This window comes from Haliotis rubra, unplaced genomic scaffold (assembly GCF_003918875.1).
Source record: "Haliotis rubra isolate DU_JTF1 unplaced genomic scaffold, ASM391887v1 Scf702, whole genome shotgun sequence".
Classification (NCBI taxonomy): Eukaryota; Metazoa; Mollusca; class Gastropoda; order Lepetellida; family Haliotidae; genus Haliotis; species Haliotis rubra.
Window position 1 is genome coordinate 111,570 of NW_025767416.1, and position 212,679 is coordinate 324,248.

At 42.5% G+C, this 212,679-nt stretch overlaps 3 protein-coding genes across 3 annotated transcripts; 2 read left to right on the forward strand and 1 right to left on the reverse strand.

Moving 5' to 3' along the window:
* Positions 1–15,873: 15,873 nt before the first annotated feature.
* LOC124258931 (transformation/transcription domain-associated protein-like) lies at positions 15,874–121,241 on the forward strand. Its single transcript, XM_046692991.1, is given in 95 exon segments — positions 15,874–15,953; positions 19,003–19,043; positions 20,199–20,316; positions 21,012–21,061; positions 22,222–22,332; positions 25,817–25,921; positions 33,149–33,179; positions 33,182–33,231; positions 33,233–33,292; positions 33,294–33,431; positions 33,934–34,100; positions 35,281–35,377; positions 36,111–36,249; positions 36,998–37,076; positions 38,218–38,422; positions 39,088–39,179; positions 39,969–40,155; positions 40,927–41,065; positions 41,470–41,614; positions 42,711–42,768; positions 43,425–43,478; positions 43,835–43,873; positions 44,321–44,417; positions 44,848–44,942; positions 45,528–45,693; positions 46,299–46,465; positions 53,183–53,272; positions 54,036–54,146; positions 54,660–54,749; positions 55,209–55,360; positions 55,926–56,026; positions 61,495–61,766; positions 62,699–62,784; positions 62,903–63,014; positions 64,934–65,119; positions 65,461–65,610; positions 66,005–66,091; positions 66,414–66,510; positions 67,029–67,150; positions 67,510–67,680; positions 68,220–68,291; positions 68,943–69,062; positions 70,206–70,325; positions 70,561–70,653; positions 71,364–71,489; positions 72,204–72,263; positions 73,181–73,248; positions 73,729–73,840; positions 74,417–74,506; positions 74,708–74,874; positions 74,876–74,953; positions 75,563–75,716; positions 76,739–76,846; positions 77,478–77,551; positions 78,435–78,534; positions 79,192–79,299; positions 79,864–79,913; positions 79,915–79,975; positions 83,121–83,210; positions 90,435–90,653; positions 91,161–91,393; positions 92,408–92,694; positions 92,697–92,755; positions 92,956–93,201; positions 94,308–94,418; positions 97,951–98,133; positions 98,981–99,130; positions 99,791–99,910; positions 100,692–100,835; positions 101,024–101,164; positions 102,130–102,288; positions 102,756–102,851; positions 103,349–103,483; positions 104,684–104,785; positions 105,088–105,183; positions 105,738–105,974; positions 106,135–106,247; positions 107,090–107,201; positions 107,592–107,806; positions 110,119–110,307; positions 110,930–111,078; positions 112,126–112,248; positions 112,390–112,568; positions 113,453–113,552; positions 114,337–114,544; positions 115,474–115,563; positions 116,375–116,468; positions 116,695–116,802; positions 117,143–117,187; positions 117,189–117,368; positions 117,929–118,144; positions 118,817–118,958; positions 119,613–119,809; positions 120,275–120,380; positions 120,855–121,241. Coding segments are annotated over 94 exon segments (11,676 nt in total). The 5' UTR covers positions 15,874–15,953; positions 19,003–19,028; the 3' UTR covers positions 120,965–121,241.
* A 2,166-nt stretch (positions 121,242–123,407) lies between these two features.
* On the reverse strand, positions 123,408–147,327 carry LOC124258930 (peroxisomal bifunctional enzyme-like). Its single transcript, XM_046692990.1, has 18 exons — positions 147,148–147,327; positions 145,805–145,944; positions 144,929–145,067; positions 143,463–143,619; positions 141,502–141,631; positions 139,744–139,793; positions 138,158–138,307; positions 137,295–137,447; positions 136,549–136,692; positions 134,240–134,359; positions 132,525–132,677; positions 132,036–132,104; positions 129,304–129,406; positions 128,019–128,165; positions 127,377–127,501; positions 126,609–126,706; positions 126,101–126,210; positions 123,408–124,648 (listed from the first exon to the last, which is right to left on the reverse strand). The coding sequence occupies exons 1-18, from the start codon at positions 147,216–147,218 to the stop codon at positions 124,620–124,622; spliced, it is 2,088 nt and encodes a 695-aa protein (XP_046548946.1). The 5' UTR covers positions 147,219–147,327; the 3' UTR covers positions 123,408–124,619.
* Positions 147,328–147,542: 215 nt separating this feature from the next.
* LOC124258914 (F-box/LRR-repeat protein 4-like) lies at positions 147,543–179,426 on the forward strand. The gene is made up of 19 exons (XM_046692978.1): positions 147,543–147,734; positions 148,755–148,845; positions 149,586–149,715; positions 151,246–151,338; positions 159,554–159,619; positions 159,677–159,742; positions 159,924–159,981; positions 160,126–160,395; positions 161,546–161,616; positions 162,380–162,449; positions 163,010–163,119; positions 163,910–164,019; positions 164,994–165,007; positions 171,632–171,735; positions 173,109–173,201; positions 174,520–174,627; positions 174,971–175,057; positions 175,897–176,001; positions 178,178–179,426. The coding sequence occupies exons 1-19, from the start codon at positions 147,543–147,545 to the stop codon at positions 178,305–178,307; spliced, it is 1,968 nt and encodes a 655-aa protein (XP_046548934.1). The 3' UTR covers positions 178,308–179,426.
* Positions 179,427–212,679: the final 33,253 nt, after the last annotated feature.

Below are 212,679 nucleotides of genomic sequence, written 5' to 3' on the forward strand. Positions count from 1 at the left end.
AATGTGTCAAGCTAAACGTCATGCTCGTGCTTGTAGGTTTCAACAATGTGGTAAAATTTAGACGTTCACCACGTTTTTGCCACGTTCAGCTGACACGCCCTGTGATAACTGGCATATTGTTCTAATCAGCGTTAAACCCAACTCACTCACTCACTATTCCAGTTTGTAAATCTATGCATTTACAACCCGGCTAGTCCATCGATAGGTCGTATCGGCAGTACACCCTATAGCGTACATAATCTCTCCGACTGGGAATAGTTACCTCCATTGCGGACTTGCCTTGATTAATCCTTTGAGCTGACTGGTATGGTCATAATGATCCCTCACTTGTTAGGAGTTCTACTGAAAGATGAGTGAAGATTTGTCGAGTGTTCTTACACTACACAAAGGGAGGAGGTTACGACCAAAAATATTCCAACCGTAAACTTATATTGGTTTTAAAATGTGTCCCGTGAGGACTCCCCAGCATATAAAACTGATTTTAGCTTTGTTAAATCATCGGAACTGATAAAGTGCTATGCACGTTTTTACAATAGTAACGCGGAAAAGGAAAAAAGGGATACGTTCTTGTAATTTTTGGCAAATATTTCCTACATTTTCACTCTTCCTCAAACGTACCAACATCGGTTGTACACCATGGACATGGCCTGTGTAAGTAAAAATGGCATCTTTAAATCATATTTACATGTACGAAATCTAAGGAGCAAGCTTTTAAAACAACACACACACACACACACACACACACACACAACGCTCTCTCTCTCTCGCCTCTCTATCTCTCCTCAGACTCACACACATACACACGTGCACGCACACACACGCACACACAAAAACACGTATAGCATGGATTCTGATAGAAGTTCATAGATTTGAAGATATTCCCAGAGATTGATTCATTTGCTCCACACTCCACACTACCATGAACCGTTTTGTAAATTACTGTGTTCAACAGCACACGGTCTCACTTATTGATACGAAGTCAGCCATGTTTGTGTTGGCTGGGTATGTAATGTTGGCTACATGTAGTATCTCAGTCAACATGGACGTCTCCCCAGAATACACCATCTACAACCAGAACACCATCATATTGCCATTAGATGTTTATTCATAAAGCTATCGTATAGTTCTAGCATACAAACATATTTCCCCATCATTAAAGCATTGTTGTAACTGTAACTATATCAAAGAGATGAATATAGGTTCAAGGTACAAGAGGTTTGTTAAGGTACACACAGGAAGGGAAGACGGGTTGACGGGTTGACTTGCGGGTGAGAAGACTGCGTGGTGACAGGTGGGTGGGAAGACGGGCTGACCAGGTGACACACGATTGTGGGGAGACGGTTTGTCGAGGTGATCAGGTGACACATGCGTGGAAAGACGGTTTGACCAGGTAAAGATGGGTTGACGAGGTGACACGTGGGTTGAAGACGGCTGGACAAGGTGACACGTGAGTTGGAAAACGGTATGGCGAGGACACATGGGTTGGAAGACGGTATGGCGAGGTGACACGGGTTGGAAGACGGTTTAAGGAGGTGACACGTGGGTTGGAAGACGGTCTGGCGAGGGACACGTGGGTTGGAAGACGGGCTGACGAGGTGACACGTGGGTGGAGGACGGCCTTGACCAGGTGAAGATGGGCTGAGGAGGTGACACCTGGGTTGGAAGACGGTTGAGGAGGTGACACGTGGTTGGAAGACGGTCCATGAGGTGACACGTGGATGGGAAGACAGTATGACGAGGTGACACATGGGTGGGAAGACAGTTTGGCAAGGTGACACATGGGTTGGAAGATTGGTTGATGAGGTGACACGATGGTGGGGAGACTGTTTGACGAGGAGACACGATGGTGGCAAGATGGTATGGCGAGGTGACACATGGGTTGGAAGATTGGTTGATGAGGTGACACATGGGTGGGGAGACTGTTTGACGAGGTGACACGTGGGTTGGAAGACGGTATGGCGAGGTGACACGTGGGTTGGAAGACGGTATGGCGAGGTGACACGTGGGTTGGAAGACGGTGTTGACGAGGTGACACGTGGGTTGGAAGACGGTATGGCGAGGTGACACGTGGGTTGGAAGACAGTATGGCGAGGTGACAAGTGGGTTGGAAGACGGGTTGACGAAGAGACACGTGGGTTGGAAGACGGTATGGCGAGGGACACGTGGGTTGGAAGACGGTATGGCGAGGGACACGTGGGTTGGAAGACGGTATGGCGAGGGGACACGTGGGTTGGAAGACGGTATGGCGAGGTGACACGTGGGTTGGAAGACGGTATGAGGTGACACGTGGGTTGGAAGACGGGTTGACGAAGAGACACGTGGGTTGGAAGACGGTATGGCGAGGTGACATGTGGTTGGAAGATGGGTTGATGAGGAGACACGTGGGTTGGAAGACGGTATGGCGAGGTGACATGTGGGTTGGAAGACAGTATGGCGAGGTGACATGTGGGTTGGAAGACGGGTTAACGATGAGACACGTGGGTCGGAGGACGGTTTGATGAGGTGACACGTGGGTTGGAAGATTGGTTGATGAGGTGACACATGGGTGGGGAGACTGTTTGACGAGGTGACACATGGGTTGGAAGACGGTATGGCGAGGTGACACGTGGGTTGGAAGACGGTATGGCGAGGTGACAAGTGGGTTGGAAGATGGGTTGACGAAGAGACACGTGGGTTGGAAGACGGTATGGCGAGGTGACATGTGTGTTGGAAGATGGGTTGATGAGGAGACACGTGGGTTGGAAGACGGTATGGCGAGGTGACACGTGGGTTGGAAGACGGGTTGATGAGGTGACACATGGGTGGGGAGACCGTTTGGACGAAGTGACACATGGGTTGGAAGACGGTATGGCGAGGGGACACGTGGGTTGGAAGACGGTATGGCGAGGTGACACGTGGGTTGGAAGACGGTATGGCGAGGTGACACGTGGGTTGGAAGACGGTATGGCGAGGTGACACGTGGGTTGGAAGACGGTATGGCGAGGTGACACGATGACGGGAAGACTGTTTGACGAGGGACACGATGGTGGCAAGATAGTTTGACGAGGTGACACTTGGGTGGGGAAGACAGTTTGGCAAAGGTGACACATGGGTTGGAAGATTGGTTGACGAGGTGACACGATGGTGGGAAGACTGTTTGACGAGGAGACACGATGGTGGCAAGACAGTTTGACGAGGTGACACTTGGGTGGGAAGACGGGTTGACGAGGTGACACGATGGTAGGAAGATGGGGGGTGACGAGGTGACACGTGGTTTTATTGAAGGAACCAATGGACATAAATGTTGTCCAAGAAACTTACTACCAGGAACCTATGACTGAACATTATGAGTGATGAACAAACGAATGTTTCTAAATCCGATAAGACGATAATTTCTTACCTCGCCGTCATGCAGGAAGATGACTCTAGAGCACATCTGGTATATCGCGCTGCTGACGCTTTCGGTTGCTATGACAACTATCTTGTCCAAGCTCTCTCTGCTAAATATTTCAGGTTTCTCATAAGACGTAAAGCTTCCACAAAACTTAAACCCGCAAAAGGCTCCTGAAACGTCAGGATATATTTAGAAAGTCGTAACATGGCTCATGGTTCATGTTAACAGAATGTACACATATTTTGTCAAGTTGTCGGATAACTACTCGAATGTTAAAATCATGTACTGATCACATATGCAAAAAAGATTTTCAGACACCCTTGAGCACTTGGTGAAAGACCTCACCTCATATATTCAGATATTTACTTCATACACAAAATATCAAGGAATGGAAAGCATAAAATGGTCTGAGACATTTTTCGAAAAATGACGGTGTATATTTGGAAGCAAAACAGGATAATCCAGAGAAGAAGCTTACATCTACCAGCAGGGCACACGGGTCGGTCAACATCTCACACGCTAAGCTGAGACGTCTTTTACCATTGGTGATGTGAACTGCGCGGCTGTGGACAGACCAATACTTCAGTATATTTAGACGTATTGTTGTTTGTTAATGCCGCACTCAACAATATTCCAGCTATATGGCGGCGGTCTGTAAATAATCGAGTCTGTACCAGACAATCCAGTGATTGACATCATAAACATCGATCTACGCAATTGGAATACGATAAATGTGTCAACCAATACAGCAGTCTGACCAATTCGATCCACTTCTGTCGCCTCTACAACAAGCATGGGTTGTTGAAGACTAATTCTAACCCGGATCTTCACGGGTCTATTTAGATTGGGATTGAAATTACCATATACACCTAATGAAGGAATATTCTTGAAAGAAGGACAATGTATTCCATCTGATAGTTCCGTTATCATTTACCTAAGACAACGTATGGCTTCAGTCCAAAGAACTCAATAACTTTGTGGGCTCTGGCGTCCCTTTCAGACAGCGTCATCCGTGACGGCAAACGCAGGGACGCGTCATACTGAAAACATATACATCACTTTTATTGCGACTGTTTTGTTTTGTTTCTAAAGAGGGAAATGTCTGGTATTTCTTCTTTTATTTATCAGATGCAATCCTATATCATTATGCTACCTGTGTTATGGCTCCGTTTCTCTTTTCCAACCTACCTGCACTGTTTCCTTAACTGTCAACAATGGAAGAAAGATGTCGTCTGCTCCAACTACAGAGAGCTCCTGTCGTCTGCTTCCTAGTAGGTCACCCCCGAGGTGGACTTGACCAGTGGTGGGCACTCTTCCCCAAGGCGTACACCAAGGATGTCTTTCCATAACCTGGTTGAAGAAAACAAAATATGTTTTCAAAAAGTTCTAAACGTTTAGGTTGTCATTCATGATTTTTGATTTTATGAAAATTCGAAGGACTTACAACAGCAGAAAATGGCATTCAGTGATATTGTGCTTATTAAGAATAGGTTTATCAATAAATATAATAATGTGTTTATACATATAATTCCTCATTATTACGCGAAAATAGTAGCATGGAGCTCCTGAAATGTCTGAAGTCTTTGCCCAGGACAATCATTTAAGTATGCCACGCGCACGTAAACATCGTTGCCTCATGATAAACCCATTACATTGAACGTTTGTTGACTTTACACTGAGAAATACCTTTCGGACCAAGAACTGCCAATATCTCTCCTTGCTTTACACGTCCAGTAACTTGTTTTAGTGCAGGACCTCCACCTCTGTTGACAGAGAGTCCCTTGAACACCAGGTCTCTGTTATCAGGCTGACGTCGTGAGAACATGGCGTCTTTATTCGATAACCCTCCTACGTGTAAACGTCCTTCCTAAGAATTTCATCCACGCGTTGCCATTCAATCTGTTGACTAAATTAGGTAGGGAAAGAAAAGTCTGAAAATCTCCAATCTTAAAGAATTGTAGAAGACTTGATTATGTATGTACACTCTCGACTATCAAATCCACAAGATTGGTTGGCGGATGAAATCTAATTCATTGAGTAGTCACTGTAGTGATCAAACAGTGTCAAAATATCCTGGGTTTGGGTAGCAAAGTGGTTAAAGCATTTGCTCGTCACGCCGAGGGTCCCGTCTCGATTCCCCACAGTGTTACAATACGTGAAAGGCATTTCTGGTGTCCCCCGTCGTGATATTCCTTGAATATTGCTAAATGCAGAGTAAAACCCAACTCCTTCACTGATCCACTCACTCAAAATATTCTATAACTCTCAGTTCCTATTAGCTGTTTCCAAAGCGAAGTAAAAGTCGAACAGCCTCAGTCATGGCAAGTTCTGTCTCACGTTAGCTCAAGAGTGGTTTCATATTTAGGATCAAATTTTCTCTCACTTAAGACTCTTTCCATGAAGTTAAGCTACGATATCCCTGAGTTAAAATTGACTATCGGCAAAGAAATGATTAAGAATTCGAAATCACGATATTACATAGGGCACGACAAACCACCATTGTGTAAAAGGGAAGAGAATTTTGACAACGTGTGTATGGGCAACATGCATGTGCATACACATGCCCATACACCTGCTATTAAAATTCACTTTCTTTTTACACAATGGTGGTTTGTCGTTTTGTAATATCAGTGATTTCGACTTACTATCGTTTCTTTTGCCCGTTAGTTTAGATATGGTCTTGCATCTAACCTTTTATGCCACATTGTTTTATTTTCGTGATCCCACTGACTCGATGTTAACATGGGTGTACGGACAATTGCACATCAGGACAATTCCCCACATAGAACAGTTCTAATGTTTTCATCTGCTTTGTAGAGTTCAGACAACCAAAGATTCTGCACTTTTCTCCAAGTGTTCTGGGTCAGATGATAGAAACATCCTTTCAGGGAAACGTGACGCCCAAACACTGATGCATTTGCTCTCAAGATTAATTAATCCCATCGCATCTATTGTACTACAATTTTATGATGTGTGGGGAATTGTCCTACTGGTTACAAAACAGGTGTGGGGGAATGTCAAGATGGGGAAAGGTCATGTGGGGAATTGTCCCAGTGGGGAATTGTCCCAGTTGGGAAATTCCCTACACTCGTTAACATGACAGACTGAGTAATGTCGGCCCTGTGGTACACAATGATACTAGCAATGCCATCAATTCAACGTACCCCCTGTCGATTCCTAAGTTAAATAATAACTTTCTCGAGAAATCTATACGCAAAAGAAATCCACGTAAGAGCTACAAACAGCAAAATACACGATTAACAGATATATAAAATTAAGTATAGGTTATACATTAACAAGAATTTTAATGTAATATCAACTACAATTAGTGCGCAGTATTTACAAGGACAGTATACTATGGAGTCGGAGTACAACATTCAGTTACAGTGGAATTATGAATAAAATAAAACAGTAGTAGTGACAGTAGCAATAGTCAGTGAAAACAACCTTCACTCCTTCCACCAACAGTTGTCAACAGATGTGAAGACGCCAAGATAGGCATGGGCTGATTATCTTGGGTGAAAGATGACATTACAAGTCAAAACATTGATTGCACAACAGTCTCGTTTCCTGCTGACTGGGTTTCGAGAATGATGTAGGGTTAGACACACATTATCTCAGTGATAGCAGGGATAATCTACGTTATATAGTCTCCCTGGTGATAGTGAGTGTGGATTCACGCCACCTTTAGCAAAATAATCCAGCAATGAGCTTCACACATTGTATTAATGGGGGATCGACCCGAGTCTTCGAACGCTTTAACCACTGGGCCACCCCACACATTTGGATAATTAGATAGCGGGTGCATTAGATAGCGGTAAGGAAATTAGGGCTGTATTTTGTGACGTAAGTAAGGCTTTTGACAAGGTCTGGCATAAAGGTATTATACATAAGCTAAGACGTTACGGTATCGGGGGTAACTTGTTGAAATGGTTTGAGAGTTATCTAGACAATAGAGTTCAGCGAGTTGTTATTAATGGTTACGCGTCTGATCAAAGATCAATCCTAGCCGGGGTTCCCCAAGGCTCTGTCTTAGGACCATTATTGTTTATAGTTTATATCAACGACATCGTTGAAGGAATAAACAGCAATATCCGTCTCTTCGCAGATGACACATCACTTTATGCTATAATAAATGATCCTGATGAAACTGCTCTGTCTCTTAATAATGATCTACGTAAAATTTCTGATTGGGCTGACAAATGGCAAGTTACATTTAATCCTAATAAAACAGATTCTATACAATTCTCTCGTAAAGTTCAGCCCAGCCCAAAACGAAACTTAACAATGAAGGATGGTAATATTAATGACGTTAATAGCCATAAACATTTGGGACTTACTTTACAGCACGATTGTTCCTGGACTGATCATGTTAACTGTATCGCTAAAAAGGTTGCACCCATGGTAAACTGTCTTAGAGGTTTTAAATATCGTCTCTCACGTAGAACTTTACAAACAATGTACAAACAATATATCTTACCTATCTCCGACTATTGTTGTCACATCTGGGACAATTGTACCAAACAGCAAGCACTAACACTGGAAAAACCTAATCTTGATGCACTTAGAACTATCTGCGGTGCTGTTCGCGGCACGAGTCACAACAAAATTTATGATGAGACAAACTTCCAACCACTATGTACTCGAAGATACATCCAAAAACTAACGTTTTTCTATAAGATGGTTAATAATTTTACTCCAAAATATCTGAGCGATCTCGTCCCTCCTAAGGTATCTGACACAACAAGCTACATTTTCCGAGACCGCTTGAAGCTCCAAACTATCGATAGTAAAAGTGCAAGTTATGCTAAGTCATTTCTCCCAGACACAGTAAGATTGTGGAATTGTTTGTCTACCGATTATAGAGAAACGGCTACTTTGGGTAGTTTTAAGAAACAGATTAATGGGTCAAATAATAACAATAGTCAAAATTACTTCAATTTAAGCTTTGGAACAAGATTCTGTCAGATTATCCATTCACGCCTCAGGCTCGGTTGCAGCGATTTAAACGCACATAAATATCAACGATTTATATCTTCAAATCCCTCTTGTTCTTGTGGCTACTGTTACGAAGATCCAATTAACTATTTCTTTTCGTGCGTTAATTACACTGACATAAGACATAAAATGCACTTCTATACTAAAGGATATGACATCAAATCAATACTATACGGCCACTCTCATGGATCTACTAAAGGTAATCTTGAATTATTAGAATCTATCCATTCTTTCATTGTACTGTCAGGCAGATTTGAGTTGTAATATATAAACGAAATTGCACTTACTATTAAGTATTTTCCGACACTAATGGTTCTAACGTTAAAAGCGGCCATGTTACAGTTTATGATTGTTACATTTCCAGAAAGCTATTGTTTATCGTTTGTTAATATCATGTTTTTCTCCGTACGATTATTATACAGTCAAATCCCTAATCTATCTATAATATGTCTGTATTCCGGAGCGGTATTCATATAAGCACCATACTGCTTGTTTACCAATTCCTCTTTTGGAAATAAATATGTTTAAACCATTTGGATAATTTGAAACCCACTCGATCCCTACAATAACAAATCTTGTGGTAAGGCGATTGCTTCGCTCAAAGTCTATTCATGTCCATCTCAACCGTTCACACCCTAAATTCGGTATCCCGTGAAACAGCTGACCTGAACAATACAAGTTATAAGGCTACCGTCTAATTAAAAGGTTGCAGTGTGCATGCTTGTATGAGGCTTCTCAAATGCTAACATGTGTGCTATCGCTAATCATCTGTTAAACATGATACATTACACGTCTTGGGTTGTAGGGCGTATAATACCTCCGGGCCAGTTGTCTATATGCGTCCTAGCTCATTGGCATAGACGAGTTTATACGAAGTTGTTTTTACACATTTTGCAACAGGGACATTGGAGACACAAGGATTGTAAGATGTTGGTTTTGTATTTGGTTTTGGTTTCATATATAAACTTACTGATATTCTCACTCCCCACTTACGAAATTACAATAATATCGCCACACGGCAAGGAAGCGGTTTGGCAATATCGGTTGCCTTGTATTTGACAGATCATTTAAGTCATATCTCCCCTGAGGAGAGAATTGGTCTTCAGGAACCCATGCTTGTCGTAAAAGGCGACAAACAGGATCCGGTGTTCACTATCGCTGACTTGGTTGACACATGCCATTGTTAGTGTAAACATAATTTATTCAAAATAAATTGAACTAGGATTGGTAAACAAGCCGTAATGGCTTATTTGAATACCTCATTGATACATGAATAAAACAAATATTAAATAATATGCAGCATGATAGGAAAACAAGCAACCTGTGTATTAAACATTATTAATCATTTATCAAACATATGCGATTTTATTATAAAAGTATGGACAGATTGTAGTATGAAAGAATTTACAAGTTCATTTTTGTTTGGATTAACATTTAGGACAGAATTTAAATTATATCCATGTTCGTAAAATTACATGCGATGTCTGATGTTAGAATAATTAGGACAAGTAAAGAAGTAATGTAAAGTATCCTCATAGGGGTGACCACAGGAACAGAATGGATCAACTGAAATGTGCCGTTCAAACATGTGCGCTTTCAAATTACTGCACCCAAGTCTGAAGCGTGAGTGGATAATTTGGCAAAACGTGTACCAAAGTTTTTATCAAATATATTAAAATTGAGTGGTTTTGATGATTGGAATGCATTTTTGAATTGGCCTATGGTTTCAATATCGTACATATTCTCAGGCAAATCATTCCATTCCACTAGTATTGTATCTGGTGAAAACGAGTTGCTATACAAATCACTACGACATCTTATAGTTTGAATGTTATTACTGTTTCTTAATCTATGGTCACTTAACTGTGATACTTTTTCGGGCAGTAGATCAGTTAAATAAACTGGTGTCATATGATAAACCATTTTGTAAAATAATGATAACTTGCTAATTTGTCTACGGTCAACTAGGGGCATAGAGTTAGTTTCCTTGTATATTAAATCCTGACTTGTTCCTCTAACTGCCTCGTAAATCGTCCGCAGTGCGTCTAAATGTAGATTTTCGACAAGTGTTTCTTGTCTTTAACTTTGTTGATGTTATATGACCTCTGGTGCATGCCGTAAAGAGATGCTATCGATGTCAATCATTGAACTGTCTGGTCAAGACTCGATTATTCACAGATCACCGTCATAAAGCTCGATTATTGTTGTTGAAAAGCTCGATTATTGTTGTTGAAAAGCTCGATTATTGTTGTTGAAAAGCTCGATTATTGTTGTTGAAAACGTCGCTAACCAACAAACAAATACAGCAATATTTTAATTGTATCCTCGTTAATTAGAACGACATGAAATATCACGGTTTCTTTTGTTGTGTAAGATTAAAAGAGCCCAGAATGTCTCAGAATATCACAGCAACAGTCAAAACGAGGTTTTTTTTAATAGGAGTGATAGGGTAGGTAAGTTGTTAAGGTGTTCGCCCTTCAGGTCTAATACCCAGGTTCCATTCTTGTCTTTAGGTTCAATAGCCCTGCTCTGGTGTCTCCCACACCATCGGGTTAGAACCTGAGTAACTCACTCACAATCAAGGATATAGGAAATCGAACCAAATATCCGAGCGAACACTTTATAAAACCTCCACTGTCCATCACCATGTTGAAAAATATATTTGACGACAATTCAGAGGCAGTCAAAGAAATATATACAAAAGTTGCATTATATCTCCAGCAGCAGCGATGACCAACAGCAATGTACATATCGAAAATTGTAATTAAATACTGACCTTCGAGAGTGATAGATTCCCACACAAACCCTCCTTCGAGCAATGGCTGCTTAGTGACTCAAGTCAATTTCACCTCACTAGATCAGAAGGCATTTAATGCTAGATCAGGGCGTGATGGAACTTTAACCGGGCCCTGGTGATGGATGAGACATAAGTTGATAAGCCTAAACGTGAAGAGTTGGGGTGTGTTTCACAAAGACAGGAAGACCTCTTAAATATTCAAATAACATTGGGCATTCTACAAATTTATTCGACAGCTGTCGAGATAGTGTGTGATTGATGGGCAGGAGATTCAACACGATTTGGCCTGTCTGTCGTAAGAGATAAGGTGGTTGACAATATAATCATATAAATCTGATAAACACGTGATGTAACATTTCTTGGAGATATGTACGACAAGGGCGGTCTATATTCCCTTCTGTTCGTTTTGATCAAGAGTCTCTTCGTTGGGCGTGGGTGGATTTTGTATAATTTCATTGCTGTCCGCCCGGGAAAGCCACATTTGAAAATTTCATTTTGCCGACAAAGCCACATTTCATTTTGAAGGGGAATTGCCGGCAAAGCCACATTTTCAATACACAAACTGAGCAGAGAGTTACCGAGTAGTAAAAAATCGCCCCTGATATAATTGTTTATATAAGTAGTCGATTTAAGAAGATCTCAAATGATGTTTATATAGAATAAACATATGATCAAAGGATATAAGGATCAAAGGTAAGCTGTGACTATGTAAGTGATGTTTATTTAGAACAAACATATGATCAAAGGATATAAGGATCAAAGGTAAGCTGTGACTATGTAAGTGATGTTTATATAGAACAAACATATGATCAAAGGATATAAGGATCAAAGGTAAGCTGTGACTATGTAAGTGATGTTTATTTAGAAAAACATATGATCAAAGGATATAAGGATCAAAGGTAAGCTGTGACTATGTAAGTGATGTTTATATAGAACAAACATATGATCAAAGGATATAAGGATCAAAGGTAAGCTGTGACTATGTAAGTGATGTTTATTTAGAACAAACATATGATCAAAGGATATAAGGATCAAAGGTAAGCTGTGACTATGTAAGTGATGTTTATATAGAACAAACATATGATCAAAGGATATAAGGATCAAAGGTAAGCTGTGACTATGTAAGTGATGTTTATATAGAACAAACATATGATCAAAGGATATAAGGATCAAAGGTAAGCTGTGACTATGTAAGTGATGTCTATATAGAACAAACATATGATCAAAGGATATAAGGATCAAAGGTAAGCTGTGACTATGTAAGTGATGTCTATATAGAACAAACATATTATCAAAGGATATAAAGATCAAAGGTAAGCTGTGACTATGTAAGTGATGTTTATATAGAACAAACATATGATCAAAGGATATAAGGATCAAAGGTAAGCTGTGACTATGTAAGTGATGTTTATATAGAACAAACATATGATCAAAGGATATAAGGATCAAAGGTAAGCTGTGACTATGTAAGTGATGTTTATTTAGAACAAACATATGATCAAAGGATATAAGGATCAAAGGTAAGCTGTGACTATGTAAGTGATGTTTATATAGAACAAAAATATGATCAAAGGATAGAAGGATCAAAGGTAAGCTGTGACTATGTAAGTGATGTTTATTTAGAACAAACATATGATCAAAGGTAAGCTGTGGATGAGAAGGATCAAAGGTAAGCTGTGACTATGTAAGTGATGTTTATATAGAACAAAAATATGATCAAAGGATAGAAGGATCAAAGGTAAGCTGTGACTATGTAAGTGATGTTTATTTAGAACAAACAAACATATGATCAAAGGATATAAGGATCAAAGGTAAGCTGTGACTATGTAAGTGATGTTTATTTAGAACAAACATATGATCAAAGGATATAAGGATCAAAGGTAAGCTGTGACTATGTAAGTGATGTTTATATAGAACAAACATATGATCAAAGGATATAAGGATCAAAGGTAAGCAGAATACAGCAATAATTGATCTCAAATTTTGACACTGAGTTAATCTTGTTAACATCTTGCTATATTACCGTTGCTATATTATATGCTGTTCACGTTATCGAGATGGCAAATGCTCAAGTACGGATCACCTTTATAGAGAGTGTCAGAGGAGGAAGACACTTGAGTACATTACATTTCATGATCAACCCTTGCCTTTAATAAACACTCAGAATAAACATCTGCCTGGAATGAACACCTACCCGGTCACACTAGCTGGTCATACACGGTACTGAATAAAATAACTAAATGCTTGACCTGCCTTTAGGTGTACATGCTGAAGACAGATTTTCTGTTTATGCTGTCTTGAACAGTTTCTTTGAGATGCATTTTAGAAGTTGTATAGATGAAGGAAAACCAAGTTCTGTGGATAGTCAACTTCGTTATTGCAATAAGTGCGACGTTTCGGTGTAGGTACTAACGCCGTTATCAAGCAAGTGATACAAAGAGTTGTAACATTGGAAATATATACATAGCTGCATAGTGTGTATATACAATTGACAAGGTTGATATACATTGGATTGCTAATTAGTGATCTGAGCAGAGTAGGTTGATGTACATAGTTATAGTGATTAAAACAATATGTAGAATGAGTTTATACAATAGATTATTTCGTAATTTGAAGTTTACACAGATTCCCGAACGTTGGTTGGTTGAGAGAGCGGTCATGTGATCTAAATTTCAAGATTGATTACTCTTGAACCCTTCAAAACGTTCATACGTGTGTAAACATCGTTCATACGTGTGTGAACGTTTTCCGCTTCGGTTTCAAGGAACCGCAGTAATCTTCCTGCAAAATTTGGTGATGTCGTTTTCGCAAACGAACCTGTTTCAAGTCACCCCAATTTTGGCAATGTCTCTACCAAACGGATTGCCGAACATTAATTGGTCCTTTTCACAACAGTTTAATGTGTAGCAGTTTGCGGGTTCATCTGGCGCTTTTCTGCCCCGTGGTCTGTTTAACAACTGCTCAATAAATTTCACAATAAAAATCACAAATAAATAGAATATCACAAGATCTGCTTCCTATATTCGGCACGCCGCACAACTTCGAAGTCGGTCAGTGTATTATTACGCGGTCAAACGAAGGGGTCATAGTGAAAAGGTACAATGTCAGTTTGTTAAAATGGTATTGTTATTGCTTCTGATATTTGTTTTCTGTTTGATATGTTATTGATGTTATACTTATTAAAGCAGTTTCAAACCTCATGACGAATTCGTTGTTATATTTTAAAGATCGAATAATTTGAGAACTATTTCTTCAAGGATTGGGATACATGTGTAAAAAATCGCCTAGTATACAAACATCGCTGCAATACGTTAATTCTTGAACAGAATGGCATTACAACATTTTACAGGTATTAAAACATATCACTTTAAACAGTGATCATGTAGAAGTGGGTAAAACGTATGTGTAAACTTCAAAGTGCGAATTATAATAATTGAATGTCAGTTTGTGTGTTTGCACTGAAAAATTAACATTGTCAAAGCGTTGTTCAAACTGACATTCAATTCTTATTAATAACCTATCACAAGGTTCTACATCGGAGGAAGTAGTACACAGAGCTAGGGTGGACGGTAATGTACAGATCATTGCCTGATATGGGAAACTGCAAGTTGCCAGCTGGGTAACCACTCGCGCTAGGAAATAGAACCATATCATATATATATGCTCATGGATTTTTTTTCCTGGATTTCTTTTTCAAAGATTTTTTTTACACACAGAATTCAGTTCAAGATTTTGACTTTAGTATTCAAGGAGCTTCACTGGTCGCCGCTGAGACACACAATTCAGTCCACAATTCTGACTCTAGATAGTATTCAAGGAGCTTCACCGCTGAGACACAGAATCCACTTGAAGATCCTGACTCTAATATTCAAGGAGCTTCATCGGTCAGCGTTGACTCAAACGTTTCAGGTCAAGTTCCTGACCAGATTTCAAGAGGTGTCACTGATCCCACTGACACACAATCCCATTCAGGATTCTGACTTCCATTGACTCATCGTGTGCCAAAAAACGCATATATCGGAAAGCGCACATACAATCTCCAAAGTGACTCTTTCTCTATGAGCGTTTCAAGGCAAGTATTAAAAATCTTATTTCTTGTTTTCCATATGCAATGTATTTTTTAGGTATCATAGCATTCGTAATTATGATTGGTTATTTTTTAGCTATACCCAGAGTCCGAAAACATCATCGTGATGAAATCTTGACGCAGAAAGACATCCTATTGAAGTAAATGATTTGATATGAATGAAATTGTCGCCAGACTGGTCATAAGTTACTTTGTATGAGTGTAAAATGAAAATACTCAAATACTCAAATACTCAAAGGAAAACAGTGAATAAAAAAATGGAAATATGAATAACAAGAACTGGGCTCAAAAACGTAAGAGGAGAGTAGTTATCTCAATGGCATTAAAAGATTGTATGTGATTTTATAGATGGTCCGTTGAGCGCGTTGCAGGTTTTTGTTTAAACTGGGTTTCTTCTATATTTAGGCCAAGGAAGCGGTAGTAAAGGCGCATCCACTTAGAGTAAAAATAACCAGTTTACCGATCTTGCCTTCGTTTAAAACCCACTCGATCCTTTTGACACCGGTCCTAATCTAATTTGATTTGTTGTAATATGTTATATGTATCCTTGGCTTTGAAAAATGTTGATTGAAAAAAATAATAAAATTTTACAAATAGAACTACCCAGAAGCCTAAGCCCTCAAAACTGAGGTATCAAACTCATGCGATACCGCTACAGTGTCGTCAATTTCTTTTATGTAGTTGATATGAAATAAACCGTAAGTATGCTTCATCACCCAGTTTTTACGATGCATAAAGGTTTCAATATTCTAATGGCAAAGTAGAATGATCCTTAGATGTTGCGATTCGTCGTTATTTCAAATATAAACAACGGTGGTAGGGTATTTTTAACAAAAATGGCGGACACACTGTTGTGACCTACTTTCGATATACCGTTGTATTTTCTTCTTATTTTCAAATCTTTTGATTGATTGCGGGTCTCTTTATTAATATTCCTTTTTTATTTCACGTCATGCATGATTGTGTGATCTGATATGCATTGAATATGCAGAAATAGATGTGATTCGAGACATAATCTACCACCACTTTTGTTAATTTTATTGTGAAATGTTTTGACACATGTCTGCAACTGCAAGTGACAGTGTATTGTTTTCAATAATTATTTTGAAATATCGTATTCTACAATCATCTTATAATTAACAAAGGTATGAATTAAGTTACCCTTGTTTTTTCGAAGTGAAATATTCCATTACTTCGACAAACGCCTAGTTATGCCATTTGAACAATTTGCAAATTTTCCTAAAGTGTCAGTCAACATGAATTAATAATTAAAACAGATTTGCATCATGTCCTAGAAGGTTAGACCAAACCATTCGTACGTACCACCTCACATTTCGAAACGTGCTTGATGATCTATTACATCAAATAATATCTTTATTAACTTCTTTGACTGCCATTTAGAAGTTGGTGTGATGAACAACAGGGAGAGGTCTATGGATATACAACCTTTTTATTATTAATCGTGTTAATGTAAGTTGCTTGATAATGGTGTTAGCATCTACACCAAAACTTCACTTACATTAATAGTAAAGTAGTTGAATAACCATAGAGGGGGCCACAGGCACAGGCCCTCATGTCTTTGCGAAGATTAAACTAATTAAAGATTAAAAAATTATATTTTGGGGGGATAATCCCCCAACTCGAAATGCTAGGCAGCACAACACATTATGACAAGGCCGGATACTTCGGTTTACCCCATTCGCCTGCTTTGTCGATCGCTACGCTACCATCGCATACAATCGATTAAAACTCAATGTAAACATAATCATGGATGATTGGCCTATCGATCACCACTCATGAAACCTTCCAATTCTTTATTGCTATTTCTGCAAGTCAACCAATCAGAGGGCTTGCTTTGACCACACACCAGTTTTGTGCGGACACATCGTCATCCATTTGTGTCAAGATCGTTTAGTTGGGGGTCAAAATCAGGTTTCAATCAACTTGCAGAAATAACAATAAAGAATTGGTAGGTGTCATGAGTGGTGTTCGATAGGCCAATCATCCATGATTATGTTTACATTAAGTTTTAATTGATTGCATGCGATGGTAGCGCAGCAATCAGCAAACCAGGTGGGTAGGGTACACCGAAGTGTCCGGCCTTGTCATAATGTATTGTACTGTGAAGCATTTCGAGTCAGAGGGTCATCTTAAATGTTTTATGCGTTTTTAACATCTTTAATCCTTGCAAGTACATGAGGGCCTGTGGCCCAGGCCCATGATACAGATATTGTGGTACAGATATTTGTTGTATTCAGAGAGCTTGAAATGATGGCTAACAATTTATGATAACGGTATTCATACGTGATGAATAACAGTTTTTACAAAATAAATGCATTAGAAATGTTTATCTAAGAGGGACATCTCTAAAGAATATTTGTCCTTTCTTGGTTGCTAAAAAAGGAAATTTGCAGATATTTCTTAAGATTACACCTTTTGAGAGAAATAATGCCGACATCTTGTATGAAGCTGATATTCCCAGTAATATTTTGGAAGATGTGTGTGTCTTCACATCATGCCTATATGCAGCATTTATTTTATATTTCCAAGAACATGAAGAATTTTGATGTTCATTGTATTGATGCTTTGTCTGCCAGGAAGATGATATGTAAATGATTCTAATTTTATTTTGTAAAGTCATGTTTTATATTATCATGATTATCCATAGAGGGATTATCTATTATTCCTAAGGAACTAACTTGACTTCTAAATGTGGACTTTTTAAGTCTTAGTTTCTGAAACAGAGGGTATTTTTATAAATTGTAGGATAATCTGATAAGAGTCTTTTTACTGGTCCATCCTGGATTCAATCCAAGCCACCTGAGCAAAACTGTAGCAGGGCTCCAGATAACTTTTGGGGGTGTGAGTGTACTTACACATCATATTGCAAGTAGAGGTGTACTGAGAATTTTGAAGGAGTACTGACATGTTTTTGTGTGAGCGAGTTGGTGATGTGGTTTGTCTGGACGATTCATCGATCACTATTCCAACCATGTATTTGTATTTGAAGTCGCGTGAGAAATAACTGAGCGACGGTGTGATGCGCGAAATGTCTGGTCCGACTGGATATAAATAGCAACAGTGTAGTTTTTAGCCAATTGAAAAATAGTGACGCATATTGTTGCATGGCAACGCAAGTGATTCCTACTGTCGGGGTTTCCTCATGTGTCAAATCGTGTTTCGCAAAAGAAACTTGACAAGTATTTATCCGAAATATATTTCCATTTGCGCGATACGCACGGAAATTAAATGTTAGACGTACAAAGGTATTTATGAGCGTACACGATACGCTTGAAATCTTATATTATGTCGTACTTAATTGATTTTGAGGCGTACATTACGCCTGTATGCCCCTTATCTGTAGCCCTGCTGTAGGATTAGTTGAATATTAGGAATGAGGAGTTATCTTATTCAGTTTAGGAATGGTCACTGCAAGCTTGGTGGCAAATACATGGGCAAATACAGGCCTTTGCAAGTCTGCCTAAGTCACTGTCATTGAGTGTCAACTGACTTTTTTGTGGTTGATGTCTTGATAAACAGCAACAAATCTACCTGGGTCATCAGTGCACAATAGTCATGCAATTCTTACTGGAGTTGATTTTCACTGCACCTGAATATTCCAAGATGCATTTTACATGTACAATTTGACTTGACAGTGTGTTTTTTTTTACAATTACACATGAATTTGTCATCTCTTTATATCATGAATTGTGTGAGAAATGATAACATTTCATCATTTGCCTACAGCCTGACACACTGAAGGTTAGCTGAGGATGCAGGTCAAATGCGTAAGTAAATTTTAATAAATTATAAGGTCAAATACTTGGCTTTTTGTCTATTTAAGCGTTTGTCTATTTAAGTTTATTGTAGGGGTAGGTATTGCAGAGAATTTTCATATTGCGATATTTTGCGATGCAAAAGCATATATTGCGATATGTATTGCAATATATTGCAAGAAGTTTTTTTAAACAAAAAAACTAGTTATGATTGATTTAATGATTGATTTATAAAGCAAAAACACAACAAAATCACTATGCTTGATTAAACCTTTACTAAAAACTTTCAATCATGACAAAATAAAAATGTAAATAAATTTGGCACAAATGAAACAAGGAAACCAACAGTTTGAAAAAACGGAAATATCCGTCACAAAGATTTCCGAATAAGTGTTGCAATGTTTTGGAATGCATGTCAAAATACCGGTTTTCGATCAGCGTATCACAATACATATCATTTTCATGTCTGAACGGTAAATACCGGTTATATTGCACAGCCCTAGTTTATTGTGTACTGTCTTTTTCACTATGGAGTTTGAAAGGGGGCTTTGTGATATAACAGCCCAAATGTAATACATTATGATTTACAATGTCCCTAGATCATATGATTTTGGTGCAATCTTCATGAGCCCCATAACTAAAGTAGCACTGACTAAATTGCATTTTGTAAGTCTCTGAAAGAGATAGTAATCTAAAGGACCAGGATGGAGGGACATTTTTACCAAAGATTGATATCTTCCTTCATGTTCTGTTAATCTATTAGAGTTTTCATTCAGGGTGCTGTGTCATGTGTATTTCCCCTATCAGTTTAAATGTCTGACAAGTCTATCTGTATCTACAGCAGTCAGTTCTAAGTATATCATGTGCTGATGTTGATATTGTTGAATGAATGTGGCATTAAATATTGTCATGGTTATGGAACTTGGAAGGGATTTAGAGATGAAACACACACAGCCTTACAGAATGACTGGATAAATTCCTGGGCCTAGATTTTCGAAGCTCTCTTAGCGCTAAGATAGTCGTAAGTGCCATACATTAACATTAACTTACGACTATCTTAACGCTAAGAGAGCTTCGAAAATCTGGGCCCTGGAGGATATGTGAGGTGTCTTAGACCATGTAGCCATGGTAACTGTTGAGTGATGCTTGTTTTTCCTCTGCATCAAGGTCCAGCTGGAACCGACGACGTTGATGCTGGGTTCGCCGCTGAGTCCCCACGATGCGGCGGCCCAGCTCACCACATTCAAGTCTTATGTCTCCCTCATCGCTGACCCCACACCAGGAAGTGAGTTTTAAAACCTTTCTAAGCATTCTTATCGACATAAGCAATGTCATATTTCGTAGTTGGATCACTTATCCATCAACACCTTTCGCTGTTCTTAGTTGTTGATGTTGTTTTACTTGAAGTATGTTCATAATCAAGATTAAGGATGTTTCTTAAGATCTTTTTTGTCTGATGTTATAAAAAAGACTTGGATCGTGCGAATTAAACCTGATGAAAGTGAAAGGTATTCTTTCAAAACCTAAGTCAAAGATAACATATGTTATATTGGGGATTACACTTTCTTAGTAAAGTACAGATTCTAGTACTTTTTGGGTTGTGTCCCATCCGGGATTCGAACCCACACCCTCAGAGTCGAGCACCTAATCGCCAGCACACAAAGTCGGACGCCTAGACCGCTCAGCCACCGTGGCTGAGTGGTAGTGGTCTAGGCGTCTGACTTTGTGTTACATTTGACCACTTTCTGAAAATGGCATTGTGTATTTTTAAGTCAAAGAGTTATCTCCCTTCCCTTGTTTTAAGGGAAGGGAAAATAATGATATTCTCCAACTTTTACTGTGCTTTGTGTCAATAAGATAATTCAAATCTTCAAATCTTCAAATCAGTAAAGTTCAAAATATGCTAGAAGTAGAACTTAATGAATACACTGCCAAAGGGCAATATGTAATGTATGTTGTCATGCGTGTTATGTGTTGCAGTTGTGGAGAAGAAGCTGAAGGCAGCTCAAGAACTGAGTGAAAACTTTGAGGTCAGTTTCATGTTGATTGTTGTTCTTTGAATTTATAATGAGGAGTGACGGTCAGAGTGAGTGAGTCTTGTTTTACACCGCACTCAGCAATATTCCAGCTATATGGCTTCGGTCTGTAAATATTCAAGTCTGGACCAGACAATCCAGTGATCAACAGCATGATCATCGATCAACACAATTAGGATACAGTGACATGTGTCAACCATGTCAGCAAGGATGACCACCCGATCCCGTTAGTCACCTCTTACGACAAGCAGGTTACTGAAGATCAATTCTAACCCGGATCTTCATGGGTAGTGAAGGTCAGAGTTCAATCCGTGCCTGATAGCCATCAGCTGGTCAATTTCTGGTGATCTTGTTAGGCACTTCTTTCGACAAGCGACCGCCTCCGTGGTGTAGTGGTTAGAGCGCCAGCCCGGAGAGCGGAAGGTCGCGGGTTCGATCCCCGACCGCGTCATACCAAAAAGACGTTAAAATATGGTACTTGTTGGTCCCTGCCTGGCGTTCGGCATTAATGGGTACAACAAGGACTGGTCGGCTCGGAGTCAGTATAATGTGTCTGAGTGGGGTATTCATGCTTCACTGCAGCATGGTATCTCAGTGGGCTATCACTATAAAACCAGCTTAAGTCTGGGCTAGTACAAGCAGCCGCACATACACATACACATGCATGCACGTCGTCATATGAGCGAAATATTCTCAAGCACGACGTAAAACCCAATTTCACCTCACCACCTCTTTCGACAAGCTTAGGTTGCTGGGGTTCAATCATGATCAGGCTATAACTCAAGACATTAAACATTCTAAAACAAATGCTATGTGTTATTCTTTGTGACAGTCTACAATAAACTGGTTGTCATAGATCAGTATACAGTGTCGAGTGTGTTATAAAGGTTGAGCTGCCAGAGACTGTAGAGTGACTGAGTGAGTGAGTTTGACACCAATTTTAGCAATATTCTATCAATGTGATAGCAGGCGACACCAGAAAGTGTGCCCTTGTGGGGGATCGAACCTGGGTTTTGGGCGTGACGAGTGAACCACTGAACTACCTCACCACCCCATAGACTGTAGAAATTGCTGCAGCAGTAAAAATCTTGAACTCAAGGTGAAACACCATTTGATCTCACCTTGATTAATTTGTATCTTGTGTGACATTTCAGACTGTGGTGTCGTCAGCTCAGTACCCACAATTCCTGCAGGAAGCTATGCGCGTCTTCCTGAAGATCCTGGACGAGGGGGAGGCCCAGTTCATCGCAGAGACCAACAAACAGGTGGGGGTAGGGTCATCTACCCCGAATAAGGGAATCCATCCAAGTGTTGTCTCCTTGTGCATGAATACAGTGAAATGTTGTCAATTCCTAAAAATGTAATCTGACTGTAACGTTCTGGCATCAGTATCCTAAATCCGATATCTAACTGCGTTCTGGCACCATTGGTGTATATTCTTTATAGCGATACATCTAGGGTATATCTTATATATTGGCACCATGCTTCTCTTAATGGTGTCGTAATGCATATTGCCTCTCTGCTTGTCTCAGCAATGTCATATATCATGTATCACTGTTTGTACCAATGGGGTCGTATATCATGTATATCAGCACTGTTTGTATCAGTGGGGTCATACATCATGTATCACTGCTTGTATCAATGTGGTTGTATATCATGTATCACTGTTTGTATCAGCGGGGTCGTATCTTGTGTATATCAGCACTGTTTGTATCAGTGGTGCCGTATCTCATGTATATCAGCACTGTATCAGTGGGGTCATATATCATGTATCACTGTTTGTATCAATGTGGTCGTATTTCGTGTATATCAGCACCGATTGTATCAATGGGGTCGTATCTTGTGTATATCAGCACTGTTTGTATCAGTGGGGCCGTATCTCATGTATATCAGCACTGTATCAGTGGGGTCATATATCATGTATCACTGTTTGTATCAATGTGGTCGTATTTTGTGTATATCAGCACCGATTGTATCAATGGGGTCGTATCTTGTGTATATCAGCAGTTTGTATCAGTGGGGCCGTATCTCATGTATATCAGCACTGTTTGTATCAGTGGGGTCATATATCATGTATCACTGTTTGTATCAATGTGGTCGTATTTCGTGTATCACTGTTTGTATCAATGGGGCTGTATATCATGTATATCAGCACCAATTGTATCAATGGGGTCATATATCATTTATATCAGCCCTGTTTGTATCAATGGGGTCATATATCATGTATATCAGCACTGTTTGTGTCAGCGGGGTCGTATCTCGTGTATATCAGCACTGTTTGTATCAGTGGGGCCGTATATCATGTATATCAGCACCGATTGTATCAATGGGGTCATATATCATTTATATCAGCACTGTTTGTATCAATGGGGTCATATATCATGTATATCAGCACTGTTTGTGTCAGCGGGGTCGTATCTCGTGTATATCAGCACTGTTTGTATCAGTGGGGCCGTATATCATGTATATCAGCACCGATTGTATCAATGGGGTCATATATCATTTATATCAGCACTGTTTGTATCAATGGGGTCATATATCATGTATATCAGCACTGTTTGTGTCAGCGGGGTCGTATCTCGTGTATATCAGCACTGTTTGTATCAGTGGGGCCGTATATCATGTATATCAGCACCGATTGTATCAATGGGGTCATATATCATTTATATCAGCACTGTTTGTATCAGTGGGGTCATATATCATTTATGTCAGCACCAATTGTATCAATGGGGTCGTATCTCGTGTATATCAGCACTGATTGTATCAATTGGGTCATATATCATGTATATCAGTACTGTTGTATCAATGGGGGCGTATATCATGTATATCAGCAATGTTTTGTCAAAGGGATCGTATATCATGTATATCAGCAATGTTTTGTCAAGGGGGTCATACATCATGTATATCAGTACTGTTTGTATCAATGGGTTCGTATATCATGTATATCAGCACTGTTTGTATCAAGAAGGTTGTATGTATCACGTATATCACCTCTGCTTTTATCAGCATGTGTCATACGTCCTCACTCTGCTTATATCAACAGTGGTGTATATCATGTATATCGGCACCCAGCTTGTCTCATTTGAGGTGCATAAAATGTATGTTTGTGCTCTGCTTGTCTCAACTGGGGTGTATGTCATGTTTATCGGCTCTCTGCTTTTATCAGCTGGGCAGTATATTATTTCTGCACTTTGCTTGTATCAACTTGGGTATATATCGTGTATATTGGCCCTCTGCTTTTCTCAACTTTGGGTATCTCAACATATGTGTATTGCCCCGAGGGTGCCATTGTACAAGACGTTCTTAGTGCTATGACTCTTGTAAGGCTGTCTTAAGCAGGGGTGGAAATAACCTATTGCCCGATGTCCGAGTCCAGTGCTTTTTTCCGTCGGGCAAGCAAATTTGTATATCACACTGTACCGGTGTCCAGTTGACTTTCCAATGTTAATTATGTTGTTTATTTTTAAAAATCAACAAGAAAACGGCCAGAATAGTGGACAAATTATCAGGGCAAGTGATTTTACATGTGCCACTGTACCGGAGTACACTAGCAATTTTTAAGTTATTTCCACCCCTGTTAAGGTTTATCACTGAGACCACTTTGTACAATGGCGTCCAGGAAAAATTCACAAGGTTTCACTGTATTCAATACTATTTAGAAAATAACTGTTGATATAGAATTCTACCTTGACAGTAAAGCATGCTTCAATTATGATTGGTTAAAATGCTATTAAAATCAGATGTTTAATTCCATTTGATGGCTCAGAATTAAAGCTCTTTTACACAGAATCTTTCATATGAAAAGATCAATCTCCAAAAAATAGCTATAGTTTGTGGCAAAATTAAATATGATTCTTTTGAAGGTTATTTTAATCTAGGCACTTTGAAAATCTCTCTATTTTAAACTGGTCATCAATATAAGTTTGTAATCTCCAACTTGAGTCATACTTTTTTGTGTTTGTCACTATCTGTGGCCCCTTGATTATTGGTCAATGGAGGAGTATGAGTTCCGAGAGAGCTCCGTTTGAAAAGCACCCTTGTTGTCATGGTAGAATAGAGATCTACCATGTTTTGAGATTCACGGTTGTCTAGCTGTAGATTAGTTTCTGGATTTAGAAACTTTGAAAAAGGACATACTTCCTTGTAATGTAAGAGGTAGTTAATCTACAGTAGACTACCTGGTGTCTAAACACTGAAGGTTGATCTGTTTCACAGTTATTGAAATGATTATTGTTGAACTTTACTCATTCTACTTGAAACAAGTTAAAGAACACCATTAACAATACCCACCAGTCAGGACAGATTAACTATAGCATCGTAAAAAGTGAGTGTTCTTTAATTTCGTTTGAGTAGTTAAGTCGAACTCAAACCTATTTCTGTCCCTACCGCCAAATGTTAAGATACACATAAACTTGCCGACTTATCTCAAATTTGAGATGACACTTCACAGTGGGCTTCCGAAATTTGCACGCAATCCGAATTTTGACTTTGTTATGGAATTTTGCACCTTAATCTCCAAGCTGGAATTTGCTAAATTAATAACCTACATGTACACTTTACTTAACTTGGCAGGAATGTTATCAAGATTTCTGTGTAGTCATGGTAACTGATCTGTCGAAGAAAAAATAATTGAGTTTGAAATTCTCTTTAAGATGTGACAAAAATGTAATTATGCTGTGAATAAACGCAAATAATCGAAAGATTTTGAACAATTTTCTTCATTAATGCGACAAATTTTGGTGTTTTCAGCAATTACGTAAGCTGTTGTTGGAGATAATCCATCGCATTCCATCTAACGAGCATCTGAAGAAGTATATTCAGCAAATTCTGTCTCTCATGTTTAAACTGCTCAAGGTGAGTGAAGGCCACAGTGAGGTCATGGTCATGGTCAAGGTCAAGGTCAGGCAACCTATGCTCCCAGTCAGAGGCCTAATCATACTAATTATAAACTGGTCCTCTAGATTAGATAGGTCTGGTTTAAAAAATGAATATTTTTTCTTATCCTGACTCATGGTCTTTTGCTTATCTCCCTTTTCCTTGCGAATGGTAGTGGAACACTTGAATCCCTTGAAGTTCCCAAAGCGGACGTAAAAATATAATACATTGTAGTTATTGCCAAATGCATACACAGCGTAATTTTGAAGAATAGGACCTAAATAAAAAGGATATAATGCCATATATGGGACTCCAGTGCTCGCCCAACCATCCACTTGGGCGAAAAGGGAGAGAGTGACAAGTAAGGCTGGTCACATGACTGTTTATGCGTGAAAAGGGAGGTAACTCGTGGGTGAGTGTATTTTTACGTCCGCCTCGGGAACTTCAAGTGTTCCACTACCATTCGCAAGGAAAAGGGAGATTAGCAAAAGATCATGAGTCAGGATAAGTATAAAAATATCAATTTTACTTGAAAAATTACAATTTTTCCTTATCCTGACTCATGCTCTTTTGCTTGTCCCCTTCCTCTTGCGAACATAGTGGAACACTTGTATCTCCTTAATTGAAGCTCCCTTCAATGTAAAATCACTAATTGGTACTCACCCACGAGTTACCTCCCCTGCCGTAAGCGCGGGAACAGGTGTCGCCACCCTCTGGCCTCATGCTTCACTCTCTCCTTCTTCGCCCAGTGAGCAGGATGTGAGAGCGCCTGTGTCTCCTTACACACTATATCCTTTGGTTTTTCTTAGTTAGTTACCTTTTATAGTTTACTATAAAGGTATAGCTAGTATCCTTCAGTTATTTGCGTTAATAATTAATCATTATTTCTACTGTTTATTCCGTGAGTTCGTGATTGTTCAGCTAGTTTTACATTGATGAAAACTGTACTATTTGTAGATTACGTTTTTCGCTCGCGGATCCATGTGGTATGCCCTAGTTGTACTTTCGCCTTGTGCGTTTGACTCACGTTGCAGTTACTGCATAAATTTAACCAATTCTGCCTTTGATAAATACCATCTTTGCGTCTTGAGGCGTGTTGCAGATAGGTCCGCGCAAACTAGGTGTAGACATGGCCCGTCGTCGGATTGCCCATCCAGTCAACTGCTGTCGAGTGATCCCCTCCCGTCTGGTGTTCTGCTTGAGACCCCATCGGAAGAGGGGCGTGGGATGCAGTCCGTCACCTCTAAGAAGCGACCGGCCTCTCCAGACATCCAGTCGCGCAGAGACAAAGTCCAAGAGGGCCTCAAGCGTCTTCTCAGCGCGGACCCGTACCCCCAGGGCAGCGTCTTCCTCCAAAAGGAAATCACGAAGTCATCGAGAACTTTCTCAGGCGAGATCGTTCCAGCAGCAGAATTGGGCCTCTCACGATGACCAGCCGATCATCATACCCGACATACGCCACAAGAAGCGACCAGTGACAGCGACAGTGGCGTCAGCAGAGATCAACAAGCAGCCTGATGCCTCTACACTGATGTCAGGCGAGATCGCTGAGGGCCCCACCGCTAACACAGCAGAAAGGGCACCATCTACTACGTCGCAGATCATCCCAAAGCGATCTTATGAAACAGATCATGATTATGATGGAAGGCCACTATAGACTGGAGAAGCAGCCATCCCAGGGTCGAGCCAGCCGGCGAAGGCTCCAAGCGTGAACAGCACCCCAGGGCACCATCTGTCAGCGTAGCAGCCCGCGACAATGCAGCCGAAGGAAGTCACAGACCACCTCGACGAAGGACCCAGATGTACAGCCAGCCAGCGAAGGCCTTGAAAAGGCGGAAGAATCATCACCTTCTTGGCGTCATACTCAGATATGGAATCTGATCACCAGACCACCACGCAAGCCGCCAGCGAAGGTCATATCATCGTTCCCCAGGACCGACATCTGAAGCGAAGCGAAGGCGTTAGCGAAGGACACCTGAACCCAGATCGTCTTCATCTAAAAGATCAGCAAGGGACTACACAAGAGCTTAGCGAAGCTATCAGTCCCCTCATAGATCGCCAAGAAGGTCAACCTATCGATATAGATCACCAAGGCGATCACCTCGCCGATCACCACGTCGATCACCTCACAGGTCTGCACATAAGCCTACAACTAGATCTCCACAAGCGTCAAAGCGATATAGAGATAGAGCCACACAGCCCTACATCAGAAGAGCAACAACCTCTTATCTATGATGATGGAATGGAAGATGATGGAGGAATTATTTTCTCAGATGCAGAGATAAGATATTGGATGGTCAATAATCTAGATCTCATCACCTTCAAGAGTGGCAATAAAGGCGCAGACTTATCTGATGAAAGAAGATGGCGCAGATGCTATTACACTACCCCAATCGACCCGATGCTTGGCGGTACCTCAGAACCTAGATACAGCATTTAACAAAGCCACAAAGGTTCAGGCGCCACATCTGCCAAATTTCGAAGCCAAGAAGTTCTCCACGCATAATATGGAACCCTTCTTCAAAGCGCCAAGACATCGATGAGAACTATAAGCTGATCTCGATGCAAGAACAAGTACTACAAGATTGATGATCGGAAATTGGTTCAGATAGAAACCATGGCGAAGTATGTTCTTCGGTCTAAATAGATCTAGAACAATAAATGAGACACTTATCTCCAGATTTCGGAACACGACCTCTGAAGATGACAGAATGATTTACTCGGCCCTACTGATGCAAAAGAAGGACCAGCAGTTTTTAACAGATCATCTGACGTCTGTCTCAGCAGCACTGACCTTAGCTCGTCGTCAAAGGCCTCCTAGCTTCCTGCAACTGGGGTGAGAACTTTACAGCTCCACTATATACAGCCCCGTGGTCTTCCCCATCCATATTTGACGGAGGAATAGACACAGTCTCCAAAGAAGTCACCAAGGATTCTAGAGAAGTCCTGATGATTAAATCGATGGACAGCTAGCCAGTGTCATTCGACAGACTTCACAAAGATACTCAGGGAGATCTAAATTCACGGGCCTACAAAGAGCTAGAGACAGGAAGATTGCCAGTTCCAGGGAAGAGATTCTTTTAAGTAAGCCCATATGGCAACTATAGAGGAGGGTCAGGGCGAGGCAGGACACCCAGAGGTTCCCGCAACTATAAACGCTGAAAGACAGGTTCGGAGCGACTGGAGTCTTCCACCCCAGCCGTTCCAGTACAACCGTCACAAGTGGGTGGGCGTCTTCAACTACACTGGGAAAACTGGGGAATACTTCAAGACACCTATGTCTCCAACATTCTTCAGCGCCGTTTCGCATTATCCCACTACAGGCCAAGCCTCCACTAACAGTCAACCCTCACAAGTTCGAGGTAGAGGCACAACAACTACTAAAGTTAAGAGAGGCGGTTACATTACTCCTAACCAAGCAGGCCATAGAAGTAATAGAGCAAGGAAACATCGAACCAGGTTTCTACTCCCCAGTTTTCCTAGTACCCAAGAAGAACTCCAAGGAGAAATACAGACTCATTTACAACATGAGCTTATTCAACAAGACTTACTTAAACAAACCACCCAGGTTCACTATGATACATCTACGCAGCTACGACAGATGATTAAACCCCATGGACTACATGGGCAGTATAGATCTACAAGATGCTTATCTGCACATCCCAATACATCGAATCCAGGAAATACCTTCGGGTTTACGCTAGGCGGGTTACATTACCAGTGGAAAGTACTCCCCATTGAATAGCATCAGCCCCATGGTTATTCACGAGGATAAGCGAAACCCGATTGTTATCTATCTACATCGTCAAGGGGCTACGCCAGTGCGTTCTTCCTCGACGACGGGATACAAGTAGATCAAGATCCACAGCATCTCAAACTACAGTTAAACTACATCATAAAGCTACTAACACAGCTGGGATGGTTAGTAAACTTACACAAGTCGGACCTAGTACCATCGCAAGATCTGCAATTCCTAGGAATCCGATTTATCACCAATCTCAACCCGTATAGTAGTACCAGAAGACCGTTGGCTCAAGATCCAACAGATCATTCCACCAGCTCTACTGTCACCGCTACCGCTCGACAATGGCAGAGCTTACTTTAGGTCTTCTAACATCAGCCCAAGACTTGACAGTCATAGGCAGATTACAGTTCGTCCGTTACAGGTCTTCGTCAATACACATCTCGACGACCTACAACCATTCAGTCTACCGATACATCTCCAGACCTCATCTATTATGGTGGACAAAGAAATCGAATGTCTGCGAAGGGATTTGTTTAGCAGAGCAGGAATTCAAGACCCATCTATATGTAGACGCGCGTCGGCTCCAAGGTTGGGGAGCTCATCTCTCCAACCGAGGGCTGACATCAGGGGTTATGGACTCAGCTAGAAAGCAAACTCCACATAAGCGCATTAGATGAAAGCTGTAATCAGCGCCATAAGACATTGGAGCAACATTCTACAGAATGCGCACCTGATGATACATACCGACAACTTCGACAGTGGCGTTTTTATGTGAACAGACAAGGCTCAAGCGAGATCGCCGAACCTTTTGAATTTAACCTTTCAACTGTTCGAATTAATCCAAGATCTAAATCTACATGTCAAAGCATGCCACATTCCCCAGAGCCAGGAATATACTAGCAGGCGCACTCTCTCGGCCACATCTACCGTCGCCGACAGAATGGATGCTCAATACAGAGATATTTGCACAGATAATCAAGCAAATAGGGCGCCCGCTAGTAGATCTATTCGCCACAAGGTTCAACAATCAACTTCACCGACATTCGTTGTCACCAGTGCCAGACCCACAAGCATGGGCAACAGGCGGCTCTAAGCATTTCATGGGAAGGCCTCAATGCGTGCAGCGTTTCCCAGCCCCATAATACCTCTAGTATTACAGAAAATCAACAAAACGCAGAGCCTACAACTCACTTTGGTCGCGCCCTATTGGCCGGCCAGAGCGTGGTTTCCGCCTTAATACAAGATATCGGGTCAACCCGGCACTAGAACTACCCAAGCGCCGCAAACCTGTTAATACATCCTCACACCAAACAGGTGCACAGAAACCCAGAAGTATTCAAACTTCGCGTATGGACTGTATTAAAATGTGTTTTAAACAAAGAGGATATTCTACCAGAGGGTAAAGCGGTCACGCTTGCCTTACGATACTCAACGGCGTAACTTATGCGATGACAAGTGGCAAAGTTTCGAAAATTATGCAACAAACAAGGGTTTTACAGCGAGAGATGCTACGCATCCTCAAGTGGCAGACTATTTGTGTTACTACGCCAAAACAAACATTTAAAAGGCTCGACATTGTCAACATATCTTGCCGCTTAGTTCTGTGATTTCTATGAGAACGGGTGTTAAATTAACAAGAACACCAGAGTTACTGGCCTTACTACGTGCTTTCGATTGGAGGACCAAAAGGCGGAAATTCCGCTAGCTTGGGATCTGAATGTAGTTTTTCGACACCTCACAAGTGAGGATTACGAACCATTGGAATCGACAAGCGTTTGAATTTCTCTCACAGAAAACAGTCTTCCTGTTATCGCTAGCCACGGCAGCCAGAATATCTGAAATTCATGCTCTAGATTATGAGAGGATACAGTTTGATGAAAATCAAAAGACAGCACCTGGGATTAAGATGGGATTTCATCGCTAAAAATCAACTACCAGATCAACCAGACAGGTTATTTCACATCCCTGCGCTATCCTCAATTCTTGGATCTCAAGATACATTGGACTTATCTCTATGCCCAGTACGAGCTCTCATAATCTATTTACGTCGTTTCCAAAACAAGGCTAAGATCGGCTCAGAAGATTGTTCATCCCGTTATATCGCCTACAAATCAGACAGAAGTCTCGTACCACCATATCAATATGGATAAGAACTGTCATTTTCTGGCGCCTATAAGGCAGCAGGACTGGACCCTCCAACAGCATCAAATCCCCATGAAATCAGGGCATTGGCATCCACCCTAAGCCCTTCATGGTAACTGTTCATTGAATACAATTATGGAAGGATGCTTTTGGAAATCTAACATGGTGTTTGCTAATCACTATCTCAGATATCACCACCGAGGGGCGTCTCTGGCATTCATCATTTAGGTCCTTTGGTCCTCCGGCTCAGCAATTGACAGTCCCTCGTGAGCGTTAATATTCACCCCCACGAGATTATTAGATATATGATACATATATTCACTAGCTTATAACTCCATGGAGTTCTAGGGCTATGTACATATTTAGCTTAGGTTATTCAACCTTAAGCTCATACTGAGTTATATTCAGTGTACAGCTTCGTTAGAGTAGCAGTTTATATATATATATTGATATATCAGTATATTAGTAAGGTAATACCCCACTTATAGTGTATATATCTATGGATTATTATAAGGAAATATCCTAAGTCTCAATGCCTTATGAAGTTCCAAGAGGGGTTATTACAATATCACTTACTTAAATCACTAATTAATCCAAAGTATTCTGTTTACCCACCACCTCTCCGATTGGATTCTACAACAAAGAGCATGAGTCAGGATAAGGAAAATATGTAATTTTCTGAGTAAAATTGATATTTTATACTTATCCTGACTCATGAGGTTAGCTCCTCCATCCTCCTCCCACATAACACTTTGGATTTCCCTGTAAATTCAAGTGTTGGGCTCAATAAAATCAGGAGAGAGTGAAGCATGAGGCCAGAGGGTGGCGACACCTGTTCCCGCGCTCACGGCAGGGGAGGTAACTCGTGGGTGAGTACCAATTAGTGATTTTACATTGAAGGGAGCTTCAATTAAGGAGATACAAGTGTTCCACTATGTTCGCAAGAGGAAGGGGACAAGCAAAAGAGCATGAGTCAGGATAAGTATAAAATATCAATTTTACTCAGAAAATTACATTTTTTATTAGATTAATGAAAGGGGCTGTTTGTTTTGTGTTTTTCTTATCATTTTGAAAAGAGTCAGTTGAAGTTAAAAATGTTGTTTCCATAAAGGCCAGACTTTTTAATTTCTTGGTTCCATGCAGTAAGAGATCATCATTAATGTCAGTTTGTTGAAATAAACGTAAAATCAGATCCAGCTTAAGGTGTCTTCTTTCAAAACCTTATTTGTCATGTAGAATGTAAGTTAAGCTTATCTTGAATTCAGCACACTAAACCTAGTGAAAAAGTAGTAAAATGGAAGTTGATTTTTCCTATGCAGATTGAAAATGAAGAGAATGTGCTGGTTTGTATTGAATCATCCTGGAGTTACACAAACAGTATCGGCCTCAGATGAACTTAATTTTAAATACAAGACTTCCTGCAGTTTGTCAAGAGTATTTACAACAGCCTTCCGCCTCACCTACCCAAAAATATTTGAGCCAAGGTCGCAGAAAAAGGTGAAGGACGTTACGGAGATTAATGTTGAGGTGATGCTGATGGAGATATACACTGTTACAACAATACTCACAGACAAGAAGAATAATGACAACACAAGCGTCTCGGTAAGAAGTGTAACCATGAACACCGGGTGTCATTATTTATTTTATTTATTTATTTGTATGATGGGCGTTGGGGTGGCCCAGTGGTTAAAGTGTTCGCTCATAACACTGAAGACCCTGGTTCGGTTCCACATGTGGGTTCAATGTGTGAAGCCCATTTCTGGTGTCCCCTGTCATGATACTGCTGGAATATTGCTGAAAGCAGCATAAAAACTAAAACTCACTCACTCACTATTTGTATAATTAATGCTTGATTCCAGTACAACATCATAAGTTGTTGTATTAGTCAATTAATACTTGTATGGTTATAAAGTGGAACGTTCTACTTGCAGTACGACATTTTCTCAAAGTTGTTGTTCAAATTGTTGCATTAGTTGATTGAGACCTGTACGCCAACAAGGTTGATCGTTCTACTTGCAGTACAACACCTTTTCCAAGTTGTACAAGTTTTTGTATTAGCTGATTAAGACCTGTATGCCTATTAAGTGGATTGTTCTACTTGCAGTACAACATCATCCCCAAGGGAATGCAGTCACTGAAGGTGCTGGCCGAGCTGCCGATCATCGTGGTGCTGATGTATCAGCTGTACAAGACAAACGTTCACCCCGACATGGCCGACTTCATCCCCCTCATCATGAACACCATCACGCTTCAGCCCTCACCACAACACAGGTAAACAGATTTTATCCTTGACAGATCGGACAATGTTGGCCGACTTGCCACAGACCCCACAATCATATTTTACAGAGTTGTGTCCATTAGCTGTCCCGTAAGTGTGTTCAAATCCCAGGTACTCCCTGATTGTTATCCATAAAGTTTGTTCTATATTGTACTTCCCAACTTCTAAAAATGCCACTCAAAGAAGTCCCTGATTGTTGTGGGGTTTGTCAGCACCATGCCCCAGATAGCATTCAGACGTTGGCCCAACATTGGCAATGCTTTTGCCAACATTGCCAACGTTGAGCCAACGTCCGAATGTTATCTGGGATCTTTGTTCTTGTGTTTCATCTAAGTGGTTAACATCAAAACCTGCATCAGTTCAGACTTGCCTCGGGGCGGTGGGGTAGTCCATTGATTGAGGTGTTCACCCGCCACGCCAACGGTCCAGGTTTGATTCCCCACATTGGTACAATGTGTGAAGCCCATTTCTGTTGTCCCCTGCCGTGATTTTGCTGGAATATTGTTAAAAGCTGTATAAACCTAACTCACTCACTCGGGCTTGTTTCTCACATGAAGCTGAAACTCAAGATATAACTGAAGGGAGTACAAAGCAGCATTGGCAAACCTGTCATTTACAATTATGGTCATGGTATTTTGAGTAAAACATTCTTCCTCATTATCAAGTCCTTATTTGAGAATAACTTGATAGCTACTAGGAACTGTGAATATTCCTATATGAGTAATTAAAGTTTATCCAGTGGTTTGTTACGTTGTTCACATAAGATCCTGTTTGTGTTGAATCTTAATAGACATTGTGTTCAGGGCTCGATTTAAGAGATGTTAACTTACTTGCACTGGGTGCAACCTAAGATAAAAACCTACTTGCACCAGCCCATTTCCAGTTACACTGCTTTTATTGGAATATGTAATGAAAGAAATATGCTATTGAATTATTCAGATGTTATATTCAGAGGCTTACCCACTCAAAAATTGACTTCCACCTGGTGCAAGTTAGACTAATAACAAGGTTGCACTTTGTAATATTAGGTTGCACTAGTGCAAGTAACAAAGCACTTAATCGAGCCCTGGTGTTATGTGAGTTTCCTTGCATTCATTGACACGTTGAATTTGAAAACAAAAATTGAGAAATGAAATAACTGTTATTGAGGTTTGATAATCTTCGTTTTTCCAGATCCAGCCCATCTTTCAACAAAGAAGTGTTTGTGGACTTCATTGCAGCCCAGATCAAAACACTCTCCTTCCTGGCGTACATCATCCGCATATATCAGGTACAGTGGTCAAGACATGTGTTGTTCCATCTGGGAGACCGCCTCCGTGGTGTAGTGGTTAGAGCGTCTGCCCGGAGAGCGGAAGGTCGCGGGTTCGATCCCCGACCGCGTCATACCAAAAGACGTTAAAATAGGGTACTTGTTGGTCCCTGTCTGGCGCTCGGCATTAATGGGTACAACAAGGACTGGTCGGCTCGGAGTCAGTATAATGTGTCTGAGTGGGGCATTCATGCTTCACTGCGGCATGGTATCTCAGTGGGCTAGCACTATAAAACCAGCTTAAGTCTGGGCTAGTACAAGCAGCCGCACATACACATACACACGCATGCCTGTCGTCATATGAGCGAAATATTCTCAAGCACGACGTTAAACCCAATTTCACCTCACCTCACCTTCCATCTGGGAAGTAGTCTGGCGGCTGTAACACCAGGGATGTGGCATGGTATTGTAACCAGGGTTTAAACAACCTTGCAGTAATTTTAACATTTAGCATTACTTCATAATGATTAAAAATGTAATGTATCATCACCTGGGTTGAGGGGTGGTGGGGTAGCCTTGTGGTTAAAGCATTTGATCGTCATGCCGAAGACCCGGGTTTGATTCCCCACATGGGTATAATGTGTGAAGCCCATTTCTGGTGTCCCCTGTGGGAATATTGCTAAAAGCGGCGTAATATCATACTCACTCATTGACACTCACCTGGGTTGACCTGTTGTTGTTGCTATGGTTACAGGGCCAGGTAAATAACCACTCCCAGCAGATGGTGCAGGGGTTGCTGGGATTGCTGACACTGTGTCCACAGGAAGTGGCCCATCTTCGGAAGGAGCTGTTGATAGCTGCCAGACACATCCTCTCCACGGATCTCAGAAACAGTGAGTACATCACATCGCTAAAATGAGAAGCAGCATTTTCAATTTCTTCCTTAATTTGTATGAATAATATGCAAATGTATTAAAAAAATCAAATACATGGACTAAATTCTCACAGTAAAGAGAGGGTCATTATTCACACCATATACCACGATCTTTTATGAACCTGTTGACGCGCATGAAATCTGTTCATAGGGTTGCATCTTAACATTAGTGATAAGATATTGTCTAGCAGTAAAGAGAGGGTCATTATTCACACCATGTACCACGATCTTTTATGAACCTGTTTACTTGCATGAAATCTGTTCATAGGGTTGCATCTTAACATTAGGATAAGATATTGTTTAGCAGTAAAGAGAGGATCATTATTCACACCATATACCACGATCTTTTATGAACCTGTTTACTTGCATGAAATCTGTTCATAGGGTTGCATCTTAACATTAGTGATAAGATATTGTTTAGCAGTAAAGAGAGGATCATTATTCACACCATATACCACGATCTTTTATGAACCTGTTTACTTGCATGAAATCTGTTCATAGGGTTGCATCTTAACATTAGTGATAAGATATTGTTTAGCAGTAGTGTCGCGACCAGGATATCTGAACAAACTACCAATTGTATTTAGGAAATTTAACAGCCAATGCAACAGTGTGAAATTCAATTTAGATGACCAATAGCTTCAAATGGTGTGCCCACTGTTGCAATGTGTTTGTTCAGGAGTACAATGAGAGTGTTTGCCTTTCAGAGTTTGTGCCGTGTATTGACAAGCTGTTCGATGAGAATACACTGATTGGCTCAGGGTGGACCACACACGAATCTCTAAGGTAGAAGCTTTAGTAATATTGTGTATTTTGGGGAGTGAGTGAGTGAAAGTTGCTTTATGCTGCGTCAGCAATTTTGCAGCTTTTCGCGGCAGTGTATGATGGGTAAAGTAGGGATGGTTTATTTATGACATGTCACAGGATACTTTGTCTTATGATATTATGTCTCATATTGTATTGACAGTGGTAGACCCCATCGTTCATGTCACCATTCACTGCCCTTTTGCCAAGTGTGGCATACGGCAACGAACACATGCTCAGACACATACACTGACTCATGCATAGACACATCCACAGACACCAGCATAGACACAAGCATCGCCACATGCATAGACACATTCAAAGACACATGCATAGATACATCCACAGACACATGCATTGAAACATCCACTGCCACATCCAGACACTTGCATAGAAACAGTCACTGACACATGCATAGAAAAATTCACTGATACATACACTGGCACATGAATAGACACATCCAGACACATGCATAGAAACAGTCACTGACACATGCATAGACACATCCACAGACACATGCATTGAAACATCCACTGACACATCCAGACACATGCATAGAAACAGTCACTGACACATGCATAGACACATGCATAGAAACATTCACTGACACATACACTGGCACATGAATAGACACATCCAGACACATGCATAGAAACATTCACAGACACATGTACTGACACATCCATAGACACATGCATTGACACATCCATAGACACATGCATTGACACATCCATTGCAACATTCACAGACACATTCACATGTACTGATACATCCATAGGCACATCCATAGACACATGCACAGACACTTCCATAAACACATGCATAGACACATGTACTGACACATCCATAGACAATTGCACAGACACTTCCATAAACACATGTACTGACACATGCACAGACACATCCAATGACACATGCACAGACACTTCCATAGACACATGCAGAGACACATCCATAGACACATGCACAGACATCCACAGACACATGTACTGACACCTGTACTTACATATCCACAGACACATGTACTGACACCTGTACTTACATATCCACAGACACATGTACACACAAACACCCAGTGTTGATGTTATCAAAACAATTCTGTAGCCAATCCCCCTCTCCCCAGACCCCTGGCCTACAGCACCCTGGCTGACCTGGTCCACCACGTGAGGTCCGCCCTGCCCCTGAACGACCTGTCCCTGGCAGTCAACCTGTTCTCGAAGAACGTCCACGACGAATCCCTGCCCAGCAGCATCCAGACCATGTCCTGCAAGCTGCTCCTCAACCTGGTCGAATGTATCCGGCAGAAGAGCGAGCAGGAGAATGGCAATGTGAGCAGGACACTGTGATATGTTTTACCTTACGCATACAGGGGTGGAAATAACCTTAAAATTGCTAGTGTACTCCGGTACAATGGCACATGTAAAATCACTTGCCCTGATCATTTTTCCACTATACCGGCTGTTTTCTTGTTGATTTTTTAAATAAACAACATTATTAACATTGGAAAGTCAACTGGACACCGGTACAGCATGATATATAAATTTGCTTGCCCGACAGAAAAAAACAATGGACTTGGACGTCGGGCAATGGGTTATTTCCACCCCTGGCATATATGTCAGTTTCTGATTGGCTGAGACCCAATCTGGTACATTCTCTGTACCCTGATAACATGTAAGGTACATCATGTTACCTTCTCGAATTGCTTTACATTTGCAACATGCCAACCATACTTTTTGTTCTCAATAATTTGCTTTGAACATTTTCTTACTAATTTTGCCAAGCAATTATAGTTTCTGAAAGTCAACATTTGATACAAACTTATGTATTCTTCTTCACCATTAATTCAGATAGCATTGAATGCTTATAAGGAACTCCTTGCATGATTTTCAAATTGTGTGACAAGTGCTGTGGTCAGTTTAATTAAGTGAGGTATTTTCATACAGAAATCTGAGTTTGACAGGAACTGATAATGTCTTGGTGTATTCCTATTCAGGGGAGAGAACTGCTGATGAGAATGCTGGAAGTGTTTGTACTGAAGTTCAAGACCATTGCAACGGTTCAGCTGCCCCAGATACTCCAGAAATGGTGAGGATTCAAGAAAACTTTGCAGGAATTCTTAAAAACAGCCCATGGATCTGACTCAGTCGTGTTGAAATACACAATACCTTCGCAACAAAGGTTCCAATGCAAATATGTAATGTCATCTCAAAATGTCTATATGTGTTGATGTATTGTGATGTATTCTGTCAGAGACTGCCACCATATATCTGGAATATTGCTGAGTGCGGCGTAAAACTAAACTCACTAACTCACTATTCTGTCAGAGACGTGAACCAACATGACTTTCAATTCTCTTTTGTCATTTCAAAGAGGGTGTCTTGTTGTCTCAGGTACTGTAATGATCTGTGCAGACTTGTGTCCCTTTCTATCTCTACCATATCTACTGTATGTTTATCCTTTCCTGTCTTTCATCTCTACACTATCAGTGTTCACGAATAGCGTCTGACCCTCTGACAAATCCGGCAGATTCGCCAACGGTCCGATAGAAGTCCACAACCTGCCGGCCCCAGTGTCTGTATTTTTCACAATGACTTTGACTGAAGTTGTGACATGTGACACTTATTTGCCATTTATAAATCTTATGATTGTTAATAACTTCAATGCCAATTATGAGAAATGTTAAATCTGAAATGTGTGTTTAATTTTATTCTATGGGTCCTGTAAATTTTGAATGGGTCAGACAGACATCTGAAACTTACAGGACCCAATGTCCTGTTACTTTGAAACAGAATTCGTGAACACTACCCTATGTCTACCCTTTCCTTCACCATCTCTACCATCTTTAGCCCATGGCAAACTTTTTCAATCTGACAGCAAACACCAGCAACAGACTACAACTCCTGCCGCCTCCTCGTCAAGTCTTCCAGCAGAGATTAAACCTGGGGACACGAAGGCCACCATTGAGGTGAAGCCAGGGTTGCCAGAAACACCAAAAGACGAGAACAAAACATTCGCCGCCAGCATTGCCGAGTCTTCAAAAGAGAAAGAGGACTCCAACAAGGTAACGTGAACCAGCCAAGTTTACACCATTGTAAATGTGGTTTAGTTGTAGCAGGATACCACATATCTCTTGTATGTTGTTCATGCAGTGTAACTACAATGTGAAGTGTGTGTCTGCGGTATCCCAGGACGTGTCATGTACAGTTATCTGTGTGGCAACACATGTTTCTGGGTCCCTACCTGACGTTCGGCATTAATGGGTACAACAAGGACTGGTCGGCTCGGAGTCAGTATAATGTGTCTGAGTGGGGTATTCATGCTTCACTGCGGCATGGTATCTCAGTGGGCTAGCACTATAAACCCAGTTTCAGTCTGGGCTAGTACAAGCATCCGCACATACACATACCAGGCATGCACGTCGTCATATGAGCGAAATATTCTCGAGTACGACGTTAAACCCAATTTCACCTCACCTCACATGTTTCTGGTCTTGGGTTTTGGCTTAAAATGTTGAACGATTGTTTTTATCTTTTTGGGGGTAAAGCTCATTTCCAAGGAGAAAGTTGTCTGCAATTGAAATGCCTTTGTCAAAGTGATTCACGAAAGTTCCTTAGACTGATGTCTAAATTGAACTTGAGAAGCCCAAAAGTCTTATCACCTTCACATGAAAAACTTACACACACTTGAGAGACATCATGCATCATGTGTAGATTGTTTGTTCATTCTGGGGACAACTAGTTAATCAATTCGCCTGATGCTAGAGGTTGAGAATGAGGCAGAAAAGGTTCTGAAACAGTGATGTGCTATTTGTGATGCGTTGATGATGTTGCAGACACAAAACCGCTTCGGCGTCACTCCCAGTCAGTACAACGTGTACTCTGTTGCTGACTGCCGCAGTCTAGTGAAGACCCTGGTCTGTGGGGTGAAGACCATCACATGGGGGGTGCTGTCTTGCAAGGCTATAGGAAATGGTAGGTGTAATGAAGGTGTTTGCGTGTTAATATTGGCATATGGCAAGGAGACATTGACCGTTGCAGCAAAGCACTCATGGAATACAATTAAGTAATCAATCAAACTAATTATCTCAGTTCAGATATTAATTTCCTAGACACTACTCGTGTAGTGAGTACACAGTTGGCACTAGTCATGTCGTCAAAGAGACAAAAGCCATGATGCTTATTATTTAGATCAAGTTCTTTTAAAAAAAGTCAAATTATAAAACTAAATTTGTGTTTACTTTAACTGTTCTGTTTATTTCAGATTAATATCAATTAGATATATGTACTTTACTGTCGAAAAAGTCAAAGAAAATGAACTTCATGTTTGTATGTGCTTGAGACGGCATTAATCTTAACTCACTCACTCACTCCACCAGCGGACACCAGCCTGCTGCAGAACAAGCAGTTCCAGTCCAAGGAGACATTGGTGTATGTCCGGCTGGTCAAGTACGCGCTGGAGGCTCTGGACATCTACACGGTCAATGTGAATTCTACAGGACAGGCTTTCATCAGACCTGCAGTGTGAGCTTACTTTGTGGAAACTAATAGTTTGACTGATTTTTTTAATGAAAATATAGTATTAGGCTCCGTCCGTCCGTCCGTACGAATTGGAATTTCTTAAGAACCGTTCTCTAGCTTCTTTTCATATTTGGTACCTAGGTTCATCACACTATAAGAAAGGTCCAAGTCAGGTTTGGTGACCTTGACCTTCATTTCAAGGTCACAAGGGGACTTTCACGTTTTACCTGCATGTTAAACTATCTCAAGAACCGTTCACTGGATTTCCTTCATATTCAATACCAAGCTTTATCTAGGGAAGGCGCAGGGCCCAGTCGATTTTGGTGACCTTCAAGTAATTTTCAAGGTCATGGCGACACTTTGAAGATTTCAGCATGTTAACCTGCACGTTAAGCTATCTCAAGAACCGTTTCCTGGATTTTCTTCATATTTAACACCAAGCTTTATCCAGGGAAGGCGCAGGGCCCAGTCGATTTTGGTGACCTTCACTTAATTTTCAAGGTCACAGAGACACTTTGAAGATTTCAGAATGTTAACCTGAATTGACAGCAAGATATTTTAAGAACGGTTCAGTGGATTTTCTTCATAGACTTTCAAGACCTCCCTTGAATGTTTTTCAATAAGCACTTTCTTTAGTACTAGTTTTGCATATTTCATACACTATGACATTCATGTCAAGGTCAAAGTCAGTCTTGAAAATATGTGTGTGTTTGAACAACTAAAGAGCAAGATATTGTTTGTGTTGACATTTAACTTCATCTTAAACTTTCATTACTTTATGAGTTTGATTTGATAATTTGCAGTGGGGGATTATGTCACCTTAGTGACAATGCTTGTTTTATCTCTACTTTCTCCTGGCTTCCATTAGTTTAAGGCATGTTGCTATAAAAATCAGGCATGAAGTTCTTATTGTATTTCGTAGCCTCATGTTCAACATTCTAACCACCATCTCCCATGTTAGACACTTTCCTTAGTTTCAATCTCCATCAAAGCCAACACCTGATCATAGTGAAACTATCAGCTATCAGCGGGTGTGGTTTGTTTCCATATTCACTATTCAGCAGACATAGCGTTGATGGTGCTCTGTTGTCTGTTACAGTGTGCAGACTGTCCGCACCAAGGAGGAGAAGGAAGTATTGGAACATTTCGCAGGAGTTGTGAGTTTTGATATGACTTTCATTTTCTTATCATTTTACATAAAAGGACTCTGATGGGACATCTGTAAAATACCTTAAATATGACAAAGCACGAAAAGTGAACTTTGACATGGACTAATGGTCGTTGTTGTGCTAAGTATTGACTTGAAAAACACTTCCAACCTTTCATTTATGGCAAAGATATCAGCTTCAACTACGACAAATTTGTTTGGTTCTAATATATTCAGCTAAACCTTATCATATGAGACATGATACAGTCGGAAATTGTCCTGCCCTTTAGGATACTGTTAACATTCTAGTTCGAGGTGTTCGTGAGTTTGAACTGGAATGTGTTTCATTACTCTCAGCATCATATCTCAAGGCATAAAGACACAATGATTCTTGTTAATCTTGTAAGGGTGTAAGACTGGTCATCTTATAAATCTGTGTAAAATGTCTGTAGTGGGTGGGGGTGTATCCATATTCATGCATGCATGTGCACGCACGCACACACACACACACACACGTGTGTATGTACATCGTCATATTAGTACAATGCTCTAGAACACATTGATATCACCTCAGGTAATATTAGACAAACTTGACTTGGGCTATCCATGAGGTACAGACAACAGAGGTAGAGTTGATGAGAATATATTTGTTTGTTTGTTTTTCAGTTCACAATGATGAGTCCTATCACCTTCAAGGAAATCTTCTCGTCAGTGATTGAGGTAAACTGTGAATGGTTAGCTTGTCTAGGTAGATTCTTCTCACTTAAGTCTCTTTAGACCCAAACATTACAGTATCTGGGTGTGCATCTCAATGACATTTTGAACGTAAACGAACTATCATTTGAAATTTGATTTCTGTATGATAATGTGTTACTCATAAATACACATTTAGAGATTGTATTGTATTTACTTTGTTATAGGGTTGATTTTGTCTATTTAGTAATTCTATAGCTAAGGGTAAATGCATCATGAATTCACAATCTCTTTAACATAAAATTATACTGTTTTTAGAAAACTTTGCAGTGATACGTAACGGCGAATATTCAGTTTGTTGCAAATGGGTGCTTCTGTTTCAGTATATGGTGGAGAGGATTCACAACAACTACGCCCTGCAGGTAAGCTCAACAGGCGGTCAGCTTCTTAGGGGCCACACAAGGCCATATAGTTTGAATAGAATTTTCTATATCTAGGGATGCTGATGAGTTATTGAAACAAGCAAACTGTTGCTAGTTTATAAACAGTATACAGACAAGAGGCATGGGTGGCCCTGTTCTTTTTGTGCCACCTTGTGTGGTTTAGAGTTGTCTCCCTTGGGCACATGAGCCACATTATTGTGGGTTCAAAACCCGAGTTTGCTCTGATTACGTTTCTAGGTGTGTCAACACCATAACCTATACTGGTGGGCTCCACCCTAATGGTAAAACTCTGATACCTGCATCACATTGGGCTTTCTTCCCACATTAAGCCAACACACTATTAACTGCAATACTCTTCCAGGTGACATTATTCCTGACTCACTCACTCACTCACTCACTCACCTGTGTATTTGTTGTTGATTTCAGATTGTCGCCAACTCATTCTTGGCTAATCTTCAGACGTCGGCAACATTTGCGACAATTCTTGTGGAATACCTGCTTGCCAGATTGGAGGACATGGGATGTGAGCAATGAGACTTTATATATATATAAGACTTCTCTCTGTTATTTAAACTCAAAATATGTGTTGACCTAATGACACATTTAATACAAATCTGAACATTTCAACTGGAAAATTGATTGTAGGTGTTTACTATCATCACAGTAATTATGCTCCTGTGTGTAGAATCGGCCTTCAGCAACTTCTTCTGCTTGTTGTAAGAGGCAGTTAACAGGGACAGGTGGCGAGGCTGGCTCACTGATCAGGTTAATGCAGGTCATTGTGCAGTTGTATTGATCTGTGCTCGTGATGTCCATCACTGGTTTGTCTTGTCCAGAGTCGCACACTTGCGCCGCCTTTGTATATCTGTGTTATTTTTCGTACACCCAACTATGTTTTGGAAACCATGTTATCCTTCCATATATGCAAGCGATATTTATGTGGGTTTTTTCAGCCAACATGGAGCGTTCCAACTTGTACCTGAAGCTGTTCAAGCTGGTGTTTGGCTCTGTGTCCCTGTTTGCTGCAGAAAATGAACAAATGTTGAAGGTAACCTATCTCTTCCTCATCCATCCATCCACCAATCCACCTTTCTTTCCATCCTTATTCCACCCACCCACCCATTCATCCATCCTCTACCAACCCACCTACCCGTCCATCTTCTATCCATCCACCTAGTCATCTGTCCACCCATCCTCTGCCCACCTATACATCCATCCATCTTCAGGGGGCGGTGGTTGGGTAGCCTAGTGGTTAAAGCGCTGGCTCATCCATCCAAGACCGGTTCCGAATCCCACATGGGTACAATTTGTGAAGCCCATTTCTGGTGTCCCCCACCGTGATGTTGCTGGAATATTGCTAAAAGCGGCGTAAAACCAAACTCAGTCAGTCAGTCAGTCCATCCATCTATCCATCCACCCATCCATCCTCCTTCCGACGTCCACTCACCCAAACACCCATTCGTCCATCTATCTATATTCCACCCACCTACACACTACCCATCCATCCAGAGACTCTCTGCAATGTAACTCTGCCTCAGCCATCCAATCCCCATTTCATCCTTCAACATGTTAAAGCTTGTTACGTATAAAGGGATCTGTCGACACTTGATGTGTGTAACTCTGCTTTGTCCAGCCTCATCTGCACACCATCGTCAACCAGTCAATGGAGCTGGCCATGAGCGCCAAGGAGCCCTACAACTACTTCCTGTTGCTGAGAGCGCTGTTCCGCTCCATTGGCGGCGGAAGTCACGATCTATTGTACCAGGAGTTCCTTCCCTTGCTTCCGAACCTCCTTCAAGGTAAACATTTGGACAATGGAAATCCAGTAATTATGGCGTGGGGATGAGGATTTAGGAACTTGATAATACACATGTATTGTAACTTTCCTTGGGCATCATGCACCAAAATATTCCAGTAAAATGACCAAGATCTGCTTTAGAATAGTTTTTTTTTGATTGGTAGATTAATCCTGTTGAGATGTACAAGTTTCCAAACTAAGTTCTCTTAGCAGGTAAACTGGGAAACATGTCAAAATTGGGATTTTTATAATATCGTGTCTTATTTCAGTGCAATTATAACGTTAATTATTTGCAATAAGTTGTAAATATGCATTGAGCTAATTCCTCAATAATGGCCGTTTTCATTAAATGCAGTTAGTGGGTTTTACTGGAAGACCTGGGGCCCATTCATCACCCTGATTCCACACGTGTACTGTAAGATTGCAGCATCCACCTGGACAATGATTTAGAGCTGCTTTACAATGTATAATTTCCAGAAGACTTAACATCAATGCAGCCCCACACTATTGGTTGTATCTTTAACCTTATTAGATTCACAGTATAATACATGTTTTGATGCCAACATAATGGATTTTGCCTTAGAACCAGTTTGTTTTCTTTTCTAGGCTTGAATAGCCTGCAGAGTGGCCTTCATCGCCAGCACATGAAAGATCTATTTGTGGAGCTTTGTCTGACAGTCCCCGTCCGTCTGTCCTCATTGCTGCCATATCTGCCCATGTTGATGGACCCTCTGGTGTCGGCCCTCAACGGCTCACAGACCCTCGTCAGTCAGGTAGGCTCGTTGATCATTATCAGTCATTTTTTAGTGGGGCAGCATGATTGATCCAATCTTCATTATATATTTTGACCTGTGAAGATGTGGTCTCAGCAATCCATGCTTGTCGTAAGAGGCGACTAACGGGATTGGGTGGTCAGCTTGCTGACTTGGTTGACACATGTCATTGTATCCCAATCACATATATCGATGCTCATGCTGTTGATCACTGAATTGTCTAGTCCGGACAGGAATACTGCTGAGTGCAGTGTAATTCTTTTTCAGAGAGATCGTCCTTGGGGTACATATTATGCATTTTCCGGCTGAAAAATGTCCTGTGACAGTTGTATCAATGTTTTTTGAATAAAAAGATTGTACAATAAATAAACTCTTTTATTTATTATACGGACCCTACCTCACGGAGTTACCTCCCTTAGCGCATGCGCACCAACTGGGTAGGCTCCTAGACCCGTATCATCATTCCTTCTGCTGTCACGGCCCTGAACAGACGTTCGTTGTGATTACCTTTCATGAGCCGATCGGCGGCTGTATTTTAAGATGTCTGAGACACCACCTGTATGTTTGGTTTTTATTTGTCTAAAACAATAACAGTAAAGCCTTACAGTGGTTGTTTTCACAATTGTGACTTTGTATAAGTACTATCAAAACACGCAAACCTTTCGATGTTTACGAAGTTGCTCTGCCATGGCGGGAAGTTTAGCGTGCGTCGACATTGGCGCGTTTTTAAACCAACTATTACTTTCATTGGTAACCTTCACGTAGTTTTCAATGTTTTCTCGTGGTTTCTCTGCTTCTGGCCACAAGTTAACTAACATGTTTTACGTGTTTGTTTCAGGCTTTTTACCTGTTGTTCGGTCTGTGGGGGAAGTATTCCCGGCTGATGATCACTCCCAATCGTGGCCTGTCTGGAAGAAGACGGGCCATGTGGCTGATACATGTTCAATTTGTCTGGCCTTTTCCCCGGGCACAGAAGAGGCGGCGGCCCGTTCACCCTGTTTTACCGCGCGATGATGGAGGCGGGAGGGGGGACCTGACGCAGGTTCCCCGTCAAAATCTAAGCGGGCGTCAAAAAAGGAAAAAATCCCGTGGCCCTTCCCTCTCCTACCACCTGAGTGGTTTTGACATGTCTATGATGGAGTCGATGTTTCAGAAGCAGATGGACTCAATGAAGTCCTTCGATTCGTGGAGTCGGTTGGAGGTCTCCGCCAGGAGTTCCTCACCCACTGCCTCGGACGGGGCGGAGAGTCGAGGGTGGGATCGCCGGGCTCGGCTCGATCCCTCGGCCTTGGCGTCTGCTAGATCCGTTGCCTCTGGCCGGATCCGACGCCTCGGCTGCTCGAGGAGAGGGAGGTGCTCCCAGTCCCTCTCGGAGCTTGGCGCTTGGGCCGTTGAGTATTCCTGGTATTCCGGTCCTAGCGCACACCAGCCCCCATGAGAGGCGAGGCACCAGTTCTGCCTGGCCTGCCTCCAGCGTCTCGGGACGGGAGTCCGCATGCGCCCGGCTGGCGCTGGCGTGGAGCAGTCTGTCTGTTCTCCTCCTTCCTGTGGTGCCTAGCTAGGCAGTCCACCGGTCGGGTCGGGGTTAGGGTCCTCTTACGGAGGAGACCCAGCCTCTGACTTCGGGCTCGGGACGCCGAGGCAATGGAGCTTAGGGGAGGTCGAGAGCCTGGCCGGCGGCTTTCGTTTTGCTTCGCCTTGCGGGAGGTCCGGCAGAGAATTGCGAGGGCCTACCCCAGGCAGCGGTGCCTGCTGGTTAGCGTGGACTCTCGACTGAGTTCCGCTTGCCTGGCGCAGGCGTTTGCCCCTAGGCAACCCTCACAGAGCGCAGCTCCGCATTCTGCCATCGTTGGTCATGGGGCGTGGTCGATCCCCCTCTTGTCTGGTACCCAGTAAGGTTTGACTTACCTGAACTTCGTCGCGCGCTACTACCAGCAGGGGAGGATTCCCTGTTCGTTGTTACCGATCGTTGGGACGAGTGTGTTTTCACTTCCGTCGCCCTGGGGAGGCTCGGCTTCCTCGAACAGCTCCGGCTGCTTCGGCAAGGAAGCCTCACTCCACCTTTTGCCCTCGCGCGGTATCCCCTCTGACGCACGCTGCAGACCTCTGAGGAGGTCTACGGAGCGCGATGCAGCAGGTGCGGGTGGTGGTCCATGAGGCCTACCTCTCTCCCTCGGTTCAGAGGTCGGCCCTGGGGCGGAGGGGCATGCTGGCGGCGCATGTCGCGCGTATCGTAAAATGCTGCAACTCCGTCAGCTGTCGGAAGTTCAGGCTCACCTCGCTGACTCTTTGGCGGTCTGCTGCGTCGGCCCCGGTGATGTCGCGCCCAGTCATGGGGATCGCGCGGGCTGTGGCTGTCGGCGTCTAGGTACTTTCGGCAGCAACACAGCAGAACCTTGCTGGCTCTCCTTCCGTCTGGGGTGACCCTCTTTCCAGGGGCCCAGCAGGTCATCACGGGGAGGCTGCCGCTGCAGCTACCTCCTTCAAGGATTCTAAGGCCTTGTTGGAGCACCAGCGGGTGTCTGGCCCAGGCTCCGTGCCACCTTCCTCCGCGGGGTGCAGCCTACACCCGAGTCTGCCGGCTGGCCGGCCGCTTGGTAGGTAGGCGGAGGAGTAGGATCGCCAAGGGGTAGGGGCAAGGAGCAGTCCCCGACTAGCTCCCAGCCTGCTGGGCGGGGAGGTCTGCCCGACCTCCCCGTTAACCCAACAGGCTGTCGCTCAAGCCGTGTCACACCCAGTCAGCTCGCATGCCAGGGTCTACACGCAGCTCCTACCCCATATCCCAGTGGGAGGCAGCCTCTCTCTATTCCTGCGGAATGGGAGAAGGCTACCAACAAGCAGGTGCTGCTAGCCACGGTCAGCATAGGCCATCTCCCACTGTGGGCGAGGTCGCCCGACTTCACCGCATACGACGCACTCGGTGCCGTCATGCCAGGCCAGGGCGGACATATTGCCCTGGCAAGTTCAGGCTCTGCTGGACAAGTCCGCATCGGCGCATTCCACCGGAAGGAAAGGGCGGATTTTACTCCGCGTACTTCCTCGTCCGAAAGGCGGCGGGTTCCGTCCGATTCTCAACCTCAAGGGTTGAATCACATGCTCAAGTACCATCCTTCAAGATGGAGACACTGCGCTTCGGTGATCTCATCTGTTCAGCCCGGCGATTGGCTCCACGTCAATCGACCCACAAGGAATCGCGTATCTGCATGTGCCCATACATCCCTCGTTCAAGCAGTACCTCCGGTTCTCTTAACACGGCCGGGATGTATTACTAATTCAGGGTGCTCCCCTTCGGCATATCGACTGCCCCAAGGGTGTTCACCAAGCTCATGTTAGTCCCAGCTACCCTAGCTTCCGCTCGCAAGGAAAGGCGTTGTTACCCTTACCTACCTGAGCGACTGGTTGCTCGGAGCACTAACACAGCCAGCCAGAGAGTCAAGATGCTACTCACACAGTGATAGACATTCTAACTTCGAGGGTGGATCATCAACCTCAAGAAATCCGACCTGGTACCCACCCAGGACTTGGTTTTCTTGGGCCTTGATTCCAAGCGAACAAGGATCTCGTTTCCTTGTCGCCCGACCGGGTCACCAGGATTTAGGAGATGGTATCTTCTTATTCCTCTCCCAGCCCCAGGCACCAGCGCGGACTTGGCTCCGTCTACTGGAGCCATATGGCGGCGGCGATCTCTGTAGTGTGGGCGGTTGAGAGATCGTCCCCATACAGCAAGCTTTGGCTCGGCTGTGGACTCACCGCGGAGGATCTGGAGCGCAGTCTCACAGTCCCCAGTGGTTGACACCTCACCTTCAGTGGTGGACAAATGTCGGAATCTCACCAGGGGTTCCCTTGGAAATCGACGCCAGCTCTCACAGTTCAGACAGATCGTCCCTCACGGGCTGGGGCGTTCTGGTAGCAGTCTGTCGGCTTCGGACTCTGGTCGAAGCGGGGCTCACCTTCACATCAACGTGTTGGAGCTGAGAGCTGTGCGGTTGGTATTCGAAGGCTTCAGAGAGCATGTCCGTGGCCAGGTAGTCCGTCTTCAGTTAGACAACCAGACTGACCATGTCGGTACATCCTGAAGCAGGGAGGCCGCGGTGTCCCCAGCGCTCCTCGGGAAGCGTGGGACTTTCTCCTCTGGAGGCGACCAGATGCGATTGTCAGGTACTCCTGTTTATCTCCGGGGCTGGAGAGCGTCGCGAGCAGATCGCGGCTCTCGCCCGGATCCTGGCCCCGCCTGCAATGGATGCTTTCGACAGGCAGATATTCACAGTAATCTCCCAGTTGTGCGGAATTCGATTCGAGGTGGATCTGTTTGCGTCGGGCGGGGCGCATCAGACTTCCGTGTTCTGCTCTCGGATACCGGACCAGAGGCGTTGGCTGCTGCCGGCGCCTTCCTGTTGGATTGGACGGGCAAAGTGCTCTGGGCGTTCCGCCATTACCACTCATTCCCGTGTCCTTTCACAGCTGTCCACCCAGCCAGCTCGGCTACTTGTGCTACTGGCACGCTTTGGCCGTCACAGAGCTGGTTTCGGTAATTCTCAGGTTTCTGGCTCAGCCTCCTGTTCTATTACCTTTGCGACCGGACATTCTCACTCAGAGCGGGCGCCCCACCCAAATCCACCCAGATTCAGTGGGTGGCTTAGCCTCTGTCAGGTCTAACCTCGAGGAGCGCGCGAATTCCTGCAGCAGTTGCAGACACAATTCTGGCTTGGAGGTGGGATTAGATAAGCGTTCGAGTATGAGGATAGGTGGTCCCGCTATCTTGGCGCTGGTGTTGCAGATAAGGGCATTGCAGATCCCTTTCTGCGGATTTAGTCCGGTATTGGAGTTTTTGCAAGCTCGTTTGGAAGAAGGCCTGGCGGCCGACCATTAGCGGCTACTCCACCGCTATTTCCACTTTTCACACCCCTGTCGATGGTGCTCTTCTGGGGCAGCACCCTCTCGTCTGGCGGCTTTCTGGCTGGCTGGCGGATTCGACCTGCTCTCAGGCGAACCAGTCCACCTTAGGATTTTGTCGATCGTGCTCGATTGGCTGTCCGATCCCACTTTCTCACACCTATCGGCTATTTCCATTCAGTTGTTGACCTGGAAGCTGTGTTTCTGGTGGCGGTAACATCTGGTCGAAGAGTCGGCGATATACATGCTATGTCGTCCGACCCGGCTGACTGTGTTTCTACGCGGATCGTGTCGGTATTCGCCTCCCAGATGCTTACCGACCCGAAGGTCGATCACGCTTTCCATGTGACAGCTCCTATCGAACTTCCTACTCTTACCCTGCCTTCCACATCGGGGACCACTCCTCTGAGCACTCACCCGTTGGATGTCCGTAAGGCGGCTCAAAGTCTATATCAAGCGACGCAGGGGATCCGTGCACGGGTACCCAGCTGTTCTGTTGTTACGGTGGCCGGGAGGCTGGTCTGCCAGCTGAGCAAGCAAACTTTGTCTCGGCTGGCTAGTATCGTGTATTTGTGCGCTTATCAGGCTAAGGGCAAGCCTCCCTGAGGGGTTGAAGGCTCACTTTCGGTCAGGGCAGTAGCAGCATCAAAAGCTTTTGCATCGGCACTCCCCATTGAAGAGATCTGCTCTGCCGCTATTTGGAGCCGCCAGAAGCGCTTTTATCGCCATTATCAGCTCGTCACATTCACGCAATCGTGCGAAGCTTTTCGTACTGTTCTCCAGTGGACAGTGTCCTGCCACCCTGACCGAGTGAGTCTTGGTTTATTGGTTTGTGTTGGCGCTACTGTACAATGATTCCATTATTGACATGTCTGCTAATGAGCTCACTCAGAGAACCTGTACCCCTTCGATTCTCTAAGGAGTTACTGATATCGTTAGTGAGTGGTATTTTTGTTTTCCCCTACGGTGCTCTCATGAAGAAGCCACTTAGTGGGTCAGATTTCACTGACATTATGCACTTTTCGTGCAATGTCTCATTATGCTAGAGGTCGTCTTTGAGCACAAATCCTCCCTGTCAGTTCCCTCCCATAATGCCTCTCGCGGAAGCGAAACTGGGTCGAGTGACAGGTGAGTGTTATGGCGTCTGTTCAATTTTTCCATGATACGATCGCTATATTTTGTGTGTGCTTGGACAGAATTCCCTCCTCCCTGGCCTCCGGTCTTTGGGAGTCTGTGTTTATGTATAATATGTACCCCAAGGGACGATCTCTCTGAAAAGAATTTTCCAAACCTGCAGGGTTTTCAATTCTTTGAAGAGAGTAGATCCTTTCAAGGGTAGAGGGCCCACCTCCCCCCAGCAATTCTGTTCACTGATGAGAATTCAGCAGAAGGAATGATGATACGGGTCTAGGAGCCTACCAGTTGAATGCGCATGCGCTAAGGGAGGTAACTCCGTGAGGTAGGGTCCGTATAATAAATAAAAGAGTTTATTTATTGTACAATCTTTTTATTCAAAAAACATTGATACAACTGTCACAGGACATTTTTCAGCCGGAAAATGCATAATATGTACCCCAAGGACGACTCTCTTCAAAGAATTGAAAACCTCTGCAGGTTTGGAAAAATTTAAACTCACTCACTGGCTCGTAACGCCAAAGGCCCGGGTTTAATTTCCCACTTGGGTACAATGTGTGAAGCGCATTTCTGATGTCCCCTACCGTGATATTGCTGCAATATTGCTAAAAGCGGTGTAAAATCATACTCACTCATTATATTTTGTCAGTCGCAGAATTTCACTTAATTTGACAAAATGTTTCTGTGTAGGGTTTGCGCACTCTGGAACTGTGTGTAGACAACCTGCAGCCTGACTTCCTGTACGACCACATCCAGCCAGTTCGAGCAGAACTCATGCAGGTATGTGACACCTTTACGTTATATCATAGGGGATCCGAGGGCCGAGATGTTCAGGGTGCCACTATTCCCTGCACAGAGTTATGCCTTGTCACCGCATGAAGACCCAGGTTGAATCCCCACATCAATGTGTGAAGGGATCCCCCACCGATGTTGCTGGAAGATTGCTGAAAGCGGCGTAAAACCAAACTCAGTCAGTCAGTCAGTCAGTCAGAGTTATGTCCCTTAGACATCCAGAAACCCTTGATCATAGGTTTGAAGCCTAGGTGTTTCTGGTTTTGTCATGGCACCATTTGTGTTGGTTTGAACAAAGTTTACTTTGGTTAGCCATTCCGGCTTTCCACAAACGTACACGCCATGATACCACTGAAATACTGCTGAAACCACCAGCCTTAGTTCACTCGCTGTATTTCAACAGAAGATTCATGTCAGGTTTTTATGGGGAACAGCTGCCAAGCAGGATTAGAAGTGTCATCTTAGTGTACAGGGTTGTCTCCCTTAGCTGTGAACAGATCATCTTGCCATGTGTTTGAATCTAGGATTTGCCGTGATTATTATCCCTGGTGTTTCAGAACCACATGAAGCGTTACCTACAGTGTAGTTATTTGTGCATTTCACCTTCATGTAACTGACATCCTGTAATAAAACATTGGTCAAAAGTCTGTGAAGCTTCTCTCCTTGTTTTCTTTAATACTGGAAAGCATTAATCTCTCTTTGACTGGAAAATACCGTTCAAAGATCCTTACGTGATCCATTTTGAATTCAGGCTCTGTGGCGGACCCTGCGCAATCCCCAGGACAACATAGCTCACGTGGCATTCCGTGTCCTTGGCAAGTTTGGTGGCGGCAATAGGAAGATGCTGAGAGAACCGCAGCGGGTTTGTAGTGCAACATTGTTACATCACATTACTGTAATCTAGCAATATATTCACATTACTGTATTAGTTGCGACAGCTGGGAGGCTTTCGTTTGGTGCTGATTTAAATACAGACCAAATTTAAATATTGCAGATAGTCATGTAAAGCTACAGACATACTTTGTGAGTGATGCCAGGTAGTAGAGCTTGGTTTCACCATATTGGTCACTTTCTCTGAAGTTGTGACCTGTGAAGATCCGGGGTAGAATAGGTCTTCAGCAACCCATGCTTGCCACAAACGACGACTATGCTTGTTGTAAGAGGCGACTAACGGGATCGGGTGGTCAGACACGATGACTTGGTTGACACATGTCATCGGTTCCCAATTCCGCAGATCGATGCTCATGCTGTTGATCACTGGATTGTCTGGTCCAGACTCAATATTTACAGACCTCTGTCATATAGCTGGAATATTGCTGAGTGTGGCGTAAAACTAAAGTCACTCACTCACTGCAGTAGTTGTTTGTTGTTACAGCTGCAGTACAACGACAAGGAGACCGTGGGCCCCTGCATCAACATCCACTTCCAGGACACCAAGACTCCCATCACGCTGCCTGTGGAGAAGGTACTGTGTTGTTTCTGCTCACAGGAGATACATCATCAGGAGATGTTCAAGTGTTAAGTTTTGTTGCTTTGGTGGGGCGGTGGGGTAGCCTAGTGGTTAAAGCGTTGGCTCATACGCCGAAGACCAGGGTTCGAATCCCCACATGGGTACAATGTGTGAAGCCCATTTCTGGTGTCCCCCGCCGTGATGTTGCTGGAATATTGCTCAAAGCGGCGTAAAACCAAACTCAGTCAGTCAGTCAGTTTGCAGAACCAGTTTTGGAAGTGTAAGTGAAAGTCAGTTGCCCTTGTTGGTACCTCACTCCTTATAGTTGGGGCATCTCTAGGGGACTGATCATGTTTATTTAAATTCATTTGTTTGAGAGAATATTTATAATGATTTGATCACATGTATTTACTCACATTTAGGTGATGTTTATTCTTCTGTGTGTAGCCCATTACTATATGTCACGTGATTCAGGCTATAGACACGGCTCTGACAGCACTGAAGAGCAGCTCAACGGATGCATTCAGTCGCAAGCAGGCATGGGAGCTGATCAAGTGTTTCCTTGTGTCCGTTATGAACCTGGAGGATGACAAGCAGGCGCTCACCCACCTCTTCACTCACCCCAGGTAAACAGGCAGTCTAGCCACAGTGTACAGGGCGAAACCCACCTACTGTGGGTGCAGACAAAGTCTAGTGGTTAAAGTAAGTTGGTTCGTCTCCTATTTTAAGCTAAAGAATAAGATCCTCGGTTCGTAATGATAAAAATCCCCAGATCTGGGGCAATTTCTGGTGTCCCAACAAATTCGTACCAGTGATGATTCCTTTGCTTGGAATGTTTCATGCTAAAGTGAAAAGCTTGGCAAGTGTTTTGAAACCAAACCTCTCAGTCAGTCGTCACATTACAGGCTCCACAAAGCGATCTTTTGTGTTGTTAGTGAATCACATGCTCATTATGTGGACAGCCTGTGTTTCCAGTCCGAAACAAAGGACCGGGTTGCTCAAAGCCATTTTAGGGGAGTTCTGGAAACTAAAAGTTTTCAGTTCTATGCCATTTCAAGAAGTGAGTAAAATTAACTTGGTCTATGAACTTAGTTGTTGAAATTTAAATACCATGAAACTTTGTTGGTAACAGTTTCACCTGGTAAAGATGATCCAAGTCCATGATCCTGACAGACAGAAAATGTGTTCTAGCTTCACAGAGAAGGAGATCTCCACCACCACAGGGCCGCTGTACAAGAACCCGGACTCTCATTCCAGGAAGGTCCATGAGCAGGCTCTCACCGGCATGTTTGGTGAGTTTTTAGCCTGCCATGTAATGTCCCCTCCATGAGTGTTGTGTATATTTCACTCAGTCAGGGAGACCTGAATAGTTAGTCACACTTTCACAGTAACTTCATAGAGTATTTCCCTGAGGATGTTTGATCATTGACTAGTTAAAACATGGCAGTGACCTTTTTGTGCATGGAAGGTGAAGGTCACCAAATTGTTCTCTGGGTTTTGTACAATGACAGATGAATATCAATGATGTTTTCTTATCCTGCGTCTGACTGTATATTTCACAATGACTTTGACTGAAGTTGTGACATGTGACACTTATTTGCCATTTATAAATCTTTTATTTTTACTTATCCTGACTCATGATCTTTTGCTAATCTCCCTTTCCCTTGCGAATGGTAGTGATCGCAGAAGAAAGCATCTGTTACCAGATCAGAGGGTAATTCTACGCGGCCTAGTAAGTCAACGCATCAGAAATCCTTCAACGAAGAGATATTACCTCCGCATGAAGAAGACCATTTTTTAATGATCCCTCGTTACTTCCACCCGAAGTACCTACAAGATACTTCAAGTACCTACTAGATCGTCTCCTGCAACAGTCACAGCAGGCCAGCTGTTTGACGAACTACCACCAACTTCTCAACGGAGTGAAGTTGAGGCACACAACTTGTCAGCGTTCACAAACGCTTCTTCTACAACTGGATCCGGGTGAAATTATGAGACAATTCACCAACCAGATGATGGCCCTGATTGAACATCGGTTCGAGGAAGAAGCGATGGCTCGGCGAAGACTTTCATCTACTGACATCGTGCGAAAACCTACGGACCTCGCGCGCGAACCTACTCTCAAAGAACTATGTCTTAAGACTACATTGGCGAACGTACACCTTTGCGAAGGTCTCTACAGTCTGACGACTCTGTCATCTTGGAGGAGGATAGAAGACATGAGATGCCTACTCACCGTTCTACATCTGCGAACCCTCAACGATCGAGAACATCGAAGGATCCATCTTCGACACCTAGCCGTTCTAGATCGAGATCTCATATCTCTCACAGACGTTCGCGAAGTCACTCATCACAAGACAGACGTTCACGAAGAGAAGGCTCACATCACAGAGGTTCGCGAAGGGATAGATCTGACAACAGAGGTTCGCGAAGAGAAGGCTCACGCCACAGATAGAGGTTCGCGAAGAGAGGACTTTCAAGATAGACGTTCGCGAAGGGAGGAATCTTCAGTTCGCGAAAGGATGATGGAGGTTCGAGAAGGGATACAGGTTCGCAGAAGGATGATTCGCGGAGGCATAGCTCTACCGATCAGGAGATAATTGATGAACAACCAGACTTTGTCTTCCCGGACTCAGAGGTTACAGCTTGGATAGCCAATGGTTTGAACTTCGAGTCTCCTTCTAAGGATATAGATGAAATCTACACTTATAAGATGCGTAATGACGACTTTGACTCGGTGACTATTCCTCCGATTGAACCTATATCGAAGGTACCTTCTGAGCTACGCACAGCTTTGAGAAAGCTGCAGACATCTACAAGGTTCGAGAACTCTCAGATCTACAGGCAGATAACAGCAACGCAGACATCTACAGGGTTCGCGAACCCTAGGGTTAACAAACCCTTACATCAACAGGCAGGATGTTGACGTCGACTCTATTACCATACGGCTGAATAAAACGAAGCAATGATGAAAACGGATGGCCTGCTGATATTGTAGTTCACTCACTCACTCCAACCCAACAGAGACGTACTGCATATACGCTGATGACTTCGATCCAATATGATATCACCTATGAAGCCGATATCTCAAGTACTGGAGAACCTCAAGGCGACCTTTGTAAAGGGCTTAAGGTTAACAACGCCTTCAAGAATGCTTGAATGGACGTACAGATGATATTATTAACACTCGTCACTCAGCGTGGGGATTAGGATTTTATATCCTATCAACTAGATTCAACATCGGTATTACTTCAAGATCCCTACAGACATACATCTCGACAGCCTCCTTCGTCATGCTGGCTTATATCATCCACAATGGGAATACATGATTTATATCACTGAACAAGATTTTACACTTGGAGCAACCCTTATTCAAGAGGTTTATATCAGCGGCTTAGAATTACCCGCGCTTTTACTCAACCAACTAATTGCATCAGATTTTATGGAGGCCAACTTGCTACAACACCAGTGACGTCATGCTTGGAAGCTGATTGGTCCACGTCAGACAACGCCTCCCACTGACAGAGCAGGCTCCAGCAAGTTTACTGACTTGTAAACAAACCTGTGGTACGGGGGAATACTTCATCGGCCGCCTTGGAAACAGTATACAACTACGGCCTGTTATCATCATGGGAATCTAATAGATGTCTAGCCTTGACAGCAGGATAAACAATGTTTATTTTGGAAGTTGTCGCTGATAAAAGTCGGTATGAGTACCTGTCCCCTGCGATGCTACATTTGAGACAGCCTTGCTATAAATAGACAACGCTCCGATGTATGCTGATCAACACAGATCGCCTGCGTATATAAGGGGAAGAATGATGTATCATCACTGCAATCAGAGGTTAGCACTTCCAATGGAACGTCCTACCGTTTGGAATATCATCGGCTCTATGATTATTCATACGAATAACCAAGCCTATCGGCACCTATCTGCAGCATCGAGGTCTACACAGACCTGGTTATCTGGACGACGGCATACAGGTTCTTCAAAGTGCCAATCAACTCAGACAGCAGCTGAACTTGACAATTAAGTTGCTCACGCAACTAGGATGGCTAGTGAACCTGATGAAGGTGGAGTTAGAATCAAAACAAGATCTTCAATTGCTGGGAATAAGAATTTTCACAACACAGAATCGAATTGTGGTCCCAGAAGATCATTGGGTCAAGATACAAGCCATGATTCCACAAGCATGCATCTCTCCGTTAACACTACGAACATGGGAATGTCTACTCGGTCTACCAACCTCGGCGCAGGACTTGACTCGCACAGGAAGGTTACAACTAAGGCTGCTGCAACGGTTCCTGACAAAACATCTGGACAGCGTCAACCCTATCTTGCTACCAGACAATCTCAAGAGGTACCTACTTTGTCGAACGTCTGTGGAGAGACCTATTTACAATAGCCGGCCTTCGACACACATATCTACGCATCGATACAAGGTTGGGTGCGCATCTCAACAATCAAGTTGCATCAAGGAAGTGGTCCAAAACAGAGCAGCATCTTCACATCAATCTGCTGAAGATGAAAGCTGTGATCAACGCCTTACAACTATGGTCGAGCTCGCTGATCAACAGAATGCTGATGGTCCACGCGGACAACTCTACAGTGGCATTCTCCATAAATCGGCAAGGATCTACAAGATCACCAAGCCTACTACAGCTCACATTCCAGTTGTTTGACATCACGGAGGGGGCAAACATTTGGATAAAGGCGTGTCATATACCCGAGCCAAGAACGTGCTTGCAGACGCTCTCTCCCGACCACTGCACCGTCACCTATGGAATGGATGCTCCTTCAAGAAGCATTTCGGCTCATCATAAGGGAAATAGGATCCCCTTGCATAGACCTGTTTGCCACGAGGTTCAACAAACATCTACAGACGTTTGTCTCACCAGTTCCAGATCCTCGTAACCTGTATGATGACAAGTGGCTGAAGTTTGAGACTTATGCAAGGCGGAAAGGCTTCATTGCTATGAAAGCTATTCATCCTCAAGTGGCAGAATACCTGTGTCATCTTAGACGGACTAGACATCTGAAAGGTTCGACATTATCTGTGTACCTCGCCGTCGTCTGTACAGTGATTACCATGAAAACAGGCATCAAGTTGACGAAAGTACCAGAATTACTTGCTTTGCTTCGATCTTTTAAACTGGAGGACCAGCAAAAGAAGTTCAAAGCTCTGGCCTGGGATCTGAATGTAATTCTGTGTCATCTTACAAGTGATGTCTACGAACCTCTAGATCTTACTACCTTTGAGCTGCTGACACAGAAGACTCTGTTCCTGCTTGCGCTAGCCACGGCAGCTCGGATATCAGAGATACATGCACTGGACTTTGGTCGAACCAGATTCGACACGGGGCAACATGCTGCAGTTTATCTAGGACTTGGATGGGACTTCATTGCCAAGAACCAACTACCTGGTCAGCCAGATAGACAGTTCCATGTACCAGCGCTATCTACAATCCTCAGCCCAGAGGATATAGAGGACTTATCCTTGTGTCCGGTCTGAGCCCTGAAGAGATATCTTCAAAAGACTAAGATGAGGAGACAAAAATTCCAGGAGTTATCCACAGAGACATCAACAGAAGTCTCAAGAACGACCATATCGTTTGGGATGAGAGCCGTCATATTGAGAGCCTATAAAGCAGCAGGACTAGAACCTCTTAGAGCTTCCAACCCACAGGAAGTCAGAGCACTGGCGTCAACATTGGCTCTGCACAGAAATTGCTCTATATCAGCAATTATGGAGGGCTGCTTTTGGAAGTCGGATACGGTGTTTGCCAACCACTACCTCCGAGACATAGCCACTGAAGACGTCTCAGGCATTCACCAATTTGGGCCTCTCGTTGTAGCACAGCAACTAATGGTTCCTCAAATGCGCTGAGTTTGAAAATCTCACCCTTTATCACGTTGACTTGTTGATAACTTTTACTAAGGAAAAGTATTAGTTTAAAAGTCCATGCTCACAGTCTAGGACAAACTAGCATGAGTGATTAAAGATCCTGTATGGGTAAAGATCTTACCTGTACATGAAGGGGTCACAACTCATTTATGATAAAGATCTTATCATAATCTATGGGTTGTTATAGATATCTAGTAAAAAGAAGATACTAGTATATCTTAAGCCACATGAATCAAGATGATTCAACTTGTCTGAGATGGAAGTAAGACAAGAAAGTGGTCCCCCCCCGAGTTATAACGGAAGTTGGAAGAATAGGATCTCGGAAATGCCACAACACAGGACGTATCTAAGGACAGCTGATGAATCCAGGAAGTGGCCTGACCCACCACCAATCCACAGGATTCTATAAGCAAAAGATCATCCTGACTCATGAGGTCAAGCCCTCCCAACCTCCCCGCTGGAAACACTTTGGATTGCACAGTAGATCCAAGTGCTTGGGCAGAAAAATCAGGAGAGAGTGACAAGTAAGGCTGGTCACATGACTGTTTACGCGGGAAAAGGGAGGTAACTCGTGGGTGAGTGTATTTTTACGTCTGCTTCGGGAACTTCAAGGGATTCAAGTGTTCCACTACCATTCGCAAGGGAAAGGGAGATAAGCAAAAGATCATGAGTCAGGATAAGTATAAAATATCAATTTTACTTGAAAAATTACGTATTTCTGTGAAATTATTCCAGATCTAATCCAATAGCTACAGGTTTAAGCATTATTTTAGAATGAGATTCCCTGTGCCTTATTTATGGCAGAATTTGTTTGTTTTATCGCTAACTGAAATCTGTTGTTTCCATGTTTACAGTGGCAGCAGCCATCAAGGAACTGCGACAGACCGCCCTGCCCTTCATGGCCTGCATGGTGCGGCACTACACAATGATCGCTATCTCCCAGCAGTGCGGACCATTCCCCGTGGGAGACAAGCAGAACAAGCTGCAGGGAATGGACACACAGATCCTCATAGACGCGCTGGCCGTCATCATGGGACACGAGGAGAAGGAACTGTGTAAGCCAGGCAACCTGGCCCTGGTGCTCATCCTAGAGACTGCCACCACCATCCTCGGCAGCAAGGAGCGGGTATGTCCACCAAGGATTTTGAGATGTTTTTGCTTCAGTGCTGAATGCCCCTTGAGGGTCACACGGGCCCGGCTCCATGAAGCAATCATGGCGTTACTCCTGTCTATGTGTATGTTAAAGCAAATTATTTATGATCATCTTAGAGCTATGATTGGTTTCTGGAACAGGTTGCTGGAATGGAAACCATCCCCAATAACCATGCTTGTGAAAAGGTGTCTGAATGGACAGGATGGTTAGTGTCTGTAATTACTGGTTCTTCCTGACCAAGATTATTTACAAGCCGCCGTCGTTCACTTAAATACCGCAGATTTATTTGACTGTAATCGTTTGGCTGTTGGCAGATATGCTGTTGATTAGGGCTGCGCAATATAACTGGTTTACCAGTATTTACTGGTTCAGACATGAAATCGATACGTATAGCGATACGCTGATCGAAAACCGGTATTTCGACATGCATTCGGAAAACATCATAACACTCGGAAATCTGGAAGTTTAGTTCGGTTTGAAGTTGTGTTCTTAATTTTTGTTCAAATGTTTCGCAATGTTTTGGATCTGAATGTTTTAAATCTCAGTGCTTTTTTGAGAGTGGAGAAACAAGTTCAAACTGGTAACCACTGTGTTGATGTTAAATCGTTCTTTTCCTTGTTTCCTCATGATTACACGTTTTTATTAAAGCTTAATCAAGCATAGTGATTTTGTTGTGTTTTAACTCGATCATAAGTAGTTTTTGTTTAAAAAAATTCTTGCAATATATTGCAATACATATCGCAATATATGCTTTCGCATTGCAATATATCGCAATATGAATATTCTCTGCAATACCCACCCCTACTGTTGATATCTGAATAATAGCAGATAGGTGTCTGTATGACATACTGTTCCCCTGCCAACTGCCCTATACTGTATTGCATGAAATACTATTCCCCTTTCAGGCGTGCCACCTGCCCCTGTTTGAGTACCTTGTGGACAGGATGTGTTCTCTGTGTTATGACCGGGCCTGGTATGCCAAGTATGGAGGGTGAGTTGAATACAGAGATTTCCACAGTTCAGGTGTGCATATTGAAAAGCAACAGATCAATGTTCAAGCTACTTTCATCATCAGATGTTGTAAGCCTCGCCATGTTTCTGTTGTCTAGCTGCCTGGCTATCAAGTTCCTGTGTGACTCCATGGCACTGAGGTGGGTGTTGGAGCACCAGTTCCTCTTCCTCAAGGCCCTGCTGTTTGTCATGATGGATCTAACTGGAGAGGTAAGCTTGGTATGAAGAGGGAGACAGGTGATACGGTTGTTTTATTACCCACGAGGTCAATGTATTGGTAGTTGCATACTAATCTCGTACGTCACACGAGTGTCTTATCGCGTTGACCTGTATCGTAACGACTTGACCTGAGATTCTAACGATTTGATTGGATAACCGATGACCTCTCAATTAGGTCACATTCTGACGTAACTACTTTTTCATTCATAACAAACACGTGAATTCATTCATTCTACAACTTAAATGCATTGTGGGAATGTAAACATTGCGAGCGTTGCCGTGCCGCTGTTTAATTGTGAGTCGAACTGAGACATTATATCCATCGAAAAACACAAACGCAATGTTTCCACCAGTGATGTTAGCCGAATGAAGCAACTGGAAACCAAGAAACGGGGTGCTACGGAGTAGTTTACTGTAGGAGGCTGTACGGGGCGATGACAACTGACATGCATCGTGGCGTCGGTTACCAAGGCAGTGACGTCATTACAGTGTGACGTCATGCAAATATTGCACTACAGTACAAAACTCTTCCGCAACCTCTTTATGAAACCAGTTCGGTTTGAAACCAAACACATAACAAAAATACGCTATTTTGTCAATTTAATGCATGTAAGACGTGGGTAATAAATAAAATACCACACTCAGTCTCATTACATACGAATTATACCAAACTCGTGACCTTCCTATGTTATCTGACCTCGCTTTCACTCGGTCAGATACCATAGGAAGGACACTCGTTTCGTATAATTCGTATGTAATGAGACCTCGTGTAGTATTCTCTATACATCTCACCAGGAGGTTAATGAGTAATACAGGAGTCAGTTCTGTTTGTCGTGTTTGTCTTGATGGACATTGTATCTCACTTGAGAGGTAAACTTGAAGAGGGAGACAGGTGATACAGTTATTATTCCTCACCTTGAGGAATGAGACTACAGATTGATACAGTTATTATTCCTCAATACTTAGGGGTAAACTTGTTATATCTCACCATGAGGTTAATGGGTAATATATCATTAGGTTCTGTTCGTCCTCAGAACAGGATAAAGAATAATGATTACAGTTATTGAGGAACAGACACATGCTGTGTGGAGGTGCTTCCCTATCGCATTCATGAGACCAATTGTGGATTCAAAAATATGATTTACTCTGACAATGTTTTTAGGTTTGTCAACACTACAGCTGTGCCTTTGGATTTCAGGGAAGTGAAAAGCTATTAGGACCTGTATCACTTTCCTTACACTAGTTGACATGACACAACTGTAATACTAATAAAAGTAGCTTCACCTTTTTTTGGTGGCTTGAAATATTTCACAAATGCAAGTGTTTGAGCTTACACATTTAAACATGGCCAAGTTCGATCCCCGACCGCGTCATACCAAAAGACGTTAAAATATGGTACTTGTTGGTCCCTGCCTGGCGCTCGGCATTAATGGGTATAACAAGGACTGGTCGGTTCGGTTTTAGTATAATGTGTCTGAGTGGGGTATTCATACTTCACTGCGGCATGATATCTCAGTGAGCTAGCACTGTAAAACCAGCTTCAGTCTGGGCTAGTACAAGCAGCTGCACATACACATACACATGCATGCACGTCGTCATATGAGCGAAATATTCTCAAGCACGACGTTAAACCTAATTTCACCTCGCATCACATTTAAACATGGCCAAAGTTCTATATCACAGTCTTATGACTTCAACCCATATAGCTATTGCTGACCAATGTCACTGATTATTAACTCTTGAGGCCTTACGTCGCATTTGATTTTTTTCAACATTAATGTTGAATGTTGACATTTCAAAGTAGCACTTCACCGAACTCACTTGTTCACTAAATATAGATTCCTTCAAGGCAATACTAGTCCTGGTTATCTCCCTTGTTTATCTCATGGTTATCTCCCATCATGCATCAGGTGTCTTCAGGAGCTGTAGACAGAGCCAAGTCAAACCTGGAGAAGATGTTGATCCTCTGTGCAAAAGAGATTGAGCCTGACCAGAAAACTGATGAGTTGATTGCTGCACAAAAGAAATCCTTCCATGAAGTAACTCATGAGCTTGTGCGGCAAGTGACGTCGCCCAACACGCTGGTTAGAGAACAGGTTGGTAAACCCTTTTCCCTTGTCTCAGACAAGACACTGCTCAATTTGTAGATTGGGCAATAGGTTAGCGGTTAAAGCGTTCACTCATCATGCCGAAGACCCGGTTCAATTCCTCACATGGGTATAATGTGTGAAGCCCATTTGTGGTGTCCCCCACCCTGATATGGCTGGTATGATGCTAAAATAAGCATAAAACTAACTCACTCATTTGGGGTTTAATGTTATGTAAAGTGTTGCTGTCACAAAGTAGTGGTCACACATTTGAAAAGTAGTGTCACGCCATACATCATCCACCCCAATGAAGCTGTTCAGTTGATAGAGTAACTTTTGTATCCTTTCAGGCTATGCACTCTCTCGGGGCACTGGCCAAGACGACGGGTCGATCAATCACAGAGATCATGGAACCTCATAGAGAAGTACTGCAGGACATGATCCCTCCCAAGAAACACCTGCTGCGTCACCAGCCTCTCATAGCTCAGATAGGACTCATGGTGAGTTCAAAAATACCTGCTGGGTCACCAGCCTCTCATAGCTCAGATTGGACTCATGGTGAGTTCAAAAATACCTGCTGGGTCACCAGCCTCTCATAGCTCAGATAGGACTCATGGTGAGTTCAAAAACAGCTCAGATTCATGGTGAGTTCAAAAACACCTGCTGCGTCACCAGCCTCTCATAGCTCAGATTGGACTCATGGTGAGTTCTCAAAAATACCTGCTGGGTCACAGCTCCAATAGCACTCATGGTGAGTTAGGAAACAGCTGCTGGTGAGTTTGAAAACACCTGCTGTGTCAAGAGCCTCTCATAGCTCGGATAGGAATAAAGGGGAGTTTCGAAAAACCTGCTGTTTCAGCTGGATGTATTTTTTACCTGACTATTTTGTTTCAGGAGGGGAACACCTTCTGTACGACGTTGGAACCCAGGCTGTTCACCATGGACATCAACATACAGGAACATAACGTGTTCTTCAGTGAGGTCAGTGCCTGCATTTAGTAACCGGGCCTTATTAAACAGCTGGATTTAACCTTCACCTTCTGTATTTTGCATGACCGTCAAGCTATGCCAAAGAAACCAGATCGCATCCTCTTGCGATGTTTTGATACAGATTTTGTAACATTGTCAAGCAGAGACATGGTAACACTGTAACTCTGTGCAAATGGCTTGGATGATTGCTCATGATATCAATCACCAGTTTGTCCATTATTGTGGGCCATTTAGCTAGAATGCTGACTGTATCATGAATCAACAAGCAAAGACATCTCTTACAGTTTTTGGAAATCCTTCTCCTATGTTTCAGCTGCTGAGCTTGTGCGAGGCTGATGATGCTATACTGGTCAAACTGCCCTGTTACAAGAACGTAACAAATCTAGTACCTCTGAAGAAAAGTGCTCTGAGTAAGTGGTAAAACTTGCATTAATCACTCAGCTTCAATCACTCACAGTAGTATTGCTGTATTACTGATATTCCCTTTGGGATGACTATGTCTGTTCCTCAACTGCGGTTCATTAAGTTATATCCCCTGCCACAAAGTGGGAGGGGATATAGGTTTGAGCTCCGTCCTTCCGTTTTTCTGTCCGAGATGATAGGGACAGATTTTCTCAGAAACAGTTGTAGATAGGGAAACCAAATATATGTGTTTTCAGGATATAAAAGCCTTGATGAAGTTCGAAAACGGCTACCCGTGAAGATCCAGGGTAGAATAGGTCTTCAGCAACCCATGCTTGCTACAAAAGGCGATTGATCACTGGATTGTTTGGTCCAGACTTGATTATTTAGACAGCCGCCATATAGCTGGAATATTGCTGAGTGCGGCGTAAAACTAAACTAACTCACTCGAAAACGGAAACCATGTTACAATTTGTTACATAGTTATGGCCCTTGTCATGGGTTTGGTGTGATTTTTTCCTTCTAGGAGCACTTGCGGCCTGTCATTACATCCCTAGCAGGCGAGATAAGATCTTCACAATATTGTACAAGGCTCTCAACAGCACCAACAGCGAGTTGCAGGAAGCTGCTCACGACTGCATGAAGAAGGTAATGCATCTCTTTAGGCTTTCCTTGGGTATTATGTTGGCATGCCATGATACAACCGGAATACTGTTAACAGTGGTGTTATACCCAACTCCCTCACTCACCTACTCACCCACCCACCTACTCACTCACTCACCTACCCTCACTCACTCACTCACTCACTCACTCACTTACTTTCTGCAATGGTGATAACGTGTAAAGACTCCAGTGACTCTGGAATTCACGTTTTTCTCACAGACTCTGTCAAATGGCAAGTTGCATCCCCATTTCAAGTCATAATTCAGGTGTCAATTCAAGTCTCCTTTGTGTCTGTATAGTAAATCCGGTCCAGTTAATTCATACAGTTACTTTGTTTCCTCCAGTTCATCGGCGGCTGCCAGGTGGAGACAGACACAGTACACACGGCAATCCGCCCCCTGTTGCTGAAGCTGGGGGACTTCCGCAGCCTCACCCTCAACATCATCCAGATACTGTCCAGCCTCATCCAGCTCTTCCCCAACGTCTTCAACGAGAAGTTGTGCGAACAACTACATGTAAGATCCAGTACAAATGAATCCCACTTTGTATACGTGTTGTATACTTGAGTCAGAATAGGAACTGGAGAACTGATTGACTAAATGTGATTATATCTGAATCATTATGTATCTGTGTTGCAGCAACACTGGTAAAAATTATAAAGTCGGTGAAAATCTTTGTATGCTTGACTGAATTATGTTATTGTTGTGGAAATTATAAAAAAGAAAGTTTTTTTGCATAAATTCACTATTTGGGTTTGCTATTCCGGTTGCCGAGCGGGATAGGCAGCTGACTTTGTGTGCTGGCATTAGGTGCCTGACTCTGAGGGTGTGGGTTCGAATCCCGGATGGGACTCAATCTAACAAAAGTATTAGAATCTGCATTTTACTGAGAAAGTGTCATCTCAAATATAACATGTGTTATAATGTATTTGCAGTGAGCAGATTTTGGATTTTGTTATGACCATGTGTTACAGTAGTAATGAATAGGAGTGATTAGTGATAGATTTTGAAGGTCTTCTGCCTGATTTATGTGAGTGTCATGTGGCCTTGTCCAGGTCCACCTGAAGAAACTGCTGGAGGTGATTGCTGTGGCTCAGAAGAGTGGTCAGAAGCCCTCCACTGGACAGGTCAGTTCTTCGGAAGTATTATACAGGAATAAGATAGCCTTGTGTTTAAAGGTTTGGCTCCATTTGTGAAACAGCCATGATTCAAAACGTGACACCTGTTTGCAAGTATGGTTTACACGCTGAACACAACCAATGAGCTACAAGCTATGATGGATTTTACCTTCAATGGCACCTCAGATAATAGGGGAAAAAGTACCAGCGCCTTGAGCATGCACTAGTTGCCTAGATATGTGCGCTATATAAATATGCTATAATAAGAATGTAGTAAGGCCATAATATAATAAAATTCTTCAATAGATGTTCAACCCCAGCCCTCTTCATGATGACATGTGGGCAAGGAGTAGCCTAGTGGTTTAAAACATTCACACAGAAGGCCCCAGTTTGATTCCACATTTCTGGTGTCATTGGCAGTGATTTTGGTGGAATATTGCTAAAAGAGGCATAAAGCCAAACTCACTCACTCACACACAACGCTCACAGCCAGTCATCATTTTATACTATCATAAGGCAGAAAAATTGCTGTTTTATTTTCAATTAATAAGTAATGTAGGTGCTTTGAACAGTTTTAAAGACAAATTCTAAGAAATAAAGTGCTAACATCTCTCAGTTTGGTTGAAAATCAATTAACCTATTGTCACAAATCCTGTACAGGACCTGAAGACATGTGCGGCCATTGTGAACCTGTTCCATCTGATACCGGCGGCCAGCATGAAGATGATAGAACAGCTGACGGTGCTGGTTCTACGGGGTGAGAGGGCGCTGCTTATTGAGGTAAGTCACGACCCTCACAGGATCAGTAGGGTATCACTGATTTGGAATTTCAGTGGCATTGTAACAACTCAAAATATAATGGTGATAGTGATTAACTATCATTGATTCTTCTCTGTGTATAGGGGCGGTGGGGTAGCCTAGTGGTTAAAGCGTTGGCTCGTCACGCTGAAGACCCGGGTTCGAATCTCCACATGGGTACAATGTGTGAAGCCCATTTCTGGTGTCCCCTGCCGTGATGTTGCTGGAATATTGCTAAAAGCGGCGTAAAACCAAACTCAGTCAGTCAGTTCAGTCTCTGTGTATAGTCATCAGCATATGGTTGAAATGCTGCTGGTGTTTTGTGAAATTCTAACTTACTGTGTGTGTAAGGATAAAAGTAACAAAGTACTTAATCAATTACATGCTGAGACATATACAATTCTGAACCATTAAATGTTGATCATTCATTTCTGCCTCCTATTATCTTTAACCATGCTGATCATTAAAATGTGAACATTTCATTGGAAGTGAATTTTATTTTAGTATTGATATGCATACAATTTAATCAATATACATGAATACGACACTATGCAATGACCTCTCAAGTGATCATACTGAGTCTCTTGGCTCACTGACCGCCTCTGTGGTGTAGTGGTTAGAGTGTCCGCCCGGAGAGCGGAAGGTCGCGGGTTCGATCCCCGACCGCGTCATACCAAAAGATGTTAAAATATGGCACTTGTTGGTCCCTGCCTGGCGTTCGGCATTAATGGGTACAACAAGGACTGGTCGGCTCGGAGTCAGTATAATGTGTCTGAGTGGGGTATTCATGCTTCACTGCAGCATGGTATCTCAGTGTGCTAGCACTATAAAACCAGCTTCAGTCTGAGCTAGTACAAGCAGCCACACATACACATACAGACGCATGCACGTTGTCATATGAGCGAAATATTCTCAGGTACGACGTTAAACCCACTTTCACCTCACCTCACCTCTTGGGTCACTGAATGTCAACATGATTATGAATGATGTTCCCCTCCAGACTGTGTAGTATTACTGGAATATTGCCTGATCTGAGGCTCTCTCACTCAACCATTCCCATGTTTAAATTTCACCACTCGTAAAACAGGATCAGGGGATGATACTGTAAACCTGATAATGTTTCAGGCTGGGAGTCCTTTCCGAGAACCTCTGATGAAATTTCTGCTGCGTTACCCACCCGAGACAATTGATCTGTTCCTGACAGACAGCACCCTCAAGGATCAGCAGTGGAACAGATACTTAGAGGTAATACCTCAGTTCCAGTGCTAGGCACTCTTCTAAATGCCCAATAGGGCCCCAGGTTTCTCTTAATAAATGAGGATGTGATAATGAGTGATTTTAAGATCCAGTTTAATCTAAGCATTTGAAGGAAATTCCATTTTGATCTTAACCTTTAGGATGAAGTTAAAATGATGATGGTTGTTGCTGATGTTGCTTCTTGTTGTCCTGTACTCATAGGAATTGGTGTTTGCTCTTTCAGTATCTTTTGAAACACAAAGATGGCCAGCCATTCAGAGATGTTCTTCAGTCCAACCCAATGAGGCTCGTCAACATGGCATTTGGACAGTTACAGGTTGGCTGACTTTGTCTTTTATGTTGTGAACATCTGTAGAATGTTCTGACTACTTCTGCTTATCTGTCATCTCTTTCTCAGATTGTCTATATCTAAAGCACTGGCCAAATATTATGGGAATTAAATCAGGAATAATGACATAGTAATAGAGGATGTTTTTACCATCTAAATCAGTGGGGTTAGTTTGTTTGTTGATTGGTTTGTTCGTTTGTTGGAGGATGGGAGGGGGTTTACAGAATTGGGGGTGGGTTTTACACAAGGGGTGGGGGTGGCTGAAGAGTGTACAGCAAAAACGGTACAGTCCAAAGACCGGTTATGCCAACATTATGACTCGAGAAATTGTTTGCCATAAAATTTGGGATATTTATTTCAGTGGCATGCATTTGCGACTTTATGATGGATATCAGCGTTGCTAGCATATTGACTTTTCAATGTCTCATGGCCATTTCTTCCAAAGGCACCATGCTGGGGATTCAGTGTGGAACAGGTTCCGTGTACCTCGTGTTTGTTGTGAGAAATGTCTACAATGGCGATGAGGTTGTCAAGCTCTGTGACTGAATGGTTTACATTGTTCCTGGATCATGGATCCATGGATCATTAGTCTTCCCTTCAGTGATTGTTTTGCCAGGATCGACCGAGCCATGTACAGGCTGCTCTAATATCGCTATAATATTGCTGGTGTTAAACAGCTGACTTATTTGACTCCACAGACACAGAGTGCATCACCGCTGACGTCGGCTGCCACCACCAAGTCCGAGCTGCAGTACCAGGCTATACGCCTCATCAGCATACTCGTCCACTTCCACGAGGAATGGCTGCCCAAACACTCGCAGGTGGTGAGTACATTCACGATGGTCAATAGGTGTCCCAGTTGGACAAGGTTAGAAATAGATTCACTCATCAGTCCACAGAAATTACCTGTTAGTCAGTTGCCATCTGCCTGAGGGTAAATATGGCAGTTCACAAGGAAATATTACTGGAATTTATTGGTCTCAGACCCCATGAAGTTCGTAATTAGAATTGGTCTTCAACCCATGCATATCATGACTCGGTTAATGGGATTGGGTGATCAGACTTGCCAAATTGCTTGATGCACATCATTACATCCCTTTCGCTTGATTGTCTGGTCCAGACCCGATAATTTCCAGACTGAAGTTATATGGCTGAAAAATTGCTGTATGGGTGTTAAGCAATAAACAGGAATTGGGAAAGACAGGGGCCATGGGCCATTTTGCACATTAGAATAAAAAATGGCCCATTAAAATTTTGAAATTTATATTGATTGGGCAGTGGCCCATTCTAAATTCAGAAAATGGCTAATAATCCTGAAAATGGCCCATTGTCAAAGTTCTCTATCCCAATCTCTGAATAAACAACCAAAATTATTCTCATACCACTGGACATGTTGATGTTAAGACTATGTAAGGTGATCTGTGTATGATCAACACATGATCGGAGAAGATAAGCATATAATTTGCTAGTGTTTGTAAGCTGTTGACTTGTGGTCCCCCTGATAGTTCAGTGTTATGATAATGTTCCTCCTCCTACAGGTGACCCAGCTCCTCAAGATCTGGGTGTCCGACAGCTTCCAGGAGAGACACAAGAAAGTGGTAAGTCAAAGTTTTTATAACATCACCAATCACATGATCCGTAATCAGGTTTGATATTAAACATGAAAGCTTGTGCCCAGAAAGAGGAAATTTGATTGTTTAATTCTTGAGTGCATCACAACTAAAGACTATGATTAGGTACCTGACTCTGAGGGTGTGAGTTCGAATCCTGGATGGGGCTCAACTCAAAAAAGTACTCGAATTTGTACTTTACTACTTTACTAATTTGACCACTTTCTAAATGGCATTGTATAATCATAGCTTTTGGTCGTGGGAGCCGTACCAATTAACACCTATCAGAGGGATACACAAAGCCCGCAGTCTAGACTACCAGTTGTCAGACTTCCATTTTTGTGGAAGTCGCGGTAGCTGAGCGGGTTAGGCGGCTGGCTATGTGTGCTGGCGATTAGGTGCCTGACTCTGAGGGTGTGAGTTCGTAATCCCGGATGGGGCTCAACTAAAAAAATTACTAGAATTTGTACTTTACTAAGAAAGTGAAATCCCAAATATAACGTATGTTACATTTGACCACTTTCTAAATGGCATTGTGTAATCACAACTAAAGACGTTAAAAAATGGTTCGGCCTGGAAGCAGCACACTGTGCCTGGGTAGCCATGTCAAACTGCGGTATGGTATTTCAATCTGGTGTCTGGACAAACAGACACACACACCAATAGACACACATGCATGCATAGCATGCTGTAGTTGCAATAATCTTGCAACAGTGTTAATTCCCATTTCAGTGTGTAACCGTCCTGATTCCCCGTTACTGTATTTTGTGATCAGGCTGTTAAGAGCTATTTGAACTTATCCGTGCTCAAGTATTGCCCTAAAGCTGATTGCTGTACTTGTACCGACACTTGCGGAGATATATTCTGTTTCTAATGTTAATGTGTGGTTTGTTTGTTTTCACCAGGATTCCCTGGACTTTGTCCATTGGAAGGAGCCTGCTCTGTTGGTCCGTTGTCTCCTCAACTACTTCAAGTGAGTCACTGGTTGCCATGGAAATCTACTTGGTAGTAATGCTAACCTCAGTCACCATGCTTTCTAACTGCAAAATTTCTTTCACTTGAAGGACTTTCTCAGGGAGTTATGTGTAGTTTGTGTGTTATTGGGCAGTAAAGCTAATAAAGATTCTGCTGTGACCACAAGATTATATCATACTTACTTGTCAGTGAGAGGGTACTGTTTTAACCACTTTTAGCAGTATCACACACGTGGACACCAGGAATGGTGATGGTATTGCCTGAGTTTGGTTTTACGCCGCTTTTTAGCAATATTCCAGCAACATCACGGCGAGGGACACCAGAAATGGGCTTCACACAATGTACCCATGTGGGGATTCGAACCCGGGTCTTCGGCATGACGAGCCAACGCTTTAGCCACTAGGCTACCCCACCGCCCCACCAGAAATGGTGATGGTATTGCCTGATTTCTACATGATGGGTTTTCCTCCTTCCTCAGACATCACACAAATGAGATCGACCTCCTGTTCCACATCCTGCGATGCTTCACTCACAGATACATCCCACAATTCCAGTTTGTCAAGGAGTTCCTTGATGACACTGTGGCAACGGTAAGTTTGGTGCTGTCAACAAGTATAAGTTCCTTGTTCTAGTTACACTTTCTATGTTTATGGACATTTTTTCCCCAAAATTTGGGTCATTAGTAAATATGGAACCAAAATAAAATGCTTCAATTTGCATCTTGTTTGTGAGGAAACTGAGTGTCAGTAAGATGAGTTGGATTGAACAAGTACAGTGTTAATACAGGAAAGCTGTAATCATGAGCTGGTCTAGAATCCAAGTGATACAACAAGTAATGCCTTGCTGTATAAAGGCAAACAGATCATGGCAAGGATGTAACATAGTCACAAATGCAAATCACCCGTGAAGGTCCTGGGTTAGAATGAACCTTCAGTAACCCATGCTTGTCGTAAGAGGCGACTAACAGGATCGGGTGGTCAGGCTCGCTGGCTTGGTTGACACATGTCATCGGTTCCCAATTGCGCAGGTCGATGCTCATGCTGTTGATCACTGGATTGTCTGGTCCAGACTCAATTATTTACAGACCGCCGCCATATAGCTGGAATATTGCTGAGTGCGGCGTAAAACTAAACTCACTCACTCACAAATGCAAATCTCTGTTTCAGACGTATGACATTGAATGGAAGAGGAAGGCTTTCTTCAAGTTCGTTGATGTCTTCCATGACCAGAACTGGCCACAAGAGCTAAAAGCAAAGGTAAGTATGTGTCACAATCTGGACAATGAAGCAAGAGGGAGATGACCATCATAGTGTTGAGGCTGGTGCATCTGTAAACAACAAGCAAACAAATCACCACACAATACTAGACATGATTTGTTCACATGCTTAGCTAATAGAGATATGTTCTGTTTCAGGAATGTATACAAGGTCAACTTATTGTAATACATTCTCTTTCAGATTCTGCAGCACGTGCTGATCCCTTGCTTCCAGACATCATTCGAGCGAGGAGAGGGGGATCTCCTCATTGGGGGACATCCTGCCCCTGACCAGGACAACGAGGACAACGTCATCAGCATCTTCATCACCCGCATCATCGACCCCGAGAACCCGTTCGGTACATCTGACGCTGCGGATCCTGCTGCTGCAGTTCTCGTCACTGTTGGTGGAGCAGGCTTCGCCCCACATCCATGATGCTGCAAACAAGTAAGACTGACTGACTGACTGAATGAGTTTGGTTTTATGCCGCTTTTAGCAATATTCCAGCAATATCACGGAGGGGGACACCAGAAATGGGCTTCACTCATTGTACCCATGTGGGAGTCGAACCTGGGTCTTCGGCATGACGAGCCAACGCTTTAACCACTAGACTAACCAACCGCCCCAAACAAGTAAGACATGCAGTGGTACCAGTTGGGGAAATTTGTAATTTAAAGTGGACATGAATTGGTATTATTTCATTATGACAAGAATGTAAAAGCAGTGGGATTGTCTTGTATAGCATTGACTTGTCACAACAAAGACTGGGATGCGGTTCCCCACGAGGTACAATATTTGAAGCCTGATTAATTATACAGCTGGAATTGGGTTTTCGATGAAGTCTTGTTATAATACATGCTGCATAAAGTGTATGTAAGCTAACCAAGACATACATCCCTCAAAAGAAGTAAAAACACAAAATCTGTCATAGCATGGCAGACTAACTGTAATCATTTGGAAAAAAAATGTGTTCTCTAGCTCTTTTTTAGTAGCAGCGAAATGTTTTTCCTTGGCATCATATGGAGACTTGACTGCCAGGAATCTGTATATTTTCAGGAAACAAGGCAACAAGTTGCGGAGGTTGATGACCTTTGCTTGGCCATGTCTGCTGTCCAAGAACTGTGTTGACCCGGCAACCAAGTACCACGGCCACCTACTGCTGGCGCACATCATTGCTAAGTTTGCCATCCACAAGAGGATTGTGCTACAGGTACGTGCCTTTCCCTCGTCTCACCAGTCACTGGAAATGCAGGATATCTGTTGTCCAGGAGGGAAGATAAAGTCTGATGATAATATAATATGTGGAGAATCCCTCATTGCTCTTGTCATGCTTCTAGTCACTGGATCCGTGAAGGTCCGGGTTAGAATGAACCTTCAGTAACCCATGCTTGTCGTAAGAGGCGACTAACGGGTTCAGGTGGTCAGGCTCGCTGGCTTGGTTGACACACGTCATCGGTTCCCAATTGCGCAGATCGATGCTCATGCTGTTGATCACTGGATTGTCTGGTCCAGACTTGATTATTTACAGACCTCTGCCATATAGCTGGAATATTGCTGAGTGCGGCGTAAAACTAAACACAATCACTCACTCACTGGATTGCATGAGTACAACATTGAACAACATGATTCTAAATTCTAAATAAATACTGTTTAGAACTTTTCATGCTTAGAACTTTCCATGCGAGTAAGTGAGTATGTTTTTATGCCTCTTTAGCAGTATTCCAGCAACATCATGGCAGTGACTAAGAAATTGGCTTCACACATTGTGTTCATATCGAAACTTTGTCTTCGTCATGATAAGTGAACACTTTAGGTTTTAGGCCTCTTTAGCAATATTCCAGCAACATCACGGCAGTGATACAAGAAATGAGGTTCACACAGTGTCGATATAAGGATTCGAAACTGAAGAGCGTATGCTTTAAACACTAGGCTTCCCCATGCCCATTTTTCATGTAAACCAACTGGACTAATTAGCTAAATAAATTTTTTTTACAATAATAGTTCTTTGTAAGATTCTATCCTTTTAGTAAATAATGCACAAAGCACTCTGAGGAAAGTCAAGGTTCCATCAAAGACTTGATGGAACGGATAGGTCTGATGAAAGCTCTGAAGGCAGTGTAGATTGCAGAGTGGCCAAGTTCCAGGGGAAGGTTGTTCCGTTGTTGATGCCAGCTCAGGTATGCTGTAATTACCCAGGTCCTACAGGATATTGTGTGGTGTGTGTTGTTCCAGGTGTTTCACAGTCTACTGAAGGCCCATGCTGTGGAGGCTCGGAGCGTTGTGAGACAAGCTCTGGAGATCCTCACGCCAGCCATGCCAGGCAGGATGGAAGATGGAAACGTGAGTTGTTGACCTACAGACAGTATAGACAGTGTATCACACACAGCATAGATGGGATCTGTCCTCAAGAATAGCTTTGGTATCCAAGCCAGATATTTTATGAAATATCTGTCATCTTAAGTCCAACAATGTGAAGTAGTGGGAAGTTGTTTGAAGATGGCTTTTGAGGGTTAAGGGAAGAAGATCTAAATCGAAAGTTTATATCATTTTTACTTTGGATGATTGAGGTTTGTCTTTTGACCTGAATAAAAAAAAACGTGAAAATATGTACTGTCTGTGACGTGTGTGGTAGATGTAGTTGTAGTGTGGAGTAGTTGTAGTAATGTAGTCGCCAGTGATGTCTTTTCTTGATCTATAAACGTGATAGAAAATAAGGCAAAAACATGTGTAGGGTAATTCCTTGAGAAAGCTGTACATTTCCTATAAGTATGAAAAATCTCCAAGAAACCTGAAAGTGACCTTTTTTAAATTCCCTCGGTGCCGAGTATGTTACTGATCAATAGACAGCGGAAGTGTGTGGTGATGTTTGCATGTTGGTGTTGTCATAGTGACGGTGTTGCTGGTGTCGACAGACGGGCAGTTATCTCCTTTCTAAGCTTATTTTTTCGTGATAACGATTTAGCTTCCACAGGGGATGCTTACACACTGGACCAAGAAGATCATTGTGGAGGAGGGCCACAGTGTCGGACAGCTGGTGCATATATTGTGAGTATAGACAGAGCTTTGAATGTGTATTGAAGGCACATGGAGGAGGGAGGAAGGCAAAGAGGGAATCAAGGGACACTGAGGGGTAGTTGAGGGGGGTCAAGAGACCCTGATATGGGGGTTGAGGGGGGAGTCAAGGGACAATCTGGACCAGATAATCAAGTGATTGACATCACAAGCATCAATTGATGCCACTGGGAAACGATATCATGCATCAAGTCAGCGAGTACAACCACCAGATCCGATTAGACACCTCCTTTGACGAGCATGGGCTGCTAAAGACCAATCTTAACCAAGATCTTCATGGGTCTGTATTAATCTTTGGCATATCAGTATCATATGTGAACTTTTCACTGTTCGAATGCTACTAATATCCCTGATGGGGAGTGAAGTTGGGTCCAACTGTGCATTCAAGATTATGTTCTTTCATAATATGTAACCGCCTCCGTGGTGTAGTGGTTAGAGCGTCCGACCGAAGAGCGAAAGGTCGCTGGTTCGATCCCCGACCGCCTCATACCAAAAGACGTTAAAATATGGTACTTGTTGGTCCCTGCCTGGCACTTGGCGTTAATGGGTACAACAAGGACTGGTCGGCTCGGAGTCAAAATAATGTGTCTGAGTGGGCTATTCATGCTTCACTGCGGCATGGTATCTCAGTGGGCTAGCACTATAAAATCAGCTTAAGTCTGGGCTAGTACAAGCAGCCGCACATACACATACACACGCATGTACGTCATATGAGCGAAATATTCTCAAAGCATGATGTTAAACCCAATTTCACCTCACCTCACCTCATAATATGTATCTGTGTGTGAGTGGTGAGCAGATGGTGGATGTAGTTGCTCGGTACAGGAGCAAGGTCTTAGGTGTGGGTATGTTACAGGCAACTGGTTGTGCGACACTACAAGGTGTACTACCCAGTCAGACATCATCTCATACAACACATGGTCAACTCGCTGCAGAGGCTGGGATTCACGGCAAACGTATGTATAACATTCCTTGGAGCAAAACTAGAAAATATGAACTTGAATACACAGATATAAATATCAATAAATGATACGTTTTTATAGTGCCTAATTTTACCTGCAATTTTTTACTTGCACTTGAATATTGGTTCAAATTTATGGATGTTGTTTTTTAAAATAGGATTAGGACTAAATGTTATCAAATAAATAGATAAAAAGATTAACTGCAAGTTGAAAGAACGATGATTGCTATGTCATGCACACATTTTTGCAGATATCATACCGTCACCTACAGCTTTCTTGACTTAGATTATCGGGATTGAGTTATGTTCATGGTAGTACTGAGACAGTCACAATTTAAATATTTCAACATTCACTTACGACAATCATAGCAGTTATATTCCTGTCTGCAAGTGGATAACTGTTTGGCTGGTGTTATCTCCCCTGATAGGACTTATGACCTCCCATTTTAGAAATGTCGATACAGTGTGCGAATTGCGAGAAAGCCAGGTAGACATGGAAGTTGGTGTACTTTCTGCCAAGAAGTAGCCCAGAAACGTCGAGTTATACAATAAAGAAGTTGTCATCCATATACTCATCTTATATTTCTGCTAGTGGATTGTATAATGTGTGGCATGTCTTCCTCAGTAGTGGATTGTATAATCTCTTCCTCAGGCGTCCATTGAGCATCGGAAGCTGGCCGTGGAACTGGCGGACGTGATCATTAAGTGGGACCTCCAGAGAATCAAAGACGACCAGGATCTGCCAGGGGGCGTTATTGAGGTGAGTTTGAATTTCCATAGCAAGGACATTTTGTATGACTTTTAGTTGGTTCACAACATTTATGGCCTCAAATTCAGTGTAGGAAGTTGTTGTTGTTTTTCGAACTTATTTGATACTACTGCTATTGAATGGACTGACTGACTGACTGACTGAGTGTGGTTTTACGCCACTTTTAGCAATATTTGCTATTGAATGGAAACTATTGCAAACAATAATAGGTAGTGGCAGAAATTATTGCAAACTATTGCAAATAAAGTACTCTTGCTGATGTGTTTCTAACTTTTATCAACTTGTGTTTATGTTTCATGTCAAATACACAGGGGTCAGATTGTTGTCATATCCAAAATAATTAATCCAATATGTTTTAAGCATGTAACAAGTGTTTATGTGTAAAATATGTACATGATGCACTTGAGTGATTTGATTGTGAGAGCATGGTAACCAATGATGTGACCATGATCTGCCCAGTATTGTGCTTCAGTTTCGTTGTAGGGCTATCTCTCAGACATATTGCCTGATCTCAAACAAAGGATGTTTTGATGATTAATTGCTTGTATTTGTTAGCCGGCCCAGGATGTGACACAAGCATTAGCTCAGAATATCCCCGTGAAGCGCTTCGGCATCAATAGACTCTCCCCAGCAAGCAGACAAACGGTCTCGGCACTCTTCAGGCGCAGTGAGTCAAGAATCTGTTAGTATTGCCTGTCTCTTTTCTCACATTTCCTCTTCATTTTTACTGTTAGTCTTAAAAAGATACTAATTTCCAGAGTTAATAGTAAACATTTATTCAGTATTGGCTCAGTTCAACACTATTATTATTATTACTGTTATAGCAGTAGTGTCCAGGAGAAAGTTTCAGTTTTGTTGTTGTAACTCGTAGAAATGAAATGTATTGTTTACATGTCATCGTAGTACCTTGTTATAGAACACGCTGTGTACATATTGTATACATATCTGTGTTTAGAGTTTTATATAGTTTAGTATCTTATCTCAGTTGATTAGTTTGATGTTTGTCTTTTTGTACTAATGTTTTTGTGTTTAATGGTTCTTGTTGCTGAGACAGTGTATTCCTAAACATTAATAATTCTGAGTTTGGGGATGAATTTTGTGATAATTTGATTTGAAAATGTAGATGATAAAAAGATGAATGACATTTCTATTGTTTTGTTATACCTCTTGTTGAGGCAAAATACAAATAGTTTCAACAGACTTTCACTGTTCATGTAATCATGTTGTAAGGTACCTACAAGAGATTTTGAGTAGATCAGAATAATTTCTAACCTTTAAACACAGAAACTAAACACAGCAAGATTTTCATTTTTATAGACAACAGTAATCTACAGTTATAACGAAGTCAGAGGGACCCGATTTTAGTTTGTTATAACCATAGTTCATTACATGCATTTTAACTAAAATATACACACAAAAATTAGCTCAAAATGTCTGTCAATTTGTTGTAAGCATGTTCGATAAGAACATAGTTTACTGTATTTATTACTTTGAATAATTCGGGCGGTGGGGGTAGCCTAGTGGTTAAAGCGTTCGCTCGACTCGCCAAAGATCCGGGTTCGATTCCCCACAAAGGTACAATGTGTGAAACCCATTTCTGGTATCCCCCACCATGATATTGCTGGAATATTGCTAAAAGCGGCGTAAAACTAAACTCACTCACTCACTTGCATTAAATAATTCTGGACGTTGGAGTAGCCTAGTGGTTAAAACATTCGCTTGTCATGCTGATGACCCCAGTTTAAGTCCTCACATGGGCACAATGTATGAAGCCCATTTGTGGTGTACCCCGCTGGAATATTGTTGGAATATTGCTAAAAGTGGCGTAAAACTAAACTCGCTCACTCACTTGCATTAAATAATTCTGGACGTTGGGGTAGCCTAGTGGTTAAAACATTCGCTCGTTATGCTGATGTCCCCAGTTTAATTCCTCACATGGGTACAATGTATGAAGCCCATTTGTGGTGTATTGTTGGAATATTGTGAAAACTAAACTTACTCACTCACACTCTTTAAATAATTCAAGTGTCAGCCTAGTGGTTAAAACATTAAACTTGTCATGCTGATGACCCCAGTTTAAGTCCTCACATGGGTACAATGTATGAAGCCCATTTGTGGTGTGCCCCGCCGGAATATTGTTGGAATATTGCTAATAGTGGCATAAAACTAAACTCGCTTCTAAATAATTCATCCATTCAGTGACTAAGCCAGCTTACACCTGTGTAGATCCAATCGCCATGTAAGGATTCCTGTTCCGTACAATGATAAATCAACTGATTTCCCCCACAATAACCAGACAGCAAGCCAGTTGATATAGGCCTGCTCTTTGGCTGATATCTGTCCAGCTATGTAGCAAATGTCAGTAGTACATAGAGATCAATCTATATAGCAAATGTCGTAGTACATAGAGATCAATCATCGTTAAGTGAATATCGATTATCGATAAATATCTGTCCAACTATATAGCAAATGTCAGTAAAGTACTGTCGGAAATAGAAAAAAACTGTTTTTAGGCTGATACTCTGTATCCCAAAAATTTACACAATTGCAAATAGCATATGTCCAAATATAGGTCCCACTTCGGCCTAACTTGGCATTCAGTGGGATGCGTAATAAGATATCCAGAAAAGCATGTTTACTCTTAAAATCGGGCAAAATAGCGAATAGCTGCTGAAACAATAGATCAGACTATAGATGGCAATTAGGTCACTCAGCCAGGTATGACGACAGACCGTCGACTCACCTGGCATGAAATGCATGTGCTGCCTACAGGCACAAGGGGTCATCTCAAAGATATTTTGTGCTTTTTCATGTGTGTTGACTATGTCTCATCTATTGATTAACATCTTACGAGTCTTTCTTTCATATAGTTTATTTTGAGATTAGTAAAAGAGTATGATACCTGAAACCATAGAAACGCATCATATTAAATGTTTTAAAATATTTAGGTGGCATGACCACCTGATCGCGAAGATTGACAGGACTGGATATTATTTGTAAATTGTTATGACGTGTACTTCCCCATTATAATTGCCCTTAAGGATTATCTTATCTTAGCTGATATCCCCCAGCCCGACCCCAACGATCGTCTGCGATGCCTGTCCAGGTTTTGCTTTTGAGACGAACCTTCCTCTCAGTTTCTTTTTATAGTGACAGTGAGACTCCATGGTAGCTACATCCTTAATAGTTTCAGCATGAAAGTTATTATTTTTTACCTCAGCTATCTTTCATAATGAAGCTACATCTAATTTCAAATTGGGCATTTAAAAAGTGTCCTTTAATACAATATCGTCGCACACTAATTTGCATAATGCCATGGTCTGTTCCAAATAAATCTTTTGGACTTTAAAAAAACCGCATTGCTCATTTCTGCACTAATCTCTCCTCAGTAAAGTCCTTGTTCTACGTTTCCTATGTCCCTACCACTGAGACTGTAGTTAGGCCGAACTTAGTTTAACAGATATTTCACACTTGCACATATCAACTACATAAATTGTAGAGATAAATGAGAAAATACAGTTTTTTTTCAATTCCGACAGTACTTTAGTACCTCCCACATGGGAATGATAAAATTTCAGATTTCATGTCTAAACTATATATGACTAATGTGACGCTAGACTGCCCTGTATTTTATTTAGCTAATGACTAGAGAGAATAGAAACTGATTAGAAGTGTTAATGTGACATTATTGTATTGAATGCATGAGAAAAAGCACTGAAATTCTGGTCATAATTAAACCATCCCCCTGCCCTTTACAATATCATTATAAGAAAAGGAAGCTGTGAGGTTGTACCAACTTTTTTGTATTCCAGAGTACACGCAGCAACAGTGATGTGACGAAACCAGTGGAGAAACAGTACTGCGATGCCGTCGTCAACTTCCTCCTCAGGATAGCTTGCCAGGTCTGTGTGGAAGAAGGTGTAGACTGTGGGGTCGCGATATGATACATATACACAACCAGTTTGTGTGATACAATAGATATCCTGACATTCTTTTTCAGAAGAAGTCCTCCTTGGGGTACATATAAGCATTAAAATGTCCATTTTAAATCCTACGACAGTTGTAACTATATTTTTAATAAAATATTTACAAAACAAAAAACTCGTTTTGTCTTGTGAGACCACCCCTACAGGGCCCCACCGGACCAACACAGCCAAGAGCAGGTAACTCTCGCCGTCTACCTCGTACCTCACTTTTCATGCTGTCGTTCTGTTGAATAGACGCGCGTGGTGTTCGCTTCGAAGTTTGCTCTCCTACCGACACGATGAGTGTAAAAGAGTCTCAATCTGTATGTATGGTTCCTTTTCACGCACGGGCGCTAGATGGACGCCATATGTGGATATTTTCATTCATCTTTTGTTGTAACTTTGCCGTGGGTTCTCTGTTTTCCAGCCATGTGGCAGGCAAAATGGCGGACCGCGATCGGGTTTCCTTTGCTATATGTTCTTGGTAGCTTGTAGTAGGGAGTTCATATATTATGTTTGCATATTATATGGTAGGCTTGCCTAAATTCTCTTCTTTCAGCTTAATTTGTGGTAAGTCGTTGTTGAGTAATTTTGATAGTGTTCGCTTCAGATCACCAACTTTACTCTATCACTAGTACACGAGCAGGGGTGGCTAGCCTTTTTTCTGCTTTGCATTGTATGTTTAGTATTTAAATGGCTGTAGCTTGTAGCATTTATATATCGCCCGTATGGATTATTCTTGCTATTACTTGTGTTTATGTGTTTGCTGCTTCACAGTTCCTGCTAGTAACACTGGCGTGGTTCTGTTTGTTGCAGTTTACACCCTGTGCGTTGCCATGCACACTACCGCCACAGGATGGTTATAAAGTGTGCCTCCGTGTTTAGCCGCGGACGCCAACGACGCATCAAGGATGCTCATAATAAACGCCTTTAAGGCCAATATTACTGTTACATTATGTTGTATTATGTACATATTTCATACGCTTACACAATAACGTATTCATTCTGCGAGCCACGCCGAGATTCTCTTCCGGTTACACGCAGATTTTATGTTTTTCACTAATTCGCTTCCAGGCGGGGATAACATTTGATAAAAGGTTTCCTAAGGAAATCCCTTTATCGCTTCCCCGAAACAATGTTGCTGACTTAAATATGACTCAATTTGCTTCACTATTGCAGCAACATATTCTTCAACATAATGTCAATTCGATGATTGATAGCGATGAGCGTCCGCCCGTATGAGCTCGCCTCGCAGTGTTGATCTCGGCTGTAAGTTCACCAGGTGTCGCCTGTGGTGAAATTCACCATTGACACGGTGCTGTCTGGGTTCCGCAAGGAGCTCCAGCACGCCTGTCGCCGGGGTGGATCGGACGATCTGGGGTTGAAGGCGCGCCCGAGCTCTGCTCGAGAACGCCCTCCCAGGCAGCTTTGATCCTGGCTTCGCTCAGGTGATGGGTGCCTTCGCACCTTGTGGCTACCTAGCTTCCGGGCTCAGGTTCGCCACGGGCCTCGGCGCCGGGCGATGCAGGTTTTGCCCTGTCTTTCTGGTGCCCTGACTGGCGGTCGCCAGGCGCAGACCAGCTCGGGACACCTCGCGCTTCTTCGCACCTTGTGGCACCTAGCTTCGGCTCAGGTTCGCCACGAGCCTGGCCGGGCGATGCAGGTTTCGCCTCTGCAGGTTTTGCCCTGGTGCCCTGACTGGCGGTCGCCAGGGCCCACACCAGCCTCGGGACACCTCGGCGCCATCGGGTCAGTCGGGCTGCCCGGAAACCTGTATAGCGCAGGTTCCTCGGCGCCTGTCTGGGTTCCACTGAGCTGCCGCATCACCTCGGGCGCCCAAAGTCTACCTGTGTCCACCAGGGGCAACCTGCATTGCCAGGCTACTCCCTTTGTGTCTCGACTGCAGATCGGATTAGCATCGACCTGGGCTTCGCCCCGCACGAGCAGATCCCCGGCGCTGTTAGCCTCAGGTCTCGCCTGATGTCTATCGATGCCCTGGCCAAGCGCCGCTGAGTGTGACGAAGCTGCCATCACCTCGACGCCGAGGTCTAACCCGCCGCACTTACACCAGGGGAGCCCTGCATTGTCAGGCCACTCCATAATGTTGGGGATCGGGTTCGATCTCGAACCACCGACCCGAAAGACTGACGCATACATACATGTGTATGTATGGGTATTTATATAGCCATAGGCTATGTTTGACTATACGCCAGCGCTTTTGAGAGTACTTGGGGAAACCTGATTTATCAGGCTACTCCTACGCAGTTCGGATCGGGTTCGTCTAGAACAGCTGAGCTGCCGGCTCTGGATTCTCTGAACCTCGCGGGTAGCCGACCCAGGCTTCGCACTGGTAGGGCTTAGATTCCCGACAACGGTAGTTCAGGTCTCGCACCGTAGTTCAGGTCTCGCCTGATGTCTATCGACGATTGACCTAGATGCCATTGAGTGTGCCGGGTGTGACTGTCACCTCGCCGCCATTCGAGGTCTGTCTGAGTGCTTGTGAAACCTTGATTGTCAGGTTTCTCACATGTGCCTCGGAATCGGGTTCAGGCTCGCACAGTGGACAAGTCGATTTGAGCTCTCGCTCATTTTTACTTTGAACTTACCACTAAGTAGGTTCGCCCCTGAGGGCAAGTGCGCGAGATAGAATCGCTGCTGTGTTGCCGCGGAGGTGTTGTCCATGTCGACTCACCCGAACCGTTGGAGTTCGGCCCCCGAGGGAAGCCTCGCTTCCAGCACGCATCCGGACAAGGCCTCACACTCTACCGCCAGTTCTGCCGCTGTTTCCCCTTCACAGCTCAACGCTGTATGCTCCACTGGCGATTCTCTCAGCTGCTGAGGGAGCTGGTGGAAAGGGAGAGAGCCGGTGGATTTTTTTCGCCGGGCTAATCTGGGCGGTATCTGACGGGGCAACTCTCATCTGGCTAGGGACTGCTTTGTAGCTGTGCCAGTCAAATGATGAGGGCGGTTATGGGCATATACCGACAGTTTCGAGGAATACGGAAGTTTGTTGAGCTTCTCGCTACTTCCTCAGGTGCTCCAGGCATCGCAACCGCTAAGTTGCCGACCGCTGGGTTACTTATATTCTGCCGCAAACACGGGCGGAGCGCATTACACTCCTGTGTCGGCTTCCCCGAGACGGGCGACAATACCTCGTGCCGGTGATCCAGTCTTTGCTGGGGTAGGCAAACCAGTGTGGTGGTTTCCAATGGTCAGGAATATGTGGGTTTGACTCCACTTATTTCATAGTTGCCATTACTTAACGGAATGTTCAGACCCATTCTCATCTGAGAGCTGAACAAGTTTATAGAGGTACTGTCCTTCAAGATGGAGACACCGCGCCGGGGTGATCTCATCTGCTGCCGGAGACAGGGATTGGCGCGACGCCAATCGACGCAGGTCGCGCACTCCTTGTTCCATTGCACCCTGATTTCAAGATTTACCTTCGGCTTCTTGTTTGACGGACGTATACCAGTTTCGTGCTCTCTCTTTAGGCTACATTACGTGCCAAGGGTGTTCACCAAATTGAGGTTTATTACAGCTCAGATAGCCAGATCGCAGTGCCGTGTTGTCACCCGCATAGGCTTACTGACTCATCGCGGGTTTCAGATAACTGTTGAGTCTCGACCTCACCATCAGTTACTTAAAACTGGGCGGAATTGTCAACCTCACGCAGTCAGATGGACAGACGCCAGGCGCTCTCCGAGGGTCCCCACCCCTGAGACACCGCCGCCTCAGTCCAGCCAGATACATCCCTACCGGGTTAGGGCGATGTTCTGGGTGACCTGCAGCCTCTTGAGACTAAGTCACAACCCGCACATCAATGTGTTGGATTTGACAGCAGTCAGGTTGGTGTTCGATCCCCCGCACCGGATCTCGAATTACCTCTTCGCCAGACATTCTCACTCTGCACGGGCGCTACACTTAATCCTCGGATTCACTGGGCGGCTTGGCCTCTGTCGGGTATAACACACGAATTCCTGCAACCGCTGCAGACAACAATTCTGCCTGGGATTCGACACTCGCCTCAGTGTGTTGATAGGTGGGGGCTGCTGGTGTGCAGAAAGGGGATTTCATAATCCCTATTCTGGCGGACTTAGTTCGATATTGGAGTTACTATAACCCTCGCTTTGGTTGAGAGCCTTATGACCTCCACCATTGCCGGGTACTCCATGGCTATTTCCACGCTTCACACCTCGCTCGATGGTGCTCTGCCTAGGCAGCATCCCTCGCATCGCGCCGTAGCTGGCATGAGCAGGGTTCGATCACTTCGCCGGGCTTAATTCAGCCCGCCTTTAAAATTGCCACTTATTCACAAATGGCTGTCTGGCTCCTAATTTTTCAAGTATATCGTCTCTCTCACTTCACTTGTTGACGGGAAGACTAATTTTACTTGTTGTGGTGAACTCTGGTAGAAGGGTCGGGTACATCCATGCGATTCCCACTGACCCCGACACTGACAGTATTTTATACTGATCATGTCCAGACTCGACTCGATACCTACCACTCTCAGTGCGATATTGCTTTCCACGCGACTGCTCATATCGCACTTCCACTCCCTTTACCCCAGCCTTTCCGCGACTGGGGACCAATCTTTCGATTGCTCACCCGCGCCTGTCACTTAACTTAACCAACAAAAGGGATCCGTGACGGTACCCATGTGTGCTGTTTGGTGGTATGGAAGACTGGGGAGTCTGCTAGCAAGCGACTTTATCTCGCTGGCTTGTTTCCGTAATTGTATGGTTACAATGATACGGTTTACCTCCAGGGGTTGAAGGCAGACTGGTAGGGCAGATGCCGCTTTGTTGACAATACACAGCCGCACTGCTCAATGAAGAGATCGGTTCTGTCGCTTCTTGGAGCCAGCAGAACGCCTTCATTCGCCATTACCAACTTGACACGATTCTAAGGATCGTGCTCGGTTCGGTTCTTCGTTCTCTCCAGTGGAGAGTGACTCCGCCACCCTGACCAAGTTAGTAACTGGTCATTGGTATCGGTTCTGTGTTCAATGTCCATATATTTCATATCACTACATCAGATTAACCTTACCATCCTTCGGTTGGGTCGGTTTGGTGTACATACGCCCCTTTACGCCCCTTCGAGGGCGAGGTCCGCTTTTGAACGCTTTAACCAGTCATATGTTATTAACCCGCCTTTGCGACGGAATTGGGTGCTAATCCCCACGGGCACTGTTTGGTATGCCTCTCTTCGCCGCATGTCACGCGACCAGGTTAGTGTAATGGTGAGCCAACATATGTTCGCCACGCCGCTATTCAGGGATTTTTGTACGCTTACAGTTTTTTCCCTCTTCCGAGCCTTCGGCATTTGGGAGTCTGTGTTAATCAGCTTTGTGGGATGGTGGCCTACACTTACCCTCCTCACCGAGAGTGTTTGGTGGGGTGTTTTTCACTGCATAATGCATGCATGCTTGTACTGCTCGATTTCAGAAAGTTTTAGCGAGGCTAATAATTCTCTGGGTTTTATCGAGGTCCCGGCTAGCCCTCTTCCAAACAGGGGCTGCATCTCGCATTAGTTTGCAGTACTTATTAGCCTCGACTCCTGGGTTATTGGCTTTGTAGCCGCTTAAATTTTTTACGCTTTCTCTACCCTTATACCTACCGCCACGCCATTGTCTGGCTGGGGCTATATTAGGGTTGGGAGTTGTTTCACATGTCCCCATACATTCCTTCCATTGTAATGGTTAGCGGGTTTTATGTCATTGATATTGAGCCAATTGACATATAAGCTTGGACTCTCTAGTTCTCACCGGCCTGATTGACATCAGCGGTCAGGTGGCTCGGTGTTTTCTATTTCAGATCGGGTTGCAGATTTCACTCCACCACGGGTTTAGTTGTTGCCAGACAGAATGCCACTCCCGCCTCAAATATCTTTGGGAGTCTGTCATATGCTTATATGTACCCCAAGGAGGACTTCTTCTGAAAAAGAATTATACAAACCTGTAGAGGTTATGAATTCTTTGAAGAAAGTCCTCCTTGGGTATACACCCGCCCCCTCATTCTGTCTGACACGCTCAGCATGAAAAGTGAGGTAATGAGGTAGACGGCGAGAGTTACCTGCTCTTGGCTGTGTTGGTCCGGTGGGGCCCTGTAGGGGTGGTCTCACAAGACAAAACGAGTTTTTTGTTTTGTAAATATTTTATTAAAAATATAGTTACAACTGTCGTAGGATTTAAAATGGACATTTTAATGCTTATATGTACCCCAAGGAGGACTTTCTTCAAAGAATTCATAACCTCTACAGGTTTGTATAAATTTGTGCAATACGATACATATCTCGATGCAATATGAATGATACGATTCATATCCCCAAACAGTGAGAACAATATGATACATGTCATGATACAATGTATGTGATACGATTCATATACCCATACAATGAGAACAATATGATACATATCTCGATGCAATATGCGTGATACGATTCATATCCCCAAACAATGAGAACAATATGATACATGTCATGATACAATGTATATGATACGATTCATATCCCCATACAATGAGAACAATATGATACATGTCATGATACAAAGTATGTGATACGATTCATATCCCCAAACAATGAGAACAATATGATACATGTCATGATACAATGTATGTGATACGATTCATATCCCCATACAATGAGAACAATATGATACATGTCATGATACAATGTATGTGATACGATTCATATCCCCAAACAATGAGAACAATATGATACATATCTCGATGCAATATGCGTGATATGATTCATATCCCCATACAATGAGAACAATATCATACATGTCATGATATAATGTATATGATATGATTCATATCCCCAAACAATGAGAACAATATGATACATGTCATGATACAATGTATGTGATATGATTCATATACCCATACAATGAGAACAATATGATACATATCTCGATGCAATATGCGTGATACGATTCATATCCCCATACAATGAGAACAATATCATACATGTCATGATATAATGTATGTGATGCAGTACATATCCAAACAATGTTCAAATCAATTCTGATCACTGGATTGTATGTCCAGACAGGATTATATATATATGCTGTCATCATTATGAGCTGTAATATTGCTGAACACCATTAAACAACACACAAACATTTTCATGCTTACATTGCTATCTTGTTGCTGTCAGGTAAATGAAGCATCTGCTTCTGTTGGTTCACCTGGGGAGCTGCTGTCAAGGAAGTGTGTGTCCTTGCTCAAGGTCGTGCTGCGAGCAGACGTGTGGCTAAACACGGAGCTCAAGTTGGCCTGGTTCGATAAGCTCCTGACAACTGTAGAGAACCATCAACCCAACTTCTCCAACATTTGCACAGCTCTGGAGCTGCTCACCTTTCTGCTGAACATCCTGGTGAGTTTGATTGTGGATTATTGTTAGGGCTGGCTGTCATAGAGATCGATCATCGTGTAATGAATATCGATCGATTATCGATAAATATAGAAGTAACTTTGAGCAAAAATGACAAAAAAATCTGAATGAAATCAATATATTTCTAATCAGTGGTAAATGGTGACATATTAAGGCTTGGATTACCAACAAAACGCCATCCTGAACATACTTTAGGAGCAGTCATGAATGAAAACCGAACTTTGTATATTTCCTGAGTAAATTTATAAATCATTTCAACACAGTATTTCATTTACGATATCGTTTACACAATTTTCATGTGAATACTCCTTAATAATGATTCCCATCAAGGATATTTCTGGTTGTTAATCTCTGTAGCCAACCCTAATTATTGTACCCCATGGTGTCATGCCATTGCTCCTTTGCCGTTTCCTGATTTACAGACTTTCGTTATATTTCTGGAACGTTGCAAACTGTGGCTGTGAACAACATTCACTTGTTAAATTTCAGAAAAAAGACACAATCCTGACGAGCTTCAAGCCCCTCCAGCGAGGTATCGCTGCCTGTATGACCTGTCCCAACACCAAGGTGATCCGGGCCGTACACAGTCTGCTGTCTCGGCTGATGAGCCACTTCCCTACGGAGCCCGTCACATCCAATGTTGCCTCCAAGTACGAAGAGCTGGAGTGCCTCTACGCCTGTGTCAGCAAGGTGGTCTACGAGGGACTCACCAACTATGAGAAGTAAGAACATGGTTGTTGGCGAATGTGGGTCATTATGTTTCGTTAGAAACAGACCTTTGCTAATCGAAATTGGAATAAGAATTCAATTTGGTCAAGACCTGGAAAAAAGTTTGGTTTCAGGTCTATAAAAAAAATAGAAAATATTCAAATTGCTGAATGTCCTCTAAAATGGTAAAAAAGTGTGTCTTGACACAAACAATGTTCCATTTGAGCATCACATAGTAATTATTTTGAAGCAACTGCCTGTTCAAGATTTCTTTTAGAAGCATGTAGAAGTTGGGAAGAATAACATCTATGAATGAACAAATTACAATATGGAGCGATGTTTCAAATAATTTTCTGACATCATTATCAAGCAATCGATCACTTGCACCAGACACTGATCCTAGTTGTATAAAGAAGCTGTTCATCCGTATACCTTCTTCTTCCCCTGTTCGAGTGTGTGTGTGTGTGTGTGTGTGTGTGTGTGTGTGTGTGTGTGTGTGTGTGTGTGTGTGTGTGTGTGTGTGTGTGTGTGTGTGTGTGTAGCCTAATGGTTAAAGCGTTGGCTCGTCATGCTGAAGACCCGGGTTCGATTCCCCACATGGGTACAATGTGTGAAGCCCATTTCTGGTGTCCCCCGCCATAATGTTGCTGGAATATTGTTAAAAGCGGCGTAAAACCAAACTCAGTCAGTCAGTCAGTCAGTCAGTCAGTCTTCCCCTGTTCAAGACACTTTTCAGCTGTGAAGGTCCTTATTAGAATTAGTTTTCAGCACCCCATGCTTTTCCTAAGAGGCAACTAATTGGACTGGATGGTCAGACATGCTGACTTCGTAAAAGTCATGTCCCAATTTCACAGATCGATGCTCATGATAGCGATCACTGGATTGCCTGGTTCGGATGTGGTTATATACAGACTGCCATCATATAGCAGGAATATTGCTGAATGCAGCTTTAAACAACAAACTAAACGAAAGTCAAGACTCTTTTGATACTCATGATATATTGTACATCTGTACTCCATGATTTCCAGAGCGACCAATGGCTCCCCATCTCAGCTGTTCAGCACACTAATGATTCTAAAGGCAGCCTGCATGCACAACCAGTGCTACATTGACCGCCTCATCACGACGTTCATGAAGGTGCTGCACAAGATGGCGCGGGAACACCTGACCCCCACAACCCCCGAGGCCAGCCCCGGGGTGGCTAGCGAGCTGCTGATCGTCAGCCTCGACCTGGTGAAGAACCGAGTGGGTGTGATGAGTCTGGAGATGAGGAAGAGTTTCATTGGTCAGATCCTGGTGGGGCTGATCGAGAAGACACCGACAACAAGGTGATGAAAGCAATCACAAAGATGGTCGAGGACTGGGTCAAAATCAAGGTCAGTGATGTTTATGCTTAAGCTGCGAGTGAGTGAGTGAGTGAGGGAATGAGTCAGGTTTGCTTCAACAGACATTGAGGAACACCTTTGTTTCAGTTTTTAGCCATCACTCATGTTATTACTGATGATTGTCAACCTTTAATGAAATGGCCATTTTCATGATATTGCTCTTGTTCATTATTTCTCGAACCCATTTTCAGACTCCAATTGCCATCAACCAGTCTCCCATTATCCGCGAGAAAGCCATCTTGTTGATGAAGCTTATGCAGAATGTGGAGAAGCGTTTCCCTGATGATCAGGAGCTGAACGCCCAGTTCCTTGACCTTGTGAACTACATCTATAGGGACGACAGCCTACAGGGGAGCGAACTCACATCTAAACTGGAACCAGCTTTCCTGGCGGGTCTCCGGTGTAACCAGGCTCCGATCAGACAGAAGTTTGTGGAGGTGAGAATGCTGGGATGTATTTCCTTGTTAACGTGGGCTGCTATGTTTGTAAGGTTCTGTGGTGGTGGTGGAATTGGGTTTAACGTCGTACTTGAGAATATTTCGCTCATATGACGACATGCGTGTGTGTGTATGTGCGGCTGCTTGTACTAGCCCAGACTTAAGCTGGTTTTATAGTGCTAGCCCACTGAGATACCATGCCGCAGTGAAGCATGAATACCCCACTCAGACACATTGTACTGACTCCGAGTCGACCAGTCCTTGTTGTACCCATTAATGCCAAGTGCCAGACAGGGACCAACAAGTACCATATTTTAACGTCTTTTTGGTATATTGCGGTCGGGGATCGAACCCGCGACCTTCCGCTCTCCGTAAGGTTCTGTGCTGAATAAAGGTTAAGGTGAAATGATTGAGTAACTTTCCGATGTCTGCACGTTGAGTAGTACTCAGAGATGAATGTTCACTTGATGTGATGGGACATTACATTGCTTCATTATTGAGCACAAACTGATAACAATGCAGTATCTGAACAATAAACTGACTTCAGAGAAGTTTGTCTTTACCTGACAGGGGTGGAAATAACTCATTGCCCGACGTCCGAGTCCAGTGTTTTTTTCTGTCGGCAAGCAAATTTGTATATCACACTGTACTCGTGTCCAGTTGACTTTCCAATGTTAATTATGTTGTTTATTTAAAAAATCAGCAAGAAAACGGTCGGTATAGTGGGAAAATTATCAGGGCAAGTGACTTAACATGTCCCACTGTACCGGAGTACACTATCAATTTTAAAGTTATTTCCACCTGACTGACTGAGTATGGTTTTACGCCACTTTTAGCAATATTCCAGCAATATCACCAGAAATGGGCTGCACACTTTGTACCCATGGGGGGAATTGAACCCGGGCCTTCGGTGTGACAAATAATGCTTGAACAACTAGGCTACCTCACCGCCCCTGTCTATACCAGAAGTACAGTTGATAAGTTTCACTTTTCAGTCCTGTCATTCACGCCTTCACCACTCTTTCAAAATATGACCACTTTCTGAATAGATTGGTTCAAGTAAACCTTTTGCTCTGTGTCATGATTTACCAACTTGACATTTCCAGGTGTTTGAGAACAGCATCCAGCGGCGAGTGTTTGACCGTCTGCTCTACATCACCTGCTCTCAGAACTGGGAGGCTATGGGGGCTCACTTTTGGATCAAACAGTGCACAGAGGTGAGTCAGTCATCATGTCTTGTAGCTTTACAATGTGTTTGTTAAGTTAGCTGAGAGGTCTTACGTAGTTATCTATGTTATCTGGTATTTGCAGGCCAGGTCTATAACAGTAGGGTTTCTCCTTCAGTCAAGTTGCAGTTATTTTTGTCAACAGGTGTCCAAGTTGTTGTCAGATCTTCTACAGTTGTATTTGTTTTCAAACCTCCCTCAGTCAAGTTAGCTGATAGGTCTCCTGCATATATTTTGTTGGTACAAATTAATACACAAGTCCAGGAAGTGAGTTTCGATGTCCAGGTCTTATGTCTATCTAAGACATCATATATATCCAAACTTTTAATTTTTTCTTAACCTGACTCATGATCTTTTGCTTATATCCCTTTTCCTTGCGAATGGTAGTGGAACACTTGAATCCCTTTAAGTTCCCGAAGCGGACGAGTTACCTCCCTTTTCCCGTATAAACAGTCATGTGACCAGCCTTACTGGGAATACGTGAATTATATCACTGAACAAGATTTTACACTTGGAGCAACCCTTATTCAAGAGGCTTATATGAGCGGCATAGAATTACGCGTGCTTTTACTCAACCAACTAATTGCATCAGATTTTATGGAGGCCAACTTGCTACAACACCGGTGACGTCATGCTTGGAAGCTGATTGGTCCACGTCATACAACGCCTCCCACTGACAGAGCAGGCTCCAGCATGTTTACTGTTTTGTAAACAAACCTGTGGGACGGGGCAGCCTTGGAAACAGTATGCAACTACAGCCTGTTATCATCATGGGAATCTAATAGATGTCTAGCCTTGACAGCAGGATAAACGATGTTTATTCTGGAAGTTGTCGCTGATAAAAGTCGGTATGAGTACCTGTCCCCTGCGATGCTACACTGGAGCCAGCCTTGCTATAAATAGACAACGCTTTTCGATGCATGCTGATCAACACAGATCGCCTGCACAGATCTTCCAATGGAACGTCCTACCGTTTGGAATATCGTCGGCTCTATGATTATTCATACGAATTACCAAGCCTATCAGCACCTATCTGCAACATCAAGGTCTACGCAGACCTGGTTATCTGGACAACGGCATACAGGTTCTTCAAAGTGCCAATCAACTCAGACAGCAGCTGAACTTCACAATTAATATGCTCACGCAACTAGGATGGCTAGTGAACCTGATGAAGTTGGAGTTAGAATCAAAACAAGATCTCCAATTGCTGGGAATAAGAATTATCACAACACAGAATCGAATTGTGGTCCCAGAAGATCACTGGGTCAAGATACAAGCCATGATTCCACAAGCAGTCATCTCTCCGTTAACACTACGAACATTGGAATGTCTACTCGGCTATACTAACCTCGGGCGCAGGACTTGACTACGCTACAGGAAGGTTACAACTAAGGCTGCTGACAAAACATCTGGACAGCATCAACCCTATCTTGCTGCCAGACAATCTCAAGAGGTACCTATTTTGGTGGACCCACAGGTCGAATCGTCTGCGTGGAGGACTTATTTTACAAGAGCCAGTATTTTTGACACACATCTCTACTGTGACGATCGATACATCTACTGTAACCTGTATGATGACAAATGGCTGAATTTCGAGACTTATGCAAGGCGGAAAGGCTTCACTGCAATAAAAGCTACTCATCCTCAAGTGGTGGAATACCTGTGTCATCTTAGACAGACTAGACATCTGAAAGGTTCCACATTATCTACATACCTTGCCGCCATCAGTACAGTGATTACCATGAAAACAGGCATCAAGTTGACAGAAGTACCGGAATTACTTGCTCTGCTGAGATCTTTTAAACTGGAGGACCAGCAAAAGAAGTTCAGAGCTTTGGCCTGGGATCTGAATGTAATTCTACGTCATCTTACAAGTGATGCATACGAACCTCTAGATCATATTACCTTCAAGCTGCTGACACAGAAGACTCTGTTCCTCCTTGCGCTAGCCACGTCAGCTCGGATATCAGAGATGCATGCACTGGACTTTGGTCGAACCACATTCAACACAGGGCAACATGCTGCAGTTCATCTAGGACTTAGAGCGGGACTTCATTGCCAAGAACCAACTACTTGGTCAGCCTTATAGACAGTTCCATGTACCAGCCGCTATCTACAATCCTCGGACCAGAGGATGTAGAAGACCTATCCTTGTGTCGGTCAGAGCCCTGAAGATATATCTTCAAAAGACTGACACAAGGAGAAAAAGAATCAAAGCGCCTGTTTGTCCCATTATCAACAGAGACATCAGCAGAAGTCTCAAAAGCGGCGATATCGTTCTGGATGAGAGCCGTCATATTGAGAGCCTATAAAAGCAGCAGGACTAGAACCTCCTAGAGCTTCCAACCCACACGAAGTCAGAGCACTGTCGCCAACACTGGCTCTGCATGGAAATTGCTCTATACCAGCAATTATGGAGGGCTGCTTTTGGAAGTCGGACACGGTGTTTGCCAACCACTACCTCCAAGACATAGCCACTGAAGACGTCTCAGGCATTCACCAATTTGGGCCTCTTGTTGTAGCACAGCAACTAACGGTTCCTCAAAGGCGCTGAGTTGGAAAATCTCACCCTTTATCACGTTGACTTGTTGATAACTTTTACTAAGGAAAAAGTATTACTTGAAAGTCCATGCTCACAGTCTAGGACAGGCTAGCATGAGTGATTAATGATCCTGTACGGGTAAAGATCTTACCTGTACGTGAAGAGGTCGCAACTCATTTATGATAAAGATCTTATCATAATCTATGGGTTGTTATGAGATATCTAGTAGTAAGAAGATACTAGTTTATCTGTAGCCACATGAATCAACATGATTCAACTTGTCTGAGACTGAAGTAAGACAAGAAAGTGGTCCCCGAAAGGTTATAGCGGAAGTTGGAAGAATAGGATCGGAAGTGCCGTTTCACAGAGTTCCCATGGGGGATACAGGGACGTATCTAAGGACAGCTGATGAATCCCGCGAAGTAATGACCCACCACCAATCGGTCCGGAATCTATAAGCAAAAGATCATGAGTCAGGATAAGAAAAAATATGTAATTTTTTAAGTAAACTTGATATTTTTATACTTATCCTGACTCATGACGAGAAGCCCTCCCAACCTCCACGCTGGAGACACTTTGGATTTCACAGCAGATCCAAGTGCATGGGCAGAATATCAGGAGAGAGTGACAAGTAAGGCTGGTCACATGACTGTTTACGCGGGAAAAGGCAAAAGGGAGGTAACTCGTGGGTGAGTGTATTTTTACGTCCGCTTCGGGAACTTCAAGGGATTCAAGTGTTCCACTACCATTCGCAAGGAAAAGGGAGATAAGCAAAAGATCATGAGTCAGGATAAGTATAAAAATATCAGTTTTACTTGAAAAATTACATAATTGTTTTAGCACTGGTTGAATTTGGAAGCATATCGGTATTAGATTGTATGATACCATAAATGTCACACTGTTGGTTTAGAAGTTTTTCCTCTGAGTTAATTGAGGAGATGCTTCATGTGCCCGGTTGTTTAAGTCTCCGCCTGCTTCCAGCTGCTGCTGTCTGTGGCAGTCAACGGCATGACCATCAACAGCTCCTCACCCATGAACCTCCTGCCATCCGCCTGTTCCGTCGTCAATCTCGCTGACAGCCATGACCGTGCCACCTTCGCCATCGTCAGCAAGATGAAGGAGGAGCCCATGGATGTAGAGTCCATAGACTCCAATAAAGAAGAGGTAAGATTCCGTAGACTCCAACTAAGACGACAGCAAAGATGATGTAAGAGTCTGTATATTCCATTAAAGAAGAGATAAGACCTCATAGAGGGTGCACATTCTCAGTAAATATCTACAGTAAAGTCATTTTAGATTAAAACAAAAGTAAAACTTTCGAACACACGTTGCACGAACTAGGATGTTGTTGGTGTGAGTGAGTGAGTATAGTTTTACGCCGCTTTAGCAGTGTTCCAGCAATATCACAGCAGGGGACACCGGGGCTTCGGCTTGACGAGCCAACGCTTTAACCACTAGGGGCTACCCCACCGCCCCTCATTGGTGTGAACCTGTGAAGATCTGGGTTAGAATGAACTTTCAGTAACCCATGCTTGTCGTAAGAGGCGACTATCGGGATCGGGTGGTCAGGCTCGCTGGCTTGGTTGACACATGTCATCGGTTCCCAATTGTGCAGGTCGATGCTCATGCTGTTGATCACTGGATTGTCTGGTCCAGACTTGATTATTTACAGACCGCTGCCATATAGCTGGAATATTGCTGAGTGCGGCGTAAAACTAAACTCACTCACTCGCTCATTGGTGTGAACTGAGCACACACTGAAACATGGACAGTGCACATCACCATGAATATCCTACTTCCAGAATTGCCCCTTACTGTACAGATATTACTTACAACATTAACCAAAACACAGAAGTGATGTACAGACAGAAGACAAATCTAACAGGTGATGAAGTATTAAGTAAGGCTCTCATGTGATTTGAAGGGTATGGTATTGGAATGTTTTATGAGTCTCACCTTTCACAGCTTTTAAATTTTACATCTACAACTGATGGTGTGTGTGTGTGTCTAGGAGGAGATTGACATGGAGCTGTCAGGGGTATCATCAGATGAGGCGTTATCTAAAGATGTTCCCAAGCGAGATCCCCAGGACCCCAAGCACAGCCTCCAGACCCTGCTGCAGAGGGAGGCCAAGTTCCTGGAAACCTGTCGAGAAGTGAAGGTAGGAGCGATCTCCTTGTACCAGGGATCTCGGGGTAGAGTTGGTTGGCAGTGTTTGCTTATGTATGTCTGGGTCAGAGCCTACATTTTCTTCGCTCTCTTGGAGCTAAGATAGTCGTAAGTTAATGTTAATGTATGGCACTTACAACTATCTTGGCTCTAAGAGAGCTTCTAAAATCTAGGCTCTGACTATGATAAAAATGCTTTGTACAACTGCACTCTGGTTAATTGTGTGTCATTGTATGCAATGGTTAATTGTGTGTCGTACGCAATGGTCAATTGTGTGTCATTGTACGCAATGGTTAATTGTGTGTCATTTATGCGATGGTTAATAATTGTGTCATTGTCATTGTCCGATGGATAATTGTGTGTCATTGTACGCGATGGTTAATTGTGTGTCATTGAACGCGATGGTTAATTGTGTGTCATTGTACGGAATGGTTAATTGTGTGTCATTGTACGCAATGGTTAATTGTGTGTCATTGTACGCGATGGTTAATTGTGTGTCATTGTACGCAATGGTTAATTGTGTGTCATTGTACGCGATGGTTAATTGTGTGTCATTGTACGCGATGTTGATACAGCATGAATTTGAGCAGTTATGAATTGAGAGCTTGTGCTGTATGAAACATGATGTGTGATGGTGATGCTGTTGTTGCAGACGGTGCAGTACCTGCAGTCCCTGTCCCAGCTGTCTCATAGCAACACGGAGCTGGCACACATGAGCTGGCTCGACCTCTTTCCACGCATCTGGAAGATACTCTCTGAGAAACAGCAGCAGGTAGGTATTTTGTCACAGGGTAATCTCCTCAGGATATTTGGGATTGAAATTGCCGAAACAATCAACAGATTCACATCTTATATTAGTAAATGATGGTCTGTACCGAAAACGTACGAATCATCTGGCCAAAATTGTCACCTGGCATCATTTTCAGAAGATTAATGTACTAGTCCATACTAGTGTGGCGGTGTGTGGTCCTGTGCGTAGAGCTCAGGTCACAATCAGTTGAAGTTAAGCAACGGTGGTCGCGGACAGTCCTCAGATGGGTGACCGTGTTTGGCAGCTTGACTCCTGAGAGTATCTAGGACATCAGTCCTGCCCCAAAACGAAGCATATGTGATACATGTGGTCTCACCTTAGGCAAGTGAGTTAAAGCAACCAATTGCCTGTGTCAACCCAGCAGTAAATTGTTACCTGGTATGATACGATGGTAGTCTGAATTTCAACCTTGAGCGCCTGACAGCGACCGGTTGTATTCTCCAAAGGGAGTGTTCTGTACTCGTTGACCAGGGGTAATATGTCAGCGCTTTGAGCATGCAATGTGCATGGATAAATGCGCAATATAAATGGACTATTATTATTATTATTATTATTATAGTGAGGAAGATAGCTTCATGATACTAAGGGTGTACTGGTTTGTGTCAGATGTTTCAAGGTTATACTTCTTGTGGGGAATCAACTGTGCCCTTGTTCTGGAAACTGTCAATCCCATGTGTGGTATATGTATGGCCATCTTACAGGAGACGCTGTTAAATGATAACAAGTCTTTATTTATTTTCAGTTGCTTGGAGCTGAACTCGTTCCCTTCTTGTGTAGTGGCAGTCACGTGATACAGAAAGACTGTCAGCCCAGCGCCGTGCACTGCTTCCTGGAGGGGCTGGCCTTGTGTGTCCCCCCGATACCCATCCGACCCTGTGTCCTGAAGGTATGTACTGCCAACTTACACAATGGTAACAATCTAGTACAACTGCAGCTATTTTTGAGTCCCAAGCCCCAAACTGTATGTTGGTGTAGTTGTCTGTTGACTGTCTCTTGTTAATCTATGGACTGTTATTTGATAGGAATTGGGTTGGTTTGAATCTGTGTGACACCACTGACCATGTTATGTTTCAGTATCTGGGTCGCACACACAACCTGTGGCACAGAGTGTGTCTGTTGCTGGAGCAGACGGCCTTCGACAACAACCCGTCTGTCCCCATCAAAAGTCGGTCCGGCAGTGAATATGAGTTCGAGCCATCAACATCACCTCAACAGGTTAGTTACAGGGATTGTGGGAATACAAGAATTATAAGAACTGTGGAATACAAGGATTATAAGAACTCTGATTGGGTAGATGAAGAATGAGGACTATTTTTATGGATATACAACTTCTTTATTCTGTATAGGCGATGTTTCGACGTAGATTCTAATGTCGTTGTCAAGCAAGTGGTACATGAGAAGTTATGTTTGGTGATATACATACTTGAGTTCGCCTCATCTCTCATCTATTGTCCAAACATCTCAAGTATGTATATCACCCAAAATTACTATACAGAATAAAGAAGTTGTATATCCATAAAAATAGTCCTCATTCTTCAGGTTTAGTCTGATTTCACTTTCTGTGAACTAACCCTTTACATCAAGGGTGTCTGCCAAGGTGAAACTATTTTCTTGATTTACAAGGATGTCAATTTTGGATAAACAAATACCATTATGTCCTTTGTCCATTTGAGATGTCATTACAATGGTTGTCTGAAGACAAGGTTTTAAGAATGGGTGGTTTTGTACTAACTGTTTCACTGTACTTAGTAATCTGGACGAATACAGTTGAGACATTTTATATACAATACAAGTAACATGCTATATAGACATGATTCATATATCTGGACATTTGTTAATCTAGACAATATAAAATGATAAAAATAATGCCTGGATTAACAGAGTTTTCACTGTTTTATACTGTTTAAGTCTGCTACAGAGTAGACAGGGTGAGTGAGTGAGTTTAGTTTTACGCCGCTTTTAGCAATATTCCAGAAATATCACGGCGGGGGACACCAGAAATGGGCTTCACACATTGTACCCATGTGGGGAACGAGCGAACACTTTAACCACTAGGCTACCCCACCACCCTAACAGAATAGACACCTGGTCAATAGTTTGCATGAAATTAATAGGAGGCCAGTCATCTTATAGAGGAAGTATGTTATTACCAGTAGACAATGGTTGAGGTTTGGTTGCAGGAGACGCTGGACGCCCTGTGTGACCTTTACCCCCTGCTGAAGGAGGAGGACATGTGGGCGGGGCTGTGGCAGAAGCGGGCCAAGTACACCGAGACCAACACAGCCATAGCCTACGAGCAGCATGGCTTCTTCGAACAGGCCCAGAATGCTTATGAAGTGGTAGGACATTGATCTTATCTTGCTTTTAAATGTTTTGCATTTCAGAAGATTTAAGAATATTTGTAAGGCTATCATTAGTTAACTTTGACATTTCTGTAATACTGAATTACTCAAATGTTTATTGCGTTTTCCTTTACCAAATTTTAATTAAATTTTAAGATGGAAATTCTAGATTCTAAATGCAATTCAAAGATTTGGAAATTTTACATCTTTAAGAAAGTGAAAATGTGTAACATGAATTTGAATTGAAATGTATTTTATTAAGTGTTTCATATGAAAGGGAATTATAGAATTTTCATGTTAGTTATTTCTAAACAAATTCTTCCTGCTCAGATACAGTTAGCCCAGAAGCAGTGTGTAATGATATTTCATTTTGCTCTTTTGCTGTTTAATCAATGTTTGGGAGAGACTGGCCAATCACAAGGTGTGTATCACACTGTATCAGTGTACTCTTGTTCTGTCATCAGGCACTGACGAAGGCTCGTCAGGATCACAACTCAGGTCCTGCCTCACCCACTGCTCTGCCGGAGTACCGCCTCTGGGAGGACCACTGGATCAGGTGAGTACCCTCACTCCAACCTTTACCCGTGAAGATCCAGGCTAGAATTGGTCTTCAGTAACCCATGCTTGTCGTAAGAGGTGACTCTTCAGTAACCCATGCTTGTCGTAAGATGGTGACTCTTCAGTAACCCATGCTTGTCGTAAGAGGTGACTAACGGGATCTGGTAGTCAGGCTCGCTGACTTGGTACACATCGTATCCCAGTTTAGTTGAACGATGCTCATGATGTTGATCACTGGATTGTCTGGTCCCGACTTGATTATTTACAGACCACCATATTGCTGGAATATTGCTGAATGCGGCGTAAAACTTAACTCACTCACACTGTTGTTCAATGTTTTGAGACTTTAAGGTTGAAGCTTTTATTGACTTGTCTTGATATATGTGATATCAAAAGATACTAGGCAAAGGATGAGTGAGTTCCATGAATTGTCAAGGGCTTACAGATGCTCCAAGGAGCTGAACCAGTGGGACCTGCTGCTGAGGATGTGTACTTACAGATGCTCAAGGAGCTGAACCAGTGGGACCTGCTGCTGGAGTACGCCAACTCGAAGGGCAACACCAACCCCTACCTGGTCCTGGAGAGTGCGTGGAGGGTGCCCAACTGGGCCCTCATGAAGGACTCCCTGGCACAGGTACGCCAGCTGTCTCAACTGTTGATCTTACATGACAACATAGACATAGAAGTGAAGAGTCTTTGTCACTGCCCACTGTATCCCAATACAGTCAAACACGCCTGTGTCCCAATTGCATAGACCCGTGAAGATCGAGGTTAGAAGTGGTTAGAATTCAGCAACCCATGCTTGTTGTCAAAGGTGACTAATTAGATCAGCCCGTGACTAATTGGATAAGATGGTGGTCAGGCTCTAGCTGACTTGGATTGACACATGTCATCGCTTTCTTGGTTGACAAATATTGCGTAGATCGATGTTCATGATGTTGGTCACTGGATTGTCTTGTCCAGACTCGATTATTTACAGACCCGACATATAGCTGGAGTAATGTTGAGTGTGGCGTTAAAGAACAAACTTTGATGGTTGTCTGGAACTTTTACTTTGCTCCCTACATATTCCTTTGTTAGTCATCATATTGCAGTTTTAGCGAACTTCAGATGTATGTTGGTTCCTTTCACTTCGACACAATTGTGTTAGGCTGTTGTTAACCAGGTTTCCAATTGGATTGATAATGCTTTAAAATTTTAGGTCTATCCTGATGATGTCATCCAATTATATGTCATGGCAGTCTAAGAACATATGGTTATCATTTGATTCCATGGTAGCAAGACCACCTCCGTGGTGTAGTGGTTAGAGCGTCCGCCTGGAGAGCGGAAGGTCGTGGGTTTGATCCACGACCGCGTCATACCAAAAAACGTTAAAATATGGTACTTGTTGGTCCCTGCCTGGCGCTCGGCATAAATGGGTACATCAAGGACTGGTCGGCTTGGAGTCAGTATAATGTGTCTGAGTGGGGTATTCATGCTTCACTGCAGCATGGTATCTCAGTGGGCTAGCACTATAAAACCAGCTTCAGTCAGGGCTAGTACAAGCAGCCGCACATACACACGCATGCACGTCGTCATATGAGTGAAATATTCTCAAGTACAACGTTAAACCCAATTTCACCTCACCTCACCATGGTAGCGATGGATGAATTATTCATGGTGTAAAAAGCCACTGAGATACAAAGCTGACACATTGGTGTCAAAATTCGTGAAAAGGTTTTATGCTTACAACTCAGTTTGTGGTCTATCATTTGGACAAGTGAAAGGGTGCAAGTTGACTTTTTATGTTTCTCTGCCAATGCCTACTAAACGTTTCACTTTTTATCTGTTGCAGGTTGAGATGAGTTGCCCCAAGGAGTTGGCATGGAGGGTGAACCTGTACCGAGGTTACATCGCCATCTGTCACCCTGACGACCACCACCTCAATATGGTCATGGTAGGTAGTTGTACAGAAAGTAGCAGCCTGTATTGTATCACAGTTTATAGGATAGACTAATTGGACGATTTCAGTGTTAGGAATTACAGGAGTCATACATTGTAAAGCAAACGTACAAAATGAATAATTGTATGGCTGAAGCTGATTTGGCTTATAAATGCAGCTTAATAGAAGTGGAAATCCACTTTATCTTTACTTCGTCCATAGCTGAGTTGTCCTGTGGTATACATGCTCGAGGTGTTATCAGGGCACAGTTGCCTCCATGTTTGAATCTGCACGTGTGTATATGTATGTTTTTCTAGATCGAGCGGCTGGTTGAGGTGTCGAGTAACTTGGCCATCAAGGAGTGGAGGAGGCTTCCCAGCATTGTCTCCAACATCCACATACCCCTGCTTCAGGTAGGCAAGATCTCATACCATAGTTAGGCAACACACTGTACTATAGTTAGGTAACATCACAATCCTTGCTGCAGGTAGGCAACATGTATTACCACAGTTAGGCAACATTTCATACCACAGTTAGCAGTGTAGGAAAGATAGCCCGTCCCAACGTCTGAGACGGGTGAATTTTGTGGAGGACGGGTTAAAAAAATATCTAGTCCGCCCTCATGTCGGGTCAATTTTAGCAAACCAATGACATATATATAATGATTATAACCTTTTTGAATATTTACTGCCGAAGGTGTTTTATTTATATTTGGAGGACAGGCTAGATTTTGGCAGGACTGGTAAAAAATTTGACCTGCCAGTCCTGTGGACAGGATAGATTTTCTCCATCTTTCCTACACTGCAGTTAGGCAACATCTCTATCCACAGTTAGGCAACTTTGTAATCCCTGCTACAGGTTGGCAACATCTTGTACCTTAACTATCAACCCAACACATTCAATCTTTTTAATGGGAAAGTCTGCAGTTTTACAATGAATAACTATGGAGATTGTTCTTTAATCATAGGCAGCTCAGCAGATCATGGAGCTGCAGGAAGCAGCTCAGATAAACCAGGGCCTGCAGCCTGGCAACATCACGCGCAGCTCATCCGTCCATGACATGAAGGCCATCGTGAAGACATGGAGGAACAGGCTGCCCATGATCTCCGACGACCTGTCTCACTGGAGTGACATCTTCACATGGCGACAGCACCACTATCAGTTCATTGTCAACCACTACGACACCCATGCCACCACAGACCCTGTAAGTTATTGTCATTTACTATGAAATCCATAAAAGCCATCATCAATCCTGTACAACACAGTTGCCACCACAGGTCCTGTAGGATATTACCAAACACTGTCAGCTAGCATTATTTCTATCTTACTTTTGATAATTTATTTAAATTATTTGTACTTTCCAGCAAAATAATCACTCCATGTTGGGAGTCCATGCCTCAGCTCAAGCCATTATCCACTTCGGCAAGATTGCCAGAAAACACAACCTCACTGGCGTATCCTTGGACTCTCTCAGCAGGTACTTACCTTTTACCTGTCCTTAGTGACAGGACCAGTTCCATAATCAAGAGAAATCTCTAAGAAAGTTTTATTGGGATTTTGAGTATGTCATGTGCCTGTTTTTATGAATCGCAATCAAATCTTTTTAGAAGGTGCTTCATGAACATGGAATCCAGGGCAAATTACGTCCAGTATATCCTATTGCTCTCATGAGCTCAGGGTAGTTACAGTCTGTAGGAGTTGATTGTAGGTCATCTTACCCTTGTGACATTGATTATTGGCTGTTGCTGTGAACACCTTGTTTGCCTGGTTCACTTAAATATAGACAGATCACATGATGTTACTGATATTCGTTTTTGTTGTGTAAGAAATTCATGTTGATTCCTTCCACTTAAAGCTGATGTATCATGTCATACCTGGCATTCTGGTATCAAACCACTGACTCACTCACTCACTCACTCACTCACTCTTGAAATAGAGAGTGGAAGGTCGCGGGTTCGATCCCCGACCGCATCATACTAAAAAGACGTTAAAATATGGTACTTGTTGGTCCCTGCCTGGCGCTCAGCATTAATGGGTACAACAAGGACTGGTCGACTCGGAGTCAGTATAATGTCTCTGAGTGGGGTATTCATGCTTCACTGCGGCATGGTATCTCAGTGGGCTAACACTATAAAACCAGCTTCAGTCTGGGCTAGTACAAGCAGCCGCACATACACATACACACGCATGCACATCGTCATATGAGCAAAATATTCTCAAGCACGACGTTAAACCCAATTCCACCACCACCACTCTTGAAATAGCTACTACATGTTCGGTGTTTCCCCGGAGTATGTACATGAGTTGTTGTGTCCCCAGGATCCACACGATACCCAGTGTCCCCATCGTGGACTGCTTCCAGAAGATCCGCCAGCAGGTCAAGTGCTACCTTCAGATGTCAGGGGTTATGGGCAAGAATGAGCTGACAGAGGTATGTATGGAGCTCAGATGGAGTGGTCATTTCATGAAGTACAAGCATACTCAGGATTATCATTTCCATTTTCGCTTGGCAATTTTTTCAAAGATTAGGGAGTGTGGGAAAGGGCTGAAAAAAATACATGACTTGGGATTAGCTGCAGGGTCCCAATCAACAAATCATTTGTAGCATTACAACCTATTATTGCACGACACTGTATCATGGGGGCATACGAATGACATAGTGCTATGAAACTCATAACTGTTAGTTGAAAGGTCAACACCAGAGAATGCCAGGTCTCGATTATATGACAACTAATTTATTTGGATAATATTTTCGAAAAAATAAATGGAACAATATTGATGTAGAAGCGCAGAATTTGTGACACTAACATTGCTACTTCAGGGCCTGGAGGTGATCGAGTCAACCAACCTGAAGTACTTCACCAAGGAGATGACGGCTGAGTTCTATGCTCTCAAGGGGATGTTCCTGGCTCAAATAAACCGCTCAGATGAGGCCAACAAGTCCTTCTCTGCTGCAGTCCAGATGCACGACACGTTGGTGAAGGCATGGGCGCTGCTTTGGGGGGACTACCTGGAGACGGTGTTTACCCGTGACAAGTGAGTTAGCAACTAGCATGTTTACCCGTGACAAGTGAGTTAGCACTTAGCGTGTTTACCCGTGACAAGTGAGTTAGCACTCAGCGTGTGTTTATCCGTGACAAGTGAGTCAGCACTCAGCGTGTTTACCCGTGACAAGTGAGTTAGCAACTAGCGTGTTTACCCGTGACAAGTGAGTTAGCAAGTAGAGTGTTTACCCTTGACAAGTGAGTTAGCACTCAGCGAGTGTTTACCCGTGACAAGTGAGTCAGCACTCAGCGTGTTTACCCGTGACAAGTGAGTTAGCAACTAGCGTGTTTACCCGTGACAAGTGAGTTAGCAACTAGAGTGTTTACCCGTGACAGGTGAGTTAGCACTTAGCCTGTTTACCCGTGACACTAGCGTGTTTACCCATGACAAGTGAGTTAGCAACTAGCGTGTTTACCCGTGACAAGTGAGTTAACAACTAGAGTGTTTACCCATGACAAGTGAGTTAGCACTTAGCGTGTTTACTCGTGACAAGTGAGTTAGCAACTAGAGTGTTTACCCTTGACAAGTGAGTTAACAACTAGCGTGTTTACCCGTGACAAGTGAGATAGCAACTAGAGTGTTTACCCGTGACAAGTGAGTTAGCACTTAGCATTGACACTAGCGTGTTTACCCATGACAAGTGAGTTAGCAACTAGCGTGTTTACCCTTGACAAGTGAGTTAGCAACTAGAGTGTTTACCCATGACACTAGAGTGTTTACCCGTGACAAGTGAGTTAGCAACTAGAGTGTTTACCCGTGACAAGTGAGTTAGCAACTAGAGTGTTTACCCATGACACTAGCATGTTTACCCGTGACAAGTGAGTTAGCAACTAGAGTGTTTACCCGTGACAAGTGAGTTAGCAACTAGAGTGTTTACCCATGACACTAGCGTGTTTACCCGTGACAAGTGAGTTAGCAACTAGAGTATTTACCCGTGACAAGTGAGTTAGCAACTAGAGTGTTTACCCATGACAAGTGAGTTAGCACTTAGCGTGTTTACCCTTGACAAGTGAGTTAGCAACTAGAGTGTTTACCGGTGACAAGTGAGATAGCAACTAGAGTGTTTACCCGTGACAAGTGATTCAGCGCTTAGCGTTTTTACCCGTGACACTAGCGTGTTTACCCATGACAAGTGAGTTAGCAACTAGCGTGTTTACCCTTGACAAGTGAGTTAGCAACTAGAGTGTTTACCCATGACACTAGCGGGTTTACCCGTGACAAGTGAGTTAGCAACTAGCGTGTTTACCCGTGACAAGTGAGTTAGCACTAGCGTGTTTACCCGTGACAAGTGAGTTAGCAACTAGCGTGTTTACCCTTGACAAGTGAGTTAGCAACTAGAGTGTTTACCCATGACACTAGAGTGTTTAGTGAGCAGCGTGTTTACCCGTGACAAGTGAGTTAGCAACTATTGTTTACCCGTGACAAGTGAGTTAGCAACTAGAGTGTTCACCCGTGACAAGTGAGTTAGCAACTAGCGTGTTTACCCTTGACAAGTGAGTTAGCAACTAGAGTGTTTACCCATGACACTAGAGTGTTTACCCATGACACTAGCGTGTTTACCCGTGACAAGTGAGTTAGCAACTATTGTTTACCCGTGACAAGTGAGTTAGCAACTAGAGTGTTTACCCGTGACAAGTGAGTTAGCACTTAGCGTGTTTACCCGTGACAAGTGAGTTAGCACTTAGCGTGTTTACCCGTGACAAGTGAGTTAGCACTTAGCGTGTTTACCCGTGACAAGTGAGTTAGCAACTAGCGTGTTTACCCGTGACAAGTGAGGTAGCTACTAGCGTGTTTACCGATAATTGAGTTAAAAACTGCCATGTTACCACAAGTGAGTTAGCAATTACCTAGTTTACCACAGTTAGCAGCTGCTATTTACCAGTGATAACAGAGATTGTTACTGTTAGTTAGAAACTGCCACTACCAGTTGTCCTACTCCCTTTTTTATGGAAGCCGCGGTGGCTGAGCGGTCTAGGCGTCTGACTTTGTGTGCTGGCGATTAGGTGCCTGACTCTGAGGGTGTGGATCCGAATCCCGGATGGGACTCACCCCTAAAAGCACTAGAATCTGTACTTTACTGAGAAAGTGTAATCCCAAATATAACATATGTGCCATGTTTATTGCCAGTCTGTTTCTACTTGTGAAGAGGTAAATATATTTTGAAAATGGTAATGCTTTTCATTTCAGTTTAAGTTGAAGGCTGCTTCTCTGATCACAGATTCTAAACAGATTGTGTTTACTAGTTTCCTTATCCTTAGCACCAGTTATATTGTGTTTCTTTTTGTTTCTGTTTACTGGTGTAGACAAATTCAGCATGGAGAATACGCCATCACCTGCTACCTTCATGCGTGTCGCCATCAGAACGAGGGCAAGTCAAGGAAGTACCTGGCTAAAGTGTTATGGCTGCTCACCTACGACGACGAGAAACTCACACTGGCTACAGCTGTTGACAAGTACTGTGTCGGTGTGCCTCCTATACAGTGGTTGCCATGGTAAACAATGGTTTCTTTTACTTAAACTGATGTGGTGGGGTAGCCTAGTGGTTAGAGTGTTTGCTTGTCACGCCGAAGACCCGGAGTTGATTCCCCACATGCGGAGTAAAACCATACTCGCTCACTTTACTAAACTTTTGTGAGTGACCATCAACTGTGTTGTGTGTTGATGACAGTCTTTGTTTGTTTGTTTGTTTGTTGTATAATGCCACACTTAGCATTGTTCCTGCAATATGACAACCTAATCTTCATAAAGCTAACAGGGCGGTGGGGTAGCCTAGTGGTTAAAGCGTTGGCTCGTCACGCCGAAGACCCGGGTTCGAATCCCCACATGGGTACAATGTGTGAAGCCCATTTCTGGTGTCCCCAGCCGTGATGTTGCTTGAATATTGCTAAAAGCGGCGTAAAACCAAACTCAGTCAGTCATAAAACTAACATATATTTGCCAGGGACCCAGAATACTGACTATGAAACTCTGTATAGCTCTGTGTGCAAGTATTACAAGTTTAATAACTTATCATCAACATACAAAGCATGTATCTTGTGATCTTGTATGCCACAAAACAATGAGGTTAACATGACACATGCAAGGCAGTGCCCTCATTTTCACTTTTGTTGTCAGGATTCCTCAGCTGCTGACTTGCCTGGTGCGGAACGAGGGTCGGCTTATCATGAACCTGCTGAGTCAGGTGGGGAGGATGTACCCCCAGGCCGTCTACTTCCCCATCCGCACCCTATACCTCACCCTCAAGATCGAGCAGCGGGAGAGATGTGAGTACATCCACCCACTCTGGGGTAGAAGCTAGGAACAGCTTGAGTCAGTTCATTAATGTTTAACATTATGGGGCCTCTTGAATTTCAGGTTGTTAAGGTTGTAATTGGGTTGTTTCTTCAAAAGGTGACGGGAAATAGGAGTCCTACCCAACTTATTAATATCTACGCTGCTGCAAATGTAGGCAGCCATTTCCCAAAATGATTTTATCTTAAAACTGTTTTACTCCCATACTTTCAATGGGAGCAGTAACCTTGCGAGAACCTCCATGAGTGAGTGGATTGTCGGTGATTCGATCCCCAGACATATAATACCCAAAAATGTTACATGATGCCCCCTGTTGTCCATCGTACACAGTGACAGGCTGGTTTAGAGACAGTATATGTTGTCATGTCAAAGCATTATACCGCAACATGGTGTCTCAGTGGGCTCACACTGTATATGTTGTCAAAACATTATACCGCAACATGGTGTCTCAGTGGGCTCACACTGTGGACTGATTGTAGCAATAATACGGTAAACATATACATCACTATATAAGTGCTGTAATTTTCAACATATTTTACCCCTTTTCACCCAACCAAACCAACCTCACTTCACTTCACTTCACCTCACGTCACTTCACCTGGTACAGGGGGCGGTGGGGTAGCCAAGTGGTTAAAGCGTTAGCTCGTCATGCCGAAGACGCGGGTTCGATTCCCCACATGGGTACAATGTGTGAAGCCCATTTCTGGTGTCCCCCGCCGTGATGTTGCTGGAATATTGCTAAAAGCGGCGTAAACCAAACTCACTCACTCGCTCACCTGGTACATCTGCTTACAGGACTAAATTCACCAGTGGCACAAGATGCCGATCCCCTCTCACGATGCTTGCAAACAAGTCTGAGTAATACTACAGAGGAAAGGATAACACATGCTTGTTTACTGGAATAGTTTTGTTTTACAGAACATTTGGCATATGAATGTGGAGTAGTATTTGCTGAAATTGTAATAAGCTAATAATAAACTAAGATCCAGTCAAACATAGTGAGCAACATTTTATTTCAGACAAGAGTGGAGGTGATCTTGCTGGTCTTGGTAACCGTGGCAACACAGCAACACCAGCACAGGCTGCAAGTCCTGCACCCCCAAGTGCCCCAGCAACGCCCGAACCCTCAGCCTCAGTCACAGGTAGGGCCTTCCATGCAGACTGAACCGACTTTAGAATGGTTGCCTTTGCATAATGTTCATTCTGAATATGTGAAGGTGCAGGTTAGAACTGGCTGTCAGCAACCCATGAAAGTTATTTTTTCTATTTTTGCATTGTTACAGACACACCCACATCGATTACAGGAGCATCTCAGTCTGGTCGCTCGGCCAGCGCCAGCCAATCTGACGCTGCAGGACCCATCAAGGCCCCCGCCCCCATGTGGCGCTGTAGCCGGATCATGCACATGCAGAGGGAACTTCACCCGACCATTCTGTCCTCGCTCGAGGGAATCGTCGATCAGGTACATACTCTTTGTCATCTATGGTAAAAGTATTTGAAAGGGAAATCGCGGAAGAGGCCATGAACCTAGATTTGAAAAATATTTCTCTGATATTCATTCTTCTTTTGGTCATTATGAACAGATCATTGGATGGGATTCTTGAGAAGTTAAGCATTTAGAAGTTGGTGAATATATAAGACAAGTATATGGATGGCAACTACAATAAAGAAGAAGTTGGCATCCATATACTCGTCTTATAGATCATTAGAAGCCTGCGACCCGTCATGGTCTGGGCTTCATAGCCCCTGCTTGTCGTAAGAGGCGACTAACGGGATCGGGTGGTCAGGTGACTTGGTTTACATATGTCATCGTATCCCAGTTGTGCAGTTGGATGCTAATGCTGTTGATCTCTGGATTGTCTGGTCCAGACTCGATATTTACAGACCGCGGCCATATAGCTGGAATATTGCTGAGTGAGGCGTAAAAGTAAACTCACTCACTCACTCATTAGATGCCTGCCTCCACTGATGTAATTGGAATGCTAGCCTACTTGTCACAGTTAGCCAAGTTATTGACAGTATATTTGATTATCACATCAGAAATCTGATTTTTGGTTTCCAACATTGATAAGATATGTGAAAGCCATTCCTATGTCCTCCAGGTCTTGACCATGATAGATTAAAATTCTTGAAAATTAAATAATTAGTTTATTGTGGCCTTTCATTTTGCTGGAATTTAGCTGACTATCTTGGAAGGTAGCCTCAGAAATCCATGGATGCTGATGTGAAAATAACTTGAGGTATAATGGAGACACGGTGGTAATTTTCTGATTTTGTACAGGAACAGTTGTGGGTAAGTTTACAGGGTTTTCTTTAAGTGGTTTGACATGGAGTGTTCTTGTCTAGATGGTTTGGTTCCGGGAAAACTGGTACGAGGAAGTGCTCCGACAGCTGCGACAGGGACTGGCCAAGTGCTACGCCGTTGCGTTCGAAAATAGAGGAGCAGGTGAGTTAATGTTTGAACTTCAGGGTTGACTATGACATGGAACAGACCACCTCCAGTTGATTTATAAGAAAAGCAGCCGCCTCCGTGGTGTAGTGGTTATAGAGTCTGCCCAGAGAGCGGAAGGTCGTGGGTTCGATCCCCGACCGCGTCATACCAAAAGACGTTAAAATATGGTACTTGTTGGTCCCTGCCTGGTGCTCGGCATTAATGGGTACAACAAGGACTGGTCGGCTCGGAGTCAGTATAATGTGTCTGAGTGGGGTATTCATGCTTCACTGTGGCATGGTATCTCAGTGGTCTAGCACTTTAAAACCAGCTTCAGTCTGGGCTAGTACAAGCAGCCGCACTTACACATACACATGCATGCACGTCGTCATATAAGCGAAATATTCTCAAACATGACGTTAAACCCAATTTCACCTCACCTATAAGAAAAGCTCATAACAAAAAGGTTAACCTAATACCTGTCCATTTACACGTTAGTTCTTCACTTTTTGTCAACCACAGTGGAATCCTTCCTTCTGCATCCATTACATGGTTGGCGTCCCTTTAGGTAGATTTTTGTCTCCTCTCCCAAAAATGGAACTTCTTTTCATTTTTGTTTCAATTTCAATAAAATTCAAGATTTCATTTCAAATGTAGACAGTTATGTATTTTTTGTCAGTGAAATTTCCATTACACTTTTCAGCTGATCATGTATCTCACCTGTTGGTCACACGTCATTGAGATTCAAAATTGTCTGTCTGTCCCATCAAGAATGTAATGTGTAATACACTGATTCCAGTTGCCGATGCCACGATTACTCCGCACACTCTCAACTTTGTAAAGAAGTTGGTTAGTACATTTGGTGTGGGCATCGAGAACGTGTCCAGTGTGTCGTCCACGTTCTCCAGCGCCGCCTTCGAGTCCCTCGCCCGCCGCGCCCAGGCCACAGCCCAGGATCCCGTCTTCCAGAAGATGAAGAGCCAGTTCACAACGGACTTTGATTTCAGGTGGGTCATGGTTTATTGAAAAATTGGGGAAACTGTGATTGCTGATTATTGCAAATTGTGTCAGTAAACAGCAAAGATACAAATGGGGTGCCGGATTTGGGCAACAAAGATTTGTTAGTTTGTTGTTTAACACCACACTCAGCACCAGCTCTATGGTGGCGGTCTGTAAATAATCGAGTCTGGACCAGACATACCAGTGATCAACAGCATGAGCATCGACCTGCGCAATTGGGAACCGATGACGTGTCAACCAAGCCAGCGATCCTGACCACCCGATCCCGTTAGTCGCCTCTTACGACAAGCATGGGTTACTGAAGGTTCATTCTAACCCGGACCTTCACAGGTTCACACCAATGTGGGGCGGTGGGGTAGCCCCTAGTGGTTAAAGCATTGGCTCGTCACGCCGAAGACCCGGTGTCCCCGTTGTGATATTGCTGGAACACTGCTAAAGCAGCGTAAAACTATACTCACTCACTCACACCAACAACATCCCAGTTCGTGCACTACATCAACCTTCTGGTGTTCGAAAGTGATCAACAGCATGAGCATCAATCTAAGCAATTCAGTTGGGATATGATGTCATGTGTCAATCAAGTCAGCAAGCCGGACCACCCAATTCCGTTAGTCACCTTCAGGAGTATGGGTAACAAAGAACTTGGGAGGGGAGGGACGTGACTTGTGACTTTCTCTCAAAACAGCCAGTTTCGGCTTTGTCGTTCAATACATGTGTTGTGAGCATCGTTTGGGAGTAGGTTTCCTTTCTCAAACAAGTTGTTGAATAAGTTGAGAATGTTCAAGACAGAATCCCTTCATTACAATAGTGGCGCATAGCATTGCAATACACTGGTATTTCTGTGAATCATGACTTCCTCATTGTCACCGGACTTGTGTTCTTGATCCTTGATCCTTGATTCTTATTTCCTCTACAGTGTGCCTGGATCCACCAAGCTCCACAATCTCATCAACAAGCTCAAGAAGTGGATCAAAATACTTGAGGCCAAGACCAAGCTGCTACCAAAGTAAGTCCGATGAAAGCCCACTGACATGTTTGTTTATTCATTAAAGGTTGATTTTATCACATTTACAAGTTGATCAAGTGCAAATCTTCTAGTTCCTCATAAGCTGCTTGGGTTGTATCCTCCCCAGGGAGTTGAGAATGAAAATCAACTGCACAATGATCCATTGCCAGACCAGAGCCCATTCCTCAAAGTACTGTCATCACTATGATGATCGAAAGCCGATGTTGAAACATTGGAGATAATATCACCTTCCTCAGGGGTGAGATCACTTTTTAGAACGGGTACCTGTGTAAAAGGAATATAGTAGTGTGATCTGGGCCCTGTTACACATTGCCATCTTAGCTCTACAACTATCATTAGATGATGCTAAAGTATTGGAGTTTTTATCACTTTAGCGCTAAGATAGCTTTGTGCAATGGGGACATATGTGTGGAATGGCAATTTCACGCAATATTCAGTCCAGTTTAACAGTATGAATTCACCTTCATTAATCGGCTCTGTCATTATTGATACTGCTTCTTCTAAACCCCAACAAAAGATTGACCATTAATAACAGCATTAACGCCATTTCAATAATACTAACCTATTATCGTTGCTAAGAAAGTAAGATTGTTGGATGGATCACTCTTATATATGATGACAACTTATACTTGACAACTGTATAAGAATCCATACCGAAATGTCGCATCATATATAATAAAAGAAGTTGTTATCCATAAACAATCTTACTTTCTTATTAGTCCAACTTCTAAATGCCAATCAAACAGATTATTATCATTGCATTCATGTTGAGTTTTGGTGTCTTTTCTAGGTCTTTCCTCATTGAAGAAAAATGTCGCTTCCTTAGCAACTTCTCTGTGAACACAGCAGAGGTGGAACTGCCTGGGGAATTCCTGTTGCCCAAGGTAAGAACAACTTCAGATTCTACCAGTAACGGCTCCTTAGTCTGTGGCCCATGGCTGGAAATGTTGAAGGAAGTTGATGTCCAAGTCCTGTTACTGAGAACATTACCTGACATTTGTAGTTTGAGAACTGATGCTTGAAAGTCTATCTCTGAATGTTCAATATGACTTCTACATTGTCTGCATGTCACCTTTACTGAGTTGATCAACTGTACTTCCTCTACTACAGCATAGCCACTACTACGTCAGGATTGCTCGCTTCATGCCCCGCGTGGAGATCGTTCAGAAACACAACACGGCAGCCCGGAGACTCTACATCAGAGGTCATAATGGCAAGGTAGGGGACATAACTCTGTAATGTCATTAAACTACATCTGAGGTCATAACAGCAATGTAGGGGACGTAACTCTGTACTGCACTATAAGATCACAATGGCAAGGTAAGTGTAATGCACTTAGACTACATCAGAGGTCATAACAGCAATGTTGGGGACATGGCTCTGCACTGCATAAATCTACATCAGTCATAATGGGATGGTAAGGGACATCACCTCTGTAATGTCCCGAGACTAACATAACAAAGAAAATATGAGACAATTCTTGCAGCTCATTTTTAGCGGCACATGATGTGATCTTCAACAAGCTTCACCACAGATGTTCACATACTGTACTCCTCAGGTGTACCCGTATCTGGTGGTGAATGATGCGTGTCTGACGGAGTCGACGACGTGAGGAGAGGGTGCTGCAGCTGCTGAGGATGTTGAACCACTTCCTGACGAAGCAGAAGGAAACATGTCGGCGTATGCTGTACTTCACGGTGCCGAGGGTGGTGGCGGTGTCGCCACAGATGAGGCTGGTGGAAGACAACCCTGCTTCAGTATCTCTGCTGGATATCTATAAACAGGTACGTTCACATAGATACTTGGTCAATGGGAAAGGTCTAGCCATATCAATCCCAGCTGAAAACCTCTGATTTGTTTCAGGTTTGTGTTAGACTGATTCAGTGGCAGATTGAGAGGGTTGCAGCAGACAATTTAAATGTAGTGCACTTTATCACTTTGTCAGTTTGGTATGATGTGAATCACCCCAGCCACAAAATTGAAACTATTTGTATTGTATACCCAAAATCTACGCAGAAATTCATTTACAAGTGATATTTCCATTTAAAACTGATTCCTAAAACAGCAGAAACACAGAAGAGGATTCTCTCTTCTGTTCTTGATTCCCTCCATCGTATCCAGACTACAAAATGGCAGCCATTAAACATGCTAAATATTGTTCTCTTTTCCAAAGTACTGTGGTGTAGTGTACAGTACCTTCAGATAAATAATTCAGAGCACTGTGGGTACGCTTTTGGTATTTTTGTGCGTCTCTCCGACATGGCATTTTGGGCTTTCGGTGTTCATTCTTTGTTGTTGTGAATCGAGTGAAACCCTGTAGTGAGTCTTCCCCATCTGCCCACAGAGATGCAGCAAGAGAGGGATCGAGCACGACTCCCCAATAGCCCGGTACTACGAGCGTCTAGCGACAGTACAAGCCCGTGGCTCCCAGGCCAGTCATCAAGTGCTGCGAGACATCTTGAAGGAGGTACAGACAAACATGGTACCTCGAGGTCTACTGAAGGAGTGGGCACTACACACGTTCCTCAATGCCACGGACTATTGGACCTTCAGGAAGACTGTGAGTAGATGATTTATCCTGGCATAGACTCTTCACAAACTTTCCCAAGGAAACGATATATTTGTTTAGCTTTGGTCGTTGTGTGTTCTGGGATTAAATGATTTCTTGAATTATTCAGATCTCATAGAGCAAAATGGGCCCTTACTTTGTTCCTTTGTGGTGACTTCCATCTAAACTAGCTTGGTTTTTGTCCACAAACTTACTCTCCAGAAGTTTAAACTCTTGTTTCATCCTTTGGTCACGCCACAAACATTTGTGGGTTTGGAATCCCAAGTCATCCCAATTGTGTTTGAAGGTTCTTCTGCCCGTTACAGATGCTTTTGAGTTTCACCAAAGTGGTAGTCATGCAAGACCTGATCTAATATAACTGGACTAAAGTTCAAAACTCACTCACTCCTTCACTCACACACACTCACTCATTCATTCATTCACTTCACACACTCATTCCTTCATTCCTTCATTTCTTCATTCACACTCATTCCTTCATTCACACTCATTCCTTCATTCACTCATTTCTTCATTCACACTCATTCACTTGCTCACTCCTTAACACACTCGCTCACTCATTCACACACACGCACATTCACTCACTCACTTATTCCTTCATTCAAACTCAACACTCACCCTCCCACCCACCCGACAGCTGTGTACAAACTGTGTTTCTGTCCCCAGTTGACAATCCAGCTGGCCCTGATGGGGTTTGCGGAGTTTATCCTGCATCTGTCTCGGATGAACCCTGACATGATGTACCTGCACCAGGACTGTGGCTATCTCAACATCTCCTACTTCAAGTTCGACATTGATGATCAGTCAGGTGAGTCCCATGTCAGTCACAGCAGTAGAGGGGCGGTGGGGTAGCGTAGTGGTTAAGCATTCGTTCATCATGCCGAAGACCCGGGTTTGATTCCCCATATGGGTACAATATGTGAAGCCCATTTCTGGTGTCCCCTGCCGTGATATAGCTGGAATATTGCTAAAAGCGGCGTAAAACTAAACTCATTCACTCACTCACAGCAGTCGAATGTACAGTGAGGATAAGGATGGATCGGCATCACATGACTAGGTCTGATACCTTGTTTGAAACTCAATTATTTGCACAATTATTTGGTATGACCTCGGAAGAGCAGGATGACGATATATGACGATGATAGTGGCGAGAATGATAGTGGCGACGACGATAATGACAATGGCGATGATATACATGATGATGATTATTATGGTCATCATAATGATGATGATGATAACATAAGTCATGTCTGCCTAGGGTATCTATATCTCTTTGGTGCTCACTATAAACAATTTTGAATTAATATGAGTTGGCAAGTCACAGCGGGAAGCAAGTGACAACAAACTTTGTGATGTTCTATGGCTTCTGATATGATTGGGACAACCCAGATAACTTGGTAGATTCTTGAATAATTGTAAGTAATTGTAACATGTGACCTTATTATTCCAATGGCTGTTTCAGGTGACCTTGATGCAAACCGACCTGTTCCATTCCGACTGACCCCCAATATAGCTGAGTTCCTCACCATGACCGGAGTGACAGGCCCGCTGACTGCGTCGATGGTTGCGGCAGCAAGATGCTTCGTGCAGCCTCAGTTTAAACTGCAGAGCTTTCTCCGAGCCATACTTCGCGATGAATACATCACATGGCATAAGAAGGTAGAGGATCTGTGGAAATCAGAGTTCACGTTAAATGCCTAATTTGAGATAAAATAATTGTTTACCAGAATACAAATGACTATTAATGTTACTAATCACAGAGTAGAACATAAGTGTGTTTCCTGGATGTTGTATCCATCCATCAAAGGGACCAGTCATTTATTACAGATTCACAGTGTTTCATGCACTCTGTACTGAGAAATAACTAACCCTCCCTAATGCATGTCATATTTTTTGCGATCCTTCCCTTGTTAGCATTTTTTGTGATCCTCCCCTTGAGACTGTTATATGTTGATACTCCCTTGATTACCCCTAAACCACTGCAGCCATACAATAAATGGTTGGTCATATTGATGTTATGGCCTGAATAATCCATTGTCAAGGTAAAGATAGTATGTGTTGAAACTTTCAATCATCATCATGAAAATATGACTACAAATATCCAATTTCTGCCATTTGTTACAGAAGCATGAGGAGACCAGCCCTAGTACTGAACCTGTGGACATGGAAGGGGAACAGCTGATCGGCATGGTAACCAAAGCTGTCAGCGCCATCATGACACGTTTACAGAGTATGTATTGAATGCTTTGGTTTACCTCATTGCATTAAAGAATGTCTGCTTCTGTTAAGGTGAAAAAGGTTGCTTAGTGAGATTGTCTGATGAAAAACATACGACTAGCCAATCAGACTGCAAGATTGTTTAACCAGATGGTATTTCCACATTTGCAGGGTTTCAGTCTATACCAGGGGTGGAAATAACTTTAAAATTGCTAGTGTACTCCGGTACAGTGGCACAAGTAAAATCACTTGCCCTGATAATTTTTCCACTATACTGGCCGATATTTTTGTTGATTTTTTAAATAAACAACATAATTAACATTGGAATATCAACTGGACTCCAGTACAGTGTGATATGCAAATTTGCTTGCCCGACAGAAAAAAACACTGGATTGGGGCGTCGGGCATTAGGTTATTTCCACCCCTGTATACGTCAGTCCCTGACATACTATGTACTCTTTCTCACATATGTCTTCTTGTTTTCCAGACCTGGCCACTTTTGATGGCGCTGAGAGTCGCGTGAGCACATTGGTCGCTGCCGCCAACAGCCATGACAATCTCTGCCGCATGGACCCAGCCTGGCACCCATGGCTGTAGAGACTCGCAACGTCACACGCTGACATCCACAACCACTGGCACCCATGGCTGTAGAGACTCGCAACGTCACACGCTGACATCCACAACCACTGCACTGACAAGATGGATGTAGTGATTGAATTTACAACTGAAAGTCCGGGGGTCCTTGTCAATACCCTTATGCTAAAGGCTGCTAGATTTAGAAGGTCCATATATTCATCCTATATGAGCCCTCACCATTTCCAGAACCATTGAAGCCAATGAGGCAGGCATTATCTGTGGGATCACAACCTCATCAGTGTCTTTTCGTCAGTGACTGAAATACGCTTTGGAGAGCTCACCAAAATCATTAACCAACTGTTGCTGTACCACTCCATTGTCACTATAGCTGTTGTAATAGAATGGCGACAGTTTGTAAGTGCCTCTACCATCCGTAGTCTTTGCATTGTTTGAGGTGATGACAAAATCTAACTTGACCATCAAGGTACGGATTCATCAACTCAATGGAAAAACTGTTTGGACTAAAGGTGGAACATCAAATTATTGTAAACCATAAACATTCTCCAAGAGATGGCCATGTCTTCAAGAAGCTAGACAAAAAGTGCTTGAAACAAGTGTCTGAGTCAGTATTTTGCATCATTGCATAGGACTTGAAGCATGTCAGCCATTGATACTTCACTTGTCATGGCCCACAACGTGAAGGAGTATTGGTCCTTCACACCACTTCAGGCTGATTCAACGCATGAACAGATAGTTATCAGATATGAGGGACAACAGGCTTAAGATGGTGCATCAACTTATGCTGGTTGTCATGTGCTTTTTCTCAAGTTTAATGAATGTTGGCTTTGCCTTGGTTTGTCATTCAGTTGCCTTCATCACAGGGCGAGACTGAACGTCAGACAGGACTCTGCCAACATGATATGTATTCTGCATGTAATCAACTTGAGTTACTGTAGGAGTTGTTTGAATTTGTATGTATTGCCTGTATGTCTGCATCCACGAGTCGCTAATTTTCCAAAGCCCCATGTGACGTGTTTTCCAATGAAATGACTAGGGTGGACATAGGCCCTGAGTTCAAATCCTAGATTCTTCCTGTTTTGATGCTTCACAGTCAGCTTCATATCCATGCTCGACACAAGATTGATCCTGAGTTTGAATCCTATTTCGCCCAACTGTTTCTCGGTTTGTCGGCACCAGACCCATGTTAATGGATTTCTCTGAAGTGGTAAATGTCCAGCATCTCTTCGGGCTTCCCTTCCACATTAAGCCGACATGCTGTCATAACTGAAATACGATTGAAAGCGGCTCTAAACCAAACCAACTTGCTCATATTTCTGCTTATGAGTTGCAGCATTGATGAAATTATCTGCAAACTGCATTTCTTCATTTTTCCTCCACAATGTGCATATTCCTCTGAGATGAAGTGTCATTTTGAGAGATTAGAATCTAGTAATATTGGTGCTGTTTGTCCAGCCATTGCTTTCTCCATGAAATGTTGACCAAAATGCTGTAAATATGAAATCTGTAAAGAAGACATTCTTTAATGTCTTCTTGAAATCACTTTCATCACAATTAAGTCATATCACCTATGAAGTTCATTATGTTTGAAATGTTCATCAACTCAATGTATTTTGTACAAAGATGCTATTCATGTACAGTGTTCTGTATTCTATCATGAAAATACAAATTTCTAAATTGTATGTACAATATCTCACAAACATTTTCAGTAAATATAAATAAGACTGCAAGATCTCTTTTGTTGTTTTTTATCCATAATATGGCAAAAACACAATCTTTGACTCTTTCATTCGGTTCTATAATGGGGGACGTGGGATAGCCTAGTGGTTAAAGCGTTTGCTTCGTCACGCCGAAAACCCGGGTTCTATTCCCAGCCTGGGTACAATGTGTGAAGCCCATTTCTGGTGTCCCCTGCCGTGAAATTGCTAAAAGTGGCGTAGAACTAAACTCACTCACTCACTCTTTAACTGTAAAGATGTACAACTTGAATTATGTATAACAAAATACTATGAATAGCATAACAATATGGCATAGCGATTCCCTATATTTCTGTTGTGCTGACAAAGTAACCATAGTTACTGAGTCCATTCATGTGTACAGGATGAAAGACGCAGGTGACAAGTTTCCCCGAGTTGTGTCCTTAGTCCCCAGGGACTCAGACATAGGCTCAAACCCCATCAGTCCCCCGATTTTGATCTTTCAGAGTCGGCATCATACATGAGATTGAGGGTCCTACCAACATCGCAAACATTTTTTAATTTGGGGCTTTCTGCTAACATCAGTCTATCACCCTAGAATTAAATGATAATTCTGTCTACAGCAACATTAAACCCAACTTAATCGTTTCCATGGTGGTCAGACTCAGGAAATACACCCAATACAAAAACACTATCATGATGCCTTGCACAGCAATTAATGTATTTAAAAAAATCACATAATAAGTAAATTATGATCACATGAAAATTTATTCAATAATTGTTAAACAAATCATTCAGTAGTTCACAAGCAAAATGTAAACTTAACAATTGTAAAATATGATTAAACTGACCATTGCTTGCTTTATGCATCATGAAAACAATATAGTCTGGCCACAATAATGAATTCCTGGGTACCGGTACATTTACGCCCTCCCTCACTACCAAACACCACTTCACATGAATCTGTTGACCCCATGTAATTACTTTTCCTTTCATTCTTCGCTTGATGAAATACATCATATCCTTGTCAAAACATTCACACTTCACATCAGTCTGATCTGAATACAAATGCCTTGACAAATAACTTGAAAAGCTGAAAAAGAATACAAAATACAAAGAAATATATCTTCCTCTTGTTTGACTTTCTTCATAAAATATGGATGAAAATCAAACAACATATTGCATTCTTACTCAAATGCATTGATTGTATGAACTTGTGGATGAAAATCGAAAAATAGATCACAGCCTTATAAGAATAGATAGATATAACTTCTGATTTCACTCTGTCAATATATGAAATATCACAAAGATTATTATACGAACATCTAATGGCAGTCATACAGTTCTTGGTTAATGAAGCGTGTATTACTTTGTGTCTTTGATTCAGCAGGTAGTATTGGAATAAGTTCTCGGGTATATATTATGTCTATAAACGCTGATTACTGGCTGAAGATGAATGATTGCGAACTGATGAGATGAAAACCAGAAAAGTCGATTGTTGGCCACATGTTTCAGGCCATTAAACAAACAACAAAATAGGTTTTCAACCGTTGTCTTCAGATTCCAAAAGACTGAACTAAAAGCTGGTTAATTGGAAAACATTAAGTACGAAATCTTAAAAATCCATATTCATAACTTCAGATGTACGTCAGCACTGGATTCAATGCTATAATTGAATGGAGCCAAAATGAAGTTCCAAAACCACTGTGTCCATGATCCTGGTATCAGTAAAATTAAGGCTTTGAAATACCTTTGGTTTCAACATTGGACCAGATAAATCCACAGAATGTCACATAAGCAATGCACAAAAATCTTTGAAAACAGTGTCTGATTATCGTGGTAATATAAGGCACAGTGTTCACTGGTTGGCTGGTCTTGCTGATCACAGTTTACTAGCAGTCTGCATGGTCCATTTGCTCATCGGTGGGGTGACCTCGGACCTGCTTAGTCGACGAAGTAGTTCAGCTGGGCATCCAGATACTCTGGTTGGCTGCAAAGATGTCAAGAGATATGACTGGAGAAGTAATTATCCTTTCACATAGTTTGTTTGTATGTTGTTTAACACTGGACTCAGCTATATATAGAGGTGGACTGTACATATGTGAGTCTTGACCAGACAATCCAGTGATCAACAACATGAGCATCAATCTACACAATTGGGATAAGATGACATGAGTCAACCAAGTCAGCGAGCCTGACCATCCTATCCAGTTAGTCGCCTCTTACAACAAGCATGGTTGCCAAAGACCAATTCTAAACCGGATCTTCACGGGTATCTTTCACATGAGGGCAAGGTGTAGTATCATGCAGGCTCATACAGATAGAATACAAGTATTTTCTAAAATATCAGTATCTTGTTTAAAGAACCACATGGGTCTAAAAATAGATTAAGATAGGTGAGGTGAAAAAGGATTTATGGGCTCATTTAGGAATATTTCGCTCATATGACGACAAGCATGCATGTTTTTGTGGCTGCTTGTACTAGCCCAGAACTTAAGCTGTTTTTTCTAGTGCTAGCTCACTGCTGAGATACCATGCTGCAGTTAAGCATGAATACCCCACTCAGACACATTATACTGACTCAGAGCCAACCAGTCTTATTGGACCCATTAATGCCGAGCACCAGGCAGGGACCACCAAGTACCATATTTTAACATCTTTTGGTATGATGCGGCCGGGGATCGAACCTTCCTCTCCACGGGCGGACGCTCTTAACCACTACACCATGGAGGATTTATATAGCGCACATATCCACGCAACTAGTACATGCTCAAGGCGCCGGTATCTTTTTCCCTCGATCGTTGGATGTCAATCTCAAAGGCACATCGTATTATCAATCTCAACTCCCTAGGGATTATACAACTCTTGCAGCCACTAGGCACACCAAGTTATTGTGGCTTTCCCATCCTTAAGAGGTACCCATTCACAGCTGGGTGGACTGGGACACAGTCATAGTACTTTGTCCAAGTTTACTGCACGTTGCTGTACCCACAACAAGGTGTTTTCACATATTCATGTGGCTTCCATCTGGTCATATACCAACGTATTCGTGGGTTCTTTTAAGTGCACAGGGTTGTGTACTGTACACTAGGGGTTGTGACAACACTGAAAGAGTTGTCTCCAAGGCTTTTCCACCCAGTCACAGGCTTGATCCCGACACCTCAAGCTCACTGGATATCACTAACCTGGTGCCTTAGACAGCTTGCCACCCCCCCACCCCACCCACCCCCATCACCATCAAATCTACTAGCCTTCGGCAGTTTGACCCCTTGCTGGATCACTGTTTAAAACTTTACATTGCACCAATGATAAAGAATATATTTGGGACTAAAGATCACACACCATTTCCGTAATGTTATGTTCAACGTTTCTATGCAAATACTTATTAATCAGATGGCGATAATTTGCAATGGGTTTGTCAAGTAAATCCATTCTAACTTACGGAAGCGCTCATGAAATTGGCATATTTTGTCGTACACATTTCGCAGACCAACTTGACTGGCATAAAACATTGGTCCACCCTGGTACCGTGGAAATCCGAAACCGAGAAGCCTGAAAACAGAATCATCATATTATGGTCCAAGCAGGACAACCATGTACCATCACCATGTCACATTCTATTTACTTCATCAGTTTTCTACCACGATTTGGAGAAACATTTTATTTTGATTTAGTCAAATAGAAGTTATAAATCACAACTACCTCCAACTGAAAATTCTTTGATGACAATTTAATTATCATCATGGTAGTATGAGAGCGTAATGGACAACAGTCAAATCACAACTATCTCATCTTCTTTGATGACAATATCAATAGTATGAGACGGGACTACGACTGGAGCAATGGACAACAGTCAAATCACAACTATCTCCATCTTCTTTGATGACAATATCAATAGTATGACAGGGGACTACGACTGGAGCAATGGACAACAGTCAAGCAACACTCACCAGCAGACGTCAATGTCCTCAGGTTTAGCTGCCACTCCATCCTCCAGACAACGGAAGCCTTCGTTCACTGCTGCATACATTGTCCTCTCAACCACCTCCTGCAGAACAAAGGTAACACATGCTATCATATGTAGTATGGCAGTGCACTGAATATTCCCTGAACGGTTACACCGATTCTTGTTTCATGACTGGGCGACTGTTTCTAAGCTTATAGACTTAAGGATAAGACTCAAACACACGAGCAAACATGCAGCAGAGGAGTTTAAAGAAGCAATGTCACACATTTTTGACAATATTTTGGCCCATATTATATATATATTGGGGCATATGCACTCACTTTAGCTTCCGATTGATGCAATAAAAGACTTGCTATCACATAAGACTTGCCTGAAATCGATAATGGAAACTTCGAGACTAACAGCTTCCAAACAGAACCATATATGGAATGTAAACAATTGCTCCATACATCGAAAACTGTCGCACGCATTGTGGTCTGTGTTTGTCGAACTGGTTTCAATCACAAGTTGTGGGGAGGATATTCATAAAGAGCGCTCCAAGGGACATAACTCTATGTGGTTCGCTTTAAATAATGTTTGGCCGGTAAAGGTTGCAAGAATCGACTTAATGCAAAGTTGCATTAATTCATTCGAACTTTCTCATTTAATATTGTAGCTTCCCTGAGGGCTGATAGTATTATTGAGAGAAAAGCATTATTTATTTTTAGAGAAGTGCGGTGTGAAATAGTGCCTTTAAAGAAGCAATCCTAACCTGAGGTGAAATTTTGTGTCGCTGTATGCCAAGCTCCTTGCAGTGATCCAGTACTATCTGAGTGACCTCTGGGTCAGGGGTGGCGACCTTGCCATTAGGTTTGTCGTACTTGTACCAACCTTTCCCTGGAAAATCAACTCAAATGATACAGAAAGTCTCTGCCACTAATTCTTTCCAACAGGGTCCAAATTTCAATATACATTATTATCTCAATTAATTTGACTGATTTGTTCATAGTCCCTGTCTGATATCAACCCGTGAAGATCCGGGTTAGAATATTGATCTTCAGTAACGCATGCTTGTTGTTAGAGGCGACTAACGGGATCGGGTGGTCAGGCTTGCTGACTTGGTTGACACATGTCATCGATTCCCAATTCCGCAGAACGATGCTCATGATGTTGATCACTGGATTGTCGATTATTTACAGGCCGCTGCCATATTGCTGAGAACGGCGTAAAACTAAACTCACTCACTCACTCACTCAACTTATGTCAACCAAACTAGCGAGCTTGACCAACTGATCCCGTTAGTCACCTCTTACGACAAGCATGGGTTACTGAAGATTCATTCTAACCCGGACCTTCACTGGTACCACATAAGTGTAACTGACTGAACACACATAGAACGAAAGCCTGTACTTGCCCACTTTGCGTCCAATACGACCTTTCTGGACCAGTCGGTCTGACAGAGAGCTGTACTGGTCACCGCCCATGTATCGGGTAGCAAAGGTCAGGTTCATGCCCTGCGCCTTAGCTATTTCTGTCCGGATGTTCCAACCTATGTCCAGGCCTAAAGAAAGATGCACAAAGTGTAAGCATAAACCTGCAAAATCAGTCACACCCTCATTTGCCCTGTTTGCCAAATGCTCAAATAAAAAGGATATTTTCACCCGATAACACTACCATATGACAAATGTAAACAAGGAGTAAAACCTGCTTAAGACCATATCAATAAATAAGAAATTCTCAAAATAAGAAAGCTGACAGTTGATTGGCTCAAACACTCACATACGCCATTCTAATTGGTGGTCTAATGGAGTGTCTGCCAAGAGAGAAGAAGGTTGGTGCTTCAACCCATGACCACATCATACTAAAAGATGTTAAAAGGTGATACTTATTTTACCCTGCCTGGTGCTTGGTAGTATACAGACTGGATGGGAGTGAGTGAGTTTTGTTTTACGCCACACTCAGCAATATTCCAGCTATATGGCAGCGGTCTCTAAATAATCGAGTCTGGACCTGACAATCCAGGGATCAACAGCATGAGCATCGATCTACGCAACTGGGATACGATGACATGTGTCAACCCAGTCAGCGAGCCTGACCACCCGATCTCGTTAGTTGCCTCTTACGACAAGCATGAGTTACTGAAGATCAGATGTAACCGGGATCTTCATGGGTGAGACTGGATGGATCAGAGTTTGTTTACTGTGTCTGAGTGGGGTATGTGTGTGGAACTACAATAGGTATCCCAGAGGGAGAGCATATAAAACTGACATTAGTTTGGACTTGAACAAGCATACACACAGGCCCAAGAACAGACACACAGACAGAATTAACTTTACAACACAAAAACACATTTCACCTCACATTTAGATTTCTCAGTTTCTCTCATTGTTCATCAGACTTCATTTCCAATGGAGGGTTTAATCGGACAGAGGTCTCAAATCAGATTAAAATAGACTGAAACAGGTAATAAAGATTGTACTGATTCAGCCATCACCTGAGAGCAAAAGAAAAGCAAGATTTATGGATGTCAACTTCTTTATTGTGAATAACACGACATTTCGGGGTGTATGCTTGCTCCTTCATCAGGTGAATGGTAGGGAGTATAAGGGGGAGATATATATATATAAAGAAGGTGACATCCATAAATCTTGCTTTTCTTATGTATTCCACTTCTAAATACCCTTCAAAGATTTGATCACCTGAGAGGTCTCCGACAGCAAACGTCCCCATGGGCATACCAAAGTCTGTGAGGACCTGGTCAACTTCCTGTGGCAGGCTTCCTTCCTCTACCAGAAACGTTGCCTAGCAACATGAAATAATACACTTTGATTACTGACCAATAAATTCAAATGCAGTAAAGGGAAAACTACAACACATCATCGTCTAAACAGGGCCATGATTCATCATAAACAATATTTCTTTTAAAATAATACTAAAACGTGTTATCTTTTCAGGTTTTGTATAATAATTTCTTCTGTATGACTTTGTGTCACAAGTGAAATCACAGGACAAATTAACCTCTGATGTTTTAGAAAAATACAGGGTTCCAGAAAACTTTTTAAAGGTCAAATGCAGCATAAAACACAACTCTGCAGATTCTGATACCTTTCAGTATGGACTTACAGATACAAATCATCAAAAATGCAAATTCAACTTATAAAGTTGAAAAATAATGCGATGAAAAGACCCCACGAAATCAGAGTTCAAATGATTCACTAAATTCACCCCAGCTTGGGGTGAAAAGTGGTTTCAACAGCTGTGCTGCACTCATAGAGCATGCGCAGTGAATAGGTTCGCGCAGCTTGGAAGCGGGATGTCCGGATTATAAGGTCGTGAGCAGGAGTAGTCTAATCAAAACAAATAGTAAATAATCTACTTGTTACATAAATGAACCTTGTTAGGATCTAGATCTACTCAGCTATGTGTCAACCAGTGAGGCATTCGACATTTCAAGACGGAAAACCTTCGCTGGCGGTGAGTACTCAGTGAAGGCTTTGATGTGAGCTATTTTTCTAATGTTTTGTTGATATATCACAGGCACGAGCTTTTTATATGTTATGACAGTAGATTACCGATTTAACTGCGCATATAATTTCATTTGTCTGTTTCACCACACGTTCTTCTTACCGAGTCACTTTCTCAGTTCGATACTTAAAAGCAATGTCATTATTTAGCATTGACAGAATTTCTAACTGTGATATACCAGTAGATATGTCTTTGTCACAGACAAAACTCAGTGCCTGTTTTATTGACACCTATGTGTCTGCCTGTCTGCTAATGACAATATGCAATACACAACTTCAATCACTGACCACCAGCAATTTGAACTTAACACCTATCAGGCTATACACCATAAACAAAACACATTGATCTATGGCTCGTGCACCCTAGTTCGGTCTCTGTCACATTATGTAATTTGACATGTTATGACGTCTGTTGATTGCAAAATGCTATACACAAAAATGAGCATGTATTTACAAAACCCAACATCTCTGTATACACACACACAATGAGCCAGTGAGGGCATCGGCAAATAAACCAGCCAATGAAAGACTTCATTACACTTGAGTGCACACCCACCCACTCTGACTGGGTTCGGTATCCCGGGTGCTTCGTTTCGAGGGAAGTAAACCCAAGTACAAAATATTGCATTTTTGATTTGATATTGTATGCATATAATTTTGTTTATATGTCTTTTCATAATCAGCAATGTATAATATATGTCATGAATAAGTGATAATTGTGTTTTAATTATGTTTGATTTTTGGTTGCATGTGACCTTTAAGCCCTGGAGTATTTACTATCATGAAAATGTTATCACAATGTTTCTTCTGTCGGGCGGTGGGGTAGTCTAGTGGTTAAAGCATTGGCTCGTCACGCCGAAGACCCGGGTTCGAATCCCCACATGGGTACAATAAGTGAAGCCCATTTCTGGTGTCCCCTGCCGTGATATTGCTGGAATATTGCTAAAAGCGGCGTAAAACCAAACTCAGTCAGTCAGTCAGTTTCTTCTGTCATTTTTTACAGCTGGACATTGTGCCTGGCTAGCATATCAAATACCAGTCATTTGTAAATTTTACTGGTCAAGTGATCAATGCTTTTCATTGTGCACGAGACCTTGCACCCTAACAACCAATCAGAAATGTAGAGGGTATAGCATCAATGCTACTATTTTTAGCCTGGGTTTTTCCAAAACTGCTCTTTTATGTTTGACAACACCTCGATGTCATTGTGAAAACGCAATCTTTTTCGAGGAGAAATATAATTGACAGAGGTAATTAGAAAATTGATTATAAAATTTGCCAGACACGATGACCGACAGCCTTTGAAATTACCGGACATTCTAACTTTGTACCGGTAAAAGTCCGGTACACACTGGATAACGGAAACACTGTATCATTCACACATGGTACAGTGAGTTTTCTTTAGGCATTCCAAAGTTTGAAACAAATCTACACCCTTGGGGTAAAATGACATGCCATCACCTAAGTCACCAAGCTAGACCCTTCTGATCTACTTGGTCCTGACTAGTGAAGATCCGTCTTAGAATTGATCTTCAGTAACCCATGCTTGTCGAAAGAGGCGACTAAAGGGATCAGGTGGTCAGGCTCGTTGACATGTCACCGTATACTAAGTGCATAGATCGATGCTCATGCTGTTGATCACTGGGTTGTCTGGTCCAGGCTCGATTATTTACAGACTGCCGCCATATAACTGTAGCGTTAACCAACCAACCAACCAACCAACCAACCAACCAACCAACCAACCAACCATCCAACCAACCAACCAACCAACCAACCAACCATCCAACCAGCCAACCAACCAACCAACCATTTGGTCCCTCTCACAAGCAGCTTAGACGGGCAGTTGTTATCTCCATGGGGGACAAGTTCAAAAAGACAACATAACTAGCTAGGTGTGCATCTCTCACCTGTGAGCCGTACTTTGACATGGTTCTGTTGGCCACAAAAGAGTTGCAGGTGCCTACCAATACGGACACCTGACAGACAGCAACAGCATAACTTCAGTCACCAAACATATATAATCAGTTTTGTAACAATCAGTATCTAACCAGTATTCGTCTGGACCTGGGCCTATGTTCTAAAAGTAATCACAGTGCTATGACGATCATAGGTCTGTGTTAATGTACAGGAAAATCAATAACCTCAGCTTTGTAGAAAGGAGCCCAGCTCTGAGGTTAACATTCATCTATGAGAGGCGTTATTAAACCATTTTTCAAAAGGTAATTATTGTATTTTAAACAATTCATTTATATTGATAGCCACAGTAAACTCTTTTTAAAGGTTTATTTATGTCTGGTCCACAGAATGACAAAAACAATGCCAATGGTTTAAATTTTTTTTTTTTACATTTCCATTTGGCAAATTTTTAAGAAAGTCTTACCTAACTATTAACATACCTGTCCCAGCTTCTTCCCCAACTGCATGATGGTGGCAACTGTTGTCCCCGATGTTGCTTTTCCATACACATTCTCCAGAAGTCTCATCACGTAGGCCGGCACGAAGAAGTGCATCCCTGCCACCCTGCCTGGGCGCTCTGTTGCAGACGCAATCTGACAGACAATGTCAAACCATACACACTGGATTTGTGATGTGGCAAACAATACACTTGATTCCCCACAGTACCACTTTAAGGAATCTGATACAAAGCTGGCAGTTCCTGGAACAAGCCATAGCCTATATGTCAGATAACACATCCACTCACACTTGCTAAAGACAGAAGACACAGGTACTACACACAAGCTCAAGACACAGGTACCTCTACACTCACTCACCTGTAAGACACAGGTATCTAGACACACCCATGAAAGCCACAGGTACCAACACAGACACAAAAGACACAGGTACCAAAACAGACACAAGAGACACAGGTACCAACACAGACACACAGGTAACAGGTACCAACACAGACACAAAAGACATAGGTACCAACACATAGACACAGGTACCAACACACAGACACAGGTACCAACACACAGACACAGGTACCAACACATAGACACAGGTACCAACACACAGACACAGGTACCAACACACAGACACAGGTACCAACACACAGACACAGGTACCAACACACAGACACAGGTTCCAACACACAGACAAAGGTACCTCTACACACACACAACACCAGGTACCAACACAAGACACAGGTACACAGACACTAGAACACCAGACATGAAAGCCACAGGTACCAACACACAGGGAACACAAAGACACAGGTACCAACACACAGGCACAGGTACCAACACACAGACACAAAGACACAGGTACCACACACAGGACACAGGTACCAACACACAGACACAAAAGACACAGGTACCACACAGACACACACACACACACAGACACAGGTAACCAACACACAGGCACAAAAGACACAGGTACAACACAGACACAGGTACCAACACACAGACACAGGTAACAACAACACACAGACACAGGTACCAACCAACACAGACACAGGCAACACAAAGACACAGGTACCAACACACAGGCACACACACAGGTACCAACACACAGACACAGGTACCAACACACAGACACAAAAGACACAGGTACACACAGACACAGGTAACCAACACACAGACACACAAGAGACAGGTACCAACACACAACACACACAAGACACAGTACCAACACACAGGCACAACAGAGACAGGTACCAACACACACAGGTACCAACACACAGACACAAAAGACACAGGTACCAACACACAGACACAGGTACCAACACATACATACACTCACCCACACCTGAAAGACACAGTTACATTCACACTCATACACAAATCTGCACATTCACTTTGGTACATACACCCCTACTCACTCACACACACAGAACTTCCCTGAACACCCCCCAACACACACACACACAAACCACACATATCCACACACACAAACACACCACCATCACACACAAACACACACAAACACACGCATGCACACACATACACAAGACAAACTGACCTAGACACAACCTCCCCATTCCTTGTACACAAACAGACAAACACACACACACATGTAAGACAAATTGACCTACACATTCACACACGTGTAAAATACAGGTACCTATATGTCCACACACACAGATACAGCTCAAAACTTCACAACTCACCTTGTCGATGTCCAGTGAAGACGTGTTGCTGCAAAGAATTGTCTCAGCTTTACAAATCTTGTCTAGTTTCCCAAATATCTGCTTCTTCAGGTCGAGATTCTCAAAGACTGCCTCAATCACCTGCAGGAAAAACATGGAAGGATGGAAGAACAAATTGATAGACAGACAGGTAAAGCTTATTGTGTAACACAGAAATCAGTACTATTCCAGCCCTATCTTGGAGGCTTGTAAATAACAATGTTACAGGGCCACTGATCCAGAGCATTTTCCGTGGACTGGTTGTTGCTTTTGTTATTGTTTTTCTCCCGTGAGTACCCAGATGATATCCCATAATTCTTGACTGGTTCGTGACCTCTGCTGCTCTACCCGCATGCGCAACTGATAGTATAAGTATAGATTGATCAACCAAGAAGAAATCTTTTTTACTCCATAATATTTCCATCTTCATTAATTTGATAACAAATGAAAACATTTTGAAGTTTAACTATCTGCCAGTGGTGAAAAATGTTAGGACTGAAAAATAACGAAGTCAACGTATGTCTTTACATTTAGTCTTATAATCCTAATTAGTTTATTATCATATTTGTATGCATTTTGAAACCTAATAAAATGCACACGATCTGCTTATACTTATTGTGAATTTATAACACGACTGTAATATCTAGACATTTTATAGATTGCCAACGTCGATTATGTATTATTTCACACACGCCCCAAGTGCGACCTAGTGTATGTTGTCTGTCTCATTACACTTCACGGCGAAAAAAATGATTCTGTATAATGCTACAACAAATGAATAAAAACAAAATGCAAATATTAAACTTAAAACAGACAAAAGTTACAGCAACATTGTCAGGCTATCCTACCTTGTTCGAGGAATGTATCCATCAATATCCACATAAAGGAACGACATGCCATTCACCTTCAGCTAACAAAGAATCCTGCTCCATGTCATGTGTCTTGTAACAGTTTAATATGTGAAAAAGTGATATATCATTTCAGGTTTTTTCACATTGGTGTAGAGTCTGATTGGTCACACAAGATAGCAAACCTGGCAACTAATTGCATGATGTCCGCCATTCTTTAACAAAGTAATTTAGTTAGCCAATAATGAGCAATCAATCAATCAATGTATTGGCGGCTAATCCTTTGAAGGGAGCACGTTGTTTTTACACAGGCACCTTTACGACAGGGTGTATTCAGTATAGATTAGTAAATCTACATACATAAACACTACCTTTTGACAAATCCACTGTGTAAGATAATAGCAATTAATCAATCAGCGTGTTATCGGTTAATCCTTTGATCGATGTTTGTTTTTGTAACTCAGCTGATAATCCCTTGCTGCACTTCCATGCATATTACATAACATGTAATACATTTACCACATCAGACCTTAATTTATAATGTTGAGTATTTACTCCAGAAACGAGAAATGCCAAAAGGGAACCTTTTTAGGGTAATCTGAGTGGTGTTACCACTAATTATAACTGTTATAAATTGATTAACTGACAATCAAGTGAATGATGATAAATAACGTGTAGATTTACCACCAAACAAGGGTTACAGAAAGGGAGAAGTAATCGCTGAATTGCATGCAATTTTGATTGCCTGACAAAAACTTATAGGCCGACACTGTTTTGAGGATACGAACGGAACTGCATTGTTGCGTAAGAAATACATATACGCATTTGCTGTATATAACTATTTACCTAAGTAAATTTTCAGAATTTTCTAGCAATGGCAAAGTGGGGTTGTTTAGTTTACGGATTCAAATACATCAAATGTGTGTTTTTAATATCAGAGCAAAGGTATTAAACATCATATTTTTACATGACATGATTGAATATCGAGGTAAAAAACACAGAATTAGGATCAAATTAGATCAGTCATAATACCATCCAGGCATTAGAAAATCTGAAAGTGTTTACACTGCTGGGATTCTTTATTACAGTCAGACAAGAACTACCGGGGATATTTTCTACCCTTCCTAATGTCCCACTGTTTAGGTTGAAGAAATTCTGCTAAGGTGGACAGTAGCCCAGTCGAGTGAGTAGGTACCGACCAGCCTGCAGCTTGGTTTCGTAATTAGACAGTTGGCAAGAAACATTAATCATTCTAGATCAGTGGCCTTTTAAGGCCAGACAATCCAGTGATTGATATGAACATCACACACTGTCAGGAATCAACCCAATCAACAAGCCTTTAGTCCCATCTCATGACAAGAACAGCTTGCGGTGAACTGGTTGTAACCTGGAATCCCAAGGGACCAGATGCGTGATAGGTATAGCATTGACGAAGAACCTTACCAAGTCGACATCACGGAGGTCATCCATGCTGACAGTGGGTTTCAGCAGGGACATGGACTTCTGCATAGCCTTTGGACTTAGTTTGTTCAGGCGGACACTGCCTTCCAGCACAGACTTGATCATCGCAACTCCCCGGTCCAGGAACTGCAAACAGTATCAGTATACACTTTAAGCCTAGAGAGCACTTCAGGAAGCACCTGCTACTACAACTATCATTCCTGACCATGATGACGATATAGTCTTTTAAAAGTATCAATTTATGTTTCAGGTGTACATATCCAATGCAAGTCCAAAGGGCACTATCGATTAGGGCTAGACAATCCTGAGATTGACACAATGAGCATCAATCTACGCAGTTGGGATATGATGCATGCATCAACCAATTCAGAGTGTCTGCCCACACGGTCCTGTCATTAATTTCTGGTCCTTTAACCTTCTGAGAAGCATTTTTCCATCTTATGTTCTCAAATCAAAGATGGTTACATGATGGCCATGCTGAAATTCCTACATTGAAGAATTGAACAAATTTGAACATTCTGTTTTGACAAACAGACAAATTTTCAAATGAATCCATGAAGCCTTTCAAAATATGGCTGAAAAAAATCCTTGACAATGACAGAAGACAAAAGCCCAAATAGTCATTGACGCTAGGCGAGCTAAAACTTTCCACTACTTTAAAACAAATGTTGCCATCTAGCCTGAAAACAGACAAAACAGACACTGCATGACTTTATCCCTAGCCTAACCTTCCTCTCTTGTTCCACCAATGTCACAGACAGCCCTGCCCTCAATGCTGTCACTGCGATGCCGCTACCCATGGTGCCTGCGCCAATCACGCCGATGGTCTTTATGGGGAGAGGTTTACACGTCTTATAGTTTTCTCCAGTGGGGAGCTGCCACTACAAACACAGATAAACAATATATATTTTTTTTCACCTTGAATTGTCTCATTTGAAGTCATTTCCCAAATGAATGTACAGTTTATATGAAATAACAACAAGTTGAAGTAGTTTCAGTCTCTTTTAATAACTGACAAGAAACTTGAAACCCAGACCAAGTAAACAGTTAGAACATAAACTTATTGTTATTCACAATTTCAAACTCTGAGTTGCATGCTGTGTTTGCTGCTATGTTTGTTTAAGAGGTAACAGGGGTGGATAACTCTAAATCAAAGTTACTTCCTGTATTTTGCGCTGCATTTTATCAACGGAAGTCAATTACTAAACTATTGATAAGTCACACATACTATCGATGCATCGATAGTTTTTCGTTTCTTCCATCGATTAATTGCTATCGGAGATTCAACAATTGCAATCCATCGATAGTTCGATTATTCATTACAGCACTAGTAATGTGAATTCTGCTAACAAAGAACAGTTAATATGCATGCAGTTGTGAGATGTACTCTAAACTATTTACACAGTGGATGACTTCCCTGTCTCAAATAGTCAACATGAATTTGGTGCATAAGATCATAAGAACCCTTAGCACATTAGAATGTACAGTGACCCCTACCTAACAGACAGACAGCATCAGTTAGGTCATTAAACTACAACTCTTTCAAAAGTACAATACTTGACAACCAATATTTTATATTCAAATTATTTACCCTTGCTGTTGCTCTCTCGGCAAAGAATGCATACTGCAGTGCTCGAGCTTGCCCAGATTTCATCAGGTCCATGAAGAGTCTTCCTTCTTCTTTCAACCCTGCTGCGTAGCTTTCTGCTGTTACTGCCGCCTTTACAGCTTGTAAACATTTCTGGATTGAAATGGTTATTCTTGGACCATCTTAACATAGATTGATTGTATATATGTGATTGTGACTCATCAGATTGTGACAGTGGTCTGTGAATAGTCTACTCTGGATCAGACAATTCAGTGACTGACATCATTGGCATTGATACACACATTCAGGATATGATGAAATGTGTCAGCCAAGTCAGTGACTCCCACCACCCGATCCCGTTTGTCACCTGTTATGAGGTGAGGTGAGGTGAGGTGAGGTGAGGTGAGGTGAGGTGAGGTGAAACTGGGTCTTGAAACTGTGCTTGAGAATATTTGAGAATATTTTGCTCATATGCATGCGTGCATGCGTGTGTATATGTATGTGTATGTGCGGCTGCTTGTACTAGCCCAGACTGAAGCTGGTTTTATAATGCTAGCCCACTGAGATACCATGCCGCAGTGAAGCATGAATACCCCACTCGGACACATTATACTGACTCCGAGCCGACCAGTCCTTGTTGTACCCATTAATGCCAAGCACCAGACAGAGACCAACAAGTACCATATTTTAACGTCTTTTGGTATGACGCGGTCGGGGATCGAACCCGTGACCTTCCGCTCTCCGGGCGGACGAACCACTACAACGGAGGCGGTGTCACCTTGACAAGCATGTGTTGCTGAAGACCAATTCTAACCTGGACCCTTAAGATGGACTATCTTAACCACTACACCACGGAGGCGGTGATCACTAGATTTTACAATGTCAGCTAGGTCGGACTATTGGGTCTACTTTAATTATCATGATTGTATTGTAATAGCCTCCAACACTATTGAATAGTATTATGATAGTATTTAACTTAATGTAAAGGTTGATGTGATATTAATCTATGTAACAGAGATGGTTCAAGCCAGAATCAAAGTCTCTCTGTCAACTCAAATCAAAATGTCCCAAAGCTGCCATCATCCCAGCAAATCAACAACACCCATGTTTGACTGACTGAGTTTGGTTTTACGCCGCTTTTAGCAATATTCCAGCAACATCACGGCGGGGAACACCAGAAATGGGCTTCACACATTGTGCCCATGTTGGGATTCGAACCCGGGTCTTTGGCGTGACGAGCCAACGCTTTAACCATTAGGCTACCCCACCGCTCCTACACCCATGTTTGAAATTTGACTGTAAAACTATGTTTTCAGCAGTATAATGTATGTTTTACACACAGATAATTTCAACTGTTAAAACTATCAATTGTTATGCATACTATCTACAATACTTTGGCATTTTTACAGTTCTTGTCTATAAACTGGATAATACAACTGAATGTCAGCAGTAACATTTTTAGAAATAGTTGGATATATCGCTGACACACTGAATGTCAGCAACTTACACTTTTAGTATATATCCAGATCATTTATGTGAACTCACTCACTCTCTGATCAATCATTCCACTTTGTTAGTAGAATACCTACCACTGGCGCTATGAAGCCTTTGGATCGTCTTGTCACCTTCGCCAGTGCAGCTGTAACAGAAAGCTAGGAGTATTTCCCAATCAACATGGTTTTACTAACCCACTGACTACCTATGGAGAAGCAGAGGACTAGCCGAGAGGTTAAAGTGTTCACCAGGTCGATGGGTACAAAGTGTTAAGCCCATTTGGGTCTCCACATCAGAATTTTGCTGGAATATTTCTAAAAGCCAACAACTCACTTATAAGTGGCACTAAAACGCACAGCTGAAATTTAAAAGGCCAAACCAAATTTTCAACTTCTGCTCATTAATTTTACATTACAACTTGCTTAGTTCTCTATGGTGTGCCTACATGGGTACAATGTGTGAGGCCCATTTCTGGCATCTCATGCGGTGATATTGCAGCATAAAGCCATACTCACTCACCCACTGTAAGGTGTCACTATTTGTCTACAGAGTTGTGGCCCTTTGGTGAGCAGGAATTGTATTACTGTAGGTGCAGACCCTAATTCACCTTCCATTTAATTCATGGTGTGATCTTTTCTTGTATTTCTCTATAAGGCCAGACCAATTTTATTTCTTGCTTTACGGATCTGATGGTCATATTTTTTACAAAATAAAATCCTAATGTTTTATGGGCCAAAATGTAAACTTACAAAAAATATTTTTTAGATTGTTTTTTGCCTCATATAAACTTCGTAAATTGCCAAAAGTAAAATACTTTTAGCATTTAAAAGGAATATTTCTTTAACGGGTGATTTTTTTCCCCTCCTGCCTTTAGGTTTTCTGAGGACAAAAATCCTGTAAAACAAGAAATAAAATTGATCTGGCCTAAATCTTCAAGGCCTGCACAAACCTCTGACATCAAGCTGATATACATCACAATAATAAAACCTAAAAACTTTAAAATAATCACTAATTCTTATAAACTGATAAAAATGCTGTAACAATTCTTATACATACACTTGATACATTAAACGTTTACTGAATAACAATGCATACAATTTTATGGATAACTTATTGTTTATTATATAAAACAATGTCTCAGTGCAGTTTCTTATGAATAAATATTATAAAAGATGTAAGAATCTGCACCCAAATGTTGCTCTATGCAACAGAGATGATGCCTTGTTATTGACTCACAAACTTCTAGAATGCCAATCAAACACTACGTTTGCTGAATATGAATATATTGAAATCTTTAGCCCCAAATGTTGCAAATATTGGAAGTGTAAAGGTCCTATTTATAATTTGCTCCCAAATGAAATTAAATACAACTGCCATTAATCACAGTAATAATTTCTGTCATGTTTAAACAGGACTTGCAACAACCTCTGCAGACCACTGAAATAAGGTTTACACTTGTCCTTGTTGATTAGTCTGGAAACTGAACTCTTTGTTTGTTACTTAACAACATCAATCAGTCTAAGTAAACTTAGGCTCAGTATTATTCATTACACTGCTATACTGAGTCTAACAAACCCTAGTAATCTACTGAGCCTAAGTCTACTCAGGCTGCAACAGCAATATTCCAGCTATATGGTGGCAGTATAAATAATCGAGTCTGGACCTGACAATCCAGTGACCAACAGCATGAGCATTTCTACACAATTGGGATACAATGACATATGTCAACCAAGTCAGCGAGCCTGACAATCCGATCATGTTAGTTGCCTTTTATGACAAGCATGGGTTGCCAAAGACCAATTCTAACCTGGATCTGCGGGTAGGAAACTGAACTTAAGAGCATTATGCATTACCATCATAGACAGCAGCAAAGTTCTCCACAGGTGTCACTGGCCTGTTACGTAGCCTACGATCATGGAGTGGTTTGCCGATGATGTTGTAAGCCAGCTTTATGCACTCTGAAGGAAGATCCTTTTCAACAACCTGCAACAGTTAGGGTAAAAACAAATCCAGGCCCTAACACATGCAAGCGATCTAACAGTGATGGTTGTTGATCACTTGGTAAATACTAGTACAAGAATCTGTTAATAAATGTTGCATTGAAAGAATACAGAAGATGAAATCAATAACTGAGTAAGTGTTACATAAAAGCAGAAGTAGCAAGAATTATTGATATAATGTTATTGTAAAGGATCTTCAGGCATTTAATGTTTATGGATTACCAAAGATTTGGCCTAAAATTCAATTCCGGTATTCGGAAAAATATTTGAATTTTTTTCACTTGATTAGTATTGCTACTAATGGTGACAAATATACAAACTTCTAAATCGCAAGACACCAAAAGAATAAACAGTTTTATACACATGACTTATCATTTCTTTTGAACAGTGGGGATTAATTCATGTTTTTTTTAAATCACACCAATGTAAAAGAAAGTCAGATAAAAATATCATTAGCAAAAGTCATCATATTTTTTCAGATTCTGATTTTCTGGGCTGACTGGTCCAGTACACTAATCAAAATACAGTCGAGCACCGTTGTCTTGATATTCATGAGCTCAGCTGCTGGACACAAATCTCAATGTTCTGGTAATTGGCCTTTTTCGGCAGGAGCTTCTGTCCTGCCTGGTACTGCATCTGCAGTTCTTTATTCTTAATTTTTTTAAAATTTATAACCATGTTTCAAATTTTCTCCAGTGAGATGTTGTACCTTCAATCAATGGTTAATTTATGGGGTAAATTCTGAGTTATTATTAAAAATTCTATTGAACAGATTTCTTGATGTACAAATGCACAGGAATATTTGGTCAATTTTGGGCACTAGAATGTAATGTTTTTACCAAAAAATATTGCAGAAAATTAGATATTATGCTGTGGTTTTGTAGGTAATAATTAGTTTGATATATTTTGCAAAAAGAATTACCGATAAACATTGTATAATGGTTGTGATTTCAATTGCAAAAGAAAAGTCACCTTTTGTGAGAATGACCCATATACGTCATGCTGCCTTATATGTGTGATATGATTGGATTAATTAGTGGCATTGAGTGAACTCACTAATAAGTGGCATTGAATAATAATATTCCAGTAGGTGAACAAATTTCATACTTAAATTGGTGATAACTTTTCGCACCTGAGTTCAACTTTGGGTGACACCCAGACTTTAATCCCTTGAAACACCAACGCTAAAACAACATATCACATCAAAGGATTTTTACCCTCAACCCTAGGGGTCGACGTTTCAGTAAGACACGCTATAAAAGAAAACAAATCACTTCTCACTATGTTTTGATTCGAAACTATAATCCATTATCAGTAGTGTTTAGTCGTAACAGTGAGTACTTCCTAATTAATTCCTTCTTAATTAATCCTAATTAAATAACAAACAAGTGACACCTTCAATCAATTAGCCCTAATTGGTTTACACTACCGCATCACTTTGATTCTTGCCACACCGTGAGCAAACAATCTAGTTCAGAGGGATACTTGCCCATGAAAGGTAGGTGAATATCGAGTTTCTTTGCAAATATCGAGATAAAAGGGTAAGTTTGCTTGTTGGAACCATGAAATAATATCACAATATCCGAAATATCAAGACATCCGTATCGAGTTGGAAGAGATTGCATAATGATAAATTATGAAGGATTTTGCCGGGACCATGATGTTATATCGAGACAACTGAGATATTGAGTTATCAGAGTTCGACACAACGGTGCTCGACTGTACAACTATAAGGCCTAATGTCAGCCCACATATTTACTGCACAATATCACAGGTTATCAGGAGCTTATTCTACAGATGATATCACAGCTTACCCAATCTAAAATGCCATATTTCAAGGCTTCTGGTGCTGCAACATGTCGTCCACTTGCTATCAAATCCATGGCAACTGGCACTGTGGTAACCCTTGGCAACCTCTGTGTTCCGGCAGCTCCTGGTAGTATTCCTATGAGAACTTCAGGAAACCCCACTCTGAAAAAGTCATGTTTCTTCTGTTATTGTTTCAGCTTTTAAATCACAGACCCATTTCACTGAACAATACATCAGTGTTGTTTTATAACCATATCTATCCACTGGTCTGAGACCTGTGAAGATCCAGGTTAGAATTGGTCTTCAGTACCCCATGCTTATCGTAAGAGGCAATTCCACTTGCATCAGACTGATATAAAACAACAAAGGATGTATATAAACATATATACCCCTTGTGATATTACTACAACTTATTGATTGTATTCACATACATCCCCAATTTGACCCATGAAGATCCAAGTTAGAATTGGTCTTCAGCAACCCAAGGGGATCGGGTGATCAGGCTCACTGACTTGGTTGAAACATGTCAGCGCATCCCAATTACCTAGATCAATGATCATGCTGTTGATCACAGGATTGTCTAGTGCAGATCTGATTATTTACAGACCACCGCCATACAGCTGGAATACTGCTGAGTGCAGCATTAAAGAACAAACCGACCAACGGCTGGTCTGACTGATAAATTGTGATACTGGATGGCCAGAACAAATACTGGGATTATCTAATCTTCGGTTATCAGAGGTTTGCCCCTAGTCCGTTGGTCACTGAATAGTGAAAATCCAGAGGAATCAGATGTTTTCTACAAAATCAGACATAAAATGCAAATCTGGATAGGACTTAAGATGTGGACACCCATTATCCAGTTTATATATCCATATTCTGTTACAATATATACCTTGACCCATTCGCTATGACAGCTTATTCATACTAAGCTAAAAAATAACTAGATGTCCGAACAACTCTCGCTCTGTTCCATGTATTTAAAATGCTGTTGTGCAAAAATACAGCCTAATACCAATTACTGACAATGATTGACTCAAACATTTGGATGGCATCCCCATGGGGTTGGAACATAACTTTTGGAATGAGACTATTAAAACATGCAAATGGTCTTCTAATGTAGGTAATTATTTTACAACAAACATATACTGGACAAAATAAGTTAGGGATATTGGTATGTTTACAATTGATATTTTATCCGTGTGTCAATGAATACATAGATCAGTATTCATAATTTCAAAATTTACATATATCCCTAACTATTTTTGTCCAGTATATAATATATTCAAGTAATGGAGAAGCTTAGTCCAAAGGTGGAAACAGCCTTTTTTTCATATGCCTATTTTCAAACTTAACAAATGTGGTACATACATTGACTCTCATATAATATGACAAAAAAAACCATTAAAAATATTATCAAATTATAAAATACAAAGGATCTCATTTTTAATTAAGCACAAGCTTAGCTCACCTTGCATTTTTCAATGCAATCCTGTAATGTGAAAACAGGGCTATTTCAAGTCCTCCACCTAAGGCATTGCCATGGATACCAGCAATAACAGGTTTCTCACTGGTCTCAATGCGTTCCCCCACTTCAACAAGGCCCGGCCCTGTAAACACAAACATACATGAAGGGAGATATCTCATCACCTGGCAGCAGGGGAGAGAGAGTGGTGCCCATTCAGGAAATAGACAGAATTTTTAATAAAGCACTAGAGTCAATTATACGAAACTTGTGACCTTCATATGGTTTCTGACCTGGCTTTCGCTCGGTCAGATACCATAGGAAGGACACTCGTTTCGTATAATTCGTATGTAATGAGACTTTGTGTGGTATTCTCTATGTATCAGTTCTTAATGCCATTTAAAGACTTTTTAACGGATTTAGGGAAAAAAGACTTATGGGTTGAAAAAGATACATATAAAACACCTCTTTTGCAAATGCAAATTTTTCATTTTGACATGGAAAAAATAAATAGGGATGAAGGAAAAGGTATTCATCCTAATTTTGTAATTTGGAGTTTTGAAGATCAACTTTCAACAACTTATAATCATCATGTAGTACTTTTTGTATTTATATTTATTGTGATAGTGATTGACATTTTTGTCTAAAACGTATTGAACATTTTACTTGATTCTGTTCACCCATATTGAAAAAAGTCTTGTTTTTTTCTCTTAAAAAAAGCATAACACACATCTAAATTTGAATCATAATCAGAATTCAAGTCTGGTCTGAAAGAACTGGCCCTTCATTTCCAATGTACATCAGTACTCCTTTTCAGTGTTGGTGAAGTTTCAAGTCATCCTACTATGAACTAAAGAAGTTATCTCCCATGCATGACAATACCTCGCATAGGCTTCCCAAATTCCTTGATATCTGCTCCCGATATGAAGGTGGATCCTGATCCAATAATGATGATGGCCTTAACAGCTTTATCCTTGTTGGCCCGCTCGATGCCTTCTACAAAGCCAACCCTCACTGAAAGACTGTTGACAACAAAATATCTATTTTTACATGCATATCAGAAACTTATTTTTAACAATCTGTACTAACCTTAACAGAAGATCAACCAAAGAGTCAAACTAAATTTTATTGCATCATGTCCTGAATGACTAGATAAATCTGAAGGAAAAGATGTAACTTATAAAATTAGACCAAGCTAAAGTTTCCCTGCCATCTCAAAAGGGTTGTATGATTCAGGGGTTTTTTCAAATCAGTTAGAAAGAAAAGCTCAATTTGAAGCTTTGATAATGGCCCTCTTATGACAAACAATCACAAGAAATATATCAAACAAGAATTAGGAGATAAGGTTAAATCACAATACATCTCCATTGTGACCATATACTTTATAATTCCACATTGCAACATTAATACTTAGATTTTATTGACATTATGTAGATCACACAGATTTGAGTGCAGCTACAGCTGGAGAAGTGTGTGTGTGTGTGTGTGTGTGTGTGTGTGTGTGTGTGTGTGTGTGTGTGTGTGTGTGTGTGTGTGTGTAAGTCGTATAGCATCATCTTTGAACGTTAAATGGTTCAAAGGGTATTACAGTTGCAGATTGATCAACACTGTTCTGGTAGAAAATATACATACAATTTTTGTTTATATTACCACAGTTGTAACACGTCATATGCAAAACAATTCTAAAGCTTGTGTGCAATTTTAAGATGAATCTTGACGAAAATCATTTATTAATCCTACTGGAGGTAAGAATAAGCAGAACCTTTGTAATGCATTTACTGAGAGATCCCACATATATTCAAAACTGGGGAAATATCATACATGACCATTAACTATATATACAAGTATTAAACATATTGACATATATCTGGTGTTTACAACGTACAGAAATATGTTTGTACCACATGCAGAGTTAATGGTGCAGATCTGAATTGAAATGTTGTTGTTTGAATTTGCATAGGTCAAGAATGTCATATTTTTCTCTATTCTTAAAAAACCCAACTCTGGTCGATTCGATATAAACAACTCGCAAAATGAATCCAAAGACATGATGCATACAAATCTGATATCACAGGAATAGAGAACTGACAACTTTAGGTCTCACTGGTGTCTCTGAAATTTGTTAAAAACAAAACGCTCATGCTGAACACACACATTGAATGAGTAAGCATTTTTTATATCTTAATTGCAGCAAATTCTGAAATGGTGGATCGAAAATCACAAACCTCAACGCATTGACTGGAGGATTGTTGACTTCCAGAAATGCAACAGACCCAACTACTTTATAGTCAACCATTTTGTATGGCTGTCACTTCGGTTTGTCAAAGCACAGAAGTTGAATGCAGCTCCGGTAACTTTCAACAAGCACCTGTCTGCTAGAAAGTGAACTTTGAGCTAGATAAGCAGAGCCAACCTTTGAACTTTACTTCTTGAACCAAATTTGTCGATGTGAAAAACAGCAAATCTTTCTTTTAAAGTTTTAACGATTCTCAAAACATTGCTGATAGAATTATGTTAAATACAATAATCGTCAGTGGTATTACGTTTTGTTTTGCGATTTTAATGTTTAATACGAAACTAAATATTTTATTTTTACGCATTGTTTACTTCCGTTTACAACATGGCGTCAAAACAAGACGATCCTCTCAAACACCTGCAAGATTTAAACGTTATTCAACACTACGCCAAAGATGTTGTTGATTTCAGTTCTCAGTACGGAAGTGAAACAAGCATTTCCTACACTGCTTGTAACTTGTCAGGGAAATCAAATATTTACCCGGGCTATGGAGATTTTACTCAAGCGTGCGTGTTTGTAAGTCGTCAGCTGATACACTACACAGTTACCTGTCTCCATGAAACTATGTCAGCTACTTTGAGCTAATGTTTCCAGTTTCGTATCTGTTCCACAAATCGATTTTAACAGACGAAATGATTAGACATGTCAGAAGCAAACAAGATCTTAGCCGTGTTGGTGTGAATGAATATGTGCCTGTCAAACCAGACCAGCTGATTTAGAACGGTCCATTCTGTCAGAAGTGGTTTGTCAAAAGTGACCAGTGAAATATCTAATTGAAACCAAGGACCATATGACTGTTTGCTTATTTTGTTTTTAACACCACCCTCAGCAATATTCCAGCTATGTAATGCAAACCTTTCAATAATTAAATCAAGTCTGGACCAGACAATCCAGTGGTTGATATTTTCAGCAACAATCAATGCCATCAGCATGATCAGGTTAGCATCACATGCAATCTGAGTCTGATTACCAGATCAGTTTTGTTTCCCAAAACAACTAGTATACATGCTATAGTTTGCAAGGGACCTCTTCAAACCAGGAAACCGCTAGAGGGGTATATCTTTAGTCCTATGTTAAAATATGTGCAAAAAATCCTACATAGCAAAACACAAGCTCATTGCATGCCAGTTCAAACATTTCATGAGGAAATATTTAAGACTGCAGGAGCTAAGCTCTGGAAAAAAATCTGATGGACTGACACAGCCCATTTCCATTTTCCCTACAGAATTTAACTTTCGGGTATAATCAAATCAGAAAATCCAGCCAAAATGTTTTAAGATAGAGGACAAGTGATAAGTACATTGATACCTACCTGTTTCCAGTATACTAAGGGGTGGCGGGGAAGCCTATTGGTTAAAGCACATCATGCAGAAGACCTTGTTTTGATTCCCCACATGGGTACAATGCCATGATAGTGCTAGAATACTGCTAAAAGTGGCATAAAACCTTATTCACGAAATACAATCACTTAAACATCTACATAATCTGAGGATGTTATGAACAGCAGGCTTTTTATTCTAATTATTTCCCATACAGAGGACATATGGCCCTTGGTGGCGCCAGGCTCCATCTGCCTGTAGAGTGTACAAGAAGACACGAAGAGCGTACTGCAGTATGGATTTCATAGGTAAGAGATTGTACAAATTATATTATTGGTACAAGATATCAACAAGTTAAGCTGCACTGATTTTTCAATAAAAGGTTTAAATCTTATTGTAATGTTTTGGTAGAAGGGGCATCCTAACTAACTATATCGTCTTTTAGAGATTGGTCTGCATGGATGTTATGTATTTAGGTGACCTGATGCTTAATGTCTTGAAGTCTTTCAGTACCACTCAGTGACCCAGAGGTCCAGATAAGATTTAGCTCATGTGGGTACTATACCCACTGTATTTTTTTGGAGTGGGTATTATATGAATGTTGAGTGGGTATTTCATTTTCCGTTACCCACTGCTTTCAAATATGTGCGTATTTCAGTCATTTTACTCACCTAAGTATTATGTCATTGAGTAAGTTTACTAAGCAGGTATGTTCTGCCTTATGTCATACCTAATCAAAACCAACTTAAATATAATGGAAATTATTTCATAAAAAATCACTTATTCTATACTGACATTACAACACTTGTCCTATACTAACAGTACAACTTGATAGCAATCGATGTCTTTTTCATTACGCAAGCGATTTTGATAAATATATTCCGTACGCATTTGTTTTAAACTTTTTGCATATCTAACATTTTAAATGTGTAATTGGTACACAACAATTATTTTTCAATGAGTAATTCTATGCGTATTTTACCCAGATACGCAGCCTATCTAGGCCTCTGAGTGGTCACCTTTAAGTTTTAGTCATATGCTGTTTCAGAATTATCATTTGAGCAGAAAGTGTATCCGATTCGACTGGATGTGTACGAGACCTACCATCCTGGAGCAGTGGTCAAGATAATGGCATGTGATACAACAGCTGGTACTGATGTAGACACGGGAAAAGTCACGTAACTATGACAATGGTTCTTTTCTCTTTCACATCTCAGAGCTATGAGTATGCAAACATGAGTCTTGAGATTCAAAATATAGATTATTTTAGAGTGTACAACATATCGATATTGATCCATCAAGCATGAGTCCAAAGACATTGTATATTCTCTTTTGCAACAAATTTTTGAGGCAGGAGTGTCCCCTAGCCCATGTCAAGTCTAGTTTTCATCTTGCCATTTCAAGCCTGCTCCTCTCCTGCTCCTGCTGAAACAGGCATAGTCTGGAGAGATCTGTTGCAGGTATTAGATGTATTAGTCCAGTGGGAGAATGTTTTACAAAGACAACACCTTCAGCATTGAAATAATTGCAAACTTATGTGTGTATGTGTTTTTAATTTTATACACATATGTACTGAAAATACTTACCTTTCCTGAATGCTGGTACTATTTTTGGATGACCCTCCCATGTCCTTGTCCTTGACCAAGTGCAAAAGCTCTTTATATTTTATAAAAGAAATGTCTTTTTTCATAACCCTTCACAAAAATATATGTGTTTTAGTTTTTATGCCTCTGATGATACAGGTTGCTGGACACTCCTGGTTCAGGAAGATGCAGCAGTATATAGAAAGACAACATGTGTTGTCATACTTTAGTTTGCCGTGTGAAGGCCACTTTAGTTTTGATGCCCCTGATGATACAGGTTGCTGGACACTCCTGGTTCAGGAAGATGCAGCAGTATATAGAAAGACAACATGTGTTGTCATACTTTAGTTTGCCGTGTGAAGCCCACTTTAGATTTTATGCCCCTGATGATACAGGTTGCTGGACACTCCTGGTTCAGGAAGATGCAGCAGTATATAGAAAGACAACATGTGTTGTCATACTTTAGTTTGCCGTGTGAAGGCCACTTTAGTTTTGATGCCCCTGATGATACAGGTTGCTGGACACTCCTGGTTCAGGAAGATGCAGCAGTATATAGAAAGACAACATGTGTTGTCATACTTTAGTTTGCTGTGTGAAGGCCGCTTTAGTTTTTATGCCCCTGATGATACAGGTTGCTGGACACTCCTGGTTCAGGAAGATGCAGCAGTATATAGAAAGACAACATGTGTTGTCATACTTTAGTTTTGATGCCCCTGATGATACAGGTTGCTGGACACTCCTGGTTCAGGAAGATGCAGCAGTATATAGAAAGACAGCAGTACTCATGGTCATTCTATGGCTCTTGTCTTGTATAAATTGAGACATCAGAGAATGTCTTTGAATGAAACTCAGAATGGGTAGACCATCTGTCAGAAGCCATGAGAGTCGTATCTTGAGAATCTGCTGTTTGTCCTGTCATTTTCCAGATATAACAGCTGGGATTCTTGGTCTATTTTTCACCATGAATTTTCTCAAAGTGGTCAATGTTTACATAAATTTCAGCTTACCACACCCACAACTTAACTAACTATGAAGTAGTGTTATGAACCTGCAAGTGTTAAAGAGCTCTCAGGATATATATGCTTCCAATGTTTCATGTGTTTGTAATGAGTTTTCTGAATACAGATGGGTGACTCTGTGGTCGGACACTCCCACACAGATAGAGATGCGACCACGAGTCTTCTCTCCACCTCTCAACACTGTCAACTTTGCTACAGAGTAAGTACAGACTGCATGTCACAAAACATTATATTTTTAAACTTATCTTATCTCACGGTATGCACCTCTCTTCTTCTTCTACGACCATGCGTGGAAACGTGCTGTAGGCTAAGTTGAATCAAAACTTCCTGGCCTCTGACCACCTGACCTCTGTCCCCACTCCGATAGCAGTACCTGTCAACCATCTCAATAAGCGTGCAGATCGCTCAGATGATCACGTGACATTCTGTGCCTGTCATTCTCTTTCTTGTCGCTACGTCGTGTGGACATGTGCTGATTCTTAGTGAGATTTTGACTGTGTTCAATATGGGTAAATCTTGTCGCAGTGCTTCCAATAAACGCAAATATTGCGACAGGTGTAATAGTAACTTTTCTGGTGTGGACCCACATGCGTTGTGTGTGGATTGTTTGGGACGTTGAGACTGGTCGCACCGTTGTACTTATTGTGAGAAACTTGATGATGATGCTTTTTCGTTATGTCGCCGGGTGGCTTCCCAAAGTTTGGCTGTCAGGGATCGCCGTAAACCCTCGGGGGGTCCTTCCTGATCTAAACTTTCGAAATCTGAACATCATACGAAAACACCTGTTTGCCGGTCTAAGTCCCCACCTCCAAATGAAGAATTTGTAGATGATGCTTCTGAGTGAGAATCTCCGGCGTTTATTTCGTCCGGAGACGTCCAGTCCAAGAGTTGTAGTTTAACTACTTCTTCTGCCCAGTCTTGTCCGTCTACCCTGGTGACGATTTCTCAGAACCCTGGTGATCCTACGACGATTGTTTCCAGTGCGGCGCTTGGATTGATGGCCAGCATTCACACTCAAGCGGCGATAACGTTCTGTTCGGCGCTTTCCAGCATGGTGATTGGCTCTACGCTTTCTACCTATGCGCCTCTTGTGTCCAGTTCGGCGCTTTGTTCGGTTCAGCGCTTTCATACCCTCCTGTGATGTCTACAAGTATGGCAATGACTTCCAGTGCGGCGCTTTCTACATCTGACTCGTATGCCATCCCACCTGTCTGTGGACCATCGTCTATTTCCAGTGCACCACTTGCTCCGGGTTCGGCGTTTACTTTCAGAGCGCCGCTTGCTTCCAATACACCACTAGCTCCTGGTTTGGCGCTTACTGTCAGAGCGCCGCTTGCTTCCAATACACCGCTTGCTCCCGGTTCGGCGCTTACTGTCAGAACGCCACTTACTTCCTATGTGCTACTTGATCCCGGTTCGGCATTTACTGTCTGAGTGCCGCTTGCTTCTAATGCTCTGCTTGGTCCCGGTTCAGCGCTTACTGTCGGAGCGCCACTTGTTTCCAATATGCCGCTTGGTCCCGGTGTAGCAGCCCAGAATAACCCCCCACCAGATTATACCCCGGGTTAAACTATAGGCTAGCCCAGTTTATACCCCGGGGGTATATTCTGGACCAGGCCAAAGTATACCCCTCCAGCCCAGACTATACCCCTAAAAAATTATGTTGACAATTCACTCAATATGAGTGTGTGACTCGGGCAATGGTCTTGGTGTCATTTAAAGGAATTTGTAGGTGCATTTCATTTACATTACTGCATAATACAAAATTTATTAAGTATTTGTTGAGTGCCTCTCTGCAATATGATATTTTCGACTTTGCGTAACCCAGCCATGCTGATATATCAAGGTTAGTAGTTAGTTATTTGCTTTATTCAGCGTAGCACACACAACTAAGGTATTTCGGCAACGGGGGTAGTACAACTCACTCTACTCATCAATCTAATTAGAGCTGTACCATTATGGAGGTGGGTGTTGTCTTAATTAATACCCTACTCCACTGTCTAACAACTGGCTGTCTAACTAATGGGAGATAACCGGTGTGAGAAGGGGCTGTACCACGCCAGTAACCTCAAAATCTACTCCAATGACCCACCCACTAACGACAACGCCGAAAGCCCCAGTGATTCGAAGCAACGGAAAAGACTCAGAGATGAACTGGAGTCAGGCAACCATACAGACCTTACTACCAAACAAATCAAGTCAACCCGTTTGTTCAACCCTATCCCCAAAAATGCTCGAAGGAATTTGGCTGCTGCATGAGGCCTGAACTCTTCAAAGGACATTTATTACGGAAGATCAAAAGACTTGACAGCACCCCGTCGGACATACGGAACCAAAGGCGACGGCAACTGCTACTTCCGCTGCATCAGTTACAGCCTGACAGGATCCGAAGACAGTCACAGCACTATCCGAGATCGAGTGATTCAGCATATGAACAATGACATTAATGATGAACTAAAACATTTCCTGAACCCAAATGTCAATGAGTACATCACTAATTCGGGAATTTCACAAGATGGAGTGTGGGAAACAGATGCAGAAGTTATGTCAACAGCCAGTCTGTTAAAATGTGACATTTATATTTACAGTACAGTTGGTCAGTCAATGCAATGGCTGATGTACCCTGCCAGCTTCAGCTTGAAAACTCACACTGATTATGCTTTGTATCTGGAAAATGTATCGGACCATTTCAATGTTGTAACCAGTGTTTAATTGTGTGAGAAGTACAATAAAATTATAGTAGTATCCTTAATCACTTGTTTTCTGTAGGGGTATAATCTGGGCTAGGGGGGTATACTATGGCCTAGTTCAGAATATACCCCAGGGTATAAACTAGGCTAGCCCAGATTATACCTGGGTTATAGTCTGGGCTAGCCCAGTTTAACCCCCGGTATAGTCTGGGACAGGGGTATACCCTGGCTTGTTACACCGGTTTGGCGCTTACTGTCAGAGCGCCGCTTGTTCACCGCTTCCTGTTAGAGTGTCGCTTGCTTCCAGTGCACTGTTTGCTCCTGGTTCGGCACTTACTGTCAGTGTGCCATATGTTGTTCCCGGTGCATTGCTTGTTCCCAGTGCGACTCTTACTTCCAGTGTACCACAGTCTTCCAGTGTGCCGCTTTCTCTTGGTTCAACGTTGCCACCGTTGCCAGGTCATCCACCCATGCCAACCTTTGGTTCTACTTTGCCTCCTACTTCGGGGACTACATCTATCACCTCGGCCAGGCCTATTTTACTGGTTTCCTGGGATTCGTTGCCTGAGGGTTCTGCATCTCAACCGCTTGATTTTGATGCCATCGTTCAAGCTGTGGCCTCGGCTTTACGTCAGCAAGCCCCAGCGCCATCCTAGACTGTTACTGGTTTGGATTGCTGATAACCTTCAACTGCCTCGTGGCCGGTCACCTTCGGACTTGTTGACTAGCTTTGATATGAAACTGGGTGATTTCAGTTCTATCACTTTTCCACCTCGTCCCTGCATTACTCAACTTCGGCTTCCCTTGAGGAGGCATTTGACAACTTAAGGAAAGTCAAGGATGGGTTTGCGGCACCCCCGCTTTAACTTGGCGTCTTCCCATGTTCATGTGTTTTCTATGTTGATTGTCTCTCCTTCTGTGGATGATGACATCGTGCTTTTGGGAGATCAGCAATGGGGCTATACGAGATATAGCCACCAAGGTTGGTAATTTTCAGGTCTCTGTGGAGCTATTGAAATTTCAACAGTTACAAGTAGAAGATTCGTTGTGTCAACGGCGGCCAGCATGCCATGTGCCGACCAACCCAGACCTTCGTTCGGGACCTCCTACTTCCTTTCGAGGAAGAGGTTCGACCAGAGGGTGTTCCAACCGTCAGCGCCAGTCGATCACTTCTGCTAGACCAGCTTCCGCTTCCGATCAGTCCTCCAATCAGAAGACCGAAAAGCAGTGACTTGCAGACATCAGAGCACGATTGGGTCCTTCCGCCTCCAATCGTACCTATCAAGGCTTCCCCAGTAGGCGGAAGACTTGGGATTTATGCCCTCAGTTGGACCATCTTGGACGACCCTTACATTCTCTCCACTCTGTCCTAGGGGTTTCAACTTCCGGTCATCGGCAACCCTCCTCTCACATTATTTCCGGAGCACGGGACGTATCCCGATCGTCAAACGACTGTGCTGCGATCCACCATATCTACGCTCCTTCAGAAAGTTGGGATCCGACTCCTGCCAACCCAGGGGTTTACTCTCCAATTTTCCTGGTTCCGAAGAAGGATTCCGACAAATTGAGACTCATCTTCAAAATGAAGATGTTCCTACAACCACCGCCTCATTTCCGGATGGTGTCGGTAGCTTTACTCAAGACTATGATCAAACCGGGGGATTACATGGTCAGCCTCGACCTACAAGATGCTTACCTTCACATCCCGATTTTCACGGACCATCGCAAGTTTCTTCGTTTCGTCTTCGAGGGCACCCACTATCAGTGCCGTGTTCTCCCATTTGGAATTTCCTCGGCCCCGTGGCTGTTTACACGGGTGACGAAGCCTCCATCACCAGCTTCCTTCATTGCAATGGGATACTTTTCTAAACATACATCGACGACTGTATCCAGGCTCAGACAGACCGTGCACTCTTCCTCCGTCACATGGGGTTCATGACACAGCTACTTCACCAGTTAGGCTGGCTTGTCAACATGGAGAAGTCAGAACTAGTCCCTTCACGCCACCTACAGTTTATCGGGGCGGTGTTCGACACAGAGCTCTACAGACTGTTTGTGCCGAGGGACCATTTCTACAAGATCTGGCGGTTAATTCCCCTTGCGTTGTCTCAACCAAGGACTCTTCGTTAATGGCAGGAGCTCCTGGGTCTCTTGACGTCGGCTCAGGCGTTTACCCTCAGGGGTCAACTTCAGCTTCGACCTTTGCAGTTAAACCTAGCTCCACACATCAGGGTGGGCAACCCACTTTCACTGATCACATTACCTCCGACGCTCCATCCCCATCTCCAACGTCTGCGGTTGAGTCTGCTTAAGGCCGTTTGTCCTAACTCACCACCTGTACGTGGATGCATCTCTACACAGGTGGGGGGCTCACCTTCTCGATCAGCAAGGGCGGGCGGTGGTCTCTCGCAGATCGCGCTTACCACATCAACATTCTAGAGCTGAGGGCGGTGATTCTTTCCATCACTCACTGGCAAGAGATTCTACAATTGACCTTTCTCATGGTCCGGTCTGACAATGCAGCAGTAGTGTGGCACATCAACCGGATGGGGTCAACAGGGTCTCCTCAACTCCTGCAGTGGACACAGCAGTTCTTCCAGTTGGTGGACACTCTCAACATCTCCATTCGAGCCAGGATGTTTCAGGAGTGAAAAAACGTGATTGCGGATTGTCTGTCCCGTCCGATTTGTCCCTCCCCGACAGAGTGGAAACTACATCCACAGGTGTTCCAGACGGTCTGCCTTCCGCTGACGACTCCGACAGTGGATCTGTTCGCCACCTGTTGCCTCTGTTTGTGTCTCCGATTCCGGACCCTCTTGCCCGGGGTCTTGACGCTCTAGCCATTCCTTGGGACGACCTAAACGTGTACGCGTTTCCACCAGTGGCCCTACTTCCACGCATACTACTGAAATGGCACATGACTCAGCGGATGACACTGCTTTTGATTGCGCCCTATTGGCCGGCCAGAGGTTGGTTCGTGTAGATCTACAAGTACTGGCCGATCCAGTACCACTTCCCAAACGGGTCGATCATCTGGTTCATCCGCACTCCGATCAGCTGCATTGGTCTCCGCTCACACTCCATCTTCACATTTGGCGCATCTCCATAAGTTGCTAACTGCTAAGGGATATTCTAAGCGGGTCGCTACTGCCTTCACTACAGCGCATCGCACCTCCACTAGGTGACTCTATGATGACAAGTGGAAGAATTTTGAGGCGTACTGCAGGACGAAGGGTATAGCTTTTCCCACTACTGTTTCGCCGCAGATGGTGGCGGAGTACCTACAACATCTTCGAACCTCCAGGAAGCTTAAGGGTTCTATCTGTCTACTTACCTGGCTGCTCTTAACACCGTTATTGCGCCAGCCTCAGGTGTGAAGGTGTCGACTGTTCCTGAGTTCAAGTCTCTCCTCAGATCTTTTAAACTTGCAGACCAATCCCGGAAGTTCCGACCACCATCTTGGGATCTTTCCGTTGTGCTTAATCATCTTACGTCAGCGGACTACGAACCTTTGGAGGAGAAAGACTTTGAACAGGTCACTTTTAAGACCTTCTTTCTCTTGGCTTTGGCCACTGCTGCCCGCATTTCCGAGTTACACGCCCTCGACGTCGCCCGGGTGCGTTTTGAGAGGTCAAGACATGCAAAAGTCTTTCTTGGTTTGAGGTGGGACTTCATCGCCAAGAACCAACTACCAGGACAGCTGGACCGCACATTCACGATTCCACCCCTGTCCACTATCTTGGGTCCTGATGACACGGAAGATCTTTCCCTGTGCCCAGATTGGGCATTGCGGATCTACTTAGCTGCTCTAAGGACCAACGCAGGTTGTGCAAGAGACTCTTCATCCCATTGTCAACTGCCTCTACCTCGAAAGTCTCTCGCACCACTTTAGGGTTTTGGATGAGATCCACTATCCTGCGTGCTTATGCGTATGCCGACCTTCCTCCACTTTCGACGGCAAATCCTCATGAAACTTGGGCCCATCTACCACCAAGGCGCTTCATACGAACTGTTCCCTTTCGGCAATCATGGAGGGATGTTTTTGGAAGTCGGATACAGTTTTCGCCTCACACTCTCGGTCACGGACGGTCATGGAGGGTCTGCACCAGTTCGGTCCTCTGGTCCTAGCTGTCATCGACCCAGTGCAACTGTCATCGACCCGAGCTCGCAGATGAGAAGCAATCCTTCCTCGCGTCAGTTTTGCTCTATGTACATAAATAAAAGGTATCGATGTTATCCATCTCTTGGTACTTTTTTCGTTTGGGCTTAGGCCACCTCACCTAGGGAACTAGGGCGTATCTGCACTGTCACAGTTGTGACTCGATGGACTGAAAGGCCAGTCTTATGCTACATGCAGAGGTGGTCGACACTCCCCTCACTGACCAATACTCTATGACCAATTACGTTAGTGAAGTGATGATTCCCGATTACCTATGTGGATTTCGAAGCGTTCCGCTCCTAGTCCTTCCTTCCCTTGGTAAGCTAGGGGGATTGGTACTGAACGTTAAATCAGTTGAGCAACCGGGCTATTCCCTCTTTCACCGCCTTCCAGCGTGTGTCTGTGGGGGTAGTTTTGAAGCAGGGACTGTCCAGATTAAGGTCTTCAACTTTAATTCACTGGGGTCACTTGATAAATCGCGAGGAGGTGGGGTCCACTTGCCAAACTGCGTCCTTTTGCTTGTCAAAAGTTGCGGCTGAAAACCACATTAATTCAGGACCTCCCACTCCCTTGAGTTTTTTGTGTTGTGTAAGCGAAGGGGTTTTCACTAGAAGCAACCCATCACAAGTTTGGAGTCTGGCCTCCTGGCCTCTTTGTGTGTTGCGACCTCACGGTTGTAGAATTCACTCAGGGTAGGTTGTGTAGAATTCACTCAGGGTAATCTGCGGCCCGCCTCCAACCGTGGGATAATGCATACCGTGAGATAGGATAAGTTTAAAAATTTGGAAATTTTAACCATAAATTGTATGTTTATATACTTATCCTATCTCACGCGATGGATACCCACCCGACCTGCCCCACATCTCAGATTACTGGACATTCCAAGACGAGAATGACAGGCACAGAATGTCACGTGATCATCTGAGCGATCTCCACGCTTATTGAGATGATTGACAGGTACTGCTATCGGAGTGGGGGCAGAGGTCAGGTGGTCAGAGGCAGGAAGTTTTGATTCAACTTAGCCTACAGCACGTTTCCACTCATGGTCGTAGAAGAAGAAGAGAGGTGCATATCGTGAGATACGATAAGTATATAAATATACGGTAATTTATGGTTAAAATTTCCAATATTATTATCATATATCTCAACTCCCTGGGGAGCATACAACTCTTGCAGCCACTAGGCGCACCGAGTTATTGTGGCTTTCCCATCCTTTAGACGTACCCATTCACACCTGGGTCAACTGGGACACATAGTCACAGTACTTTGTCCAAGTTTACTGCACGTTGCTGTACCCGCAACTAGGTATTCATGTTGCCGCCAGCTGGACATATACCAACGGATTCGTGGGTTCTTTTAAGTGCACAGGGTTGTGTACTGTACACTAGGGGTTGTGACAACACTGAAAGAGTCTGCACACAAAGTTGACTCCAGGGTTACATATTGTACTGATAAAAAATATTTTATGAGAATCTGCAGTGCTACACCGAACTTCATGCCGTTATCATGTATGACTGAAAGACATCTGCATTCTTGTTTAACTGTGTGATATCTGTCTATTGCAGCCTGATCCGCCTGGAGCTATGTCATGAGAAGCTGCAGTACTACACCGAGCTGGATGCCGTTATCATGTATGACTGAAAGACATCTGTATTCTTGTTTAACCATGTGATATCCGTCTATTGCAGCCTGATCCGCCTGGAGCTATGTCATGAGAAGCTGCAGTACTACACCGAGCTGGATGCTGTTATCATGTATGACTGAAAGACATCTGTATTCTTGTTAAACCATGTGATATCCTCCTATTGCAGCCTGATCCGCCTGGAGCTATGTCGCGAGAAGCTGCAGTACTACACCGAAGCTGGATGCTGTTATCATGTATGACTGAAAGACATCTGTATTCTTGTTTAACCGTGTGATATCCGTCTATTGCAGCCTGATCCGCCTGGAGCTATGTCATGAGAAGCTGCAGTACTACACCGAGCTGGATGCTGTTATCATGTATGACTGAAAGACATCTGTATTCTTGTTTAACCCTGTGATATCCGTCTATTGCAGCCTGATCCGCCTGGAGCTATGTCATGAGAAGCTGCAGTACTACACCGAGCTGGATGCTGTTATCATGTATGACTGAAAGACATCTGTATTCTTGTTAAACCGTGTGATATCTGTCTATTGCAGCCTGATCCGCCTGGAGCTATGTCATGAGAAGCTGCAGTACTACACCGAGCTGGATGCTGTTATCCTACAGGGTATCTCTGACAAGGATCAATACCAGGCCTGGGCAGCTACCAACAAGATTCTCACCCAATCCTTGGAGAGGCTGGAGCTGAGAGACACACATGTCACAGAGACAACCAATGAGAGCTGGAAACCTGTACTGAATGGATACTTCGGTTGTTTACCTGTAAGATTTAGACAAAACTTTGTCAGTCTATTCCGTTCAAAGTATTTAGGTGGCAAGGAACTAAGCTGTTACAGAGTTGGACTGTCTAGCTGGGTTGGTTTGTTTAACCTCATTTTTGTAACACCCAAGATAGGCCTTAAGCACCCCCTTTGCTGATGGTAAGCATGGTAGAAGTCAACTATATTGAAGTGGTCAGACTTGGTGAGTTGAGTGACTGTATCTGTGTTGAGAATTACTGACTTTAGCATTAAACCCATGACGATCTGGGCCCCTTTCCTCAAAGCAATCGTAGGGCTAAGATGATCGTAACTCCCATACTTTAACATAGACTTACGACAGTCGTAGCGCTACGATCGCTTTGAGGAACAGGGCCCAGGGCCCCGTTCCTCAAAGCGATCGAGCGCTAAGGTGATCGTAACTCCCATACTTTAACATAGACTTGCGACTGTCGTAGCACTACGATCGCTTTGAGGAACAGGGCCCAGGGTTGGAATTGGCCATGCTTGTTGTAAGAGGAGTAGTGTCATAGAAAACTTTCTTTTTTTTTTAAAAACAAACATTTCACCCTACCAACCCCATGCTCACTAAAAAGTTATTATTTACTAAACTATTCCACCGATTTTTGTGAAATTTTGCATGCACCTCAGTAGTAGTATACACAGTAGTATACACCATGGTAGCACGGGATTAGGGACTTCCCAAGGGCTCAATTTTTAAAATTGAGCCCTTGGGAGGGACCTGGTCCCGTGCCACCATGGTGTATACTACTAGAGGTGACTAACGGGATCGGGGGGTCAGGCTCGCAGACTTGGTTGACACATGTCATCGTATCCCAATTACCTAGATTGATTCTCCTGCTGTTGATCACAGGATTGTCTGGTCAAGACTCAATTATCTACAGACGTCTGCTATATAGCGGGAATATTTGCGGCGCTAAACAGCAAACAATACAAAAACAAAAATAAAAAGACTTAAGCATGATAGCCCTCCCTTCTTCACCTCTGATTTGGAAATGTGATCATGATGTTGTTGACATCGATGAAGGGATGAAGGGAAAATCTGCTTGTCACATTTGCTTTGTTCCAGGATTGGTTTGTTTTGGATATTTTGCACATGTATTTATAGTGCACAGATTGTTTTTCAATTTCAGGAGGAGGTCATTCAGCTCATCCTGAGTTATCTGGACACACCCTCTATATGTTGTGCCTCTCAGACATGCAAGTAAGGCCACAACAAAACAGAACGTGATGATGTTTTTTCAGGTTCACCTGTCTTGATATGTTTAAGTAATGTCTGGAAATCACATTGGGACTTGTTTTAAAGCAGTGTCATGCAAAAATGAGCGAGGGAGAGAGTGTAGTTTTATGCCACTTTTAGCAATATTCCAGCAATATCACGGCAGGGGACACCAGAAATGGACTTCATGCATTGTACCCATGTGGGGAATCGAATCCGAGTCTTTGCCATGACGAGCGACGCTTTTAACCACTAGGCTACCCCACCACCCATCATGCAAAAGTAGAGATATTATCAGTAACATTACAGGTCTCTATTCTCTGATACACCCTGACTAATGTAACTGAGATTTGGTGAGGTGAGGTGAGGTGAGGTGAAATTGGGTTTTACGTCGTGCTTGAGAATATTTCGCTCATATGACGACGTGCAAGCGTGTGTATGTGTATGTGCGGCTGCTTGTACTAGCCCAGACTGAAACTGGTTTTATAGTGCTAGCCCACTGAGAAACCATGCCGCAGTGAAGCATGAATACCCCACTCAGACACATTATACTGACTCCGAGCCGACCAGTCCTTGTTGTACCCATTAATGCCGAGCGCCAGGCAGGGACCAACAAGTACCATATTTTAACGTCTTTTGGTATGACATGGTCGGCGATCAAACCCGCGACCTTCCGCTCTCCGGGCGGACGCTCTAACCACTACACCACCATGGGGCGGTCCTGAGATTTGGTTGTGTTTATGTACAGGTTGCTGCGACAGCACTGCTACGACCCCCTTCTGTATACTGAGGTCAACCTGCAGCCACACTGGCCCCAGGTAACTATAGATACAGTTTCTGATTCAGTTATCAGTCTTTTGATGTGATGTACATCTTGCTTGAAGAGCTATGTTGGTATCCGTTCTAAGGCAGCTATAGTTTATATCTGACAATAATCAATGTCTTTACTCGGAATAATTTCAAGACAATCTGGTGGATGATGGATACATATCACACATAGTAATAGATCAGATTCAATCACTTTCCGATATTTCTACATGTGCTTTGTGTGTGTTCACACTGGTGATTGGTCAGTTGAAGTGATAATGTTTTGAACAGTATAATGTTTCATTATCTTATGACATCACAGCATAGCAACATGACATGGAATAACAAGATGACTTGTATGAAGTTTCTTTGTAGAGTAGACTTTTCATTTTACGTCTTTTCAACAGAACGACAGCATGAAAAGACGTAAAATGGACACGCGAGGCAAAAGTGAAATTCATCCTCGACAACCGGTATAATACAAAAAGGTCAAACACAATTTTCTCTGAAGTGATACTGAGATGGTAGAAATCCTCTCAATTAGAGGAATTATGTGAAGTGTCTGTTGCAGGTATCGGATGAGGTGTTAGACAGTCTACAGTGTCGGTGTTACATGATACAGAGGCTCAACCTGTCCTGGTGTGGCAAGAACGGCCCGATCTCCACTATAGCATTAACAAGGTCAGGCAGTGGGGTACTGTTAGGGACAGTCTGATATATAGTGGGGACTAGTGCTGGGAATTGGTCAAAATCTCATAATTGATGATTGGTTCATTACAACCGATCAATCATCGAAAATAATTGGTTAGCGTCATTTATGAAATGTTCCTGATTATTTTTTGTTACTGGACAAAAAAAATAAAGAAAAAACCCTGTAGTTCTTTGGTGTTTTTGCAAATTGCACAAAAGGGATTGGCAAATTTCACATCTTTAAAGGATGACTAGTAGGTTAGGAACATTAATTTCTTGGAGTCTTGAAGATAAATTCAACCATGACTTGGAACGAGCTTGTAGTGGTCATGAAATGTAACAGACAAAACCAACCTTGTGAAAAATATTGTTAATGCAAACAAGTGTTCCAGAATTGTTTGTGTTCGATTATGAGAAATTATGATCGATTGCTTGGTCGTTTAGTCACTGCGACCAATCTTCGATTATTTCAATTAATCGGACCACCACCAGTGGGGACATGATACGTCGAGAAAGTATCGAATGATGTTGATCACGGGATTGTCTGGTCAAGGCTTGATTATTTACAGACCGTCTCTTTACAGCTTAAATATTCCTGAGTGCTGTGTTAAACAAACAAACTTTGTTGTAAAAGGGTGAATAATAGCAGAAAGTTTTACTATCTATCTTTTTGGGATTTACAGGTCAGTATTGAATGAAAAATTCAATGTCAGTGATTATGTTTTTGTATTTTTCATGTAAACAATAAACATGCTGAATAATTTATTTATTTATTTCTTAGATTTCTTGGTGTCTGTGGGCAGACATTGTCCAGTTTGGGTCTGTCTTGCTGTCAGTTTGTGACTGGTGAATATCTTAGCCTGATCGCAGAAAACTGTCCGCAACTTACAGGTAGGTACACACATGTTGTTGATAATTGATAGTAGACACCCTGTGTGGTCCAGTGGAGTGAGTGAGGGTGGTTTTATGCCGCTTTTTGCAATATTCGAGCAAGATCACAGTTGGGGGACACCAGAAATGGGCTTCACACATTGTATCCATGTTGGGAATCAAACGCGTGTCTTTGTCGTGACAAGCTGACACTTTAACCACTGGGCTACCCCACCGCCCCTACAGTGCATAGAGTCTGCCTCGAGAGGAAGGTTGGTGTATTGATTGCTGCCTTCTTTAGTCCTTGAAATATAAAAGATGGTGTTTATTGCTATCCTGCTGCATTACCTGGTCGATCAGTAAAATGTGTCTGGTTGGGTATCCATGTTAGAATTGTGGTATGGTATCTCAGTGGGCTGCACTATGAAAGTAATGTTAGTGTACTTGTGTACACACATGCACACATATACACACACTGACAGACAGACACCCACAGATACAGAGATAGCACCTTGGCTGCCATATTGAAATACAGTAGCTATTTATGGTCATTACCCATTAGTTTTTGTACACCGTGTGCTGATTCTTTTTCAGAAGTCCTCCTTGGGGTACATATAAGCATTAAAATGTCCATTTTAAATCCTACGACAGTTGTAACTATATTTTTCAATAAAATATTTACAAAACAAAAAACTCTCTCGCCGTCTACCTCGTACCTCACTTTTCATGCTGTCGTTCTGTTGAATAGACGTGCGTGGTGTTCGTACGAGGTAGACAGCAAGAGTTACCTGCTCTTGGCTGTAGGGGGTCCGGTGAGGCCCTGTAAGGGTGGTCTCACAAGACAAAATAAGTTTTTTGTTTTGTAAATATTTTTTTGGAAAATATAGTTACAACTTTCGTAGGATTTAAAGTGGACATTTTAATGCTTATATGTACCCCAAGGAGGACTTTCTTCAAAGAATTCATAACCTCTACAGGTTCGTATAAATTTTTAGTGCCTGTGTCAAAGGTAGTAGGTCTCAAAATCTATGGTCTGTTTTCAAGACATTTAAATTTTAACCTTGATTTGACCTTTGCACTTTGACTATTCTGAAAGCTCTTACTCCGTATGTTCAAAATACTGTTCAAAATATAATGAAATGTGGTGATTGTGTAGTTAGCTATGGAGCTGAAAACATTCTGTTTTTCACTAATTGACCTTATCTGACCATTGCACTTTGACTGACTGACTGACTGACTGAGTTTTGGTTTTACGCCGCTTTTAGCAATATTCCAGCAACATCACGTCCGGGGACACCAGAAATGATTTTTCCTTATCCTGACTCATGCTCTTTTGCTTGTCCCTTCCTCTTGCGAACATAGTGGAACACTTGTATCTCCTTAATTGAAGCTCCCTTCAATGTAAAATCACTAATTGGTACTCACCCACGAGTTACCTCCCTGCCGTGGCGGGAACAGGTGTCGCCACCCTCTGGCCTCATGCTTCACTCTCTCCTTCTTAAGCCCAGTGAGCAGGATGTGAGAGCGCCTGTGTCTCCTTACACACTATATCCTTTGGTTTTCTTAGTTAGTTACCTTTTATAGTTTACTATAAAGGTATAGCTAGTATCCTTCAGTTATTTGCGTTAATAATTAATCATTATTTCTACTGTTTATTCCCGTGAGTTAAGTGATTGTTCAGCTAGTTTTACATTGATGAAAAACTGTACTATTTGTAGATTACGTTTTCGCTCGCGGATCCGCATGTGGTATGCCCTAGTTGTACTACGCCTTGTGCGTTTGACTCACGTTGCAGTTACTGCATAAATTTAACCAATTCTGCCTTTGATAAATACCATCTTTGCGTCTTGAGGCGTGTTGCAGATAGGTCACGCAAACTAGGTGTAGACATGGGCGATCACGTCCGGATTGCCCATCCAGTCAACTGCTGTCGAGTGATCCCCTCCGTCTGGTGTTCTGCTTGAGACCCCATCGGAAGAGGGGCGTGGGATGCAGTCCGTCACCTCTAAGAAGCGACCGGCCTCTCCAGACATCCAGTCATCGCAGACAAAGTCAAGAGGGCCTCAGCGTCTTCTCAGCGCGCAGACCGTACCCCCAGGGCAGCGTCTTCCTCCAAAGGGAAATCTACGAAGTCATCGAGAACTTTCTCAGGCGAGATCGTTCCAGCAGCAGAATTGGGCCTCACGATGACCAGCCGATCATCATACCCGACATACGCCACAGAAGGCGACCAGTGACAGCGACAGTGGCGTCAGCAGAGATCAACAAGCAGCCTGATGCCTCTACACTGATGTCAGGCGAGATCGCTGAGGGCCCCACCGCTAACACAGCAGAAAGGGCACCATCTACTACGTCGCAGATCATCCCAAAGCGATCTTATGAAACAGATCATGATTATGATGGAAGGCCACTATAGACTGGAGAAGCAGCCATCCCAGGGTCCGAGCCAGCCAGCGAAGGCTCCAAGCGTGAACAGCACCCCAGGGCACCATCTGTCAGCGTAGCAGCCGCGACAATGCAGCCCGAAGGAAGTCACAGACCACCTCGACGAAGGACCCAGATGTACAGCCTTCGGCGAAGGCCCAGCCGGCGGGAAGAATCATCACCTTCTTGGCGTCATACTCAGATATGGAATCTGATCACCAGACCACCACGCATGAAGCCCGGCGAAGGTCATATCATCGTTCCCCAGGACGGACATCTGAAGCAGCGAAGGCGTTAGCGAAGGACACCTGAACCCAGATCGTCTTCATCTAAAAGATCAGCAAGGGACTACACAAGAGCCCGTGAAGCTATCAGTCCCCTCATAGATCGCCAAGAAGGTCAACCTATCGATATAGATCACCAAGGCGATCACCTCGCCCGATCACCCGTCGATCACCTCACGGGTCTGCACATAAGCCTACAACTAGATCTCCACAAGCGTCAAGCGATATAGAGATAGAGCCACACAGCCCTACATCAGAAGAGCAACAACCTCTTATCTATGATGATGGAATGGAAGATGATGGAGGAATTATTTTCTCAGATGCAGAGATAAGATATTGGATGGTCAATAATCTAGATCTCTCATCACCTTCAAAAGTGGCAATAAAAGCAGACTTATCTGATGAAAGAAGATGGCTTGAGATGCTATTACACTACCCCAATCGACCCGATTGCGGCGGTACCTCAGAACCTAGATACAGCATTTAACAAAGCCACAAAGGTTCAGGCGCCACATCTGCCAAATTTCAGCGCCAAGAAGTTCTCCGCATAATATGGAACCCTTCTTCAAAGCGCCAAGACATCGATGAGAACTATAAGCTGATCTCCGATGCCAAGAACAAGTACTACAAGATTGATGATCGGAAATTGGTTCAGATAGAAACCATGGCCGAAGTATATGTTCTTCGGTCTAAATAGATCTAGAACAATAAATGAGACACTTATCTCCAGATTTGAACACGACCTCTGAAGATGACAGAATGATTTACTCGGCCCTACTGATGCAAAAGAAGGACCAGCAGTTTTTAACAGATCATCTGGCGTCTGTCTCAGCAGCACTGACCTTAGCTCGTCGTCAAGGCCTCCTAGCTTCCTGCAACTGGGGTGAGAACTTTACAGCTCCACTATATACAGCCCGTGGTCTTCCCCATCCATATTTGACGGAGGAATAGACACAGTCTCCAAAGAAGTCACCAAGGATTCTAGAAGTCCTGATGATTAAATCGATGGACCGCGCTAGCCAGTGTCATTCGACAGACTTCACAAAGATACTCAGGGAGATCTAAATTCACGGGCCTACAAAGAGCTAGAGACAGGAAGATTGCCAGTTCAGGGGAAGAGATTCTTTTAAAGTAAGCCCATATGGCAACTATAGAGGAGGGTCAGGGCGAGGCAGGACACCCAGAGGTTCCCGCAACTATAAGCGCTGAAAGACAGGTTGAACGACTGGAGTCTTCCACCCCAGCCGTTCCAGTACAACCGTCACAAGTGGGTGGGCGTCTTCAACTACACTGGGAAAACTGGGGAATACTTCAAGACACCTATGTCTCCAACATTCTTCAAGCAGCGGTTTTGTATCCCACTACAGGCCAAGCCTCCACTAACAGTCAACCCTCACAAGTTCGAGGGTAGAGGCACAACAACTACTAAAGTTAAGAGGCGGTTACATTACTCCTAACCAAGCAGGCCATAGAAGTAATAGAGCAAGGAAACATCGAACCAGGTTTCTACTCCCCAGTTTTCCTAGTACCCAAGAAGAACTCCAAGGAGAAATACAGACTCATTTACAACATGAGCTTCTTCAACAAGACTTACTTAAACAAACCACCCAGGTTCACTATGATACATCTACCGCAGCTACGGCAGATGATTAAGCCCCATGGACTACATGGGCAGTATAGATCTACAAGATGCTTATCTGCACATCCCAATACATCCCGAATCCAGGAAATACCTTCGGTTTACGCTAGGCGGGTTACATTACCAGTGGAAAGTACTCCCATTCGGAATAGCATCAGCCCCATGGTTATTCACGAGGATAGCGAAACCGATTGTTATCTATCTACATCGTCAAAGGGCTCACGCAGTGCGTTCTTCCTCGACGACGGGATACAAGTAGATCAAGATCCACAGCATCTCAAACTACAGTTAAACTACATCATAAAGCTACTAACACAGCTGGGATGGTTAGTAAACTTACACAAGTCGGACCTAGTACCATCGCAAGATCTGCAATTCCTAGGAATCCGATTTATCACCAATCTCAACCGTATAGTCGTACCAGAAGACCGTTGGCTCAAGATCCAACAGATCATTCCACCAGCTCTACTGTCACCGCTACCACTTCGACAATGGCAGAGCTTACTAGGTCTTCTAACATCAGCCCAAGACTTGACAGTCATAGGCAGATTACAGTTACGTCCGTTACAGGTCTTCGTCAATACACATCTCGACGACCTACAACCATTCAGTCTACCGATACATCTCAGACCTCATCTATTATGGTGGACAAAGAAATCGAATGTCTGCGAAGGGATTTGTTTAGCAGAGCAGGAATTCAAGACCCATCTATATGTAGACGCGTCGCTCCAAGGTTGGGGAGCTCATCTCTCCAACCGGACGGCATCAGGGTTATGGACTCAGCTAGAAAGCAAACTCCACATAAACGCATTAGAGATGAAAGCTGTAATCAACGCCATAAGACATTGGAGCAACATTCTACAGAATGCGCACCTGATGATACATACCGACAACTCGACAGTGGCGTTTTATGTGAACAGACAAGGCTCAACGAGATCGCCGAACCTTTTGAATTTAACCTTTCAACTGTTCGAATTAATCCAAGATCTAAATCTACATGTCAAAGCATGCCACATTCCCGGAGCCAGGAATATACTAGCAGACGCACTCTCTCGGCCACATCTACCGTCGCCGACAGAATGGATGCTCAATACAGAGATATTTGCACAGATAATCAAGCAAATAGGAGCGCCGCTAGTAGATCTATTCGCCACAAGGTTCAACAATCAACTACCGACATTCGTGTCACCAGTGCCAGACCCACAAGCATGGGCAACAGACGCTCTAAGCATTTCATGGGAAGGCCTCAATGCGTACGCGTTTCCGCCCCCAGCAATAATACCTCTAGTATTACAGAAAATCAACCAAACGCAGAGCCTACAACTCACTTTGGTCGCGCCCTATTGGCCGGCCAGAACGTGGTTTCCCGCCTTAATACAAGATATCGGTCAACCGGCACTAGAACTACCCAAGCGCGCAAACCTGTTAATACATCCTCACACCAAACAGGTGCACAGAAACCCAGAAGTATTCAAACTTCACGTATGGACTGTATTAAAATGTGTTTAAACAAGAGAGGATATTCTACCAGGGCGGCAAAAGCGGTCACGCTTGCCTTACGATACTCAACGCGTAACTTGTACGATGACAAGTGGCAAAGTTTCGAAAATTATGCAACAAACAAGGGTTTTACAGCGAGAGATGCTACGCATCCTCAAGTGGCAGACTATTTGTGTTACTTACGGCAAAACAAACATTTAAAAGGCTCGACATTGTCAACATATCTTGCCGCGCTTAGTTCTGTGATTTCTATGAGAACGGGTGTTAAATTAACAAGAACACCAGAGTTACTGGCCTTACTACGTGCTTTCCGATTGGAGGACCAAAAGCGGAAATTCCACGCCCCAGCTTGGGATCTGAATGTAGTTTTACGACACCTCACAAGTGAGGATTACGAACCATTGGAATCGACAACGTTTGAATTTCTCTCACAGAAAACAGTCTTCCTGTTATCGCTAGCCACGGCAGCCAGAATATCTGAAATTCATGCTCTAGATTATGAGAGGATACAGTTTGATGAAAATCAAAAGACAGCGCACCTGGGATTAAGATGGGATTTCATCGCTAAAAATCAACTACCAGGTCAACCAGACAGGTTATTTCACATCCCTGCGCTATCCTCAATTCTTGGATCTCAAGATACATTGGACTTATCTCTATGCCCAGTACGAGCTCTCATAATCTATTTACGTCGTTCCAAAACAAGGCGAAGATCGCTCAGAAGATTGTTCATCCCGTTATCGCCTACAAATCAGACAGAAGTCTCTCGTACCACCATATCAATATGGATAAGAACTGTCATTTTACGCGCCTATAAGGCAGCAGGACTGGACCCTCCAACAGCATCAAATCCCCATGAAATCAGGGCATTGGCATCCACCCTCGCCCTTCATGGTAACTGTTCATTGAATACAATTATGGAAGGATGCTTTTGGAAATCTAACATGGTGTTTGCTAATCACTATCTCAGAGATATCACCACCGAGGACGTCTCTGGCATTCATCATTTCGGTCCTTTGGTCCTCGCTCAGCAATTGACAGTCCCTCGTAGGCGTTAATATTCACCCCCACGAGATTATTAGATATATGATACATATATTCACTAGCTTATAACTCCATGGAGTTCTAGGGCTATGTACATATTTAGCTTAGGTTATTCAACCTTAAGCTCATACTGAGTTATATTCAGTGTACAGCTACGTTAGAGTAGCAGTTTATATATATATATTGATATATCAGTATATTAGTAAGGTAATACCCCACTTATAGTGTATATATCTATGGCTTATTATAAGGAAATATCCTAAGTCTCAATGCCTTATGAAGTTCCCGCAGGGGTTATTACAATATCACTTACTTAAATCACTAATTAATCCAAAGTATTCTGTTTACCCACCACCTCTCCGGTGGATTCTACAAGCAAAAGAGCATGAGTCAGGATAAGGAAAAATATGTAATTTTCTGAGTAAAATTGATATTTTATACTTATCCTGACTCATGAGGTTAGCCCTCCCATCCTCCCCACATAACACTTTGGATTTCCCTGTAAATTCAAGTGTTGGGCTCGCAAAATCAGGAGAGAGTGAAGCATGAGGCCAGAGGGTGGCGACACCTGTTCCCGCGCTTACGGCAGGGGAGGTAACTCGTGGGTGAGTACCAATTAGTGATTTTACATTGAAGGGAGCTTCAATTAAGGAGATACAAGTGTTCCACTATGTTCGCAAGAGGAAGGGGACAAGCAAAAGAGCATGAGTCAGGATAAGTATAAAATATCAATTTTACTCAGAAAATTACATTTTGCATGATGGAACTGACCAAGATTACCAAGCTGCAGAAGTTGAATCTGTACCGAACCTTCGTGGAACTGACCCCACTTCTCAACATCATATAGTCAGTAGTATATGGTTTTTATCTGTAGACATCACTGTATATCTGCTCAGCTAACTGCAGTTATAACAAATTTAGAGGGACCTGTAATTTAGTTCGTTTTAACAGTAGTTCGCTATATGCAATTCAACTAAAACTAAGAGCAAATGTCAGGGGAAAGAAAACAGTTTGTTATAGCCGTCGGTTCATTATGACATGTTCTCATATAAACATATTTACCATAATTCATGACTGCACAGACCTCTGCTTATTTAATTGACTTTCCATGGCAAAACAAATTGCTCAACTGCTGAACCAGTGAAACTGAATTTGTTCAAGGAGTTCACACAATTAATTATCTCGACCGTTACCTTTTGACCTTGTTGCCACCAAGTTTTTCCATCCATAAATGCATATACACTTTTGTTTTTTGTGGACGTCATATAATGCTCACAACAAAAGATTTCATTAATCTGCAACGCCTTCCATTTCAGGATCAGAAATTACCTGTATAACTTTGTATAACCAGAATACCCAAAATTCTGACGATCCTAATTGGATAATGTAGCCATACTTTACTCTATGGCAATGTTTGCAAAAGAATTCCTTTTATACTCTGTAGATAACAGTTCTCAATCAAGGGGTCGTTGTTTAATACTGATGTATGTTCTGATAAGTACTTACAGATGTGACCGCCTCCGTGGTGTAGTGGTAAATGCCTCCGCCCGGAGAGCGGAAGGTCGCAGGTTTGATCCCCGAATGCGTCATACCAAAAGACGTTAAAATATGGTACTTGTTGGTCCCTGTCTGGCGCTCGGCATTAATGGGTACAACAAGGACTGGTCGGCTCGGAGTCAGTATAATGTGTCTGAGTGGGGTATTCATGCTCCACTGCGGCATGGTATCTCATTTGGCTAGCACTATAAAACCAGCTTCAGTCTGGGCTAGTACAAGCAGCCACACATACACATACACATGCATGCACGTCGTCATATGAGCGAAATATTCTCAAGCACGACGTTAAACCCAATTACCTCACCTCACATGTTAACACTTGTGAGGTATAATACCCCCTTCCTAATAGTGAGTGAGTTAATTTTTTGCTGCTTTTAGCAATATTCCAGCAATATCACGGCGAGGGACACCAGAAATGGGCATCACACATTGTACCCATGTGGGGAATCAAACCCGGGTCTTCTGCTTGACGAGCAGATGCTTTAAACACTAGACCCCACTGCCCCTCACCCTCCCTAATATACACGCCCTATTAGAAATATGTATTTCTTACTCTCTAAGGAGGCGGTGGGATAGCGCAGAGTGGAACTAACTCCAGGCAACCCCACAATGAAGCCCTACCTGTGCCTCAGTATTATTCTTACTCTCTAACTCTGCTGCAGTTCCTGTCCCGATCTCCAGCACCTAAACATCGGCTCCTGTAGCCGCATCTCCAGTCACGACGATGTTGCTGCTGCTCTGGGGAAGTTCTCAAAGTACAGTATTCCTTCATGACACTCATTATTATTGTAGTGTTCTCATATCAATAATTGGTTAATGTACAGTAAAATTTCGAAAAAATACCCTCAAAATCAATACATTAAACCCTTTCTTAATCAAATTGTACACCGCTTAAAGCAATGTTTAAGAATTATTGTCATGATTGTGTATATTTCATAGTAATTAAATTTTTTCTTATCCTGACTCATGATCTTTTGCTTATCTCCCTTTCCCTTGCGAATGGTAGTGGAACACTTGAATCCCTTGAAGTTCCCGAAGCGGACATAAAGATACACTCACCCACCAGTTACCTCCCTTTTGCCCTTTTCCCGCGCAAACAGTAAAGGGATTCAAGTGTTCCACTACCATTCGAAAGGAAAGGGAGATAAGTAAAAGATCATGAGTCAGGATAAGTATAAAAATCAGCTAATGCTGAGAAATGTGAAACAAATGCCAAGATTTTGTATCTTTATTTGTTTTTGTTGATACGTTTTTCAACAAGGAAAGGGAACAAAGAATCTTTTTCACTCTTGTTATATGCTACAAACAAAAAGCATGGGAACACCATAAAATTTGATAGTCATATATAAACTTAAACTTGGTGAGATCTTTTATACTCTAAGGTAAATGCAACTTTTGTGTGTTTAATGGGCACTTTAAACAAAGTGTTAGATTTTACAGTGAAGCAACTGATTCAATATTCGTTGAGTTTGAGTGAAATGAAACATTGTCAAAAACAAAAAACATGGGTGCTGAAACACACCAACACCATGTTTGATTCAAACACCCAAACACAACAGCCTAGTGCATGTGGAAGACAGACTTCCCATGCAGCAATAGTATATATTTAGAAGATAAAGTTACTCTGTTTTCAATTTTGTGGTCCTTTATCGTTCATTTAAGACCACTAAATGTAACTTAAAAAACCAAACACATAAACAAACAAACAAACAAGAAGGTCAACGCGTTCATTGTATTCATACGCTGTTAATCGGTTGCTTTAAGTAGCGGTCCTTAAACTGCCATTTAGTTACGATTTTGATGAGCTCTCAGCCAATCAGAATCAAGTATCACAATATGTTGTGCTAGAATGCCATTTTAATACCATCCAAAGATAGTAAAAGAAAAGAAAATCCTCATTGTTTGTACATTTCTGACCAAGTGTTGAACCAGTCCTACTCATGCGGCCCCATCACACGCATGACTTATAATGTGAAATGTAAATATACTTGGTTTAAAAAGATTTTATGCTAGTAGTCATGACAGTAGTGACGTAAATAAGTTTTGATGTGTCTTTTATTTGTTTGTTTCCAGGAAACTACGATCTCTTGATCTCTGGCGTTCTCGAAAGATCTCATACATCGGACTTCAAGCTATTGCAAACAACTGCTTTGAATTGGAGGAGCTGGATATAGGCTGGTGGTATGTTTTGGACCAACAGGGTTGGAAACTTACCTTGTCAGCATATAGGCTGGTGGTATGTTTTGGACCAACAGGGTTGGTTAGTGAAATAGTCTTTGGACAAAAATATATGTCTGACTATGTGTTGACACCATTTCCCTATTTCAGTGAGCAGCTTTTGTAACAAAGGGAGATAAGCGGTGTTGAGATAAAACAGTAAACTCACTCACTCACACACTCACTGACTCAGTTGGCCGTACTCTCAGTAACAGTGGTTCGTCTGGTCCAGTTTTGAATATATACAAACCACCCAAATACAGCTGGAATAAACAATACCTCACTCACTCACTCACTTGTCTTGCAGCACTGACCTCCACTCCAGCACTGGGTGTCTCGTCAGCCTAGTGGAGAAGTGTAAGAAACTACGCAAGCTCTTCCTCACTGCCAACAGGTACCCAGCATACATTGTCATATTTATCCTGTTGAGAAGAAGCTGAAGAACAACCTAATGTTTTCCTTGTGACTATTAACAGGTTAACCTGAGGGACCATTCATAATTTAGGACTAGGGGGATGATGATGATTTTTATGGAGAAGCATGTACAATGTGACTGACCCCCACTGGATGTACAAAATCAATGACCCCCCTCCCCTTCCCATATTTTGTAAGCCTAATTTTTAAATATTTTTATGTACAAAATTGATGACCCCCCTAAAACATGTGTACAAATTGATGACCCCCCTACCTTCCCAGAGCAAAATGGGTGACCCCCCTTACAATCATCATCACCCCCCTAGCCATAAATTATGAACGGTCCCTTAGGAAAAAATTTATAGTTGTTTAACGTCTTTGGAGTAGTATATATTTTGGATATATTTGGTCCAGTTGACCTATTTCAACATTGTGGCATCATAAGATGTTTCAGAGGTAATAAACTTATTATGTCTGTATGTATACTTATTTCACATATAATTATTAAACTATACAGTGAAAGCCATATGTTAAAAATACTTTGCTTTCTGAAATGAAATATTTTGTACCGTTTTCTCCTTTGCTTGTGATGAATCTTTGTCAAAATTATTGTAATTTTGTGTCGTAGATCTTTCTTCTTCTCAAGGGCGACGGCATGATTCAGTGGTTACACTTGATGACTTGTTGTTATTGTACTCTGACAGAATTCCATGATGCTCACTGTGTCAGTCACTGGTTTCTTGAGCCCCTAAACATGGAAATAAGTTTTGACCATAGTCAGCAGCAATATGTTATGTATAATGTTTGTTATCACTGCAGGACTGTATGTGATGTGGACCTTCTGGCCATAGCTAAGAACTTGGCCAATCTGGAACAGCTGGACATTCTGGGCACAAGGGAGGTAACAGCTGATGCAGCTGTAAGGTAATGCATATTTTTGAAGATGAAGATAACACCTGACCACATGTTACTTATATCTTATGTCTTCTGTCATTGATGTGTTGTATACAATAAATATACGTTTTAGAGTTGTATGTTTCGTGTTTCACAAGGTGTAATTAACATTATATATGTATGAGAATATTTCTGCTCTGTCTCTCTGCTCTGTCGCACTACCCTGTCTCACTGCCCTGTCTCACTACCCTGTCTCACTACAATGTCTCTCTGCTGTCTCACTACCATGTTTCACTACCCTGTCTCACAACCCTGTCTCACAACCCTGTCTCCTTACAATGTCTCTCTCCTCTGTCTCACTACAATATCTCTCTGCCCTGTCGCACTACCCTGTCTCACTGACCTGTCTCACTACCCTGTCTCACTGCAATGTCTCTCTGCCCTGTCTCACTACCCAGTCTCACTACAATGTTTCTCTGCTCTGTCGCACTACCCTGTCTCACTACAATATCTCTCTGCCCTGTCGCACTACCCTGTCTCACTGACCTGTCTCACTACCCTGTCTCACTGCAATGTCTCTCTGCCCTGTCTCACTACCCAGTCTAACTACAATGTTTCTCTGCTCTGTCGCACTCCTACCCTGTCTCACTACAATATCTCTCTGCCCTGTCGCACTACCCTGTCTCACTACAATATCTCTCTGCCCTGTCTCACTGCATTATCTCTCTGCCCTGTCTCTTCTGCCCTGTCTCACTGCAATATCTCTCTGCCCTGTCTCACTGCATTATCTCTCTGCCCTGTCTCTTCTGCCCTGTCTCACTACAATATCTCTCTGCCCTGTCTCTCTGCTCTGTCTCACTACCCTGTCACTCTGCACTGTCTCACTACCCAGTCTCTGTGCCCTGTCTCTCTGCTCTGTCACACTACCCTGTCTCACTACAATATCTCTCTGCCCTTTCTCACTACCCTGTCTCACTGCAATATCTCTCTGCCTGTCTCTCTGCTATGTCGCACTACCCTGTCTCACTACCCTGTCTCACTACAATGTCTCTCTGCTCTGTCTCACTACCCTGTCTCACTGCAATACCTCTCTGCCCTGTCTCTCTGCTCTGTTGCACTACCCTGTCTCACTGCCCTGTCTCACTACAATATCTCTCTGCCCTGTCTCACTACCCTGTCTCATTGCAATATCTCTCTGCCCTGTCTCTCTGCTCTTTCTCACTGCCCTGTCTCACTACAATGTCTCTCTGCTCTGTCTCACCCTGTCTCACTACAACCTATCTCTCTGTCCTGTCTCTCTGCTCTGTTGCATTACCCTGTCTCACTGCCCTGTCTCACTACAATATCTCTCTGCCCTGTCTCACTACCCTGTCTCATTGCAATATCTCTCTGCCCTGTCTCTCTGCTCTGTCTCACTACCCTGTCTCACTAAAATGTATCTCTGCTCTGTCTCACTACCCTGTCTCACTACAATGTCTCTCTGCTCTGTCTCACTACCCTGTCTCACTACAATATCTCTCTGCCTGTCTCTCTGCTCTGTTGCACTACCCTGTCTCTCTGCCCTGTCTCACTACAATGTCTCTCTGCTCTGTCTCACTACAATGTCTCTCTGCCCTGTCACACTCACCTGTCTCACTACCCTGTCTCTCTGACCTGTCTCTCTGACCTGTCTCAGTGCCCTGTCTGTCTCACTCACCTGTCTCACTACAATGTCTCTCTGACCTGTCTCTCTGACCTGTCTCACTACCCTGTCTCACTACAATGTCTCACTACCCTGTCTCTCTGACCTGTCTCAGTGCCCTGTCTCTCTGACCTGTCTCACTACCCTGTCTATCTGCCCTGTCTCTCTGACCTGTCTCACTACCCTGTCTCTCTGACCTGTCTCACTACCCTGTCTCTCTGACCTGTCTCACTACCCTGTCTCTCTGACCTGTCTCACTACAATGTCTCTCTGACCTGTCTCACTACAATGTCTCTCTGACCTGTCTCACTACCCTGTCTCTCAGACCTGTCTCTCCGACCTGTCTCAGTGCCCTGTCTCTCTGACCTGTCTATCTGCCCTGTCTTTCTGCCCGTCTCACTACCCTGTCTCTCTGACCTGTCTCACTACCCTGTCTCTCTGACCTGTCTCAGTGCCCTGTCTGTCTCACTCACCTGTCTCACTACAATGTCTCTCTGACCTGTCTCACTGATGTCATTGCCACAGGGTGCTGGAGAACTGTAAGAAGCTGCGGTTCTTCGATGTGTCATTCTGTGCCGGCCTGGACAACGTGGTCGTGGAAGGCTGGAGGAAAGTCTACCCCAACATTGCAATAAAGAAGAGTTTCCAGTCCTAGATTTCTACCTCACTACTGGCAAAACAGAGCCATCTTAAACCTCGTGTATGCTCTTAAATTCCTTGTTATTTTGATTTTTCCTATGATGTTATACCTTGAAAGTATTACACTGTCAGCAAGACATCTTAATTAAACAGAGATTTATGTTTAACTCAGCTATCCATGACCAAAACAGATCTTAGAAATGAAATAGTCTATGCTTATTTACATCTCTACTCTGTCAGTGAAGTAGAGCAAGTTCCACGATGGTCTTGTTGGTTAATTATGTGTTGTATAAAGAGTTTTACTCTTGAGTGTGTTCAGTGAAACCTTTATAACTCAATGTCATCAGGTAGGGCTGGGACGGGTAGGAAAAAATGGAATCGAGTACCCAAATGTACTTACTCGAATCAGAATCGAGTACCCAAATGTACTTACCCAAATCGGAATCGAGTACTCGGAAATGTAAGGAATACACAGCGCTTCAGTCAACTTTCTGAATATTCAATCACAATTTGACAGAGTATTATAGAAAACTTGAATAGATGGCAATACAACATTAAAACTGTTCTTAGGCTTTATCTGTATAATCAATATAAAGCTGTTGGCATCCTTCTGTCTCGTGAGACAATGGTGAATCTGCACCCAGGTCAATCTGTGGTCGTGTTGCAGTGCCGGCTGTGGCTGTAGAGTCTGATGCGGGATCGGCAGCTCCGCTGACACTTCCTGCAGGTGTTCAGCAACATGAAATCTTCTTGTCGTTTTCATAAAACCTTGTGTCCGACAGCGGTCGCCGTGCTAGCAGTAAGTGCGGTGTTACGTAACGCCCTCTAACACCAAGGAAGATAACTCTTCACATCACAGTCAAACACCTAAGTCATGGGTTGGTCAAAGGGAGGCAACTCTTGACGTACTGTTAAAATCAGTATAACTCTAACCTAAAACTATACTTCCACTAATCGGACAATACTAATGAGGTAAATGTGTGTTACTTCAATAATGAAAAAGACAAGTTATTATCTGCCCTTGTCAGTACAGAGTTCTCTCCCTTTCCGTGTACTTGATTCCTAGAAATAGGACTCGAATCCAGATGTACCCTACCCGGATTCGAGTACGCGAGTATCCGTCCCAGCCCTATCTTTAGGACCATAGACATGGTCTACACTCTGTAGGTCTTGCTTTTTTGCTCTAAAAATACCACTCTAAAGAGAATGGAATTTAGTAGTTTACAGTGTCTCTCTACTCAAGAAGCAAACTAGATTATAATGAAAAATAGTTAATTTTAATGGTTGTTAGTTGTTTTAATTTAAGGAAATTATATGGATATAATAATAATATAACTATATTTTTTCATTTTGAAATATTTCAGGTATAGTTTTGGGGCAATTTTTAGTTGTTTTTTTCTTGTCTTCTGTTAAGCTTTTTACATGCCGTATCTTGGACAGAACTTACAAGCTTCTGTTTAAGACTACAATGTGGTCGGTACATTTAGCGATCTTGGTTTTGTCAGATAGGCTTTGTAATGACATTTGTGTTAGGAAGGCTAAGAGAAAGAGATTACTGCATGACAGGAAACAGTCAGCTTGTGGCATCATGTATTGTTTCTCTTTAGTGTACGAGGTGACCAGTTCAAATATGGGCGTCAGATGGTCATCATGGCGGGTATTTGGGTGGGGGTCAGTAGCTGAGGATAGTGGGAGGGGCTGACGATGGCAGGACTGGTGGGAGTGAGGGGAGATGTGTGACTGAGAGCCTTAGGGTACGGTGTGATGCGAAATCATCTCAGGGGTTTTACCATCTTTAATGAACAGTTAAAGTTAGCTTTAGCAATTAAAGACCTTAACAAATCCTTTCTGATCCCCATCAATTATATCATCTTTTCATGCTTTGAAAAATGTGTTAAGATCTGTTAAACATTGTTGCAAAGAAAGAAAGTTGTAATATATGCTCTGAATGGTGTTAGTAATGATAGAGTTATCTCCCCTCCGCTGCACATCTGCTGTGTTTGGTTCAAATTTTCCGAAGTCCCTGTTAAATATAATGGAAAAAAATATGACATATATTTTAATGGCCCTAAATTTTGAGAAGGGACCATTAAATTGTCCTTAAATAATGCAAGCCCTGTATTTCCACTTCCTAGTACTTCAACAGTGGTAGAGGAGAGTAAGGAATGCATTGAAAACCACATCTTGTTTGATGTGATTAAATGCACGACTTAGTACCAGTGATAGACTGACATATAGAAGGTGGTTGGAGCACTCCAATACAGGTTTGAGTAATACACTGAACACAAAATAATACCCACAACTCATAATCAATTTTTTAGTCATTTCTATGGTACAGGTAACCTTGGTTGCTGTAAGTTTGATTAATTTAAAGTATTTACCTGCTAATTTATTCATTCAACGTCTGAAATGAATGTAATCCTCGATTGCCAAATGTATTATACGGGGTAATATTATATTATATTGACTCTGCTACCCAAGACTCATTGGCTGCCATGATCACTGAATTGTCTGGTTCAGACTCGATTATTTACAGACTGCCGCCATATAGCTGGAATATTGCTGAGTGCGGCTTAAAACTAAACTCACTCACTCACTCACGCATTGGCTCCAAGAACCACATCCTCTTTGTATGGTATGACGCCAAAGACCCGGGTTCGATTCCCCACATGGGTACAACACGTGAAGCCCATTTCTTGTGTCCTCATTGAGATATTGCCGGAATATTGCTAAAAGCACTCACTTACTTGTTTGGTATGAGACTGGGCGGTGGGGTAGCCTAGTGGTAAAAGCATTGGCTCGACACGCCGAAGACCCGGGCTCGAATCCCCACATGGGTACAATGTGTGAAGCTCATTTCTGGTGTCCCCCGCCGTGATGTTGCTGGAATATTGCTAAAAGCGGCGTAAAACCAAACACAGTCAGTCAGTCAGTGGTATGAGACTGTACCGTCTCTATCTTTGTTTCAACTTCCATCTTCAGTAACGTTGTTCAGACGTTTACTCATTCACGAGGGTTCTTCAGCCTGACTATTTGTGTTGTTTCATCCAAAATTAACTTGATACAAAGTAGTGGCAGTAATGGGTCTAAATTGTTTAAATTCAGTGAGTGAGTGAGTTTAGTTTTACGCTGCACTCAGCAATATTCCAGCTATATGGCGGTGGTCTGCAAAAAATCGAGTATGGAACAGACAATCCAGTGATCAACAGCATGAGTATCGATCTGCGCAATGGGGAACCGATGACAAGTTTCAACCAAGTGTAGCCTGACCACCCGATCCTGTTAGTCGCCTCTTACGACAAGCATGGATTACTGAAGATCAATATTCTAACCCGGACCTTCACGGGTGGTTACAAATTCAGATAGTCCAGTGATTGTAATCATGAGCATTGACCTACGCATACAGGATACGATGACAGGCACTGAATTTGACCCAACTGTCCCGCATGTCACCTGTTACGAGAGGCATGAGTTGATTTGACCAACTCTAAAGTTGATCTCTACAGGTGTGATAGGTCAAATGTATTTGTCATGATACAAAACTGATACTATTCTCTGCATAACCGAGAATAAAGGATATATGGGATCTTCATCGCGATGTTAACTTACAGAGGGTTATATATTGTCAATACAGTATTGATACAAGTTTATGAATATCAGTACATATCAGTTTGTGCATTTTGATAACTATGATTAACATGGATAACAAATAGTCAGAATCTTCAGTTGTAAAAAATAAATGACTCAGACAAACCCCTGTTCAGCATTAACTTATATACATGCAGATCTATGTAGGTAAGTTTTATCTATGCACGTAATAGATAACAATAAATTTATTATTAATCAATATATCGATATTTAGAATTTCCAATCAACGATTGATGTATTTACAATTGATACCTCAAGATATATTTGTTTCTCAGGAGAAACGGACAGGCATTTTAACTCTACGTGATGCTGTTGGAGATGCTGCTGCTGATGTTGTTGTTCCCGAGGCTGTTGATCAAGTGTGTAATGGGAGGGGATATATTGATGTTTGATGTTTGTCATGCAATATGCTGTATAGGTACCAGGTGATTCGGGCATTAGGATTGGTTGCAATGACGCTTTGTTGCAATGATGAAGTGACAGCGTTTGTGAAGAGATACATAGTGGTACATTGAGTATCCTTGTGATGATGCATGGCATTAGTGAAGTGATACATTGTGAACATGGTATTGTGAAGTGATACATTGTGAACATGGTATTTGTGAAGAGATACGTTGTAAACATGATATTAGTGAAGTGATACATTGTGAACATGGTATTTGTGAAGTGATACATTGTAAACATGGCATTAGTGAAGTGATACATTGTAAACATGGTATTTGTGTAAAGATACATTGTGAACATGGCATTAGTGAAGTGATACATTGTAAACATGGCATTAGTGAAGTGATACATTGTAAACATGGTATTTGTGTAAAGATACATTGTGAACATGGCATTAGTGAAGTGATACATTGTAAACATGGTATTTGTGAAGAGATACGTTGTAAACATGATATTAGTGAAGTGATACATTGTGAACATGGTATTTGTGAAGTGATACATTGTAAACATGGCATTAGTGAAGTGATACATTGTAAACATGGTATTTGTGTAAAGATACATTGTGAACATGGCATTAGTGAAGTGATACATTGTAAACATGGCATTAGTGAAGTGATACATTGTAAACATGGTATTTGTGTAAAGATACATTGTGAACATGGCATTAGTGAAGTGATACATTGTAAACATGGTATTTGTGTAAAGATACATTGTGAACATGGCATTAGTGAAGTGATACATTGTAAACATGGTATTTGTGAAAAGATACATTGTGAACATGGTATTGTGACAAGATACATTGTAAACATGGTATTAGTGAAGTGATACTTTGTAAACATGATATTTGTGAAAAGATACATTGTGAACATGGCATTAGTGAAGTGATACATTGTAAACATGATATTTGTGAAAAGATACATTGTGAACATGGCATTAGTGAAGTGATACATTGTAAACATGATATTTGTGAAAAGATACATTGTGAACATGGCATTAGTGAAGTGATACATTGTAAACATGGTATTTGTGAAAAGATACATTGGGAAACGTATTTGTGAAGTTGTACAATGTACACATTGTATTCGTGAAGTGATACATGGTAGACATGATATTTGTGAAGATATACATAGTTAACATGGCATTTGTGAAGTGATACACGTTACACGTGGTATTTGTGAAGTGATGCATTGTACAAATGATATTTGTGACGTGATACATGGTTTACATGTTATTTGAGAAGAGATACATGGTACACATGGTATTTGTGAGAGATACATGGTACACATGGTATTTGTGAAGAGATACACGGTACACATGGTATTTGTTAAGAGATACACGGTACACATGGTATTTGTTAAGAGATACACGGTACACATGGTATTTGTGAAGAGATACACGGTACACATGGTATTTGTTAAGAGATACACGGTACACATGGTATTTGTGAAGAGATACACGGTACACATGGTATTTGAGAAGAGATACACATTTACCTTGTTATTTTAGATGATACATTGTTCACATGGTATTGGTTGTTTCATGGTATATATTAAACATGGTATTCTAGTATATGTTGACATAATGGAATTGTTTTTATGGCATAATATTTATGTAAAATTGTTTCAACTAATTCAGTTTAACTTGGTACACAGTTGACTGTTTCCCTCTGTTCACACACATTACCCAGTTGATTATTATATCACTATGTACATCAACCATGATTTTTATAAATCCTACCAAATGTGAAGTTCTTGTACTTCATATATATGCCATGCAACAGAAGCTAAGGACAACTCAGTTCTTAATATTACTAGTCTTTAATCTGTTAATCATATTAATGACACGGCAGATTAACTATCAGTGATGTGAAAGAACTGGGTGGTCTTTAATTTCTTTGCATGGTAGCCCGTGACCTCGTTGTATCGTGGAACTTGATATGTCCGTGGTTGGAAGTAAAATTGTGAACTTATAAGGCCTATTTCATTATGAAATCTTATTAACATGACAATTAATCAACATATTTGTGAAAAAAATATTATTTTGACATTCATAGTTTTTCAGCGAGAGCCATTAGACGAACGAAGCCAGTTAATCTCTACCAAGGGAGAGAACTCCATCCTATCGCGGTATTGCTATTTTCTTACTTTGGTTTTCGGTACAATTAAATGACACTGACAAACGTTTACTTAAGACAAGTAATGAATCTAAATAGTTTTAATATTAAGAATTATTTAGGAATTTCATTAAGATTAGTAATATCATTATGTTTTTGACCAAAACATCTGAAACTTCTATTCATTTCGATACAAGGTAACAATAACGTAACAAAATATTTTATTGCCACCTTCAAATGTGCCATACAGTTTGCTGCCGTGTGCAGGGTGAAGTTGCACAATACATCACTTCCTGTTATAGTTTTAGACAGGAAAATATGCAGATGACCTTATAGTTGTCAAAGGATTACTCATAACGAAGTAAGTTAAGATGCAATGGCCGTAGGGGTCATACTAGTTTCAAAATGATTCAGAAGTTTATTTAATATTTCTACGATTAGAAATTACATTCCAATGATAATAAATGACTGAATCAAGAGCGATGATTTTTTTTTTACATAATTGACATATGTAAACAACTCATGCGGGATGTGGTGTTCCTGCTTTCCAGATGTTTTCACGTACTGCGATACAATGAATGCCGCGATACAACAAGCTCCAAGTATATAGCATGTACAATCCAGTCTTGTTTCTTGTTCTCTTTTTGTGTCATACAACTTTCATTTCAACTTTCATCTCAACTTTCATTCACACTTTTATGTGACAGGGTTTCTTTTATGTAATTTACTTTGATGCTGACAATTTAAGGACAAGTGAAATGTTGGGAAAATGATATAGTCATGGATTAGTGCATCTTCAAGGTCAAGGTCACTGCTGATTTATCAAGTGTAAGAATATTGCTGTGATGACAAGTTTGTACATAGCATGCTCAATGAAAGGCTTGTACCAAATGTGGAAGAAGGTTTCGTAGATCTTGATTTGTAAGGTCAAGGTCACCAGTCAAACTGTTTGAAATTGTGGTAATGTTCAGTTTTAGTTGGGGCGGTGGGGTAGCCTAATGGTTAAAGCGTTGGCTTGTCACGCCGAAGACCCGGGTTCGAATCCTCACATGGGCACAAATGAAGCCCATTTCTGATGTCCCCCGCCATGATGTTGCTGGAATATTGCTCAAACTCAGTCAGTCAGTTTTAGTTGCCACTTTTAATGGCATTCTACCATCAGTAATAATGAATTGTTTTTAAAATTTTCTTTTCTCATTACTGTGTGTATGTATTTTTCAAGTTATGGCTACTGTCAAGGTTTTACTTGAAAGGGTTTGTTAGGAAACTATATTTGGATGCATTGTCAATTTGGTTTAAGGGAAACTTAGTTCTGACAATTCCTGTATCTTTGGAATGGTTTAGACATGATTTATTGAGCATGTGATGTGACCTTTAAAAGGTTTCTGAAAATATTTTATTTATTGTTATTAGAAAATTCTTGTGTGGCAGTTTGGTAGCCTTGTGGGTAAAGCATTATCTTGTCACATAGTAGACTCAGGGTCGATTAACCACATGTGTACAATGTGTCATGCCCATATTTGGTGTTTCCCACTATGATATTGGTGGAATTTGGCTAAAAGTGACATAATATCATACTCACTTACTCACTCGATATTTTCTTGTGATTAGGAGATATATGACAATTATTGGTATCAAATCAATCAGTCTTTCATTTAAATTTTCTTATGAATGGTTTATTTATAATCAAAATGTTTTGGTATCGATAGCTGTCAGTCAGAAGACTTAACTGTTGACAGGATGTTCAGGGGGTGATGACTGATTCCTGGGTTGAATAGATCCCTGTAATTACTGCTGTGGACGAGGCAGTGAAAATGAAAAGATTTTTCAGGATCTGTAATATGCCCAAATGGGCCATTGTGAAGCCATGAATTAGTGGCTTACTGACAAAACTTTAAGCCATTATTTGGGTTGTTCAAATGGAATGCTGACTACTGTCATAGATTATTGACAAACTTTATGGATGACAACTACTTTTATTTTTGGAGTGTGACGTTTCAATACAGATTCTTATACTATCATCAAGCAGGCATTCCTGCCTGACAACAGTATAAGAATCTGTATAAAAATGTTCCTGTTGACTGTGGTACAAGAATCTGTATAAAAATGTTCCTGATTGACAATGGTACAAGAATCTGTATCGAAATGTTCCTGCCTGACAATGGTACAAGAATTTGTATCAAAATGTTCCTGCTTGACTGTGGTACAAGAATCTGTATCGAAATGTTCCTGCTTGACAATGGTACAAGAATCTGTATCAAAATGTTCCTGCTTGACTGTGGTACAAGAATCTGTATCGAAATGTTCCTGCTTGACTGTGGTACAAGAATCTGTATCGAAACATCACACTCTCGAAATAAAAGAAGTTATCAACGGTACAAGAATCTGTATCGAAATATTGCATCCTCGAATTAGAAGAACTTGTTAAAAATTCCTGCTTGACAGCGGTACAAGAATCTGTTTAAAAATGTTTCTGCTTGACAGCGGTACAATGGTCGTGAGAATTGCGACTTTCACTGGAGGAATTGAGAAGTTAGCACACTTGAGTTTTGAAACATTGATCATATCTTGTACAAACTGCAAAGAGCAGTCAGGTCTTTATGCAGTATAATTTCGAAATGCTGTTTCTTTGTGTACAGGGGCGGCAGGTAGCCTAGTGGTTAAAGTGTTCACTCGTCAAACCGACGACCTGGGTTTGATTCCTCACATGGGTACAATGTGTTAAGTCCATTTCTGGTGTCCCCTGCCATGATATTGCTGGAATGTTGTATTGCTAAAAGCAGTGTAAATCCATACTCACTCACTCACTCTTTGTGTACATATACAATTCAGGTTAAAACTATAGGGTCGGTTAGACATTTTACCTTCCCATAGCTTACACAACCAGTGCAATGTCTTATCAAGAATGTAAGGATGGCTGATGATAAGAGCCCTATTTGGCCAACTAGAATTGTCATTGTTTTGCTGTTTGAGAAAATTTTAAAATATGGTTATTATAATTAGTGATCATGATATGATTGACATAGATCATGTTTCTAGGTTTACGGCAATTCCCCATTTCCAAACACTGTCACCCATCCAAGGACTCTCCATACCCAACTTTGGTTACTTCAACTGATTTGTGACCTGAGCTCTACGCACTGCCAGAATAGTAGTTGACTCTAGAATATGTTTTCAACACCTGTATAAAGAAGTATCAGCTGAGGTACTTAATATGAAACACTCAAAAACCAATCACACGTCAGCCTTTCCTTAGTAATTAATGTTGTAACGACAAAACTGACAAGGTTGAAAAAAAGAAATTGCTGGCTTCAAACAAACCTCATCTAATTCATAACTTCATTTTCAACATATGGCAGTTTTAGTTTCGTTGAAAAGGGCTCTACCTTACCAAAACTGTTCCTCAATGAATACAGGTGTTATATACTACTCAACATAATTAAGGACCACTCGATTCTTTCATATTGCTATAGTTAACATTTCATGCTATGGTCCTTAACTTTTTTTGTGGTATATAAGTAATGACTTTCTGTGTATCTACAGCCAACTGTTCCTGTGTGGATGGTGAACTATCACGTTATTTTGTCATTGTCTGTCTGTGATATTATCATGTACCCATATATATGAGATTGTTATATGTATATCAAAATCTGTATATAATTGTTTCACATCAACGATTTACAACCTGTACACATGTAAACATGATTAAAATATATTCCTATTGATCAGGGTTTGACAAATATGCTGGATCACTGTCAACGGCTAGTAAAGTTGGATCATGACCACTAAATCTTTTTTCAACTGTCCAAGATCGTGTAAAGAAGATATACCAGTATTTCATCTCTGGTAATGGCAATAAGTTAGGACGATGAGCTGGCCTGAAACTTCCTGTACAAATATGTTGGGTTAGATTTAAAAGCTATGACCATTCAATTTTTTGGATGACTGTTTTTTGTCAATACATAATTTAGATGTGTTACTTGTTTTCAGTGAATATCATATGTCCGACAAATGTTTAGATTGGATTGGTGGATTTGGGATCTGTGTAACCCCCTTTTTCAGACTCTTTATATGTTAACTTCTCACTGTGTCAAGTGACTTCTTGACCCCTATGTTATCGGTATACAAACTCATCTAGGAGGCTACCTCTAGCTAGACATATTGGATAGCATTAACTTCTGTGAATTTCAAACCCTGTATATCATGTGTTTAGGTCATCCTATGAATTGATGTCATGCTGTAGCATTTGTTGTGATTTAAAGTCCAATTTCTGAATTTGTAAGAGTCATGTTGATAGTATGAACCTAGGTCCAGATTCAGGAAGGGATCTCATTTTCATCAATTTCTTCACAGCACTAGGATAACATCTTAAAACAGGACCTACTTATTGCTGCAACTTTAGAACTTTCATTAGGTGACACTTTGTGAACAGATATTTCACTGATTCTGCCGCATCCAAATTAACAAAACAAAGGAATTAAAATAAAATTTAAAAATAATCATTTGATTAATTTGTCATGCATACTTTTATGTTCAGCACCAATACAAATGTGCATATGGTATATGTAAAACTGCATCAACAAGACATCATCATCAAGTAATAGCATCAAATAATTATATTTGGGATTACACTTTCCCAGTAAAGTACAGATTCTAGTACTCTTTATAACTTTGCTGGGAAAGTGTATTCCCAAATATAACCTGTGTTATAAACTTGCACAAGTCTCTAAGGTAAAAATTAATAGTTTAAATGATAATTTCTAAAAAATAATAAATAGCAGACTGGGGTCCTTTAGACTTGAATCTTCAAAGGATAGATTTACTATTCATCCATGGGCTCAGCATTTTGTACAGCCTTGGAGCAAGGCTACCTATGTTACATCTGACCTCTCTCTGAATGCTTTTGTTTATTCATAGCTTCCGTGGTGGGAGCCATGCAGATTTACACTTGTCATAGGGGTACACAAAGTATGATCTCGACCACCATTTTTCAGACTTCTATTTCGTGGCTGACTCTGAGCGTGTGGGTTCGAATCCTAGATGGGACTCAACCCCAAGTAGTACTACATTCTGTATTTCACTGAGAAGGTGTAATCCCAGATGAAAGGTCTGCTACATTTGACCTCTTTCTTAATATATTCAAACATTCAGATTTGTGTTTTTTGTTAAATTTCCCTCCTAGGCTAGGGTGTTTCTCCAAAACCCCTTAAATAAGGATATAAACTGGACCTAATGTAGAGTACTTCTTGATATTTGTCATGGATGTTATGTAATTTGAATTTTATAAACATGGTTAAAAGTTGTTTTAGATACAGGTGTTGATGATTTTATGTCGAATTTGTTTGAGCCTTGTCTGGCAACACAGTCCATATTATCATTGCAAAACAGTTACATTAAAGATTGTATTTTATCATGTTTTGCTTTGTTATTTGTTTGTGTTTATATAGTTCGGTTCATAATTATTGAGAATTTTTCATGTCAGTTTGAACTCCTACGTTTTTTCATGAGCTCCACTGATGATGAAATTCTGCTATCAGTCCAAGGGAGGCAACTCTTCTTGTCTTTCTAGACATGTCAGATTAGAGTTACCTCCCCTGAAATTTAAGAAGACATTTTCCAAAACAATGTCCAAAATGGCTGCTGATGAGAAAAGAAGGTTGATCTTAGATTTGTATAATGGAGGTATCACTGATGTCCATACACTGTCAGAAAGAGCTGACACTCCTCTATCAACTGTGTACAGGGTTAAGAAGAATATTGAGAGTGGGGCTGGAATTGAGCACAAGAAAGGAGCAGGGAGGTTACAACATATATTCGTGATGATGTTTTGCTGTTTAATGCAGCTTTTAGCAATATTCCAGCATGAAACACTATTGTACCCATCTTCGGAATCGAACCTGGGTCGTCTGTGGGACGAGCGAATGCTTTAACCACTAGGCTACCCCACCAAGCCTGACTGCAATACAGACAATAAGCTGACGTGACCTTTTTAACAGCTGGCTCAAAGCCTGAACGAAAGTTCTTCCTGGAAACGAATACTAATTCAGATAAATTAGATCATCCAAAATGAAGCTCCCCTAATTGCCTCAGTGTTGCATACTGCAGTGGAAACGTCAGTGCCCCCTGACATACTCCACGTCGACTAATATGGAAAGTGCATAGATAATTCATTGGTACGATTACACAGCTGCTGTTGTCTCAACCTGTGATGGAGCTGTACTCCATTTCTGGTGATACAGATGGAATATTGCTAAAAGCGGCATAAAGCTAAGCTCTCTCATTCCCGTTGCATGACAATGTGGGATCTGTTTTGCATGACTCACAAAGCAATGGACCACACACGTCATACTCAATATAGCATATCCTTACCGACTGTTGAGTAGTATGTGTCGTTAGTACTTTAGTACTGATGATTTAAAGCACTGCTCTGGACTAGCCTCTGTGAAAGATGCATCTCGCATTTATGATACTACCAACTAGAACCAGTGAAGATCCGATCTTCAGTAACCCATGCTTGTTGTAAGAGGCGACTAACTGGATCAGGTGGTGAGGCTCGCTGACTTTGTTGACACATGTCATCGGTTCCCAATTGCGTAGATTGATGTTCATGCTGTTGATCACTGGGTTGTCTGGTTCAGGCTTGATTATTTACAGACTGCCGCGGTATAGCTGGAATATTGCTGAGTGCTGCGTTAAACAACAATCAACCAACTACCAATCAGTTACCGTGTGATAAATATGTCTACAATGTCAGTGTATTGATCAGTTGCAGGATGGTTCTGCCGAGGTACTACGGATATATTCATTTTCACTAACAGACTACAGCACTGAATATATCACTAGATAGCTACCATTGTCTAGGCTAACTTCCCCCCGACAACTGCCCCTGGCTATCTCTTTCCCCTCCATCCATTGTGCCCCGGACAAACACTGCCTAAGGGGCAGTAGTCCCCCGGGCACAATGGACAGGGGGGCAGTTAGCCTGATACCCTACCATTTTCAGACGTGTAGATGAATAAATAATGGTAAAAGCGACACAACATTTCTGTAACCATAGGAAATCACTCTAACAAAAGACTGTGATTCCCACCCTTTTAGGGGCGACGGGGTAGCCTGGTGGTTAAGGCGTTCGCTTGTCACGCTGTAGACCCGGGTTCGATTCCCAACATCATCGGTACTATGTGTAAAATCCATTTCTGGTGTCCCCTGCCGTGATATTGCTGGAATATTGCTAAAAGCAGCGTAAAACTAATTTCACTCACTCACTCCCACCCTTTCATGAGCGTGTGTTTATGAATCAGCCTCAAACAGTGATTATGGCAGGTGCGCGTGAAATGGTAAGCATTTCCTGCCCCACGGCAACACCCATCACAAACACATGCAGGGGAATTCCTGTTATAGGACATGGTACAATATAAAATAGGGAATTGCAGTTAGACTCTTTTTGCCACAAGTGAACAAAGACATTAGCTGTTGATATTTTAAAAATATCTTATAAAGAAATGGAGTTGTATGTTTCAACAGAGAGGTACAAATAGTTTAGCGAATGTCTGACGAAAGTCGTTTGTGATACGTGACACAGCTTCAAATTTTACACTTTGTTTCTTTCAATATTGTCAAACATTGTCTCATACAATATAAATTTGAAAGAAACAAACAATTTATTCACAGTTGAATTCTGTGGAAAATCTACTTGCGTTGCTGTTAGGCTGTGTGTAGAGAAAGAAATGTGGTTCAGAAACTGTGGTTGTTGGTTGTTGTTTAACATTTTAACTATTCCAGCTATATGGCCGGTCTGTAAATAATCCAGTCAGCACCACACAATCCAGTGATCAACAGCGTAAGCATCGATCTACGCAATTGGGATACGATGACATATGTCAACCAAGTCAGCAAGCCTCACCACTCGATCCCATTAGTCACCTCTTACAACAAGCATGGGTTACTGAAGACCAATTCTAACCCGGATCTTCACAGGTTTCAGGAACTGTGAGGCAGACTACTTCAGCCTGTGGCGGTCACATAATTTTGTCTCTCTACGGAGTCAGTTACAAATATATCATTGATGTCGACGTGCGAAGGGAATTTCTAATATGTAGAAACCGTTGTCATTTCCTGGCCTATATATTGATTTCTCCCTTTCATAAATGATCTATCTTAGATGAATTTCAGATAACTGAGGTCTCTGGCTCTTCTTGTCCCTTCAGGGGTGGTAGGTAGCCTATGGGTTAAAGCTTTCAGTCGTCACGCCGAAGGCCCACATCGGTACGATGTGTGAAGCTCATTTTGGTGTCCTCCGCCGTGATGTTTTTGAACTATTGCTTAAAGCGGATTAAAACAATACTCACTCCCTCACTCACTCTTGCCCCATCACATGCTATATTAAAATGACGAGTTCAGAGAATACTCGTTCTTGGGTTTCAAAAGAGTGTTAAACATTCTTTCGATCTGTCATGATCAATACTTTGTACCGCTTTCCTTAAGGCAATTTGGAAGCTAAAATGTGTGCCCAATAATTCAAAATATATGCCATATGTGAGGACACATTATGTAGGCCTTTATAAAAATAAAAAGGAAATATATTTGATAAATGGGGATGTGGGAAATTGCAAATACGTTCGTGACTTCCTTGTGCAGTAAGCAATGGTGGATGATGTCAGGTGATATACACTCTTCAAAAGAAACGCATAGGTAATTTAGAGACTATTGGACTCATGTAGCTGCGGTAAAACAATACAAATATACTATTTCTTTCCAAAACGTCATCTTTGTGTGATTGTAAACAGCTTCAGCGCCAAAACGCGGCAATTGTAACCTTTTTCCTTGTTTTAGAAGCGTTTGAAGAAATATTCGCCAAAACGTCACCAAGAAAACATGCAAAGCAAAATGCACGCCATCTTGTGTGATTCTAAACAGCTTCAGCGCCAAAACGAGGCAATTCTAACTTTTTCCGTTGTTTTAGAAGCGTTTGAAGATATATTCGGCAAAATGTCACCAAGAAAACATGCAAAGGAAAATGCACGTGCAAGTAAGCGAAAAGCATGCGATATCGATCACTATAAAAAGACAAACGCTGTGTTTAATTTTGTCCGTTTTTGCCTGGAAAATAGGAAGTCATCATGCCATGACTAAGTGCCGCTAATCGAAACATCGTCATAGGCAGCCTTGAAGCCGGGGAGTCGCAGTCTGCAGTTGCCTGACATTTCAACGTTCATCAGAGCATTATATCTCGCCTTTGGGGAACAATTCCCCTCAAGATCCCCTGAGAAGCTTCCGTCCAAAAGTTACCACCCAAGCCCAGGACCGCTACATCCGGGTTTCTCACTTGCATCATCGTCTTGCCACAGCCGTGGAGACTGCACAACTCATCTTTGGTTTGAGAAGAATTTCCGACCAAACTGTCAGGAATCGACTGCGTGAAGTGGGGATTCTAATTTTCAGGAAAAGGGAGGTCTACCATTATAGGGCTGTACTTTATGTCATTCCTTAGAGACCGCAAACATTAATAACAGAATCGTGGCATTCGTTCATGTTTAAATTATACAGACAAACATGATATTAAATTGACCACTTCCTTGTATATACAGCTTATCACTCACTCCCGATATACCTGACATACATCATTCACATCTACTGATGTCATTTACTGTGTATTTCTACTTTGCTGTGTTTTCATTTGGGACCGCCTCCGTGGTGTAGTGGTTAGAGCGTCCGCCCGGAGAGCGGAAGGTCGCGGGTTCGATCCCCGACCGCGTCATACCAAAAGACGTTAAAATATGGTACTTGTTGGTCCCTGCCTGGCGCTCGGCATTAATGGGTACAACAAGGACTGGTCGGCTCGGTGTCAGTATAATGTGTATGAGTGGGGTATTCATGCTTCACTGCGGCATGGTATCTCAGTGGGCTAGCACTATAAAACCAGCTTCAGTCTGGGCTAGTACAAGCAGCCGCACATACATACACACGCATGCACGTCGTCATATGAGCGAAATATTCTCAAGCACGACGTTAAAACCAATTTCACCACACCTCACCTCACCTATTTTCATTTGTAATATTGTGTATTAACTGAGCGGTGTTTATATAATTCGGAAGAGGTTTTTACCAGTCAAGTCAGTGTATAAGTTAACAAGGAAATATATTTGTTTAAGTCATATGATGAGATGGTATTTTCGAAGCATGTGCGACGGAAGAAGAAAGTCAAAATCGAAAACTGTTCTCGTATAAAGGGTACCATTAGTAGGAATGTAATTCCAGGGTATAACGAGGAACCGGCATAGAAGATCAGGGGGGAAACTTCAAATACACGAAGGTTTTAAATGGTAAACTGTAATTATGCCTTTTTCATTTTTCGACCTAATTGGCAAGCTTGAGATTGGTGCCTTGGTGTCACTACAACATTTTGTTTGTTTGTTGTTTTACGGAACACTTATTGTGTTTCCATTTTGGAAGTGATTATAGTTGGTTGAACGCTGATAAATGTTTCATTTAAAACCTCACGCGTTGATATTGGTGACGAATTTCAATATTTATTTATATGTCCCAAATTAGAATTAGAAAGAGAAAAATATATCCAGAAGTATTAATAAATTAGACCAAATATGTATAAAATGAATATCCTATTTAACACCAAGAAACTAGGAACTTTAAGAAAACTCTCAATTTTTTGTAAAATAATTATGGCTTTATTTAAGAAATAATTTCATTAACTTAATATGTAACTAGTTCGATGTACATTGCACCTATCATACCGTTTGTATATACTTTTTATGTTGTATATAAATGTAAATATTATTTATGTACCTCTTATGCTGCAGTTTTCAGTTCAGTTCAGACATATGCACCATGAATAGAACGCGTTTTAAATATGCACTCATTACCCTTGCGTAGTGTTTTGACACTACGCGCAGTGAACCGGCTCTCAGAAGTGGTTATTGAAAAATTTTCACTTCTAATTTTTTAGTAACAGCCAATCAAAACGAACAAACTTAAATGTCATGGTAGAATCCGCAATATTCCAGCTGAAAAGCGGCGGTCTGTAATAATCGAGACTGGACCAAACAATCTAGTGATCAACAGCTTGAGCATCGATCTAATACAACTGGGATACGATGACATGTGTCAATTAAGTCAGCGAGCCGGATCAACCGATCCCGTAAGTCGCCTCTTACGATAAGCATGGGTTGCTGAAGACCAATTCTAACCCGGATCTTTACGGGTGCTGAGAATGACAATAAAGTGCACATTGATACAATGTCAGCGACTACAATATAACGCCATGAACATTCTCGGAGTTTAATAGCGTACATTATAAATTGACTAATTGCACAGTTTCGTAAGTTCAAACTCTTGATATAATAGACAGCCTCCGTGGTGTAGTGGTTAGAGCGTCCGCCCGGAGAGCGGAAGGTCGCGGGTTCGATCCCCGGTCGCGTCATAATACCAAAAAGACGTTAAAATATGACTAACAGGATCGGGTGGTCAGGCTTGCTGACTTGCTTGACACATGTCATCGTATCACAATTGCGTAGATCGATGCTCATGCTGTTGATCACAGGATTGTCTGGTCAAGACTCGATTAGTTATAGACCGTCGCTATATAGCTGGTCTTAAATTAAATATATTTACTACAGGAAATGTCGGATTAGAGGGAGTCCACCGTGTGCGTGCGCGCGTGTGTGTGTGTGTGTGTGTGTGTGTGTCACGTGTGTGTAATTAGATTTTATAACAACACAATAGCTTAGGCATGTTTGAAATGCCATTGTATCACACCCTGTTATTACGATCCATGGTCCTCTATTTCCAGAGTGGTTTGATTCTTATATATACTGGACAAAATATGCTAGGGATATTGGTATTTTTATGATTAATATTTTACCTGTGTGTCAATGAATAAATAAATAGATCATTATTCTTAATTTCAAAATTTACATATATCCCTAACTATTTTTGTCCAGTAATATTAAATTTATGCCTGTGCTGAGAACTGAGAAAAGTATAACCCTAGATCATGGTGACAGCTGAGTTATATACTAAACAGGTATTACCCTATTTACTTTAGTTTGTGAAAGAATTCAGATATCTAACTCCGATACATAAATGATGGCTGAAGAACTAGGTCAAGAAGATGCCAGATAAGGTTATGACCTATATTGTCAGTGGTCCCTCCGTTGTGTCACGTTACAAAAGTTATTACTCTCAGTTTTGTGGTGTGTATAACCTGCGTAAATGCTGAAAATGTATGCATATCAATTTCTTTATTATGAGTGAGTGAGTGAGTATGGTTTTACGCCGCTTTTAGCAATACTCTAGCAACATCACGGCAGGGAACACCAGAAATGGGCTTCACACAATGTACCCATGTGGAGAATCGAACCCGGGTCTTCGGCGTGACGAGCGAACGCTTTAACCACTAGGCTACCCCACAGCCCCATTATTATGAGGAAACACTATATTTCACAGAACATTCTTACCCCAAGTATTTCATTCACCTGATGAAAGAGCACGAATATACTCCACAACGTGTGTTCACCATAGTTGAGAGGTTGACATTCATACATTCTCACCTTTAATGTGAATCACGTCTAAACGCCGTTCAAAGACTTTATAGTAGCTGTTAGTACGTAGAAGTAAGTATCATCTTCGGAGATGAAGGTATCTTCTACGTAAACGATGAACAATAGTTAGACTCTGGCACCCAGTGCTTCATATGAACCCTACCATTCTTGGTTGTTATAAACACAGTTTTCGCTCGTCACGCCAAAGAGTGAGTGAGTATGGTTTTACGCCGCTTTAAGCAATACTCCAGCAACATCATGGCAGAGGACACTAGAAATGGGCTTCACACATTGTACCCATGTTGGGAATCGAACCCGGGTCTTCGGCGTGACGAGCCAACGCTTTAACCATTAGGCTACCCTACCGCCCGTCATGCCAATGACTCTGAGGGTGTGGGTTCGAATCCCGGATGGGACTCAACCCCAAAAAGTACTAGAATTTGTATTTGTGTAATCAATTCAAGGAATGTGTCTAAAATTCTAGTCCATTTTTCATTGATTATGTATAACCACCTAGTGAATCAGACATTACACATAATCACTGAAACTTTCAGGGAATATTCATAATCCCTAGTTTTACGTATTCACTGTAACATATATATAAATATATGAATGAATAAATAAATACATATAAACATTGAGTCAAAAGTAGTTTATATTTTATCACATTTGGTCCCGGACACTATTTCACAGGGAACAAAATAAGGGATTAAACAATAGGAGTTGGGTAAGTGGGAAGACCCCAAGCCAAGTGGTTAAAGCGTACACTCATCATACTGAAGGCCCGGGTTCGATTCTCCACATGGGTACAATGTGTGAAGCCCATAGCTGCTGTCCCCCGCCGTGATATTGCTGTAATATTGCTAAAATCCGCGTAAAACCATACTCACTCACTATTTTAACAATATTCTGGCAATATCGCGAAGGGGGACACCGGAAATGGGCTTCAGATATTGTACCCATATGAGGAATCGAACCCGGGTCTTCGGCGTGACGAGCGACGCTTTAACCACTAGGCTACCCCACCACTCCCTAATTGTGAGAACATGAGCCTGAGATGTCAGTAAAGTTTCCTTTGCATTAGAAAGCTGTCATCATAATGAACACAACCATCATCAACGTTGCATTATCAATTCTTAAGTAACTAAATCGACATCCGAAAGTAATTGTCTCTGACGCACATCATGTTTCATTGCAAGTAAGATCATTACCTGTCTAAATATATTCAGGAGAATGTTTATAGTCATGACTAAATCAATAAATGAAACAAAATATGTCACTTAGAGTACCACACGAGGGTTCAGCAGGTGTGGGCAGCGTACTAGGGTCAAGCAAAGCATGACGTGAATCAGTTAACAGGAGTTAACATGGGTCAACACGTTGTCACCATGGTTTTCAAATCGCACGCCACCAGGATGTTTCTATAAGCGAGTAAGTGAGTTTAGTTTTACGCCGCTTTTAGAAATATTCCAGCAACATCACGGCGGCGGACACCAGAAATGGGCTTCACACACTGCACCCACGTGGGGAAATTGGCTTCACGCATTGTTCCAATGTGGGGAATCGAACCCGAGTCTTCTACGTGACGAGCGAACGCTTCAACCATTAGGCTATCCCTACGACCCTCTTTACAAGTCACATTGTACTGTCCGTACTTGTCGTGTCCTGTGACTAAGTGGATCGCGTTGTCAGTGAGTGAGTGAGTGAGTATGGTTCTACACCGCTTTTGCAATATCCAGAAATATCACGGCGGGGCACGAGAAATGGAATTCACACATTGTACCCAACGTGGGGAATCAAACCCGGGTCTTCACCCTGACGAGCAAACGCTTTAACCACGAGGCTGTCCCACCCACCCCTTCACTGGTAGTAGTGGTACAGCACCGTGCAGTGAGCTTGGACAAAGTACTGTGACTATTTGTCCCAGTCCACCCAGCTGTGAATGGGTACCTCGTTAGGATGAGAAAGCCACAATAACTCGGTGCGCCTAGTGGCTGCAAGAGTTGTATACTCCCCAAGGAGTTGAGATTGATAATATGATGTGCCGTTGAGATTGAGATCCAGTGATCGAGGGGAAAAATACCAGCGCCTTGAGCAAGCACTGGTTGCTTGGATATGTGCGCTATATATAAATATCCTATAATAAATAATAAATAAATAAATAGTAACATAGCTTCCACAGTGTTATAGTGACTAATTCAGGACAGCCATCGTCCAAATATTTAAAAAGTCCAAAACTATGTACTCAAGACATGTGAGACTTTATTGTAATATATATATATATGACGCTAAGCTGTATTTTTAATCACTACTGTACATCCTTATCACTACCGCATTGTACATTGACTTGTCAGACCATTAATTATTGTATAAGACATTTATAACCTTCATCGGTAATCCCCCTTGGCCGTGTCTGCCATCACATCAACTGATCAAGGAAGTGCTATTGTTTTTCTGTCCGTCCATTGATGAGTCATCGCCTGTCCATTGTTGTCAAAAACTGTATATATATACTTAGTGTGCTCACATCTAGACACAAAAAGGGTACGAGTCCGGGATTCCGACTGTCTGTGTTGGGACGACCACGAGCAGGATAATGCCACTCGTAGGAAACGCCCTGGGGTTGAGCAGGAACTCTGCTCACCTCATTTATGGCTTGTGTATTTGTTTGTCATGTAACTAAAGAAGTTTGAGCTCAACGTATTCCTTCGTCTTGTGAACGTATTGTACGTCCACCTCATCTTAAAACATGAGCTAATTCCACAGTCGACGCATATCCACGCGTTGACAACAGCATGAACATTGTAGCGTCCGTGTGACCAGTAAAGGTCAGTGACAGGTCAGGAATTCAAGGACAATTACTGCGTTCAGCATTGAAATTGTCCTAACGGTTTCTTGGATGACGTAACGGTAATCTTTAAAGTCAGCTCTTAACATTCTTGAGACAGACGGACAATAAAGGAATAGGTACCTGATGGGCTGACTAGCTCAACGGAGACATTTAGAGATGGTGAGCTTCAAAATACAGTAATTTGATTGCTATTGTCAGTCTACATTCTTTTTGTCTTCTAGTAGTTCTCTTAAGCTGCTTTCTGCCATAACAATATCGCCACGCACACTCTCTTGTAATAACTCCACATGTTATAAGCTATATCATGTCATAATTACATCATTATCTGAAAACACTTCCAAACATTGATTTAGAAATATGTAATCATAAATATTAACCCCCGCAGATAGGGACCGTTTCGGTGGTGCGGTGGTTTGAGTGTTGTTCCTGGAGAGCGGTGGGTTGCTGGTTCGAATCATAGAGCGGGTCATGCCAAAATACGCTAAATGTGGTACTTATTGTTGCCCTGGATATTCCCCGGTGTTAGGGTATTACAACAAGGACAAGTTGGCTCGAAATGCGTGTTCTGTTAACCCTGCAGTAGTAGACTGGCACTTGAAAACCAACGTTAGTCCGGATCTAACTAAAGAAGCGAGAGAGAGAGGGGAGAGAGAAAGAGAACGAAAGAGACACAGATGCAGTGACAGAAACACAGAGAGCAAGAGAGCAAGAGTGAGAGAGACGGAGACACAGAGAGACAACGTGACAGAGAGACAGCGGGAGAGAGAGAGAGAGAGAGGGAGAGAGAGAGAGGACACGCATACATTGCTAGGTGTAATAATCCGGAACACTACGTTAAAACTCATTTCACATCACCCCTATAGTGAAGCAGTCATGAGAACCATGCGAGTTTGGAAGCCTGTGTTTGATCAATCAAGACCAGGAACCTTCTAGTCATGCTAGAATGTGTAATTTACCTCGCAGTAGAAGTTGATTATGCTACCTACACACATACAAAGTTATGGTTACTTGAAGCCATGCTTGGTTGTGTTTCCTGCTTGTGCCTACATACAGGGTGTGATGAAGATTTATGGATCCACAAATGCATCCAATTATCTTTCCGCTGATGTATAGTTTGAACATCAATAGTTAACGCCATGGCACTCTCGACTACCGATAGTTACATTAGCCGTAAGGAACAAACACCACCTTCTGTAAACACTTTACTGTTTCTTTTTAATCAACCTCCCGTGGAGATTAGAACAGGTTTAAAGAAAAACCCGTAATAGACCACTAAATGGATCTGATCATCAGCCCCGGGACTACATAAAACACCGCTGATATATACTTCACATCCTGAACACTCAACTCTTTCGTCTTAAACACTGGGCAGTTGGTGGCTTACATCCACGACACGGTTAAGACAATTAACGGAGGTCATCGAACGCTCATTCCAGTGAGTGAACGAGTATGGTTTTACGCCGCTTTTAGCAATATTCCCTGCGAAGGACACCAGAAATTGGCTTCCCACATTGTACCCATGTTAGGAATCGAACCCGGGTCTTCGACGTGAAAATTGTTAGAGGTATAATAACATTCCTGCAAAACTATACCCAGCTTGTCTTAGAGGCGATTGACGTCATTGATACAAAGGTCAAGATTTCTGACTCGTCACCCAAATGGTGTAAATCGAAACTTAAGAGGCCAATCACTGCTATGTCTTATCCAGGCAAATTAATAGGTCGATGTCATAAGCTTGAATATTGCGAAAAGCAAGTCTAAACAGTCACATCAAACAAACGAAACAAAGAAAGATACACTGATGTACTTCACTGACCACGTTTGACTAAGCATTGCCGTTCATAATAAATCGAATCCGAACCTTGGGCGTGACGAGCGAACGCTTTAACCACTAGGCCATCCCAACGCTGTACAACTAGGGCGATGAAATTCGTCAAATACGCTCAGAAATGCACCTGTAAGGCACATGTCTTTGCAAAGACCATTTCATTATATGGTCTCTGCTGTTAGACCGTGAGAGTACCAGATACCTATTGTCGTGGGTTCGAATCCCAGATTCGTCCTATTATCTTTATTGGTGTGTCTAAGTTCTACCCGTAGTCGTCATTTCCCAAAGTGGTAAATAACCCGCCTCTCCCACATGACCTAGACGCACCGAGTTCTAATTGACACCGTCCAAAGCGGCATTACATACTCAAATCGGTATTGCGATCTGTTGACATATCTGTGACCTACCCTCGCACGTCGCCATAGAGGCCTGAACGCCTCACTGACTGTCCTAATTTGGCTCGCGTAGCGTCAGTGTATGTGCACTTATAACGTCAAAGATCTTGATAAAAAGTCAGTTCTACAAGAAACAAATGAATTCAGCACACCCCTTGAAATACCTAATTGGTTGTGTAAATTGGCAGCTGTGACTGCACTACCCCATCGTAGAGTGTGTGATAAGAACAACAGATTAATTACTCCACATCCAGAACGATGCCAGGGATGTTTTGTCAAACAAAAAGCTTCAAAAACGGAAGGCAGGTGAGTGAGTTAGCAAAATTGGAATTTAAGTCAAACAAGTGTTTCTGTTTGACAGCGTGACGTGTGGCTTGTCGTGCGTTTGACTGAGTGCTACAATGAACGTTTCGACGCTCTTAAATGCCAAGCCTTCGGTAGACACCTTGATCCACTCATAACGCCTCATTTAGCAATATTCCAGCAACGACGGTTGATTGGTACGTTTTGAGCCTCATTTAAAGGTACTGCGTAATGAAGAAACCTTTTTGTGTCCTTTACATGTTGTCATAGAGGTATAGGCCAAAATACAGTAGTCTCTTGAGTCAGTAATGAAACCCGTGTAGATCCGGGTTAGAATTGGTCTTCAGCAACATGTGCTTGTCGTAAGAGACGACTAACGGGATCAGGTGGTCAGGCTCGCTGACGTGGTTGACACATGTCATCGTATCCCAATTGCGTAGATAAATGCTCATGCTGTTGATCCCTGGGTTGTCTGGTCCAGACTCGATTATTTACAGACCGCCGCCATGTAGCAGGAATATTGCTGAGTATGGCGTAAAACAACAAACCAACTTGAGTAAATTGGTTTTACAAGTCACTAAAATTAGCCTAGGTGTGTGACATTCAGCAAATTCACAAACCTGAAGAACTTGTAGTGATGAATTAGTTGCAAATTGTTGTGTGGTGGTTCTGGTGAAGGCGGTCACCCCAGCTTAATTACAAACCGTTGCAAAACCCGTTCTGGATCAGCTTCAAACAGAGCGAGATTACCACAAGCTTTGGAATATAACGACGTGATACTTACTTCATTTCTGCGATAATGGAATGCACTGTAGGAAATGCCAGACGAACTTACAATGTGAGATGAAGTCAATCAGCGGCTTTTCATCACAAGATCGTAGTTTTGTTGTTTTTGACTGGCCTTCCAGGATTCTTGTCACAGTCAACTCTCTTCCTGCCTCCTAAATCAGGTTGTACAAATTTTCGGACGGGCGGGGGTGGGGGGTTGGGGGATCCTTCCTAGTGTTTTAGTCATACGCTCGTTGGTTGTTATTGATATTTTATTGCACATGAAGCCATCACTGCACGCTTCTCAAGTTCCCCAGCCCCACACACCGCTCCTTATTTTACTACTCCTGTCTTAAAAGCTCTACGATGTCATAAAGGGACAACACAACAAAAGATTCCACTATTACGCAATTCATATGAGGTGCCTTCATCGTGTCAATCGACTTTTATGAGTGAGTGAGTTTTGTTTTACACCGCACTCAGCAATATTCCAGCTATATGACGGCGGCCTGTAAATAATCGAGTCTGGACCAGACAATCCAGTGATCAACATCATGAGCATTGATCTACGCAATTGGGATTCGATAGCAAGTTAGCCAGCCTGGCCACCCTATCCCGTAAGCCACCTCAAACGACATGCATGGGTTGCTGAAGACCCATTCTAACCCGGATCTCCACGGGGTGTTTCATATGGGAGAGGCGGGTTATTTACCACTTTGGACAACGATCACCATTGGAGGAACTTAGACACGCCAATACAGATAATAAGGTGAATCTGGGATTAGAACCCACGACAATAGGTATCTGGTACTCTTACGGTCTAACACACAACCCCTACAGGTGAATATCTAAGCGTTGTGTAAGTCATCGATCTATGCAACTGGAATACGATGACGTGTGTCAACCAAGTCAGCGAGCCTGACCACCCGATCCCGTTAGTCGCCTCTTACGATAAGCATAGGTTACTGAAGATCAATTCTAACCGGCTCTTCACGGGTCCGACCTTAATGCCGACAATTAGAGTTCAGACAACCTAGTTCTTGAAGACCGTCCCACACTGTTGTAAGATGACATGCACCTCTAACCCACCGAGCCATGACGTCCGTTACGACAAGCATATTGCTGGTGTTGTGACCTGGAACCTCCACCTGGGGCCTCTGATCATTATTAAACCTGCTTCGTGGCTCCATAGATTTTTTGCAGGAGCACGTGTCCCAACGACACGTGTCTTATGCCACTTGCAGCCATGAACGAGTAACTCAGGAGTAGATAACTGTTCCATGTTGTTGAGAGTGACCCCTCCAAGCAAATACAGGCATACGTGATACACGTGACTCAGGTCTTCTCTGAAATACCAACGCTGAGATACCATTTATATACCCTTATTCAGAGCCAAGATTTTCGAAGGTCTTTTAGATCTATGATAGTCGTAAATTAGTGCAACTTGCTTGATAACGGTGTTAGTAGCTACACCGAAACGTCGCTCATCATACATGTATATTAAAGAAGTTTTATATCAATAGAACTCTCCTCGTTGTTCACATATGAAGTTGCCAATGAATTCCTGGCTAGAAATGAACCCGTTTCTCAAAGAAACATTTTGTGCATATATTCCAGCTTTGGTTTGTGGCAACTATACACAAAGAACTTAGTTAAGCACCCCCATCTTAACCCTTTGGAGCATATCTTAGACATGCTTGATCGTCGTGTGGAACAAAGGGATCCTCATGTACAGAACCTGACCCATCTGGAAGCTGCTTTACACAGGAAATGGTGTAGACTGCCACTTTAGAGGATCAGGAGGCTGACAGGAGGTATGAGGAGGAGTGTGCTGGCTGTCATACAGTCACTGGTCATACTCAGTCACATGGTGGTTACACGCAAAATGACATTTTGAATATTCACATTCACCAATAAATTCAACATTAAACATTCCAGGGCCATACTTGTACAGACAAAGTTTTGTATGAAAATCAGTGTTTTTCCTTTTAAGATAAGCAATTTTCATCATAAACTCAACATGGATTCCAATAAAAAAAATATTTTTTTATGAGTCAAAGGATCATACGGGTCCGAAAAACTGAGAAGTTTTATGTACGTGTTGAAAACCTATCATTGCAAAAATACATGGGGTGCTTAATTAAATTCTTTGTGTACTACTACTCGCAATGTATTTCTATTTTCTATTTTCTATTTTCTAGGGGTTTGATGGTATTTTACAGTTTAATGAGACATGTGTTTGTGATGTATTCATGCCCATGCATATAGTCGGGGTATGTTACATGTGTGCATTGTGCAAAGTAACAGTAATATTGATCTCAGCTTTCAGGAAGTGGGTCTCGTGCAACAAAACTGATCATGCCATTCCTATCGCTGACATGACGGGGATTACCTGAAATATTGTTCCTCGTGCACTTCATGTAAACTCTTTGCCACCTAAGAACTGTCACGAAACGCGAAATAAATCATGGTTATTGACAAAAATTGCAGCAAAATATACAATCCATCTTTGCTTATAATTATGGTCCAGTATTCAAAATATGTGCTAATGTGATTATTGCCACCTATACCATCTTATGCCCACTACATATCATCATATCATCCTGCCACCGCCAGTACTATACAGCACCATACCACCACTAGTACTATACAGCACCATACTACCACTAGTACTATACAGCACCATACCACCACTAGTACTATACAGCACCATACCACCGCTAATACTATATAGCACCATACCACCACTAGTACTATACAGCACCATACTACAAGCTAAGTACTATACAGCACCAGCACAACTAATACTATACAGCACCATACCACCGGTACTATACAGCACCATACCACCACTAGTACTTATACAGCACCATACATACTACCACTAGTACTATACAGCACCATACCACCACTAATACTATACAGCACCATACCACCTATACAGCTACCATACTATATACAGCACCATACCATCACTAGTGCTATACAGCACCATACTACAACTGGTGCTATACGGCACCATACATACTACCACTTAGTACTATACAGCACCATACCACCACTAGTGCTATACAGCACCATGCCACCGCTAATACTGGCACCATACCACCACTAGATGCTATACAGCACCATACCACCACTGGTGCCTATACGGCACCATACCACCGCTAATACTATACAGCACCATACCACCACTGAATGCTATGGCACCATGCCATCACTAATGCTATACAACACCATACTACAACTGGTACTATGCCAGCACCATACCACCGTTAATGCTATACGGCACCATACTACCACTAGTGCTATACAGCACCATACTACCACTAGTACTATACATCACCATACCTACCACTAGTACTATACAGCACCATACTACCACTAGTACTATACAGCACCATACTACCACTAGTACTATACAGCACCATACCACCACTAGTACTATACAGCACCATACTACCACTAGTACTATACAGCACCATACTACCACTAGTACTATACAGCACCATACCACCACTAGTACTATACAGCACCATACTACCACTAGTACTATACAGAACTATACTACCACTAGTACTATACAGCACCATACCACCACTAGTACTATACAGCACTATACTACCACTAGTACTATACAGAACTATACTACCACTAGTACTATACAGCACCATACTACCACTGGTGCTATGCAAAAGGACTATACTACCACTGGTGCTATACAGAACCATACTACCACTGGTACTATGCAGCGCCATTACTACCACTGGTGCTATACGGAACTATACTACCGCTAGTACTATATACAGCACCATACTACCACTGGTGCTATACGGAACTATACCACCACTGGTGCTATACGGAACTATACTACCATGCACGGCACCATACCACCACTAGTGCTATACAGGCTATACTGCCACTGGTACTATGCGGAATACTGCCACTGGTGCTATGCACTATACTGCCACTGGTGCTATGCGGCACTATACTGCCGCTGGTGCTATACGGCGCCATGCTACCACTGGTGCTATACAGCGCCATGCTACCACTGGTACTATACGTCACTATGCCACCACTGGTGCTATACAGCACCATACTACCGCTGGTGCTATGCACGGCACCATACTACCACTGGTGCTATGCAGCGCCATGCTACCACTGGTGCTATGCAGCACCATACTACCACTAGTGCTATACCGGAACTATACTACCACTGGTGCTATACAGCACCATACTGCCACTGGTACTATACGGCACCATGCTACCACTGGTACTATACGGCACCATATACTACCACTGGTACTATACGGCACCATACTACCACTGGTGCTATACAGCACCATACTACCACTAGTACTATACAGCACCATGCTGTAGTACTATACGGCACCATACTACCACTGGTACTATGCAGCGCCATGCTACCACTAATTGCTATACAGCGCCATGCTACCACTAGTACTATACAGCACCATACCACCGCTAGTGCTATACAGCGCCATACTACCACTGGTACTATATGGAACCATACTACCACTGGTGCTATACGGCAGCCACCATACCACCACTGGTGCTATACGGCACCATGCTACCACTGGTGCTATGCGGCGCCATGCTACCGCCACTGGTGCTATGCAGGCGCCATGCTGCCGCTGGTGCTATGCAGCGCCATGCTGCCACTGGTGCGCATATGCAGCTGCCATACTGCCATGCTGATTGCTATACGGCGCCATGCTACCGCGCTGGTGCTATATGGCACCACCACTGCCACTGGTGCTATGACGGCGCAATACTACCGCTGGTGCTATGCTATACTGCCACTGGTGCTATACGGCGCCATGCTGCCACTGGTGCTATGCCATGGTGCTCGGCGCCATGCCGCCACTGGTGCTATACTCATAAATCCTGCCACTGGCGCCGAACTGCCGCTGGTGCTATGCGGCGCCATACTACCACTGGTGCTATGCGGCGCCATGCTACCGCTGGTGCTATGCAAGGACCATGCTGCCGCTGGTGCTATGCGGCGCCATGCTGCCGCTGGTGCTATACCACTGGGAATGCGCCGCCATGCCACTGGTGCTATGCATCGCCGTACCTGCCACTGGTGCTATTACGGCGACTAATACTGCCACTGGTGCTATGCGCTGCCATGCTGCCACTGGTGCTATGCGGCGCCATGCACTGCCGCTGGTGCTATGCGGAACCGTACTGCCACTGGTTATGCGGCTGACGTACTGCCGCTGGTGCTATGCGGCGCCATGCCACCACTGGTGCTAATACGTGCGACATGCTGCCACTGGTGCTATGCAGGACTATGCTGCCCACTGGTGCTATGCGGCGCCATTGCCACCACTGGTGCGTACCAGTACTGCCGCTGGTGCTATGCGACGCCGTACTGCCGCTGGTGCTATGCGAGCGCCATTACCATCCCGCTGGTGCTATGCGGCGCCATGCCGCCTGGTGCTATGACGGTACCGCCAATGCGGCGCCGTACTGCCACTGGTGCTATGCTGGCACTATGCTGCCGCTGGTGCTATGCGACGCCATACTGCCACTGGTGCTATACGACGCCGTGCTGCCGCTGGTGCTATGCAGTACCATGCCGCCGCTGGTGCTATACGGACGCCGTCACTGCCATGGTGCTATGCGGCGCCATGCCACCTGGGTTGCAACATACGCTGTGCCATATACTGCCGCTGGTGCCTGCTGTACACCACAATGCTACCTGGTGCTATACCGGCGCCATACTGCCACTGGTGCTATGCGGCGCCATACTGCCACTGGTGCTGTACGGCGCCGTGCCGCCACTGGTGCTATGCGGCGCCATTACTGCCACTGGTGCTATACGGCGCCTGCCACCGCTGGTGCTATGCGGCGCCATGCTACCGCTGGTGCTGTACTGTGACCATACTGCCGCTGGTTGCTATGCGGCGCCATGCTGCCGCTGGTGCTATACGGCGCCAATACTGCCACTGGTGCTATGCGGCGCCGTACTACCGCTGGTGCTATGCAGCGCCATGCACCACCACTGGTGCTATGCGACGCCATGCTGCCGCTGGTGCTGTGACGCCACGCCGTACTGCCGCTGGTGCTGTACGGCACCGTGCGACGCCGCTGGTGCTGTATCTGGCGCAAATACCGCCGCTGGTGCTATGCAGGCTTCGTACTGCCACCTGGTGCTTCTTCGGCGCCAATACTGCCGCTGGTGCTGTATGCTGACGCCAATGCGCCACTGGTTGCTAATACTGACGCCACTGCTGCCTGCTGGTATCGAGGCGCCGTACTGCCGCTGGTGCTGTGCGGCGCCGTACTGCCACTGGTATGGCGCCATGCTGCCGCTGGTGCCGATGCAATGCCATGCTGCCTTCGGGTGCTTATGCGGTCGTACTGCCACTGGTGCTATGCGACGCCATGCCACTGGTGCTATGCGGCAATACCGCCACTGGTGCTAATACGGCGCCATTGCCGCCACTAGTTATATGGCGCCAGCATGCTGCCGCTGGTGCTATCTGGCGCAATACTACCACTGGTGCTATACGGCGCCATACCGCACTGGTGCTATGCGACGGCATGCTACTGATTTCCCTTTCCTTCCTCCTTCCTTTCCTTTCCTTCCCCACCATCCACTATTCCTTTCCTTCCTTTTCTTTCTTTTCTTCCTTCCTTCCTTCACCTTTCCATTCTCCTTTTTCCACTATTTTCCATACCACTATTTTATACCTTTTCCATACCATCACTGTCTGTGTCCACTACTACTATGTTTCTTTTCCTTTCCTTCCTTCCTTTTTATTTTCTTTCTTCCATATTCTGTTTTTCTTTTCCTTCATTTCCTTCCTTTTCATATTTTCTATTTTCCTTCTAAGTGTCTGTTTTCCATACCACTATTTTCCACTGGTGTCTGTTCATGCCACTGTTATTTCCTTAGTTATCCATGTGTCTGTGTCTGTGGTCCTGGTGTCTGGTGTCTGGGGTCTCTGTGTGTCTGTCTCTCCACTGTGTGTCTGTTTTCCATGTCTCGTGTCTGTGTCTGTGTCTCTGTCTGTCTGTCTGTGTCTGTCTCTCTGTGTCTCTGTGTCTGTCTGTGTGTCTGTCTGTGTGTCTCTGTGTCTGTGTCTCGGTTCCTGTCTGTCTCGTGGTGTCTCGGTCGGTCTCATGGTGTCCTCTCTCGTGGTGTGTCAGTGTGTCGGTGTGTTCTGTGGTGTGTCTGGGGTGTGTTTTTCCTGTGATTGGTCCTGGGGTGTGTTTGGGTTTCTTTTCGTTGTGTGTGGGTCTGTGTGGGGTTCCTTTGTGTCAGATCACTCCGGGTCGTCTGTGGTCTGTCTATCCGGTCCATGTGTTCTCCGGGTCCGTCCGGCTCCGTCCTCATTTCTGTGTGTCTCGTGTGTCGGTGGTGTCGGTGGTGTGTCTCGTGGTGTCTCGTGTGTCGTGTCGTGGTCAGTGTGTCTCTCTCGGTGGTCTGGTGTCGTGTCGGTCTCGTGTGTCTCGGTGTCTCTGGTCGGTGTCTCTCTGTGTCTGCAGTGTCTCCTCCACTGTCTCCTCCACTCCCTCCTCCACTCAGTCACCACTCTGGTCTGTCTCAGTGTGCCTGTCTGTCCTGTCTCGTGTCTCCACTGTCCTTGTGTCTCTGTCCTGTCTCGTGTTTTTCTCCTCCAGTGTTCCTCCAGTCCACTGTCTCGGTCACCTGCCTCTCTCTTGTCTGTCCTCTATATGCCACTCTGTCACCACTATATACCTCTCTATCACCACTATATACCTCTCTATCACCACTATATACCTCTCTATCACCACTATATACCACTCTATCACCACTATATACCACTCTGTCACCTCTATATACCACTCTGTCACCTCTATATACCACTCTGTCACCACTATATACCTCTCTATCACCACTATATACCTCTCTATCACCACTATATACCTCTCTATCACCTCTATATACCACTCTATCACCTCTATATACCACTCTGTCACCTCTATATAGCACTCTATCACCACTATATAACTCTCTATTACCTCTATATACCACTCTATCACCTCTATATACCACTCTGTCACCTCTATATACCACTCTGTCACCACTATATATCTCTCTATCACCTCTATATACCACTCTGTCACCTCTATATACCACTGTATCACCTCTATATACCACTCTGTCAACTCTATATACCACTCTATCACCACTATATACCACTCTATCACCTCTATATACCACTCTATCACCTCTATATACCACTCTATCACCACTATATATCACTCTATCACCACTATATATCACTCTGTCACCACTATATACCTCTCTGTCACCACTATATACCACCCGCTCTATCACCACTATATACCGCTCTGTCACCACAATATACAACGCTGTCACCACTATATACCACTCTATCACCAGTATATACCCCTCTATCACCACTATATACCACTCTATCACCACTATATACCACTCTATGGCCACTATATACCTCTCTATCATCACTATATACCTCTCTATCACCTCTATATACCGCTCTCTCACCTCTATATACCTCTCTATCACCCCTATATACTAGTCTGTCACCACTATATACAACCCGCTCTATCACCACTATATACCACCCGCTCTATCACCCCTATATACCGCTCTATCACCTCTATATACCTCTCTATCACCTCTATAAACCTCTCTATCACCTCTATATACCTCTCTATCACCTCTATATACCACTCCATCACCACTATATACCACTCTATCACCTCTATATACCACTCTATCACCACTACATAACTCCTTTTTTCATGGAGTCATTTTGTAAAGATATTACTCTCTCCGACTTGTTAGGTTATATATTATACACTTTTAAATCATGCAAGAGTATGGCCTGATACAAATGTTCATCATATTACTTATGAAATCGGTGTCATGCCGACAATAACTTATTCTCAGCTTTTGCTTAGTTTCTACATTCAAATGTCGGGCTTGTGACTGGTTTTTAGTAACTTTCAGGCATAGCTAGCCCGACAGGCTAGCAAAATTTGGAAACTATTCCGCACACTATGTACTACTGTAAACCACCCTATCGACATAATATACCACCATTTCACTACTACATCTCCACTATATATCTATATATATCACCCTATCGTCAACGCTACATAGATCATTCTATCACCACTGTACGCCACTACCACTATTAAGTATCAAATAGTCGCTTCATACCATCACAGCCTAGCGCCACTTCCCGTCTAAGCGACGTAACATAAAATCATAAAACCCCAAATATTAAGCCCTGTCTTAATAACACATTTAAGATGAAGAAACATATTCCTTAATGTTTAAACTTTTGAAGGATAATATAAAAACATGTCTCTCTAGATAATACATGTCAACGAGGTTAGTCTGGATACTGGGTGCTTGTACACTATCTACAACACAACTGTCCCCACCCCGTCCCCCGTTCTGCCCACTCTAACCATTCCCCTGCTTTTCCTA

Coding starts and splice junctions, on each gene's coding strand:
- LOC124258930 (XM_046692990.1), bottom strand. CDS start 147,218: ATGGTTGACTATAAAGTAGTTGGGTCTGTTGCATTTCTGGAAGTCAAC. Junction 145,945..147,147: donor CCTCCAGTCAATGCGTTGAG/GTTTGTGATTTT, acceptor TGTTGTCAACAG/TCTTTCAGTGAGGGTTGGCT. Junction 141,632..143,462: donor AATATGGCATTTTAGATTGG/GTAAGCTGTGAT, acceptor TAACTGTTGCAG/GTTGTTGAAAAGGATCTTCC.
- LOC124258914 (XM_046692978.1), top strand. CDS start 147,543: ATGGCGTCAAAACAAGACGATCCTCTCAAACACCTGCAAGATTTAAAC. Junction 163,120..163,909: donor TCCACTATAGCATTAACAAG/GTCAGGCAGTGG, acceptor TTTATTTCTTAG/ATTTCTTGGTGTCTGTGGGC. Junction 176,002..178,177: donor ACAGCTGATGCAGCTGTAAG/GTAATGCATATT, acceptor TCATTGCCACAG/GGTGCTGGAGAACTGTAAGA.